The 288,358-nt window shown below is 46.6% G+C and overlaps 3 protein-coding genes and 1 non-coding gene across 6 annotated transcripts; 2 read left to right on the top strand and 2 right to left on the bottom strand.

The window, feature by feature from the left end:
* Nucleotides 1-56,190: 56,190 nt before the first annotated feature.
* TLNRD1 (talin rod domain containing 1) lies at nucleotides 56,191-60,891 on the bottom strand. The gene has a single exon (XM_065905993.1). It carries the CDS (start codon nucleotides 58,912-58,914, stop codon nucleotides 57,826-57,828), a length of 1,089 nt encoding a protein of 362 aa, XP_065762065.1. The 5' UTR covers nucleotides 58,915-60,891; the 3' UTR covers nucleotides 56,191-57,825.
* A 13,440-nt stretch (nucleotides 60,892-74,331) lies between these two features.
* On the top strand, nucleotides 74,332-82,682 carry MESD (mesoderm development LRP chaperone). The gene is made up of 3 exons (XM_065905859.1): nucleotides 74,332-74,588; nucleotides 79,964-80,196; nucleotides 81,486-82,682. Exons 1-3 carry the CDS (start codon nucleotides 74,382-74,384, stop codon nucleotides 81,742-81,744), a joined length of 699 nt encoding a protein of 232 aa, XP_065761931.1. The 5' UTR covers nucleotides 74,332-74,381; the 3' UTR covers nucleotides 81,745-82,682.
* A 21,436-nt stretch (nucleotides 82,683-104,118) lies between these two features.
* On the bottom strand, nucleotides 104,119-269,436 carry CEMIP (cell migration inducing hyaluronidase 1). 3 transcript variants are annotated; one of them, XM_065906575.1, is made up of 30 exons: nucleotides 269,218-269,436; nucleotides 181,388-181,588; nucleotides 179,588-179,697; nucleotides 176,954-177,100; nucleotides 176,302-176,440; nucleotides 175,336-175,572; nucleotides 170,895-171,074; nucleotides 167,588-167,658; nucleotides 166,724-166,819; nucleotides 165,998-166,119; nucleotides 159,980-160,112; nucleotides 158,989-159,180; nucleotides 150,799-150,974; nucleotides 148,453-148,662; nucleotides 141,504-141,709; nucleotides 140,662-140,731; nucleotides 139,244-139,372; nucleotides 136,683-136,768; nucleotides 135,536-135,667; nucleotides 134,283-134,318; nucleotides 134,047-134,202; nucleotides 130,510-130,690; nucleotides 129,034-129,249; nucleotides 119,165-119,376; nucleotides 117,780-117,965; nucleotides 114,261-114,465; nucleotides 113,989-114,075; nucleotides 112,908-113,065; nucleotides 109,157-109,257; nucleotides 104,119-107,034 (listed from the first exon to the last, which is right to left on the bottom strand). In XM_065906575.1, the coding sequence occupies exons 3-30, from the start codon at nucleotides 179,679-179,681 to the stop codon at nucleotides 106,907-106,909; spliced, it is 4,086 nt and encodes a 1,361-aa protein (XP_065762647.1). In that variant the 5' UTR covers nucleotides 179,682-179,697; nucleotides 181,388-181,588; nucleotides 269,218-269,436; the 3' UTR covers nucleotides 104,119-106,906. The 3 variants fall into 3 exon arrangements, with proteins under 3 accessions (XP_065762647.1, XP_065762645.1, XP_065762646.1); XM_065906573.1 differs by lacking the exon at nucleotides 181,388-181,588; XM_065906574.1 differs by lacking the exon at nucleotides 269,218-269,436 and having other exon boundaries at nucleotides 181,388-182,188.
* Nucleotides 269,437-277,930: 8,494 nt separating this feature from the next.
* On the top strand, nucleotides 277,931-278,066 carry LOC136147697 (small nucleolar RNA SNORA1). The gene has a single exon (XR_010659351.1). It is a non-coding gene; the product is annotated as a small nucleolar RNA SNORA1 (small nucleolar RNA).
* Nucleotides 278,067-288,358: the final 10,292 nt, after the last annotated feature.

Genomic DNA, 288,358 nt, shown 5'->3' with positions numbered 1-288,358 from the left:
ATCCTGCTCAAGGGAAAAGACAAAACTTACAAGAATCTGCAGGGCCCCACCTGATCTGATCCTGGCTACCTCTGTGACCTAATCCCCCACTGTCTTCCTCCCTCGCTCCCCACTCCACTCCAGCCACACTGATCTCTCTCTAGTTCCTTGAACATGCCAAGCTCTTAGGACCTTTGCCCCTGCTGTGTCGTCTGCCTAGAACATGCTTGTTCCAGAGGCTCATATTTATTCTGCCTCCTTTTCCTTCTGGTCTCTGCTCAAATGTCATTTTGTCAGAAAAGCCTTTCAAGGTCCCTGTTTAAAATTATATTCCTGGGACTTCCCTGGTGGTCCAGTGGCTAAGACTCCATGCTCCAAATGCAGGGGGGCATGGGTTCGATCCCTGGCCAGGGAACTAGATCTCATGTGCTGCAAGTAAGAGTTTGCATGCCACAACTAAGACCTGGCACAACCAATAAATAAATACAAAATATTAAGAAATAAAGTAAGAGTCCCTTACTTCCCTCATTATCTCTTTAACCTAATTCTATTTTTTTCCCACTTAACGTAGCATTATCTACCTCTACCACTATATATTTGTGTGTTATTTTATTGTCTACCTTCCCTTTTGTTGTTGTTTAGTTGCTAAGTCATGTCCAACTCTTCCGACCCCATGGACTGTAGCCCACAAGGTTCCTTTGTCCATGGAATTCTCCAGGTGAGAATACTGAAATGGGTTGCCATTTCCTTCTCCAGGGCATTTTCCCAGCCCAGGGGTTGAACCCACCTGCATTTGTAAGCAGGCTCTTTACCACTAGCGCCACCTGGGAAGCATAAGTTTTGAATACTGTATTTCCAAGTCTTGGAACCATGCCTGGGCACACTGTAGGGCACACATGAACAAATGAAATAAATCAATTAATTGACATGCTATATATCTTCTTTTTTTGGTTTGTTTTGCCAGCATGGAAGAGGGTTGAATCTGCAGCAGACTTACAAATGCCTAAAACCTGGCCAGGAAGAAAAGAGGGTCATAGTGTCATAGTTTCCTTTAGAAATGCTGGATTCTCCAGACAGTGAAAAAAAAGACAACTAGCAAGTAAAGTAAAAATAACAAGATAAGCAGTGAACACTGAGATGGGCAGCCCAGATTCCTCTTCAGGACAGATGGCCAGTGTCCCCCAAAGGCTGGATTTACTGCCAGTGGTCAGCCCTCTTCTGAGAGAGGCTGGACTGATGAGAGCTGTCCTATCCAAGGCCATATTCCCTTCTTTGGGCTTCTCAAACTCCATGACTGTTAGATGCACAGGTATGTTACTGATCCCAACTCACAGCTCCAGTGGATCCTCCTAGTGTCAGAGGCTTCTTTTTTTCTTTTTTTCAGAGGCTTCTTAAGACTGACTCAACCAGTCCTTCCTTCTGCCCATCCTGCCCAGGATGGCAGGAGAAGTAGACAAGGAAACAACCTAAGTGTCCATCAGCAGATGAATAAGGAATCTGTGCTCTCCGTCTAAGACAGAACGCCACTCAGCCCTGAGAAGGGAGGAAATTTTGCCATTTGCAACAAAATGAATGACCCCTGAGGGCATTATGCTAAGCAAGATGAGTCAGAAAGAGAAAGACAAATACTGTAGGATATCATTTATGTGTGGAAACTAAAAAAGCTGAACTCTCTAGTGTAGAATAGTGGTTACAAGGGTCTGGGAAGTGGTGCGGAGGTGGGGGTAGGGGTGGGAGCGGGGGGGGGGGGTTGGGGGCTGGGGAGGGGGAAACTGGGGAGATGGTGCTTATGCTATAGCCCTGCGTTCCGGGAAACAAACTCACTCAGAAGGACAATGCAGATAGTGGAGTGCAGATTATCACACTGGCGGGCCCAAGGCAGCATCTCCTCTTAGCCAAGGATCCCGACCAGTTTTTGTGAAAACCTTATATACCCTAAGTATACATGCCCAAACCCACCTCCCCAAATTCCCTGAAACTAGTGTGAACCAAAGAAAAGAAAGATACAATCAAAGTTCACCTGTGATTCATATGCCTTAAGCCTAGGTAGTTAACAGTGGCCAATTCTCAATAGGCCGTGGTCATACCCCAATAAGCATAATAGAATGTACGATTCTATTTGGTTACACAGGTAATTAGGGTATTCTTTTAGGTGATGGAGAGCCCTGGAGCTCTTCCTTCCAGGGGCCTGGTTTTACAGTTGGTATGTCGTTTCCATAGATACTGGGCATATAGCTCAAAGTCCACAGTCAGGCCCAAGATGGAGTCCTGCTTTCAAGACAGAGCCTGTTCTGTCTGTTTCCTCCTTCATTTAGGAGGAAAACTTTCAACTAATAGATAAACAAGTCCCAGAGATCTAATGCACAGCATAAAATTTACAGCCAGCAAGACTGTATTATAAATTTCAAAGTTGCTAAGAGACTATATCTTAATTGTTCTTACCACAAAAATGAAATGATAATTATATGAAGCAATGAAGGGGATGAAGAGAAACAGACTAGCTTCTCATGGCCCTCGCTAGTCACAGCATCCTGACACTACCAGTACTACCTACATGTTGAGATTCTCTCTACAAGGGAACTCTGAATGAATCCTTTCTTTATCTGCTCCTTTGTTCTCTCAAGCATCCACCTTAATTAATTTTTAAAAATTCAGTTCAGTTCAGTCGCTCAGTCCTGTTTGAATCTTTGTGACCCCATGAATCGCAGTCTGCCAGGTCTCCCTGTCCATCACCACTCCTGGAGTTTACTCAAACCCATGTCCATCGAGTCAGTGATGCCATCAAGCCATCTCATCCTCTGTCATCCCCTTCTCCTCCTGCCCCCAATCCCTCCCAGCATCAGGGTCTTTTCCAATGAGTCAGCTCTTCGCACGAGGTGGCCTAAGTATTGGAGCTTCAGTTTCAGCATCAGTCCTTCCAATCAACACCCAGGACTGATCTCCTTTAGGATGGACTGGTTGGATCTCCTTGCAGTCGAAGGGACTCTCAAGAATCTTCTCCAACACCACAGTTCAAAAGCATCCATTTTTCGGCACTCAGCTTTCTTCACAGTTCAAATCTCACATCCATACATGACCACTGGAAAAACCATAGACTTGACCAGATGGACCTCTGTTGGCAAAATAATGTCTCTGCTTTTTAATATGCTATCTAGGTTGGTCATAACTTTCCTTCCAAGGAGCAAGCATCTTTTAATTTCATGGCTGCAGTCACCATCTGCAGTGATTTTGGAATCCCCAAAAATAAAGTCTGACACTGTTTCCACTGTCTCCCCATCTATTTGCCATGAAGTGATGGGACGGGATGCCATGATCTTAGTTTTCTGAATGTTGAGCTTTAAGCCAACGTTTTCACTCTCCTCTTTCACTTTCATCAAGAGGCTTTTTAGTTCCTCTTCACTTTCTGCCATAAGGGTAGTGTCATCTGCATATCTGAGGTTACAGATATTTCTCCCAGCAATCTTGATTCCAGCTTGTGTTTCTTCCAGCCCAGAGTTTCTCATGATGTACTCTGCATATATTTAAATAAACAGGGTGAAAATATACAGCCTTGACATACTCCTTTTCCTATTTGGAACCAGTCTGTTGTTCCATGTCCAGTTTTAACTGTTGCTTCCTGACCTGCATACAGGTTTCTCAAGAGGCAGGTCAGGTGGTCTGGTATTCCCATCTCTTTCAGAATTTTCCACAGTTTATTGTGATTCACACAGTCAAAGACTTTGGCGTGGTCAAAAAAACAGAAATAGATGTTTTTCTGGAACTCTCTTGCTTTTTCAGTGATCCAGTGGATGTTGGCAATTTGATCTCTGGTTCCTCTGCCTTTTCTAAAACCAGCTTGAACATCTGGAAGTTTATGGTTCATGTATTGCTGAAGCCTGGCTTGGAGAATTTTCAGCATTACTCTACCAGTGTGTGAGATGAGGGCAATTGTACAGTAGTTTGAGCATTCTTTGGGATTGACTTTCTTTGGGATTGGAACGAAAACTGACCTTTTCCAGTCCTGTGGCCACTGCTGAGTTTTCCAAATTTGCTGGCATATTGAGTGCAGCACTTTCACAGCATCATCTTTTAGGATTTGAAATAGCTCAACTGGAATTCCATCACCTCCACTAGCTTTGTTCGTAGTGATGCTTTCTAAGGCCCACTTGACTTCACATTCCAGGATGTCTGGCTCTAGGTGAGTGATCACACCATTGTGATTATCTGGGTCATGAAGATCTTTTTCGTACAGTTTTTCTGTGTATTCTTGCCACCTCCTCTTAATATCCTCTGCTTCTGTTAGGTCCATGCTGTTTCTGTCCTTTATTGTGCCCATCTTTGCATGAAATGTTCCCTTGGTATCTCTAATTTTCTTGAAGAGATCTCTAGTCTTTCCCATTCTGTTGTTTTCCTCTATTTCTTTGCATTGATCACTGAGGAAGGCTTTCTTATGTCTCTTTGCTATTCTTTGGAACTCTGCATTCAAATGGGAATATCTTTCCTTTTCTCCTTTGCTTTTCACTTCTCTTCATTTCACAGCTGTTTGTAAGGCCTCCTTAGACAGCCATTTTGCTTTTTTGCATTTATTTTCCATGGGGATGGTCTTGATCCCTGTCTCCTGTACAACGTCACAAACCTCCGTCCATAGTTCAACAGACACTCTATCAGATCTACTCCCTTAAATCTATTTGTCACTTCCACTGTATAATCATAAGGGATTTGATTTAGGTCATACCTGAATGGTTTAGTGGTTTTCCCTACTTTCTTCAATTTCAGTCTGAATTTGGCAATAAGGAGTTCATGATCTGAGCCACAGTCAGCTCCCGGTCTTGTTTTTGCTGACTGTCTAGAGCTTCTCCATCTTTGGCTGCAAAAAATATAATCAATGTGATTTTGGTGTTGGCCATCTGTTGATGTGCATGTGTAGAGTCTTCTCTTGTGTTGTTGGAAGAGGGTGTTTGCTATGACCAGTGCATTCTCTTGGCAAAACTCTATTAGCCTCTGCCCTGCTCCAAGGCCAAATTTGCCTGTTACTCCAGGTGTTTCTTGATTTCCTACTTATGCATTCCAGTCCCCTAGAATGAAAAGGAAATTCTTTTTGGGTGTTAGTTCTAAAAGGTCTTGTAGGTCTTCATAGAACTGTTCAACTTCAGCTTCTTCAGCATTACTGGTTGGGGCATAGGCTTGGATTACCATGATATTGAATGGTTTGCCTTGGAAATGAACAGAGATCATTCTGTCGTTTTTGAGACTGCAACCAAGTACTGCATTTCCAACTCTTTTGTTGACCATGATAGCTACTCCATTTCTTCTAAGGGATTCCTGCCCACAGTAGTAGATATAATGGTCATTTGAGTTAAAAGACACCAAAAATATAAACCATGCTCACTAAAGCAAGAAGAGTCACACTGAAATTCTAACTCAGAGAAGCTGCTCTAAAATCTTCCATGACCAAGCAATGACTTAAATCCTTGAGGAATCAGAGGTGCAGAGCCAAAGCAAAATCTGTGATTACATGCAACGTCTCATAGCTGTCCCTGAGGAGTAGTACTCCATTAGTCAGGACTCTTCAGGCTCTCCAAACCTGATTCAAATGAGCTTAGCAAAGTTGGAACCTATCAAGCCAATTGTCAAATCATGGGAAAAGCTGGGTGGAACCAGCTACAGAAATTAGTGGAACCCTGAGCTCTTTTTTTTTCCCCCTCTCATGGCTCCTTCTGTTGGTCTCATTCCCTTCTGATTCACTTTTCACATTGACCACAGGGCTCTGACGTTAAGAAAATCGAGCTTCTCTCTTCCAGATCCCATTTGAAAAATCCCATAAGAGGACTTTGCTTTCCCTGGCTTGGATCATACATCCATCATTTTGGCCAGGAGGTCAAGCTCTGTTACCATATGACGAAGAAAAGGGCTGAGCAGACAAAAGCAGGAGATGTCCACTCCAATTTACCGCAGTCGCAGCCCATGTTTATACAGACACTGGTCCCTGAAAATCTGGTCTCAGAACTGTACTTTCTGGCTATCGTGGCCACAGAAACATAAGATCTGGATCCAGTCTTTATAAATATCCAAGATTCCTTCATCTCTGCTCCATCCTCAGAGCCTCATGAGTCCTTTCTTAAGCAGGCAGGACTCTATACCATTAAATTATTTCTTACAAAAGACTTTGTCTAGAATGCTGAGTTTCTCTAAGCAGATTTTTTTCAGGTTGGTTATAGCAGCATAAAAGTCATTGCTACAGATTTCAAGTCGACTTTCCTTCACTGATTCCAGACCAATGTAAGAAGCATCTCTACCATGAAATGCATGTATGATCATTTGTTGCTTTTTACACTGACTTCCACAAATTTGGGTTTCCTTAACTGTGGAAACCACAAACTTCCAGAAATGCTGACAAAGGGGGAAAAATGGAAGACGCTAGAGCAGTGAAGCATAAATCCCAGCTTCTCTCCTCTGCTTTCCACACTGATCGGAAAGAGGGAAAGCTGGGTGGGCTGGGGAGAAGCTTGGGAACTGTCGCTAATATCCTCCAACTTGGAGTGACGTTGACCTAAGCCAGCGATCGCATAGCTGGGGAAAATGTGCAAAACCCTTGCCAGTAGGAGGCCTGACTTGCCACCTGGGCAGCCAGTGGAGCTGGAAAGACATCCAAGGACTGCCAAAACAGTCTTCAGGCACAGAGCTGAGTTGGGAAAATGACATGAAGGTCAAAGATGGGTCTCCCACTGCCAGGAAACAGATGCACACCCTCCTGCTTGTGGAGTGAGCCTTGGAAGGGTCCAGCAAACATTTCAGATCAAAGTCGAGTGTAGGCCTTGGGGCTAGGCTGCCCACAAACTGACATTTCCCCACCCTCAGGCCACAGGAAGGCGGACACAGTGAGCTATTCTCAGACTGTAGCTATGACGGGAAGGCAAGCAGGCTTCAACCATCTGGGAAGGGGAAAAACTTCTGGGAAAAAAATAAAAGAGGCCTAATGATAAGTACCAAGGCCCAATATCTGCATAGGTATATTCTTTCTTTCACCCTTCCAAAAAATGCAGCATTCCATTCTTGAGCCCAGAATACTTGAAAAGGACTGGACAGAAAAGAAAATAAAGGGGTCACACATTCAAATGACTTCACAGACCAAATAAGAGACACAAATGTGTGACTCTGACCAACTGAAAATATGGGCTGCACACTTGTGAGTGCTGGGTCCTGGGGGGATTGGAGAGCCTGTCCAGTTTAAAGGTGGGCCACCTGAAGAAAAGAGTTGACTCATTGGAAAAGACCCTGGTGCTAGGAAAGACTGAGGGCAGGAAGAGAAGAGGGCGGCAGAGGATGAGATGGTTAGATAGCATCACGGACTCAATGCACATGAATTTGAGTGAACTCTGGGAGATAGTGGAGGACAGAGGAGTCTGGTGTGCTGCAGTCCATGGGGTCACAAAGAGTCAGATATGACTGAGGGACCGAAGAACAACAATGACAACCTGTCCAATCCTCAGATGGTCTTTTCCGTACAGAGACTCAGGTTCACTTAATCCACCTAGTTTTTCAAGAAGAGCTGGATCTTCAATCCTCCAATTTTTAAAATATCAATAGGACACACAAGTGGTGGGCTGCCGTCTATGAGATCGCACAGAGTTGGACACGACTGACATGACTTAGCAGCAGCAGTAGCAGAACAAACAAATATCAATAGGACAAACAAAATTTATCAACTGCCTGGATATGAATCATGAACCATCAGTTTTCTGATACTTACCCATTGACAAGTTGTACTTACAAATACTGACCTAAAATACTATTTTTAAAGCAAATATGTTTTAGCAATACATTAGAAGAATAATTTTAAATGACCAATTTAACCCATCCTTGGAATATATCTAGTCAATATTAGGAAATCTATTAATATAAGACATTATGTTAACAGAAAGGGAGAGACAGCATAAGAATATCCCAGTAAGCACTTGACAAGCTCTAATATGCATTTTTTATTTTTTAAAACATTCTTGATTTTTTTCTGCTACTGGAACAGAAACACTTATATTTCCTAGATTGCTCCAGACTTTTTTTTTTTTTTTAATTTTCCTGTGCTATACAGTAAATCCTTGTTGCTTATCTATTTTATATTTTTATTTATTTTTAAAATTTTTGACCATGCCACATGGCATGTGGGATCCTAGTTGCCCAACCAGGGATCAAACCGGCACCCTCTGCAGTGGAGGCTCAAGAGTCTTAACTACTGGACCACCAGGGAATTCCCTGCTTGGGACTTTTGATTGCAAGAGATAAAACCCAGCTCATGTCATCTGCAAACAGTGAGAGTTTTACTTCTTTTCCAATCTGGATTCCTTTTATTTCTTGTTCTTCTCTGATTGCTGTGGCTAAAACTTCCAAAACTATGTTGAATAGTAGTGGTGAGAGTGAGTACCCTTGTCTTGTTCCTAAAATAAAAGGAATCCAGATTGGAAAAGAAGAAGTAAAACTCTCACTGTTTGCAAATGACATGATCTTCTACATAGAAAACCCTAGAGAAAAAAAAAAAGAAAACCCTAGAGATTCCACCAGAAAATTACTAGAGCTAATCAATGAATATAGTAAAGTTGCAGGATATAAAATTAACACACAGAAATCCCTTGCATTCCTATACACTAACAATGAGAAAACAGAAAGAGAAATTAAAAATTAAGGAAACAATTCAATTCACCATTACAATGAAAAGAATAAAATACTTAGGAATAAATCTACCTAAGGAAACAAAAGACCTATATACAGAAAACTATAAAACACTGATGAAAGAAATCAAAGATAACACAAATAGATGGAGAAATGTACCATGTTCATGGATCAGAAGAATCAATATAGTGAAAATGAGTATACGATTCAAAGCAATCTATAGATTCAATGCAATCCCTATCAAGCTACCAACGGTATTTTTCACAGAACTAGAACAAATAATTTCACAGTTTGTATGGAAATACAAAAAACCTCGAATAGCCAAAGCAATCTTGAGAAAGATGGAACTGGAGGAATCAACCTGCCTGACTTCAGACCATACTACAAAGTTATAGTCATCAAGACAGTATGGTACTGGCACAAAGATGGAAATATAGATCAATGGAACAAAATAGAAAGCACAGAGATAAATCCACGCACCTATGGACACCTTATCTTTGACAAAGGAGGCAAGAATATACAATGGAGAAAATACAATCTCTTTAACAAGTGGTGCTGGGAAAACTGATCAACCACTTGTAAAAGAATGACACTAGAACACTTTCTAACACCATACACAAAAATAAACTCAAAATGGATTAAATGTCTAAATGTAAGGCCAGAAACTATAAAACTCCTAGAGGAAAACATAGGCAAAACACTCTCTGACATAAACCACAGGAGGATCCTCTATGACCCACCTTCCAGAGTAATGGAAATAAAAGCAAAAATAAACAAATGGGACCTAATGAAACTTAAAAGCTTTTGCACAACAAAGGAAACTATAAGTAAGGTGAAAAGACAGCCTTCAGAATGGGAGAAAATAATAACAAACAAAGTAACTGACAAAGAATTAATCTCAAAAATATACAAATAGCTCCTGCAGCTCAATTCCAGAAAAATAAACAACCCAATCAAAAAATGGGTCAAAGATCTAAACAGACATTTCTCCAAAGAAGACATACAGATGGCTAACAAACACATGAAAAGATGTTCAACATCACTCATTATCAGAGAAATGCAAATCAAAACCTCAATGAGGTACCATCTCACACCAGTCAGAATGGCTGCTATCAAAAAGCCTACAAATAGTGAATGCTGAAGAGGGTGTGGAGAAAAGGAACCCTCTTACACTGTTGGTGGGAATGCAAACTAGTACAGCCACTATGGAGAACAGTGTGGAGATTCCTTAAAAAACTGGAAATAGAACTGCCATACGACCCAGCAATCCCACTCCTGGGTATACACATTGAGGAAACCAGAATTGAAAGAAGACACGTGTACCCCAATGTTCATCACAGCACTGTTTACAATAGCCAGGACATGGAAGCAACCTAGATGTCCATCGGCAGATGAATGGATAAGAAAGCTGTGGTACAGATGCACAATGGAATATTACTCAGCTATTAAAAAGAATGTATTTGAATCAGTTCTAACGAGGTGGATGAAACTGGAACCTATTATACAGAGTCAGAAAAAAAAAGCAATACAGTATATTACCGCATATATACAGAATTTAGAAAGAGGATAACGATGGCCCTATATATGTGAGACAGCAAAAGAGACACAGATGTAATGAACAGACTTTTGGACTCTGTGGGAGAAGGCAAGGGTGGGATGACTTGAGAGAATAACATTGAAACATGTATATTATCATACGTGAAATAGATCACCAGTCCAGGTTTGATGCATGAGACAGAGTGCTCAGGGCTGGTGCACTGGGATGACCCTGAGGGATAGGATGAAGGGGGAGGTGGGAGGGGGGTTCAGGATGGGGAATACAGGTATACCCATGGTTGATTCATGTCAATGTATGGCAAAAATCACTACAATATTGTAAAGTAATTAGTCTCCAATTAAAATAAATAAATTAATTAAAAATAATTATAAGAGAAAAAAAAAAACCAGCTCAGTATCTTAAGGAGAAACATAGAAGAAATTTTTTAAATTGACTCAAATAGGTGAAAAGTCCAGGGGTATCTTTGCTTTAGGCCTGGCTAAAGTGAGTGAAAGTCGTTCAGTCGTGTCCAACTTTGTGCAACCCCATGGACTAAACAGTCCATGGAATTCTCCAGGCCAGAATACTGGAGTGTGTAGCCTTTCCCTTCTCCAGGGGATCTTCCCAATCCAAGGATCGAATCCAGGTCTTCCGCACTGTGGGTGGATTCTTTATCAGCTGAACCACAAAGAAAGCCCAAGAATACTGGAGTGGGTAGTCTATCCCTTCTCCAGAGGATCTTCCTGACCCAGGAAATGAACCAGGGTCTCCTGCATTGCAGGCAGATTCTTTACCAACTGAGCTATGAGGGAAGCCCTAGGCCTGGTTGGAAACCAGGGCTTAAACAGGTCAGAACTGACTAGTTGGCCATGACTTACCTCTACTCTCTTCATGTTGGCCTCATTCTCTTCAACTGTCAGTGGGTTTCTCCTTGCAGCTAGAAAAAGATCACTGCAAGAAACTCTCATTTAATTCCTATTTAAAGTTGGTGAGAGGGAATTTCTTGGAGGGCCAGTGGTTGGGACTCCATGCTTTCACTGTCAAGGGCCCAGATTCTATCCCTGGTCAGAGAACTAAGATCTTATAAGCCAAGGCATGGCAAAATTAATTAATAAACTAATTTAATTGATGAGTAGTGAGGGGGAAAAAAAAGAATGTCTTTCCCCACAGTTTCAGTAGGAAAGGTCAATTCTAATTGGCTTAGCTTGGGACACAAATACATACTGTAAATTAACTATCTAGTTAGGGGCTCGTATCTAGAACATATAAAGAACTCCTAAACTCAATAATAATATGGTAAATAACCCAATTAAAAGCTGGCAAAGGATATGAGTAGACACTTCTACAAACAGCAAAAAAGTACATGAAAAGATGGTCAACATTATTAATCATTAGAGAAATGAGAATCAAAATCCACAGTGAGATGCCATTTCACATCGACTGTAGTCAAAAAGACAGATAACACAAAGTTTTGGCAAGGGACTTCCCTGGTGGTCCAGTGGCTAAGACTGCACTCCCAGTGCAGGGGGACTGGGTTTGATGACCGGTCAGGGAACTAGAACCTGCCTGCCGTAACTAAGACCCAGTGCAGCCAAATAAATATATAATTTTTTTTAAAGTGTTGGCAAAAATATGAAGAAATCGATACCTTCATACACTGCTGGTGGGAATGTAAAATGGTGCAGCCACTTTGGAAATCAGCTTGGCAGTTTTTCAGAAAGCCAAACTCAGAGTTAGTATGAGACCCAACAATTTCATTCCTAGGTGTGCACTCAAGACAAATGAAAACATATGTTCACACAAAAACCTGGACACAAATCTTCATAGCAGCAACATTCCTAATAGCAAAAAACTGAGAGAACAATCCGAGTTTCCTTCAACAGATGAGTGTATAAGCAAATAGTGCAACAGACTATTATCCAGTCATAAAAAAGGAATGAAGTACTGATTTATGTCACAACATGGGTGAACCTCAAAAACATTATGCTCAGTGAAAAAAGTCAGACACAGAAGGTTACATGTTTGCATGATTCCATTATGTCCAGAGTAGACATACAGACAGAAAGTAGATTAGTGTTGCCAGGGGTTGGAGTACGCAGTGACAGCTACTAAAATGTCCTGGAATTAGACAGTGGTGACTGTTGCACAACTTTGTGAATATGAAAGTTACTGAATTAATTTCATAACTTAAAACTGAATTTTGTAGTATGCAAACCATATCTTAATATGCAAATTAATTTTTTAAAAATTTGTTACAGTGACTAGTTACACAATTGATATATAAAAATGAATAGGTTTTCTGTAGAAATAATAATCAAGAATAAACCACACTGGGAGAAAATCTCCCAGGGACAATACCAACTAAAAAGATAAAATACCTAGTAATAAACTAGGCAAGAACTGTGCAAAACCTATACAAAGAAATCTTTTTAAAATACAAGTAAACGAGAATATAAGCAAAACACTCTCCAGCATAAATCACATCAAGATCCTCTATGACCCACCTCCCAGAATATTGGAAATAAAAGCAAAAATAAACAAATGGGACCTAATGAAACTTAAAAGCTTTTGCACAACAAAGAAAACTATAAGCAAGGTGAAAAGATAGCCTTCAGAGTGGGAGAAAATAATAGCAAATGAAGAAACAGACAAAGGATTAATCTCAAAAATATACAAGCAACTCCTGCAGCTCAAGTCCAGAAAAACAAATGACCCAATCAAAAAATGGGCCAAAGATCTAAACAGACATTGCTCCAAAGAAGACATACAGATGGCTAACAAACACATAAAAAGATGCTCAACATCACTCATTATTAGAGAAATGCAAATCAAAACCTCAATGAGGTACCACTACACGCCAGTCAGAATGGCTGTTATCCAAAAGTCTACAAGCAATAAATGCTGGAGAGGGTGTGGAGAAAAGGGAACCCTCTTACACTGTTGGTGGGAATGCAAACTAGTACAGCCACTATGGAGAACAGTGTGGAGATTCCTTAAAAAACTGGAAATAGAACTGCCATATGACCCAGCAATCACACTCCTGGGCATACACACCGAGGAAACCAGAACTGAAAGAGACACGTGTACCCCAATGTTCATCGCAGCTCTGTTTATAATAGCCAGGACATGGAAGCAACCTAAATGCCCATGAATGGCATAAGAAAGATGAATGGATAAGAAAGCTCTGGTACATATACACAATGGAATATTGCTCAGCCATCAAAGAGAATACATTTGAATCAGTTCTAATGAGATGGATGAAACTGGAGCCCATTATACAGAGTGAAGTAAGCCAGAAAGATAAATACCAATACAGTATATTAATGCATATATATGGAATTTAGAAAGATGGTAACGATAACCCTATATGCAAAACAGAAAAAGAGACACAGATGTATAGAACAGACTTTTGGACTCTGTGGGAGAAGGCGAGGGTGGGATGATCTGAGAGAACAGCATCGAAACATGTATATTATCAAGTGTGAAACAGATTGCCAGTCCAGGTTGGATGCATGAGACAAGTGCTCGGGGCTGGTACACTGGGATGACCCAGAGGGATGGGATGGGGAAGGAGGTGGGAGGGGGGTTCAGGATGGAGAACACATGTAAATCAATGACTGATTCATGTCAATGTATGGCAAAAACCACTACAATATTGTAAAGTAATTAGCCTCCAACTAATAAACATAATTGGGGGAAAAAATAAATAAAATACAAGTAAATGGAAAGACACATCTTGCTCTTTGATTGAAAACTTCTATTTTTCTTAGAGTTATAGCTGAGCTTCCAAACACAATATCAAAAAGATTATTTTGAAACTCAGTAAGAAGTTAAATATATCTGGAAAAATACTCCTGCAAGATAAAGTTGGTGAGAGGGAATTACCCAAGTAATTTCTGAAAAAGAAAAGTAACAGACTGGTGGAGAGATTGGAAAGAACTATCTCTAAGATATATTGATTTATAAGTATAATAAATATATGTGTGTGTGTATATATATATACACACACACTATATATATATACATAGTTTGTTTGTTTTACTAAAGACCAGAACAGAATAAAGGGCCCATGTGTGTGCTCAGTTGCTCAGTCATGTCCAATTCTTTATGACCCCATGGACTGTGTAGCCCACTCAGCTCCTCTGTCCATGGGACTTTACAGGCAAGAACACTGGAGCGGGTTGCCATTTCCTTTTCCAGGGGATCTTCCAGACCCAGGGATTGAACCCCCCCCCCCCCCCCCCCGTCCAACGTTTCCTGCATTGGCAGGTGGACTCTTTACCACTCTGTCACCTGGGAAGTCCAAAGTGAAAGTGAAAGTGAAAGTCGTTCAGTCATGTCTGACTCTTTGCGACCCCACGGACTAAACAGTCCATGGAATTCTCTAGGCCAGAATACTGGAGAGGGTAGCCTTTCCCTTCTCCAGGGATCTTCCCAACCCAGGGATCGAACCCAGGTCCCCACATTGCCATCAGATTCTTTACCACCTGAACCACCAGGGAATCCCAAGAATACTGGAGTGGGTAGTCTATCCCTTCTACAGCAGATCTTCCCAACCCATGAGTCAAACCAGGGTCTCCGGCATTACAAGCGGATTCTTTACCAACTGAGCTATCAGAGAAGCCCAAAGGATTCATAAATACACTTAATTACATATATAATTTAATTTACAATAAAATTGGCATTTCAAATTAATGGGGAAATTAGAAATTATTCAAAAATGATGTAGAGATAACTAAGTCTTTAGAGAAAATTAAGTTGAATCCCTGCTTTACTCTTTCTACCAAAATAAATAATAGATAGATCAAAGCTTTAACCAAAAAGTAAACCATAAGACTTAAAATAAAGTATTGGAAAATCCATGGACAGAGAATCCTGGTGGGCTATATAGTCCATGGGGTTGAAAAGAGTCGGACACAACTGAGTGACTGAGCATACAATGTATTCTTATGTTCTCAAAATGATGAACATCCATGAAGTCCAGAGTCATAAAAGAAAAAAAAATTGGTTTGTATCATTATGTAAAAATGTGTGACTTCTGTATACAAAAAATTTACCCAATAAAATGAAATATGTGACAAATTGGGTGAAATATTTGGAGCATATGTGAAATAGAGATAATTGTTTTCATTTATGAAGCATGAATGCAAACTAATTTTTTGAAAGCTCATCAATCTGATTGAAAAGGCAAAAGGTGTGAAGAAATACATCATAGAAAAATAGACACAAATAATGAAATTAGCACAAACAAGTGTTCAACCTCATTTATGATTTTTTAAAAAAGGAAAATTTTTTTAAAGAGATGCTATTTCTCATCCTTCAGATTGGTTAAAAAAGCAGTACAGAACAGACTTTTGAACTCTGTGGGAGAAGGTGAGGGTGGGATGTTTCAAAAGAACAGCATGTATATTATCTACGGTGAAACAGATCACCAGCCCAGATGGGATGCATGAGTCAAGTGCTCGGGCCTGGTGCACTGGGAAGACCCAGAGGAATCGGGTGGAGAAGGAGGTGGGAGGGGGGATCGGGATGGGGAATACGTGTAACTCTATGGCTGATTCATATCAATGTATGACAAAATCCACTGGAAAAAAAAAAAAAAACAAAAAAACCCCAAATGCTAGCAGGGGTGTGAGCACCTTGGCATTCTTATCATGAGTGCATGAACGGATGTAACATTTTGGGATGGCACTTTTGCAATAGCTACCACATTTTACTTCTTTGTGAAATACATGCATGTCCCACGGCCAGGTATTTGCTCTACAATTACACAGACCAAAGATTACCAAGTTCTGTGTGTACAATGCTCATTGCAGTGCTGCCAATCATAACAGAAAATAAGGCTAAAGCAGGACAAAAATCAATGGAAACAATGAAGGATTCCACCTGCAAGGAACAGATTAAATAATTTGCACTGTGTCTTCCTGAGTCAGACCAGTCTCACCTCTGGCTGAGATTTTTCAGGAACCTCTATATGATTCTTCTTTTTAGGGGTGGCTGGGGGAGCATGCCATATGGGGATCTTAGTTCCCAGACCAGGACTTGAACCAGTGCACCACCTCACCCCACAGTGGAAGCACAGAGTCCTAACCCCTGGACTGCCAGGGGAGTCCCTCTAAATGGTTCTTCCTGTGTCTTCTCCTTCCTGCCACCCTCCAATCTCAAATCCATTCCCCATTCTGCAGTCAGAGACATCTTTTCGAAATGCAAATTGTGAAAGTTCTGATTATTTTACACCCACACACATCCCACTTGGCAGAGCTTCAAAGGCTTCCCATTGTTTCAAGATAAAACTCTGGCTTCTCACCACGGTGTATAAAGTGCTGCCATGGTCTGGTCTGCCTGCTCCCCCAGCCTTATCTTGAGTCACACTCCAGCCTCAGTCTCACTCCTTCAAACTTACAATGCTACCTCCACCCCTGGGCCTTTGAACCCACTCTTCCATCTGCTCCGTGGTTTCTATTTTTTATTCTTTGCGAGTTTGTATGTAGGGGTGTATGTCTATATTATACTTTTTACTTTATGTGCTGTGCTAAGTTGCTTCAGTCATGCCTAACTCTTTGTGACACCATGGACTGTAACCTGCCAGGCTCCTCTGTCCATGGGATTCCCCCAGGCAAGAATACTGGGATGGGTTGCCATTTCCTCCTCCAGGGGATCTTCCCAACCCAGGGATGGAACCCATGTCTCCTGTGGCTTCTGCATTGCCGGTGGATTCTTTACCTCTGAGCCACTGGGGAAGCCCTTTTACTTTATACCTTACTGTAATTAAAACAAAACAAAAAACTAAGGACTTCCCTGGTGATCCAGTGGTTGAGAATCCACCTGCCAATGCAGGGACATGGGTTCAATCCCTGGTCCAGGAAGATCCCACATGTCTTGGGGCAACTAAGCCCATGCACCACAACTACTGAGCCTGCATGCTCTGGAGCCCGTGCTCTGCAAAAAGAAGTGCCTGAGAACCACGACTAGAGAAAGCCTGCGAGCAGAAATGAAGACACAGCGCAGCCAAAAATAAATAAATTAATTAATTAAAAAAAAAAACTAAAGATGTTATAGACAATCTTAAAGCAACAACATCATTCCTGTTATTTGCTTGCGTGCATGTGTGCTAAGTTGCTTCAGTCATGTCCAACTCTTTCTGCCAGGCTCCTCTGTCTATGGGATTCTCCAGACAAGAATATTGGAGGGGGTTGCCATTTCCTTCTCCAGGGGATCTTCCCAACCCAGGGATCGAATCCAGGTCTCCTGTATTGTAGGTACATTCTTGCATTGCAGGTGGATTCTTCACTGACTGAGCTATGAGGGAAGCCCCTAATTTAAAAAATCCAGTTGAATAATTTGGCCCTTTTAAAAACCATCTATTTAAAGAAAAGTCATAACCAGTCATCAAATTCCAATACCTGTTGAAATGGAAAATAAGGCATCTGGGAATCCATGAGTCAGGGGCTGGATTCATAGGGAAATACAGAGGATTTCCCTGGCAGTCCAGTGGTTAAGACTCAGTGCTGCCAATACAGGGGGCACAGGTTCAATCCCTGGTCAGGGAACTAATGTCTCACAAGCCACATGGCTCAGACAAAATATGAAAAAAGACAAGTCATAACTAATACATTTCAAAAGCAAACTTTAAAATTCTACTGAAACAAAAATGCTAAGAAGAAAAAAAACAACATGCAAGAGAGCATAACATGATTCTACACATTTAAAATTTTTTAATCATCTATAAAGTTCCAGAAGAAGAAATAAGAACCTAGTCCTGTTCAACTCTTTGTGATCCCATAGACTGTAGCCCACCAGTCTCCTCTGTCCATGGAATTCTTCAGGCAAGAATACAGGAGTGGATTGCCATGCCCTCTGCCAGGGGATCTTCCTGACCCAGGGATCAAACCCACATCTCTTGCATTGGCAGGTAGATTCTTTACCACTGAGCCATCCTGGAAGCCCCAAGAACCTAGGACAGTTTTAAACTTAAAGAAATGAGAACAGTGAGCTTGGGGTAGGAGGATGGGGCAGCAAGAGTATTTTATTTTTTGTTTTTTCCCATTCTGTATTTTTAATGTTGAAATTTTATTATAAGCATGTATGAATTTTAAAACTTATACAATTAGCTCAATCTTCTCTTTTAAACTTTCTCTAATGACATGGTCTTTCTCTTGGACTTTCCATGCTGCAGAACTTGGCTCTGGCATATCTGGAGTATCACAGGCCTGGGGCTGCCTCCCACCTGAGACAGCCCCACCCAGGAAAGGACAGCAGTGGGCGGCTTGGGCCAGCTGTGCCAAACTTTATTTTTTTGTATATATATATCTTTTAGTTCTACCAGTTTATTGCTACCAACCCATCTCCCTCCACCCTCATGCACCCATGCTCAGTCATGTAACCCCATTGACTACAGCCAGCCAGGCTCCTCTGTCCGTGGACTTTTCCAGGCAAGAATACTGGAGTGGGTTGACATGTGCCAGACTTTAGGAAGAAATGAAACATGCTCTTCCCCTTAAGGAGACTCTCCTCCTTGTCCCGCCTCACCTCTTCTCACCATTGAACGTCAAGGGCCAAGACGAGGGTGTGGACCTTGGGGAAGGGGCCAAGGAGACTACTTAGCCTTTAATTCTGGCTTCGACCAGAGGAGCAGGGAGAGTTCTGTGGCTCACATGTGGGCCTGGGTAGCTCACCAGGGCCACTGGGCCCACAGAGGAATTTGGGTCTAAGGACCTCACTGCAAATAAGGGAAACACGTCTGGCCTGATCCATTTTGCACAAATTTCCATACAAAATGTGTAGGCATGGTTGATGTCATAGCTAATAGCCAGTGTCAGCTACAGAGTGTCCAGTCCAAATGACTCTGCCAGATGCCTCTTGCCAGCCCTTCTGATCTCCGCCCCTCACCACCACCACCCTGACAACGCTTCCCCACCTAGGAAGCTGACAGTATGCACTGCATCAATATGCAACTCCCCCCTCCAACACACACACAGCCCTCTGGTTTCCTGTTTGGTTTGGCCAATGGGAGACCCCAGAAAAAGTGAAGAAGAAGAGTGAGCTTAGGGTTTTTGTACTCCAGGTTTGGATTTTCCAGGCAAGAATACTGGAGTGGGTTGCCATGCCCTCCTCCAGGGGATCTTCCCAACCCAGGGATTGAACCCAGGTCTCCTGCACCACAGGTGGATTCTTTACCATCTGAGCCACCAGTGAAGCCTTTCTCCCTTTGAACTTGCCTGAAATTAACTCTCTCTCTCTTTTTTTAGGATTAAAGATTTTACTTTTCTTTTTTTTTGGTCCTACTATGCGGCATGTGGGATCTTAGTTCCCTGACCTGGGATCAAACCTGTGCCCCCTGCAGTGGAAGCACAGAGTCCTAACCACTGGACCACCAGGGAAGTTCCTTGATTGTGTCTCTCTCAAAGCACCTTCTGTAAGAGACTCTCTCCCTTTAGATTCCTGTGACTGGTCCCTTCTCTTGTCTCTTTGAGCTTACAAACCCCAGATAGCTGCACCACTGCCCTAATCTCCACTCCTGTATAATCATCCTGTTTATCAAATCCTCCTCAAATTACTCAAGTTTGAGTGTGCCATTCATTTTCTCTTGGAACCCTGCTGGATAAAGTATTTATCTATAAAATTACCCAGGAGGGAGTTTACCTCTGGAAGTCATGTAAAGGCAAATGCATAGGTTGAAAATGGTGACGCCCACTGCACGGGGCACAGGTTCAATTCCTGTTTGGGAAACTAAGATCTTGCATGCCATGTGGTGAAAGAAAAAAGGGAGGGAGGGAGAGAGGGAAGAAGTGAGGGAGTGAGGGAGGGGGGCAGGGGTGAGGAGGGAGGGAGGAAGAAAGAAGGAACAAAGAAAGGAAGAAAAGAGGGAGGGAGGAAAGAAAGAAAGAAGGAAAGAAAGAAAGTGGGAAAGCCCACTCTATGAATTGAAAACTATAGAAAATGTATGTACATGCCCATATCCAACCATCCACAAGCTCCTTCCCCCTAGGGGACTGGAGAGAACCCATAATCAGTGTGAGAAGACTGGTTCTGGTCCAGTCCATATGATCGCCTATGTGTCCTACACTGTCCCTGTCTGTCCAGGTGTAGGACATCCCCCTTTAGCTTCAGGGAACTTCTCATAGCCTTGGCTTTTGCACTGTCCAATGTGCATCTTGAAGTCACTTGATTTCTGCAGGTTCTGCATCCTTGCCACCTGTGCTGAGTATTTCCAATGCTGGTTTTACCACAAAGAAATGGACTGCTTGATGCTTCTGCTCTGTCTTTCCAACTTGAGCCACCATCACTGTGGTGTGGCCACTGCTCTCAGAAGAGGAAGGAAGCTTTTGTGCGTTCTGACAGGCTCACCTTCTACAGGTAGGCTCTCCTACAGATAACCACCCTCCTCATTAGCACTTCCTGTTGTTGTTGCTCGGTTGCTCAGTCCTGTCTGATTCTTCGTGACCCCATGGACTGTAGCATGCTAGGCTCCTCTGTATTTCTTTGTCTCCCTGGGAACATTAAATATTTCCAGCTAAGGATGGTGAAAAGAAGCCCAGGGCCATACCACTGTCCTTTGCTTCCTGTCTACAATGATGTAGGGAGAAAGAAGTTTGTCCAAATTCTCTAGAAGCTGGGAGTTCCTGCTGCCTTTTTCTTTTAGAAACACACAGAGTTTCTTTTAGAAACACACCTACCTGGTAGGTGAGACCTGGAGTCCACATAAGAAGGTCTGTAAGACAGTATAAGAAGAAAGGGATTCAAATATTCATCTCTGGGGATGCCATGGTCCCGTATATGAAGAAGCCTGAAATCTAACCTGATTCAGTCACTGATTTGCTCTGTAAATTTTGAGAAGTTACTTTCCTTTTCAGGCCTCCATGTTCCCTTTTGCAAAATGGGAGCAATTGAACAAGAATGTCTAAACTCTTTCAGCGTTACTATTAAAAGATTTAATGTGGGGTTTTCCCTGGTGATCCAGCAGTTAAGACTCTGCACTTCCACTGCAGGGTGTGTGGGTTCAATCCCTTTTTGGGGAACTAAGATCCCACATGCTGCATGGTGCAGCCAAAAAAGTAAATAAATAAATAAAATCCTACTATATAGCACAAAGGCTTCCCCAGTGGCTCAATGGTAAAGAATCCACCTGCAATGCAGGAGCCGGAGACGCAGGTTCAATCCTTGGGTCGGGAAGATCCCCTGGAGGAGGGCATGGCCCCTCCCCACTCCAGTATTCTTACGTGGAGAATCCCAAAGACAGAGGAGCCTGGAAGGCTACAGTCCATAGGGTTGCAGAGTTGGACACACTGAAGCAACTTAGCATTCACCCATGTATAGCACAGTGAACTCTACTCAATACTCTGCAAAGACCTACCTTGGAAAAGAATCTAAAAAAAAAAGAGTGGATGCATGTATATGTATAACTGATTCACTTCTCTGTTCAGCAGAAAGTAACACAGATTGGTACATCAGCTATACCCTAGTAACAATTTAAAGAGAAAGAAAATTGGAAGGCAATATTAAAATATATATATACATCTATCTATCTATCTAATGTGATCATTAATGAGGACTAGAGTATTCCTTTATAGGCGTCTTAGACTACACAATATCACCTGTCCCAGGTGCTCTGTCCCCTGTCCTGAGAGAGGGGAACAAACAAAGCTCATTTCTATTCAACATGGTCACTTTTCCCTACAGACTGAAGAAGTAATAAGGGAGCTACCAAGAAGCAGTTCCATTGACTTTTCATGGTCCCTGACATCTGTGAACTCCTGGTTGCCAAATTGGGTCTTGACTTTTAGAGAAAGCTATGACTTTCTTGACACGAGGAGTTTTTACTCCCAAAGCTGCCTGTGTATTCAGACAGCAGTATAAATTAGTCACAGTGACTCTGTTCTGCATGAATGTTGGAAAACCGTCCCAAGTGAGTCTGCTACACAGGATGCTGGACCTAGTGGGCCATCCTCCCAGCACAGAAGGCATTGCATCACCGCAGGGTTGGCAAGTGAGGCTCTACAGGACAGGGGTGGGCGAACTTGCCTCCTCTCACAGGAAATGGGTGAAGCCCGGCTCAAAATTATTACTCAGACGTTTTGTGCTGTGAAGGAAATGTCTTCTGATAGCACAAAGCAATTGGTTTCCTGTTGTGAACTGTGACTTTCTGGCCAGCCCAAGAATGGACAGGAAGGGAAAGGGTGGTTGTCCCTGGGAAGCCCTTATTTAATGAAAACGCCAGCTCCAGGCTTCCGAGGACACTCCAAAAGGCCAGAAGGAAGGCTGGAGGTTGGGGATAGGTCACATTAGTAAGAGAGGCAGTGTGAAGGAGAAGAGTGTGAACAGGTTAGCTGTGGGACAGTTCAGTTCCACTGACGTTTGTTGAACAATTGTGTGCCTTACATTGTGCTGCATGTGTTGGGTATACCAGATGGCTCAGCCAGACCTCTCCCTCCACATGACAGTCTTAGTGGTGGAAACTGATACAAAAATAACTTTTGAATAATATGATAAACATGAATACAGAGCTATCCAAGGAACTTCCCTGGTGGTCCAGTGGCTAAGATTCCATGGTCCCAATGCAGAGGGCCCAAGTTCCACATCCCTGGTAAGGAAACTAGATCCCAAATGCAGCAACTAAGACCAAGTACAGACAAATAAAATAAAAACTAAAATCTTAAAAAAAATAATAAAATACAGAACTATCCCACAGTACCATGGCAATATATTTTCGTACATTTACACCTTTTTCTTTACACCATTTTCATTCAGTTTCCCCTTGTCTGTAATGAGGGTAGGGGTAGGAAAACAACTTTCTAGGATATTTCTAAGATAGCAGTTTTAACTATAAAGCACAAAATATATTCTAAGTGTTTCTTGTGCACTTTCTCATTGAATCCTCAATAAGCCTATACTGAGGTCGGGTGAGGTTTAGAAAGGATGAAAATGTACTGCAGGTCACAATTAATAAGTGGCACAGCTGAATTCCAGTATCCTCATTTCCATCTCTACTCTACATTCTAGAGACTTCCTTCTTCAGTATATTTTGGGATGATAGGATTTGCTGTAAGTCCCAAGTCTGGTCCTGAGTCATCGTTTTGACAGGGTGCACCATTCTGCTGCTGTTGGCCATCACTATCTTCATGGTTGGTCCAGCCCCACAAGTTTAGGAATATCCATGCTCAAGCAGTGTTACTAGGGAATCCTTGGTGACTCAATGGTAAAAAATGCACCTGTCAATGCAAAAGATGTGGGGTCAATCCCTGGGTTGGGCAATTTCACTGGAGGAGGAAATGGCAATCCACTCTGGTATTCTTGCCTGGAAAATCCCATGGACAGATGAGCCTGGCAGGCTACAATCCATGAGGTCACAAAGAATTGGACATGACTTAAAGATTAATCAAATTGCTGCAGTGTTACTACTACTGTGCTGGTTTCTGAAGGGTGATGTGGGAACCCCAACCTTCACTTAGAGATTCCTCCAGAAGTCCCTAAAACAACCCCTCACAGGACTGTATACATGAGGTTTATTTTACTGAAGAGCCTGGATAACTAAAGGGAATTAAAATGTAGGGAAAGAAATTTCCAATGAAATGTTCTACCATCTTAAAAAAAAAAACCTCTCACCCAGAAAGTAAAAAACCATCAGGAGGTGATGCCAGTTCCTAGGCTTGCTTCCTGTCTCTGAGCTTACCCTTCTCTTTTCTCCTCCCTGCTTCTAAGTTTCACTGGATACTCCCAAAGTGTTACTGGCTTTGCCCTAGAACCTGTCATCCATTCTGCTCCCACTAGTAACACACTAGTAACCTGCAGAGAAGGGCAGAGAATGGTCCTGAGCTTTTGCGCCCTGACTGCTGCTGGTACTCACCCTTACAGAACAAATCCTTGCTTCTTTGTACTTCTATACCTGTGTGTTGCATTAGATGGCTGGAGAGGAAACAACCTTCTTTGTCTGATCCAAAAAAAAAAAAAAAAAAAAAATGACAACTCTTATTCATGACAATCTGTTCATGCTGAGTGAACAGAAACAGACTCACAGACTTAGAGAATGAACTTATGGTTGCCTGTACACACTGCTATACTTAAAATGGATAACCAACTGGTGGCTCAGTGGTAAAGAATCTGCCTGCCAATGCAGGAGAAATGGGTTCAGTTCCTGGGATGGGAAGATCCCCTGGAGAAGGAAATGGAAACCTACTTCAATATTCTTGGCTGGGAAATTCTATGGACAGAGGAGTCTGGCAGGCTACCGTCCATGGAGTTCCAAAAGATTCAGAGATGACTTGGTGACTAAAAAACAACAAATCAACACAGACCTCCTGCATAGGACACAGAACTCTGTTCAGTGTTATGTGGCAGCCTGGATGGGAGGAGAGTTTGGGAGAGAATGGATACATGTATATGTATGGCTGAGTTTGGGGGAGAAGCAGTTCAGGTCAGTTCAGACACTCAGTCATGTCTGACTCTTTGCAACCCCATGGACTACAGCATGCAAGGTGTCCCTGTCCATCAACAACTCCCAGAGTTTACTCAAACTCATGTCCTTTGAGTTGGTGATGCCATCCAGCCATCTCATCCTCTGTCATCCCCTTCTCCTGATGTCAATCTTTCCCAGCATCAGGGTCTTTTCAAATGAGTCATTTCTTCACATCAGGTGGCCAAAGTATTGGAGTTTCAGCTTCAGCATCAGTCCTTCCAATGAATAGTCAGGACTGATTTCCTTTAGGATGGACCAGTTGAATCTCCTTGCAGTTCCAGGGACTCTCAAGAGTCTTCTCCAACATCACATTTCAAAAGCATCAATTCTTTGGCACTCAGCTTTCTTTATAGTCCAACTCTCACATCCATACATAACTACTGGAAAAACCACAGTTTTGACTAGACGGACCTTTGTTGGCAAAATAATGTCTCTGCTTTTTAATATGCTGTCTAGGTTGGTCATAACTTTCCTTCCAAGGAGCAAGTGTCTTTTAATTTCATGGCTGCAGTCATCATCTGCAGTGATTTTGGAACCCCCCAAAATAAAGTCTCTCACTGTTTCCACTGTCTCCCCATCTATTTGCCATGAAGTGATGGGACCAGATGCCATGATCTTAGTTTTCTAATGTCGAGCCTCAAGCTAACATTTTCACTCTCCTCTTTCACTTTCATCAAGAGGCTCTTTAGTTCTTCTTCGCTTTCTGCCACAAGGGTGGTGTCATCTGCATATCTGAGGTTATTGATATTTCTCCGGCAATCTGTATTCCAGATTGTGCTTCATCCAGCCCAGAGTTCTTCATGATGTACTCTGCATATAACTTAAATAAGCAGGGTGACAATGTACAGCCTTGACATACTCTTTTCCCGATTTGGAACCAGTCTGTTGTTCCATGTCCAGTTCTAACTGTTGCTTCCTGACCTGCATACAGATTTCTTAAGAGGCAGGTCAGGTGGTCTGGTATTCCCATCTCTTTAAGAATTTTCCAGACTTTGTTGTGGTCCACACAGCCAAAGGCTTTGGCATAGTCAATAAAGTAGAAGCAGATGTTCTTCTGGAACTCTCTTGTTTTTTCGATGATCCAACGGATGTTAGCAATTTGATCTCTGGTTCCTCTCCTTTTTCTAAATCCACCTTGAACATCTGGAAGTTCACGGCTCCCGTACTGTTGAAACCTGGCTTGGAGAATTTTGAGCATTACTTTCCTAGCGTGTGAGATGAGTCAATTGTGTGGTAGTTTAAGCATTCTTTGGCATTGCCTTTCTTAGGGATTGGAATGAAAACTGACCTTTTCCAGTCCTGTGGCCACTGCTGAGTTTTCCAGATTTGCTGGCATGTTGAGTGCAGCACTTTCACAGCATCATCTTTTAGGATTTGAAATAGCTCAACTGGAATTCCATCACCTCCACTAGCTTTGTTTGTAGTGATGCTTCATAAGACCCACTTGACTTTGCATTCCAGGATGTCTGGCTCTGGGTTGGTGATCACACCATTGTGATTATCTAGGTCATGAAGTTCTTTTACCATCAGTTACATAGAGGTGAAGGAAGTCAAGCTGGTCTTCACAAAGTTAAATGCCAAGCACACCGTGGAGTGGTGCTTACATAATTCTGAGGAGGAATCAAAGTTCAGATCTAAGGGAAAGACGTAGTTTGAAAGAACTAAGAGAGTAGTTTGAAAGAACTAAATGTGAGCAATGAAATCATTTAAACATGTAGTTGTCTTCCAAGATATCCTCGATTTACTTTTTTTTTCATATATTTTTTATTTGACTGCCGCAAGTCTTATTTGCAGCATGTGGAATCCAGTTCCCTGACCAAGGACTGAACCTGGGTCCTCTGTATTAGGAGCACAGTCTTAGCCACTGGACCATCAGGGAAGTCCTCGATTTACTTTTAAAACATTTTGCCAGGGTAAAGAGATAGCTCTTAAATGAGATGCATGTTGTAAAGATAATCATTATTTACATACATACATAAATGTTGGACTACTTTTTCTATTGCTCTTCTAACTCCTGGGCCAGTGTAGGCTCCCTTGGGCTGGTGGTCTTTGCATTCCCTTTCCAGGAATGAACTTCTCTTTGCTCCAGGAGCAGGTCCGAGGTCACCCTGACTGAGAAGCTTGTGCCTTTGTTGTTGTTCAGTTGCTAAGTCATGTCTGACTCTTTGCAACCCCATGAACTGCAGTGTGCCAGGCATCCCTGTCCTTCACCATCTCCTGGAGTTTGCCTCAGATTCATTCAAGACTCAAGTAAGCCCTCCTTTCTGCTTTGTCTGGCAACTTTGCTGGTTTAACCAGCAGACACGCTGGCCCTCTGGAACTGAATCTTCTGTTAACGTCACCCCCACATCCTCTTAGTTGCTCTGACTCTTTCTAATCTTCCATCACCCCTGACCCTCCAAATGGAATGAGCTTCCCTTCAACAAATTGGGAGAAGCGACTTATCCCATCCTGGGATTTCAGATCACAAAGAAGCATTCCCCCATACTGCATTTTATAAAGTTCAAGTATCCCATGAGATATTAATAGGTGACCTAAAAAAAGCTTCACTGCTAAACCGGAGAAGACAGAGTTAAACTGAGTTTTTATCATTGCAAATCATTTCAGGGTTTTTCTTAGGTTAATATTTATTGTAAATATTATACTCCAAACTAATTTGAGGGTCTGTCTTTGTGGAAATCCTAGTTTCACGACTCCAAATTCTAGACATTTATAGGAGAGTTTGGGGAGAAATACTGCTCCAGGGTGAGGTGTCCCCAAGGAGTCATAGATTTCTTTCTCTGTTTCCCTTCCTTTCCCTGCTGTATTCCCAAAGCCCGGCTGGTGAAGGAAAGATGGCTGCGTTCCAGGATTAAGAGTCAAGCTCCTCCTGTGAAAAAAGGAGAAGGAAGCCACCCAGTCCTTTGAACGGTTGGCAGTGAGACTGTGAACCCTCAGGGGGGAAGCAGAGGAGGTGGAAAAGGGTGTGGTCTCCCTTTTGTTTTACTGTGATAGAAAACCCTCTGCTTAGAGATGCCTCTGGTCTCCCAGATTGCTAATGTCTCAAAGTCAAAAACAAAGTAGGTGGGAAGTCGAGAAAACTGGAAATGGGGCAGGAGAGGAGCACAGGGATAAATATAGTGATCTCATTCTAGATGCTCTTCTATTTCAGTCTCTCTTCCCTTCCTCTCTCCCTCCCTTGCTCTTTCTGCCCCAGTCTCTCTCCCACTCTCTCTCTCTGCCAATTACCCTAATACTATTTGATTCTATTTCCTCAGTTGAAGCTGTCTTCTTAAGCCCAATAAAACTGCACTTATCTAGGGAGGGTGGGATGAATTGGGAGAGTAGCATTGACATATATATACTGCATACATGCTAAGTCACTTCAGTCGTGTCTGACTCTTTGCGACCCCATGGACTACAGTCCACCAAGTTCCTCTGTCCAAGGGGTTCTCCAGGCAAGAATACTGGAGTGGATAGCCTTTCCCTTCTCTGGGGGATTTTCTTGAGCCAGGGATATATATACTCCCATGTGTAAAATAGATAGCTAGTGGGAAGCCGCTGAATATCACAGGGAGTGCATCTCAGTGCTCTGTGATGACTTAGAGGGATGGTATGGAGTGGGCAGGAGGGAGGTCCAAGAGGAGGGGTCATATGTATACAGATGGCTGATTAACTTCCTTGTGCAGCAGAAACAGAACATTATAAAGCAATTACACTCCAATTAAAAAAAAACAAAAACAAAGACACTTCACTTATCTCATATTTAGTATTCACTTTCAACACTTTAGCAAAAAGCAAACAAAAAAAGGAAAAGTGATCATGGAGATAGAAGTTGGGTGAGAAGGTTTCATTGTATTTTTGTATTTTTAAAAGGTTCCAGGATAAACAAAACCAAAGCTACCTTTGCCTCACTATGGAAATAGGCCTACCTAGTACTCAGAGCTCTTATAAGAGGTTACAAAAGAACCCAAAATTTATAAAACAAGAAACCCGGAGAAACAAAAAGCCCAAATATATTTGAGACTTTGGCATTAATTATACAATTTTAAAGTCAAAGTCCTGGTGGTCACTGACAAGCAACTCATAGCAACTAGTCCTGCAGCTGCCTCCAGACACAGGCTGCAACATAACTCCAGGACCAAAGATGAGAAACTGCCTTCTGACACAGTGTTCCCAAAGTTTTAGTGTACTGTTAAGCTTTTGTCACATCAGAAGTGTAAACTCTTTGCAATCTGGACTATAGCCCACCAGGCTCCTCTGTCCATGGGATTCACCAGGAAAGAAAACTGGAGTCGGCAGCCATTCCCTTCTCCAGGGGATCTTCCCAACGCAGGGATGGAACCCCGGTCTCCTGCATTGCAGGTAGATTCTTAACGTCTGAGCCCAGAGGGAAGTCCTTAAACCTTTTTAATTTTGTGAATTTGAAGCAACACATTTAAACTTTTTTGTTTCAGTCAGTGCTTACCATCTGCAGGAGGGACCAATCTTTTTTTGTACTCCTAATTTCTAACTTTAAAATTATTGTTCAAAATTCACAAATTCCTTATGAGTAAACGAAACTTAAAACATTATATCTTTAAAAGACCTCTTCGACCTGTTGAATTTATATTTCTGAAGTTATGAAAGCTTAAAACTACACTGAGGCTTCTGGAACAGTTACCATATATCCTACATATGCATGTGTGCTAACTCTCTCAGTCATGTCCCGACTCTTTGCGACCCCTTAGATCTAGACTTCTAGGCACCTCTGTCCATGGGATTCTCCAGGCAAGGATACTGGAGTGGGTTGCCATGCCCTCCTCCATGGGATCTTCCTGATCCAGGAATGGAACCCAGATCTTTTATGTCTCCTGCATTGGCAGGTGAATTCTTTAACACTAGCACCACCTGGGAAGCCCATCTTACCTGTGACAGGATGTTAATATGTCACTAGCTTTGGGGAACTGGGGCCAGGTCTTAAAGGGCCTGAGATTTTCCCAGGTCATAGCCTGGGAAGATGCAATCAGCTCTGGGATCCTCTCAAACCTGTGTCTGTGTCTACCCCTCCCTCTCTACCACCCCATTCAAGGATTACATCCTGGTTGTATTATTGAAGGGGGAGGCAGGTGGGGGCATGGGGAGGATGCTTGCATTTCACCTTTTCACCCATTTTTCTCTCCTCTGAGCACCAAAGGGCTTTTAGATTCCATTTCTGTGTGTGCTTAGGCACTCAGTGACATCCGACTCCTTGCAACCTCATGGATTGTAGTATAGCCCATCAGGCTCTTCTGACCATGGGATTTCCCTGGAAAGAATACTGGATTGAGGTAGCCATTTCCTTTCAAAATGGTCAACATCGGGGGGCGGGGGGGAAACTTAAATAAAGAAAACAGGCTGACAATGGCTTATTGCCCTGCTCTGCAATACTGGACAACATGGCCTTCTCGTTAAGGAAGCAGGGGAGGAGAACATCTGAGGGTCTCATGCCAGCAGGTAAATGCAGCAGCAGGGTCTGGGGCACTCAATCACTTCCACTCACAAACCAGTGGCCAGAACTTGCCACATGTCTCCATGGAACCACCTAGGAACTGGGAGGTGGGGAACTGAGTTCCAAGGAGAAGAGAGCAGTTACCAGTGAGTGCAAGAGGTGCATACCGGCGCAGACTGAGTCACAATCACACGATTAGAATATCACTGTTGGGGCTCTCCAAGTCCTCAAGCAGTTGGGTCACTTGAGATCCCCTGACCCCAGGATCACACTTACATCTTACTCTCCTTTCCTATAAACTGTCAGATCCCCTGACCCCAGGACCATACCTATGTCTTGCTGACTCTCCTTTCCTACAGGCTGTGTTCTATGTCCAGTTACCCCCAGCTTTTCTCTTTTCACCTCAACCTCCTTGGGGAGAAACTCCAGTTGTTTTGACTTCATTCCTGAACATCCTTTTGGGCAACCTGAATGAAATTTGATTTGAGCAAGATGGCCCTGTTGAGGACGATTTAAAAGACAAGAAGGTAGGGTCCAGAAAAAAGGCTGAAGCAGATGGCCAAGAAGCAGAGGCTTGAAGGATGGTTGAGACAGAAAGCAGACTAAGGAAAGAGAAGTGTCATGCTGGGGCCTTGTCAAGATGTTCCAAGAGTGGTCCTCACATCAGCTTTGCCTGCATCACCGGAATCTCAGCCCCACCCCATTCCACTGCTGAGTCAGAATCTGCATTTTCAACAAGATCTTCCAGGAGCTTCATGTGCACAGAACCGTTTGAGAAGCCCTGCATCAGAATCAGAACACTTCAGAACAGGTGCTGGGAGGGAAGATCTGGGGAAAATCTTTTTCTTTTTTCTTTCTGGCCCTGCCATCAACTTGCAAGAACTGAATTCCCCAACCAGGGATTGAACCCGTGCCCTCCACAGTGAAAGCATAAAGTCCTAACTGCTGGACCATCAGGGTATTCCCTGCAAAAGATCTTTGTTTTGTGGTGCTTTTTTTAAAAAATGCTTTATTTGTTTCTGGCTATCTTGGGTCTTTGTTGTTGTGCAGGCTTTGGTCCAGTTGCAAAGCCCGGGGCTTCTCATTGCAGAGGCTGCTCGTGTTGAAGAGCACAGGCTCTAAAGCACAGGCTTAACAGTTATGGTGCATGGTCTTAGTTGCTCAGTGACATGTGGGGATCCTCCCAGATCAAGGGTAGAACCTGTGTATCCTGCATTGGGAGGTGGACTCCTCACCACTGAGCCATCAGGGAAGTCCCTGAAAAAGATCTTTGAAACTCAGTGTGAACTGGCAGACAGAATTCAGCCACCCCATATCTCAAAAACAAAGAAGCATTAAACAGTCAGAGGGTATGGAGACTGCCAGTGGTGGTGGCATCATATACATATTTTCAGCAGCAAAACACAATGAAATTACCAGCATCCTGTTAAATCCAAGGAGGAAATAAATTCTGAAAAGTTTTTACAAAGTTAGTCACTCAGTTATATTGGACTCTTGATGACCCCATGGACTGCAGCATGTCAGGCTCCTCTGTTCATGGGATTTTCCAGGAAAGAACACTGGAGTGGGATGCCATTTCCTTCTCCAGGATGCCACTCTCTTCTCCACTTTTACCAAGTACGTAAAGATGAACTGTAATTATGTATGTAACACTTACCATCGCTGATTATGACATGCATCTCATGTTACTGACATCCTCCTAATTTAGCACTGTGTTGGAGTAAAAGTGCAGAAGATGAGATGATTGGATGACATCACCAACTGAATGGACATGAATTTGAGCAGACTCCAAGAGATGGTGAAGCACAGAGAAGCCTGGTATGCTGCAGTCCATGGGATCACAAAGAGTTGGACACGACTGAGCGACTGAACAAGCATAAGAGTGCAAGTGTTGTCATGACTTCCCAAGGTCCACTTGCATCTTTAGCCCTTATGTTGTCCTCTTTTTCCTTAAGTATAAGTTCCCACTGGGGGTGCCAGGGTCAAATTATTCCTCCTGCCCCCGCTGATTGAAGAAGAGGTTACAAAGACCAAAGCCATTCTCTGAGGCCTCGCTTCTCCCTTCTCTCTGGATAGGCCCCTAGCCTGTATAACATGCGATGTCATTGGAGCATTTTTATTTTTTTTACTTATTTGGCTGGGCCAGGGCTTAGCTGCAGCACGGGGGATCTTTGATCTTTGTTGTGGCATGAAGGATCTTCAGTTGTGGCATGTGGGATCTAGCTCCTTGACCAGGGATTGAACATGGGCCCCCTGCATTGGGAGGGTGGAGTCTTTGCCACTGGACCATGAGGGAAGTCCCTGGGAGATTTTAAACACAGTGGAAATAGAAGCATGACAACTTGCATTCATATTCTGATGCTAGTCTTGGATTAACCCATATGTAGATTAAGGAAAGGAAAGCTTTGTCCCTCCACCAATCTTACAGACCAAGACAAGCTAGCTGGTGGGAGTTGGGGGTATGGGGGCTGGAACATGTGAGCAGCTCTGCCTGTCTGTCACCATCTGCAGAACAACTCAGATACATGCCTTGCTAAAGTCAGGCAGGAGGGCATCTCTGGGTCACACTCCAAAACATTTCCACTGGAAGCCTTGTGATGTGGGAGAGGGAAGCATGCCTTTGCTTCTGGGGCTGGGTGAGTCTGGGAAGTGGAGAGAATGTTTCTGGAGGATCTCCATGTGCCAGCCTTTGTGCATTGTCTCAACTGGCAATCTGGTGGCTTGCTTATGCTGTGGTGTTGAGGGTGGAATCACTATGTTCCTTCTTTACCTTCAGGAGGAAATGAAAACTCAGTGACACGGTCAAGGTCACCTAGCAGTAAATGGCAGAGGTAGGATTTGAACCCAGATCTGTTAGACTCCCGGGCTTCCCAGGTGGGGCTAGTGGTAAAGAAACCCCCTGCCAATGCAGGAAACTTAAGAGATACAGATATGGATTCCATCCCTGGGTTGGGAAGACTCCCTGGAGGAGGGCACGGCAACCCACTTCAGGGTTCTTGTCTGGAGAATCCCAAGGATAGAGGAGCCTGGCAGGCTATGGTCCCTGGAGTCACAAGGAATAGGACACGACTGAAGCAACTGAGCATGCACATGCACATGCATGCAGTTAGACTCCAGGGCCCCTTCTCTTCCCATACAGCCGCGCTTCTCAAACTGTACCATGCATGCAGAGCACCCGGGGACCTTCTGATCCAGCAGATGGAAGCATTAGGACTGGGACTGAGTCCACATTTCTTTTCTTAAAAAGGTATTTTATTATTTGTTTTAATTGGAGGATGAGTCCACATTTCTGACAAGCTCTCTGGGGATATCGATGCTGTCCATCTCCAGACCCAATTTGGATGACAAAACTTTAGAGGATAACCTGGCCCTGAGAACTGCAGGTCCCCTGGCATTAGGAACAATTCTAGGGACAGACTTTGACTTTTGTGGATCATGGAATCTGTTGGTAGAGGTTGGAGCTGATTTTGCAGAGCTCTTGTGGTGTAGGGAGGCCTCCAGCTAACATCTGGGCTACATAAGTATTTAGTTGTACAGAACACAACTCTTTTTTTTTTTTTAATTTCCTAAGATGCAAAGGAGTTTGAAAATCCCTTTCTTTTTTTTTTTTTTTTTTTTGGCTACAAGCCAGAGTTTCCCTGGAGAGAGAAGACATCTCCTGCCTGACCCTGTGGTGTCTTCTGGAGCTTGTTTGGACTCCCCAGCTCTCCGTGGTCTGTGGGCACCCAGCTAGCAGCTAGCTGTAGCAGAAACTGTCTGATCTCATCACATCCCTCCCCCACAGCACGATTTTTGAAATGTTAAAAATTACAGCAGTTATGCAAATGGAAAGATGGAACTGTGAGGGACAGATTAGTACAATGAAGCACATGTCATAAACCCAGGGAATAGTCCAACTTTTCAGAAAAAAAAAAATTTTTTTTTAATTGGGGGGAGCCACATATTTCAGAAGGGGGCTGGGGGGGTAGGCAAAGAAATTTGACCTGGGGATACCCCTAGCTTAGAGTCTAGGAACCTAAAAAGACTGTTGGCAGCTCTTTGCTGTGATGGGTGTGGTCCCTCTCCTGACAGCTCCAATACGCTGCTCAAGGACAAAAGTGGCTTTGAGTTGCATCTCAAAAAATACCATGTTTCTATGGCTTTCTTTCATGACATGAAATGTAAACTCATCTCTCATCTACAGTTTTAACCCCGTCTCCCAACTTGATTCATAGCTGCCACTTAAAATTCAACCTGTCAGAACCCAAGCACATGTTTGGCAGCATCTGTGTAAACTGAATGCGTACACGCCCCATGACCCAGCAAGTCCACAGTCATGTGTTTGTGTGTACGAAAAGACACAAACGAGGCTGCTCCTAGAAGCCCTAGTCCTGGTGGCTCCGAATGAGGAGTGACTCAAATGTCTACACGGCAACAGCAGATGAACAAAATGGATTATGCTAAAATTTTTTTTCACAGCAGGTTATGAACATCTATGTCCATTTATTTCTACATCTTCAATTTCTTTTAGTTGGAGGATAATTGTTTTTACAATGTTGTGTTAGTTTCTGCTGTACTACTTTATGAATCAACTATATGTGTATATATATAAATATATATCCCCTCCCTTCTGGACCTCCCTCCACCACTCCCCCCATCCTACCCCTCTAGGTCATCACAGAGCACCCAGCTGAGTTCCCAGTGCTATACAGAACCTTCCCACTGGCTGCTAAATTTATAGAGTGGAATTTTGGGACTGAGTGAACTATAATTATATGCAACCCTATAAATGGAGTTCACAACCATGGAGTGATAGGCAAATGTAATTGAAGGTCTGGGAAGTCAGAATGGTGGTCTCCTTAGCAGACAAAGAGAGGGAAAGGCAGGGGGCATAGATGGAAGGGTGCTGGGGTGCTGGCCATGGTCAGTGACCTGTTCTGGATGCTGGTTACACAAGTGTGTTCGCTGTGTTGATTCATCCAGGTGTAGACTCTGGAGGTGTGTACTTTTCAGGCAGAGATGTTATATTTGCATTGAAAAGTTTACTTCAGAAAAGAAAACGCTGCACACACCCCTCTAAATCAAAACCTCCTTTCCTTGAAAGATCACAAAGCAGCCCCTAGAAGGTATCTGAGTCCAGCTTCCCCTACCCGGCCTACAGTCCAGCTCTGCAGACTCTTCCATGGGACTGGCTTCTGTCTCCTCCTCTTCCTGCCTCCCAGCCACTTCCCCAGTGGGGTCTCAGCTCCTAGGACTTGTTATGAATGAAATCGCTGCCTCACTAGCCTCCCCGCTTCCTGTCTCTCTCTCCTGCAACTTCTGAAGTGATTGTTCTACATCCCTGCTTTCATCACGACCCTTCCTTTGCAAATCTGCAATGCCCACACCCCCACCATCATGGCCATTAAGTCCAGGATAAAGCCCAGTCCCTCTGTAAGGCCCTCAAGTCCCCCTCTTTATAAAATCAGGGCACAAGATCCCTTCCAACTGCACCCATCCTGTGCTCCCTAATGAGCCAGTTCACCAGCCAAATGATTTCCTGATTGTCACTGTGCCTGCTGTGTTTGCTGCCTACATTCCAAGCAAGCGAGAGAGCCTGGGTCCCCTCAATCTTGTCCATTCTTCCCAGAAGCACCAAGTCAGCTCTCTTGAACCTTTCTGGTGTGAACTTGACCTTAGCCTCATCCTGTCCCTCTCTCCCCTGAGCATCAATCATCTGTATTTACTCGCCCAAATCATTCAGAGGGGAACTCCTGGAAAGGGGCTGGGGAGAAAAAAAAATTCTGACCTTTTTTTCACCCAGACACCCAATCTGATCCTGAAACTACAAAATACACAAAGAGTAAACTCAGCAGGGAGAAAACTGCCCACTGACGGCTGAAGATGACACAGCACGAGCGTTTCCTCCAGCTACACAATGGAGAAGCTGAGTAATATTCAGAATTCACTAAATGACAAGGACTAAGATCACAGGGCTTTAAGGTCAGCTGAAGATTGGTTGCCATATTTTTCCTTCCTCTTGGGTAAAGCCTCTCTGAGAAAACCCCCTCGCTTTTTCAGAGAACCGAAGCTGGAGTCACTGCCCTGGGAAGTTCCTGGCCTGCCAGGCAGGGCTGAGCACTTCTCACCCCTTCTTCTGGGGTCAGGAGGCAGCAGTGCTTGAGACAGAATGAGGCAATGCTGGCAGAGTAGCAGCCAAGGAAGCCAAAGGAAAACCGGAAAACCATCCCGCTTGCAGTCACAGCCCTGAGCTTGAAAGGAAGCTAGTTAAGCACTAATTTGCATGCAAACAATCGGAGGCAGAACGGAATTTCTGATCCTGCCTGGATGCTCCTCCACAGAATGTAATTAACACCCACAAGCCAGAAAAAGGCCTTTTTTTCTGGACCAGAAAGGGGTTCATAAGTAGGTAAACACTGGATAATTCTGACTCTCCTTTTCATTTGCTGTGTGATCTTGGACAAGTTGCCTCAAGTTTCTGATTGCTCTTTTGAAAGATGGTGTTGACAATGTGCCCATTTCATAGAGGTGTTGTATAAAATGAGAATGTATGTAAAGAGCCTTGCATAAGGCAGGAACTTGTATAGTAAAAAACCTCTCTCATACTTTTGCTTCCTTTATCCTGCATCCTTGCAAACCATGAAGCCTTTGAGAAAATTTGGGAGGTGAAAGTGAAGAGTGTAGCACAAGCAAGACCCTTTCAGCAGAGTTGGCCCAAAGGGGCAGACTCCTAGATGGAAATGACCATGAGAGTGTTAGTCACCCAGCCGCCTTCGACTCTTTTCAACCCCATGGGATTTCCCAGGCAAGAATACTGGAGTGGGTTGCCATTTCCTCCTTCAGGGGATCTTCCTGACCCAGGTATGGTACCTGGGTCTCCTGCGTTGCAGGAAGGAAAGCCCTAAGATGGATTATTCTATTCCTAAACATCTCTCCCTTTACATTGTCACATTATCTGAAAATCTACCCATTTGTTGGGTATCCTTTTTAATTTTTTAATTATTTACTTGGCTGCTCTGTGGCTTAGTTTTGGCACTCGGTGCTCTGTGACAACCTAGAGGGGTGGGATGGGGGTGAGAGATGCGAGGGAGGTTCAGGAGGGAGGGGACATGTGTATACCCTACAGATGATTCATGTTGATGTATGGCAGAAATCAATACAACACTGTAAAACAATTATCCTCCAATTAAAAATCAATTTAACAACAACAACAACAAAAAGAATGGTGGGCTGCCCAGGGATCCTGAGCAGTAGTTTGTGTACATTTTCCACAGGCAAAATGCACTTGAAACTGCAGACTTTTTCCAAGGATTTTGTGGTCAAGGCCTTATGTGGCTCATCCTGGAGTATCCCAATGAAAACATAAAACTGCAGGAGGGGAGAGATACACACCTGTGACAGAAAAAAAGAAACATGTAGTGGAGGGACTTCCCTGGTGGTCCGGAGGAAGCAGGGGGTGCAGGTTCCATTCCTGGTTAGGAGCTAAGATCCCACATGCCATGATGCCAAAAAAACAGAATACAAACAACAGAAATACTTAACAAATTCAAGAAAGACTTTAAAAATGGTAAAAAAAAAAAAAAAAAAGTTTAAAAAATGGGAATTAAGAGAAGGTTGTGGGGGCGGGGGGTGGGGGGGAGCAGGGGCGGGGAGTAGTTACTTTATAAACACAACACCTAAGGTTAAACCTTTGGAAACAAAAGATCATTCTGTCATTTTTGAGATTGCATCCAAGTACTGCATTTCTAACTCTTTTGTTGATTATGATGGTTACTCCATTTCTTCAAAGGGATTCTTGCCCACAGTGATAGATATAATGGTCATCTGAGTTAAATTCACCTATTCCAGTCCATTTTAGTTCACTGGTTCCTAAAATGTCAATGTTCACTCTTGCCATCTCCTGTTTGACCACTTCCAATTTACCTTGATTCATGGACCTAACATTCCAGGTTCTTATGCAATATTGTTCTTTACAGCATTGGACTTTACTTCCATCACCAGTCACATCCACAACTGGGTGTTGTTTTTGCTTTGGCTCCGTCTCTTCATTCTTTCTGGAGTTATTTCTCCACTGATCTCCAGTAGCATATTGGGCACCTACCGACCTGGGGAGTTTCTCTTTCAGTGAGTGTCCTATCTTTTTCATTCCAATCCCAAAGAAAGGCAATGCCATAGAATGTTCAAACTACCGGACAATTGTGCTCATCTCACACGCTAGTAAAGTAATGCTCAAAATTCTCCAAGCCAGGGTTCAACAGTACGTGAACCATGAACTTCTAGATGTTCAAGATGGATTTAGAAAAGGCAGAGGAACCAGAGATCAAACCGCCAACATCCGCTGGATCATCAAAAAAGCATAAGAGTTCCAGAAAAACACCTACTTCTGCTTTATTGACTATGCTGAAGCCTTTGACTGTGTAGATCACAACAAACTGGAAAATTCTTAAAGAGATGGGAATACCAGACCACCTGACCTGCCTCTTGAGAAATCTGTATGCAGGTCAGGAAGCAACAGTTAGAACTGGACATGGAACAACAGACTGGTTCCAAATCGGGAAAAGAGTATGTCAAGGCTGTACATTGCCACCCTGTTTATTTAACTTATATGCAGAGTACATCATGAAAAACTCTGAGCTGGATGAAGCACAAGCTGGAATCAAGATTGCCGGGAGAAATATCAATAACCTCAGATATGCAGATGACACCACCCTTATGGCAGAAAGCAAAGAAGAACTAAAGAGCCTCTTGATGAAGGTGAAAGAGGAGAGTGAAAATGTTAGCTTGAGGCTCAACATTCAGAAAACTAAGATGATGGCATCTGGTCCCATCACTTCATGACAAATAGATGGGGAGACAGTGGAAACAGTGAGAGACTTTATTTTGGGGGGTTCCAAAATCACTTCAGATGATGACTGCAGCCATGAGATTAAAAGACACTTGCTCCTTGGAAGGAAAGTTATGACCAACCTAGACAGCATATTAAAAAGAGAGACATTACTTTGTCAACAAAGGTCCATCTAGTCAAGGCTATGGTTTTTCCAATGGTCATGTACGGATGTGAGAGTTGGACTATAAAGAAAGCTGAGTGCCAAAGAATTGATGCTTTTGAACTGTGAGTCTCTCGAGAGTCCCTGGGACTGCAAGGAGATCCAACTAGTCCATCCTAAAGGAAATCAGTCCTGAATATTCATTGGAAGGACTGATGCTGAAGCTGAAATTCCAACACTTTGGCCACCTGATGCGAAGAACTGACTCATTTGAAAAGACCCTGATGCTGGGAAAGATTGACATCAGGAGAAGGGGATGACAGAGGATGAGATGGCTGGATGGCATCATCAACTCAAAGGACATGAGTCTGAGTAAACTCCGGAAGGTGGTGATGGACAGGGAAGCCTGGCATGCTGCAGTCCATGGGGTTGCAAGAGTCAGACATGACTGAGTGACTGAACTGAACTGAAGGTTAAAGTTCTTATCCTCATAATTATCCTTCTAAAGAAATCTCATAAAATCCCCTTATTAGAACTTGACCTAAGCCTTCAGACTCAAAAACCCAAAATTAGCTTATTTTGCTTTTCTTTGCATTTGACCATGACCTCACTTTTCCTGGGGCAACACCCTAAAGCAGTTCATGTCTCCTCTTTGAGCTTCAAGTTCCTTATCTGTGAAATAGGGACAAAAACACTGACCTCCCAGAGCTTTAAAAGGTTTAAATGAAATGATGTAGATAATGAGTTTGGAGACTCCTCACACACAGCTGGTGGGAGCTATATTGTTACCATTAATAGCCATTTCCAATGTCAACCAAATGACTCCTCATTAAAAAGCTCCTCCTTTTAAAAGCTCTTCATTTCTCAATCCCTCTTTGCAAGAAGCCTGGACTCCGGAATTCCCAGGTGGTTCAGTGGTTAGAACACTGTACTTCCATTGCAAGGGGGTAATGGGTTCAACCCCTGCTTGGGGAACTAAGGCCCTGAAAAAGCTCAGCAGTGCAGCAAAAAAAAAAAAAAAAAAAGAAGAAGAAGAAGAAAAAGAGGAAAAAGCCTGGACCCTGCTCCTTCATCAGTAATTTGTTTTGTACAAAGGTATCATCCTAGAATCCAAGGTCAGAAATGGACCCTGGCCATCACAATGCCTTCCAGCATGTCCCATAGAAACTGTCCCAGATTGCTAGACATAATTAGACACCTAAAAAAGGAAAGTATACACTCATGCTCACCCACACCCTTCAACTATTTAAGGGGCATAGAACAGCACCATTAGAAGGAACCTAATCCAATGACCTCATTTAAAGATGAGAAAACTGAAGCCTAGAAAAGAACTCACCCAAGGTCATGTCATCTTGTGAGGGCAAGCCCTGATTAGAACCTTTGTCTTTGACTTCTAGGGAGTACTGAATTCATCTTTTAAGTGTTGGTGGGTCCTAAGAAGGAAGGTTTTTGAGAAACCACTTACAGAGATAACTGGAGTAATCTTTCTCCTGAAATTAGAACTGGTTGTATCTCTACCTAGACTCAGCTACTTGAAGGCGAGAGCCAAGTTCAATTATTTCTCCACCAATGCCTTGTACTGACTAAATAGGTGTTTCGAAGTGTAGAGACAGTTTCTGTACAACAACAGATAGTTAAAATAAAGCTGTTCACTTATTTCTAGAAATCCATCCAATGACCAGAATGATGAAGGAAAGTCACTTGTAAAGATGTCCATGCAAGGACTACATTATTGACAAGAAATAACCGAGAGGGGAATTCCCTGGTGGTCCAGTGGTTACGGCTCTGCACTCCCACTGCAGGAGACACAGTTCCCTCTCTGGTTGAGGAGCTAAAATCCTGCATGCTTAGTGGCACGGCCAAAAAATAAAATTAAATTAAAAGAATTTTTTAAAGATAACCAAAATATCTAAGTAGGAGGGAATGACCAATTATATGTTAGTATACATATGCTACAGAAAGTGTATTAAAATAATTTTATTTAACTTAATTTTAACAAAATGAGAAAATGTTAAGAGAACAGGTTACAAAATAATGTTTTTAAAACAAGTAACCATGTTAAAGAATGTGTGTAGAAAAAAATTATTGGAAAGATACATACCAGAAACAAAAACCCATTATCCCTAGGTATTGGGCTATAGGGATTTCTTTTCCTTAGACTTCTTGGTGTCTTCTACATTGTCTACGGTGGGACTTCCCTGGTGGTTCAGTGGTTCAGAATCCGCCTGCCAATGCAAGCAACACGTGGTTCAATCCCTGGTCCTAGAGAATTCCACATGCCTCGGGGCAACTAAGCCGGTGTCCACCGCTGTTGAGCCCGTGCTCGAGAGCCCATGCGCCTACGAACTGCAAGGAAGAATAGCCCTACCTCTCCACAACCAGAGGAAGCCCAAGCAGTGACAAAGACCCAGCATGGCGATACATAAATAAAAATAGTCTACAGTAAGCATTTTATGACAGAAAAAAGTCACTGTAAAAGGAACAACGGAGAAGCCACTTTTTAGAACATGTGGACCAGATCTCACTGCACCAGGGAACAATAGAAACTTACGGCTCCCCAAATGGCACATGCTCCTCTGTATTCCTAGGTTTCTCACAGTTAGGGCACATGACTACTTCTGCTCAGCCACTTTGAGTCACTTCTGGCTGAATCACTGAAGAACTAGCTCCCTACTTCTTTCTCTGCTGCAGGAACAGAGAACATTAGTTCCTAATGGTGGAGACTACACCAGCCTGGGTGCTTGAGGGACTGTGTGGACCGCAACGCTTCCCTCTTCTCCACATCCTATTTGAATGCATGTGTGCTCAGTCATGTCCAACTCTTTGTGACACCATGGACTGTAGCCCACCAGGTTTCTCTGTCCATGGGATTCTCCAGACACTGGAGTAGATTGGCGTGTCCTTCTCCAGGGGATATTCTGGACCCAGGGATCAAACCTGCATCTAGGATGAGGAATTAACTTTTTTAAGATTCACATCTAATTTATTATTTTCATTTTTTTGATATGGACCATTTTTAAAGTTTTGACTGCATTTGTTACAGCATTGCTTTAGTTTTGGCCGAGAGGCCTGTGGGATCTTAGCTCCCTGGCTGGGGATTGAACACGCATCCCCTGCACCGGAAGGGGAAGTCCTAACCACTGGACTGCCAGGGAAGTCCTGAGAAATAAACTTAAGTGCTTAAGACATAATGATTTTCAGTTTTAAATCTGTGACCTAGTCCAGTATTTCTCAACACTGCCCCATCACTTGGCCCTTCTTATGAATGCCAGTACCTGAGGTATCTCAAACAATCCAATCAGAATCTCTACTGGTAGAACCCAGGCATCAACGTATAGATATTTTTAATTCCTCAAGTGAATGTAATGTGCAGCCAAGGTTGAGAATGGGGGCCTGCTCCAGAGGTTCTCAAAAGTGTGGGCCCCAGCACAGCACCAGCATCACTGGGGAACTCGTGTGCGAGCCTGCCAAGTCGCTCAGTCGTGTCTGACTCTGCGACCCCATGAACTAGTCTGCCAGGCTGCTCTCTGTCCACGAGATTTTTCAGGCAAGAATACTGGAGTGGGTTCCCATGCTGTCCTCCAGAAGATTTTCCTGACCCAGGGATCAAATCCACATTTCATTATGTTTCCTGCATTGGCAGGTGGGTTCTTTACCACCGAACCACCAGGAAAACCCCAACAATAAATTTATTAATAAAATTAAGCAGTGGTTTTGTTATAACAAGGTATGTCATGGCTCTTTAGAAGTGCTCCTTTGCTTGGATTTATTTTTGAAAGAATTTTTACATATACTTTCCCAAAAATGATTGTACTAACTCAAACACATTGCTAAAGAAAAACCCTAGAACTCAAAATATTGCATGAGTGGTCAAGGTCAGTGGTTCTGACTTTAGCATCAGAACCAAAGGTTTTGATGTAACCTTTAGCATCAAATTACTACAATTCTCATGTTCTTCTACTTCTTGACATGGCCCAATTTTATCTAGGCCACAAGGCTTAGTTATTTCATCTATAGCATAATTCACATATTTCCCCAATCTACAATAGTGAAAGTCAGAGTGTGTTTATAAGAATGTCCGTAAGGAAGGCCTATTTATAAAGACAGAAGTTATTATGTTCAATCTGACTCCCTACCCTGACTCTGGGAAGAAGCCACCACGACTTTCAAGGGACAGAGTATATGTCTAATAGAAGACAAGTCACCAAGTACAATCTTAATACATTTTGTTTTTAACACTTTCAGTTATGAGTTGGTGGATCGTCAGGGAACTGAGTATGACATCTTCCCTTTTGGTGGGGGTATCGGGGGATAAGGCCTGAAACTGATGCTAATAGATGAGTTTGTAAGTATAAAGGGAGACAGACAGATGCTTGTTGAGTAATTCAAGGGCTGCTGAGTCCATATTTCTTTCTTTTATTCTCTTCTGGCCAAGCCATGCAGCATATGGCATCTTAGTTCCCTGATCAGAGATCGAACACTTGCCCCTGCAATGAAGTGTGGAGTGCGAACCACTGGACCATCAGGGAAGTCTTTTGAGTCCAGATTTCTGTTCAAATATGTTTTGCCCCCAAACACCGCCTCAGGTTTATCCCTCAGCCTTCCAGGATTTGAGGGTTTCAGGGATCACTACCCAAGTGCAAGTTACGTTCTACAAGCATCAATCTTCTTTGAGCCGAGGGAGTGGGTCTTTTGTATCATTGATGCCTGACCCCAGGGTAGGGTTCTGGGAGGGAGCTGCTGGCTGAAATGGCTCAAGCAGATCCAGGACGGCAGTGGAGAGGAGCCTGGTACACTAGCAGGACCCACTGGATAGGAAGAGAGGTAGTCATGGGTCAGGTGGTCAGGCAGTGAGCAGAGAAGAACTTCCCTCTGAGAAATCAAGGAAGTTGTTCTGAGAAGGTCAGCAAGCCTGCCTCTGCTGCTAGGCGCTAATCTCTAAGTATCAGGATGCAGGCATCCTGGGATAGGAAAGAGCTGGAGTGTCTGGGGAGAGGGCAGGGCAGCGCAAAGACAGAATGCACAGCCTTCCACCAGTACAGTACGGTGAACCAGAATTCAGTCTCTTTCTTTTTTATTCATTTTCAGAATCCAATCTTCACAAAGCTGTCCTGTTGTCTGTGTTTGGGATATGACGTGATGTTTGTGTGTGTGAGTGTGTGTGTGCTCAGTCATGTCCAACTGTTTTGGGACCCCATGGACTGTAGCCCACCAGGTCCCTCTGTCCATGGAATTCTCCAGGCAAGCATACTGGAGTGGGTTGCCAGACCCTGGGATCAAACCCAGGTCTCCTGCATTTGGCAGGAGAATTCTTTACCACTGACCCACCGGGGAAGTCCTCATGTATGTGCTATAACTCTAGCAAATGAACTAACCACACGCACACAAAAATAAAAAAAGAAAGCATAGACTTCAACTGCTCACAATCACCCTTTCAGACTGTAAATGGTGATTCCTACTTTGCCTGGGGAACCAGACCCTACACCATGTCTGAGCCCTGTGGTAAGTTTTTGTGCGTGCTTAAAGCGAGACCCCTAACACCACTATTCTCTTCACTTAGTTTTCTCTGCATTGTTTTCAAAGTTGACCCCAAAGTCTGAGAAAAGCCAGGTCACTTGGAGACCCTCACACCAAGGCCCGATACCACAGCTGCTCACTTTGTGACAAAAGGCTTCTGGCCACACCCCAGTGTTCAGTCACACCCAGTGCTCTTATGATCCATGTCACGTCACCAGAAAGGGGACACGATCAACTCAGTTCAGTGTTTGTCGAAATTGTCATGGCAATTCACTGTGGTCATGGTAACCCTATCTGCTTATTACTCCACTGAAACTGGAATGTCCTTGCTGGAAGGGAAAAGTTAAGTAAATAGATAGAATGCCTTTGTTTCAAACCATTCCTTTAATTTTGATAAGACAGCCATCATTTTATATTTTTAGACAATGTCAACAATCAAATGCAAAAAGAAACAAAATTAATGAAGCTACTGCCTGCCAATGCAGTAGGTAGGTTCAATCCCTGGGTCAGGAAGATCCCCAGGAGGAGGAAATGGCAACTCATTCCAGTATTCTTGCCTGGGAAATCCCATGACAGAGGAGCCTAGCATGTTACAGTCCATGGGGGTCACAGAGTCGGACATGATTTCATGACTGAGCAACTCAAAGGGTTAGGGATCAAAAGGCAATTCAACCCTGAGGACCACGTGTTTGCTGCTGACATTGTGGCCCCTGAGGTTTTTGGTGGCCCCTATTCCCAGGGGCGCTTTGGGGCAGCACCCTGTTTTTCTTCCCTAAGGCTTTAGCTTTTTGCCTCCACTCATAAGAGCCTGGGCAGGAAAGACGTAGGCAGAGGATGCTGGTGAGCATCCACCCACCCCAGAGCTCTGCTTAAGTACACTATTATAGCCCAAACTTGATTATGGCAGGCCGTGAGTAATTTCTGTATCATAACAATTATGGGATTGAAAGCCAGAACTCACTCCCTCGGTCAATTCTCACGCTGGTTTCAAGGGCTCCCCGGGGAATACAGTTCTAAGTCCGTTTGTGGGAAGAGAAAAAAAAGAAACACCTCATTTCGTCAAGTGGTGCCTCATTTCCACATCCCCACTGGGCCAAATACCACCCTGCAGAGTGAATCCTCACCAGGTCGGCACCCACTCCTGCAGCTCACAAACCAAAGGCCAAACTTAGACTCTGAGGTTAAGACAGAGAAGAGACTGTGGTCCACCCAGTGCCGCTCAAGTGTCCCCTTAGAATCCACCCAAATTCCTGGAGGGTCTTCAGAGGTCCAGAGTGCCTGGGCCACCCCTATATAGCAGCCAAGAGTCCTGATCCTAGGACCCTGGAAGCACTATGCACTCAAGGGGTTAGTAACGATTCAGAAGGATGGGAGAGACAGTTCATGTAGAGGTCAACAAAAGCAGAAGCACAGAGTTGGGGATAAGAGGGCATAGGATTGTCTGAGAGTTGTTACACTAGAACAGTGGCTTGAGTTGGAGGTGGTAGGCGATGGTGGCCACAGCCTGAGTGGAGCCCGGACCTATTCATGGTGGATCAGTCCAGTGGCATATTAACGGTACTCAAGAAATGTGCTGAGCTACCAGTAAAGAACCTGCCTGCCAATGCAAGAGACATAAGGGACGTGGGTTCAGTCCCTGAGTCAGGAAGATCCCCTGGTGGAGGAAACGGCAACTCATTCCAGTATTCTTGCCTGGAAAATTCCATGGACAGAGGAGCCTGGTGGGCGATAGTCCATGGGGTCAGAAAGAGTGGAACATGACTGAGCACGTGCACACACATGTATTGGCTACTTGAAGTTGCACTTTAGGGTTCCAATTGGCTGCAGAAAGGCATGAGTGATGGGCAGGGAAATGAGGAAAGCAGGCCAATCTTGGCCAAGAGGTCCATGCTGCAGCCGATCTCCAGGGAGATACATTCTGCAGCATCGTCTGTATGCAGGCCAGTGAGGCCCTGGACTAGGGTCCTGGCACTGCGGCTGAGGGAAGAAACAGATCCTGAGGGTTCTAGGAAGGAAAATTTGGATGAACTTGGTAACTGACGAAAAGGGACCTAGACAAAGAGAAAAGCTAATGAGATCTTTTACTTCTGGGCTCTTCTCTAAAAGCTTGATGTGACTCACCAACACATCTGTTCATGCAGAAATGTTTATTGGGGCCTACTATGTGTTGGGCTTCCCAGATGGCTCAGTGGTAAAGAATCTGCCTGCCCATGCAGGAGACGCAGGTTTGATCCCCGAGTCGGGAAGATCCCCTGCAGTAGGAAATGGCAAACTTGTTCCAGCATTCTTGCCTGGAAAATCTCATGGACAGAGAAGCCTGGTGTGCTGCAGTCCATGGGGCCGTAGAATCGGCTGAGCACGCACGCACTTTGTGTTAGGCAACTCCATTAGTCACTGGAGACAAAAAGATGACTCTACCATCCGATGACAGACTGGGAACAAGTATAAGTAAACAGAGGATTACAAGAACTTGGTAAACCAATAGAAGGGAAGTCAAGGGTACCACAAGGACTCATTGGAGGGGTGCCACCCAGACTAGAAGAGTCAGAGGCTGGGGGAGAAAGGACAGGGTAAACTGTCCAAGGAGACACAGCTGTGCAAGAGCTCAGGTAAAAACAGAATGACACGAGAGGGACTCTGCAGGTGCTATCATGGGTGGAAAGGAGTCTGCGGGGAGCAAGGGACCAGATCATCTAGAACTCTCTCAATTAGGAGTCTGGCTTTTATCCTAAAGTCAATGGGGAAACCAAGGAGTGTTGCAAGTGGGCAATAACTAAGATATTTGTATTTGAGAAATCCAAGTGGAGGTTACAAGGAAAAGCAGAGGTTGATCTCTGAGCATCCTCCAGGACACCAGGATTGAGCAGCTGGTAGAAAGGCTGAGACTTTATGAGGGAGCCATGGGCAAGCAGGGCCCTCTGCAAAAGGGCTCAGACCAAAGGCCCAAGAGGAAACCTACAAAAATGGTCATTGGCACAGTTTAACGGTTTGGTGCTTTTTTAATTTTTGGTTGCCCCATGCAGGATCTTAGGTCCCTGGCCAGGGATGGGACCCATGCCCACTGCATTGGTAGTCTTAACCACTGGACCACCAGGCAAGTCCTGGTACAGTGTTTTCTTTTTTTAATGGAGTTGGTGAGCATTTCAACCTCAATAGGCAGAGGGACTCCATCCTAGAAATTCATTCCTTTTCTGTAGCCAAGTGGCTGAGAATTCTAGGCTCCACCAGACAGACCTTGTGTTACCCTTATTCCACTCCTTTCTAGTCTGTGTCCCTGGGTAAGCGGTTTCACTTCAGCATCCTCATCTGTAAAAGGAGAACAACTCTTCACACTTCAAAGTGTTGCTTTAAGGACTGAGAGATGCAACGTAAAGTTCTTCACATACACAGGGGCTCAAAAGATGTTGGCTCTTGCTTCTTTCATTGAACAAACATTTATGGAGTATGCTGGCTACCTGCTAAGGATGACAGAGATGAAAAAGTCCCAGTTCTTGCCTGGAAGGCTCCCAGTCTGTCAGCCAGCTCCACTCCCAGCCACATGCATCTTCAAGTACCCCAGCCTAGCTCTAAAGTGAAAGTGAAGGTGTTAGTCGCTTCAGTCGTGTCTGACTCTTCACAACCCCATGGACTGTAGCCTACAAGGCTCCTCTGTTTATGAAAATTTCCAGGCAAGAACACTAGAGTGGGTGTTCTTCTCCAGGGGATCTTCCTGACCCAAGGATCAAACTCAGGTCTCCTGCATTGGCAGACGAGTCCTTTACTGTCTAAGGCACCAGGTAAGCTCAGAGCTAGGAGATCTCCAAAGGTGGTAGGCAGCTGGGCCCAGGACTCCTCTGCAAGCTGATCCCAGCAGCCCCACCCAGGGCTCCTGGTCCAAGGCCAGGCCAGCAGCTTGAATGAAAGGGGGAAAAGCTGTTCTACTTTCAGTAGAGCAAAGCTGGTCCAGAACAGCCTTAAACCCTACATCAACACTACTCAGAATTAACGAGCAGAAAAGAAAATGACCCTTAAGCCTTGGAATAAAGCCCACTCTTGAAGGCACCTGCAGTCTCTAACTGAAAACTACTCTCCAGCAGCACCAAAAATAAATTTCATGAAGTCCCCACTTAAATTATATGCAGTCACCTGGCACCGAGAGTAGGAAAGACCAGTTCTGACGCCAACCTCCTTCCCTGGTCACGAATTTGATCAACTCCAGGAACAATAAAGAGTTGGACCATAAGCATGGTTAAGCACAGAACAATCGATGCTTTCAAACTGTGGTGCTGGAAAAGACACTTGAGAGTCCCCTGGACAGCAAGGAGATCAAACCAGTCAATCCTAAAGGAGATCAACTCTGAATACTTATTGGAAGAACTAATGCTGAAGCTCCAATACTTTGGCTACCTGAGTTGACTCATTGGAAAAGACTCTGATGCTGGGAAAGACTGAGGGCAGGAGAAGGTGGTGACAGAATGTGATGGTTGGATGGCATCAACTCAATGGGCATGAGTTTAAGCAAACGCTAGGAGATAGTGATGGACAGAGAAGCCTGGCATGCTGCAGTCCATGGGGTCACAAAGAGCTGGACACAACTTACTGAACAATAACAAAAAACTACAAAGATCACAAATAGTCAAAGACCTAGACTAGAGGATTCTTATCAACAGTACTTATGGTGCTTATCTTGATCTCTTGAAATCCGTACTCCCTTTGTATCACTTGTTCTGTATGTTAAGCTTATCTCCATATTCCCAGCTCCCAGGACAGAATCAGTCTTAAGAAATGGCCACAGAGATGGTGAAATGGAGATGGGTGAAGAGTCCTAGTATCTCGACATCCCCTGAGGCATCAATTAATGTTCTATCTTCTCTAAGCAGTATGGGAGCCGTTCTCTTTTCAGATGGAAAAAAAATGGGCCAGAACAGTGGAGGAGGAACAATTTAGGTTAGGCAATTAGGAAATGCTTCAAAAAATCTAAATGAATTTCCACTGGACCCTGCAGAACTCACTTCTCAAAGTGTTAAGAAGGTAGAAACACATCTAGTTTCTCAGCCCTGAGACTTAACAATTCATGGACGTTCACATCACATGGAATTTCATGAACATGTTTACATAGGAAAAGATTTTAAAAATTGTCAAGGCTCTATTTTGTAATCCACCTTCTGATTATTACCTGTCTATCTACACATCCACCTAAATGTGTTATGCTGTGCTAAGTCACAGGAGTCATGCCCAACTCTTTGTGACTCTGGATCATAGTCCACCAGGCTCCTCTGTCCAGGGGATTCTATAAGCAAGAACACTGGAGTGGGTTGCCATGCCCTCCTCCGGGGTCTTCCTGACCCAGGGACCGAACCCGAGTCCCTTACGTCTCCTGCATTGGCAGGGAGGTTCTTTATTACTAGCACCACCTGGAAAGCCCCATCTACCTAAATACCTGCTTGCTTATCTTGCTGATACGGATGATGGGTTTTAATGAGAGGACTTTAGCTTGTATGGAGAATATTTAAATTAAATGAAGTACTCTGGAGGTCAAAGATTTACAAATAGTCATCTCTTGCATCTGTGGGGGACTGGTTCCAGAACCTCCAGAAAAGGGCTTTCATTTTTCATATAGTTAAAACTTTCCCCTGGAGCATTTAAAGTGAATAATCCTCAGATGCCCAGGAAGGAATCAACCCCCATGATACTGAAACCATCTACTGTGTCTAAGAGGAAAGATGCTCTGGTGCATCAGGGCAACACCTACATCCTACTCTTCATTCAATGAGTCCTTTGGAAGCCACACTTTCTCAGGTCTGTTTTCTGTAGCCATATAGATGTAACACAAAAGGTAGGTATACCTGGAAAACATCTCTGCTGGAAAACAAACCACATCACAAATTGATTTTTTGAGGATAACAAAGGACGGGGCTTCTGGGTCTGTTGGGAATGCTGTGTGGTTTTGAGTCATTCCTCTTATATAAGGTGGGTTCCCTGGTGGCTCACGGGTAAAGATCTGCTTGTAGTGCGGGAGACACGGGTTCGATCCCTTGGTTGGGAAAATCTCCTCTAGAAGGAAACAGCAACCCACTCCAGTATTCTTACCTGAACAGAGGAGCCTGGCAGGCTACAACTCATGGGGTCACACAAGAGTTGGACACGACTTAGTAACTAAACAACAATATGAACATGACTCCATCAAGACAGGTGAAATATCAGATGATCTATTTTTGTCAGTTCTGTGGACAACTTCTCATAGCATTATTAAAATGCCTACATACCTTAAAATGAAGTTCCAAGTGATAAAACTAGAATCATGTGTATGTTTTTAGAAATATTTTTATCATGGACTTACCGAAGAAGGAACATTTAAGTAAAACCTAGCCTTCAAGCAAACTTTTAGAAAAAACTTTTACCAAAATTCTATCTCAAGGAAGGTACTGGAATGACTTACCCATTCATTTTAGAACAGGAAGCAGACGGCCAAAGTTGAAATGGAAAGGGCCTCAGTAAGCACTAAACTGACCTATGTTTCCTATAATATCTCTCTAACTTCTAGGGGTCTGACATGAAGGCAGGTCTCCTATACCTAAGGCAACCAATGTGTGATTTTCCACTGGATCAGTATCTCTGCCATCTAAAACAGGCAAATTTGGAATTCCCTGGCAGTCCAGTGCTTGGGGCTCCACGCTTGAACTGCAGGGGCACAGGTGGTTAAAAAAAAAACAAAAAAAAACTTGGGCAAATTAGAAGGAAATCAGAAACCACATTAGGTGATATACTGCAATTTTGGCAGAAAAATTTTCAGGGCAATATGCTCATTAACCTTGAATGCATAAAGGCTTCCCTGGTGGTTCAGTGATAAAGAATCTACCTGCAGTGCAAGAGACCCAGGTTCCACCCCTGGGTTGGGAAGATCACCGAGAGAAGGGAATGGCTACCCACTCCAATTTTTTTCCTCGAAAATTCTATGGATAGAGGAGCCTGGTGGGCTACAGTCCATGGGGTTGCAACGAGTCAGATACAACTAAGTGACTAACATTTTTTCCCCCCAAAACAGAGGATTTTTTTAAAAAGTTCTCTATGTCCTACTTCAGCAAAAAAAAAAAAGTTATTAGTGAATACTTAGAATAAAGCTTGAAATCAGTACATTGTAAATAATTAATCGCTATTAATGAAACTGTACTAACAAACCTAAATAGCACTTAAACACTTCCTGGAAGTTTGACATTTTGAAGAACTTTAGACATCCAACATTTCCAAGAATCTGGATAGGTTTGCCCCAGAGAAGAACAGAAGACTTAGAAGACAGGGCTATGCTCTTTATTTGCGCCCTCCTCAAGGACATCACAATGTATTTGCTGTGTCAAGTTACCGGAAGGGTAAAAAAGAAGATCCTTAGGGGAAACCGACTTTAACATAAAGCGTTAATATTTTCGATCATCTTGTAAGTGGATAGGACTACTCTGGAGGTCTTGCACTTCATGGGAATTCATCATAAATATTTTTCACAACAGGAAAACAGAAGTACAAATGTTTAGATGACACGCACAGTGAGTAATACCTGCCTACTTCACAAGACTGCTGGAAGGAGCCAGTTACATCATATACATGAACATACATGATAAACAGAAAAGACTGAAATAAACATAGTAAATGCCTAGGTTCCCACGGTCAAAAGTAGAGCAAGGATTTGGCCATGGTGGCTACATATTATCTCCTCAAGCAGTGCTCCTCAAAGTGAGTGTGCCCAGAAATCCATGGAGATCTTGACAAAGCAGATAGTACTGAGTAGGTCAAGGGTGGGGCCAAGATTCTGCTATCTGCTGGTGCTTGAAGCCAGCTCCTGGAACGACCCTTGTGAATATGAAGGATTTAAAAGATCTTCCTAATTCCTGGTGCATGATTGGCCTTCAAGATGTATTTCCTGAGTATATTGCAAACTTTGGCTTTTCCCCAAAATGAGCTTTGGAATAAGTCTGTGTGCTTCATTTGGTTCTGAATAAAGTACTTTACAAACTCAAGAGCAAAGTGTTCTTTCTTGGGCAGCCAAAGAGCTGAAGGGTTGATTTTTAATTAGGTTGTCTGCTAGTTCCAGTTTTCTAGGTAGGACAAGAGTCAACAGCATGCAAAAACACAGAAAGCCAAGTTGCCAGTTTACTATTATACGACTTCAGTTTATCTCCAAAGGGAGTTAAGAGAACAAGGACTCTGTACCTACACACACATACACACACACACAAACCCCCAAAAGAAAAAATTGGCAGGAGAGCCTAAATTATCCTAAGTGAAGAAAAGGGCTCAAAATATCCAAGAGAAAAAAAAACAACACCTGAGCAAACAAGAAACTTGTAGAAATGCTGCTACCTCCTGATACAGAAGCACTGAGAGCTTACAGGGTCCACAGGAAATTAAAAGGAACCAGCAGGCCTTGCAGACTGGGCCTTGGTCAGAACCACCTGGGAGAGCTGGAGGAGACTCAGATTGCTCCACACCCCATGCTGCTGACAGAAATAGGCCAGAGGTAGGGCCCAGGATTACGCTGGGGATGTTACTGCCAGTCCATTGACCAAGTCTGGAGCAGCACCTGACTTTCTACAAAAGGAGGAACCAGGGCCCCCTCAGAGCTGGACCCCAGCGCCTGTGACAGTGGCTGGCACACACTGCTGGTCCCCTGCTTTACAGTCGTTGAACAAAGGCCCATTGTAACTTTCATTTCCAGAAAAAAAAGTGGGCTTCCCTGGTGGCCTGAAGGTAAAGAGTCTGCCTGCAATGCAGGTAGGCCAGAGTATGATCGCTTGGTCAGGAAGATCCCCTGGAGGAGGAAATGGCAACCTACTCCAGTATCCTTGCCTGGGAAATCCCATGGACAGAGGAGACTGGCGGGCCCCAGTCCACAGGGGTTGCAAAGAGTCAGACACAACTGAGTGACTAACACTTTCACACTTGGCTATACTTGAGGCAGGTATCTTCACACATTCACTTAAAAAAACAAAACAAAACTGCACATGTGCCAAGTGTGACAATCCCTGATCTGAAGGGGCTTTACAGTTCAATCAAATCAACCCCAATCATAGATACAAGTAACACTTTTTCCCCCTGCAGCATCAGATCAATCCAATCTTTGAACCTCTGCCACTGAGTAGAACCAGACAACTCACCTATCCAAATGATCCCAAATAAAAACCCTGCTTTCAAAAAAACCTCTGCTTTCAATAAAAGAAGCCAATTCATTTCACACATACTCATGCAAAAAAAGAAAAAAAAAATTTTTTTTCAATCAAGACAAGAATTTGCCTGTAGAGAACACAGGTACCTGTGTCCACCCTGGAACCAGAGGTGGGTTCCTTCATGGCTCTTCCAGGAGTTAGAATTCTAAGCACCCCATGGGCTAGGGGATGGCCTGACGGTGAAAGTTACCACTAGGGCTTCACAGATTTCTTCTCTTAACTCCTCTCTGTTTACTGAGCAAAGCTCAGAAGAGGCTTTGGCAGGCATTTTTCAAATCCTCTGCCTGATCTGCATGTTACCATAGTCACATTCATTCTGGGAAAAAAAAAAAAAAGAAAAGAAAAAAACAGGTGCTTCTGTTAAAATTAGCTGCTTCAAACTGTCAAATATTTTAGAACCCTATGCCAGCTTAAAAAAAAAAGTATTTGCAAAATAATCAATCAGGTTTAAATGATGCTTCCAGAATTATGAACTCTATAGATATTTTTTTAGAAACGTGACTTAAAAAAACCGAAAAAACTGGGGTGGAGATGAGGTTGGAGTTTGAAACACATAAACACGTAATTTTTGCATTTCCTAACATCAACCCAGAAAGAGTAACAGAAAAAGGCCAAGCTTAAACAACCAAGGAAAGACAGAGCTATGCTTTTTTTCTAGTGAAGTCTTGTGTTTGAAAGCCTTTTGTCCCATTTACTTCGGTTGACTGTCATAAGTAACGGCTTCTGTTCCGAGAACAGTGCCATAATCATTTCCTTCTCTCAGGACCATTCAAAGGAAGGTTTACAACATTCTCAGTCAGGATGGTGTCCATCAAGCCCATGTTTAAGAAAACTTGCCCTCGGAAGTCAGAAGAACCCAAGGATGGCTGTCTAAATTAACTCTAGGGTGGTTTAACCTGGAAAAAGAAAAAAAAATCAGGCCACTGTGATTTTATTCCTGGAACCAGTATCTCTGCTGCCCTTATTAAACCCAATGAAATAGGTCTGAGATACTTTCACAAAATCAGGGCTATTTAAAAAACAAGTTTAGCTGCTTGGTACATTGGGAGAAGTGGGATGGGGAATACATGTAACTCCATGGCTGATTCATGTCAATGTATAACAAAACCCACTTCAGTATTGTAAAGTAATTAGCCTCCAACTAATAAAAATAAATGAAAAAACAAACAAACAAACAAACAAGTTTAGCTGCTTGGTACAATGGGAGAAGTGGGCTTCCCAGGTGGCTCAGTGGTAAAGAATCTGCTTGCCAAGCAGGAGACACAGGTTTGATCCCTGGGTCGGGACGATCTCCTAGAGAAGGAAATGGCAACCCACTCCAGTTTCCTTGCCTGGGAAATCCCATGGGCAGAGAAGCCCAGCAGGCTTACAGTCCACCAGGTTGCAAGAGAGTTGGACACAACTTAACGACTAAAGAACAGCAGCAATGTATCCAGAGAAAGTTAAAATACCAAAGACTTGTGCCCAGCTAAGCAAGTGATACAGACACACAGAAACAGTGCATTCCTCACTCTATACTTTCCTGAAGCCTGTTGGAAAAAATACAAGCAGAATTCACTTCAAGCCACCTGCTGGATGAAAAATCCTAAACTTTATCTTAGAGATAGAGGGAGAAAAAAAGAGGTCAACACACAACGGAATCTTTGATCAATTTCAGACGACAGAGATTTCAACTACAAGTCCAAAAATCTTTAATACATAGAAACGTTAAAAGCAGTGGCCACTTGGCTAAGAGGAAAAGAAGTTTCAAAATTAATTTGGTGACTAGCTAGTTAACTGCATCCAAGAAGATAGGGAAAGTGGTTTTTTTTTTTTTTTTTTTTTGGCTTGCACTGTCCTGAAAATTGCTTCTGCAAGGAATGAGTCCAAGGAACAATTGGCAATTCTTTTTTTCCTAATCAGATACCAAATTTGCAGATTTCTGGCTCTGGTTTTATTTTACTATGTTCCATTCAGTTGACTCTTTGTGATCTGCACAGGCTAAAGGAAACATGCAATTATTACTTTAGGAAATCCAATGAATAAAAGTAAGTAAAAATTCCTATATGCAAGCAGGACTATCACTGGCACAGAGGTTTGGTAGGTTTTCTCCCCTTAAATGTTTCCTGAACCTGACCAATCCAGACTTAAAGAAGGGCAGGGGGAGAGGAATAAACATTCAAGGTTATTTTCATCTTTTGTAGACTTCAGAAATTTAAAACTACCAGAATCCAAGAGAGAAAAAGAACAGCTCCCTTGACCGTTTTTAAAAATGTATACACTTGACCACTTTAAGACTTTTTCAAACTTCAGAGAAGCTCAAGGAGTGAAGTAACCCAACATAGATTTAAAGAGGTTCTACATGCTGAATACAATGTTCTTGTAATAAATACAGTCACTCAAGTAAAAGCAATCACTACAACTTTCCTCTAACATATCACAGTGGAAAAATCATTTTCTTTTCAGCTCTGTGACAACTGCAAAGGTTTAGGCACAACAAATCCCAAGAAAAATAAATAAATAAACTAAGCCAATTTAAAGCATGTACTAGTTTTATCCATGTAGCTCTCTGATAGGCACGACAAATACATTTGTTGTTTTTTCAGTGGGAAAATGTTCAAAACTCAGCAAAACCATACACCTCTCCCCCAATATTTTTTTTCTTAAAACTGTCTGCAGAAAGGACCTGCTACCTTAAAGTAATTTCAGATTTCACTGAACAAAGCATCCAACATACAAGCAACCGGGGCATATCTTAGACCAAGGTCACAAAGATAAGTCCTTTGCCTGCCATCATGCCCTGGGTCTAGAGAGTTATTATCACACTTTTCAGAATACTTCCTCCTCCACTGAACAGTCTACATTTGTTTGGTTTTCTAAAATCAAGAGCAGTTGGTTTTTGTCTGAACAGACCTGTCTACATACTCTCATTTAATACACAGTACTTTTGCAGGTCCATACACAGATTCCCGTACGTGCATTCCACGTGGGACTAGCAAGAGCCTTAATCTGAAAAAGACAGGCGGACTACAAATCAGACTGCAGTCAGCCTGAACCCTGTTCATTAGGGCAGAAAGATGAGAAGGGGACAATGGATGCAAAATTACTTTCCAGGAGAAACTAGAAGCAAGACAGAAAAAAACAAAGAAAACCTAAACAGCCACTCTAGCGCTATAGGTAATCTAACCACTGTATGTGTCCCCTGCCTTTACAAGGGGACAGTTTTCTCTTCTTGAACAGTTCTCTCTTCTTGAATTCTAGGCTGTTCAAATAAGTTAACTCTTCAGGAAAAAGCATAAAGGGACCCACCTCACTACTACTGAAGCGAAACCTTTCTAGGGTGCCTTTCCAGGAATGACAAGCAGCCTCCAACATTACAATTATTGAAAAATCAACAATCATTGCAGAAAATCATCTGAGAAACATAACATTTTAATAGATGAAATAAATACTCCAGTACATGCAAGGTAAAAACTTGACATTGGGGGAGGGGGATCACTCTATAGTGTAAATTAAAAAATAAAACACACACTCACAGTAGCTTTCTCCCCCCATTTGCAAATCACATGGCAAAGTCATACTCTTTCCACACCAAGTATACGCCTAATCCATCACGACTGCTTAAAAAAATAACAACATACAAACAAAAGGTAGCTACATCCATGTCTAAGGAGTGAAAACTGAGGTAACCTTTCTTTTAATTAGGGAAGAAAATAAAAGACCAAAAAAGAAATGAACCCATGACCTCCTTCCTGCCCAATTAATAATAAAAATTTAGTTGAGGAGTCCCGGAAAGGGAGCTGGGTTAGGCGGCGGGGGTTAACACCGCAACCAGCAGAAGTCACATCTTCCACCTGCTGGTCCCTACTGTGCTTGGGCTGGTGGGGCACGGGAGCCCTCAGAGTGCGTGCATAAATGGCATGTATGCATGGCCCTGCCTTCTGGAAGATTCCTCACGCGCATTTAAAAGGGAGGGGGATGGGGGGAAGCTTCACCGTTGATTTCTTTGGTATAAATGGAAAAGGAAAGAGAATATGTTATCTTCCTTTAGCCTGGGAGTGGGGGGTAGGGGGGTGGAACAGGGAATGAGGGTGAAGATTGGGGGGGTGCTAATTCACAGAATTGGAATTCACTGGCGGTAAAGTCCTGGGCGAAGACCTCTCCCTTAAAGCCTGAGATAGCAGGGTGCAGCCTTCAGACACGGCGCAGGCCGAGTTCCTCAGCCTCTCCCTGTGGTCCGACATCTTGGCGCCCCCGTCGGGGTGCTGCGCCAGATCCCTGAGGCACTGGGTCAGGAGCACGCAGGCCGACACCACGCTCATGGCGCCTCCCAGGATGGCGGTCTGCACCGCCTTGCCCTCGGCGCTCACAGCCGCCGCGCGACCCAGGAACTGCGGCTCGGTGGCGAAGCCCACCAGGGCGCCGACCGCCTGCACCAGCGGCCCGCTGAAGAGCGCGCAGCGGCTCCGCGCCAGTTCGCTGGGCGCCGCCTTCACCTCGCGCACGCAGGCCAGCAGCGCCGAGGCGCTGGTACTCATGCACTTGACGCCCAGCTTGAACTGCTCACGCGAGAAGCGGTCCCGGGACTTGTCGCTAGCCAGGGCGCACGCGTCCGTCAGGAACTTGAGGTTGCGCGACAGGCCCTGCGACACCTCGAGCAGCAGCTGCGGGGTCATGTCGGCCAGCGGGGTGGCGCGCAGCACGGCGCAGCCCTGCTCCACCTCGTGGCGGCAGCGCGTCACGCGGTAGCGGTCCACCAGGCCCGGCTGCGCGGGCTGCGCGCCCGGCGTGGCCACGGCCGCCAGATAGGCCGCATGGGCGGAGCACTCGGTCAGGGAAACCACCAGGTCTCCCAGCTCCACCAGGCTGTCCCCTGCCTCCCCGAAGCGGCCCATGTTGAGCTGACTCTGCACGTCGTGGGTGAGGATGGAGAGCCCCTTGGTGCGCGCGATGATGGTGTCCCGGCACTGCTCGAAGGACTCGGCGCCGGCGCAGGCGGAGGCTGGGCCCTCGAAGAGCACGGGCCGCGCCTCACTCGACAGCAGCAGCAGGTCGGCCACCAGCTGCATCTTGCCTTTGCAGTGGTCACAGACAGACACCAGCCTCTTCCGCGGCTGCGACGAGGCCCCGCCGACGGCGCTCGCTGGAGCCGGAGAAGCCGCCTCGACACTGGGCTTCCCAGCGCTGCCGCTAGCCATCGCGCCCGGGGGGCACTGGCATGCCGCTGGGGAGCCTGCTACCACCGCCGCTGCCGCCGCCCCCGCGGCCGTCGCGACTCAGCTGGCCAAGGCCGCGGTGCCTTCCCCGCACCATCATGCCATCCACCGCCGCGGGCAGAGGGCACTGGGCTGCGGCGGCCGGAGCCCCGGCGGCGCGGAGCGGGCCCGGGGGCCACAAAACGCAGGCGGCTCGTCGGGGCGCGCTGAGGGGCTGCAGCTTTCGGCCTCTTGGAGGGCTTGCAGGAACCATGAACCGGGGCAGAGCAAACTCACAGACTGCGCTTCTCGTCGCCGGAGTGCCAGGAAAGTCCCTTCCTCTGGGCTGCCGCCGCCGCCGCCGCCTTCCTGGGCATGGCCCGGTCCGACTGCCAGGGCAGGGGGGGCGGGAGAGGGAAGCTGGGAGTTGTCCTTCCTTCCTTTCTTTCTTTGAAATCAAAATCCTTTCCTCGGGGAGGAGCGCGGGCGGCGGCTCCGGCAGGCTCTGCTGTCAGCCACCTCGGGCTCGGCGGCGCACGTGGGCTTCAGGCGTCCAGACCCCGCCGGGCGGCACTTCCCCGCGACGGCGGCCGGGGCTGGCCCTCGGGGACGCACGGCCGCCCCGTGGGCATCTCCTGCCTCCCGCTCTCGGGAAGCGGCGGCAGCAGGGCCGAGGGTGTGGCCGGTGCTGGCGCGGCCGAGTCAGAGTCGGGCGGGAGCCTGCACTGATTGCGCACAGCGGCCGCCCCGCTCGCGCTCTCGCCCGCCCGCCACGCCCGGGCGTGCCGGGCGCCGCGGCGGCCCCTTCCCGCCTCGCCGGTTCACAGAGCGCGGCCCGGAGCCGAGGCGGCACGCCCTCCCGGACCGCGCGCCCCACGGCCCGCCGCCGGCTGTCGGCGCGAGTTCATCCCCGTCGCCTCCTCCTCGCCTCGGGCCCGCAGCGGCTGAGCTCTCCCGGGACCGCGGGCCCTGAGCATCGGACGCCGCCGCGCGCGTCTCCCGGGCGGCCCGGTCAACTCAGAAGGTCCCCGCGGCGCTGCAGAGACCCGCCCGGGCCCCGGCTCCTGCCATTTTTGTCAACCTCCAACTTCCGAGCGAGCCGGGAGAAACTGAAAGGAAGGGCGGGGGCCGAAAGGCAGAAGGGAAAACACCCGCTTCCTCTCCCCGCGCGGCTTCACCTCGGAGCACGGCCGTGGGTGCGCCGCCACCCGCTCGCCCGCCGGGGCTGCTGGAGGCTTTTCCTCTTCCCGTCCGCGCCTCGCCCCCGGGCTCGCCGCCGCCGCCTCAGCGGTAACCTCCCTGGAGCCTATAGAAATCTTTTGTGTGGCGTCACCGCCTTTCGTTTAAATCCCGCTTCCTCCTCTCGCCCTTCCTCCCGCCCCCTCCGCCGCTCCCGGATGCTTGCGCGATGCGCTGCTCCTCCCCCGGGAAGCTGGGTGGCTGCGGGAGGACGCCCCCGCCCAGCGCGGACGCCGCGGGGTCCGGGCCGGTGGGCCCCGGCAGAGACGCTGGGTAGCGGACTGGAGGGAGGCCCCTCTGGGCCTGGGGCTCAGCGCCCACACTTGGGAGACCCGGGCGCAGCCGCCGGTTGGCCTTACGTAAGCTCTCAGCCCGACCCCGGGCGCTCCGCGCTTCCTCCCCGCCCAGGGAGCAAGTCTCAAAAGGTGGCCTGTTTTCTGGACCGAAGAGAGGACGCCTGGCACCGTCGCCGAGTGGTGTGCTGGGGTCCAGTCATCGCGTTGTGTGCGATGTCGACCGCTCGGCCAGGCTCTCCTCCGCCCTTTGTTGTGTTTGCTCCTCTTCCAGGGTGCGATCCTGGAGGGACTGTGCGGGTGAGCAAAGAGCCCTGGAGACGGGAGTCCGAGAAGAGCAGAGCTGGCTGCTGGCCGCTTCCTCCCTAAAGTTCAATAGCCCTTATATAGTTAGAGCGTGAGCTTTGAACCAGCTTTTTTTCCCCCTGGGGTCAGTCTTCCCCAGCCATGTATGAGTTGTGTGACCTTATACAAGTTCTCTCTCCAAGTCTCCGTTTTCTCCTTTGGAAGTCAGATACTGTGCACTGACTGCCTGAGTACTTGGCTCATAAATGTAGCTCTGAGAATTATGAGCCTGTACTGGCACAGTCTGCCCTCCCATAATTTATGTGTCGTCAGCTGCATAATGGAAGAATAGTGGCCAACAGTTAAATAAGAGAAGCAGCCTTCGGAGGTAAACACCCCCATTTTACAGATGAGGAAAGTGATGGTCAGATGCCTTATGTACCTTCCCAAGGTCAAGAAGATAGCAAATGCATGGGCAAGGAGCCAACCGCCAACCTCTTTCTTACTTGACCCAGCCCTTGCTCTTCAGGAAGTGCTAGAAGCATCCAGGCTTCCCTCATCCCCTAAACCCGCCAGGGTTCCAGGGGTCCCCCCACTTCTTAGCCCTGGAACAGGCCATCTTAGGTGCCCAGCCCAGCACAAGCTGGGTGTTTTCAGCCAATGGAAATGTTTGTTCTTCTGCTCCTTTCTAGAGCCTGCTACTGCTACTGCTAAGTCACTTCAGTCGTGTCCGACTCTGTGTGACCCCATCCCTGGGATTCTCCAGGCAAGAACACTGGAGTGGGTTGCCATTTCCTTCTCCAATGCATAAAAGTGAAAAGTGAAAGTGAAGTCGCTCAGTCATGTCTGACTCTTCGACCCCATGGACTGCAGCCTACCAGGCTCCTCCGTCCATGGGATTTTCTAAGCTAGTGTCACCTTTTTCCAGCCAGTTGTCACTTATAACTGGGATGGATGACCTTGCAATTTATTGTCCAAACAGAAACAGTTTTGAGAGTAACTGTGAGACGTGTTACTAATAAATTAACCAGGAACAACAGAGACAAACTTGAATGGTCACCCTGCTTATAACTTAAAGGGTCCTTGTATATCTTCTACATTCTATATGAACCTACTTATTTTGCAAACTGAGGCCTATAAAACTGCTCATTTTCTAAACTAGCAGTGATTCTGTAGGGTTGATCCTTTTTATTTCTCTACCAGAGAAAAACAGTTGGATAAATCAAGGTCTTTCCAGGTAACCTAGGACTAGCACCCTGGTTTTAGTTAACTCTGAAAACTTCTGAGAAAGTCAGAACCTTCCCTTCACATCCAGTTCTTTTCATTCATAAAACTGCTCTGGGGTCAGAGGATTTTTTTCCAAAGCCACTTGGTGCTGCCTGGGGTCCTACTTTGCTTCTACATGTGCACTCTCTTTGGTTGTCGTTGTTGGAATTTCTGAACCCCAACAATGATCTGTGACACTTAAAATGTCCCACTCTATTCAGTGACATTTGGTTTAGCTCTTAAAATCGGGTGGAATTGGTTTCTTGGCCCTCCTGGCTTCATTTGTCAGATATGGCACCTCTTCCTAAACAAATCCTTCCCAGTACTGACTCTACCTTCCTCTGGGTCACCTTTACTTTCTGCCGTCTATCCACTGTACAAACAAAGGGCACCTACCACATGCCAGGCCCCGTGGCAGGCACAGTCACAAAATAATGTGAGGGCTTGACCTCTTCTGAAGAGTAGAGTCCAGAAAGGGCAACAAGGAAAACAGGTCATCACGACTATACTATTCATCTAGTGAAAGCAGAGTCAAGAAACTGGAGGGACTTACCTGGTAGTCCAGGGGTTAAGATGCCCCACTGCCAATGCAGGGGTCATGGGTTCCATTCCTGGTTGGGGAACTAAGATCCTGTATGCCACATGGTGTGGTTAAAATAAACAAATAGGGAGATTTAGAAAGAAACTATAGAATATTGTTTACCACACAGTCTAGTTGCATTCGACTGGACCATGTGATCAGTCCTGAGCCTTGAGATGTCAATGGTAGGGATGTGGGTTGTCTCAGATGGAGGCTGGGGAAGGCCAGTCTAATTCTCCACTCTCTTCCCCTGCTGTCTCTGCTCAGAAAACTGTGTCCTTGGAGGTGCAACTACCATAAGCCTCAGTGACCGAGGAGCAGACCCCCTCTACTAACTGTGTTGAACAGGTCACATGAGCAAAAAGTAAACTCATTGTGGAGCCACTGAGATCCAAGGGTTGTTTGTTGCTGTAGCATATTTTCACCTAATGTGATTAACAGAGGAAGGCTGTGACTGCCCCTGGATTCTCTGCAGTAAGGGCATTTTCTTTAGAAAACTCCACCCATTATTTCTAATCCTCATTTAAAATTTTTGTTGTTGTTTAGTGCTAAGTCCTGTCACACTCTTTGCGACCCCATGGACTATAGTCTGCCAGGTTCCTCTGTCCATGGGATTTCCCAGGCAAGAATACTGGAGCAAGTTGCCATTTCATTCTCCAGGTGATCTTCCCGACCCAGGGATTGAACCCACATCTCCTGCATTGGCAGGTGGATGGATTCCTTAGCAGTAGGCCACCAGGGAAGGCCTTCTTTTAAAATTAAAATATACCAAAACAATTTGAAAAAAATTTTTTAACAAGGGACTTCCCTGGTGGTCCAGTGGTTAAGACTCTGTGCTTCCAATGTAGGGGGTGTGGGTTCAATCCCTGGCTGGAGAACTAAGATTTCACATACTGCATGGTGTAGCCAAAATTTAAAAAAAATTTTTTTTTTTAATTAAAATATGATGTGAACCAAGGTATTTTCCATTAAAATGAAAACTGAGAGAAGAAAGCTGAAAAGATTTGGGCTGAAGGACTGGCTAGGGGAAAGCGACTGGAATAGACAAGGGGAACTGGAGCTGTGCAGAAAATGGCTTGGCCCCTGCAGAATGTCTTCTCAGTGCCTGGCTCAAGGCCAACACTTAGTAGGCATTTAATAAATAAGTGAGTGAACAAGATGCAAATAGAAAGCTGATTCAGGATTTAGGGAGGAAGCCAAGGTCAGGAGGGGCAAGATTGTTGGAAACATGCTTTTCTTCCTTCTTTACCTGTTCTAGTATCCTCCTGGACTTTCAGCAGGTATAAGACAACTGGAGAAGGAAATAGCAACCCCACTCCAGTATTCTTGCCTGGAAAATTCCACGGGCAGAGGAGCCTGGCAGGCTATAGTCTGTGAGGTCACAAAGAGTCACACATAACTGAGCAACTGAGCACACAAAGACAACAGCGTGAGCCTCTGATTTTTTTTTTTAATTGTGGTAAGATATTTATAACATAAAATTTACAATCTCGGTCATTTTTGTGAACCTAGCCACAGTTCTGCGGTGTTAAGTATATTCCTTTGCTCTGTAACCATCATCACCATCCATCTTCTGAAAAACCTGACATCTCCTCAAACTGAATTCTGTACCACTCCACAATGACTTCTCATTCCCCTGGAAGTCACTATTCTACTTTGTATCTCTATAAATGTGAATATTCCAAGTATTTTATTTAAGTGGAATCCTGTAATATTTGTCCTTTTCTGTATGGCTTATTTCACTTAGAATAATGTCTTCATGGTTCACTGATACTGTCACATGTGTCAGAATTTTCTCCCCCTTTTTAATATTATTTTAAAAGATATTTATTTATTTGCATCAGGTCTTAGTTGCAGCATGAGAGATCTACTTCCCTGACCAGGGATTGAACCTGGCCCCCCTGCATTGGGAGCTTGGAGTCTTAGCCACTGGACCACCAGGGAAGTCCCTTTTCTTCCCTTACAAGACTGAATAATGTTCTATTGTATGTATCTAGCCCTACCAGGTTTGATAGCGAACACTGCAGATTTCCCTGGTGGCTCAGACGGTAAAGCATCTGCTTACAATGTGGGAGACCTGGGTTTGATCCCTGGGTTGGGAAGATCCTCTAGAGAAGGAAATGGCAACCCACTCCAGTACTCTTGCCTGGAAAATCCCATGGATGGAGGAGCCTGGTAGGCTACAGTCCATGACAGAGACTTGGACCAACTGAGCGACTTCACTTTCACTTTCATATCACACTGCAGACTTTATAGACTTAACAACCAAGCTGTGTTTGGTCTACGGTGCCACCTGGTGGTCAGTAAGGGGCATTCCCTGCCCTAATGTATCTTAACCTTTGAAGCACTGTTCCTGTTCTGTCTTTGTGGTCATAATTTTAGTCCTTGTGCGTGCATGCATGCTCAGTTGTGTCAGAGTCTTTGCGACTCCATGGACTGTAGCCCACCAGGCTCCTCTGTCATGAGATTTCCCAGGCAAGAATACTGTAGTGGGTTGCCATTTCCTTCCCCAGGGGATCTTCATGACTCAGGGATTGAACCCACGTTTCGTGTTTCCTACATTGGCAAGCAGATTCTTTACCACTGAGCCACCAGCAAAGGCCCTTGTGGGGGTCTGTAGTCATAGGTGGGCCAATTCATTCTCAGGCATTCTTTCTAACACATAGCTAAACATCTTCCTTAATATCTTCATTTCAATGTCTCTTCTAAAGGAGAGAGATTTGTATCTGGAAAATTTACCCCTACTGTCTTTTCCCCAGATTTAGTCATTCTCCACAGGTGATGCATGAGAGTGACATCTGTTGGCCCGTGGTTCATTACGGAGCAGGGTCACTGGGTGACAGGTCCCTCTCCTTACCCACCATGTCCTCTTTCTCTCTCGTATACTTTGTGCTCATACAGTAAAACCACCCGGGCAAGATCTCGCCTATCCACTCTCATACCCGCCCCCCATCCCTACGCCCTCCCTCCCTCTGCACTGTCTCTCTTCACTGAAGCCAGTGTGTTTTGAAGGAGGCCTGTGTGCAGGGCCTGTCGTAGCATGACAGTTACACCTGTGTCTTCAGTTTCCAAGATCTGGAATTTTCTGTAGTCTGATTTACCAGGAAGCCCTACAGGGAAGTGAAGGTTGCTTTCACAGATAAATTCTCTACCCCATTTCCCTGCTAGTTAATGACTTGGGTGTACTCTCCAGAATTCTGTAGGGGAGAAAAAATAAGTACTGAAATCTCAGCTCCCCAGACACCTAACACCAATCACACCTAACCATTTTCTGATTTATGTTTTATTATTATTTTTTATTATTTCATTTTATTGTTAAATAATTTTAATTTTATTACTTTTTATTTTATTATATATACTTTTATTTTTATTCTTTTATTATTTATTTATGTTGACTAATTTATGTACCTAGCACATAAATTAGTCAATAGCTACAGATATTAGATAATTAGGATTCGTATAATATTAATACTTGGCTATAGGGCTTCCCTGGTGGTTCAGCAATAAAAGAATCTGCCTGCCAGGGCAGGAGACGCTGGAGACTCAGGTTTAATCTGTGGGTGGGTAAGATCCCCTGGGGGAGGGCATGGCAACCCACTCCAGTAGTCTTGCCTGGAGAATTCCATGGAGCCTGGCAGAGTACAGTCCATGGGGTTGCAGAGTCGGACAGACTGAGCATGCATGCACAGAATGACTAGCTTTATTGCTCCTCTACATGAAACCTCCATGACCCCCAGACAGACTCAAGCATTTCTGCCCCCTTGTACCTACTGTGCTCTGTGCCTGGCCATTAGCATAGTGTATTTGTAACTCTCCGCTTAACTCTCCCTATCACCCTGTCATCCCTTTAAAGACAGGACTTGATCTGTGCATCTCTGTGACACTGGACTGCCAGGGAAGTCCTATAATCAATTGCATTTTTAAAGTGGTAGGGGATGCACAGAAATGCACTGATGCGTTCAAAATACTGATGATACTGTTTTCGCCAGCCACCAGTGCATTGCGTAGTTATCAATAAATAATTTAATGAATTCCTTTGCAGTTCCCTGCAAGAAGGTCCTCCTTTCCATGAACCAACATCCTGTTACCCACAGCTCTTACTGAGTAATGGACAAAGTTATGGACCTTCAGGAACCCACAGAGGGGCTCGGCCTGTGTGTGATCATGATCTACAGCTCATAGCTCTTGGATTGAATACTAGGCCTTTGCTTAGCAGGTGTGTTCAGCCCACTTCCCTTACAACTTGTCTTGGAGAGTCCAGGAAACGAGTTCTTTGGAAAGAGAGATTGTAAGTTCTCTAAACATAATTGCCTCTAACTGTGCTGCAAAGTATAGGAGATGTTTCAGATAACACAGATAAAATTCTTAACTTTTCCTCCTAGGAGATGAATTCAAATCACTTCCCTAAATTTTCAAGGCAATTGCAGTATTATAGATAATTTTAATTAAGTGTATTATTCCGAGAATTTTTGCTTTAATTAGACTTTTCAGTATTTGGGAAGCATCAGTGCATTTATGCGCACCCCTGACCCCTTTTGGGCTTCCCTAGTGGCTCAGCTAGTAAAAAGTCTACCTGCAATGTGAGAGAAGATCCCCTGGAGAAGGGAATGGCAACCCACTCCAGAATTCTTGTCTGGAGAATCCCACAGACAGAGGATCCTGGCGGGTTCCAGTCCATAGCGTTGCAAAGAGTTGGATGTGACTGAGTGACTGACACTTTCACTTTCCCACCCCTTTTAAAACACAACTAATTACAGAACCTCCCTGGTGGCCCAGTAGCTACGAGTCCAAGCTCCCACTGCAGAGAGCCCGAGTTCAATCCCTGGTCAGGGAACTAGATTCCATACGCCACAACAATAAACATACCACATGCTACAACTAAAGATCCTGCATGCCACAAGTACAAGATTCTGCATGCCCCAACTAAGACCTGGTACAGCCAAATAAATAAGTGAATAAATATCTAATAAAAAAATACAACTGACTTAAAATCCCATATTTAGAAATAGCCACGATATATTTATTTGCAGCTATTTCCCCATATATACATATACATATCATTTTAATACCATGTTATAACATTTTGTCATTTAATAATATAAACACCTTTAATGTCAACAAATATACATCTACGACATCCTATTTAATGACTGCATTGTTTTGCATTGTAAATGTGGATTTTTCAGCCTACTGTAGTTGAACATTTAGGTTTGCTCCTGTTTTCTCATCTTACAGAGAGTGTTTTGTAGGACTGATAAAAGTGGATAAGTGAAGAAATACATGTACAGCGTTCAGAAGAGTGCCTGCCACATAGTAAGTGCTGTGGATTATGACCATTTCTATTATTTTCATTGTCTGTTTCCTCAGAGTCATTCTTGGAAGTGGAATTAGGCAGTTAAGAGTTTTGATACATTTCACCAAATTTTCATGCAGAAAGTCTCCATCCCCTTGAGAGAATGAGAATGCTTTTTTCCTGAGTTTTGCCAACAACGTACACTATCCTAATTTTTATTCTGGCCCCACCAGTAGGCGAAAAAATTACATCTTATTTGAATTTGCATTTCTTTGATATCTACTGAGATAATCACTGCTGTACTTTTTCATATGCAAATAGGTTTATTTATTTTGGAGAAATAAAAATATGATTCCTCTCCCTTCCCATGTTTCAATCAGAAAGTTCATCTTTTTCTTACTGATCTGTATGATATTTTTCTGTCTGCCATGTTGGAGTTTTCTTCCCAGTTTACTGTCTGCCTTTTAGCATACAAACTAAGAGTTTGTATGCCACAACTAAAGATCCTATATGCTGCAAGGAAGATGGAAGATCCTGAGTGCTACAACTAAGACCCAGCACAACCAAATAAATAAATTAAATTTTTTAAAAAGGAATAGTCATGGTCTCCCCTGTCTCCACTTCAGACCCAATCTCAGGCCCTTCTTCCCATGACTCCTCATGATTCAGTCTTTAAAGGGTAAATGTTTGGCACCACAGAGCCTCTTGAACTGAGCTGTACCCTTCAGGTCACAGGACTGAGTTCTGATGAGCTGGTAACTGTGCCATTCCAGTTTTTCAGTATTTTGAATATCACTCCTGCTTGATTACAGATATCGCTAGAGGACTTGCCTGTGGGCCAGTGGTTAAGAATCTGCCTGCCAATGCAGGGGACATGGGTTACAACCCTGGTCCTGGAAGATCCCACATGCCGCAGAACAACTAAGCTCATGCTCTGTGAGTACTAAGTCTGTGTGCCTGGAGTCCATGTTCTGCCACAAGAGACGCCACCTCAGTGAGAAACCTGCCCACCACAACGAAGAGCAGTGCCTACACGCTGCAACTAGAGAAAGCTTGCACACAGCAGTGAAGACCCCGCACAGCCAAAAGAAAAAAAAAACAACAACGTACATATATATATATACACATATATATATATATTTTTTTTTGCTAGAAACTCTTGCTGCACCCTCCAGTTGAGGCATCCCTCACATGTTGTGGTGTGACACTACCCAGAAGGAGCCCAGCTGAGGCCACCTTAAGATGGGAAAGTTGGTGGGAGATTTGATTTTACCATTTGCAGCCACTGAACCTCTTAGAGGCACGGTTAGTGTTAAACCCCAGGGCAGTGGTGGCCTCATTTAAAGCCATGAAGTGAAGTCTCTTTCACTTCTGTCCCCTCCTCTCCTGCCTTACTACATGCCCTCAGACCAGGTTCACACTTTTTTTCTTTATAGAATATATTACAATGTTGCTTCTGTGTTATGTTTTGGGTGTGTAGGATCTTAGTTCCCTGACTAGGGATTGAATCCGCATCCCCTGCATTGAAGGTGAAGTCTCAACCACTGGATGTGGGGGTGTCCCCCCCCACGTTCACATTCTTATCCCATCTTGGTATTCCTGCCTCCAGACTCCTTTTCGATGGGTCTTTCATCTGGCCTCTAGTTTAACTATCCTGAGTGCCTCAATGATTAACCCAAATGGTGCTACGCTGGGAGAAAGATATACCTCTTCATCCATAGACCAGGGTTCAGATTCTTCTCTTCACTTCACTAGCTGTGGGACCTCAGACAAATGCAATTCCAAAATCAGAGTTCCCCCGTATTATTATCATCATATGATAACAAGGACCTCCTGAAATCTGCATTATACTTACTGTGGATTGTTCATCTCCTCTGCTAGTTTGCAGGCTCTTTAGTGCAGGAACCTTGTCATATTCATCTTTCCATCAGTGCCCATCTGGTTCTTGACTGACAGTAGACCCTAGACGTCCCTGCTGGTCCAGTGGTTAAGACTCTGCACTTCCACTGCAGAGGACACTGGTTCAAACCCTGGTCCCGGAAGTTCCACATACCCTGTGGTGGGGCCAAAGAAAGAAAAAAAAAAAAAAGACAGCAGACCCTTAATTCTGGAGAAAGGAATCGCTACCCACTCCAGTATTCTTGCCTGGAAAATCCCATGGACAGAGGAGCCTGGTGGGCTGTAGTCCATGGGGTGGCAAAGAGTTGGACACAGTTGAGCAACACACACACACCCACACACACACACACCCTTAGTTAAAATACATTCTCACAGGGTTGAACTGAATCAAGTTCCAAACATCAGATGGGTGAAAATGCAATCAATCCAGATGTTTCATACCTCTGGATAATAAACCGAATTCATTTCCTCCTTAGATGAAACTAGTCCTGGGATTTTTTATTTTTTAACACAATTCCAACAACTTCTGTAAAACATTAAATAATTTTTTTTTTTCTGTATCATTAGATACAATGGACCAGGAATCCCAGCACTTTTACACCTTAACGTAGCAGCTGGCAAAATGAGTGACCATGGTGACCCCTCCCAGCAGAGCACATGACCGACCACAGCTGTGCATGTTTTTTAGCATGACTGCACCAGGACAGGCGCTGAGCCACTGGGTGGAGCAGTGCACTCTGGGGAGAAAGCTTATGACATTTCCCCTATGATTTCAGAAAAGAAAAAACCTTTTTTTCTTATGAGTTGTTTCTGCTCAATGACAATAGGAAACGGCATAGCGTGTACATAGAAGGGAGTGACAGAGGATGAGATGGCTGGATGGCATCACTGACTTAAAAGACATGAGTTTGGGAAACTCCGGGAGATGGTGAAGGATAGGAAGCCTGGCGTGCTGCAGCCCATGGGGTCCCAAAGAGTCCAACACAACTGAGCAGCTAAACAACAACACATATAGATACAGGGTATCAGCCATCCCATAGTGGAAGAGCTTTAAACATCAACAGTCCTAAGTGTGAAAGTGAGGCAGACATTAACTAGTTACCTGTTCAACTTTCACTTCCTCTTTTCCCTTAATGACAAAATCCTAGTTTTATTTGGGATGACAATGTAGATAGCCTCCCTTAGAAGGCTAGGTTCCAGCCCATGTGATGTAAATAGAAGTGCTCTGTGGAACATCCAAATAGGCTGCTTAAAGGAAGATGACTCCGTTAAAAAGTGTGCTTCTTTTGGCTTTTTTTCCTCCCTCCTTCCTCAGGATAAAAGTCATCTTGACCTTGAACTTGTGACCTTGAAGTTGGAAGCCACAGACCAGTATGAGGGAGCAGGATGAGAAAAGAGACAGGGTGCCAGATGCTCAAAGAGCAAAAATACAAGCCCTAGATGCTCAGTTTCCAGCTGCTTCTGTGAGAGAGGAATCAAACAATAACCACAAAGGCCTCTGTCTTATTGAAACCTTTTTTTTTTTTTTTTTACAAATTCAATTTTGTTTTATATGTGGCCTATAATCTATCCGAGCAAGATATGTTAGTTTGCTAGGGCATAAGACTCTTGAGAGTCCCTTGGACAGCAAGGAGATCAAACCAGTCAATCCTAAAGGAAATCATTTGTCTGGTATCTTTAGAGCCTTACTCTGTTGAAGTGATTCTCAGCTAAATATTATGTCTGTTTTAACTCTGATAAGTATTTCCACTTCTGTTATTTATTAGTGGTATCTTTTTTTTTAAATTAGTGGTATATATTTTTTGAAGTGTCAGATGTTGTGACTATTTAAAATAAAATGTCATTATAATTAAAAAAAAAATCCTAAAGGAAATCAACCCTGAGTATTCATTGGAAAGACTGATGGTGAAGTTTCAATACTTTGGCCACCTGATACAAAGAGCTGACTCACTGGAAAATCCCTGATGCTGAGAAAGATTGAGAGCAATAGGAGAAGGGGGCGACAGAGGATGAGATGGTTGGACGGCATCACTGACACAATAAACATGAGTTTGAGTGAACTCCAGGAGACAGTGAAGGACAGGGAAGCCTGGCGTGCCACAGTCCATGGGGTCACGGAGTCAGAAATGACTTAGCAACTGAACAACAACACAGGTGGCTTAAACCAGGGGTTCCAAACTTCTGGGATCTAACGCCTGATGATCTGAGATGGAGCTGATGCAATGTTAATAGGAATAAAGTGCATAATAAATACAATGCACTTGAGTCATCCCAAAACCACTGCCCCTGCCCCTGGTCCATGGAAAAACTTGTCTTCGCAATATTTGTCCCTATTGCCGAAAAGGTTGGGGACCACTGGAATAAACAACATAAATTTATTTTCTCACTGTTCTGGAGGCTGCAAGTCCCAGATCAAGGATGGGTTGGTTTCTTCTGATGCCTCCCTCCTTGGCTTGTAAATGGCCATGTTCTCCCTGTATCTTTACATGATCCCTCTATATATCACTGTGTCCAAATCTCTTCTTTTGTATGGATACCAGTCATATTGGATTAGGGACCACCCCCAACAACTCATTTTAATTCCCTCTTTAGAGATCCAAACACAGTCACATTCTGAGGTACCAGAGTTAGGGCTTCCACATACAGAATTTGGGAGGATACCGTGCAGCCCATAACACCAGACAGAAGTAAAGAGGTTTATTATAGCTCTTTTTTGTTTTGGTAATAGCATAAAAATTGGGGTGGTGCTAGTGGTAAAGACCTGCCTGACAATGCAGGAGACAGAAGTGGGTTCGATCCCTGGGTTGGGAAGATCCCCTGAAGGAAATGGCAAGTCCCTCCAGTATTCTTGCCTGGAGAATTCCATGGACAGAGGAACCTGGCAGTTCATGGGGTTGCAGAGAGTTGGACACAACTGAGAGACTAACACAACTGACATGACTGAAGTGACTTAACATGCACCCATCAACAGACTAATAAGGAAATAAAGTACAGGTATATTAATACTATATTTTATTAATACTGTACTATACTTCCCTAGCAGTCCAGTGGTTGAGACTTTGCCTTCAAATGCAAAGGATGAGGGTTCGAACCCTGGTCAGGCAGCTAAGATCCCACATGCCTTGCAGCTGAAAAACCAAAGCATAAAACAAGCAATGTTGTAACAGACTCAACAAAGACTTTAAAAATGGTCCATATAAAAAATTATTTTAAAAAAATCAATGCATACTATACTGCAGTATAGTCATACTTCATGTCATATTGGTAAGTCAAAAACCCTTAAAATGCTAATATGCATACCAACTTGTAATGTGGTCACATGTTAGTCATTCAGTCATGTCCGACTCTGGGACCCCATGGGCTGTAGCCTACCCGGCTCTGATGTTCATGGATTTTCCAAGCAAAAATACTGGAGTGGATTGCATTCCCTTCCCCAAGGGGATCTTCCTGACCCAGGGATCAAACCCAAGTCTCCTTCACTGCAGGCAGATTCTTTACCCTCTCTGAACCACCAGGGAAATCCATGCTGCCATAAACACACATATAAATGCAACAAAACCGTTTCTAGAGACACTTTGGTGTTTGTAAATGTACAGAAGAATGTATACAATATTCTAGAGAGTGATAACTGGTTTGTGTGGGACAGAATTGTGGCTGGTGTGGAAGAGAACACAATGTTTGTACAATGGTCGAATATTTTACAGCCACAGTAAGGGATTCGTGTCTTTTTCATCCAATTAAAAATTTAAAAGTCAGCAGATCAACCATTTAAAATCCGTGGAATTTTAAAGTATTTCTGGCCTGAATCTTTTAAAGCAAGAAACAACAACAAAAAACAGAATGATTCAACCTTCAAAAGGAATAGACAGAGCCGACAACATGAGGTTAAAATCAGAAGAGATACTGAAGTTGTTTTACAGGTGAAAAATAATGATTTAAAAAAAGAAAAAAACTTTTTCAGTTTCAAGAGATGATAGTAACATTCAAAGACGGATTGAATTCTTTCTACTGAGCAGCAAACGACTGGGCCCAATCTATTTGTGATCTTCTGAGAAAGCTGCTTAACCTGCCACTGGCGTTTTTAAAGGAAATTGTAGGAGACTCAGGAAGCGTGTGACTTCGTGAAACGGGCTTTCTTGGAGCAAATGAGCTCCCAGAACTTCCAGCGCCACTTCATTTCACAGGCGAAAACTTGAGGCCTCGTGAGGCGCTGTTGGAGGATTCCTAGAGGCTCTGAGGGAACTTCTGGATCTGACTTACTCGTTAAGAGAGAAAAAGGTCGACCGCTGGCAGAAAAAGAAGTAGAGCACCACACTGGGCAGAGCGCCTATGCTGGACCAACGGGAGGAGGCTGATGGGCGGAGCCAAGATGGCGGAGGAGGCGGGGCTTCCGGAGGTGGGGGCCGGAGGAAATAGGACGGGGCGGAGCCTGGTAGGTTACCGAGGTCTGGGAGGCGGGGCCAAGGGGGGTGGCCTTGAGCCCAGGGAGGCTAGGCTGAAGGCGTGTCCCGCTCAGGCGCCGGCAAGGGGCGGGTCCAGGAAAGAGGCGGCCTGGGGTGGGGCCAGGGCTCGCGCAAGTCTGGTCCACGCGGCGGCGCGACTCTGCGCGGCAAAGATGGCGGCCTCCGGCTGGGCGCGCACCGCTGTGGTTTTTCTCTGTGCCTGTGATCTGATGCTGCTTCTGCTGCTGCCGCCAAGGGCCTTCGCCACCGAGGGCCCGGCCGAGACACCCGGCGAGGCCACCCCACCTCCCCGGAAGAAGAAGAAGGATATTCGCGACTACAATGACGCCGACATGGCTCGTCTTCTGGAACAGTGGGAGGTCTGCGGCGCGCGCACACCCTCCCGGCTTTTCTGTCCCGGGTCCCTTCCTACTGACCTCTTACCTCCTCCGTCTTGAGACCCTTTACACCTCTGTGTTGGTGTCTTTCGACCCCCTAACCTCCTCTGTCCTCATGCCAATGGCCCTTACCCCAGCGACCGCTGACCCTCAGTGCCTCTGAACACTCCTTCATCAGTCTGCCGACCCCCGCCCCAAGCCGTTCATCCCGATGTCCTCTTTCCACCGTTCCTCGGGCCACTGCAGTCACGAGTCAGCCTCTCACTCTTCAGCCCTATTTGTCATCAACGCCTCCGCGTTGTTCCCGGTGGTCAGCGAGCCCTTCTAGTGAAGGGCGAGGGGAGACCTTTTCCATCCCATTCCTGAGAACGGAGTGCGTGGGTGGGTGAGGGGTATGGAGAGGATTATCTTCCAAGAGCGCCGTTTCAGCTTTCGTCGTTCTCCCGCGTTCTCAATAAGGATTCACAGTTCCCATTTTGGTATATGTCCCTGCTGAAAGTTTTTGTAAGTTTTGTGCGTGCCTTTAATTTTTTGGACGGGATAGGAGGCGTTATTAAAGGCTAGTGGTTTTTTTGTCTTGTACTCACATTTTTCGCTCAAGGGAGCAATGACTTGCTTTTGTGCGAGTCAGTTTTCTGGTTACTTGAATGGGCTGGAATGTGTAATGGCAGAGAGAGGGTATTAACCTCTTTAGGTGAAGTTCACTAACCAAAACCATTGTTGCTGCCTCTTGCCCATCCATAGGTGGTTGTGTTTTCCTGGTTTATTTGCACTGCTGGTGAAGTAATGTCAGAAACTTGGGTTCCACTCCATGTGTGATCTTGAGTGAGTCATGTTTCCACCCTAGACCTCAGGCTCCTTATGTGCAGGATGAGATTTTACTGGATGATTTCTTCCAGTGCTGATGTTTTATTATATTGTGGTTTCCCATGTGTGTATGTGGGCTTCCCAGGTGGCTCAGTGGTAAAGAATCCGCCCCCCAGTGCAGGGGATGAAGGTTCTATCCCTGGTCCGGTAAGATCACCTGGAAGAGGAATTGGCAACCCACTCCAGTATACTTGCCTGGGAAACCCTCTGGACAGAGGATCCTGGCAAGCTACAGTCCATGGGATTGTTAAAGGGTTGGACACAACTTGGTGATTGAGCATGCATGCACGTGGTGTTTTAAATAGAGGCTTTCAGACGTGAGTTTTAGTACCATCTGATGCATTGACCTTGGTAGCTTTGTGATCCTCATTTTCCTTATCTTTAAAGTTAGATAGCATCCCACTTTGCAGGGTTCCTTTTAGGTGAATTGAGCTCCCCTTTGCAGACACTGCAAGTGTGAAAGCCCTGCCCCAGCAATTGCAGTCTCTCTGTGGGAGAGCAGATCCATCTCTGGGTGCTTTTTTATTTTTAATCTCTCATTTTTAAAAACAATTATTTTATTTTCGGCTGTGCTGGGTCTTCGTCACTGCGCACAGGCTTTTCTCTAGTTGTGAGCAGGGGCTACTCTCTAGGTGCAGTATGCGGGCTTCTCATTGAAGTGGCTGCTCTTGCTGCAGATCACAAGGGCACTAGGCGCATGGGCTTACTTGCTCTTCCTGGACCAGGGATCGAACTCGTGTCCCCTGGTTTGGCAGGCAGATTCTTACCCACCGTGCCACTGGAAAATCTAAGGGCGCTTTTTTGAAGGAAGCGGGACCTCCTCCCCTGGTGGAGGTCCCTAAGGTCTTCCCCCATCCTCTGCCAGTGTGAAAGTCATCGCTGCAGGGAGAGGCCTGCCTCAGGTGTGTGTAGAGGGTGGGGGTGGGGGCAGGGGCAGGAACGGTGGAACTCCTTCCACTGTGTTAATGAGTCCCAGTTGGTGTAGAAAAACCAAAGGTGATTCTTAGGTTACTGTAACCAGGTGCCGGGGAAGGGATAGGTGGGGAGATAGGAGCAGAGCCAGACAAGCGAGTTTGTACTTAAGTGTCACCCTGTCAAGCCGGTGACCTGGAGTCAATTATTTACCTTCTCCGGGCCTCATCCACAGCTCAGTTCAGTGTGCATACTACAGGGTTGTCCTGAGGTAAGTGAAAGTCGCTGTCGTGTCCAACTCTTTGCTACCCCATGGGCTATACAGTCCATGGAATTCTCCAGGCCAGAAATACTGGAGTGGGTAGCCATTCCCTTCTCCAGAGGATCTTCCCAACCCAAGGATTGAACCCAGGTCTCTCGCGTTGCAGACAGATTCTTTACTCTGAGCCACCAGGGAAGCCCAAGAATACTGGAGTGGGAAGCCTATCCCTTCTCCAGCAGATCTTCCCACCCCAGGAATTGAACCAGGGCCTCCTGCATGGTAGGCGGATTCTTTACTAGCTCAGCTATCAGGGAAGCCCTATCCTGAGGTGGGATATACTAAATGAACAATGCCTGTGACATAGTAGCTGCTCAGGAGATGGTAGCTGGTCTTACCAAGGACTTGGGAGGAAGAAAAGTATTTACAGGATAAGGGAGTTCAGCTCTGTAGCTATGAATATTGACAGACAGCATTGGAGAAGTGGCGAAGCCAGTCAAGAATGAAAGGCTGGCCTGGAGGAAGGGCTGCATAGAGTGTGGGAATGGCCACTTGGTCACATTCTCCACCCCCAGCCCTGCCTGGGGGTGAAGGTGTAACTGCTTTCAATTTAAAGGAAGTGATAGAACAGGTAAGATTACTCAGGGAAGCAGTGCATCTAAGAGTAGACCTGGACAATTGCACCTACATCTAAGGTGTTGGTTTTTCTGTCGGGCCCGACTCTTTGTGACTCTGTGGACTATAGCCCGCCAGACTCTACTTTCCTTCACTATCTCCTGGAGTTTGCTCAGATTCATGTCCATTGAGTCGATGATGCCATCCAGCCCGTCTAATCCTGTCTGTAGCCCACCAGGCTCCTTTGTCCATGGAATTCTCCTGGCAAGAATACTAGAATGGGTAGCCATTCCCTTCTCTAGGGGATCTTCCCGACCCAGGGATTGAACTTGGGTCTCCTGCATTGCAGGCAGATTCTTTACCATCTGAGACCCCAGGGAAGTCCGTACTATCTCCTGGAGTTTGTTCACACTCATGTCCATTCAGTCCGTGATGCTGTCTCAACCATCTCGTCCTCTGCTACCACCTTTTTTCTTAACGTCTGTGGTACTGTGTTTTTTCTTTTCTTTTTGTAACTGAAACTCACAGGCAGACATATAAAATAGATATCAAAGGTTCTTGAAAAGATCCTTAATCTTGCTGTATGTGCTAGACTTCTGATTAATTATATTTTCATGAAAAAGAAATGGTCCTTGTAACCTATGGAGTTAATGCCATGACTGTTAGTAGAATCAGCTTGAAAAATAAAAATATTCTAGGTTATTGACCCAGCTAGAAGTCTTGAAGTATTCTAAGGAGACCATAAACAGGTATTATGGAGAAATAGAATAGAATACAGTCAGAAACAGCCTGTGAGTTTGGCCACCAGGAGTTCCTATGTACTTTAAGAGGGTGATTTCAATAGTTGTTTGAAAGCTGGATTACAGCGGGCCATGAGTCTCAGCAAACTCCAGGAGATAATGAAGGACAGGGAAGCCTGACATGCTGCAGTCCATGAGGTCACAGAGAGTCTGACATGATATAGCGACCGAACAAGTGGTAACAGCACCATGTATTAAGTATGTATTGCTTGCCTTTATGTCATTAAATTCCTGGGCAAGCTTAGAGGGGAGATGCTGTGATCACTCCCCTCCCCATTAGAGGTGAGGGAAAATGATTTTCCACTAGGGCCACACGGCGAAAGGACTGGTGCCTGGAGCCACACGCAGGCCCACGGGACAGTGCAGCTCATGTGCTTGCCTGCAGGTCGCCAGCAACTCTTTCAGAGCCAAATGAGGAAGAAATGGGTCAGTTGAGAGTGTGGCAGAGTTGAGGAAAAGGTTGGCCCCACACTGCTAGGGCCGTGGGGATCACCCAATTCTTCTTTTCCTTTTATAGACAAAGAGACAGGCCTAGAGGACTATGGAGTCTGGTCCAAGGCCATTCAGGTGAGTTAGGGAGCTGAAGCCAGATCAAATATGGATCCCCTTCAGACATGGCTTTAGAATTATCTTGTTCTCTTATTAAAAATATGTTTAATACAGGACATTATTGTTGGTGTCTTAAGCCTCGGCCCTTCAGTGATTTGTCAAGAGGCCCATGAAGTGATATATAGGGCTTTTTGTTTCATTTTAGGTTGTTTTTTTGTTGTTTTAAGTAACAGCTTTATTGTGATAGAGTTTACAGGCCCTATAGTTCCCTCATTTAAAGTGTACATTTCAGTGGTTTCTGGACTGTTCAGAGAATTGTGCAACCAGCACCACAGTCAATTTGAGAACATTTGCTTCACCCCCAGAAAGAAACTGTGGTCTCAGTCACCCCTCCCCACGTTCTTCTCAGCCCTCCAGCCAGCCCCAGGCAACTTCTCATCTGCTTCCTGTCTATAGGTTTGTCTACTTTGGATGTTTGGTATAGATAGACTCCTGCAGTGTATATGTGGTCTTCTCCTTCACTTACCGTGATGTTGTCAAGGATCATGCATATGATAACATCAAGCATATGTTTTTTCCTTGCTGAAATTAGCCTTTTCTCCAAGGAATAACTGGTCTTTTGTGTATTTTTAACTCATTTATCTTATATTTATTTAGTCGGCATTCTGTTGTTAATAATTAATTGTCTTGTTTATTTCTGTGGGCCTGGATCCAGTGGTTCTTACTTTGTTTGGGGAGTTCTAAACAATTCTGTCATTATTTTGATTTTCAGATTATTCCCTATTAGGCCCACAAGCTCTGCTTCATGCTGGCTTCTGTGTCATCGTGACACTTCCCATAATCCCATGAGCACTTTCTTACTTTCTGATACAAGAAGATGTTCCAGACTAATCTGTTTCCTTTGCCAGAATTAGCTTTCCCCTGTGGAACACTAGTTCTTTTAAATATTTTTATCTTGTCTATCAAAAAGATCATAAGTTCCTTCTGCTGCCTCCAATTCCAGCCCACTACCACGGGTGCAGTCTTCTACTTTTGTATTTATAACTCCCCGCCCAAAGGGGAGGACCCAGCTCTGATTATCCTCAGTGCATCAGTAGGTATTCCCTTCTCAAGCCTAGAGTTCACAGGTCGTGATTCAGTTGCTCAGTGGCATGTGGGATCTTCCTGGACTAAGTATCAAACCCATGTCCGCTCCATTGGCAGGCGGATTCTTAACCACTGGGCCACCAGAGAAGCCCTTCTGCCATGATTTAGGTCATAAACCAGCACTGACATCACATGCGGACATTCTTGCCTTCGCCAATTGCAGTGCACACTGTGTGATGCTTCCCTCCCCCACCTCCCCGTCTTTACAGAAAGATGACGACATAGAAGAAGGAGACCTCCCAGAGCACAAAAGACCCTCTGCACCAATAGACTTCTCCCAGATAGACCCGGGCAAGCCCGAGAGCATACTGAAGATGACGAAGAAGGGCAAGACGCTCATGATGTTTGTCACCGTGTCAGGAAACCCCACCGAGAAGGAGACGGAGGAGATCACCAGCCTGTGGCAGGGCAGCCTTTTCAACGCCAACTATGACGTCCAGAGGTAAAACCACAGCCTTGCTGAGAAAAATGGGCTGTGCTGGGCTTTATCTCTGTTGGTGTAATAGGTGTCATTCCTGGCAGTACTTGGCAGGGCCCTGGACCTTTCCTGTCTAGTCTGTCGCTTTTACATTTATTTACCTAGTTTATTTATTTTTCTTTGAAGAAGACCACTCAGGTTTGGTCAAAGCCAGTAAATTTATTTATTTGTTTTCATATCTCATTTGATCCAAAGCCATTTATCTATGTATCTTGAACTTCCCTTTTATCTGAGTAAGAAGCTATATAGCTTTGCCTCTGTGGGGGGTGGAAAATTAGTTGACGTCTGAGTGTGCCTCTTCCCTTAGAAGTCCCTGCCCACGGGAGAAGCTTTTCTGTGTAGCTGTGTTCACACAGAAGCTTGGACCAGACTCTGTTACTTTAAAGTGAAGAAGTCTGGTCATCATGGGTCAGTATGATCCTGAGATGCAGTTTTGAGGAATTTCCTTTTTCTTCATCAATAACGGTTTCTGAAATGTAGCGTCTTCCAATATTTTAGTTCAGGAAGTACAAAAAGAATCGAAAGGAGTATTCAGAGCATCTAGGGTGGCAGAGTGCTTTTGTGAGCATAAGTAGACCCTGGGGAACGTGAGAGTGCTGTGGTGGTGATGGGCCTGAGCTCTCACTGATAAGAGTTGGGGGGGGCGGGGGGCAGTGCTTTACACATGCCCGGACTCAGTTCTGTTCCTCTCTGCTCCTTGGGACCTGCAGAGTGTGGACGTGCTTGGCTGCTAGTGGTTAACCTCCGGGGTTGAGTCCTGTCCAGTCATCGAGCATCCTCCTGAGCCTTTTGTGAGCCTCTTGTGACCCAATCCAAACTCCTGTTTGTCAGTCTGTGTCAGCAGAGGCCTTTTGTCATATGAAACCTTAACTGGGCACTTAAGACTGTAAAACAGACCCAAACATCAGCCTCCCCTCGATTCCATGGAAAAGGTCCTGAACCCAGCCCATCTACTGCCTCCCAAGGCCCCCTTCTGACACCTCCCTTCACATGAGCAGCCCCTGCACCACACACACAACCCAGGTCCTCTTTCTCTTTTGATCTGAGCCGAGCTGTTAAATAGTTGAGCCAGCTAGTACTTTCCAACAGTGAATGTCAACAGCTTCTAGGCCTGGGGAAATAGGACACTTTGTTCTGTGTTCATGTAGAATTTGAAGGGGATTCTCTTTTCTTAGTTAAGTGCCACAGGCCTGTTCTGAACCGTTAGCCCTGCACCAACTGTGTGCTGACCATGGTCCCCTCTGTCTGTCCAGGTTCATCGTGGGGTCAGACCGTGCCATCTTCATGCTGCGTGATGGGGGCTATGCATGGGAGATCAAGGACTTCCTGGTCAGTCAGGACAGGTGTGCCGATGTGACCCTGGAGGGCCAGGTGTACCCTGGCAAAGGGGGAGGGAGCAAAGAGAAGAATCAAACCAAGCAAGAGAAGGGCAAGAAAAAGAAGGAGAGAGACCCGAAACCCCGGGCTTCGAAGGAAGACAATCGGGCTGGGAGTAAGAGGGAAGAGCTGTGACGGGGCAGCCTTGCTGTGCAGAGGAGGAGGGCATGGGCGACCACACACTCGCAGGCTTCTCGTCTCTGCTGAGAAAGGTCTGCCGTGTGGCCAGTTTCTGGTCAGCGAAAGAATTACTGTTTAAAAGGCTTCAAGTAAGAGGACAGAGGTTTTGTAATTAACATGGAACACTGACAGATTCACATTTACCATAAAATCACTTTCAGTGGAAACCTGCAGGTGTGACTTTTTCCCACTGAAATGTGGAGGCGTCTTTGACTGGACCATGGCACCACACCCCTGGCCCTACCTGCTTTGACCTGCAGCCTTCTGTATTGTTTCTCTTAAACAAAAGGATACCAGGTTCTCATCAGACGAACTTAAGACCCTCAAATGCATTGAATCAGTCTCTTGCAGACACCACGTCCATTACTGTGAAATTAAAAACAGGCCACAGGTGCACAACTCAGTGCTCCGAAATCTACGTACACAGTCAGGACGCCAGGACACATGGATCCCAAATCTCTGCAGAAGACACAGAACAGAAAATCACGCAGCTTGAAAATCCCGAGTAATCACTTGAAATTTATTGGATTTAAACCCCTCTCATCAGTTACGGAGAACTCTTGATACCAGTCAGATTTTGTGTGGTCTGTGAATCCAGGGGTCCTGTCCAAACAGGACCTTACTTAGGGAAGTCGTGCTGGTGTCACGAGTCATGTGCTCCATCTAACACGATGATTTCCCAGGGTGTGACTCGGGCATTGGCCAAGCTTCTAAACCTGTTCCTTTGATAAAGTGCCTAAACTTGTGGTGATTTTGTATGGTACTAATATGCTGTGCTACCTGTTACTGTCTGACGTTGCTGTTCCTGTGTCACAGCCTGCTCTGAGTGAGAGTTACAGAATTTATACCCAGCCGTCATTTCTAAGAACTAAAATTATTTGTTAAAAAGAAAAGCTTCCATCATGATTTTAGCAAATTCAGAAAAGTCTAGAAAACATCATCATTAATGGTACAGAGTGAAACGTCTCCCCTTGCCCCCCCACTGCCACTGCCTTGTGGAAGCTACTGTTAATTTGTTTTTATAAAAAAAAAAACAAACAAACTGTAATAGTAATCTGTGGGATGATACATGTTTGTTTTGGCCTCATGGCACCTATTCTGTTATTCTGGTAACTTATTTTCTGATTTCCGTGTAATGATCCATGCACTCTCCATTTTCTGTTCTGTGCTGGGTTGGTGGGGTGGGGGGTGGATGTTTACCCTGTTGGCCCCCGACTCCAAGGTGGAATTAATCCTAGGGTGAGTTTGCAATGAGCTACCTCAGGAATCCCTGGTAACTCAGACGTTAAAAGAATGTGCCTGCGATGCAGGAGACCTGGGATCAGTCCTTGGGTCAGGAAGATCCCCTGGAGAAGGCAGTGGCAACCTGTTCCAGTATTCTTGCCTGGAGAATCCCATGGACAGGGGAGCCTGGCGGGCCACAGTCTGTGGAATCTCAAAGGGTGGGGACACGATTGAGTGACTTAACACACACACCCCCCAGGAAGAGGTGTTTTCTGTTTCTTGCACAACCTGAACCCAGGAGAGTGAGGCTGGAGCTGCTATTGCCACCTTGCCCCCTCCAGGGGAGAACTGTCTGAGGCTGGAGGATGAAGCAAGCAATGGGGAGAAGCAGGGGAAGAGCGGAGTCCTGGTGGGGTCAGCTGAACGCCTGCGTTGAGCCCTGCCAGAAGCCAGCACCGTCCAGAGGTGTTTTCAGTTTTCACTTGGGCCGTTTGGTAGGTTTCTGCCATCTGTGCCCGTGGTGGCCTGGGCCTCTGTTCTGATCCAATGTGTGTCTTTTTTAAACAAAAGGATGTTCCCTTCATCCAACCCAACTTGTGTTCCCTTTGAACTGTCACAGCGTGCATGCCCGTCTCTTTGCTTCCCGTGGGACGTGCAGCCACATCAGCCTGTACTAAACAAGCATCTGTTACGTGCTGGGCTCCACTGAGGGCCAGGGACTGTGTACACGCAGCCCCTGCTTTTGTGAAGCAGTGATTCGGTGGGAAAGACAAATGGTAATCCTGTACAAGGTGACGTGGCAGCTGTTAGGAAAAAACAACAGTGCCAAGACGTGGAGGGATCTTGGGATAGTCAGAGAGGACGTCTCAGGCAGGAGGAGGGAGTAACCAGGCAGAGGAAACAGTCCATGCAAAGGCCCTGTGGTTAGAAGTGACAGGAAGGACAGCAGGAAGGCTGATGGAGAGTCTGGGGGCACCCACCCCAGGCTGGACGGGTGAGTGACAAAGGTTTGTGGGGGCTTTGAGCTTAGGCAAGTTTGTGGGATCTCTCAGGAACAGTACACCTTTATGAATAAGAATTATGACAGCAAAGATTTATTTAGAAGATTCCTTTGTAGGAGGAGTCCATTCACTTAGAGAATCTGCCTCTGGGGACTTCCCTAGGGGTCCAGTGGCTAAGATACATGCGCTCCCAATGCATGTCTGGATTCCATCCCTGATCAGGGAATCAGATCTCACATGCCGCAACTAAGACGTGGAGCAACTAAATAAATACTTTTGAAAAAAAAATCTACCTCTACAAGGTGGTTGGTAAGGTATGGAGCTACTTTACCAGGCAATAAAGCTTGTCACCCTGGCTAGCCTGCCCCCCACCCCGTCCCGGGGAAGCCCCAGACCTTGCATACCCCAGTGATGAGGGTGGGGGGTGTGCAGGGTCTGCTGGAGATCGGAGAGGCCTGAAGAATTTTAGCTGTGGTGGGATAGATTCAAGGGGTCATCCGATTTGCACTGGTGGACTGATTGGAAGCCAACAGGAGCAGGGGTGAGGGGCAGGTTGGGAGGCTATTTCAGTGGTTTAGGCCTAGGTCAAAGGTGGTGCAGCGAGCTGGGTGGTGGTGAGGTGTGACCCACAATTTACATGCACAGCCCCTGCTTATGGACGCTGAATTTTCAGGGTCTTGCTAGTTTGTACAAAATGCTGCCCTTGACATTTTAATAAATGTTACCACATACTTTGGTAAACTTGTGCTTATATCTGAGGGGCAGATTCCTAACAGTGGAATTGCTGGAACAACCTAATTTTCACCTTCTGGTATGTTATTGTGACGTGGCCCTCCAGAGTGGTTGTATTAACTTTGCTAGCAGTAGACCTCAAAACCCAGCCAGCACTGACCATTATACTTGCCATTAAGAGGTGAAAACCAGGGTTTTCCTGGTGGCTCAGTGGTTAAAAAAGAAAATCCGCTTGCCAGTGCAGTGGATGTGGCTTGGACCCCTGGACCAGGAAGATCCCACATGTCTCAGGCACTAAGCCCTAAGCCCAGGTACCAAAACTGTTGAGCCCATGTGGTGCAACTATTGAAGCCCATGCGCCTACAGCCTGTGCTCGCCAACAGGAGAAGCCACTGCAGTGAGAGGCCCGTGCACTGCAACTCCAGAGGAGCCCGCATTTGTGGCAACTAGAGAAAAGCCCGGGCAGCAACAAGGATCCAGCTCATATAACCAAAAATATAAAGTTTTCTTTTTTTTTTTTTAAGAAACTGAAAACTACATCTTCATTGGCTCCCCTGAAGCCACCAGACTGGAGAGGCCATGTGCAAAGGCCACACAGAGATAAAGATGCCCAGAGAGCCCCACCTGGTCCAGCCCCATCTGGGACCTTCACAGCCCAGGTGCACACAAGTAAGCAAATGAGTCTTCAGATAGCCCCAGCCCTCAGGACATCACAGGGATGCAGGAAGCAGAGGACCTACCCAGAAAAGCCATGCAGATTCATGAATAAGAGAAATGCCATATTTAAGGTGGAGAGTGGGATTATATATAATACATATACACGTGCACGTGTATAAATTCATTTTTACTTCTACATGTTTGTTTTCACCCTGAATATTCATTGGAAGGACTGATGCTGAAGCTGAAGTTCCAATACTTTGGCCACCTGATGTTAAGAGCCAACTCATTGGAAAGACCCTGATGCTGGGAAAGATTGAGGGCAGGAGGAGAAGAGGGTGAGAGGATGAGATAGTTGGATGGCATCACCAACTCAATGGACATGAGTCTGAGCAAACTCCTGGAGATAATGAAGGACAGGGAAGCCTGGTATGCTGCAGTCCACGGGGCCACAAAGAGTCGGATACGACTATGTGACAGAACAACATGTTTATTGTCATATCTCTTGCTTTAATACAGTCACATGGCATCTTTGACTATCAACTATGAAACATGAAAACTTAATAGTCCTCCTACCTCCCTGGTTTCTGATGATCAGGCTGTAGTTTTTAATACTTCTGGTGGTTTCCTTTACATTGTTAAACCTCTTCCCTGGTGGCTAAGATGGTAAAGAATCTGCCTGCAGTGCAGGAGACCTGGGTTTGATCCCTTGGTCAGGAAGATCCTCTGGAGAAGAAAATGGCAACCCACTCCAATATTCCTGCCTGGAGAATCCCGTGGAGAGAGGAACCTGGCAGGCTACAGTCCATAGGGTTGCAAGGAGTTGGACACGACTGAGCGACTAACACTTTCACACTTTCAGTATGTGTTAACTCCTCATCAAGGTGGGGGAATTCTCAAACTTCCTTCTGTCTCTGGATTCTTCTTTAAAAGAGTTATCTGCATGCTGACAAGGTGTATAACATATCCATGGCTCCATTGGAGTGTTCTGAGGCCAGTATTATCTTTTCTCTTGAAAGGGACTATTCTTTCTATTAAATACTGGAGATCCTGCCTCAATCCTATTGATAATATTCAGTAATTTTGCTAAGAAGTCCTAGAGTTAATTTTTCTTTTTTAAAAAAAATTATTAAAAAAAATTATTTATTTATTGCTTCAGATGTTAGTTGCAGCACATGAGATCTTTTTTCCTTTTTAGTTTTGGCATCTGAACTCTTAGTTGTGGCATGTGGGATCCAGTTCCCTAACTACAGATCAAATCCCGGCCCTCTGCATTGGGAACATGGAGTCTTAACCATTGGGCTGCCAGGGAAGTCCTTGATTTTTCAAAATTTTTTTTAGTCTCCTAGAATATGGTGTGTCATTTCCAATTGCATATTTAGATGTTTTTTCCCCTCCCATCATTTGAAAAAAATTAATCTTCTATGGTTAACTTATCTTCAATTTGTATTGGTGTTTTGGGCACCAATTTTTTTCTTAGCTCTGATGTAAATTTTTAAAAATCTCATTCTATTTTCAATTTCATTGAGCTGTTTTTTTAGAATTCAAGTGTTTATTAAATTCTGTGAATTCAAGGGACTCCCTTGGTCCAGTAGCTAAGACTTGTGCTGCCAATGCAGGGGGCCCCATTCCATACCTAGTCAGGGAATTAAGATCCATATGCCACAACTAAGACCCAGTACAGCCAAATAAATAAATATTTTAAGAAGCAATTCAAAAGAAAAAAACTTTAAAAAATATTCTGTGAATTCAAGAAGTCCAAATGGAGGCTCTGCAACTCATGTTTTTTTTTAATACAAGTAATTTCCAACTGTATTTTGCATCTCATTTTCTTCATACGTTTGCTTTTTATTTACTATCTTAAATTTTATAGAAGTATAGTTGATTTACACCTTGTGTTATGTTTGTTTCCCCAGAATAGAATATTTTGCTGTGCTTGTCTGTATATTCCTTTGTGGAGGTTGTTTTCTAATTGCAGCTTGTTTGGAGACAGTCCACATCTCTGTTTTTTCCTCTCCTGTTCGTGCTTCATAGACATGGCCTTTCCCAGACCTTGGTCCTGAGCATCTATCTTAGGTGAATTCTCCTGACTCCCTTACCTCCTTATCAGAGCATTGTCTGCCTTCCTGGGGCTGCAGTTCAAGGTCTGAGCCCTGCTTTTTCTCAGCTTTTCTATAACCGCACAGGAAACGGAGGGACTCAGGCTGTGGGTGGCCTTGCTTGGCGAGTAGGCTGTGCCCTTCTGTGATTCTTACCCAAAGTCCTAGATCTTGGAGGGGATCAGAGAGGCGATCACTCTTCCTGTCCAGTCTTCAGAGTTCCTCAGGTCAGCAGCAGACTTGGGAGCCCTGGCTGCCCTCTGTGGGGAGGGGTCAGGCTGGAGTGGTCCTTGCCTCACTCCCTTCTTTCTGATAACCGTGTTTCACCTGCCCCTGAAGAAGGAGGAAGGATGTGCCAAAAGCTGCTTTTGACATGGGCAGTGGGGCACTTGATACAGGCATATGATGTAAGGGGCATTCCAAAACTCAGTAAAAAGCAATATTTCAGTACTGTATTTTAAAAATCAAATTAATGTTAAGAAAACAAAACCTGATGATGAAAATGTTAAAGACAGGACCAGTCAAAGTGAGGATGAGGGTGAGACAGTGAGGCTGTGCAAATGTAGGGTCCAACCTGGGCTTTTAAACCAGCAGTCCTTAGTATTTTTTTTTCTTCTTTTTCCCTATTTTTCGGCCGTGCAAAGTGACATGCAGGATCTTAGTTCCCCAGCAAGAGATTGAACCTTCACCCTCTTCCAGGGGAAGCCTGATGTCTTACCCCTAGACCACCAGGGAAGCCTCAGTATTTCTTCATATTTTAAGAGTCTATATTTCCTAACTTCCCAGGTTCATGCTCTCAGAGTAAAACTTGAAATCCTTATTGTAGAGATGCCACAAGGTCTCTATGAAAGAAAGAAATTCACTTAATAATGGACAATCACTTAATAATGGAAAGCCAGCAAGGACCTACTGCACAGTGCAGGTAGCTCTACTCCCTGTTACGTGGCAGCCTGGATGGGAGGGGAGTTTGGATACATGTGCATGTATGATGGAGGCACTCCAGTGTGCACCTGAAACTATCACAGCGTTGTTTAATGGCTATACTTCAGTATAAAATAAAAACTTTAAAAAAAGAAAGACAGAAGTTGAAACGCCAGCACAGCATCCCAGCTCTTCAAGCTTTGTTCATCTGACCAAGCTTCCTTTCAAGGTTATTAACTCTGAACTGTATAATCACATAGCTGTCATCATAGCAGAAACAGACTTTTGTTTTTGGCTTTTTCCACTTAGCCTTATATCATAATGAAGTTTTCCTGTGTCTATGTGGTCTTCACGTTTCACATTTCAGTGGCTGGGTAACAGTCGCATCCTTTTCCTGCAGAGAAAGGGCCAGATCTCAGTGTTAGGTGTGAGTCTACTTCTTATAATGGGCTTCCCAGGTGGTGCAGTGGTAAAGAATCGACCTACTATTGGAAGAGATTCAAGAGGCTTGGGTTTGATCCCTGGGTCAGGAAGATCCTCTGGAGAAGGAAATGGCAACCCACTCCAGTATTCCTGCCTGGAGAATCCAGTGGACAGAGGCGCCTGGTGGGCTACAGTCCATAGAGTCACAAAGAGTTGGGATGACTGAGGAACTACATACATAGGCTTGTACTTCTTATACGGGCATGTGTCCTATCTCTGTCTAATGATCCACGTCCCCTTCTAGGAGCATCTGCTTCAACCCAAGGCTGCCCCATAGGAGGGACCCTGCTCCCCTATTCTGCCTCCCTTGCATGGTTGTGGCCATTTGAACTAGAGGTGGGCATCTCACCCAGGGCACCACCCACCTGATTGCCAAATCAGATCCTCTCTGGCTTGGCCAGAGACTGAATGACTTGGTAGCTGAGTCATTAGTAGTGGATGGACAGCTAGACTGAAGGTGTCAGAACTTCTATTGGTGAAGTTTCTGGACTTGGCTTGAGGCTCTGACCTCCCGGGCCTTGATTATTCTGCTTGTTCCTGGATTCTGAGAGCTCTAGATCCCTGTAAGTAGAGCCACTTTGAAGAGGGTTCTGTAATTGCTCATCTTTCACTCAAACTTTTTTTTATTCTCCATTTATCTGTCTAAAGAGGACTAACACACAGCACCACGTGTAAAACAGACAGCTAGTGGGAAGCTGCTGCGTAGGGCAGGGCGCTCAGCTCTGCTCTGTGATGACCCGGAGGGCGGATGGGGCGGTGGGGCGGGAAGGAGGTCCAAGAGTGAGGGGGCGTGTATGTGTGCATATAGCTGATTCATGTTGTCGTGTAGCAGAAACTAACACAACTCCAATTTTAAAAAAAAGCTAGGAGATGAAGTAGAGACATCAGGACCTATGTCCCTACAGCACTCTGCTGTACCGTCACTCTTACATCTTCCTATACTGTTTACATATTTCTATACTGTTGAATATTCGGGTTCTTTTTAGTTACCTACAACCATCAATTTCATTGAAATTAGTTTTTCTTCTTTCTTAAGATGACTCCTCTAGTATTTCTTTTAAGATTATTGGAACAAAGGACATGTTTTTATTGTATGTTGTTATTTTACTTTCAAAAGGATTGTATCAATTTGCACTATCACCAGCCATATATGAGCAGACACCCATTTTGCCAAAAACGTACTAGAACTGGGCATTATTTTTTTGTTGTTGGACTATACAGTTGCTGTACTATGTTTTGTTAATTTCTGCTCTACAACACAGTGAACCAGCTACATATATACGTGCACACACCCCTCTTGTTTGGGTTTCCTTCCGCCACAGGGCACTGAGCCGAGTCCCTGTGCTGTTCAGCAGGTTTTCATGGGCATCATTTTTAATTCATTCTTGTATCCATTCAAAAGTATTTATTGATCACCTACATCCCAGGCATAGTTCAATAGATATAAGATATTAATTTATTTGCCAACATCTGCTGGATCATCGAAAAAGCAAGAGAGTTCCAGAAAAACATCTATTTCTGCTTTATTGACTACACCAAAGCCTTTGACTGTGTGGATCACAATAAACTGTGGAAAATTCTGAAAGAGATGGGAATACCAGACCACCTGACCTGCCTCTTGAGAAACCTGTATGCAGATCAGAAAGCAGCAGTTAGAACTGGACATGGAACAACAGACTGGTTCCAAATAGGAAAAGGAGTATGTCAAGGCTGTATATTGTCACCCTGCTTATTTAAACATATGCAGAGTACATCATGAGAAATGCTGGGCTGGAAGAAGCACAAGCTGGAATACAGATTGCTGGGAGAAATATCAATAACCTCAGATATGCGGATGACACCACCCTTATGGCAGAAAGTGAAGAAGAACTAAAGAGCCTCTTGATGAAAGTGAAAGAGGAGAGTGAAAATGTTGGCTTAAGGCTCAACATTCAGAAAACTAAGATCTTGGCATCTGGTCCCATCACTTCATGGGAAATAGATGGGGAAACAGTGGAAACAGTGAGAGACTTTATTTTTTGGGCTCCTAAATCACTGCAGATGGTGATTGCAGCCATGAAATTAAAAGACACTTACTCCTTGGAAGGAAAGCTATGACCAACCTAGACAGCATATTAAAAAGCAGAGACATTACTTTGTCAACAAAGGTCCATCTAGTCAAGGCTATGGTTTTTCCAGTGGTCATGTATGGATGTGAGAGTTCAACTATAAAGAAAGCTGAGCACAGAAGAATTGATGTTTTTGAACTGTGGTGTTGGAGAAGACTCTTGAGAGTCCCCTTGGACGGCAAGGAGATCCAACCAGTCCATCCTAAAGGAGATCAGTCCTGGGTGTTCATTGGAAGGACTGATACTTTGGCCACCTGATGCGAAGAACTGATTCACTTGAAAAGACCCTGATGTGAGAAAGATTGAGGGCAGGAGGAGAAGGGGATAACAGAGGATGAGATAGTTGGATGGCATCACCGACTCAATGGACATGGGTTTGGGTGGACTCCGGGAGTTGGTGGTGGACAGGGAGGCCTGGCGTCCTGCAGTTTATGGGGCTGCAAAGAGTTGGGCACAACTGAGCGACTGAACTGAACTGAACTGATTAATTTGCATGCCTCTTAATCTATTGGTGGACTCACAGAAAAATTTTGTACTTGACACTTGTTAAAAATGGCAAGGGAGATTTTATTTAAGACTGTTGTGATAAGGGTATGGGATTGAACTCAAGTCTGAGTACAGCAATACGGTGGGCTTCCCTGGTGGTCCAGTGGTACAGGCCTGATCCCTGGTCAGGGAACTAGGATCCTGCATGTCTTGCATGCCACAGCCAAAAAGTAAGGAAATAGAGTAATGACAACTGGGAATTTTTAGTCAAAGAACAGAGTGAGAGGGTGAGTGGATGGAAAGTTAGATTAGCTAGCAAGGGTAAGGTGATTCTTGCTTAACTGTCTTCACAGGAGTCTTACCAAGACATAGTTTTCAAGGGTGGGGAATTAACCTGACTTGGGAAGATTCTTTGCTAAAACTAAGCTCAACAGGCCAAAGTTGAGGGCTAGTTGAGGTGAGGGTTCAGAGTTGCCTGAATAAACTTTGGTTAAGGATGGGATCTTTGTCAACTCCAATTTTTTTTCATGAATATTGTTTTTTTTTAAACTTTATTTTAAAAAGTATTTATGCTGCTTCCGGATCTCTGTTACAATAGCAAGTTATAATCTAATTTTTTAAAATAACAAAGTCATTCCTTTTTAACCCTTATTTAGTTATTAATGGCTGTTTCTAGCTGTGCAGGCTTTTCTCTGGTTGAGATGATCATCTCAACCAGCTACTCTCTAGTTGCTGTGTGGGCTTCTTATTGCGGTGGCTTCTCTTGTGGAGCACAGGCTCTAGGGCCCGAGGGCTCCGTAGCTGCAGCTCCCAGGCTCTAGAGCACAGGCTCGGGAGTGGCTGCTCCTGGGCTCTAGCGCACAGGCTCCATAGTTGTGGGGCACGGGCTTAGTTGCCCCACAGCATGTGGGATCTTCCCAGAACAGGGATGGAACACGGGTCCCGTGCATTGCAGAGCAGATTCTTAACTGCTGGACCACCAGGGAAGCCCCTAGAATTTAATTCTTACAACTAAGTCCCAAAATTAGCCTTCTAGGATTCTAAAAGCACTTATATTCTCTTCCAACTCCAATTCTTTTCAACTCCAATTTTGGTAATGCACACACTTCTTATTGAATGTAGAAATTAGTCCTTCAACTGAAAGCTAAAGGAAAAAAAAAATGCTTTCTTGTGATGATGCTGCGAGATAGCTTGCTGACCAGCCTGGGGGAGGCCAGGGCTTGGAGCTGAGGGGCCTTTGGGCTCTTCGCTTGGGGGTTCCTTGAGGGTGGCCATCCGGGAGGAAAAGTCTGAAAAGCAGGTGTGGCTGAATTCAGCTGAGAAACAGAGGAGGATGTGGTTGTAATGACTACAGCAGACATGTCTTGGACTTGAGAGCTTCCATGGGCCTCCTGTTATCACCACGGGTGAGCCTCTCTCCTGCCCTGCTGCGGAGGCGTGGGCGGCACCTGTTCCCAGTGAGACCGGAGAGAGGGGAGGGTGTTTGCCTGGGATCTCAGAACCAGCCAGTGCTCTGCCTCTTTCTCAAAACTCCTTTTAAGTGAAGAAGAAATGTGTATTTCCTCCACCTCAGTGTCCAGAGAACCAAGCCACAGCTGGAGTTTGGCCAGAATCCTGGAGAGCAGGGGTCCCTCTGAAGTGACCGTAGCATTACTGTAGTGTCTTCCTGTGAAAGAAAACAGTAAAACAAATTAAGGGATATGGCCACTAGAGGGCAGCAGAGACTGGTGTGCTGCTTGACCGCCACCTCAACAAAGCTCTGACACGCCACGGATCCATCAGATAGAATTTTTCAGCTATTATTTTATTTATTTCTCTTTTTTCCATTTTAAAGTCTTTATAGAAATTGTTACAATATTGCTGCTGTTTTATGTTTTGTTTTGTTTTGTTTTTTTGCTTAGAAGTGTGTGGGATCTTAGCTCCCCAAACAGGGCTCAAAGCTGCATCCCCAGCATTGGAAGGTGAGGTCTTAAGCACTGGACCGCCAGGGAAGTCCATTCCAGCTATTATTTTAATGAGCAGGTCACTCTACCTGTGCTTGCCATATATTTGTGAAAATATGCCTACACTGCTATGAATTTCTCTTTGAAACCTAAAGGATTATCCCATCCATGTGCACTGTTCGACATAATTTACATCATCCTTCTAGCAACCCTGTGTAGTAGATACTGTAGTAGCATCCCCATCTTACACAGAAGGAAATGGAAGCACAGAGATGTTAAGTATTTCTCCCATGGTCACACTGCTTGGAAGTGACAGAGCCAGGATTTGAACTCAGATCATGGGGCTCTGCCTGGGGCAGAGGGCCCTCCTGTCCATCTGGCCTCATCACTCCCCTGCTCACCAAGTATGTGCTGAACACCTACAAATTTCAGGAACTGTGCAGGAGATGGGTATGAAGGTAAACGAGGCAGCAAAGGCCCCTGTCCTCCTGGTGTTTACAAATGGCACAAAAAGATGTTCAAGGTCACTTTACATTTATTGAGCACCCACTGTGTGCAGGCTCTGTACATACTTCATTTCATTTACTCTCCATAACCCTTCGAGGTTGCAGTTAGTTAGCAGTTAGTTCGAGGTCCCTAGAGCACAGCCCTGGAGCTGGGCGGCCTTGTCCTGTGCTTTATGAGCTGTATCATTTGGGTCCATTGTCTAAGCTTACGGGAACTAATAAAAGCTCCTTCCTCACAGAAGTGCTATGAGGATGAAATGAGCGAATCCATGTGAAGCACTTAATATAGCATTCTATACATGTTAACTTTGGAGCCAAAGTCTGCACACATTTTCAAATCACTTTTACACAGTTCGAAATTGCTTTATAGAAAACTTGCACCAAGTTACTTTGCTATCGTCATCTAAGAGTGCCCATTTCTTTCTTGCCTTGTAGGGTTCTTTACAATATTTTCAGTTTGACAAGTGATTGATAGGATCTCTTGTTTCAGTTTACATCTTATAATTACCAATGAGGCTGAACTTTTAAACATGCATTTATTTCCCAAATATATACATTTTAAGTTATTTATTTATTTAGCTGCACTGGGTCTTATTTGTGGCATGTGGGATCTAGTACCCTGACCAGGGATCAAATGAAGGCCCTCTACATTGGAAGCATGGAGTCTTAGCAACTGGACCACTAGGGATGTCCCCCATTTATATATTTTTTTATGTGAATTGACTGTTTCCTGTTTGGTGGCTCAGATGGTAGAGAATTTGCCTGCAATGCAGGAGACCCAGGTTCAATCCCTGGGGCAGGAAGATCCCCTGGAGGAGGAAATGGCAACCCACTCCAGCGTTCTTGCCTGGAGATTCCCATGGACAGAGGAGCCTGGCAGGCTACAGTCCATGGGGTCTCAAAGAGTCAGACACGACTGAGCAGCTAGGCGGTGGCAGCAGCTCTGGGCCCTGGCACACTCAGAGCAATTTCTTTTCCCTTCCGAGAAGTCTGCCTAAGTTTCCAAAGTGAGGTTTCTGAGCCCACGAATCTGGGGCCTGGAGTGGGGCAGCAAGGGGGGCTGCCCTTCTGGAATGTCAGGAATCCTGGGGACATCTGGCCTGCTTTGCATCTGCCGGCCTGCCGGCCAGCTAGCAGCATTCTTCCTTGTGGGGAGCAAGGCTTCATTGATGGGCCTGGAAACACTGAGGCCTCTTTGATCCAGTCTCCTGCTGAAGTCCACGGTGGATGACTTTGAGGGCTGATTTGATGTCCCTGGGCCTCACCTCTTCTGTAAACAGAGGTGACAAGTTCTGCCAGGCCTGGAATTCACACACTGACATCTGGAAGAAGCAGGACTAGAGGAATTCATTCCGGTGCCAGGGAGGTCCCTGAACCCCTAGGATAGAAGCTTCCTTACAAATTCCCTGAGACCTTTGCTCCTCTTTTAGAGTCTCACGGACAAGGATGATGTTTTCTGCCTTTGGGCTCCTACTTCTGATTTTATTTTATTTTTTGATGAATTAATTAATAGTTTGGCTGTGCCAGTTTTTGCTGCAGCACATGGAATCTTTTAGTTGAATCCTGTTTGGATCTCAGGGATTGAACATGGACCCTCTGCATTGGGAGCACACTTAGCCAGAGGACCATCAGGGAAGCCCCTCCTACTTCTAGTTTTAAATCAGTGCATGCCCAGGCTAGAATAGATCACCTTTCTGTACCTTAGTTGGACCAGACAGCACTCGCCAAAGGAGTTTAACCAAGGGAACCAGCCGCTGAGGAGGACTTTGCTATTGCAAGCTAGTTCCTTGGAATTTGGGGAGGGAGAAGCGGGAGGAGAAAGTGCAAAGGCTGCAGGGCAGTGGGGCCATCAAGAAAGAACGGGGGCGCGGGCTTAGTGGATGTGGCCAGGCTGAAGGGGTGGTGTGAACATCTCTATTGTGCAGAGTGCCAGGCCAACAGAGCTCCAGGGCTTTTAGCCTGTAATATCCTGTGACTTCCAGAACCCACAAGGATTTTGTGATAGAATTTGCAAGTGAGCACTTTGTTATTACAAACTCCTTGTAAATATTATTTCAATGAGGTGTAACAGTTCATCAAACGAGACCTTAATTTATTTAGTCATTACTGTGAAGTCAAACATGTAGGTTCTTTGAACATGTCAAATGATTATAAACAATGCCGAAAGGAACATCTTTATACCTCAGCTTTTGTTTCCTTAGGTTACATTCCCAAATAAGTAATTAGTAGGTCAATGAAAAGGAGTGATTTTAAGACTCTTGATCTGTAATGCTAAGTAGTTATTTTTTCTGAATAGTTATTTCCGATTTTCAGAAGTTTTTTTTTTATTACAATTTTATTTATTTATTCACTTTTGGCTGTGCTGGGTCTTTGTTGCTGCATGAACTTTCCCTAGTTGTGGAAAGTGGGGGCTACTCTCTAGTTACGGTGCTCAGACTTCTTATTTCTGTGATTTCTCTTACTGTAGAGAACGGACTGTAGGGCGTGTGTGCTTCATTAGTTTCGGTTCCCAGGCTCTAGGGTGCAGGCTCAGTAGTTGTGAAGCAAGGACTTAGTCACTCTGCAGCATGTGGGATCTTCCCAGATCAGGGATTGAACCTGTGTCTCCTCCATTGGCAGGCAGATTCTTTACCACGGAGCCAGGGAAGCCCCAGAAGTTTTTTATCTTGGAAATATTTTAAGTGTATACACACACACACGCACACACACACACACAAAATTAGAGTGAGTGGTATAAAATTCCATTCCTTATCACTCAGTATTCATATTTACCAACATTTCAATAGTCATTTTTAATCTTTATTTTGGGAAATGGACTATATCTCAATGTAGCCAGTCTGATTGCTGACTGTTTAGATTTTTACAGAGTTTTCATTATCCTATAAAATGCGGCAGTAAATATCCTTGTCACAAATCCCGTGCACTACTGTAAGCTCTTTCTCAAGGATGAATTCTTGGACAGACTTTTGGTGCCTAAGTCTACCCACATTTTCAAATCATTTTTACATAATACAAAATTGCTTTAGAAAAAGCTTGCACCAACCTACTTTTCTATCATCATCTAGGAATGTCTTAGCCATGAAATTAAAAGATGCTCCTTGGAAGAAAAGCGATGCCCAACCTAAACAGCATATTAAAAAGCAGAAGCATTACTTTGCTGACAAGGTTCGTCTAGTAAAAGCTATGGTTTTTCCAGTAGTCATGTATGGATGTGAGAGTTGGACTATAAAGAAGGTCAAGCACTGAAGAATTGATGCTATTGAGCTGTGGTGTTGGAGAAGACTCTTGAGAGTTCCTTGAACTGCAAGGAGATCCAACCAGTCCATCCTAAAGGAAATCAGTCCTAAATATTCATTGGAAGGACTGTTGCTGAAGCTGAAACTCCAATACTTTGGCCACCTGACATGAAGAACTGACTCATTGAAAAGACCCTGTTGCTGGGAAAGATTGAAGGCAGGAGGAGAAGGGGACGACAGAGAATGAGATGGTTGGATGGCATCACCGACTTGATGGATGTGAGTTTGAGCAAGCTCCGGGAGTTGGTGATGGGCAGGGAAGCCTGGCGTGCTGCAGTCCATGGGGTCACAGAGTTGGACACAACTGAGCGATTGAACTGAACTGAACTGAAGAATGTCTAAGGGCTTCCCTTCCCTGGTGGCTCGGCTGGTAAAGAATCCGCCTGCAATGCAGGAGACCTGGGTTCTATCCCTGGGTTGGGAAGATCCCCTGGAGAAGGGAACGACTTCCCACTCCAGTATTCTGGCCTGGGGAATTCGACGGCTGTATAGTCCATGGGGTTGCAAAGAGTCGGATGTGACTGAGCAACTTTCACTCTCAAGAATGTCTGCTTCTTCTTGCCTTGTATCATTCTTAAAATGTTTTCAGTTTGGCAAGTGATTAATATTATCTCATTGTTGTTTTGATTTGCATCTTGTAATTACCAATGAGGTTGAAAAATTTTAAAATTTAATACATATATTTATTTCCTATTTATCTTTTTGTGAGCTGACCCCTTCCTATTTTTATTTTGGTGTTCCCTGACTTCCTTTTATTGCTTTCTAAGAGTCTCTCATATATAGGACTTCCCTGCTGGTCCAGTGGCTAAGACTCCATGCTCCCAATGCACGGGGCCTGGGTTCAAACCCTGGTAGGGAACAGGATCCCACGTGCTGCAACTAAGAGTTCACATGCCACAACTAAATATCCCGCATGCCGCAATGAAGATCAAAGATCCTGCATGCCGCAACTAAGACCTGGTGCAGCCAAATAAATAAAAACAAATATTAAAAAAGAGTACCTTATGTAGGAAGTATCAGCAGATGGCATAATACCAATTTGTTTAATGAAGGGACATTTGTAAATTAGGTGATTAGAGTTTAGGGACCCTGAAAAGGAGCAGGGCCATAATCTTGTGCTTGTGAACCCAGGGAGCAGTTACCACCCCTGGCATAGAGACACTGGGAGCCAGAGCAGTCTGTCTGGGACCCAGGCAGACAGTGGCTTATAGAGGCACACTGACTGAAGCCCTGTCTTCCTTAGAAGGGAACAGCTGACCGTGAGACATCGGCCAGGAGGGGACCCTGCAATGAACTCCCAGACACAGCACTTCCCTCCCTCCCAAAGGAGCCTCTAAACCTACAGGAAGGCAAAGGGCCACAGAACTGCTAATGGTCCCTGTCAGCCTCCTTGGGTACCAAGCAGGGCATGGAAATGAACTTGGGTGTAAACCAAGGATACCCAGCACATTCAAAGCGCTTCTTACCTGGGGTATACATTTTAAGCTCATTTCCTGAATTTATTTTCAAGATGATTTAGAATTTTACGTTTTAATAATTTTATGTCATCCTATGAACCAAACTTGATGATTTTGCCTTTGGCATTTTTCTTAGGAGACCGTTCTTCATCCCCAACTTCATAGCATCTACCAGATGCAGTGTTTCCCCTTTGGAGTGGGAAGAGGGGAAAGATGTTTAAAAGACACAAACAAGCAAAATTCTCTTTTAGCAGCTTCTGTCTTTTAAGGGAGCTGACAAGATGCTTCCAGGGGAGTGTGATCCTTATATTCTTCCCTTCCTAATCTGTGTAATAGTTTTGTTGAAGGAGCTGATCTCGAAGGATACAGTCTAGCAGAGCTATCTTTTTTCTCAGCAGTTTCAATTCCCCTCTGTTGACTCAGCCTTCAGCCTGCAAGGAAGCCAGCTAGTACCAGCTTGCAGAACCAGTGGTTAATAGACAGGAATCTTTGGATCTGGCCATGTAGCTGGAAACTGGCTGTGATGAGTGTATTTACATGATGGACACTAGCAAAAGCTACAAACCAGCGCTTTCTCTTCGTGCAGCTTACAGCGAGTTTACTCGCACACACTGCTCTCCCCTACTGTGTTACGGACTGGAGTTGTTGGCCTCCTTAATCAATAATTGACTAGAGACCAGGAGATTCAGGTGAGGCTTTATTGGGGTCCCTGCTGCATCAAAGTGAGTGAGAACACACAGAAGTTTTCCTAGCTCCCTGAGGTGGGGCGAGCTTTTCCTTATGTGGTGGTGAGGGTAGGGTGTGTCCGGGGTCAGGCTGGAGGGGTGACTTCTATGGTTTGCCTACCCCTTAGGTGGTGCTGTGTGTGCAGGGGGCATGCGCAGTACCTTGTGTTTGCTCTAGGCACTTCAAAAGTGGCAGTTGGGTTTTTTGGTCTCTTTGTATCTTTGGGGTTCAGAATTTGCTCCAACTGCTCATGTACAGTTTCTTTGTATTTAGTTGTTGGAGGGGAGGTGTGTCCAAGTGCAAACACTGCAGCGAAGGGTCCAAGGTCTCAGACCATCTCATTTGGGCTCTGTCTTGGAGCCCATGCAGGGGAGATGGGGATGGAGACATGGGGCTCTTCTTTTTCTCTTTTCTGCCTTTCTTCCCCCTCCACTTCTCCTAAGGCTCCCCATGCCCACCAGCATGGTTTGGGGCACAGAGAGGGGAGGATTTGAGGAAGAGGGGTAAAAAGTCTTCAATAATTTGCGCTATTGCAAACTGGCCTTAAGTGTCCTCTGTTGTGGCAGGTGTTATGGCTCTTTGGCCCGGGATGGTCTTCTGGATTCCTGACCGATGCTCACTTACCCACTTTGATCTGAGCAATACATCTCCCAGCTGAACACAGGTGGCACCTCTTCTTCCTCTTTCTGCTCTTGCCTTTGAGGATGCCCATAGCATTTGCCAGGTATCCCTTCTTCTGGGCAGACACCTGTGTGGGGCAGGCTTCCTTCAAGCTCACTTACTTGTGCTTTACAGTTTTTAATAATTAATATTTTTGGCTATGCAGCTTATGGATCTTAGTTCCCTGACCAGGGATTGAACTGGCACGCCCTGCATTGGGAGCTTGGAGTCTTAACCGCTGGACTACCAGGGAGGTCCCTCCACAATGTGCTCCTGATGCATGGAAACCTCAGGCATCCTCACCAGCCAATGAGTGGAGGGGCATTTCTCCAGAGACTGCTGGCTGTTCTCTTGGGAGCATAGGGCAGCTCCAGCATGTATCCACCTTATATCACCCAGGGCGAGAGCAGATACACCTCTGACCTCTCCTCTCCTAAATGATGGGGAAGTGGGACACCAGGAAACTCCCTCCCCAGCTCCGGGAGCAGTCGGTGCCCCATGAGCCTAAGGTCTCAGTAAGCACCAGCTGAGGAGTAAAATGTCCATCTTTTCTTCCTCCAGATACTTCCAGTCCCCCCATGAGGGGTTCTCTCGCCCCCCTCCACTTGGCTTAGGGGTGAGCCCTTAGGAGAGGGAAGCTCCCAGAGCACACTCTACTGTTTTGAATTTCCTATCCTCTGTTCTTTTCTTGTTTTCAAAATTATAGTTGATCCCAGGTGGCGCTAGTGGTAAAGAACCTGCCTGCCAGTGCAGGAGCTATGAGATGCGGGTTCGATCCCTGCGTCGGGAAGATCCTGGAGCCGGACATGGCAACTCACTCTAGTATTCTTGCCTGGAGAATCCCACGGACAGAGGAGCCTGGTGGGCTACAGTCCATGGGGTCAAAAAGAGTTGGACACAACTGACTGACTCTGTTTCAAGTGTACAGCAAAGTAATGTGTTTATACATATATATGTATATATCTATATTCAAAAAATTATTTTCCATTATAGTTTGTTACAGGATATTGAATATAGTTCCCTGTGCTATACAGTAAATCCTTGTTGTTTATTTTATATACAGTAGTGTCCATATGTTAATCCCAAACTCCTAATTTATCCCTCCCCTGATTCCCCCTTGGTAACCATAGATTTATTTGTTTTGTAAATAAGTTCATTCATACTGTTTTTTTAGATTCCACATATGAGTGACATCACATAATATTTGTCTTTTTTTCTGACTTATTTCACTTAGTACTACAATCTCTAAATCTACCCATGTTGCTTCAAATGACATTTTTTCACTCTTTTTCACGGCTGAGTAGTAGTCCAGTGTGCATATGTACTGTACACGCAGGCATGCTCTGCAGCCCAGCAGGCTCCTCTGTCCGCAGGATTCTTCAGGCACAAATACTGGAGTGGGTTGCCACGCTCTCCTGCCCAGGGATCAACACCACGCGTCCTTATTTGTGGGCAGATTCTTTACCCTTCAGCACGCAGTGAAGCCTTGTGTGTGTACTACACCTTCTTTAGGCTTCCCTCTGCCTGTGGACGCTTAGATCGCTTCCTTGTTTTTATGGCTTTCTCCATGCAGACGGGCCAGGTGTGCTTACCTTGTCACCTCACACCTGGCAACGACTCCCCTCTGGGCGTCTGGTGACTGTTGAAGGGCCAAGTGTGAAGGGGCCCCATGTCTGCCCTGTCTCCACTCTAGGGTATCTCCTGCTCCTTGCATTCTGCACTGAGCTGGCTGCAGTCTCCTATTGCTTCCTTCGAGCCTGGTCTCTCAGTCCTCCCAAGTGCCTTTTCTACTTCACTAACTGTGCACTTACTGAAGGAGCCAAACTGCTGGCTGAGGAGTCACCCCCCTCCCATCATCAGATCCCGTGGTCTCTACAAGCTGCCTGTGTCTTGCTGGCCCACCTTCCCTCTCGTGGTTGCGTTCTGGTTTACACGCAGCCATCTTCAAGCCCACACCTCTGGGTACTTTCTCAGCACCCAGGCTGTGCCTCTTATGAAAGGGCCCCATTCCTCATCTGACCTTGATCCCCAGACTGCCTCCAGTCCCACCTGTGCTCATGGACCCCTGACCACTCCAGCTGAGAACCTCTCCTCCCTCAGAGCTCTCTGCCTCACCACTCACTGGGCATGGGGACTGCAGGGTCTCCGCTAGAGTCTTTTTTTTTTTTCCATTTAGTGTTATTTCTTCCTTTTTGTTTATGTTTTAAAATTAATTAATTGATTATTTCTGGCTGTGCTGGGTCTTCATTGCTGCCTGGGTTTTCTCTCGTTGCAGTGCTCGGGCTTCTCACTGTGGTGCTGACGTCTCATGTTGCAGAGCACAGACTCTAGAGTGTGGGCTCAGAAGGTGTGGTGCACAAGCTTAGTCGCCCCGAGGCATGTGGAATCTTCCTGGACTGGGGATCGAACCCTTGTCCTCTGCACTGGCAGGTGGATTTTTAACCACTGGACAACCAGGGAAGTCCTCCATGGAGGTCTTCGATGTTTCTCTTTGGGCCGTGCCTGGCACCGAGCAGATGCTCAGAACTAGTTGTCAAGTGAGTGGACAGATGCGATCTCCCCACTTCCCCAGGTGAAGTTTCTTGAGGGCAAGTGCCATGGACCTTCCACTCACATTGACCTAGGGTGCCCAGGCTGCTTTGCCAGATGGACAGCTGGCCCTCCATATATGCAGGTTTCTGCATTCAATGATTCAACCAACCACAGATGGAAAACACTACATGATCACAGGTTGGTTGAATTCTGGGATGCAGAACCCACAGAAATAGAGAGCAGACTGTGAGGGATTTGAGCATCCTCCGATTTGGGTGTCCAAGGGGATCCTAGAACCAGTCCCCTTTGGATACCAAGGAATGACTTTATTTGTTTATTGACAGCTTGATAGCACCAGTCTGGTGCTAGTCCCTTTAAGTGGACTGCACACACAGACACACACACACAGACACACACACACAGACACACACACACACACACACACACACACACACACGGAGCATAGATTTTTAAAAGTCCAGTGTACGAGCCCCTAAAACTTTCTGGAACTCATTAAGAAAAGAACCTTCTTTGTTGATGGAAATGTTTTATATATTCCTTGACCAGTATGGTAACCACTAGACATATGTACTGGGCCTCCTAGGTGGTGCTACTGGTGAAGAACCTGCCTGCCAATGCAGGAGACATCAAGAGACATGGGTTCAATCCCTGGGTTAGGAGGACCCCCTGGAGAAGGGAATGGCAATCCACTCCAGCATTCTTGCCTGGAGGATCCCATGGACAGAGGAGCCTGATGGACAATAGTTCATGGGGCTGCAAAGAGTTGGACATGACTGAAGTGACTTAGCATGTATACATGCAGACATATGGACTATGGAGTGCTTCAAATGGGCCAGTGTGACCGAGGAACTGAATTTTCAATTGTATTTCATTGTAATTAATCTCAATGTAGGTGGCTTTATGTGGCCTGTGGCTGCCTTACTGCACAGCACAGTTGTAGGACCCTCCCATTCACCCCATTCTAAGCTTCTCACTTTCTCCTCTCCAGACCCCCAAGCCTCTTTCTCCTCTGCCTAGGGGTCCCCTCTAACCTGCTTCACCACCCCCCTTGTCTGGCAGCTTGATTTGGTCCTATCTCTCCACCTCAGTCTCCACATTCTCCCCAGACATCATGCTTGGCTTCTGACCAAACTGTACCCATGAGGAAGAAACAGTCTTGCTTCAAGTCCAGACTCCACTAACCTCTGGCTCTCCCCCAGGGAGGGTGCTGCCTTGACAGCCTTCTGATGCTTGGGAGTAAGGAGGACACAGTCCAGCATGGATGTGCTGGCCACATGAATGACCGCTTTCCTCTTCTAGGACCTTCTCCACCTGCTGTCCTAAGTGCCCCCTTGTGGACAGGATGAGGTATGACACATGACTGGCTCTTGGAAATGAGCGGCCAGCGGCAAAGGGTAATTTCCTGTCTTATTTTCCGAAGCTCTCTGGCTTAAGGTGAGACCCACTTTAATGGAAAATAAACAAGCAGTCAGGTGGATGACATCTTTTTTACGTTTACTACAGTACAGCAAGATTTTCCAAACCAGAGCCAGTGTCTGCTGCAAGCAGAAGGCCCTGGGTACACCCCTTACAAGCGGTCCAAAGGACATACCCAAATAAGACATTTAAGACGATTCTTCATTTCTCTGACAACAACTTCTCGAAGTGCATAATAGAATAAATAAATAGAAAATATATCTTTGTTCATAGTGACACCTACGAGAAACGTTTACATACAAAACACACTATACATCTAATTCCCGAAAAAGGACCAGCTAATTCGGCAACAGGAAAAAGACAAGCATTTCAGAGGAGTGTTTTGTTTTTTTAAAAAAGGCCTAAGTCATCTTGAGGCTTCCAAACAGAAAGAACAACAGGAACAGTTTTCTAAGCAGTAAGAAAATTTGTGCTACCAAGAACATGCCCAGACACGGGCTCTTGGTGAATGGTTTTGGAAGGAACATTATATGCACAGATCCTGTGCTGTTTGACAAATGTACAACTCTGAGGATTTTCAAATAGATATTTTCTTTCCATGAACTGAACCAAAGACGGTTAACATTCCTGGCCATCGGAAGTGATCGCACCCTAAGTGGTTCACAGTGTGAGACCCTTACATTAAGAGTTTAGGAAAACTCAACAGGACTGTAGACGAGAAGAACATGAGGTCATCTGAACTCTCCTCCCCACGGCCTCTGATCTTCCTGGAAGAGGTCCCTCCAGGGACTCAGGCCTCTGAAGCTGCCGTGTCCTTAAAGGCAGAGTCCCACCGTCACCCCCTAGCAGCTGAAAGACTTGTTTAGTGGGAAAAACCTCTTTGGTGACTGGCTCACCCTGGGAGGGGGGGTGGACTTGAGGCTGAGCCTCACTGGGTGCAGCTGAACAGACGGGGACAAGAAGGGACGTAGTTTGTGGTTGGGGCAGGAGAGGGGACAGACGTGGTCATCATGAGACCCAGAGCGACCCTGGGGTCTCACGAGAGAGTATAAACCACAGACAGAGTTTTCCTTTTCCAGAGCTCTCCTGGCTCTCCAAGGTGGGCAGTTCTCCTAGAGGGCCTGGGGTGGACAGACCCCGGAGAGCCACCTAGTCAGCTCCCCAAAGATGTGTCGGGGTGGCCTGACACTGTCTGCTGGGCGTGCCTGCGGACCTGCAGACGCAGGTAGCACCGGGGCAGTTATTGCGGCAGCGGGGCGCCCCTCGGGAGGGCAGTAAGTTTGAGCCAGGTGGAGGCTGCAGGGCCTCCAGAGCCCACAGGGGGGCGCCCTTGTGTGCACGGTGAGGGGGCCGGGGCAGAAACGGTCCGTTCTGGTCTCATCTTTTCTCCCTTCAAGGGGGCTTGTCCTTCGGGAGCGCCTGGCCCCTCCGGCCGGCAGTTGAGGCAGCGTGGTGTGGCAGTGAGTGTGGGGAGTGGGGGCTCCCATCCTGGCCCCGCTCTGGTCATGTGGTTCTTCCCCTTCTTGGGGTCTCATCGTCCCGTCTATACAACCAAGGCTTTGGACTAGGTGTCTCCTAAGGCCCTTTCTGGCTCCGAAAGCCCAGGCGCCCTGAGGTGTGAGCGCTTCTCGGGGGAGCAGATGGGCCCCCCGATGGAGGAGCCCACCTTTCTCGACTTGACTCCAGCCTCTGTTGGAGTTGTGGGTGGGGCTGGCTGGCCCACACTCTGGGTGTCAGGGGCCCACCAGCCCTCCCTCTGATGCATGCTTCTCTGCTATGGGTGGGCCAGCGTGTCCAGGGCAATGGGCCACCTTGAAGTCATCCAGCTTCGGCAGGAAGGGCTCAGCCTCTGAACACTCCAGAGGCTGCCCCATCCCTGCCACCCATAAGCCCCTGCCCTTCATCCCTACGATCCCAGGGCCTCTCCTGCAAGAAGCTTCCAGCCCCACCCAAGCACATAAACCCTTTCTTTCCCTCCTGGGAACTGGCACGGCCCCCATTTGAGCCCTCTCAGCTTTCTCCCCCTAGCATCAGAAGGCACTTACGCTGACTGCCTGTTGGGCCAGACAGCCGAGCCCCTCACCCTGGGCCTTGCTTCTCACGCCTCCATCCTGTCCGCCCGGAGCACCCAGCATCATGGATGTCGGCTGAGAAGAATGTTCTTGCCTGCCACTGGACTCCGGGCACAAGGTGAGAAGCCACAGATTTCTGGGCTCTCAGAACTGAAAGGGCCTTTAAAAGTCACCTAGTCCAACTCCCAGCCTGGGCGCCAAGTCTCCTGAGAGGCTGACCTCCTCCGGAGGCAGGCTCATCCTCCCCGAGGACAGCTGGCTCCATCTCGGTGAGCTCTGTCTACACCCGAGCTCTGAACCCGGTGGAGGTCGGGTCCCGCTTGCAGGAATGAGGATTCTTCCTGCACCTCCCACCCTAACATCGTGCTGGAGAGCATGGAGATCTGTGAGCGACCCTACCCTCCCACTCCCAGGCTGCCTCCCAGCTGGAGCAGAACTCCTGCCAAAGGGACCTTTTTTTCCAGTAGAGTCCAGGGCTCCGTGTGGTCCCCACAGCCCCCACCACAGAGGCACAGGTAGGGAGACCCCCGGGACGCTGCAGGGAGGAGGTTTGCAGCATCAGGCCACAGGGCCCTAGGGCTGCAGGTGGACAGTTGAGTGGGGCAGGCGGCAGCACCAGGGGGCTCGGAAGCCTCCCCCAGCTCGTCGGGGCTGACACGTGGCCTTCCCGGGCAGCTGCCAGGCCGGGGCTGTGGGAAGCAGCCTCCCTGCCCCGGGCTGCCGCCCAGATTCCAGTGTCAGAGTCCACTGTGGGGGCGCACGGGGTGGCGGCGGGCCTCACAGCTTCTTCTTCCTCACCACCGGGATGGGCACCACTTGGAAGATTTTGGCGTGGTGGTCCTCAGTGTCCAGGGTCACCCAGGTGGGCCGGAAGCTGCCCTTGAAGCCGACGAATACCATTTTCTCTGCAAAGCAGTAAAGTCACATAAGCAGAAACTTCACAAGAGAATGGCCATGTACCCTCTGCCTTCTGGGGTTTCCCACTGCCATTCCCTGGCCCCCACCAGGCACCCCCTCGTCCAGCCGCAATGGACTGTGTCTCCCCGGGAAGAGCTTTGTGCCATGTTACCAATGGTGCCTGGCATTGGTCTGGATGGGGCACACAGGGTCTCACCTGAGCCTCCAGCCACCTGTGTGGAGTTCTGGCTCTGCTCTATGCAGGGGACCCCCCAAAGAAACCAGTCGCCATCAAGCTGACCCTACAATTAGCAGCAAGAGCCTGCTCCTCTCTGAAGCCCTGTGTCCCCATCTGTCAAGGAATGGCATTCAACTACAAGATCTCTGCCCCAGCTCCAATACTCTGTGGCTTTAGAAGGAAGTTCTGGGCAGCAGAGAAATTTGCCCAGGGGCCCTGAGCAGATGGTGTGGCTTGGCCAGAGCTCTGGAATCCCAAGCCCCACGCGGGGCCCTCTTTCCCACAGCTCAGAGCTCGGCCCTGTTTGGGGATGTGGGTATCCACGTTGACACTGGGGAATGGCCTCATCTGGTAGGCCGTACACATGCATCACCCCTGGGAAAGTGTCCTTTGACTGAGCAACATCACCTTTATGTTCATCGATTTTTGACAACAGGGTCTTAAGTAATTGATTTTTTCTTTTTTTTTTTTGGTCCAGTCATCTAGCTTGTGGGATCTTTGTTCCCTGACCAGGGATTGTACCTGTGCCCCCGGTATTGGAAGGCAGATTCTTAACCACTAGACCACTGGGGAAGTCCCAGGGTCCTAATTTAAGGCACACAGGCCCCCTAGATGCTTGCAGTACTGGGCTGGGGAAGACGCTTCTCTTCTCCTTCTGTTCTCTTTTAGCTCATCGGAAGGACTTTCATTGTTACTGAATTTTCTCTGCAAGAGGCCTGGGATAAGCTTCCCATATGACAGGCTGCTAGTTTTGATGTGTTTTGCAGTCAGGATGGCCTGGCTGCTAAGGATGGCTGGCTTTGAGTTAGAAGATCAGGATCCAAATTCTAATCTTAAATGACTAATCCTCAAGTGGCTCTACCTTAACTGGAAATCACAGTACCTGTCATGCAGGTTATTAATGAATAACAGATCTTGATAGGATGTTCAGAAAAGCACAAGGCTGGGCATTTACATGATAACTATTGGGTTGGCCAAAAAGTTCTGTTTTAAAGTTTCTGTTTTAAAAAAACAAAAGCAGAAACAAATACAATGTTCTATAACATCATATGGAAAACCCAAATGAACATTTTGGCTAACCCAATATTGTGGACATTATTATCAGGAAGGTTGCTTGACCTCCTTTCTCAACCCTCCCCAAGGACTCTCTCATCACACACAGTCTGTGATGATGGTGATGAAATGCTGACATTTTTGTCCTGGTTGGCTTCCTCCCCGAGGGGTCTGTGCCAGGCTTCATGGCAGAAGAGCTGTGTGACGTTGGACAAGCCACATATATTCTCAAATGAGAGCTTTGCCAGCTACAAAGGACTGTACAAATGCTGGCCATTGGCAGGAAAGCTGGGGCAGAGGCAGTGGCTCTGGCTGATCCAGGTAGCAGGAACTGAGACAGGAGGATCAAGCTGAGGCCCTTTTCTGTGGATTGTTGTTTTTCATTCGCTAAGTTGTGTCCAACTCTCTGCGACCCCATGGACCATATCTCACCAGGCTCCTCTGTCCATGGAATTTTCCAGGCAAGAATACTGGAGTGGGTTGCCATTTCCTCCTCCAGGGGATCTTCCTGACCCAGGGATGGAACTCATGTCTCCTGCATTGGCAGGCGGGTTCTTTATACTGAGCCACTGGGGAAGCCCTTTAGGCTGATACTTTTGTGGATAAAAAGGGCCACTTGCTGAGTCACTGAGTAAGTGACTCTGTCGATTTCCTTCGGGTGTCTGATCACATGCTAGAATGGCATTGCTGCAGGGCAGGGACAGTGACTAGGTAGCCTCTTGCCCTGCACAACTGTGGACTGCTGGTTGTGTTGAAGATCTGAGGTCACACCAGGACTCGGTCTGGCCTCAGCAGGTGGCCCAGGCATCCAGACTCAGGGTCAGTGCAAGAACCCTTACCTTTCAGTTTGAGCCCCTTGTCTGCCCCGAGTTTTTCCAGCACTCTGGTCCACGGGCCTCTGGAGATGTATCTTCCCTTTGATGCCATGAGAACTATGGAACTGAACCAGAAAGGACAGATGAGAGGACTGGACCGCAAAGTGGGGTAAGGGGTTCCCGGGCAGGGATACTGCATGGTGGCTGGTGGGACTTGAGTCAGCAGTGCCCAGAGCCCTGCCAGGGACCGGGGAGAGCAGGACTGTGTGCCGAGCTGACCGGCTCTTTCCATGTGATGACCGACATCCTGAACACCCTCCCACACGTCTGGCTGCAGTTGGTGCCGGTGATCTCTCTGAGCCTGCTCTCAGCTTACTGCTGCTCCATGGCTGTCCCCGAAGAGGACAGAGCTGGCACACACTGCCCACCATCGGGGACCAGCACCCATGCCAGAGCCCGGCACACAAGCGACCTCAGTGTGCATCTCTTAACCTGAAGGTACAAGGATTGTGTAGGACCCGATGGAAATGTGGTGATGGAGGAAGCAGAGTGTTGAGTCACCCTGAGCTCAGGAGAGGGTTAACCCCTCAAGTTCATGCCCCCCCATCTCCAGTCAGGCAGGACAGTGTGACTGTTCCATGCTATAAATGGGGAGATGGAGGCACGTGGTTACTAAGCACTGGGTTGAACAAAAAGAATGGAAAAACCTGAATGAATTCTCTGGCCAAGCCAATAGCTAGGACGACCTGCCGAAGGGGAGCCATGCCTGGGGGGAGGAGGAGCAGGCCTGGGGCTGCCCAGACTGGAGATCTCGACTTGCAAGAGTCCTGCTGAGGAGCTGAGATCTCTAGTCCCCTGGCCTGGGTGTGAGCGGGCCAAAGTGCTGGAGAACGGCCATCGTGGGGGTCCATGCAGCCTGCTAGGCCGGACGGCAGGAAATGCACACCTCCCCCAGGAACAGAAACAGGGGCAGAGGCCCACTGGGGCTTCTAGTTTTCCTCTCAGAGGAATCCTGTAACCACAGACCGCAGTCCAGACATGGAAAAACCGTATAGGACTCTGGAAGCCGTTGTTACCCCCATACGTGTCCCATAGGGAGCAGAAAGAGAGCTATCAAAATATAAAGAGCTCATGTGTGGGAAGAGCAGAGAGGAGGGGAGCTGGGCCACCCTGGCTCCTCTGGATCACAGAGGGGCTGGGGAGGAGGGGGGCAGTGAGTTGCCAACACCCTTGACTCTGGATTCTGGATTCGGGCTCTGTTCCCAGGAGACTGTCCCGTCACTCCCATTCAGAGACGAAGCTAACACCCCTTTGGCTCAGTTAAGCCTGCTTGCTGGGCTGAACTCAAATGAAGAGCATGCCCTCTGGGAGTGGGGAGGGAGACAGATGGAGCTACTCATGTGCCCCGGCCTCCTGGCAGCACCGGAAGCAGCCTGCAATCCAGGGGCCCCTCTCTGCCTGGCCTGAGCTTCTCATGCCCACTGAGCCCCCACACCTGTCAACACGAGGTTCCCAAGGGGTGCTGACAGAGGCAGCCCCCCGAAGCCATCCTGGAAGGTTCTGGTGGGAGCAGTTGTCTCCTTTCCCTGGGGCCCTGGGGCTGGGGCAGCCCCGTGGGTGGGGTGGGAAGGTGGGGCCACCTGGCTGGGACCTGTGGGGACAGTGGGGAAGGACCTGCCTTGCGTTACTCCTTCAAGCCCTGCCTCTCTCCCTGAGGTCTGGGGGATACCCAGTTCTTGCCTGGGTACCCAGTGCCAACCCAGGGCATGCTTCATAGCAGGTACTTGGTGAGGGCTGTCCCCAGCAAGGGGCACTGGGGCTGCGGTGGCTGAGAGGAGCCCTGGATGGGGAGGCCCCACGCCTCTCACCCCTGATTTTCAACAGAGCAGCTCTGCATTTCGGCTTCTTACTTTTGTTTTTTTAATTAGCTTGGGCTCAGTAGTTGCAACGCACTGGAGCTTATTTGCTCGGCAGCACCTCAGTTCCTGATCAGGGATCAAAGCCTCATCTTCTGCATTGCAAGGCAGATTCTTAACCATTCAGACCACCAGGGAAGTTCCTGCATTTCCATTTCTTATTCTGCACTTCTGCATCTTATTTCATTTCCAGGAAAAGTCCTCTGGCCCCAAAAAGCACAAAAACTAAAAATCTCTATCTAGAGATCCTCTTTCCCCCCAAATCAGCTAATCTCCTGCTTCAGTATGAATCTGCACGTGAAAACATGGTGCTGAAGAAGCTCATGACCAAAGGTGGTCAAGCACCACCCCTGTCTTTGGAATCTCACACAGGGTCCAATTCAAGTCAGGCCCTCATATGGCATCTGGGAAGCACATTTGTTTTCATTAGTAAATATTTTCCAAGCACCTCCTGGGTGACAGGTACATGAAGCACTTAGACTGCCTGCTAGTCCAGGCTGTGGCTTTGGAGTGAATTCTCCATCATATCAGAAATGAAAGCACGAGTTGGATATGATCCCCGTACTGCTGTATTTAAAATGGTAACCAGCCAAGACCTACTGTACAGCACATGGAACTCTGCTCAAAGTTATGTGGCAGCCCAGATGGGAGGGGAGTTTGGGGGAGAGTGGATACATGTATCTGTGTGGCTCAGTCCCTTAGCTGTCCATCTGAAACTATCACAACACTTAATTGACTATTCGTTAATATAAAATAAAAGGCTTTAAAAATTAAAAATCCAGACCCTAGATGAGGAAGCAGATACATCCACTGGTCCTCTGTGGGGGCAGGGATGGGTAGAAGCTTTGGATTGGATCAGAAGAGACCTCACTAAACAGGTGATGTGTGAGCTAGATTTGGAAGGTGGCAGGGAAATTACTCCTAGGAAAGGGGACAGAGGACACCTGTGTTTGAGAAGCTCAACACCACCTCCCCTCAGTATGGTGGATGGATTCAAGTGGGGGAGGCTGGGCAAGGGAGTCTGTTGGGTCACAGCTGACAGTGTGGGTGGCAGACTGTTTGGAGGCGATGGAGAGGATGTCATGGGATAATGAACAGGGGAGCCACGATGCAGGCGGAGTCGACAGGTGTGGTTACTGAGTGTGGTGACGTCAAAACGAAAGAAAGACCGGAACCAAATATGATGCCTGGACTCTGGTGTAGCTAGTTGCTTGGAAGGGAGATGACAATTTCACCAAAAAGCGGCAAAGAGGGGTGTCTTATTTAGGGGATTAAAAAAATGATGAGAATTCAGTCCCATAGGGGACATTTGGGTGGCAGAGTCCAAGTGACTGTTGGATAAAAATATCTGGCATTTAGGAGGGAGACGGGGGCTGGAGACGCTTGGCAGCCACCAACATTTGGATTGCAGCAAGAGTGCGGGCGGGGATGAGCTCACGCTGGGAGAGTGTGCTGGGTGGGGGCGGAGGGCCGGGGCAGGATTCCCATGTGTAGCTGGTAGACTCGGCCTGACCTACATTCACAGTGGCCCCGGGCTCCCATTTCAGAGGCACCAGGTAGGGAGGCTTCCTGGCCAGCTCCCATCATGGAAGGGCAGACCGCTGTTATTGTTTAGTAGCTCAGTTTTGTCTGACTGTTTGCAACCCCATGGACTGTAGCCTGCCAGGCTCATCTGTCCATGGGATTCTCCAGGCAAGGATACTGGACTGGATTGCCATTTTCTTCTCCAGGGGATCTTCCTGACCCAGGAAGTGAACCCAAGTCTCCTGCATTGCCAGGCAGATTCTTCACCAATGAGCCACCCAAGAAACCGTGGGCAGTGCCTGGAGGCTCCCTAAGCTTCCTCAGCCTGGACTCACTTGTCGGGGATGGTCGCCACATAATTGAAGAGCTGCCAGGGGATGCCCTGCAGGATGGCGTTCCTGAAGCCAGTGTGGTTCAGCACCTGCCCGTGCCTCCCGTCAATCACCACCACCTGGATGCCGTCTTCCAAGCTGGGGTACTTCTTCCCGTCCACCTGCAGACGACAGGCAATACAGAGTGTGACGTGGAGGCGGGGGGTGGGGGTGGGGGTTTGGAAGGCATCAGAGCCCTTAGGCTCTCCTGCCCACATGGGTCCCATGTAGGCTCTGAAGGCAGAGAGTGCCAGTGCAGCTGTTCAAAGCATAAAGCCCACCTCAGTCAGTTCCTGCAGCCCTGTGTAGTGGCTAGAGGATGTGTGTGTGTGTTTGTGTGCATGCTCAGTCATTCAGTCATGTCTGGCTCTTCACGACTACATGGACTGTAGCCCACCAGGCTCCTCTGCCATGGGATTTCTCAGACAAGAGTGGGAATACTGGAGTGGGTTGTCATTTCCTCCTCCAGGGGATCTTTCCAACCCAGGGATCGAACCTGTGTCTCCTGCATTGGGAGGCAGGTTCTTTACCACTGAGCCACCTGGAATGGCCTCCCCCCAAAAGACACGTTTACTGCAACCTTTGGGAGTGAGTATTTGGAGCAAAGGCCTTTGCAGATGGAATTAAGTTAACGACCTCAAGATGAGGTCATCCTGGATTTTTGATGGGCCGTAAATCCAAAGGCGGATATCCTTATAAGGACAAGGAAGAGGGCGATCTGAAACTCAGTTACATGGGGCAGAAGATCACATGAGGACAGGGGCGGAGGTTGGGGGACACAGCTGTGAGCTGGGAGGGGGGCGTCCAGGGCTGCTGGTGGCCAGAGAAGCTGGAGAAGGCCAGGGAAGGACTCGCCCTCAGCACCTGCAGGAGGAGACCACCCTGCCAGCCCCGTGGTGCTGGGCATCCAGCTTGTGAACTGCGTGGGGATACGCTTCAGTTGTCTGCAGCCACTTGCTTGGCAGTCACCAGCGACCACAGCCCTAGGCCCTGACAGCAGGTCTCAGTGAGCAGAGATGCCCCGGGCAGGGGGACGGTGGCTTACCTGGATGTACGCCAGGTCGTTCAGCAGGTGGAAGAAGCGCTGCTTGGCACTCTCCATCTTCACCTCCAGGAAGTGGTCCTTTGTCTTCTGGAGAAAAAACAAAAACCCAGGGCGGGTGTCAGGTTTCGGAGGTCCAGCGTCCAGCTCGAGGGCTGGTTGGCCCCCTCACTTCCCTGTAACCCCTCAGCCATGGGAAAGGGTTTGAAGAGGGGAGCAGAGGTCTGGAGAGGACCCTGAGGGGCTTGGGGCTCGGCTGGCTGTCGGCCACTCACCAGCAGAGAACCAAAGAGCTTCTTAGGCATGGGCACGTCCACGATGGCCTTCTCCGTGAACTTGGGGTAGGCCGTGGCTGCGCAGTCGCTGATGCCTGCGTTCTTTGGGATCAGAGCTTTAATCTTTATCCTCTCGCAACCCTTCACGGAACAGAAGGCAAACTTCTCTCTCTCGTTCTGAGCTTTCAGCTTCAGGAAAAGCAACCTGCACACAGGAGCAGAGCGGGCGGTTCCCTTTGGTATCCACATCTTCCTCCTCCCCCCACCCGCTTTCTTTCTCCCTCTGGCTCTGCACTCTGTGCTGGCCACAGTACTAGACCCAGTGGGCCCCACAGAATGGAGGAGGACCCCCCACCCCTGCCATGTCCACAAGGTTGTACGTGGTTGGAGAAATGAAAAAAAAAATGCATTGAGGAAAAAGCTAATACTGACAATTTTCATTTTCCGAGCACCTACTCTATGCTATGCTAGGCACATGCCATCGACGGACATATTATCTCATTTAACCCTCAGACAATCTAGTCCAGCAAGCACTGTTATCATCCCCATTTCTCACATCTCAATGGCTCAGAGAAGTGAAGTGACTTGCCAGGACCACACAGCACCAAAGGGGCAGAGCTGGCATTTTATTCCCACCCTGTGCCTGGTGAGGAGAAAGCTCTCTGGCTTCCTAACCTGACACTTCTCCAGTTATAACAAGCTGGTTATCGGGTGTCCTAGGCCATAGCAGAATAGAAGGTAGCCATCGACGGCAGGTGCTCAAAATGTAAGAAAGTGTAACACATTTGTCAGGCAGAAAGATCATGGAAAACAGCCTAAGAATTCAAAAAGCCTAAGAGTTTGACTTTCTACACAGGAAACAAGCATCCTACAACCCAGTTCATCCCTGAGGCGGTCACTGAGTTAAAGCCCAGTGTGATAATCAGTAGGTATAGTGATGAGCTAAGCAACCCATTAAAAGGGTAAATTAAGCAGCAGAATCTGCTCTAAGGGGAAAATCATAAATTAAAAAAATTTTTGATCAAAAAAGGTTCAACTTACTTAGTGGCAGTTTCTATTTGAAAAATTCACACCTCTGGAACAAAGCAATTCTCATGATTCTAAAAGAAGATGTTATGCATAGATGGTGCGATAAAGACTTCACCTTGTTTACATTTTTAAAATCATAATAGTTTCTGCTGTTGTATGAGGGATAATTCCTTCTCTAGTTTTCATATCGGAGAAGGCAATGGCACCCCACTCCAGTACTCTTGCCTGGAAAATCCCATGGATGGAGGAGCCTGGTAGGCTGTGGTCCATGGGGTTGCTAAGATTAGGACACGACTGAGCGACATCACTTTCACTTTCACTTTCATACTTTGGAGAAGGAAATGGCAACCCACTCCAGTGTTCTTTCCTAGAGAATCCCAGGGACGGGGGAGCCTGATGGGCTGCCGTCTATGTGGTCACACAGAGTCAGACACGACTGAAGTGACTTAGCAGCAGTTTTCATATAGAGGGATTTCTCTAAACACTCCTGGGCCCATTCTGTCCCCTCACTGATGTCTTCCCGGGGAGAGTAGAGTGACTCATTTGACTGCTGGGTGTGGGTATATAGGTCAGCCAATGGGGTGGGATGGGGGAGGCTCTGGTCTGCTACCCGTGTACACTGTTGTTGTTTAGTCGATAAGTTGTGTCTAATTCTTTGTGGCTCCAAGGACTGTAGCCCACCAGTCTCCTCTGTCCATGGGATTTCTGAGGCAAGAATACTGGAGTGGGTTGCCATTTCCTTCTCCAGGTGATCTTCCTGACCCAGGGATTGAACCCAAGTCTCTTGCATTGGTAGGCAGATTCTTAACCACTCAGCCATCAGGGAAGTTGTTCCTTACTATTTACATGTCACTTGGAAGTTATTTCCTATGGTGTTCATTATCTTCATATATTACTGCAGGCATGAACATTACCCAGGTCCTAAAGACCATGCTATAATCTCCACGGGTATCAAAAAGGAATGAGTTTTATTCAAAAATACCACAGTCATATGAACATGGGATGCTTTCCTTTAATATTTTGGCATAGGCATCAGAATATCAAAGAGTCTACTGTCATTGCCAGGTTTCCCTAGGCAAGCTTTTCTCCTCCACTGGACTACGAGCTTCATAGCTGAGATATTCGAACTCTTGATTCATTTTTTATCTTGGTGTGCTATTTTGTTTTTCAAACATCGTATGGTCAAATGAAGAGTTTTCAGGTAAGAATTAACAAAAAAATATTAGGTGCCCTTTCAAAGCTTATAGAAAAACGGCTCCAGCATTGCATGACGGCTCATTCAGGGCTACTTATGAATCACAACACTGGTTTCAGTGTCATTGTATGGCTACCCTCATGAAATAAGTAGCCTAAGGCTGGCTAGAGGCACCCAGTACTGGGAGCTCTGCTCACCAATAGCTCTGTCATCAGTGAGACAGGTCCCTCTTCACCTGTTGTCCTGTCTGCCCACCACTGGTTTAGAACTGACGTGGGGAAGGGGTGCTCTATGCTGCTTCTCCAGACCCCAACATTTTTACTTACACTTCTGATTTTCAAATATGAATTTCCCTTTAATCAAATTGATAACACCCTATCTTTATAGATATTTCTAAGCATCCTCTGTTTCCTTACCATTGATTTCAATTCAAGAGTGGAAAAAACAGTGGAGCAATTTCCCTGATGGTCCAGTGACTAAGACTCTTGGCTCCCAGTGCAGGGGGCCTGGGTTCGATCCCTTCTGGTCAGAGAACTAGATCCCACATGCTGCAACTAAGAGTTCACATGTCTCAACTAAAGATGCCATGAGCCGCAACTAAGACCCAGAGCGGCCAAATAAATAAATAAAAATATATTTTTTTAATTTTTTAAAAAGAATGGAAAAAATGGCCATGAAACAATCCTCTACCCTTAGTCCCTGGAGAGTTGGCTAACAACAGTCTCATCGCTCTGTAAACATGTCAGGATTCTTAAGATGTCAGAGTAAAACTCTCTCTCTCTAGGGAAGGTGACCTCCTAGCTCCGTCTCCAGGAACAGAGACTCTGTCCCCATGATGTCCCTACTGAACAGGACCTAGTGCAGTTCAGCAAAAAGGGGAGGACGTGGGGGTACAAAGAGGCATGTGCTCAAAACCAGCCATGCTGCGTTCATGCTAGGTTCTCTGAACAAGTCGCTACCATTCACCCTATGCCTTCTCTGCTTATTTCTGACTCAAGGATGATATCATCGGCTCCGATTGGCATGTAAGGAGTTGAGGTCATGTGCCACACTTTCTCAGTTCTAAGATTCACTGCTTTCACATTGTTTCTCCTAAAATAGGTGGATTCCCTACAACCCATGTGTATATTAAGAGTGTGCTTATTTTCCTCCCAAAGCTTTAGAAACAATGTCTGCGGTGGATGGTACAATCTGCCTGAGCTCAGAAGTGCCTGCCAAAGGGTATTAGGTCACCCAGTGCACGGTGGGCCTGGGATTGCTGAGAAGGCCGGGGGACAACTGAGAGGGTTCCTCACCCCGAGTCCTCGTCCCAGTAGTAGTGACTGCGGCCAGGATGGCTCTGCTCCACTTTGTCCATCTGCGAGGTCTTCACGAAGATGCCCGTCTTGGACGTCTGCTTCAGCAGGCGATTGTGGACGTCCGAGAGGATGGAGAAGGTGGTGCCCCGGGGGTAGCAGAGCCCCACTCGGATCCAGTCGCCCCTAGAACGGGAAGCACAGTCATCAGGTGACAAGTAAGGATGTCCCAGTCATGGGGCCTCTTCGGTGTGCACTGGACAAAGACCCATACATTCTCCATTGAACGGCATGCCCACTTTTCAGTGCGGAGTTTTGAAAGAACTGTTGGTCATGATTGGGTCACACAGTGTTCAAGGACAGAGGGAGAAATGATGACTGGAATGGATGATGGCAATGGGTCGGTGAGGTGTCCCCAGGGTCTGCACTGCGTGTTCTGTGTGAAACATTGGCTAGGAAAAATAAAAAGACCTTCTTTCAACAGGGCTAGGAGCTTACCTAGTGGCTCAGATGGTAAAGAATCTTCCTGCAATGCAGGAGGCCTGGGTTCAATCACTGGGTCAAGAAGATTCCCTGGAGAGGGGAATGGCCACCCACTCCAGTATTCTTGCCTGGAGAATTCCATGGACAGAGGAGCCTGCTGGGCCACAGTCCAGCGGGTTGCAAAGGGTCGGACAAGACTCATCGACTAACACTTTCACTTTTTCACTTCAGTAGGGCTGGAGTGAAAAAACCAGGGTCTGAAAGATCTGGATTCAGCCCCTTCCTGGTTCAGCCTGATTGTGGGGCCCATCTCATCTCTCTGGGTCTTCTTTTCTGCATCTGATAAATGTCTGTCTCACGGGAATACTGTGCCAAGTTAATGATGTTCATGCACAGAAGATACATGATATAAACAAATACATGAAGCCCTCTCCAGATGCCCTCAGCTTCACCCCTTCACCATGCAGAGTCTCATCTCTCTCTGTAAAATGGGAATGCCAGAGATTTTTGCCATATATCGAGCACTTTGTAAGGCCAGGTTCTTGGTGAAACGCCTGCTGTACACTCTCACACTCCATCCTCACTACAACTCTGCAAAGTAACACTATGTAGGCTCGTCTCCTAGATGAAAAAAGAACTGAGTCTCTGAGGGTCAGACACCCTGTGCAAGGTCATCCACGCCCAGAACAGGACCTCAGCCCGGGTCTTCTGCCTTTTAACCACTAGGTGACGTCAAGTCCTCTAGGTGCATCCTCTAGGTGCAGGGGTGATGTGGGCTAGCCTGGGATTCTGTGAGCAGTAAGCCCAGGACTTTGAAACGAGTCCCTGTTATCACCACAGCTTTGAGTGGGGCCAGGGCAGCTGTTCCCAGGTCACCTTGCTCCTATGAGGCCCCCACTCACTTGTTGAAGTTGATGAGCCAGATGGTGAGCTCAGAGGGAGCGGTCTGGTCCCAGTGGATGGTGTAGCCCTTCTGCAGGGTGATGACTGGCTGGTATTGCTGGTAATGTGTGCTTCTGGTCAGGGCCCCCTCCAGGTAGAGAGGGTGGTTGGGGAAGTCATTCTTGATGATCTTCATCCGCAGATTACTGGTCTTGTAGGCCTGAATGTACATCTTTTAGAGCCCAAAAAGGAAACACACAATGGGGCAATTACAAAGGGTCATCCCGGGAGCGTCTGGTTAACATCTGAGCACAGAGTACACTTTCACAAGCACTTGCTCTTCACAGAGCCCTTTTTAGAAAGCTTGAATGAGAGGAGGCCAAATAAGGGGGCATCTCTTTCTGCTGGTGAATGCGGCCCCAGCCAGTCAACCCTCTCCGTTCATCTTCAAAAAAGTGCTCTGTTGAGGGGAAACCAGTGGGAACTTGGGGAGTGTCTGCTTAATTGTCAGAGAGCAAATTGGGAGGAAAGTCAGGGGGGTCAGGAGGAGGAGAAGGGGAGAGAGGATTTTCACACTTCTGCTGCAGAAGCAACTCCCCTGTAACCAGCTACTGTCCTGGCTGCATTTGAGAAAGAGCCTGGCCTGTGGCCAACCTCTCCCTCTCATCCTTGGTGTCTGGCTCAAGTGGCCAGTCCCTGTGGCTATCGGTACACATCGGTTGACCAATGGTGTCTCATTTCCGAGGCAAACATGCAAGCAAGACTGTTAGCTGCTGAGTCCAAGGGACAGAAAAGCCTGACTACTTGGTTTAAAGGAGGCACCCTTGGTTTAAAACACCATGTCCTGATAGAGAACAGATTTGTGGCTGCCAAAAGGGGGAGGGAGGAGGGAGAAGGATGAATTGGAAGTCTAGGGTTGATAGATGCAAAACTATGATATTTAGAATGGATAAACAAGAGGGTCCCCATGTATAGCCCAGGAAACTAGATTCAATAGCCTGTGATAAACCATAATGGAAAAGAGAACCTAAAAAGAAAGTATATGTGAGTATGACTGAGTCACTTTACAGCAGAGATTGGCTCAACCTTGTAAACCAACTGTGCTATTGTTTAGTCATTAAGTTGTGTCGAACTCTTTTGTGACCCCATGGACTATAGCCCACCAGGCTCCTCTGTCCATGGGATTTCCCAGGCAAGAATACTGGAGTACGTTGCTATTTCCTTCTCCAGGGGATCTTCCCTATCCAGGGATTGAACCCGAGTCTCCTGCACTGACAGGAATATATATATATATTTTTAATCACTGAGACACCTGGTGGTAGTGGTTTAGTCATTAAGTTGTATCTGACTGTCACGACCTTATGGACTGTAGCTTACCAGGCTCCTCTGTCCATGGGATACCCCAGGCAAGAATACTGGAGTGAGTTGCCATTCCTTCTCCCTGAGCCACCTGAGAAGCCCCCAAATCAACTATATACTTCAATTTTAAAAACCTATTAAGAAACAAACAACACCACATCCAGAACTCCCCTGGTGGCCCAGTGGCTAAGAATCTACCTTCCAATGCAGGTGATACAGGTCTGATCCCCTATTGGGGAAATAAAATCCCACATGGCAGAAAACAACTAAGCCAATGCCCTACAGCTACCCAACCTTCATGCTCTAGAGCCCGTGCTCTGCAACTAGAGAAGCCCCTGTGTACAACCAGAGAAAGACTGCATGCTGCGACAAAGATCCAGTACAGCCAAGAAATAAAATAAAACACCGTGTCCTGTTTTAGGATCTGTACCCTGTTCATCAGGTGACATCCCTGTGGCTGTGGCCAAGAGGAAACATCACGTCAAGATTCAGTAACATTGTGCCTTTGGAAAGAAGGAGTTCTCTTCCTTTCTGCTTGTATCACATGTAAAATGGAACTTCAACCCTGCCCTAACAGAGTGGCCATGAGTCTAAGCGTTTAAAGGTATTGCATCTTAAAGCCTGTGGTAAGCTGTAAAGTGGAGGAAGGATATTATCATTTTTATTTTTTAGTGTTTACATGTTCTTTTCCCATCCTTTTATGTTTTTAATTTATTTTTAATTGGAGGATAATTGCTTTATGATATTGTGATGGTTTCTGTCATACATCAGTATGGATCAGCCATAGGTATACGTATGTCCTCTCTCTTAAAACTCCCTCCCGCGTCCCAGCCCACCCCTCCCCTCTAGGTTGTCACAGAGTACTGGGTTGAGCTCCCTGCACGAAACTGCAAATTCCCACTGGCTATCTCTTTTACATATGGTAGCGTATGTTTCAACGCTACTCTCTCAGTGCATCCCACCCTCTCTGGAAAGGAGAATATTAATAGTAATTAACCAGTAGCGAATTCTGATAACCTCCAAGCTCGGTCAGCCCTTTTCCACAGAAAATGAGCAACGTATCGGGATGAAAGGGTGGGAAGGAAGCTCAAGATCAAGGCTCCCTCCACACGGGATGTCTCGGCCCTGAATCAGGGATACTCTCACTTTCAGAGTGCGGCTGCAAGGCCTAAGGGTCTGGTCACCCTTTAATTATGTGGATCATGACTCCCGTCCATCAGCTCCCTTCCGACCACACTTCCCTTCTGAGCTTCCCTGGACCATGAAGTCACCTGCTCACTCCCTGAGCGTCAGACCCCTTGTCCTGCCCACACACGCAGCAACCGCTCGGCCTGGACCATTCCACGGGTCCGCCTCCCCTGCAGGGCGCTAGGGTGGGCCTCAGGAAGTCTCGCAGTGGGGAGCGGGGTACCCCTCCAGGCTCCATTAGCCGTCTCCACTGGGTTTGTAGCACGGCCTGACACTCCTTCCACATGCCTCTGTCAGCATTTCCCAGTCTCTGCGGCACCTCTTTCCAGCTTGATCGCTCTCTGCAGACCCCCGGCTCAGGCCCACTCTCTACCCCTTCAGTGCATCACCTCCCCTTCTACTGTGGAGAGAAACGCCCTGGACCTCCCTGATCCTGGCCCCTTCTTCCTCTGTGCCCTTCTCCTGCTGACGCCAGCCCCTCCTGCCTCTGCGGGCATCTGTTCCCAGCACAGCCCTGCCCCCGGGGTCTCTCGCCCCACCATGGCCCTTTCCCTAGCTCCCTGCCCTGTCTCTCCCCGGATGTCAAGCCACCTTACCACCTTTAGCACTTCTCGTTTCTTTCTTTTTTGATTTTAGTTCCCCGACCAGGGAATGAACCCGGGCCCTTGGCAGTGAGAGTGCAGAGTGTTCACCACCGGACCTCTAGGAAGTACCCCCTTGGCTCTCTTCTAACGCCCACCCTGGGTGCTGACGTCCACAGTGGTGATAACTGCCTGCCTGTGGGGTGGTGGTGAAGACTTCCTCATTCCTACCCTCACTGGGGCCCCCAGGCTTACCACCCTCCTCATCTTACAGCTCTTTGTTTCCTTGGGGACTCGTTCCTTCTGCTCATCCAGTCCTGGTTATTCCTCTGCATAACATCAATGTAGTCACCGATATTTTCACACTGCTGGCACTTTCCTTGTCTGCTGCCCATGTGGCCACCGGGCGCTGGAAATGTGGGCAGTGTGGCTGAGGCCCCAGATTTTAAATTTCACTTTAATTAATTAAAACTTCAAAAGTGGTATAAGAGAGTTTTCCCTGAAACACAGCTTTATTGTTTTGGTAGGACTAGCTTTGACTTTAACTGCAGAAAATTTGAATGCAAACTGAATGGGCTACAAGCATAAAATATGCAGAGAATTTTGAAGACTTGGGACAGGAAAAAAAATGAATGTAAAATGCCTCATTAATTATTTTTTATGCTGATTACATGTTGAGATGACAGCATTTTGAATATATTGAGTTAAATAGAGTCTATTATTAGAATAGGTTTTACTCATTTATTTTTCCTTTTTAACATAACTCCTGGAACATTTGAGCTCATGTGCCTGTATTATATTTCTGGTGGAGAGGACGGGTGAGGCACTTATATGCTCACTAAGAGAGTTCAACTATTATCCTGATTTTACATATAAGAAAACAGAGGCTTCAGGAGTTTAGATAACTTGCCCAAGGTCACATAGTAAGTGCAGGAGCCTGACCTCTGCTTACAAAGTGTTTTCACTTGGGCTTTTTGAAAATCCTATTGGGTGGGGAGAAAAAATAAAAATAACCTCAGGGATCTCTGGGACAATGTGAAATGCCCCAATATTCGAATCATAGGAGTCCCAGAAGAAGAAGACAAAAAGAAAGGCCATGAGAAAATACTCAAGGAGATAATAGCTGAAAACTTCCCTAAAATGGGGAAGGAAATAGCCACCCAAGTCCAAGAAACCCAGAGAGTCCCAAACAGGATAAACCCAAGGCGAAACACCCCAAGACACATATTAATCAAATTAAAAAAGATCAAACACAAAGAACAAATATTAAAAGCAGCAAGGGAGAAACAACAAATAACACACAAAGGGATTCCCATAAGGATAACAGCTGATCTATCAATAGAAACCCTCCAGGCCAGAAGGGAATGGCAGGACATACTTAAGGTAATGAAAGAGAATAACCTACAACCTAGATTACTGTACCCAGCAAGGATCTCGTTCAGATATGAAGGAGAATTCAAAAGCTTTACAGACAAGCAAAAGCTGAGAGAATTCAGCACCACCAAACCAGCTCTTCAACAAATGCTAAAGGATCTTCTCTAGACAGGAAACACAGAAAGGTTGTATAAACATGAACCCAAAACAGCAAAGTAAATGGCAACGGGACCACACCTATCAATAATTACCTTAAATGTAAATGGGTTGAATGCCCCAGCCAAAAGACAAAGATTGGCTGAATGGATACAAAAACAAGACCCCTATATATGCTGTCTACAAGAGACCCACCTCAAAACCAGAGACACATACAGACTAAAAGTGAAGGGCTGGAAAAAAATATTTCACACAAACGGAGACCAAAAGAAAGCAGGAGTCGCAATACTCATATCAGATAAAATAGACTTTCAAATAAAGGATGTGAAAAGAGACAAAGAAGGACACTACATAATGATCAAAGGATCAATCCAAGAAGAAGATATAACAATTATAAATATATATGCACCCAACATAGGAGCACCGCAATATGTACGGCAAACGCTAAATTAATAGTAACACAATAATAGTGGGAGACTTTAATACCCCACTCACACCTATGGATAGATCAACTAAACAGAAAATCAATAAGGAAACACAAACCTTAAATGATACAATGGACCAGCTAGACCTAATTGATATCTATAGGACATTTCACCCCAAAGCAATCAACTTCACCTTTTTCTCAAGTGCACACGGAACCTTCTCCAGAATAGATCATATCCTGGGCCATAAATCTGGTCTTGGAAAATTCAAAAAAATTGAAATCATTCCAGTCATCTTTTCTGACCACAGTGCAGTAAGATTAGATCTCAATTATAGGAAAAAAATTGTTAAAAATTCCAACATATGGAGGCTAAATAACACGCTTCTGAATAACCAACAAATCATAGAAGAAATCAAAAAAGAAATCAAAATATGTATAGAAACGAATGAAAATGAAAATACAACAACCCAAAACCTATGGGACACTGTAAAAGCAGTGCTAAGGGGAAGGTTCATAGCATTACAGGCTTACATCAAGAAACAAGAAAAAAACCAAATAAATAACCTAACTCTACACCTAAAGCAATTAGAGAAGGAAGAAATGAAGAACCCCAGGGTTAGCAGAAGGAAAGAAATCTTAAAAATTAGGGCAGAAATAAATGCAAAAAAACTAAAGACACCATAGCAAAAATCAACAAAGCTAAAAGCTGGTTTTATGAAAAAAATAAACAAAATTGACAAACCATTAGCAAGGCTTATTAAGAAACAAAGAGAGAAGAACCAAATTAACAAAATAAGAAATGAAAAGGGTGAGATCACAACAGACAACACTGAAATCCAAAGGATCATAAGAGACTACTATCAGCAGCTCTATGCCAATAAAATGGACAACTTGGATGAAATGGACAAATTCTTAGAAAAGTATAACTTTCCAAAACTGAACCAGGAAGAAATAGAAGCTCTTAACAGAAACATCACAAGCAAGGAAATCGAAACTGTAATAAAAAATCTTCCAGCAAACAAAAGCCCAGGACCAGATGGCTTCACAGCTGAATTCTACCAAAAATTTAGAGAAGAGCTAACACCTATCTTACTCAAACTCTTCCAGAAAATTGCAGAAGAAGGTAAACTTCCAAACTCATTCTATGAGGCCACCATCACCCTAATTCCAAAACCAGACAAAGATGCCACAAAAAAAGAAAACTACAGGCCAATATCACTGATGAACATAGATGCAAAAATCCTTAACAAAATTCTAGCAAACAGAATCCAACAACATATTAAAAAAAATCATACACCATGACCAAGTGGGCTTTATCCCAGGAATGCAAGGATTCGTTAATATCCGTAAATCAATCAACGTAATACACCACATTAACAAATTGGAAGATAAAAACCATATGATTATCTCAATAGATGCAGAGAAAGCCTTTGACAAAATTCAACACTCATTTATGATTAAAACTCTCCAGAAAGCAGGAATAGAAGGAACATACCTCAACATAATAAAAGCTATATATGACAAACCCACAGCAAGCATCACCCTCAATGGTGAAAAATTGAAAGCATTTCCTCTGAAATCAGGAACAAGACAAGGATGCCCACTCTCACCACTACTATTCAACATAGTGTTGGAAGTTTTGGCCACAGCAATCAGAGCAGAAAAAGACGTAAAAGGAATCCAGATAGGAAAAGAAGAAGTGAAACTCTCGCTGTTTGCAGATGACATGATCCTCTACATAGAAAACCCTAAAGACTCTTCCAGAAAATTACTAGAGCTAATCAATGAATATAGTAAAGTTGCAGGATATAAAATTAACACACAGAAATTCCTTGCATTCCTGTATACTAACAATGAAAAAACAGAAAGAGAAATTAAGGAAACAATACCATTCACCATTGCAACAAAAAGAATAAAATACTTAGGAGTATATCTACCTAAAGAAACAAAAGACCTATACATAGAAAACTATAAAACATTGATGAAAGAAATCAAAGAGGACACAAACAGATGGAGAAACATACCGTGTTCATGGATTGGAAGAATCAATATTGTCAAAATGGCTATTCTACCCAAAGCAATCTATAGATTCAATGCAATCCCTATTAAGTTACCAACGGTATTTTTCACAGAACTAGAACAAATAATTTCACAATTTGTATGGAAATACAAAAAACCTCGAATAGCCAAAGTAATCTTGAGAAAGAAGAATGGAACTGGAGGAATCAACCTGCCTGACTTCAGACTCTACTACAAAGCCACAGTCATCAAGACAGTATGGTACTGGCACAAAGACAGAAATATAGATCAATGGAACAGAATAGAAAACCCAGAGATAAATCCACGAACCTGTGGACACCTTATCTTTGACAAAGGAGGCAAGGATATACAATGGAAAAAAGACAATCTCTTTAACAAGTGGTGCTGGGAAAACTGGTCAACCCTTGTAAAAGAATGAAACTCGAGCACTTCCTAACACCATACACAAAAATAAACTCAAAATGGATTAAAGATCTAAATGTAAGACCAGAAACTATAAAACTCCTGGAGGAGAACATAGGCAAAACATTCTCCGACATAAATCACAGCAAGATCTTCTATGACCCATCTCCCAGAATATTGGAAATAAAAGCAAAAATAAGCAAATGGGACCTAATGAAAATTAAAAGCTTTTGCACAACAAAGGAAACTATAAGTAAGGTGAAAAGACAGCCCTCAGATTGGGAGAAAATAATAGCAAATGAGGAAACAGACAAAGGATTAATCTCAAAAATATACAAGCAACTCCTGAAGCTCAATTCCAGAAAAATAAATGACCCAATCAAAAAATGGGCCAAAGAACTAAACAGACATTGTTCCAAAGAAGACATACAGATGGCTAACAAACACATGAAAAGATGCTCAACATCACTCATTATCAGAGAAATGCAAATCAAAACCACAATGAGGTACCATTACACGCCAGTCAGGATGGCTGCTATCCAAAAGTCTACAAGCAGTAAATGCTGGAGAGGGTGTGGAGAGAAGGGAACCCTCTTACACTGTTGGTGGGAATGCAAACTAGTACAGCCACTATGGAGAACAGTGTGGAGATTTCTTAAAAAACTGGAAATAGAACTACCATATGACCCAGCAATACCACTTCTGGGCATACACACTGAGGAATCCAGATCTGAAAGAGACACGTGCACCCCAATGTTCATCACAGCACTGTTTATAATAGCCAGGACATGGAAGCAACCTAGATGCCCATCAGCAGATGAATGGATAAGGAAGCTGTGGTACATATACACCATGGAATATTACTCAGCTGTTAAAAAGAATTCATTTGAATCAGTTCTAATGAGATGGATGAAACTGGAGCCCATTATACAGAGTGAAGTAAGCCAGAAAGATAAAGAACATTACAGTATACTAACACATATATATGGAATTTAGAAAGATGGTAACGATGGCCCTATATGCAGGGCAGAAGAAGAGACGCAGAAGTACAGAACAGAATTTGGAACTCTGGGGGAGAAGGTGAGGGTGGGATGTTTCGAAAGAACAGCATGTATATTATCTGTAGTGAAACAGACCACCAGCCCAGGCGGGATGCATGAGTCAAGTGCTCGGGCCTGGTGGGCTGGGAAGACCCAGAGGAATCGGGTGGAGAGGGAGGTGGGATGGGGGACCGGGATGGGGAATACATGTAACTCTATGGCTGATTCATATCAATGTATGACAAAACCCACTGAAAAATTTAAAAATAAATAAATAAAAATAAAAATAAAAAAGAATAAAGAATGGCACACTTTCATTCCTCTTTATGACTGAGTATCCTTTAATTGTGTATATGTACCACGTCTTCTTTATCCATTCCCCTGTTGGTGGACACTTAGATTGCTTCCATGTCCTGACTACTGTAAATAGTGCTGCAATGAGCACTGGGGTGCATGTATCTTTTTGAATTATGGTTTTCTCCACTTATATGCCCAGGAGTGGGACTTCTGGGTCATACAGTAGTTCTATTTTTAGTTTTTTGAGGAACCACCATACTATTCTCTGTAGTGACTGTACCAATTTACATTCCCACCAACAGAGCAAGAGGGTTTCCTTTTCTCCATACCCTCTTCAGCATTTATTGTTTGTAGATTTTTTGGTGATGAATTGGGAGAGTGGGATTGACATATATACACTATGTATAAAATAGAAAACTATTGAGACTATGGATAAAATAGATAACTAATGAGAACCTACTGTAAGCACAGGGGGCTCTATTTGATGCTCTGTAGTGACTAAAATGGGAAGAAAATCTAAAAAAGAGGGGATATGTGTATACGTACAGTGACTCACTCTGCTGTACGTCAGAAGCTAAGATGACACTGTAAAATGACTATACTCTGATAAAAATTTTAAACAAGATACAGAAGAAGCCTATGGGGCTTTCCTGATGGCTCAGTGGTAAAGAATCTCCCTGCCAACGCAGGGCACACGGGTTTGATCCCTGGTCCGGGAATATCCCGGAAGAACTAAGCCTGTGCGCCACAACCACTGAAGCCTGCACTCTGGAGCCCGTGCTCCACAACACGAGAAGCCACCACAGTGAGAAGCCTGGGCACCCCAGCTAGAGAGCAGCCCCTGCTTGCCGCAACAAGAGAAAAGCTGTGTACAGCAACAGAGACCCAGCACAGCCAAAAACAAATAAATAAATAAAATGATTTTTTCAAAAAGAAGCCCATGTCTCTTTCTGGCCTGGCTCAATACTCATCCCACAAGTAGATGACAGTGACCCGGAGGAGGCGCACCCCACATCCCCACCCACCTGTGCATAGCGCCCGCTGCAGATGGCGCCTCTCCAGTCTGGAACGTTGATGCAGTCTGGGTGCCGGACCAGCCAGTTGTCATTCTTGGTGAGGTAGGAGCCGGGGTACTCGGACACGGAGCCGTCCACATCATGGAACACTGATGTCTTATCCCCGTCCATGTCCAGCTGGTTGAACCAGGGCCCGGGCTCCCCGAAGAAAACTCTGGAAGTAATCTAAACAGAAACCAGGAAAGTGAGGCTGGACCAGAAGGTGGAGGGTGGGGGGTAGTGGCCATCGGCGGACCAGGGTGAAGTTCCTGATTTCTGCTGATGCTACCAACAAGCCAAAGCAGAGAGGCTCCGGGGCAGTGCAGGAAACCACATAGCTGACCCTTCAGACGGAGCCAGAAAGACAACCAGACGTCTGCTGTGCTTCGACCCCCAGGCCCAGCGTGTGGTTTTGGCCTCTACTCACTGGAGGGCTGGCTGCTGTGTGCAACCCCAGGGAATACTATGACACGTGGCTCAAAAGACTGCAGGGGGCAGGGAGGTGGGCAGAGTGTGTGTGTGACGGAGACAGAGAGGAAATGAGATTGAGGTGGTGGTGAGTGTTTGCATGAGAAAGTGTTACATACATATAACAAACACACACACACGTCAGGTGGATATGTGTGACGCGAGGATGTGCATGTGAGTGTGTGTGGGTGAGTGTGTGTGTGTGTGTACACTGTTGTAGGAAGGCAGTCTTTCAACGTGAGCCCTTGGAGAGTTCCATGACTGACCTCTTCCAGGCCTCCAGTGGCCTGAGTAAAGAAATTAAGTAACTTGAGTTTCACATCTTTTCCCTCAGCTGCCAGGAACTGGGCAGACTGGCAAAGGGCAGGAGCAGGAGGAGGGGGGAGGTCTGGGAATGCTGTAACCCAGAGAAAATGTACCCAGAGCCCTGGACCTGCCCGTCTCAGGGGTAGTCCTCCATCCTGACCACCTCACCCCTGGCTCCTAATTTGCTGCCGTCCAGGGCCAGGAGGGCCTTGTTTATGTTTCAGTCTCCGGGAGAGATTAAACAGAGCTTCTTCTGCAAAGATTCCTTCGGAAACTGCTGTTTTTTTGTGTTTTTTGTTTTTCAGATTAACTGTGCCAACTGAAGTGGCCCAGTCACCAGACTCTAGAGGTTGAACCCAAGAACCTTGGAGGAACAGAGCTTCAGAACTCTGAGGGCAGCGGAAAGTTCCTGCCAAGGCTGGGTGGGTTTTGAGCAGGCTGAGGGCAGGCAGGCATTCACCCAGACTTGACCTGTGGGGCAACCTCCGCTTGTACTTTTCCAGTTTGGCTGCAGACAGACCTGAGACATGGCCTGACCTGCTTGGAGGAGGATGTTCAACCCCTGTGGTGGTGGCAATGGCTCAGATTCCAGGCCCCCAGGGACTCGTGAATCACTGGCCGAGTCTGGGTTTGCTGGGAGCCCGCCCCGGGTCAGGGGGGAGACCCACTCACCGGGACATCCTCAAAGGCTATATTGGTAACGTTGTTGTGGGGGCAGCTCTGCCAGGCATTGTTCAGACGGAAGGCCAGGGCGCTGGTGTGCCGGCCCTCCAGGGCTGCGAACTTGCGGAAAGTGCAGTTCTGGATGTTGATGGGGCCGTCATAGAACTGAATGCCTCGGATGGGAAAATTCCTGTGGAGTGAAGGGAGTCAGCTGTCAGGGTGATGGCCATGTGGTGCCGCCATGTTTTTTGCACCCTCCAAGGTGGATGGTAATGATGGGTAAATCATTCCTCATTCCTACTCCACCTCCCAAAACTGCCCCTATAACATAACGTGATTGATTCATTAATTCATTCACTAAGAAAACATTTACGGGTACAGTATGCATGCATCTGCGCTCAGTTGTATTCAACTCTTTATGACCCCATGGACTATATAGGCTGCCAGGCTCCTCTGTCCATGGGATTCTCCAGGCAAGAATACTGGAGTAAGGAGCCATTCTCTTCTCCATGCAATCTTCCTGACCGAGGCATGGAACCCACATCTCCTGCATTGCCAGGCAGATTCTTTACTGTTGAGCCACGAGTACACAAGAATAAATGATTGCTGGATGAATTATTAGATGGATGGATGGATGTCTAATTGTTGGCTTGAGGTTTGGGGGATGTTCTGTACAGACATTTCCCCAAATCTTTCCATCCTATCAACAGTCATCAGATAAATATGGTGAATATTCTTGGAGAGTGCCAATATTAATATCATGTCCCTCAGGAGAGTACAGCCATTAGTCATTATCCCCTTAGTCTTAGTTGCTATAACAATTTAATTAGCTTAAGACCCAGATGAGTTTCCTCTCTGTGAGTAAGCCTTTTGACAGACAGCATGCTGGGTTTGGGAAACAAGGGAGAGGGAGGGCACAGAATGGAAGGTGATAGTGAAATGGAAGAGTAACTTCAATGTGATGTTTCCAGCACCCTTAGAAGAGAGGGCAGGACCCACGGGGAGGGCAAGCCTGTGAATTGGCAGAGGACCTCAAAAAAGCCCTGGTGCCCAGGAGGTAGTGGAAGATGGAGTAAGAGGCAAAAGGCTTGGAGCTGGAGGTAGGAGAGGCTGTGGGAGAACTAGTGACTCAGAAATTCTGCCTCAGGTCCAGCAGGGGGACACAAGATGCCACTCTCCTTTGCCACAGACTCCTGAACAGGGTGTGGAAGACACAGGCTTATGATGACTGAGCTGGTCCATCTTGGGTCTGGCCCTGAATCTAGACTTGCTCATTCTTCAAGCCTGATTTTTATGTTTTTACTGGTATTTCTACTTCAGGGGGTCTTCCCTGGTGGCTCAATGGTAAAAAATCCACATGTCAATGCAGGAGACATGGGTTCGAGCCCTCGGAGGGAAAGATCCCCTGGAGAAGGGAATGGCAACACACTCCAGTATTCTTGTCGGAGAAATCCCATGGACAGAGGAGGCTGGCGGGCTACAGTCCATGGGGCTGCAAAGACTTGGACATGACTGAGCAACTAAACAACAGTAATAACTACTTTGGGCCAGGACCCTCTCTTTCCATGGTAAACATAAAGAAGGAAGGGCAGAAGAAGGAAAACAAAGCAGAAAAGGGGGTCTGTCCATGGGGATAGGCCACATTTCAGCTGTCCCCATCTCCAGAGCTGGGCTCCCCTCACCCAGACATGTTCCCCCAAGGAAGGGCCTGGTCACGCCAGTCTTGGCAACACGCCTTCAGGACACTGTCTGCCAAGGACTTCTGGAATTTCTGTATCTTTCTATTTGTAATTGATTAATGTCATCGCCTTGAATTGTGTTCTCATGGAGCAGCTCTGTGCATTTTTCCATTTAAGGTATTTTAGAGGTAGCCCATTCTGACTAGCTCTATATTTAAACTGTGAGCTTACTCTACGCTGGGACCCCAACCCAGGCCTATACAGGAGGGATCCCCCACAATTCGGTCCGCACAGTCCTGGGCTCCTGCTCTCAAATGTAGTTGGAGGAACCTGCCCAAGTCTGACCAAGCTGTCAGGCCTCCATAAACAAACTCACCTCTGGAAGTCATCAGGACATTCTGGCCCTGGGAGGCTGGGAACCCTCAGTGTGTAAACTCAAATACACAGACCCAGAGTTGCTCATAAAAATGATCTGAAGGGATTGCTACACCTCTTAGGCTAGACAGAAACAAGGGCTTCTAGATCGCTTGTGCCCAAGGAGACTGTGGGTCTGTCCTCACAATCTTTACAAAGATGCCCATCCCTCTAGGGCTGGGGGCTTAGGCCTGGGTCCCACCTGTAGGAGCAGGAAGGATAAAGTCCTGAGAAAGAGGAGAAGGCTTGGGGGTGGGGCAGGAAGGGTTGATCTTAGCCCTCTGCTGCTTGTGGCTCAGCGGCTTCCTCTCTGGCTTGATTTCATGTCTGAGCAGAAACACCATCCTCACTGCTGACTCAGCCTGCAGCTTTCCGAGGAATTAAGCGAGTCCCTCTGCTCTGCTAGCTCATCACCTCTCCAAGTCACCACCGCCCCCCGCCGCCCCACCACCTGGTTATCATCCAGCGATAGAGAGCCTCTGACCCCCTCCCCAGGACAGCTGTGTTACTCTGCTGTTTAACAGACCTGATGGCTAGAAAATTCTTTCCCGCACAAAACCAATTCTGACCCTTAGGCACACATAGGGTGAGTTTCATCTTCTAAGTGCATGACAGGTTGTGTGACAGCATCGCCCGTGCTGTTCCCCTAAGTCTGGTCCCATCTTCTGCTTGAAGATCCCCATCTCTATGTGACGTGACTCTGGGCTGTATGGCTCTCTGGGTTACTCCCCTTCAAGTGCTTAGGGCTGACTATCCTCACACCTCTGTCAGGGGTGGGTGAGATGCTCCAGGTGAGTGGGCTGTCCAAGGAGAAAAGAAGCCAGGGTCACCCATCCTGGACACTAAATTCCCATGACGTAGCTCAGAACCACATTATATGTTTTGACAGCTGTGCCCTGCTGTTGACTCCCTTTCAACAGTTTTTTGACTTCTCTCTCTCTCATTCTAGATTTCACCCCTCTGCTGGTTAATTGCAATTGTTTCCATGATTTCTCTGACCAGTAGAGGACAGAGGAATTCACAGTCAACAGGTAGAGATCACATACTAGCATCTTTCCTTCCACTACTGTCATTTAGGTTAAGCCACAAGTCCCTTGGACAGCAGGGAGATCAAATCAGTCAATCTTAAAGGAAATCAACCCTGAATATTCATTGGAAGAACTGATGCTGAAGCTCGAATACTTTGGCCACCTGACATGACGAACTGATTCACTGGAAAAAGACCCTGATGTTGGGAAAGATTGAAGGCAGAAGGAGAAGGGGGCAACAGAGAATGAGGTGGTTGGATGGCATCACCAACTCAATGGATGTGAGTTTGAGCAAACTCCAGGAGATAGGGAAGGATAAGAGAGCCTGGTGTGCTGTAGTACATGAGGTTGCAAAGAATCGGACACAACTTCATGACTGAACAACAACAGGCAGAACAAGGAAGCTGCCGCGCTTGCAAACCTACTGGCCTATGGGGAGGGTCCTTCCACTGTGGTCCAAGCCACCGGGACCCCAGATCCTGTTGTCCATCATCTCTGTGCCAACGTTGCCACTCTCGCCGACAAACAAGCTGTTCTTGATCTCCTGCTTAGAGCCATCATCATAGGGGAAGGTTCCACCACTGCAGAGAGAAGGTGTCTGAGATGAGATGTCTGGAGACAGCATCCCACAGGGGTCAGGGGCAATGACCACTGCTCTTACCTGGCCAAGGTCAGGCCAATGCCATTGTCAGCAAACCTGGGGACAAGAGCAGACAATCAGACAAGAGCATCTCAGACTTAACACACATAAAAGAGAGGAGCTATCATGCATCTAAGCCTGTTCAATGTCCCACATGTGCATTTTCAGTGAAGTCCTCACTGTAATTCCTTCTCCTCTGGATGTGTGTGTGTGTGTGTTCATATGCTCAGTTATATCCGACTCTTTGTGACTCCATGGACTGCGGCCTGCTGGCCTCCTATGTCCATGGGATTCTGCAGGCAAGAATACTTGAGTGGGTAGCCATGCCCGCCTTCAGGGAACCTTTCTGACCTAGGGATCAAATGTGCATCTCTCAAGTCTCCTGCTTTGGCAGGTGGGTTCATTACCACTAGCGCCACCAGGGAAGCCCATGTCTCCTTTAAATCAATCACAATAAAATGGGTAAATACACTTATTTCCCACGTATAGTTTCTGGTGTCCCTTTAATTTTGCCAAGCGGCATGTGGGATCTTAGTTCCCTGACCAGGGATCAAAGCCATGTCCCATGCATTGCAAGGCAGAGTCTTAACCCCTGGAACACCAGGGAAGTCCATGATCTCCCACTTTTAACACCAAAGGCAGACCAGGAGGATATTTTCCACTTCTCCTTTAGAAGAAACCCCAACTCAGCTGCTTGTCCCTCTGGTTCTTGTCCAGTGTGGCCATAGCTGTCCACGGGGACCGTCTATCAGAGCTCGGGGTCCCTGTCTTCTTTCTCTGAGCTTGGAGTCTGATGTGCTGCTATTTCAAGTTCCAGTTCAACTGCTCACCTTGCAGGAAATACACTCAACAGAGAGTCAGTGTACCATGTCTAAGATGGACATGAGGGTTTATATCTCTGAGAAACACGGTCAGAAATAAATGCGACTAGGGATCCAGCACACAGGAGGTGCCTGGAATGTGCTGGTTTCCTTCTTCCTTCCTTCCTCCTGCTGACTGGTGATATGACTGACTTTGTGACCAGAGTCAAGCCCAGTGACTATTTGGAGGCAATCATGACCCACAGCCACTGAAGTGGTGGACAAAAGCCACATGCTGCCTCTAGCAGGCTTTCTGGGTCACTGCCTGCTGCCCTTCCATGTCCCTGCCTGGCTGGGCAACCAGAAGGTCAAACATTGGTCTCTCTGGACTCTTCTGTCTTGCTTGTGTCTGTCTCCCACCCGGGGGAGGTGGGGAGGAACGTGGTCTCCATACTGTGCCCATGCCTCACTCACCTGCAGCTATCCAACCACACGTCCCCGCCACGCAGCCAGGCCCCGTGATCTTGGTTCTTGTAGGCAGTAAAGTATTTGATGATGGCTGGCTCCCGGGGCTTCAGTGGATCGGCGTCCTGGTGGGGGCTGTATCTGGAACACACCGTGGGGAGGCACGGGTGACTGAGTTGTTGAGGAAGGGGTCCTCTTGAACTGACTGCCCTTCTGGGTGGTGGTGAGCTTCTCTCTGCTTACAGTGCCCAGAAGACTTGGGCTGAAGAGCAATCAATCCACCCAGGCTGTGCACTGCAATGAGCTTTCTGAGCCTGATGCCAAAGTCAGAGGTCTTCTCTTCAGGCACCAGCCCCGTTCAGCCTACAGACATGTCGCTTCTCTTGCTCATCATCGCCTTGAGGACTGCTCCCCCCAACCCTGGTCCTAAGGTGGGGTCAAAGCCCTGGAGAAAGTTCAGACTGCCAGTCTTAACCCTGGCACTTGATGCAGACCAGGAAGGGGAGTCTGAGATGCCCTGCTGTCTACTCCCCAGGGAGTAACCTTGACCTTGTGCCTTTTCTGGGCTGCAACATCTTAGCCACCAAATGGAGCACTGAGCCTGGATGTTCCTGACATCCAGTCCAGCAAAAGTCTTCCACTGGGAGGATCATGTCACTGGAGTTGCCTACTCTTGACAGAGACCAAGCACCTTGGTCTCTTTAAAGGGTACTGATTTTCCTAACTACCTGGAGGTTTGGACGGCATATTTTAAAAGCAGCTCCTGGCCTTGGGCTGAGCTCCAGATGTATGTATAGGTACAACCTCAGTGTTTCTGCCTATTAAATTGATGGCAAAATTCCTCCCTTCTTTTCTCTTCTCTTCACTTTTTATATCCCAGCCCTGTCAACTTATTGAAAAGCAGATATTGGATTTTGCTGATTTTTCTAGAAACCTCTTGAAATTTCTTTTTCCTTACAACTGCTGAAGCCTTGACCCTGACTCAGATTTGGCCCCACTCAGGTTTTCCCATAAAGTAACCCCAGCAGCGAGCTCCATGCACAGGACACAGAACATGCCAAAAGACACTTGAAGGATGAATGAATGAGTGGATGAAGGGAATAGGGCTGAGTCTAGAGGTCCCCATGGAGTGCATGGACTCCCCAAGGTTGATTACCTGGCAGAGATGATGGAGAGGAAGGGCCTCTTGTCTTTGGCAGAGGCCTGGGTGGTTTTGACCCCGTTGTCTATGATCATGCCAGCCTGGGGAGAGGGGACATTTAGGGACACATTATTATGGACTACAGGCAGCAGGCATCTTCTCACACCCAGCCTCATGGTATAATCTTGAATGCTCTAGTAAAACCAGCTTTGCTCTCAGAATGTATTAATAGAGATAGGGGGGTCTGCAGTGAGGGAGGTGAAGAACATGGATGGTTCTGCATGGCTCAAGTAAAATCTGGAATAAGGTGTTGTCTCTGAGGTATAGATGAGGATGCTGAGGTTTAGATGGGGTTAAGTATCTTGTCCAAGGACATACAGCTAAGTCTATTATCAGAACTCACACTGCTTTGGGCAGTTATAAGTCCAGGTTCCAAATTAAAGACAATAGACATGCTATCTTGGGAAATGTGTCTGCAATGATACAAAGAAAATGCTGAGCTTAAGCTTTGTCTTTACCTTGGAGCAGGGGTCTTTCATCCTCCCCCAGTTTTGTCTCAGTTTTTGCCTGACTCAAGGGAAAAAAATCTCACTTTCTTATTTGGCCCCCAAGGTGTCCACTTTGTCAGCCACAGGTGAGTGTGAGTCTAGGCAACCAAACAAGGCTGTCCAGGGTAGCTCTGTTCAGTCCACCCTCAGGGTTGGATTCCCTCGGCCTGTTAGGAAGGTTTGACTAACATCATCTCCTCTTTATATAACTGACGACGCTGGCTACTGTGATCTTCAGCTGGCGTATAATTAAGCGGTGGGGAGGTGAGTGAGTCAGGAGAAGCAGGGCTCCATCCTCAGCACGTTCTTCATAAGTGTGACCTTGGGTAAATCCCATCACCTCTGGGGCTTCAGTTGGCTGATGACACTAGGGTCCTACTGTGAGGACCAAATAAGACAGGCCAGGTGAAGAGCCCAGGGGCAGAGCCCTCACATGGGGACATGGGGTCAGTGCTCACGTTGGCACGGGTGCCCACGCCATGTGCAGGGCTCCTCCTGGCTCAGGCCTCAGAATCCATCCAGCTCGAGGATCTTCTTTGTCCCCTTCCCTCCCTGCCAACTTCCTCAGGGCCTGTCCCTCCCTCTGTGCCCAGGAGTCCTGGCTACCATCCTCCCTCGAGTATTCCTCTCCTTTCCAACCTCCCCAAACACCAGGGTCCTGTGTGGCCCAGCCCCTGTTCACGCGGAGGCTTCTCTAGGAAGGGGTCATGACAAAGGGCCAACAGTTGTCTCTCCACAGCCCCTCTTCCCCCACAGAGATGTGGCCCCTAAGCCTGCTCTGCAGAGAGATGGCTCTCCCAGGCCCGCAGCAGCCTCAGAAAAACCCACCTGGAGCTTGTGCTAATTCCCTCACCTCTGTCCAGGTGGCCCTGTTACCCTCCCTGCCTCCACCCTTGGTCCAGGGAAGCTCGTCTTTCTTGGCTTCTAGGACGTGACACTGCCCAGGGTCCTCCCTCTGTCCACACGGTCTAGCCCTCCTCTCAGGACCACTTTCCCCACCCCACTTCCCAGATGGAAGCACAGGGCTGTTCTGAGATTATTTCTTTACACTTCTCTCTAGTTGAATCTCTTTTTTTGACCCTGAATGCATCCAATCCCCACTAAGGGTCTCAGTTTCCTGCATCGGCACCTCTAGGAAGAGGACCAGAAGACCAGCCTTGACATTCCAGACTCTTTCTTCCACAGACGCTGTCCCTGCATCCCCAAGGCCACCTCCATCCCCATCACAGCATCTCTGGTCCCAGCCCCACTTCTAGACTCCATTCCTGCATGACCATGACTCTGGTCTTGATGTTGTCCTTATTGGGGGTCCTGGGCACCCTTGAGATCCTAGTCCCTTCCCCAGCACCTCGCTTGGGGCTGGACTCACAGAACTGTTGTTGTTTATTTGCTAAGTAAATAAACTCTTTGCGGCTCCACAGACTGCGGCCTGCCAGGCTCCTCTGTCCATGGGATTTCCCAGGCAAGAATACTGGAGTGGGTTGCCATTTCCTTACGCAAAGAACTACTGATGAGTAAATGAAGGTGACAGAAAAATTCTGTTTTCACTTGCCTCTTTAGTGCTGTATACCAAGGGAAACAAAGGGAACAGAGGGAAGGATGCTGACGCTACCTCTATCTTTTCTCCAGGACCAGGTACTTAACTTCTCCAGCTCATAGGACCTGGCTTTTCATACTCATCCCCACCACATGTGCTGCAAAGTCAATCTCAGGTGCCCCAAGCAGGGGCCGCCGGGAGGAGTAGCCTGAGTGATGGCGCTTCCTGCCTCTCCTTTTGGCTCCGACCAGTTGCCAGGTGGAGGTGAAGGCAGGAACAGCCACAGAAGAGCCTTGCTGAGGACAGCCGGGACCTGGGAGGCCACGGAAGGCTGCTTTGTGTCCCACAAGGCCAAGGCTAGGAATGCACTTGCTCCCGGCTGTCAGCAGTAGCAGTGCTAGCTCTAACCCTGTGCAGGCCTAGGAAGACTGTGCAGGCCTAGGAAGACTGACCAATGGGCTGGCAGGGAGGCGCAGTCTGGAAGCACTTACCCGGTAGTTGGAGTGCGCTCGGTTGTTAAGGAATTTCCCCAGTGGAATGTGCTCTGAATAACCCGGGGAGTACATGCCGGCCGAGGGGCCCGTCGGGACATGGTGAAAAATGAACCAGAATCCAGTTTCCTGATGGAGGAGAACACGGGGGAAAGGCACAGAATTCAGCACCAGGGAGCTTCTTGTGGGGTAACTGTATGGCCCAGACTTGGGGTGAGCCTAGTGCTATTACCCAAACGGCCCCACCCCCCACCCCCAGACACACCTGCAGAGAACAGTGAAAAGTATGAGGCAAGTATATTTTGTGGGTGGGTGGGGCTCCATCCTGACTGTTAAAACCCTTCATGGGGTCCTACTGTATCAGCCATGGGAAACAAATGGCTGGATTTCAGAGCTACCTTGGGTCCATCGCCACCCCCTCTCCCAACACAGAACACGAGGGTCGCCTGAACTTTTTTCTTAGCTTTTCCCTTTTATTCCACAGACATGGAAGCTGAGAACCAGAGACAGCAGCTGACCTGCTTAGGACCCCCGGGAAGGTGAGCAGCACAGAGGGCTGGGTGAGAGGCAAGCGGGGTAGACAGAATGCTGTGTTTGGACCCTCTGCATGTCCCTGCCTGACCTTCCTCCCCATCAGCTGGTAGGTCATAGCACAAATCTCATAGGGTTGATACAAGGTTGATAAATTACTGGAGTTTATGGGATTTCCCTGGTGGTTCAGAGGTAAAGACTCCACACTCCCAATGCAGGGAGCACAGGTCCAATCCTTGGATGGGTAACTAAGATCCCACATGCTACATGATGTGGCCAAAAATAAATAAAAATAAATAAACGTGCACACACAGCAACACAAAATAATTTTTAAAATTATTATTAAAGTGTGATAACAATTTTAAGTTATTGGAGCTTAGAACACTGATATGCCAGGCATCTAATAATGAGTTATTACCATGTTAGCTATGATTATCAGTGTGACAAAGGGCCAGAGGCATCACTTAAAACCGAGTCCACCTGGACTTGCCTGGTGGTCTAGTGGTTAAGAATCCACCTGCCAATGCAGGAGACACAGATTTGATTCCTGGTCTGGGAGCTAAGATCCCACATGCTTCAGGGCAACTAAACCTCTGTGTCACAACTATCTAGAGCCTGTGCTCTGCCATAAGAGAAGTCACCATAATGAGAAGCCCTCATACCACAACTAGAGAAAGCCCGTGCACAGCAATGAAGACCCAGTACAGCCAAAAACAGAAAAAGAAAACCAAGTCCATCTGCCTCCCAAGCTGGCCCTTCCCTCCTCACCCTGCTCCTGTCTGTGTAGCTCATATGCCTTGGGGCTCAAGGCATATGTATTCCATATGCTGGACCTGGCCGTCTCCACTCCCCCCAGCCCCACCCAAGGCAGGGATGTTTCTGCTCACCTCAGATCCCGCAGCAGCACAGTTTATGAGGTTGTTGTTGGGATTGGCCATCCAGAAGGTGGACACAGCACTGTTGGCAGGAGCAGAGATGGAGCGGCATCAGACAGAGGGCCACGGGCACCCGTTCTGCCGTCCGGGGTGGAGGGATGCCCCAGGTCAAGGGCTCTAGTGAAGCTTCAAGGAACCTCTTAGTAGTGATTTGAGAAGCCCTTGATTTGTTGATCTGAAACCTAATTTTCTCATTAAAGTGGTGTGCATTTACACCCCTAATATGCTCAAAATTTGAATGGGGTCTGGCTCTTGATGGTAGAAGCAAGTTTGTGGGTTAAATCTGAGATGAATCCTAGAATAAATGAAAATAAGGGGAACCCAGGAAAGTGGCTGTTTCTAAGGGAGAGACCCTGGACTCAGAAGGGTGACTGCATAGGAAGCTCTGTTTCTCTGTCTCTCTCTGACTCTGTCTGTCCTTGACTCTGTCTCTGACTCTGTCTCTCTCTCTCTGACTCTCTCTCTCTCTGGCTCTGTCCTGACTCTCTCATGTCGGGAAGCACACTGGGCAGCTGGTACCCAGGCGTACAGGCTGTGGGCACTGAGGTGGCAGCCTGCTTCCTCTCCTCAAAGGAGCCCTGTGTGTCACCCAGAAAAACCCAAGAATGAGAACAGTGGTCTCTCTGGACAAGACCAGTGCCCGTGAGGCCCAGTGAGAAGGGAGAACAGAAAACACACTGTGCCTGAGCAGCTGAGAGCCTCAGGTGGTCAAGGCTGCAAGGTCCAGGCCACACAGGAGCCCAGGACCAAGGAGTCAGAGGCTGGTTGCGAAGTTGCGTGAGGGAGATGCTTACTTGCAGTCCTGCCGGGGCTTGGGGATGTACCCCGGGTAGGAGTCCTCCGTGATCGTCTTGCACATCTTGCTGTCTCGGTCAGAAGGGAGGAGGGTTCCAGACTTGACGAGGAGGCCGAGACAGTGGTCAAAGGTGTTGCGCTCTTCTGGCCCATCTTCCGTGAAGAAGCAGTGGCCCAAAGAGTTATAGCCTACAACATCCTTGACCTGCCAGGGTCAAGACAGGGGACAGGTCACCCAGCATCATCACTTATTTGCTCATTCATCCATGCCACACACAAGCACAGCCTCAGGCACCACCAGGCTCTGAGAGGGGCACTGGGCATTTGAAAATGGACCTGACATGGGTGTTGGGCCTGGGGAGGGTGGGACAGGGCGATAGAGCCAGACTTTAAAGTCCCTTCCTGCTGGAGATGTTGTGACCGAGGCTTCCCGGGGTGGGGAAAAGGACGAGATGTTAGAATGGGCCCAAGAGGAGACCATGGACGAGGTCCTGTGAGCCTAACCTGGTGAGGACACAGCAAGTACACTGCTTACAAGGACTGAGAGGATTTCACCAAGAGGTCCCCCAAGAAAGGGTGGTGGGGAGAGTGCCACCTGGGGAAAAAGCACCTGAGCCAGGCCAGCTGGGCTTACTGTAGTAAGACTGGCTCCTCACTCTGCCCTCACCCATAGACCCAAGCCAGCTTTGAAGCCCACAATCCATATCAAGTCTCATTTGCAGAAAGCCAGAAAGGGTTGCAAACTCCAGCTCTTCAATATCCTTCTTGGAATCACAGAGTCAGGGGGCTAAGCCTAGAAACCACTTGAAAACATGAAGAGGCCTGGGGTACAGTCTCTCAGACAAGTCTTTCAAGCTCTCTCCAGCACACTCTCCCCACCTCACAATGAAGGAGTCCAGCTCCAGGATCTCCAAGGTCCCTTCTGGGTCTGAATCTCAATGAACTCATCGATCTGAGAGCTCGAGGGTTCTCAGAGGGCCTCTGGGTGGAGCTTTACCTCCTTGTCTCTGGCAGGACTCTGCTCATCAGCATCCCTGCTCATCAAATGGGCATCCTGGTTCAGTTGAATGGCCCAATCGAGATGCTGACTACCTCCCAAGGTCCCCTGTCCACAGTGGGGTGTGAGGATAGCAAGAAATACCTCACTACCTTGACTGAGATCTTCTGTCCCCATCCCTGCCCCTGGGTCCTTACTGCCCAATGACATCACCCAATCAGGGAAACTCTTGCTCCCCTATGACATCATTCAACCTGATGCTGCAACAGGCCCTGGAAAAAAATTCATATATCACCCCCAAACTAACATCTAACTCCCCCTCCAGCACTGCTACCATTCAAGGGGTTATCCTGTATGTTATGGGATGTTCAGCAACATCACTGGCCCCTACACACTAGATGCCAGCCGAATCTTCTCAGCTGTGACAAAAATGTCTCCAGACATTCATTTCCAAGTATCCTATTGGGATAGGCTTCCCCGGTGATTCAGGTGGTACAGAATCCGCCTGCAATGCAGAAGACATGGGTTTGATCCCTGCATTGGGAAGATCCCCTGGAGAAGAAAATGGCAACCTTCTCCAGTATTCTTACCTGGAGAATCCCATGGACAGAGGAGCCAGACGGGCTACAGTCCATGGGGTTGAAAAGAGTCGAACACAACTTAGCGACTAAACAATTCCATCGGGAAAGGGAAGTGACAAAATTGCCCCTGTCTGAGAAGCACTAATCCAGGGTAAACTCCCCCTTCCCTCTGAAGTCTCTTCTACGACAAATCTTACCTACTCCCCCAACTCCCACGCAGCCCTGCGCTAGAAGTATCCGGAACTAGGACCCTTCGTGTCCCAGCACTGGCCTGGGCGCTTATACCTTTTAATCTTGCTGAAATCTTACATAAACCAATAATGATATTTTTTCTTTTAGAGATGAGGAAAATGAGACTCAGAAAGGTTGAGTGATTTGCCCAAGGTCATGCAACCCACATGTGCGAAACCAGGGCTGAAACCCCAGTTTTCTAACTGTGTCCATTCACCCGTAAGGGTGGGTCACAGGCACAGCTGCCCTGTGCCAGGCAAGCTTTCTGTTCTCTCAAACAAGTATCACCCCCTTGATCTTTGATAATAGGCAAGGGCGTGGTTTTGAATGCTATTCAGTCCCTCAATGAGCATTTTAGTTAATACCAACCAAGGTCATGCAATGGGACTGCTTCCTTTCCTCCTAGTGAGCAATGAAAGTTTCTTATAAATAGCCTGGGCAGACAAACCTGGGAGGAAGAGGTGAGAAAGCATGGACTGCTTGTCCTGGCAGGGACATCTGAGAGCAAGTTCAATGCCTTCACTTTACAGAGGAGGACACTAGGGCCCAGAGGAGGGAGGTGGAGCCGTGTTCAGACCCGGGCCTCCTGCCTGCCGCCCACAGTTCCTCTTAAATCCCATGTACCCAGTTGCCAGTTGTCTGGATCATACTTTGGTTCTCATTCTTTGGATTCAAGTGAATAATGAATACATTCTTATTTTAACAAATGCCTGAAAAAAAAATTCCCTCCTCTTGAGTTGTGCTCTGGAGAGAAAAATCTTTATTGAAAGGAATACAAATAACTCTTATTTGCTGGGTGTGAAATGCTTTACATATATTATCTCATCCAATCCTCATCCAACTACTATTCCCTTTCGACCGATGACACCGAGACTTAGAAAGTTACCCAAGTCCCTTCTCTTGCAAGGACGGATGGAGACTCGCCTCTCCATCTGTCTGATCTTGAAGGAGGAAACTAACAGAGCTGGACTCCATCTTAGGCCAGGCTGCTAACATTAGGCTACACGCATGGTCACCCTCCCAGTGGACTCTGTACTTTGTGCCCGGTGTCTATAGAAGTGGCATACCAATGGAAAATCAGACAACCCCCCCAATAAAAGAGTCTCAGGACTTATACTTGGATTCTCCATCGCCTAAAAGAATATGCTAATTATCTCTGTAACAGAACAAAGTGGTAAATTCCATTATGCTTATCAGGATATGACCACAGGCCTATTGATAAATATCCACTGTTTATCTAGTCTTGTGACACATGAATCATGGGTTAACTTTGATCATATCTCTCTTTTATCTTGTCCAGACTAGTTTCAAGGAATTTGGGGAGGTGGGTTTGAGCAAGTACACTTAGGGTATATAAGGTTTTCACAAAGACTGGTCGGGGACCTTGGCTAAGAGAAGACTCTGCCTTGGGCCCGCCGGTGTAATAAACTGCACTCCACTATCTGCATTGTCCTTCTGAGTGAGTTTGTTTCCCTGAACATGTGGCCACAACAATCTAAACTTTGTGTACGAACCAGTTCTCAACAGCACCAGAGAAAAAATGCTCCTGTCTTGTGTTGCATTTCTTTCTTCTCTTTAGAAGTGGGGTGAAGTAACATATGGAGTCAAGAGAGCAGTGTGATAAGGTAGAAGAAAGACCTGGGCTGGGAGTGGAAGACACAAGTTCAAGTTTGGCTTCACCACAGACTTGCTGTGTGATTTGTCTGAGTGTCCTTAGGGAGACTTTTGAAATCCCTTCCAGCCCTAACACTGGATGACTGTTCTTCCTTAGAACACTTCCTAGAATTAAGACACTTGAACTGTGATCTGGCTTGAGGTGGGTACATACAGATAGATGACAGATAGATATGTGGGTAGATAGATAGATGTTGTTGTTCAGTCTCTCATGTCTGACTCTGTGACCCCATGGGCTGCAGCATGCCAGGTTTCTCTGTCCTTCACTATCTCCCAGAGTTTGCTCAAACTCATGTTCATTGAGTTGGTGATGCCATCCAACCATCTCATCTTCTGTCACCCCCTTCTCCTCCTGCCCTCAATTTTCCCTTCGTCAGGGTCTTGTTCAGTGAGTTGGCTCTTTGCTTCAGGTGGTCAAAGAACTGGAGCTTCAGCTTCAGCATCAGCCCTCCCAAGGAGTATCCAGGACTGATTTCCTTTAGGATTGACTGGTTTGATCTCCTTGCAGTCCAAGGGACTCTCAGGCAGACAGCAAGGAGCTGGATAAACAGACACACACAAAGGGACGTGTGGTGTACCCACTGAATCCTCATGAATGTTATCCGGAAGCAATGCGTACACTCCTGGCCATTCTCTTGCCCAAACTGCATTTTTCCTTTGTTCTTCTGGATATCTTCCCTCATGATTGAGATCATGAAAGTGATTCCTGACAGCTGTTTTAAGTCTTCAACTGTTGTGAAGTGGAGTCTAGGCATGAGATTTTGAGGGGTAAAATTCCTCAGTTCTTAGGAACTGCTTCAGTTAGAGTGACCATGTAGTTTATTGTCTCAACCAGGACATTTTTAAGAGTGAAAGTGGGAACTATTAATACCAATTAACTATCAACTATTAACTATAATTAATAATTATTATGTTAATAATTATATTAACATAACTACTAATTAACTATTATTTATTAGTAATTAATTTAGGGACAACGGGTGTAAACTGGAACTGTTTGATGCAAATCAGGGCATAGGGTCACCCCAACTATGAGGACTTCCTCCTGCAACCTGCACACAGTATGAAAAGGAAATGACTGAAACAAATACAAATAGGGGGAGTGGATGAGATGCATTGGGAGACTGGGATTGACAAATAAATATTACTCTGTATAAAACAAATTCATGGTGATATATGGCAAAAGCCATCACAATGTTGTACAGAAATTATCCTGCAATTAAAATAAACTAATTAATTTAAAAAAACAGATAACTAATAAGAACCTACTACACAGCTCAGGGAACTCTACTCAGTGCTCTGTGGTGATCTAAATGAGAAGGAAATTCAAAACAGAGGGGATACATGTGTATGTACAGCTGATTCATTTTGCTGTATAGCGGAAACTAACACAACATTGCAAAGCAACTCTACTCCAATAAAAATTAATTTAAAATATATAAACAAATACAAACAGAAGTGAACTGTATACTTGATTCTGCCTTCTAGGGTGAGTATGATATAATTCGTCTTAGTGAGAAACTTGGCCACAAGTGTGACCTCATTAAAAGGAAGACTGTAACTTCTGAGCTTCGCCATTTCTGCCTCATCTTTTTTTTTTTTTGAGCTGCTAAGGAAAAGAGCTTTGGAGTAGGCCGCGATTTGTTTTGCATCCTGTGTTAATGAGCTTTTGAAAATGCAAATACAAGTTGGAAAAGGAAGCGGAGAACTCAATCATTCTGCCTAAAGAGGAAAAGAGTGAGTTTCTAAGGTGGCCCGGGACAGGTGGGGGAGGGCACGGCACAACCCCCACAACCAGGTAGAGGGAGGGAGGGCTTGAGAAGAAAAACCAGTCTCTCCATTTCCCGTTGATGTCTGTGCTAATCTGTGATGCACACTCCGCAACTCCGTCCCACCCCACCCTGGCCCATCTCCTTCCCACTCTGCCAGGGGAAGCCCTAGCCTCTGAACCTTTGGGGGAAAACAAGGCCAGGGGTCTGTTTTCCTCATTTGGGCTCAGGAGGGAAGGAGAGATGAGAGCAGCTCATGAATCAAGAAATGAGTAAGGGACTTCTCTGGTGGTCCAGTGGTTAAGAACCTGCCTGCCAGTGCAGGAGCCACGAGTTTAATTCCTAATTCAGGAAGATCCCATTTCCCCTGGCTTCTCCACAGTTTTTGTCTCCATGGAGATGCTCCCTTGCAGCACTGCCCTGATAGAAGCCCCTGAGCGCGGCCCTCCAGCCCCACCCACAGCACTTTCTGTGCTCTGACCCCCTCCTCCACATGAGCCTGTTCCCCATACGAGGCTTAGAGAGGGTGAGCAATTTGCCCAAGGTCCATAGATCAACACCTGTACCAAGCCCTTCTAGACTATGCCCCCAAACCCATGCTCTCCCCTTATACTGATGAGTGGCTCTGCTAGGAGAATTTACTATAATTTACTAGGAAGTGGTGGGCATGGTGTAAACCAGAGTAAAGCCCACCTTGGGGCGGGAGTGCTATGACTTTGCCCCAGTCCATTGTGGCCAGGCAGGAATGTGGGTCTAGTGTTGCCAATTCAGCCTACTTCTCAAAGGAAGCCAAGAATCCAAGATTTTATGTGAAATCTCTCCATTTTCAAGTGATGAAAACTCGTTCAAATGTTTCTTTAAACGCTTAAGCCAAACAAAACATATCTGGCCACTGGGTTCAGTTTGCTGGGCGCCATTTTGTGACATCCGGTTTAAAAGTTCACAGAGGATGTGAGTTTGGTCCATTGAAAGAAAGTTCCATTTCATGTAAAATTATCAAATGTTTCTCTAAACATGATACAAGCCAAGCAAAACACAAACTGGATTCAGCATGCAGGGTGCCATTTTGTAACGTCCAACTTTAAAATTATGGAGGATGTAAGCTGAGTTCACTTAAAGAAGGATCAACTGAGTGTAAAAATTAATCTGTGCAAATCAAGACAAACCACACACACACACACCAACTTACTAATGAAGGCATTTTCCCCAGTGCTTATTGCTCTGAAGACACTTGGTTCAACAGAACAAAAGGGAAAAGGGCCCACTCCTGCCACCGATACAAGCCCATCAGGCAGGCTTGGCATGACCCCTGCCTCATTTGCAGTTAAACAGATTCGTCATGACGCACATTCATGGAATGATCCTTGAGCAAACCAAGAAGCAGAAGAGCTAGACTCCCCATGACCACTGAGTGCCCACCCATCTCTGTACCTTGGTGCCCTTTAGCAAGGACACACCCTTATTTTCTCCTTCTTCTTTGGTGGGTTACCTCTTCTCAATTGATATTGTTCTCAAATCTGAGCCAAGGCCAGCCAAGGCCATCCCCAATGGCCCTGGACCAAGTGACTAGATCTAAAACATCCCACCATTGCTAACGGTCCCTGGGCCCAGCAGTGAGCAGATTGGCATCAGGGAGGGAAATGAAGGAAATGAAGGGGCTCTGAATGCCTTGCTGCCCTGGGAAGGAAGTGCTTACCAACAAGCCATTGGAGCCGTGGACGGTGACACAGCGGGAGAATGTGTGGTGGATGGAGAGATCCTTGACATATGTGGGTGGGTCATAGCCTCCCTTTTCATCCACATCGCCTGCCAGGTGGAAGTGAATTGGGTACTGACCAATCAACTGCTGGCCCATGTGCTTCAGCTCCACGCCCTCCAGGTGTGCGGCCTTGAATCCCAGTGCAAACTGGCAAAGCAGAGCCCAGAGTCAGAAGGGGTCCATGGGGTTGCTCCCTGATCCCCCTCACTGGTGCCCACATTCCAGAAATGCACATACACGTGTAGTCCTCAGAATGTTTCACTGAGCCCCACCTCAGGGACTCAGTACATCAAAGACATTCGCTGCAAATAGGCTGAGATGCCTGACTCTTCCTACCTCACTGGAGACAGGGTGCTGCTGACAATATAGTGATGTGCAGGGCAATGGATTGTGTGGGATCAAGAGGCTCAGTAAGAATGTGCAGTGGCTGGGGTTAGCCTCAACCTTCTTTTCCTGCCTCCTAAGCTACTGAACATTATGAGAAAGGGTTAACCCTGAGATAACCTGAGGGATGCTGGCAAGAAGCGCACCCTAGGAGGGTTAAGGAGTCCAAGAGAGGATGGACCCTGGGGCAGTAAGAGCCCAGGTTGTGGTCCACCATCTGAGGCCCTCTCCTGGCTGGGGAAAGGGGAAGCTGCGCTTGGGGTCTTCATCAGCCTGTGACTCTAGTAGTGTGTGTGTGAGCTGTAGGGTGTTCCACACGCTTATGTCATAGTATACTCAGAGCCATTCCTACACATTTCAAGGGACCCACTTGATCCCAACGAATGTCTATACTCCAGCAACTCACCATAAAAGCACAGTTCAAAAACAACTCCTGCCCCAGGTTGAGCTCTGCTAACTTCTACTAGGGAAGGATGACTTCAGGACATGCTAACCATTCCTTCCAAAAACAGGTGGCCATTGAAATGCCGACTCTAGCAGTGGCTGCCCTGGAGAGCTGTGTTAAGAATGATTCTGGGGACTAGTTTGGGCAAAGTGGGAAGGAGTGCTCTGGTCACTCAGGGATTTACTCCCAAGATGGGAAACAGGATTGCAGCAGCCTGAATGACATAAACCTGCTATTTTTGCTTTCATCTCTCTAATGATTTTATACTACCACCCCTGCCCCCTCTCCTCCCCAGACACTGATTGGAAATATGTAGAAGTGATATTGAAGGTTGCAGTGACTGGGATGTACTGCTTGAATTTAATGAGCAGGGGCCGGAGATGCTAGAAATCTTATAATATAGACCGCTGTGACCAAAAAAAAAAAAAAAATTGTCTTACCTATGCCAGCAGGGACCCCATGATGAACTGTTTCATTCAATTATTCCTTTCTGTCAGATTACTTAAAAAGTCTTATCCTTAGAGGATGATTTTAGCTTCAAAAGAATTATCTTTACAAAACTTCAAGGTACTACTGTTATTCCACCAGTTTTAACATCAAATCACTGGGAGCAATAGCTTCATGAAGAAGGCTGGCGTGTCTTAGGATAGTCAATATGCCAGGTACAGGCACTTTATAGAGAGATGCTAAAGAAATTCCCCTATGAGGTGAATGCTAGGAAAACAAGAGCTCCAGTGAATTGATACCATTTTTCTTTGTTGCACAATGAGAACCCCTGCAGCTCATCATCTCTGCCCTGGTCTTGAGTCTCTACTGGGAAACTCACAGGTAAATGTGAAGCTAGAACTCTAGTTCTCTTGCTTATCACCCTCTCTGTATTTTAACAGTGTACGTGTGTGCTAAGTTGCTTCAGTTGTGTCCAACTCTTTGTGGCTCCTCTGTCCATGGGATTACCCAGGCAAGAATACTGGTTGCCATGTCCTCCTCTAGGGGGATCTTCCCAACCCAGGGCTCGAACCTGAGTCTCTTATATCTCTTGGATTGGCAGGCAGGTTCTTTACCACTAACACCACCTGGGAAGGATCTATTATAAATGTGACTTTGTGTGAGTTAAATGCTTCTTCTTTTAGAAAGTCCTCAGAGTTAACTAATAAAGCAAGGGAACAGAAGCAATGATTGAAAATTGAGAACCATGAAGGCAGGAAGCACAGTGCGACCTGCCTGGGGAGTAGGAGATGTTCCTTGTCATCTTTCTCATCCCCAAGTACTGACAGGTGGAATTGCACACCAGTGGATAACACACAAGACTCCTCCAGCTTCCAGAGAGTACCCCTCTCTTGATCCTACCCCTTGCCTCCCAATCCTTTCCCTACCAAGCACCCCTGCCCCCAGGATGGCACCGTGTGAATCCTCCTGGTTGGGGTGATGGACTCCACCAGGTAGATTTGTCGTACCTTGATGTGGCCCCCAAAGGTGTCGAAGTCAAAGAAGTTGCAGAGGTGGTTGCTGTAGGGGTAGCACTCGTCCTCCATCTCCCCCATCACCACGATGTTCCGGCTCAGGAGTCCCACCTCGGCACGCATGTCCACACCATCGATCTCCTCCCCAATGTGCAGGTACATCGGCTTGCCTAGGGCAGAAGAAGGGAAGCAGGGAGCATCAGAGGTGCTGCCTGTATCCACGGTGCCTCGGACCTACCAGGTGCTTCCGCTGCTTCCATGGTACATGGGGTTGTCCATGACCCTGAGCCCCATTTTATAGAAGAGTGAAGCCCAGGGAGGTGAAATTACTTGCCTGGATGAAGAGCCAGCCATGAATGCTCACGACTGAAGCTCATGGCAGAAATGGCTATTTGTCCCCTAATTCCTACCCCCTTTCTACTTGTCAGTACGAGAAACTTCTATTTTAGCTGACACAAGTCTCGCCTGGAAAACCATACTCCCTAGTCTCCCCGCAGAGGCAATGCGTGCACCCTGCAGGTGGCTCCCGCTCCCCCCTGGGGGTGGGATGTGGGCACTGGTGGTGGGCCAGCCTTGCCTGTTTGAGAATATACCCTGGAGATGGCACAGCAACCAGAGGGAAGACACCTGGGCTCTGGATGATCCCACAGAGCTCACGCCCTAGACTGCCTACCAGTTGGGTTTCTTTCGGACACAAGATAAACCCCCTCTTCAGAGTCACTGCGAGAAAGGGAAGCCTGGTAAGCTGCAGTCCATGGGGTCACAAAGAGTCGGACTAGACCGAGAGACTGAACAACAAGAAAAACAACAGGCTGCCTTTAAATTTAGCTCGTCCCTGAGACTGCTGACTTGGCTCCTAGGTGCTGTCTCTTTCTTCTGAGGATATGATTATAGACAGCGACAACCTCTTGTGCAGATTTGCAGCCTGAACCATACCACGGACACTGCTTGGCTTTCACTGTGACCTTGACTAGAGCAGCAGGGCACGAGAGCTCAGCCCCTTGATACCACTGGTGCCCACACGCAAAGGCTGTGGTTGTACTGAGCCCCAAGTAGCACCCACTGACAGTGACCTCACCCTGCCCTCTCATCCATGGGCAGGGCTGGCTCCTCTGTCCAGTTCTTCACCTAGGTTACATCCCGTGGGAGGGTCTGCACTTTGTCGGAGGATGTTTATTGCCTTGGATTTCTGCAGACTCAGGGAGGTGGTGGTTTCTTTGAAGCATCTCAGTTCAAGATGCGAGACCAGTGCCTGGCAAAGCTGAGAAAATATTCCCTTTGGAATTGGTATTTGCCTCCTCTGGCTACAGTAACAACTGACCACAAATTTAGTGGTTTAAGACAACAGAAATTTCTTATTCTTTTTTGGTCATGCCATGTGGCATGTGGGATCTTAGTCCCCCAACCAGGGATGAAACTCATGCCCCCTGCAGTGGAAGTACGGAGTCTTAACCACTGGGCTGTCACGGAAGTCCAAAGACAACAGAAATGTCTGACAGTCCTGGAGTTCAGAAGTTCAAAATCTATTCCACTGGGTCAGCAGTCAGAAGTCGACAGTGCCGGTTCTGTTGGGAGGCTCCAGGAAGAGTTTGCTCCTGGCCTTTTGCAGATCCAGATAGTGGTCAATGTTCCTGGGCTGCTGGCCCATTCCTCCAATCTGCTCCATCGTCACATCACTTTCTCCTCTGACTCTGTCGTTGTGGTTCAGTCGCTCAATCCTGTCTGATTCTTTGTGACCCCCTGGACTACAACATGCCAGGATTCCCTGTCCTTCACTATCTCCTGGAGTTTGCTCAAGCTCATGTCCATTGAGTTGGTGATGTCATTCAAACATCTCATCCTCTGTTGTCCACTTCTCCTGCCTTCAGTCTTTCCCTCTGACTCTGACCTTCCTGTATCTCTCTTTTAAGGACCATTTTGGGTTTCCCTGGTGGCTCAGTGGTAAAGAATCCACCTCCAATGCAAGAGATGTGGGTTCAAGCTCTGGCCTGGGGAAGATACCACATGCTGCGGACCAATTAAGCCCGTGTTTCACACCTACTGAGCCTGTGCTCTAGAGGCCGGGGAACTGCAACTGCTGAGCCCAAGTGCTGTAACTACTGAAGCCTGCACACCCGAGAACCCATGCTCTGCAACAAAAGAAGCCACCACAATAAGAAGCTTATGCATTGCAACTGCAACTAGAGAGTTACCCTGCTCGCCACAACTAGAGAAAAGCTCATGCAGCAACGAAGACCCAGCACAGCCAAAATAAATAAATAAATATTTTAAGGACCCTTTTGATTTCACCGAGCCCACCCAAATAATCCAGGCTCACCTCCCATCTCATGAGCCTTAACTTAAGGACATCAACCATGTCCCTTTTGCCACCAAGGTGATATTCGCACACAACCCCAAGAAGCACAGCACCCTGCCCAGCCGCCTGAAGGATGAACAGAGTAAAACCCAGACTCTTGTGGGCTTATCTGCCATCACTCCCTCAAGGACTTTCCTGCTCCAACCAGACCCCACCACCCATACTACCCCCAGCGAGCCTCTGCTTTTTTACTTCATAGAGATTTTACCTAAGCTGCTCTCTCTGGCCAGGACAGCCTCCTCCCTTTGTCCATGGAGCAAGTCACTTTGTTCCTCAAGATTTAGCTCCTTTTCAGTGAAGTCTTCCCTGACCATGCTCAACATGAGCCTTCACATCTTGGGGTCCCCACAGCGCTCGGCAGAGCCAAGAAACCAGGCCATGCATCCCCAGATTTCCAACCAGCCCTCAGAGTGTATGCATTTCAGAGTTCAGGGGGCTCCTCTCGATTTGCCAGCCTCCACGTTAAAATATGGTGTGTCCAGGGACTTCCCTGGTGGTCCAGTGGTTAAGATTCTGTGCCTCTAATGCAGGGAGAGCGGGTTAGAGTCAGGGAGCTAAGATCCCACATCTTGAGTGGTGTGACCAAAAAAAAATAATGTGCAGACAGAATGGGAACCAGAGGTTTCTGTTCCTGGGGGCGGCCAGAAGGCCCTCCTCAGGAATTCAGTCTCAACACAATTGGAGGGGAGAGGCAGTGGATGGGGAAGACTGTGGCTCTGGAGCCAGGCTGTCCGGGTCAGAATCTGACTCAGATCATGGCTGCGGATCCCTGAACACGTCATTTAAGCTCCCTGAACCTCAGACTCTTTATCTATACAATGGAGACATTCATAGCATGCATCTCAAAAGGTAGAGATAGTTGTGAAATGAATTAATCCAGGGAATGTGCCCGGAACAGCCTTGGGCACATGGCAGGGGGCTAGTGTGACACAAGTGACACATGCGGCTATCCCCAAGCAAAGGCGTGACTCGAGGGCTCCCACCATTGGCTTCACGCTTATGATGGGAGTTCATAGAAAGTAGGTTTGACAGCTTTCTTGGTTCCATGGGCTGGGGTGGAGGGGTGGAGGAGGGAAAGAAGCCAGGGGTAGGGGGACTTCCAGGTGGATGGAGGCGCTGTGTTGATTAGAGTCCTGGGAGGAGAGGTGGGAAGACAGACTGAGAGCTGGGAGAATTCTCCAGTCCCACCGCCTCCTCCCCCGCCTGCCGTGGGGCTCCGTATCAGGGCTCTGACAGACCTCTCGGCTGCTTTATCTGCCCTGCCGCTGTGTTCACAGGCCACTCCCGGCCGCAATGCCCGGGAAGCTATGCGCTCTGCTTTCTCAGCATCCTGTCCTGTCTGCAGAATTCTCCCAGCAGGCCTTCACCCACCCTCCCTTCCTTCTCTAAGCCCTGATACAGGAAGGCCAAAGGAAGCGGGTATTGAGAGCGGGGGTGGAGGGGTTGAGAGGGGGGTGTGGGGTAAAATAGGCAGGCATGGCCAAGAGGGATTTGTCCCAAATAATCCAGAAGGGCTGTGAGCACAGACGATGGGTGGGAAAGGCGTGGGATGCAGAGGGACCCACACCCTACAGCTGGCCAGGTTCTACAATGTGCCCTCTCTGCAGTGCAATCACGGCATGGGATACTCTGGGCTCACGAGAAAAATGGACATCGAGGATCTTCCACCCCGTGCAGTGGTTCCTGACTTAGCATGATCCAGGGATTCTGGGGGAGGGGGCAATGGGGCCTGCCCTTCTCAGACCATGGGGACAAGCCCAGAGGGACTTGGGCTGGAGGGTCCCAGGGAGGCAGATTTAAGCTATAGAGTGCTCTAGAGTCCTCCTACTGTCTAGTCATCTTTGAGTGAAGATGCTGAGAATACGTAGCCTTCAAACCTGAGAGCTCTGAGTCTGAATCTTGGCTCATATCCTCCAAGCAGACTTGCTTAACAGCAGCAATCCCCAGAAAGTTCTGAGATGAAGGGCATGCTCTACTCCGTGTCATCCACTGGCCCCAGGTGGTCACTGAACTCTTAAAATCTGGCTAGTATGACTGAGGAATGGAATTTCCTTTTTTTAATTAATTTTAATTACATTTATAGAGCCATAAGTGGTTGGTGGCTACCATAGTGGAAACCATTAGTCTAGACATTTAATTTCCATGAAGAAAAGAAGAAAATGTTTCTTCATCTGGGTCATGGAGAAAACAGTAGCCCCCACTTTCTTATGTAATCATGGAGAGTGAGAAAGATGGTTCATGTAAAGTGTTTAGTACATCATAGGAAACTCAAAAAATGTTAATACTAATTAACAATAGTATTACTTAAAAGTGTGTGTGTTTTATATTGGGTGGTTACAAGCAAAGTGGGAAGTGGAGAATGAAAACAGGGTAGAAAATTGAAGACATTTCCCACTGCCATGTCAGGAGGTGTTGAGAATCCCACTGTGGTTGGCAAAACTTGGAAATATATTTTTTTTAGATGATTCACACGTTTTCATGACTTTGTTATCCCCATCTGTTTCCCATCAGAAAAGCCTTAAAATGCAAAAAGGCCTGTTTACTGGAATTTAGGGGCAGTGAGGAAAGAGGAGCCAGGAAGGCCGCGTCCCGCTCTGCAGCCAGGCTGGGGCGGAGAACACCAATTGGTAACTGGGTGGCGGTGCCATTTTGGAAAAGAACAAGGCAGCTGGAGTCCCCGCTCCATGTCACTGGGGGATGGACAGCCAGAGAATGGGCTTGGAGCCGAAGAGGAGAAATGAGGGCCTCCCCAGGACAGACAGACAGACACATACACACACCGTACAGATACCCTTCCCTGGGACTTTTCTCATTGTGGGGGGGGGGGGGCACTGTTTTCACAAAAGCCCTAAAGCTTCTGAACAAGATGGTCCCACCCTTGCTTGAGGGGGCTTGGGGGAGTCTGGGTTGTGGGACCTGGAGAGACAGACATGGGCAGTCATGAACCAAAGGAGCTTGGAGGGTCCTGACGGGGGCGTACACTCCTCTTTACTCACTCTCTCCTCCTTGGTCCTCCCAGGACCCAGAGCAGCCCCATCTCACTCTGTCCAGCCTGAACAATCTTCAAGAAGCCGCTAGAACCACTGGTCAAACACTGCCATCTCGAGTCACGCTCGATCATTCACCCCTGAACCATGCTGTGCGGTGAAGCAGAGGTGCCCTCATATCACACGGTTCCCTGTTTCTCAAGGACACTCATGGCACTACCTGCTGTCCTGTTAGGTCCCGTTCATGTTGAAATCTCCCTCCAGGCCTACACGAGCCCAACACTTAGGTGCAGATGGGGGCTGGTGTGAACAGACCAGGGCCTCTTCCAGGCGTGCTCCTTCTTCTCCCTCCCTGAAGGCTGGGCCTCAAAGGCAAGCTTTCACCCCCCTAGAAGCCACAAGGGCAGCGCCAGAATCAGGGTCACCTCACAGAGGGCAGTGACAAAGCTCTAACGTCTGAATGCCACTCCTGCCAAGCGTCCCAGAGGACACCTGGCATCCCAGAAGGCCTGTCTGCCTCTACTGTCCTCGAGAGACACAGAAGTCACCCAGGGAAGACCCAAGGGTCTGGCACTCACTAGGAATTGCTTCCCTTGGTGCCATCCTGTAAGTGGGGAGCTAGGAAGTCTAAGAAGCCATTGTACTTAGAAGAAAGCCCCCATTCTTTCTCAAGCACACTTCCACTAGCCAAAAATACTGTGTCGGATTTAACTTTTTGTAGTTTTGTTTCTAAGATAATAGATATTTTCAATATGTTGGGTATACTTTCTCAATCCATAGTATTCTTCTACCCCCAGATTCTAATACTTCTCTAGGTACAATGGTCCTGTGGCCACTGATATATTTAAGAAAAAATTGTTGGGTTATAGTTGATTTACAGTGGTGTGTTAATTTCTGCTGTACAGTGAAGTAAATCAGTTATATATATATATTTACAGATATATGTATATATATATATATACATACATCCTCTCTTTTTAAAATTCCTTTCCATATAGGCCATTACAGAGGACTGAAGAGAGATCCCTGTGTTGTACAGTAGGTGTTTATCAGCCATCTATTTTATACACAGTAGTGTGTATGTGTCAAGCCCAATCTCTCAATTAATTCCTCCTGCTCTTTAGCCCCTGGTAACCATAAGCTTGTTCTCTACATCAGTGACTCTATTTCTGTTTTGTAGATAAGTTCATTTGTACCTGTTTTTTAGATTCCACATATAGCAGCTGATATTTTTAATGCCTAGTATTGATTTTCCTTTCTCTACTAATACATCTCAATTTTCCTCTGGGAAGTGACTGTATCCATGCAATGCAGTCTTCGAAGGACAGTTAATGATGGGTCCTAGCCAGGGGGTGAGCACATGAGCCATCAACCCAATCAATGCTGTCTCCCTGGAAGGTAACTTTTGAGCACCATGTCCTAGGACATGCAAATAGTGATGCCTTAAGGAGGCTGCCCATGCATTCCTGCACCCCAGACCCCTGAAGCTGCCCTATTTCTGGTCCTTGTTTGCAGCATGACTCCCCAACTTCTATTTAGCTCTCTAAGTTGAATAGTTTCCCAATTAATTCCTATTTTTAAAGTAGTCAAATTAGATTCTGTCGCTTACAACCAAGAACTCTAATCAATACATGATTCCCCTCCCCAAAGAATAATCGACCTGGACTATAAACAAGGTCTCTTTTTACATCTTTGTTGTTGTTTAGTCACTAAGTTGTGTCCAGCTCTTTGTGATCCCATGAAATGTAGCCCACCAGGCTCCTCTGTCCATGGGATTTCCCAGGCAAGAATACTAGATGGGTTGCCATTTTCTCCTCCAGGAGATCTTCCTGACCCAGGAATCAAACCTTCATTTCCAGCATTGGAGGGCAGATTCTTTACCACTGAGCCATTTGGGTAGCGCCTTTTTTAGCTCTCAGTTCAGTTCAGTTCAGTTCAGTCACTCAGTCATGTCCGACTCTTTGTGACCCCATGAATCGCAGCACCCCAGGCCTCCCTGTCCATCACCAACTCCCGGAGTTTACTCAAACTTATGTCCATCGAGTCAGTGATACCATCCAGCCATCTCATCCTCTGTCGTCCCCTTCTCCTCCTGCCCCCAATCCCTCCCAGCATCAGGGTCTTTTCCAATGAGTCAACTCTTCGCATGAGGTAGCCAAAGTATTGGAGTTTCAGCTTCAGCATCAGTCCGTCCAATGAATACCCAGGACTGATCTCCTTTAGGATGGACTGGTTGGATTTCCTTGCAGTCCAATCATCTATAATTCCAGTAACCTCACATAACATAAATAACCAGGGCATTTAAGTCAAGATTTAGGAGAAGAAAAAGGAAATGTAAAAGGTAGAGAAAGAAGACATTTAAATTTTTGTGGTAAGTTAAATTATTGCTAACAAATATTCACTCCCTCCCCTCTGTCTTAATGGGAGAAATAGAGTTCCCCATTCATGTTGAGCTGGATCATATGATCTACTGGAAGGTAGGTGTGAGAGGATTCAAGTTAGGAGCTCAGACCTTAGGAGTCCTCCTATGATTCTGTTCACTTCTCCATCATGAATAATAATATATCCTCGGGAAGAATGAGAGTCACATGGAACTGATCCGAACCCAACCCTTGGAGCCAAGTTTAGTCTAGAAAAGCTGGACTCTACACAGCCTGTAGATGTATTAGTAAGAAATAAAAGTTTGCCATGGAATTTTAAGAAATTTTTGTTGTTGTTGTTGTCATGCAGCATTATCATGGCTATAGCTGATTGACACAAATTTGTTTTGATTTCAGTCAACTTTAAGCCTAGCAATTTTCAGTTTCATCTAGCCTAGGAAGGGGTGAGCAAATGTCCTACCTGCTACTTTGACCTGGTTGGGGGCACAGGTTCTGCAGGGGAGCACCTGGAACTCTTCCGCCTGGTACATGGAGTAATCGGTACTGGCAACGACCAGGGTGTCCCCAGGCTTCCACGACTGTACATTGTCTGCCAGATGCAGGATGGTGCTGTTCACATTGGTGTCGATGGTGACGGTGAGTTTGGGCCTCACTATAACCCAAAATAGGAGAGACTGAGAGATAAACCTTCGTTCCTGGCAAACTTCCACCTCTTCCCTTACCCTCTCTAAATCAGAAAATGCCAGGTTTGCCCAACCAAAACCCAAATCACCAGGCTCGCCCCGAACCAGTCTTGGTATGGGTTTTTTTTTTTTTTTTTTTAAGTCATCAAAAACCCTACCAGAAAAGAGCCATTCATTAGCTCTGGGCAGGGGAATTTTCCACTAACTCCTTAGCTGGAGTTAAATGGGGCTGTCTCTCCACACCCACTTTGCAAAAGATGTAAAACAAATATAGTTTCTCTCAACTATTATTTACAGTAGCTGTCAGCCTCCCCTTCCAAAGAACTCCCATCCTTAATGACTGCCTTCTGGAGATGGCCAAGTGCCCTCGAGAAGAAACCGACCATTTCCAACTCCTGCTAACAAGCACCCCGGGAACTGGGTTTAAAATAATAGCATCCAGAGAGGCCATGGGCTGCGTATCTCTGTGGGGGCGGGCTGCAGGAAGGTCAGCTCTGTCCACGGCACCCTAGTTGCCTTGAATAGGCCCTTCCCCTTCCTGAAAGGCGTATGGGCAGGGTGGGGCTCCACTGGCTCCTGCCAACTCTGAGGACCCTCCCACGGTCCCTGTGTCATAGAAGGGCTCTCCATCAAGAACTTGGCAGGAGCGCCATGTCACTGAGATGCCCGGAGGCGGCTGACCCCGCCGCCCAAACTTGCAGTGCATAGCTGCCAGCAGGAGGAACTGAGCCACGGAGGCAAGTGCGTCCCCAGTAAGGGGCTGCTTACCAGGCTTCCCGCACAGGAACCGCACACGGTAGCTCTGGCAGACTTGGCCCCGGTCGTAGCACACAAACCTATAATCCTGGCCCTTTTTGTAGACAACCTCAGTGGTGAGGTTGACTCCATCCAATGTAGTGGCCTGGGAATGGCACAGAAATTACAAAGTCATTTCTCTTTGTAAAGAAGGAAGGTGATGATTAATGTTACAAACATATACTCACAAGTCTAAAATTGTTGCTGCTGCGAAACTTATTTACAATGGCTTAGACTATTATTCTAACGTTTCCCCTTCTCTATTCTGTTATAAGAAGAGCAGCATGAAGTCACAGGGTGGATAAACATCTTGCCTGGGGTCCCACCATATTTGGTATCCAAACCAGTGAGTGACTACACTGGGGAATGGTTTATGGAGTGTTTATCACCAGCACATGCTCTTTTAAGAGCTGGGCGGGTTGCTTTCTACAACTTGTACCCTCTCATCCACCAGCACATCCACAGTGGCCAACATTTACTGAAGACTCACCGGATCAACCTGCTGGTGCCCCAATGTGACTCCATATCCTGTGGGGAGTCTTTAAAAATACTCTTGCTGGGACTTGTCTGGTGGTCCAGTGGTTAAGAATCCGCCTGCCCATGCAGGGGACATGGGTTTGATCCCTGCTCTGGGAAGATCCTACATGCCTCGGAGCAACAAAGCCTGTGCAGCACAACTACTGAGTCTGTGCTCTAGAGGCGGTGAGACGCAACTACTGAGCCCAAGTGCTGCAACTATTGAAACCTGAGCGCCTAGAGCCTGTGCTCGGCAGCAAGAGAAGCCACCGCAATGAGAAGACTGCACGCCACAACTAGAGTAGCTCCCACTCACTGCAACTAGAGAAAGCTGCCACAGCAGCAAAGACCCAATGCAGCCACCAAAAAAAAAAAAAAGCTCATGCCCAGACCCCGTCCTCAGAGCCTCAGGTTTGATTGTGTTCAGGGTGCAACCTGGACTTGAGAACTTTGAAAGGCTGCCCCAGGGGATTCCAATGGGAAGTTAAGTTTGAGAACCCCTTTTGTAGTTATGGAGCTCCATACATTTTTTTTCAATTTGTTTTTTTATTTTTTGGCCTCACTGTGTATCACATGAAATCTTAGTTCCCTGACGAGGGAATGAACCCTCACCCCCTGCCTTGGAAGCACAGAATCTTAACCACTAGGGGCCACCAGGGAAGTCCCTGAGTTCCATACATTATTAACACACATTATTGCATTCTCTCTTCCTGGCTCTGAGGTCTGTGAGGTTGATGCTGGTTTTACAGATCTGGAAACATACTCAGAGAGGTTGGCCAGTGTCACACAGCTGGTAAGAGGCAGGGCCAGAATCTGAATCTGGACTCATCCAGTGACAGAGCAGTGCCTCGCAGCCCCTTGCGCTGCTGTTCCACCTGTCCTGCGTTCAGTGTCTGTCTCCTACCAGGGCGGTGGGGGGCTCTGGAAGGGCCAGGTATTGCTTCTTCCCTGATCCCAGCATTCAATCCAGAACCAGGCACACAGCAGAGCCTCAGCTGATGGCAGCTCCAAGGCCAGGTAGAGAATATCAGGAGTGGGTTCAGAGGAGGGCACGGTCCCTGCCAGCTAGGGCTCACCCCGGGGCCGGGGTGTGTCTGCACCACCATGGTGGCTGCCATCAGAGACATACAATTTAGAGCAAGGGCCGCAGCTGTTGTCCTTTTTGGCACAAAGACCAAAGGGACCAGGGCTGGCCAAATAGGAAAGCGAAGTATAGTCCATCTAAAAAAAGGGGTGGCACTTTTAGGAAACATTGTTTTGAACCCAGCAGATATCCGTTGTCTGTGGTTTGGGAGGAGAGCTGTGGAAATGTGAGTTTAGCCAGAATGAAAATTCAGCCCTTTCCTGCAGGCAACATGCTCACAGTCCTTATCTGGGGTGGTTCCTGCAGCAGAGAGGCAGGCACTGCCCACTCACCCTTAGAGGAAATCACAAAGGCTCACAGGGATTTAGGTGCAAGTTCAAGGTCACCTGACTTTCAAGCCCACTCCTCTTGACTCCCAGATCTTTTCCCCTGAGGCCAGCATGTTTTTCAGTAGGACATCCCTGAATATTGAGAACTGAGCCTAAAAACATCATCCAGGGGAGTTGGACATTTTTTAAGGTACAACATCCAATAAAAATTTCAAGAAAACCTCTATTCAATTTTATTGTTTTTCTTTTTCTCCCTTTTAAATCATAAGAATGAACTCAGTTTTGGATAAGAAGAGTAAAAAGGGCTTTCCCACTGTTCAGTGAACTTGATCTTGACTTTAAGTAGACACAATGTGATTGTTATTCTAGATAATAATTATAACTAGCAATGTCATAGGCTTCCCTGGTGGCTCAGTGGTAAAGAATCCGCCTGCCAATGCAGGCGATGCAGGTTTGATCCCTGGTCCGGGAAGATCCCCTAGAGAAGGAAAAGGTAACCCACTCTAGTATTCTTGCCTGGGAAATTCCATGGAAAGGGGAGTCTGGCAGGCTGCAGTCCTTGGGGTCACAGAAGAGTCAGATACAAGTTAACGACTAAACAAGCAATATCATGATAAATAATAACATAAGCAAATAATTTTAAAATAATAAAAGAAAATTATGGGCACTCGCTGTAGATCAGAAGCTTCACGTATTGCTGCATTAAATCCACAAAATAATCCCATGAAGGAACAATTATTACCTCCATTTTTGCTTAGGAGGAAACTGAGATACTAAATTAAATAGCTTGACTGATAGATATGGCCAAGTTTGCTAGTGAGGAACCCAGGGTGCAACATTTAAGGCAGAACTCACTCTCCAGGATCACGTGAGTGCAGAGTTGGCACTTGGGAGGCAGTGCCACCTTAAATTTGGTGTTTTGGGCACCTCACAGGTCCCAAAGGATATGTGAGTTCGTTAAGTTGAACAGGCCTTGAAAGGCGGGTGAATTTTAAGAGAGAAGGCGGGAAGCAAGGAGATTTCAGCCCAGGAGAACCATCAGAAGGGTGAAGACATGGGAACAAGGGACTATGGTTTTTGGGTTTGATTTTGCAGAATCACAAATGATCAGATGTTGAAAAACTTTCCTTGAGTTGAGGTCAACTGTGCTAGTCTTAACTATTTCCTTTTTCCTTCCAACTCACCATCCTACCCAGGTGACAAATGTCCTAACACCTGCTCCCCTCCAAAGGATTTGACGGCAGGTATCTCAGGGACCCCTTGTGTGGGGCCCTCAGGGTGATCAGAGGTGGCAAGTGACCCCAGTAACCTGTGATTTCCCATGGTGGCAAAAATAGGCACCTGGGCATTTCAGTTTTGTCTCAGTCTCTCTGGTGGGTTAATTAACGGGCATTTAGCTCCTGGCAGATGTGTCTCACACTCTATTGATAAAGAGAATGAAATCTTGCTTCTCTCACCTGTGGTAAACATAGCATAATCCTGGTTTTGCTTTTTTGACTTCAGAAAAACCCAGAGTAGCTTCTATCTCATTGCCTCTGATGACTATAAAGAAATGCTCTGGCTAAGGCTGGGGTCACTACTGACAAATGGTTGATGGCAAGAAAGGGGGTGAGCCTGACATTTTCAGGATAGAGCACTTCCTGTTTCTTTTCTTTTTTAATTTGTATTGGAGTATAGTTACTTTACTATGTTGCATCAGTTTCTGTTGTTCAGCAAAGTAAATGGGCCCTGCAGTGTGGTGGCAGACTGGTGGTTACAGAGTATGGGGCTGGCTCCCCATGGAAGGTCTGGGATTGTTGAGTTGGTGAGCAGTCATGTTGTCCTTGTTGTTTAGTCACTAAGTCATGTTCGACTCTTTTCAACCCCATGGACTATGGCCCACCAGGCTCCTCTGTCCATGGGATTTTCCAGGCAAGAATACTGGAGTGGGTTGCCATTTCCTTCTCCAGGAGATCTTCCTAATCCAGGGATAGAATCTGAGTCTTCTGCAGTGTAGGCAGATTCTTTACCACTGAGCCTGGGACGTGAGCAGTCATATGCTATTATATGTATGACATATGGGAAAATACATATATTTTCACTGGTTTAGTCTGTTCTCTCCAAGCCTTCAGTAAAGTTTTACAGACTGTTTAAGCCTGGGATTAGTGGTACTTTGACACTCTCTGGGAAGAGTCCATATCAGCTGGGAGCAAAGTTCCTGAGAGTAAGAAATGCCTAAGGAAAGCTATTTTCCTGGCATGGAGAAGTGGTCTTCTCAACAACAGTGGGCTGGAGCCAGACAGCTGGCAGAGCAAACACTGGAGGGATTTGCAGAGCATGGACACATTCCTCGAGGATTTCCAGAAATGCTTGGGGAGGGAGCAGCCCTGGTGTAGGACTGGACTTCCTGTAGCCAAGTGATTTGGAGGAATCCAATTTGGGCTCTCTCAGAATTAGAGCTGGAACATGCAGGGTTGCAAGAAAAAATTAAAGTTAAATCTGAGAAGTATGTGCTTTGGGGGAGTCAGCGCTTTTTTATTCTCTTGGACCCAAGAAGAGTCTATAACATGTAATGGAATCTGGGTAAATCCTTCTCAACCACACTGGAGCCATGTGAATGAACAGCCTTGGCCCAACAATGAGAAAGGTTTCCCTGGCCTTTGCTGACCGCAGAACCGACTGTCCTCTCTTGGAAAAGTGGTCCCTAGTCCTGCGGTCCCTCTATATTGCAAGACAGAGGGCAGAAGTCATGCCTTGGGGGTGGAGGGATATGGAGGAGTGAAAACAGTCAGATGATCTGGAACCTGAAGTTAGATAATCTGAGAAAAGGTGGTGTACAAATGTTGCTATTTTTATTGCCTGAAAGAACATAAAATGGGCAGAGACGGTCTTCCTGGAATGACTCCAAATTCTCGTGTGTGTGTGTGTGTGTGTGTGTGTGTGTGTGTGTGCTCAGTCACGTTGGACACTTTGCAACCCTGTGGATTGTGGCCTGTCAGTCTCCTCTGTCCATGGGATTCTCCAGGCAAGAATACTGGAGTGGGTCACCATGCCTTCCTCCAAGGGTTCTTCCCAGCCCAGGGATCTAACCCTTATCTCTTGCGTTTCCTGCGTTGGCAGGAGGATTCTTTACCACTGAGCCATCTGGGAAGCCAAATTCTCTATCAGACATTTAAGTGGCCCCAAATCTTGTTTTGGAAGAAGACCAGGCATAAGGAAATAAACTCCATCTCTTTGCCTATGTCTCTGTCTTTCCTATTCTCCTTTGAGCTCTCAAGCTCACCAGCTGAGCCACTGAGTTGTGAGAGCTGCCCATCTGTGCCACACTTTCATGATGGAGCCAGCTGAGAAAGCCTAGGACCTCTTTGCTCGGTCACTCAGTTGTGTCTGACTCTTTGTGACCTGCTGAACTGTAGCCTGCCAGAGTCCTCTGTTCATGAGATTCTTCAGGCAAGAATACTGCAGTGGGTTGCCATTTCCTAATCCAGGCAATCTTTCTGACTCAGGAATTGAAGCCATATCTTTTGTATCTCCTGCCTTGGCAGGTGGGTTCTTTACTACTAAGTACCATCTGGGAAGCCCAGGTCCCCTTTGAACAGAGTTAACTCCAAGTGAAGATCCCAAGCAAATACTGTCCATTCTGTGAAGGCTGACTTTCACTAAGTGGAGAGCAAGGCTGTGGGTGAACTCCACCTGGGCTGGTCTCAGCCTAAACCTGAATTCCAGTTACACCCTGTGAACTTGAAGCCCCCAAAGAAATGAATGGGTGCATGAAGCCAAGAAGGTCAAACACTCCCCGCACTGGGCACCCTCACCCATGGCTGAAGATGCAGATTGAGGAGACAGAAAAGGAACTCTTCAGCAAGACCCAGAAGAGAATCTGAATCCTGGCTTTGAAAGTCACAGGTGGGGAGGCCTGCAGCATACAATCAACTTTCAGGTCAGTTTTTAAAACGAAAACACTACTCTCTGGCATTACTGACATCACAGGAGGGCCATGAGACTCACACCACTCAGATAGTAAGAGAGTTTGTGATCTACAGCATCTTTTTCAAGACAAAGCTTTGATAACTTCTTGGTTACCTGTATATCAATGGGGCGATTGCAGATTTTCCCTGGGTGAGTGACCCCGAGGTCTGAAATTTTCTCTCCACCTTTTGTGTAAGGCACTTGGTCATGTTCGAACCACTCTGTCCACTCCACATCTGGGCAGAAAGCAAAGATCAGGGTTAGGCAAGCAGGGCGCTGAGACTGGCCATGCTGGACGCAGCCTCTGAGTACCCTCGGCCCAGTGGGAATCAAATATCATATGCTCAGGCTCTCACCAGGCTGGCTTCCAGAGGCTTGTAATCCATCTGCCAACCTCCCCAACTCCCCCAAATTTTCATTACAAGTGACTCTTACTGACTATCTTATTTTATAAAAGCAACAGATATTCTTCATTATTGCCAAAAGGAAAAAGATGAGATACAGCCACAAACCCATTATCCAAGGGTGCTCGTGAAGATTGTTGCTCTCCACGCCACCCTCCATGTCCCTGTGTGTGAGCTCCTTGAAGGCCAAGTCCTACTACTGTCTGCATTCCCTGTCAGTGCCATTGCCTGGCCCAGAAGAGGCATTCCCTGAGAAGGCACATCCCTCTGGGTTATTCGCCACTGAGCCCGGATTAAAGACAGCTCTCAGCTGCCAACTGAGTTGACATTGGAGCCATCAAGTGGCCTTACTGGTGGAAAGAAAAATTCTCCTTCTGCAAAGTCCCGACTTTTTAACCCACTCTGGAATTTTACCAAGGGGTCCCAAGCTTCTCACCTTGAACCCACTCGCTGGATGAGGAGACGTTGAAAAGCTCACCATGCTCTGTCCGGAAGAGTTTGAACACCCGGGCAGCAGCAGAGCCATAGTGTCCTATCAAAGAGGAGATCAGAGGCATCAGCGACCACACAGACCCCCAAATTAAGAAAGATGTGATGTTAAGGTAGAGAAAACCCCCTGCACACGTGAATCTTGAACTACTTCATCATCTTACCTTTTTTTTTTTTTTTTTTGGCCACAAGGGATGTGGGATCTTAGTTTCCTAACCAGGGATGGAACCTATGTCCCCTGCAGTGAAAGCACAGAGCACTAACCACTAGACTGCCGGGGGAAGTCCTCAAAGCATCTTTTTAGATCAAAATATTACTCTTGCTGCTTCTGACCCAGTTCTCATCTTTCCTGTGTCACTTGTTTGGGATTAAACCAATGACAATCTCTTTGCAAATGTAAACATTATGTTAGTGATCGACCTTAAACCAGTATGAACTTTTGCCACTCACGTAACCTGGCCATTAAGCAGCTAGTCACTCAACAGTGTGTTGGGAGATGGATCAGCCATGTTCTGGGGAAGGAGAAGGGTATGTGTTTGGTCAAGTCCAACTCTTTGCGATCCCATGGACTATATGTCGCCAGCCTCCTCTGTCTATGGTATTCTCCAGGTAAGAATTCTGGAGTAGGTTGGCATACCTTCCTCCAGGGGATCTTCCCAGCCCAGGGATCAAACCTGAGTCTCTTATGACTCCTGCATTGGCAGGCGGATTCTCTACCACTGCACCATCTGGGAGGAGAGTGGTTCAAAAAGCCCCTGAGCCTATTGGTCAGAAAAACCCAGAGGGGGAATGGCCTTTCGCCATTTATTACCATGATACTCGATGTGGTCTTCGACGGAAGAAGAGGGATTTCCTTTCACAGTTAGGAAACTCCAAGGGTGTCTGAAAAAAAGACAACAATAAAAAGCAAAGTTTTCACTTGTATGAGCCTGTACCAGAGGCAGAGTTAACACAGAGTATCACAGTGAGGCTGTTTGGGGAAATGAGTTCCTGGGCTGGGCTTCCCTTCTCCAAAAGAACAAGAGCCTTTCTCAGCAAGCCCTGGCTTTCCTAACCATCGGAAAGGCCATCTGACCAGCCTGATGTTTGTGGATCCTAAGCCTCTGCAGCTCCATTCTGGCAGTAGATGGGGCATGAATGATAAACAAACAAGCCCATAGACCCACATACCACTTGCCAGGCTCAGTGAGGTCCTGAAGCAAGTGTTCTGAGTCCTTCAGGAAAACAAGGAGACATACTCCAAGGGAGAAAGGTTATTTCTCTCCCAAGTTAAACTCGAGGAAAACTGGGCAGATGTGTCTGAGTCCCCAGAAATCGGCACTGGACCTTGGGAAGGAAAGAGATGCCTTTTTTCCATGAGGACTGAAGGAGGAAAAAGAAGGGGTCTGATTTTGGAAAGTCATACTCTTCTTCTCTCCATTGAAATATGCACTGCTCTAAGGCAGGGAGGTTTTCTTATTCATCTTTATCCAACCTCTAATACCTAAGCCACCCTCTCTCTTAATATGAGCTATCAATAGCTCATATTTGTTTGATCATTTTTGTTTTGATCTCATCTTCAGATCAAAGGTTGGGGTTCATTGAGGTTGGAGATTAGACTGTGTCACACTTGCTTAAAAATCTTTCAATGCCTGCTGACTTGGATGAAGGGCAAGCTTCTCTGCACTGAGCAAAAGGCTATCCTGTGCCCACCTTGCCAACTTCATCTCTCTTCCTTCCCCTTCTTGTTCTTTCACATGCCATCATCAATTCTTTTATGTCTACCTTTCCTTGAGAGCTCAAGACTTCCCGCAAGACCTCACGACTTCCTGCAAGAACTCAATATGACTAGCCCCTTCCTGGTGCTTTATTTCAATTTCTGCTCAATAATCACTTCCTGGATAAATGAACTCATGATGGGCCCAAGTCTCAGAACTTCTGCCGATTTTAAGTGCTCTGAGTTTGTCATTCAAAGTGGGTCTATATACAAATCAAGGGTAACAATGTAACTCCTGCCTATGTATCTCCTTCACTCACAGAACATATTAAGAGCACCCATCTTGAGCACTGAAGAATTAATGCTTTCAAACTATGGTGTTGGAGAAGACTCTTGAGAGTCCCTTGGACAGCAAGGAGATCAAACCAGTCAATCCTAAAGGAAATTAACCATGAAAATTCACTGGGAGGACTGATGCTGAAACTCCAATACTTCGGCCTCCTAATGTGAAGAGCTGACTCATTGGAAAAGACCCTGATGCTGGGAAAGATTGAGGGCAGGAGGAGAAGGGGGCAACAGAGGATGAGATGGTTGGATGGGATCACCAACTCAATGGGCATGAGTTTGAGCAAACTCCAGGAGATAGTGGAAGACAGGGAAGCAAGATAAGCAACAGAAAAGGGAAAATATCAGCTTTAGATCACATGGACGTCTAGAGAGGACCCACATGCCTCTCCTCTACTTTTCCTATTATTCCTACACCACCAATTCAAATCAACAGATAGATTAAGAACTGGAGGCACATTTAGCATCTCCAAAGCATGTTTCCCAGTCTCTGACACTGATCTCTTTTTTAAAAAGTAATAATACCCAAATATGTTTATTGAACAAACCACATTCTCTCTCACTGAATTGATACTGCCTATATTATACATTGGGGCTTCCCTGGTGACTCAGCAGGCAAAGAACCTTCCTGCAAGGAAGGAGATATTGGAGATGCAGGTTCAATCACTAGATAAGGAAGATCCCCTGGAGGAGGAAATGGCAACCCACTCCAGTATTCTTGCCTAAACAATCCCATGGATAGAGGAGCCTGGCATGCTGCAGTCCATAGGGTCACAAAGAGTCGGATACAACTGAGTGACTGAACAACAATAATGCTTTCCATGGCTCTTGAGAAGAGTTGCTAATGCTCATTGAGTTTTATTCTGTGATACCCACAGGGGCAAACACTTTGCTCATATCATCAGCTTTACCCTCCCCAGAGTCCTCTGAGCTGACTCCTGGAATATCCCATTTTACACATCACGGGGACAGTTCAAAGAGATGGTGTGTCACTTGGATGCCATCACCTAGGAGGAGGTCCAGCCCAGACTCAAGATTCAGGACAAATTGGATGCCAGATCTTGGACCTTCTGCTGAGGCCATATGTAGCCAGTCTCTTTGTGGTTCTACCTCTTGGTGTAGATTAACAAACTGGCCTTTTGGCTTATGTGACAATGAAACAGCAATGCCCTCAGTTTTTATCAACAAAGGAGCCTTATAATACTACAGTGTCATTGTCATCTTTGGCTGCTCAAGTTTCCTGCCCAAATCCTTCCAGAGGGAGTTGCCCATGAGCAGGTGGAAAATGAACCCTGGAACCTGAAGCCCTGCTCCTGCCCAGGGGGACTCTACCCAGTCAGTAAAATTGCTTTGCTCAGAGCCCAGAAGAGCCTCTGGCCTGCCCCCATCTTGCCCATCATCTGCAGAGTCGAAGGGCGGGGCGTTTCTATCTCCAACAGCCACGGGAAAGATGATCTCAACTTTCCGCTAAACCGAGATCTGATTCAACATGATTCAAAGGTGTGGCTACTGTTGGATAAACCATAACACATTTATCTTGATGCCAAAGCGTGCATGCACACCGCCAGAGTCAGGCATGACGCTGCAAACCCAGGCAAACAAAGCTCGCCCTGGGGCACATCAAAGTGCCCCTTCTGCTGGGAGGGTCTTGGCAGGGCAGAGGCACTTCATGTGGTCTCTAAACAGATGTCTGCCAACCCCCCAAGGCACATTATGATCCCTTCACCAAAGGAAAGGAAAATGACCATTCATTGTACATCTGAGGCACAGTTCTTATCCACGGTAGATACTCAATTAATATTTAGTAAGTGACTGATTGAATGAATGAGTTTATACAGACAGAGAGCTTTGAAGTTTGAAGAGTGGAATATGCTTGTAGGAAAAACTAGGTTCCCTTTAAAAACAAGTCGTAATACATCCGATGCAGATGGATGAGTGTGCCTGCATCCTCCAGGGTCACCCTTGAGGGTCACGTGGCCCTGGGGAAACCAGGAAGCAAGTTAGGTAAAGTCTGTCTGGGCTAGCATTGCTTTAGTGTTCTGGAGCCTGGGGAAGTGATGGAAGTGATGACCCATACCTGAATCCAAGGTGTAGAAAGTGTTTGCTGCCCAGTTTGGTCATCGCCTTCCTGGCCACATCATCCAAATTTCGAGAGCCTTCATCATTCACAGCAACAGAAAGGATCCTGCCATTGGGCACAGCATTTAAATATTGGGCCAGACGCTCACTCTCTTTCTTGGATCTGTAGGTGTCAAATCTGAAAGGGGCAGGGAGAGGGAATATTAATAGTCCTAACAGCAGCGCAAAAAAAGAGCTCTAAGCACCTACCTGTGGTAAGACAGCTAACATGCCATCCAAAATCTCAAGAGTCACGATTTTTCAAGAAAAGAGCTTTTATTACAGAAATAAAAAATCATCTGAGACTTGTCAAAGATAATCCATCCTCATACATATAAAGCAGCTATGAAATGGAGATCTCAAAAAACCCACTTCACAGGTGACAATAATTTACAAAGGAAAGATAAAATTTTGTGATGATCCCAACTCTAAATATAAATCAAACTTATTAAGTATAAAGATTTTGTACAATGACAATGGAAATTCCAAAAGAATTTGTCTTGGAACTTAACAAGCGAAATAGTTCTACAAGGAATCTACAAAAATAAACCACCATGAATAGCCAAGATTTGAGAAAAGGAAAACAAAGGCGGTTAGGGGATGTGGGTGGTGGGAATGTGTGGATGCTCAGGGGTCCTCAAACTTACTTTTAATTGTTTCTGTAACCTGGTCTGACCTCACCTAGGCCCCTTCCTTCTCCACTGACCTTTCCCCTGAAATGCCCACTATAATCCTAGCATATCTCAGGGTCTCATGATCATACCACAAGCTCACTCCTGCCTTCACTCTATCATTCTAACCTTCTCTCCAGCCAATCAAATGCTTACTACCTCCCCAGAGCTGATCTAGGTTCTTATTTCTCTGAGTAACCTTATGCAAGTAACCTCCAAGTGACCAGGTCTCAAGTTACCATAGCCTGCATTTCTGCGTGTGTTTAGTGTTTATTAATATTTTTATTCAGACACCTTCAGCTGTCAGGTTCTTGAGCCCACTGACTCATACTTTACCCAAAGGAGACAAGGAAGGAGCAGGCATCCTGACTTTGGAATCTCCACACCAGCTATCAGTATAACATCTCATTATCCACTTCAATGATGAATTCAATTTGATTGGCTGCCGCAAGTAATCCATATTGTACTACTTAAGAAGCAGAGCTATATCCAGAGAAAACCAGAGTTCAAAAGAATGCATGCACCCTAATGTTCTTTGCAGCACTGCTTACAATAGTCAAGACATGGAAGCAGCCTAAATGTCTATCTACAAAGGAATGGATAAAGAAGATGTGGTATATATACACAATGGAATATTACTCAGCCATAAAAAGGAACAAAACAACACCAGCTGCAGAGACATGGATGGACCTCAAGACTGTCATTCAGAGTGAAGTAAGTCAGAGAGAGAAACAAATATCATATTAGATCACTGAAATGTGGAATCTAGGAAAATGGTACAGATAAGCCTATTTGCAAAACGGAAATAGAGACACAGATATAGAGAACTAATATATGGACACCAAGGGGGGAAAAGGAGTGGGATGAACTGGGAGATTGGGATTGACATATATACACTACAATGTACAGACTAGATACCTAATGAGAACAGGGGACTCTACTCGGTGCTCTGCGGTGACCTAAACGGAAAGGAAATCCAAAAATGAGGGATACATGTATACGTGTAGCTGATTCACTTTTTTTCACAGCAGAAACTAATACAAGACTGTAAAGTGACTGTAAAAGTTAATAATAAAAATTAAAATAAGAATAAATTGAATATAATATAATAAAATTTTAAAGAAAGGAGCAGCATTCAGGAGTCAGAGCACAACTGAGTAGACCATTCTCTCTCCTCTGAAGGGAGGAGCTCTCTGATAGCCTTTGTGTCAATCAAGTGCATCCTGGTTGCATTACCCCTGGGTTGAGGATTGCTCCACCCCAGGCCAAGCAGGTGGCTATCACTAGGGGACCCATGAGGGCAATTTAGTGACTCAGGGTCTGGGCAGATTTGGGTTGAATCCCAGCTCCAACACTCCTAAGCCTTGTGATGCTGAGCTCCTCTATCCAAGGGATTCTCCAGGCAAAAATACTGGAGTAGGTAGCCATTTCCTCCTCCAGAGGATCTTCCCAACCTAAGGGTCAAACCCACATTTCCTGCATTGCAGGCAGATTGTTTTTTTATTTTTTACTATCTGAGCCACCAGGGAAGTCTCTGAGCAAATTTAGCCTCACTCAACCTCAGTGCTCTCATCTGTATAACAACAGAATCACCTCCCAGGGCATTTATGAGGATTCAATTATATATAGTGGAGAAAGTGGTTAACACAGGATTTTGCACAAAGTCCAGTGATTGTATTATTGTTACTGATATTCACTGGAGGGCAAGGTGAATGGGCCAGCCTACACCATATCACAGCCAGTTCTTGATGCCTTCCTGTGGATGCTCATGGCTCCTGCCCTGTTTTTGAGGAATTCAATATCCCCATCCTCTAGCAGCACCCGGACAGCTGTGTCTGCTTGCCACTCCAGCTGTGCCCTTCCTCATGTCTCTTTCTCTGCAAATGGCCTGGACTGGCCTCTGCAGGGTCCGGGCAAGAAGCCCTGGGAGCTTCCTGGTCAGGTCCAGCCTCTGAAGAGTCTACCAGCTCACACCCAAGCCTGGAGAGAGGACAGGGAGAAGAGACTTGCTGTGTCTGCCTTCTGAATATCTCTCCAGTCCATCCCCTTCTATCGCCGCTGCTTCTACCTGAATCCTCGCCAGCGACCTCTTCTGCCCAGAACATGTGGAAGCCTCTGAACCGCCTCTGCTATCTTTACTTTTTTAAAAAAATAATTTCATGTATTTATTTTTGGCTGTGCTGGGTCTATGTTACTGAGTGGGCTTTTAGCTAGTTGCAGGGAGCAGAGGACTACTCTTCATTGCAGTGCACGGCTTCTTATTGCAGGGGCTTCTCTTGTTGATCACAGGCTCTAGGGAACTCGGGCTTCAGTAGTTGCAGCACATGGGCTCAGCTGTTGCAGCTCCCAGGCTCTATAACAAGTCTCAATAGTTGTGGTGTGCGGGCTTAGTTGCTCTGTGGCATGTGGAATCTTCCCAGACTAGGGATCAAACACATGTCACATGCATTGGCAGGCAGATTCTTTACCACTGAGCCACCAGGGAAATCCTGAGCTTTACTTTAGCTCTCTACAAACAATCCACTCTCTACAGAGCAGCCAATTCTTTCAAATTAGATGGTATTCTTCTTGACTTTTTTACTTCTTTTTTATTTATTTAATTTTATGAATTTTCAATTGGTAGATAATTGCTTTACAAAGTTGTGTTCATTTCTGCTATACAAAAATGCAAATCAGCCATCAGTATATGTTAATGTATATATAAGGAATCTAGAAGAATGGTACTGATGAGCTTATTTGCAGGGCAGGAATAGAGATGAAGATGTAGAGAATGGTCTTGTGGACACAGCAGGGGAAGGAGAGGGTGGGACGAATTGAGAGAGTAGACCTGACATACACATACTCCCATATGTAAGCCAGAGAGATAGTGGAAGCTGCTGTAGACACAGGGGGTCAGTGTGGTGATCTGTGATGACTGAGACAGGTGGGATGGGGGAGGGGGAGGGAGGCTCAAGAGAGAGGGGATAATGTAAATGTGGTGGTTTAGTCGCTAAGTTGTGTCCAACTCTTACAATCCCATGGACTGTAGCCTGCCAGGCTCCTCTGTCCATGGGATTCTTTAGGCAAGAATACTGGAGTGAGTTGCCATTTCCTTCTCCATAGTTATGGCTAAATCAGATCATTTTTTTCTTAAAGCACTTTGGTGGCTTTGCATTCTGCTAAGAATAAAATCCACCTCCTCACTGGGCCTCCCAGGCCGCACACCTGCCTCTGCCTGAAACTCCATCATTGCATGTCATTTCCATCACTCTCTGCCCTCCCACCTCTCTGCTGGTCCTTCTGTCCTATGAACATCACGCACTTTCTCAGCCCTGGTCCTTGCACTTGGTGCTCTCAGTCTTGAACAATCATTCCCTGACTCAGCCTCACCCCAAAGTCCTCGGCTCCAATGTCTCTTATTTACGCTAGGCTCCCTGACCACGTGATGTAAGATGACCTTCCTGAGTTACTCTGCACCACCTATGTCTTCCCCCTAATTACCGATGATCCCAGCCTGAAACTATGCTGTGTGAACATGTGCATGTGTGTGTGTGAATGTGCCTGTGCCTGTTCAATTCAGCTTCATGAGGCAGATGCCTCGGGAAGGAGAGACCTAACTCCTTGAGATTAAGGATTTCTGTTTTGCTCACGGCTCAGCACCCTGAGTGGCCTCTGGCTAGGACACACATCCAGTGTATGTTGAATGAATGAATGAATGAATGAATGTGTTGCTGTGAAGGTAAACCTTACCTGTCAGAATGGATGACTGTTCCTGATTTGGGGTCAATGACATGGACAATGACTCCACGGTGACCCCAGCTCCTTTCAAAAAAATAGCCTCCCTCTTCCAGGCCACCCGGGTGAAGAGTCTTGTTCAGAAACGTCCAGGAGAGCTTCTTCTGTCCATGCAACTCAAGGGTACCTCCTCTGTCGACACCAATGTACTTGAGGCCAAAGTAGGGATCTAGCTGAATGCCATCATCAGCCCTATGAGAGAAAACGGCTCTCTGTGGTCGTCCAACATCTCTGTTTAGTGGCTGCTGAGGCCAGAGGGGATGGCACTGCTGCTGACTCCCACTGTGGCCACTGTAGAACCAATCACACCTGGTGACTGCCCAAGATCAGTAGACATAGCATGAGCAACCAAGATAGCCCCAAGCCAGAACAAAATGAGTCCAACAGGCCAAGCAGAAATACTCATCAATATCAACATGTTGGCACTTCTTTCCAGGTCTAAGTGCATTATATTTCGGTCCATATCAGATGTGGAATCACCTGGACAACTATTGCATACCCTGTGTATTCTTGGCTACTGCTTCTGAGAACTCTCAACTGCTTAGTCATGGAGCATAGCCAGAGGCAAATACTGCCTGGAATTTTTCTTTATCTTGTCCATCAGAGCCTATTAATAAACATTCAAAGAGACTCCCTGAGCCATGACATGATTAGAAAGCAACTGAAAGGGGGGCAGGGGTTTCTGTAACTTAAGTCCAGACCTGAGCCACAGTAAATAAAATACCTCGTGTACTTCTCCAACTCACCCAAATTGCCAGTGTCTGTCTTGCTCCTGATTGTGATCTGGCAGGATGTAGTGATAATTCCTTTCTTGCACTAAAGGCTTGCTGTCTCACCTTCCTCTTTTCTATGGACATTCTCCCCCACATCAGATCCAAGGGTGGCATGGTACCCACGGTAGCGTGGGGACTGTCTACCCACCTTCCATACAAAACGATGCTGAAATTGCCCTGGAAAGGGCAGAGGGCGCTTCCAGCATGCAGCTCTCCTCCGCTGTCAATGAGGATGTGCCGGGTACGCAAAACAATGGCCTCATCTTGGTCTTTAATGACTAGCTTTCCTGAAGAGGTAGGAATGGAGTGAGGTTGAAGAACACAAGTGTTAGTGATGAGATTCTAGCAGAGAGAAGGGCAGACCTCCTGAGCCCCCCATCTCCTCCAGGCAGGCAAGAAGGCCTCCTTCATGTACTTCTGTTTGCTGTGCTTATGATGTTTACTTTTCTGTCTGTCTTGCGATGGGTAAATATTGCCTGCTTGGTTTGTTGCCTTCACTGTGTGCTCTGCCTTCAATGAGTAAGCATCTGAAAGTCAGATAAGCAGAACTGCTCAGAGCACCAATAAGGAGTTTCCTCTATAAATGCTTCTTTCATTAAGATTGGACTCTGACAAGGCATTCCTTAAGTGCTCAGAGTTGATGGTTATCTCCAACAACCAGATGCTCTGACTTGAGCTCTAAGCATGTGACATTTGTTTTGTCCATCTAAAGTTATGGCAACCTGTATCTATCTGATGGACTCTGAGGCAGCAGACCAGAGAGATGGGAGACGGAGTATGAGGGAAGGAGATTGGCTTACCTCCCTCTGAGATGCGGATGGAGTAGACCGTGGCAGAAGAGGTGAGCAACAGTGCTCTGCCCTGGCCTATATACACATAGTGGGCTGGGTCATGACCAGGATTCCAGGGTTGCAACTCAGGCCACTGATCAGGGCACTCAGCTGACCCTGCCAAGTACAGAGAGGTGTCACTGCCACCATCCACCAACCTCCCCAGCAAGGATGGCACAGATCATGGGGTGGGAGGAGCTATCAAGCACTTTCATGGCTCTGGCCTCCTCCCTACCAGAGCTAAAATCAGGACCTTAGAGAGAAAAGAGAACCCCTGACATAGGAGCCCTGGGATTTATCCCATGCCCTTCATTAGTTCATCATGCATTTTCTGTGAACTTCCTTCTTCTGGGCTCCGTTTTTCCCTTTATCATATGAAGGGTAGACCAGATGACTCCTCAAAATATTCCAGGATCTAAAGTTAGACAGTGATATACCTAGATTACTTGTATTTCAAGGCATCCTTTCCCCTGGAAAGAATGTTTGAAAAGTTGGCAAAGCCCTTTCCCCTTCTGCATGAGAATTTGACTTTTAGTTAATTTGCTCTCCCTGTTTCCCTGGAAACCTGAGAAAGATGGTATTCTATAAACTGTGTTACCAAGCAACATTAATTATAACAAAAGTGACCCCTGATTAGTCAGTGGCATCTAAACCAGGAACTATGAGGTACAGTGGTAAAGAATCTGCTGGCCAATGCAGGAGATACAAGAAATGCATGTTCAGTCTCTGGGTTGGGAAGATCCCCTGGAGAAGGAAATGACAACCCACTTCAGTCTTCTTGCCTGGAAAATCCTGTGGACAGAAGACCCTGCAGGCTACAGTCGAGGGGGCTATGAAGAGTAGGACATGACTGAGTGACTGTGCACATACACAGTCATTATATTTATAACGATCCTGCTGGAGGTGTCTTACTATGGGCTTCCCTGAGTGCAGGGACTCTGATAACTGGGCACATCCCACACGGCAACCCTGAAAGTTATATCTATGGAGTTGCTATAAGAGATACTGGCTCTGATGGGGCAATTCCATACCTGTCCAATGATGGCCTTGTTTCCTCTCACCTAAGGAGCTGTTACCTGGGAAACCAAAGAAGATAACTTCTGGGAGGCTTGTGGGATGTTACTAAGACCACTCCAATGAAAGAGGAGTGCCTGATGAAACACCAATGGCAGGTGGTGTTTCTGTCCTAAACCCTTCAAAGTTAGCCTCGCATGACCTGCAGGATTCCCTGGTGCCTCAGCAGTAAAGAATCTGCCTGCAATGCAGGAGACATGCATTTGACCCCTGGGTTCAGAAGATCCCCTGGAGGAAGGACATGGCAACTCAGTCCAGTATTCTTGCTTGGAGAATCCCATGGACAGAGGAACCTGTCAGGCTACAGTCCATAAAGTCACAAAGAGTCAGAGTCAACTAAAGCAAGTGAGCGCACATGCATAAGCACGGCCTGTGGTAGCCTCGTGAATCTGAATATTTAGCTGAACTCAAAATGCCCATGGTGGGTATTACACTGCAAATAGAAGCACTGGGAGGAGTCCTTCCTTCTACTGCTCAGAAGGATCTATACCCCAGTGGGGTACCATGTATGGTGAACAGAGAAGACTGTCTCAGAAACAGGGAGATTCTCCCTGGACAGCAGGGGAAAGCCCAAAGGGAAAGTGATCAGAAGAGGCCACGGACAAAACAAGATGAGAATGCTTGCTCAATGTCCTCTTTTTTTTCTCTCATTAGGAATTAAGCTGTGAGCCTGAAACAGTAGATTTTTAAATAACTGTGGAGGGGATGGAGGAGCAGGAAGGTGTGTGTGCACGCTAAGTCACTTCAGTCTTGTCAGAGTCTGCCACCCCATGGAATGTAGCCCACCAGGCTTCTCTGTCCATGGGATTCTCCAGGCAAGAATGCTGGAATGGGTTGCCATTCCCTTCTCCAGGGGATCTTACCGACTCAGGGACCGAATCTGGGCCTCCTGCATCCCAGGCAGATTCTTTACTGTCTGAGCTACCAGGGAAGCCCATGATCTTATGTGCTGTATCTTAATGCACCAGATCTTATGGCAAATCAGGAAAGGAACATGAAGGTCAGGTGGCTCCCAGACAACAGGCTGGCTGGCAGCTGTGTGTTTTTTGTCTGTTGCACCCCACCCTGAGTGTTTGATAAAACTTTAATTGGTTGCCATCCTTTAACAAGTAGAGAGTTTTTATATAAAAGTCTGTATTCCTGGCTTCTCTTAAAAATTCAATAGACCCTGCAGTAGGTGCCCCCCTCTTCCCATGTGGGGGCCATTGGCCAGGACTGAGAAGTGTGAGTTCCTTAAGAGGGGCCTGCATTCTATAGGTGACCACATCTCTACCTGGCCAGCTTCACTGCTTTGCATCACATACCTAGCACCTGTGGACACTGAATTTGTAACCCCCAAGGCTGCCTGATGAAACCAAAGCACAGGATAAGACCTGCCCAGAGTCACTGAGTTAGCAGGGTCAGGCCAGAACCCCGTGGCCCTGACCCCGCCCCAAGACTCCTGCTCCTGGCCCCCAGACCCTTGCTTCCAGAAGTGGCTACACCTTCTTTGTGGACAGGCAGAGGCCCAGATATTGTGCAGTGGCTTACCCGTGGATGCGGTACCAGGAAAGTGGGCCAGGATGAACCAACCGATGGTCAGCATCACCCTAAAGGAGATGTCCAGCCTGTGAGCAGCTCCCATCCTGGCAGAGTGCTCCCTGAAACAGAAGCACACGGAGTCAGATCTGCAAGCTTGCCAGGCTGGAGTCAGTGTATGGGGCAGACACACACAGAGACACACAGGGCACGTGCACACACAGAGGCCAAGTCAGCATGGGCACACTCCAGCCAACCAGTGCCGAGTCCTCAGCTGCCATGACTCAGGATTGGGCAGATCGGGGCATGCCAGTCCCATCATCCACCTCCAGCCTGTGTCTTGCAGCTCAGAGACCCAGTGACGGATGGAATTTCATCCTTGGTGCTTGAGCTCACTACCCTCCAGAATAAAGCTTTATTTTTCCTTCTTCGTAGGTTAAAAAAGAGAGAAAACCAAAAACCACTCCCACTGAACATGTGCTGGAAAATAGATGCCATTAACTTCCTGTGTGATTGCAGTTGATTTGATTAACCTCTCTGGGCTTCAGTTTCCTAATCTGAAAAACGAGACTGTGGACTAGTTGATTTCTAATGTTGAGAGTCCCTTGGACTGCAAGGAGATCCAACCAGTTCATCCTAAAGGTAATCAGTTCTAAATATTCATTGGAAGGACTGATGCTGAAGCTGAAATTCCAATATTTTGGCCACCTGATGGGAAGAACTGACTCATTGGAAAAGACCCTGATACTGGGAAAGATTGAAGGCAGGAGGAGAAGGGGACAACAGAGGATGAGATGGTTGAATGGCATCACTGACTCTATGGACATTAGTTTGAGTAATCTCTGGGAGTTGGTGATGGGCAGGGAGGCCTGGCATGCTGCAGTCCATGGGGTCGCAAAGAGTTGGACACAACTGAGTGACTGAACTGAATTGACTGAATATTAGTCTGTGCTTCTAAAACAAGTCTTGATGATAATATTGTGATCTTAAATAGGATGCCTGTGTATTATAAACCCTTTTAATACTACCCATCCAAGAGGAAGGCAGGGCAGAGATAGTTAATTGTCCCCTAATATCCATTTTCCCTGGAAAAGAATCCCTGTGTTTTGTCTGGGCACATAGCCACCTAGAATAAAGGCTACCTTCTTCAGTCTCTGGAATTGTTTTAGCTAATATGGCAAAAGTACAGTGTGTGAATTCCAGGATATGTCCTCACAGAAGGTGGGAAGCCTTTCTCCATGCCACCCCGCCTCCTGCTGGCTGGAATATGGATATGATGACTGGATCTTTAGCAGCTATCTTTGGCCACATAGGTAGTTAGAGCCATGTGCTGAAGATGGTAAAGCAGAGAGTAAGAAACTAGGCTCCGATCCCATGGAGAATTGAAACAGTCTTAGACTCTGGATTTATTTTTCTGTGTGACAAATTAAATTAATTTTATTTCATTTCTATTTTATGAAAGCCACTTTTTTTTCCCCCTTTTACTCAGACAGAAGCTGACTATGGGAATTTGTTTAGGTAATCCTCAAGACAGGAACTTAAAAAAAAAAAAAAGATGCCTGATGCCCCTTTCAGAATATAACACTCTTGGAGAAAGATCTCCATCCTCGAGTACTCTGTTGCACACTAGAGTATGTAAACGAGGCTGGGAGAGCAGCCTCCTCCCGCTCCCCTGGCCCTGTCCTTAGATCCTCCCCGGAGCCTGAAAACAAACAGATATTCTCCCACACAGAGGAACAGGCCAGATGTCTCTCATGCCACGCAGGCTTCTGCCTCTGAACCAGCTCAGGGATAAACCTGATCATCCCTGACCTCCCAGCTCCAGGTGAAGTGCTTTGTGTGAGTTCAGTGAGTCGGAGTAAGCAGGAGGGTCTGAGACAGAGCGCCCTGGCCTTGAGCCTGGTCCCTCCTGCACAGGTGCGCTGGGGAGGCTGGGGGAGGGAGGCACAGTGCTCTCAGCATCAATGTCCACGGTGTCCTCCTGGCAGGCACTCTGCCTGGCACTGGCCTGACCTGGAGAGAACAACAGGACCCATTCTAGTCGCCTCAACAGAGCCGCTGAAGTGGGGCATCGAACGGTGCCCTTCTCCCAGTGGCCCCCAGAAAAGGAGTGTCTGTTTGCACGCTTTTGCAAGAGAAAGAAGGGGATGCTGGGGACAGGAGTGTCTTGTGGTCCTCAGGGAAAGCCAGGGCCCAGCTCTTGAGCCTACACCTGTTCAGCAAAACCAAAACTGACTTGTTCTTTGCTGCTAAGAAGCCCCAGGCCATCCTGGGGCGTCACAAACCTGAACTTCGGGCCATGAGCTAGGAGAGGAATGTGGCCAGCACTGAGCAGGGTGGTGCCTGGGGGATGGGAGGGCAATCTGGGTGTGGGCACTCCACCAACCTTAACTGCTGGGTGACCCTCACCCAGGCATGTGCTTCTCTGGGCCTTGACTACCCATGGGATACAGGGACTTGTGGCCCTGACACCTTCTGATTACAGCCTAGGTCATTTCAGAGACAAAAATTGTCAGTTTCAGGATGGATGTAAAAACAATTCCACCTGGCAGGGTAATGCTCAAAATCTTTCTCCTAACGTGAAACAGATCTGCTGTGTCTGAGGCCCTGGAGGCAGAGGGAACCGCACCCCCCCTCCCCCCCACCCCCGTCTCAAAGAACTTGTGACCCCACATTGCCCCGGGGAAGGGTGGGGCGGTCCTCCAGGCTTTTGTGCCCCCTGAGTGGCTTCCAGGGCCCTGAGCACAGAAACATGGAGAAAGGTCCCGTTGATATGCATCCCAAAGGTTCTCAAATTTCACTTGGGACTTCTTCCCAAGGGGAGGAGGCCAGCTTTTCCACTTGGCCGCTGAAAGTTCTCTGGCAGCGGGAGCTGGACTCGGCTTCTCCAGCTGGCAAGATACGGTCTGGAAATGGTGCCCAGCCACGGAAGGCCTGGGAAGCACACAAGTTGGCTAACAATGCTAGAAGCTTCCTCAGGGAGCTGCTGGCTGGAGCCTGGCTGGGTCCTGCTGGTCGTGAGCTGGCCCCTTCCTTGCAGGGCACGGTGAGCGCCTTGGGTAGAGTCGTGTGCAAGAGGAACGACTGGAACTCCAGGACACTCTGCTTCACAAGGCTTCACAATAACAAGCTAAAGTTTTCCAGAAGCTCGGCACCCCCACTCTATCCAGCTGTAGCTCCGAGTGTCTGCCAGGCCTCCCAGGAATGCAGAGGGGCAGGGCGTCGCCTGCCCCTGGCTGTCTCTGCCTCTCCTCGCTGCCATCACTCGGCTCTGTTCTTCCTCCAGCTGCCCTGGGGTAGTAGAACCCATCACCTGAAGAAGAAGAGGAACACAGGGTTATTTGAGCTTCCACAGAGACCTCTGAACCCCCAGAGGAGCAGCATTAGCAGGTCCACGCCCCACAGCATCCCCACCCCTGAAGGGAGGCAGGCCCTTGCTGCCTGCAGAACCTGCAGCCTGCAGAAGCCAAACTCTCTTGGGGGATTACCATGAAGAGAGTGAGGAGAAGGAGATGGGGTAGGCTCAGTGTAAGCGCTGAGGGGTCTGGCCCGGGGTGGGGGGTGAGGAGCAGGAGAGAGTGTGTGAGGAGGTACAGTAGGGCTGCAGGGGGACCTGGAAGCTGGTTTGGACGATGGGACAGCACAGGGACAGCCGTCACTCTCTGTCACATCTCACCAAGGCGAGTCCCATTTTCCGCAAACCTAGGCTCGGCTCAGACCAGCAAGACACTGTGGGGACCTGGAGCACAGGCCCCAGAGGTCTCCAGGCCAGCCATGCAGCTCAAGATCAGGAAAACCATTTGACCACTCAGGCCTTGCTTTTTTTAACCCGTAAAACTGAAATAATGCCTCTTAAACTCCAAGGTCATTTTGATCCTCGCCTGAGGATCAAACGAGAGGCTCTATAAAAGATAGTAAAGCTCTGGGCCTGACCTGTGGTCAGTACAAAAGTGGTGGGAGCTGCTGGTATGAAGGATACTTGCTACCAAGGGAGAAAGAGTCTGGAGATGAACTCTAAGAACCTGCTCTGAGTTCCAGCTCTCAACAGCCATGTGACCTTGGATAAGTCGACTGTTCAACCTCTCTGGGCCTTAGCTGTCTCATTTTTAAAATGGGAACAATAATACTACCAAAAACCAGGAGGGTTTCCCTGGTGGTTCAGATGGTAAACAATCTGCCTGCAATGCAGGAGACTGGGTTTGATCCCTGGGGTGGGAAGATCCCCTAGAGAAGGAAATGGCAACCCACTCCAGCATTCTTGCCTGGAGAATGCCATGGACAGAGGAGCCTGGTGGGCTACAGTCCATGGTGTCACAGAGTCAGACATGACTTAGCGTCTAAACTACCACCACCACCAAGCAACTTGCCAGTTAGCATAAAGCTCACAGAATGTAGGAGCTGATGGGATCAGAGACCCTTTCCAGTCAGCCCTTGGCTGTGCACCTGAACCATGTGAAGAATTTGTTAAAATGCAGATTCTCATTCCGTGGGTCTGGGGTGGGATCTGATTCTGCATTTCCGACCAGCTCCCAAGCGAGGCTGCCTCTGCTGTTGGGCTGTGGGCCATGCTTTGAGTAGCAAGAATCTCATGCAGTCTCACCCTCCCATTTTACAGATGAGTAAACTGAGACCCACAGTGCAGAAGATTGTTGCTTATAATCAGGAGCAGTAAATGGATCAGAGAATTGCCATCTGACTCGAAATAATGCGGCACACGCCACCTTCCTGGACACCCTGCTTGTTTGGGTGGAAAGGGAGAGGTAAGACTGGGTCCATTTCTGTTTTAGCCCCTGTTTCAACTGGGGCATTGCTTTTAGTCACAGTTTGGATAGTAAACACTTGCCTCAGGAACCCTTTATACTTCCATAAAGTCTTAAAATTATCTTCCCCAAACAAAATACCTCCTCTGAGAGGGGAAATTCCCAGTGGGGAGCCACCTGCAGAGCCAAAGAGGAGAGTTTCTTGTGATGAGAGAACTTCACCATCACAGACCACTCCCATCCCCAAGAATATCTGAACAAATCCTGTCAGGTCCTGCAGTGGCATCACACCCAGATCTCTCATCTCATCACCAAATTGACTGGTAGCATCAAAGCCTTCCACCATCTCAGCAGGTAGGAAGGCAGGTCTGTAACCAGTCTCCCCTCCTGTTCACATAACACACATGGTCTATGCATCCCACAAGTGGGCACTGCACTGGTCCTGGTGGAAAAGGAAGTGAGATCCCTGCCGCACAGGGATCCCGAAGTCCCATCAGCCTCTGCATCAGGCATCGCAGTCTAAATGATGAGCCTGACTCTTCTGCAAACCAGATGTTCCCTAATGAAGAGTTCCTCAATGACTTATTGGAGATTAAACACTGGAGTAAACAACTGAGCCACACTGACATATTTAACTTGCCCTTTGGTTTAGAACTAGGCTGTCCAATACACTAGCAGCAAGTCATGTGTGGCTATGGACATTTAAATTAAAATCAGACAGTTAAGACTCAATTCCTTGGTCATGCTAGGCATTTTTGAGTTTGATCACCACTGGTAGCTAGTGGCTACCGAGAGGTAAAGAATCTGCCAGCTACTGCAGGAGAGGCAAGATATAGAGGCTTGATCCCTGGGTCAGGAAGATCCCCTGGAGGAGCAAATGGCAACCCACTCCAGTATGCTTGCCTGAAGAAACCCATAGACAGAAGAGCCTGGCAGGCTACAGTCCATGAGGTCGCACAGAAAGTCAGACACAACTTAGCTACTACTAAACAACAGCAACCATGTTGGGTGCATGGATCTACAACATTTCCATCATTGTAGAAACTTCCAGTTTAGAGCCTCGATACTCAGAGTGGTTTAGAAGATCAAACTACAGCAAGCTTTAAGAAGGTTCAGAGCAACAGTTTTTATGCTGGCATCCTTGACTCCACCTTTTAGAAGCTCAGATTCTTAGCCTCACTGCAGACCTACTGACCGACTGATTAAAACTCCAGGGGTGGGCCAGCCATCTGTTTTAACAAGCCCTCCAGGGATTCTGATGTTGCTCAAGAACCACCAGTTCAGAGAACAACTCAGTCCAGAGACACTTGTCAACCACCAGTTAAGTGTCAACCTCAGGAATGCTTAGCAGTGCCTTGGCTGAGCATGCAGGCTGTGTGACAAGATCCAAATTTAAGCCTCAGATCTCCCATTTAGGAGCCATGGGTGAACGTTGCCATTCATTTAACCATAAAGCCTCTATTACCTCAGCTGTAAAATGGGGGAATCCTTGCAGCTTCCTTTCAAGGTTACTAGATGGATAGAGAGATACAGGGACGGTGAGTGGTCTGCTGGACTGTAAGCTGCCACACGTCAGTTTATCACCATCATTCCTGTCTGATTTCCATTCAATGCCTGATGCAGCCAATCATTGGCTTGACTTACTAAATGGGATTTTTACCTCTTTGACTGACAGATGGGTAGTGCTATGCCATTCCCTGAGAGGTACTGCTACACAAAAATGCTTTCTCAAAAGTTCAACACAGAGGACTTTACATAGGAAACTCCAGCCCAGTGGAGTGACGTGTTTATGGAGCTGGAGAAAAACACAAATATGACCTAGTGGACGCCCCACCCTGGGCTCTGAGCAAAAGTTCTACCTGGACAATGTGAAGTGTGGCAAACCGGCAGGCCAGAGTCTTTGGTCCTGAAATAGTTTTCTTATTTGAAAAAGTATGAGGGACTTGCCTGTCAGTCCAGTGGTTAAGAATCCGCCTTCCAATGCAGGTGGCGCGGGTTTAGTCCTTGGTTGGGGAATTAAGATCCCACACATGCAACTAAGAGTTCTCATGTCACAACTTAAGACCCTGAGTGCCAACTAAGACCCAGCTCAGCCAAATAAGTAATTATTATTATTTTTTTAGAGATTTTTGGTGAGGTAGGGGAGATGGCTGTCCCCTCTGAGACCCAGGAGGAGGAAGTCTTTTGGGTTGGTTGTTTGATTCATGTTTTATTTCACAAGGGCTTGGTTTATGGCTCAGATTCAAGCAAAACAGAGCTCCCAAAAGGGAAGAGGAGGGAGAAAAAAATAAATAAATAAAAGATGACTTATTGACACTGCCCAGTATTAAATTACCACTCTTCTGAAAGATTCCATGGATGAAGACACAACACCTGTGGGGTGAGGGGGTCTATTGGGAAGATGGCAAAGGGGGAGAAGGAAATAGTACTCAAAGCAGATCTGTGTGGGACTCCCCTGGCAGTCCAGTGGCTAAGTTTCCCCACTCCCAATGCAGGGGGCCTGGGTTGGATCCCTGGTTCAGGAACTAGATCCCACATGCCACAACTCAGAGTTCACATGCTGCAACTAAAGATTCTGCATGCTGCAACTAAGACCTGGCGCAGCCAAATAAATATTAAAAGAAAAAAAAAGAAGAAGAAAGCAGACTTGTTCTTGGTCCCAGACTGTTACACCAACTTCCTGCTGACCCCTGATGGACTCCAGCATGGTCTGTTAATTCCTTGACTAAAATGTTTTTTCTCTACCACCATGCTTCCAACTGCCACACTTGACCTTTGGAGATTGGCAGTTTGTTTTAAGATTCCCTTTCTACCTCCCCTGAGGAATTCGCCCCTGGCCCTAAAGTCTACCACAATTGCTTCTTCCTCTTCATCCACAGCTTACTGATCAACCTTTCTTTAAATTCTCTCATTCTGTCTTTGGAGCACCTCAATGTCTTCCACACTGGGCTACAGGCTCCTGAAAGGTGGCCACTACATAAACCCATTTTTCTTTCCTACAACCCAGCACACAGTGGCTGCCCAATGGATGTGGACAGTGAGCAAATGGCTTTGCACAGAGATTGCTGGAGGAACAACCCACTTGGCAGTTTGCCTGCTCTGCTACTTTGGGCTCTGTGTCCAATGCTCTCTGAAAAAACAGGTGGGAGTGCTGAAGCAGAAACTGGAGGCACCGAACAAGTCAACATGTTTTTAAATTATAACTCTTTTTCAAAACATCTTTTTAAGGCTTGCCCTCAATTGAGGAAAACAAGAGTAACTTCCCTCTTAAAACTGGTTTTCTCTTTTTTAAACCTTCTTATTTTGTATTGGAGTATAACTGATTAAGGTCTTCCCAGGTGGTGCTAGTGGTGAAAGAACTCGCCTGCCAATGCAAGAGACTTGAGAGACACAGTTTCAATCTCTGGTTTAAGAAGATGCCCTGGAGGAGGGCATGGCAGCCCACTTCATTATTCTTGACTGAAGAATCCCATGGACAGAGGACCCTGGTGGGCAACAGTCTATGTGGCTGCAAAGATTCAGACAGGACTGAAGTGACAAGCACAGCTGATTAACAACGTTGTGATAGTTTTAGGTGGACAGCGAAGGGACCCAGCCATACATATACATGTATCCATTCTCCCCCAAACTCCCCTCTCACCGGGGCTGCCATATGACATTGAGCAGAGTTCCCTGTGCTCTACAATAGGTCCTTGTTGGTTAAAACTGGCTTTCTCCCCTATGATCATGGAGGAAGTTACATTACTGATATGGGTGCTTCTCCCAAGACTCACCAAGTCCAAGGCCAGCCTGCCTCTGCCACTGCCTGAGGTGCCCAGAGGCTGCAGCCAAGGATCCTGGCTTCTTCCAGCAAACCCAGAGCTCTCTGGAGAGGGCAATGCCTACTCTAAACGTAACCCAGGACTTCCTTGGTGGTCTAGCGGTTAAGACTCCAGGCTGCCAATGCAGGGGGCATGGGTTCCATCCCTGGTCGGAGAACTAAGATCCCACACACCATGTGGCATGGCCAAAAGATTAAAAAATAATAATAATAATAACCCAAGTGTCCTGGTGTCCCAGTTCTTTCCATGCATACAGGTGTGGGGAGAGAGCAGCCTGCTAGGCCAGCTGGCCTAGGCTACCTTGTCCCTTTGGCCCCAACATTGAGTCTGCAGGGCACATGATGCTTTCTGCCATTACAAGATTGGTCTCCCAGGAGCCTCCCAAGATTGCCCTTCCCTGCCACTGGGCATCTATCTGGTCTTACCAGTTCATCAGATGGGGCCACAGATAAGCAATCCCCACCTGGAAAGACAGGGTACATTCCACCAGCCCACCCCAGCCTCCTCAGCCTCTTTCGTCTCCTTATACATCAGTAGATACATCAATAGATGTAAGTAGGTTTGAGGGGACAGGTCGTTGTGACTTAGTCGCTAAGTCGTGTCTGACTCTTTTGCGACCCCATGGACTGTTGCCTGTCAGTCCATGGGATTTCGCAGGCAAGAATACTGGAATATGTTGCCATTTCCTTCTCCAGGGGATCTTCCTGACCCACAGATTGAACCCTTGTCTCCTGCATTGGCAGGTGGATTCTTTACCACTAGAGTCACCTGGGAAGCCAGGAACTGCCACATCAAGGACAAGTTGAGCTGGGTCCCAACTCTGGCTTTGCAGGTCACAAACCACAGAAGGCACAGTAGCCCCGCCAGCTGACTCTCCTCTCCTTGCCGAAGGAGAGCTCATCAGGGAGGGATGCTGCCTGGCTATGGGGCTTTGGTCCTTTACACCCTGTCCCGGGCAAACACCCCGAGGTACAGCCGTCAGAGCCCTGTGTAACCCCGAGGCTGGCAGCTGGAAAGTCAGGTGGTGCTCAGAGCAGCCTGATCACAGAGTCCAGCGACCCTCAAAGGGGATCCTCTCCCAGAACAGAGTCAGAACATGGAGCTGCCTGTGTCAGACTGTGGACTCCATACCTTCCTGGTGGGTGGTGGCCACTGTCCTAGCTGGATAAGTGATTTTAGCCACAAACACTTTGTCTGCTGTGTTGTTTAACCTAAAATACTAGCATTAGCAGTTGGTGTGGCACTTCTCCTGGCCTGCAATTGCCCCCTAGATGTGCCCACTTGAGTCTGAGACTCCAGAAACATTGCTGTGAAAATGCCCCAGCCCCACCACCACCACCACCACCTCCTGGGATATCTGCTGGCCCCCCTCCTATCCATCCTCCACAGGAAGATGTGTTGGCTTGATCCCACAAATACCTTTGTTTCAAAGAGCAAAAAATCCATGCTAAATAAGGGGGAGGTTGCAGCCCGCGCCGAGGCAGAGACAGCAGAGCGCGAGACCTGAAGCACCTTCAGAGTGACTTTCAGGAGTCTGGACTTTATCCTGAAAGCTGGGGTGGGGGGTGGGGGACACTGGCAGAGCAGAGGAGCCAGGGGAACACATGTAATTTATAGGGATGCTGCTGGCTGAGACAGAGGGGAGGGACGGGGGAGAACCAGATTGCCGCCCAGAGGACTCTATTGAAGTTGGGTGAATCCAACACATATTTATTGAGGGCCTGCTGTATGCTGGTTCTAGACGCTGGACTACAGAGGAAACCACTCAGGAAAAGACCCTGCCATGGGTTGGGTTAGAGCTTAGTCTACTGTGGGTGGGTGGGAGCAGAGAAAGAATAAAGAACAAATAAGAGCATCCTGTATGTGGTTTGATGGTGTCAAGAGCCATAGAGAAAAGTCAAGCAGATGAGGTGAGGAGAAGCTGCTAATTTATGTGGATGGTTAGGGAAGTTCTCACTGAGAAGGTGACACCTGAAGGTGGGTTCTGGGAGGAATCCAGGCAGAGGGACCCACCAGGGGGACGGTGCTGGGTGGAGCACGAGGTCAGGAGCTGGAGCTCAATAGGGAAGATAGAGGATGGCAGGAGACCACACACCTAGGAAAGAGACAATGCCTCTAGTCACAGCAGGGCCCATCTGGCTCAGCGCTTCATCAATTATCCAATCAGGTGGGGTTGGCTTAAAAAGGACCTGCTGTATAGGGACCCCTTTATGAATCACAACTTTGTTGTGGCAAAGGGGCTTGTAAAACTCAGGGAAGCTAGGAGCCATGCTGTGCAGAGCTACCCAAGATGGACGGATCATAGTGAAGAGTTCTGACAAGACGAGATCCATGAGAGGAGGAAATGGCAATCCACTCCAGCAGTCTTGCCTGGAGAACCCATGGACAGTATGATAAGGCAAAAAGATACGACATCAAAAGATGAGTTCCCCTCAAGTCAGAAGGCGTCCAATATACTACTGGGGAGGAGTGAAGGCAATTACTAATAGCTTCAGAAAGAATGAAGCAGCTGGGCCAAAGCAGAAACAATGCTCAGGTGTGGATGTATCTGGTGGTGAGAGTGAAGTCTGATGCTATAAAGAAACAATATTGCATAGGAACCTGGAATGTTAGGTCCATGAATGAAGGCAAAGATTGAGGGCAGGAGGAGAAGGGGGTGGCAGAGGATGAGATGGGTAAATAGCACCACTGACTCAGTGGACATGAATTTGAGAAGACTCCAGAAGACAATGGAGGACAGAGGAGCCTTGTGGGCTATCATCCATGGGGCCACAAAGAGTTGGAGATGACTGAGTGATGGAACAACCACCACCACCACCCTACAGGGAACTACATCTTCCCTCACTCTCAGTCCCTGTGGTTCAAGTGGGGCTCATTCAGTCACCTTGGATCCCTAGGTAGACAAGTGACCCAACCTGGCAAATGAACATGCTCAGCTCTCTGGCTGTTGTGATTGGTTCAGGGGTGGTCACATGACCCGAGACAAAGAACTAATGGGAAAGCTGGTTCTCATCCTACCGTGGCTGACAAGCTTGGAACTGCTGGAGCCATCCTGGCTTCAGTGCAGGGAGAGCCTGCCTGACAATGAAGCTTGTACAGAGCAGGCAGAACCTAGCCCTGGAGAGAGACAGCACTTGAGCACCCGGATCCAACTCTGCCTGAAGCTAGTGCTGTCCCCGGACTTCTCAGCTACCTGAGCCAATGAAGTTCCTTTTTGGTTAAGCCAACTTGAGCTGTGTCTCTGACATTTGCTAGGGAAAAACAATCCTAAGGAGCCCAAAGGGGAGGGCAAGATGAAGGTTGATTCTTACAAGTCTCTTTGCTCTCATAAAATGTCCATTTTCATTGACGAGGCCTCAAATGAGTTTTCTGGGAAAAGAGATTTCCTTTCTCCAATTCTGCATGCCCTCCCCCAAAACCTGTGTGTCCCTAGGAAGGGTGACTCACATTAGGAAAAAAGAGAGTCACTGCCACGACCATGGTCCAGGACTTTTCTGTCGGATTCCACAAGAACCACCTAGCAGCCTGCCTCCCACCCCCACACCAGTCCATCACCCACAGACCAGCCAGTGTGCCAAAGCATGACGCGTTTAGGTGTAAAACCCTCTAATGGCTCCGATCGAATGTAGGATGAAGTCCAAACTCCTCATCCAGCCCCGCACAGCCTAGCCTCCTCATCAACATGCTCTCACACCAGGCTCCATTCCCGCCCCCATGGCCACTTCTTCATTTCCTCTGAAGATGCCAAGCTCCCTTCCTGCCCCAGGACATTTTTGCATACAGTCCTTGGAATGCTATCCTCCATTCCACTAATCCTCGGGTCTCAGTTAAAGCCCAGATGGAGTCAGCCAGGAGGGCAGACCACAAAGACCCTGAGTTAGTCTCCTCTCATGGGCACACCAGAATCACAACTATTTGCAGAAAAACAACTGATGGAAACCCCTGCCCTTTTCTTAAAATTAATTTTCATTGGAGTACAGTTGCTTTACAGTGTTGTGTTAGTTTCTGCGGTACAGCAAGTGAACCAGCTATGTGTATACACAATCCCCTTCTCTTTGGATTTCCTTCCCATTTAAATCACCACAGAGCACTGAGAAGAGCTCCCCGTGCTGTACAGTAGGTTCTCATTGTTATTGTTTAGTTGCTAGGTGTGTCCAACCCATTGTAATCCTACGGACTATAGCCCGCCAGGCTTCTCTGTCTATGTGATTTTCCAGGCAAGAATCCTGGAGTGGGTTGCCATGCCCTCCTCTAGGGGATCTTCCCAACCCAGGGATGGAACCCACATCTCTTGCTTTGCAGGCAGATTCTTCACCACTATGCCACCTGGGAAGCCCAATATTTAGTGGTCCATCAGGGCCACCAGACTTAGGACAAGGGAGGTGGGCTGTGAAAGTTTCCACAAAGGGCCAGGGGCCCCAGAGGGCTGATGTGAGAACCCTGAGACTAGCGTGCGGCCCACGGGGGAGCCCCCTGGGTTCGGACACAGCAAGAGCCCAGTGTGCTGGCACCTGCTGTGTCTGGAAGCCAGGCTGGAATATCCTGAGGCAGGCCTGGCCGCAGTTCAGAGAGCGCAGCCTTCCTCCCGGCTCCCGTTCTCAGGCTCACACAAACCCAGGAAGGGCAGAGACGGGGAATGTTTGCACAGCCGATAGGCCTTGTCCACTCCTCTCTCTGCCCGCCAGATTGGAGTCGAGAGAGCATGCTTGGTTTTGGTTCAAGTTTGGGCCAGAGTCCTCCTTTGATCTGAGGGGCTTGTCTCTCCCTGGGTTATTTATTTGTAGAAACTGCTCTGGTTTCCTATGACTTCAAATACACATAAGGGAGCTGACGCCAGGCGGAGTCCCAGCTCAGGTTTGTTTTACTGCCTCATGTGTCACTGACTCCTCACGCCTGGGATCGGTTACCTGTATTCCTGCACACAGATGTGATTCAATGCTCCGGTCTAGGAAACAAAAGCCTGTGATCTTGGGGGGCAAATGGGCTCCTATAAACCTGATGTGGAGAAATGACTAGAAATCAGCAGTCCTGGGAGAACTTGGGCAAGGCTCCTCTGGGCCTCTGGTTTTGTTTTTTGTTTTTGTTTTTCTGTAAAGGAAGAGCCAGGGAGATGTGTATTTTTGTGCTTATTCAGAACTGGGTCCCACATGAGAGCTGTGACGCGGTGAATAAGGATGGAAAAATGGTGGATGGTGCCTGCTGGGAGGAGCTCTAGGACAAGCTCTGAGCTCTGGGGACCCCCTCTGCTTCACCACTAGGGGACCCCAGGGCTCCACATCATTGCATGCCCCCAACACTACTATGAAAAATTTCAAACACAGCCACATTGAAAGAATTTCACAGCAAATAGTAACATACCCGTGACCTAAATGCTACTAACAAGATGCTACTCTATTTGCCTTATTGCATAGCTATCTATTCATCCATCTCTCTATTCATCCAGAAATCAGCCTTATTTTTTAATTAATTATTTTTTTTAATTGAAGGATAATTGCTTTCCAGAATTTTGTGTTTTCTGTCAAACTTCAACATGAATTAGCCATAGGTATACATATATCCCCTCTCTTTTGAACCTCCCTCCCATCTACCTCCCCATCCCATCCATCTAGATTGATACAGGGCCCTTGCTTAATTTTTCTGAGCCATATAGCAAATTCCCGTTGGCTATCTATTTTACATGTGGTAATGTAAGTTTCCATGTTACTCTTTCTGTACATCTCATCCTCTCCTCCCCTCTCCCCATGTCCTTAAGTCTATTCTCTATGTCTGTTTCTCTATTGCTGCCCTGTAAATAAATTCTTCAGTACAATTTTTCTAGATTTTGTATATATGTGCTAGAATATGATATTTATCTTTCTCTTTCTGACTTACTTCACTCTGTATAATGGGTTCTAGGCTCATCCACTTCCTTACAACTGACTCAAATGCATTCCTTTTTATGGCTAAGTAATATTCCAAGAAATCAACCTTATTTTTATAGTTGCATTTCAAAGCAAATTGTAAGCACTGGTACACTACCCCTCAACTGCTTCAGCATGCAGTTAGTTAATAATAAAGCTCAATATTTACCTAATTTTTTTAACCTTTTGAGGTAAAGTTTATATGTAACAAAGCACACCAATCTTAAGTGCAGGTTTGCTGAGTTTTGACAGATGCATACACCCGCATCACCCAAGAACCAACTAAGGCACAGAACATTACCATTCTTCTAGAAAGTTCTCTCGTGCTTTGTCTGAGTTAATTCCCTTTCACAAGAGGCAGCCACTGCTCTAGCAGAGAAATACCAGAACCCAACCACAGATTTGTTTTGCCTGTTCTAGAAGATCATATAAAAGGAATTATCCAAGATGCAGTCTTTTGGGTGAACCTTTTTTTCCTTCTAACACTTCTGGGATTCATTCACACTGTTACATAAATCTATAGTTCAGTTCTTAGGACTGCCGAAAGTGGTAGTTGCTCAGTTGTGTCTGACTCTCTGTGACCCCATGGACTGTTCCCTGCCAGGCTCCTCTGTTCATGAGATTTCCCTGGCAAGAACACTGGAATGGGTTGCCATTCCCTACTCCAGGGGATCTTCTCAATCCAGCCATTGTACCCGGGTCTCCTGAATTGCAGGCAGATTCTTTACTGTCTGAGCCACGAGGGAAGACCTACCATCCACTAAGGGGCTCTGAAATTCTGGGATAGTTCTGTGGTTTCTTCTTAAGCTTGGAGTGGCTTAAGAAAATTTTATGATAGTACTTTGTGGATTATTCTTTCCTCTTTCTGTATTCCCCTTTCCCATTCAAATGCTCTCTGCTCAGTGCTCTAGGTTAAGATTCCTTTCCAGCACACAAGGCTGTCATCCTCTTCCATCTGAAGGAGGTTTTGAGAGAATTAAGAGAGAGAATGTACACAAAGAGCTTAGACGAGCCTCTGCTCTTCAGTTAGCATGCTGTAAAATCTACCCTCCATTCCTAGCTGTGCTCTCAGAAAGGGCAGAACAGTGACTGATTCATATCTGCTGAAAACAGCGGACACTCTTTCAGACGGAATGCTTCTGAGAGTCTTGCCCTGAGAAGTCAGGACCCCGGGCATGCGTGCGGGTCAGTCCCGGGTCTCTTTCTTGCCAGATGGATGCTACTGAAGATGGAGTTCCAGGGGAGGGACTGCACAGAGCCTGAAATGTCCCCTGGGCCCTCAATGCCACCCACACCTGGTTCCCAGCCAGGAAGAGCGCTCACCTCAGGCTCTGGTTTCCTCTGCTGAGCTGAGCTGCAGCCCAGGATGCTGGCCTGGGTTCAGCCCAGTTTGGCTGTGCTGCCTAAGATCTTCCAGAAGCTTCAGTTGGAAAAAGTTACCCCTTGCTTTTTCACCATTAAATGGGAGGGAGTTGGCTCAGAGAGGAGGTGGTGCTATCAACTCAGGGCAGGTCTACCTGACTCACCCAGGACCTGCACAAGCAGGGGTCGTGCCCAGCTGGCATCTGACCCAGAACTCTCTGATGGCTAAGCTTCTTCTTGCCTCCAACTGTTGCCCCTAGGATTCAACCTGGAAGTTGTATTTCCAGCACCTTGGAGTCAGGAAGGACCTTCAAACCCATGGAACCCACGATTTGCCCCAAGTTTCATCATGAAGATTCAAAGCCAGGTCCCAGTGCAATTCAACATACACATGTCTCTGTTCAGTTGAACAATATGAAATTGGTGCTATTCAACCATATTGAACCTCAGAAATAGTAATTTCATATGAGTCAACCTGTCCATGCATCCAGTCCCTATTATATGCCACAACTACTGAGCCCTCTTGCTGCAACTACTGAAAAGCCATGGCCATGAGAAGCCTGTGCGCTGCAACTAGAGAGTGGCCCCCACTCTCTGCAACTAGAGAAAAGCCCAAGCAGCAGAAGATCCAACTGACAGTGAAAGTGTTAGTCGCTCAGTCGTGTCTGACTCTCTGCGACTCTATGGACTGTAGCCCACCAGGCTTTTCTGTCCATGAAATTGTCCAGGCAAGAATACTGGAGTGTGTTGCCATTCCCTTCTCCAAGGGATCTTCCCGACCCAGGGGTCAAACCAGCGTCTCCTGCATTGCAGGTGAATTCTTTACCATCCAAGCCACCAGGGAAACCCCATAAAGATCTGGCACATCCTAAATATATAAACAAAATTATTTATATATATATATAAAAAGAAGTCCCAGATCCTAGACCAGACTGATTGGACTGGTGGGGAGGGGGCGGGGGGACAAAAACTGACCAAAGCTAAGCTGATTCATTTTCTTTTCGTCCAGTCCCTCCTTTCTTGAGGTTTGGCTTTATATCTGCTTTAGATTCTAGCAGACACCCTCTGTGTCCTTACAAGAAATCCAACACTTCTGATTTTTTTTTTTCATTTTTGCTAAATTTAGCTCAAATTTAATTTCTGTTACTTGCAACAAAAGAGTCTTAGTTTGTCAGCCCATAAAAGAGCGATCTGGCGTTGCCCTCCTAGGGTCTTAAATGGGCCTTGAATCTTGCACAGCACTGTTTTCTGCATGGATTTCTACCCTATTCCCACTGACTCTCTTGTGCGGCTACAACCCCACTTCTGGTGGCCAAGACTTTGCATTGATAGGGGATGCAATGCCCCCTGTCTGTCTCTGTATCCCAGGACTGGACAGGAGTGAGCCTAGCAAGATTCATGGAGATGGCAGACATGCGTGAGGGCCAGTGGGGGCATTTCACTGCTCAGCTATGTCAGCACCTACTAGGAGCTGCTCCCGCTTGTTTACAGTTCAATTCATGTTGGAACAAAGACAAGCCAAAAATCAAATAAACAGATTCCAGACACTTAGCACAGCACACACTTTGTCTTCTCTCTCTTTGAGGACTGCAAATGAGATAAGCACCACTTTACCTGGCTCTTCTCCAGGGCCCTGGCACAGAAAGGTAAAAGGAAGGGAATGAGAATATTCCTCAGAGTATGCTATGACATGAAAGCAGAGGAGTCAGGCCCTTCTTTGAATGAGACAAAAGATTTTTTTTTTTTTTTAAACATGTTTCAGTACAAAGGAAGATGGTGCCAGAGGAAATGACCGTAGGCCAGTCAGAACATTTCTGGTGCCATAAAAATAAACTGCCTTCCTCAAGACTTGACTAATTCCATTACTGCTATTAGTTATTGTGTGTACCTCTCCAATTTCCAAAAATCAATATAGAAAACAGTCACTGAATCCCAAAGATTCTGACTCTGCTTCAAACGATACACCGAGTGTCTCCTATGCGCCAGACGTTGGGCTATTTCTTTACTTACTAACTAGCCCACCCCTCCCCATATTCCAGAGGTTGAGTGATTTGTCCAGACTCACATAATGGGTAAGTGATATGTCTCTTCTACGGTCCAAATTGTCTGGTTTTCAAGCCACTGTCTTGTTCTGGCTGCGTGTGTGCAGGCTAAGTCGCTTCAGCCATGTCCGACTCTGAGACCCCATGGGCTGTAGCTTGCCAGGCTCCTCTGTCCATGGGATTCTCCAGGCAAGAATACTGGAGTGGGTTGCCACTTCCTTCTTCAGGGGATCTTCCTGACCTAGGGATTGAACCTGGGTCTCTTATGTCTCCTGAATTGGCAGGCGGATTCTTTACCACCAGCACCACCAGGGAAGCCTTTGTTTTGCCCGCTCCACGGTCATAAGGAACAGATGCTTTCTCGGGAGGACCGCAGGGAACTCCCAGACCAGCACCTTTTCCTGCCCAGCAAACTCTGCCTCCTCCCAGTCTTGCTTGAGGGCCCAGCCCACCCACAGTACATTCTGCAGTGACCTCTTACATCAGTATCATCTCTTCAGTCATGGGCATGAACCACTGTGTTGCCTTTCTGAGCATTCACAGTGGCCTCCTGACCAACCTGCTGTCCCCAACCTCTTCCTCCTTCTGATCCATCCACTGCACTGCTTCCAGAATAGTCTTATGGCATCTTGTACTTTACACCCTTGTAAAGCCTTTGATGTCTGAGGCCCCTCATGAAGTGGTCCCCAGCTGCCCCTCACAGCCTCACCTCTTGATACTTTCTATGCCTTTCCCACTTATTCTTTATATATGTATAATTTCATTTTTAATTGGGGCATAATTGCTTTATAATAGTGTGTTGGTTTCTGTCATGCATCATCATGAATCAGCTACAGTTACAGATATGTCTCCTCCCTCTTGAACCTCCCTCCCACCTCCCACCCTATCCCATCCCTCTAGGTTGTCATAGAGCACCCCAATGTTCACTGAAGCACTATTCACAATAGCTAGGACATGGAAGCAACCTAGAGGTCCATCAACAGAGGAATAGATAAAGTTGTGGTACATACACAAATGGAATATTACTTAGCCATAAAAAGGAGTGCATTTGAGTCAGTTCTAATGAGGTGGATGACCCTAGAGCCTGTTCTAGAGAGTGAAGTAAGTCAGAAAGAGAAAAACAAATATCATATATTAATGCACATATACTGAATCTAGAAAGATGGTACTGATGAAGCTATTTGCAGGGCAGCAGTATAGACACAGACATAGAGAGCAGACTTCTGGACACAGTTGGGGAGGAGAGGGTGGGACGAACTGAGAGACTAGCATTGAAACATATACTTTATCATATGTAAAATAGATAGACAGTGGGTAATTGCTATATGACATAGGAAGCTCAAATCTGATTTTTTTTTTTCCTTGTCCTTTTTTATTTTTCGGCCCAGCAGCAAGGCATACAGAATCTTATTTCCCTTAGTTCAGGCCCATGCCCCCTGCAGTGGCAGCATGGAATCTTAACCCCTGGACTTTCAGGGAAGTACCCCCACCCATTCATATTATCTTGTTTGCTGCTGCTGCTGCTGCTAAGTCGTTTCAGTCGTGTCTGACTCTGTGCGACCCCATAGATGGCAGCCCACCAGGCTCTGCCACCCCTGGGATTTTCCAGGCAAGAGCACTGGAGTGGGTTGCCATTTCCTTCTCCAATGCATGAAAGTGAAAAGTGAAAGTGAAGTCACTCAGTCATGTCCGCTCTTCGAGACCCCATGGACTGCAGCCCACCAGGCTCCTCCGTCCATGGGATTCTCCAGGCAAGAGTACTGGAGTGGGTTGCCATTGCCTTCTCTGATTATCTTGCTTATTTCTGGCTATTTCCATTCTGCCTCACTTTGAGGACTTCCCAATGACCCTAATTGACGCCTCGCTTCCTGATAAACTCTTTCTCGGTGTTGCTCACTCCTCTTAACCAAACCCAACTTTCCAATTAAGAGACACCCTCCACAACCTTTGTGACCTTCCTCCGCCACAATTATCTGGCTCCTGCCTGCACGGAAGCCGGGCACCAGCAGAGTGGGTAACATCCTGTTGTGTGCAGGGCGGGGGGGTGAGCCAGAGGGAGGAGACTGGGATGACTCAGGGGTTCGTGGCCTGGGTGGGATCCCCGGCAAGAGAAGGGTGCGCAGATTTCTTAGCTGCCTGGAAGAGCGTGCAGGACTGGAGCTGGCATCACGGCCAAGTGTAATGTGCAACGGGAGCTGTGTGTGTGTATGAAGGAGGGGAAATCCAGGGGCCAGAAGAGCAGTGTGGGCTGTAGATACAGTTTAAAAAGGTCCCCAAAGCCATGGGGGAGGGTGTGTGAGCTCATCGGGGGCCACACAAACTGTGAGAGCCCTGGGAGCAGGCTTCAGCGGGGGTGACCCTGCAGAGTTCCCTCTGAGGTGGGTACACCCCACACTGCAGAGTGGGCCCCACTTTCAGAGGCTGGGAAACCAGTTTCTGCACGGCAGCTTCCTCCACCCCATCCTCCTGCCCAGGCTCCCCGCCCCCTCCCATGCCTTCCCGTCCATGGGCAGCCTGTGCCCTTTGGGCCAGCAAAGCTGTCAGAGCATTTGAAGTCCCCACCTGGTGCCTGTGTGTGGGGCCTGAGATCCACCCGCCAGTACCTGGCCGCCAGCCAAGCCCACCACCTGCTCGCTCAGGTGCCTGCCTCTCCTCCACCTGCAGCTGCCAGCTCCCACAGGCCCCAGGCTGATGGAACTCTCTAAGGAGTCTCTGATCCTCTCCAGGAATATCAAGGGGGTGGTTTCCTTTCTGACATATACTCATTGAAAGAGTAACCCCAGAGGAGATTCTCCCCCACACAGGGGATGTGAACAGAACTTCATCTCCCTCCCTGGAAATGCCAGCTGCTGCGTGAGTCCCAGCCAAGGAGAAACGGGCCCCGGGGGCTTAGGTCTTGGCAAGGCTGGGGCCTCTGCCTCCCCACCAGCTGTTCCTGAGCCAACGGGCCTGTAAATGTGTTACAAGGTGTCTCTCAGGTTGTGTGAGGCCAACCCAGAGTGTCAGAGCTGAGAGCATGGGGGGCAGGAACAGTTGAGGGGTGGTTGCCTGGAAACCAAATCTCTCTCATCTGCCCCTTCTCCAGGATTCTCGGGAGTTAAAATGCTGGTGGAGGCCAGGTGATAAGGCCGGAGGAGGAGAAAGCCATGTAGCTCCCGGAGGCCAGAATCAGAGATCTCCCCGTCAGCTCTCCCAGACCATGCAGGGATCTCTCACAGGATTTTTCCAAACTTTCTGCTAAATAATCCATTTTCTCTTTTATCAGGGTCATCTTCCTCTTAATGGTCTGAAGATCATCCTGTTCATTGTTTAGAGAGTTCTGCAGCTCCCCTCTTGGGGTTAAAGTCCCCTTTGTCCCTGCAGGAGGTTGAGATACAGGCTGGAGAGCTCTGCGTGGGTGACATCGCCATCTCAGGAAAATCACAGAGAGCCTCCCAGGAGGAGCGGTAACCTCTCTGCATCTCATTATCCCAACTTGCTGCTTCTGGTCCCTCCGGTCTGCGCAGACTGGCTGATTAGCATCTGCCACGTGGTCGGCTGGCACTCACATCCTGCCTTAGCATCCTGTCACTCTGTAACACTCTGAACAAGCCTGCGGTTTTGCCATGCTGGGAGATGAGCTCTGAATGGGTCTTTGTGAGCACATGGAGTAGGACCTGTCTTCTTAGTGGCACTGCCAGCTGCTGCTCCTGGCAACCAGCATTACCACACAGCCACCAACTGCAGAGGATGGTCAAAGGCATCTTGCTGGAGCAGAAAGGGAGGAACTAGCTGACACTGCCAAACTTGATTGCTACCTCAAGTAGCTTCTCAGCTCTCTTACTGTTGCTGTTCAGTTGCTCTGTCATGTCTGACTCTTTGCGACTCCATGGACTGCAGCAGTTCTCTGTCCTTCACTATCTCCTATAGTTTACTCAAACCCATGTCTGTTGAGCCGGTGATGCCACCCAACCATCTCATCCTCTGTAGCCCCCTTCTCCTCCTGCCCTGTCTTTCCCAGCATCAGGGTCTTTTCCAATGAGTCAGCTTTTTGCATCAGGTGGCCAAAGTACTGGAGCTTCAGCTTCAGCATCAGTCCTTCCAGTGACTATTCAGGGTTGATATCCTTTAGGATGGACTGGTTTGACCTCCTTGCTGTCCAAGGAACTCTCAAGAGTCTTCTCCAGCACCACAGTTTAAAAGCATCAGTTCCTCGGTGTTCAGCTTACTGGATCCTCCCAAAGTGATCCTCAGTTGCTGCTGGGGATGCTGGAATGCCCAGGCTCTGCCTCACCCTGGGAAACCTTCTGTTGGCTCAGGTTTGCTTTATGACAGTAGTTTTAATCACACAGCCCGAAGTTCACTAGTCACTAATTCACAAAAGCTATATAATTACCATCTGGGGCATTTAAAAATATGCAAACTCTTGGATTTTCCTGATGGTCAGGTGGCTAAGATTCCACATTCCCAATGCAGGGGGCCCAGGTTCTATCCCTGGTCAGGGAACTAAATCCCACATGCTACAACTGAAAGTTCAGTTGCCACAACTAAAAGATTCCTCGTGCACCAAGGAAGATGGAAGATTCTGTGTGCAGTCACTAAAACCCAGTGCAGCAGAACAGGCAAGTCCATAGAGAGAGAGGAGGTTCTGCTTCTGGTTGCTGTAGACTGGGGAGGCACAATGGACAGGAACTGCTAATGGGGAGGGTCTCTGCTAACTGAGATGACCAAATGTTCAAAAAATAGATAGTGGTGGTGATGATGGGTACATAGTTCTATCAATATAGTAAATACTACTGAATTTTATTGGGTTCGTCAAAAAGTTCATTCGGGTTTTTTTTCATAAGATGTTACAAAAAACCTGAATGAACTTTTTGACCATCTCAATCCACTTCAAAAGAATGAATTTTATGGTTTCTCAGTCTTGTCTGACTCTTTTGCAACCTTGTGGACCCATGGACTATGGCCTGCTAAGCTCCTCTGTCCATGGGATTAGCCAGGCAAGAAGAATACTGGAGTGGATTACCATTTCCTCCTCCAGGAAATCTTCCCAACCCAGGAATCGAACTGGATTCTCTTATGTCTCCTGCATTGGCAGGTGGATGCTTTACCACTAGCACCACCTGGGAAGCCCCAGGTGAATTTTATGGTATGTAAATTAAAATCTCAATAAAGCTGTTAGAAAAAACTCTAGGCACTGTCATTGCTCTCCATATGCCTTTGGACAAGTCAGCCTCAGTATTCTAATCTATAAAATGGAGATGGGCATGCTCTAGAGAGTGCTTGTGAATCATAGGACACTTATGAGGATTCATTAAGCATTAGAGCTGTCAATCATTATTATCATAAGAATCATAATATGAAATTGGACTTGGCTTACGTGATTTGCAAGCATTACTATAATGCTTTCAACAGCACAGCTCGGTGAACAATTTTGCTTCTGTTCATACGCACAGATGGAGATGAGGCTCAGAGAGACACTCACAGGCCCTCACCTAGGAAATAGATGAATGAAGATTCAAATCTCGACTTGTCTCACTCCAAGTCTATCATTAATTTATCTGTTCTCTCATTCACTCAATAGTCCAGCTCTGATCCAGGCACTGGGGAACCAACATTCAACAAAACAGCCTTGATCCTCATCCTCTTGAAGTTCAGACTCTTGGTGTGACCAACATGTATCAAATAGTCACAAAATCAAGTGCATAACAACAAACAACACAGTTACCGCATGGGATGCTACGAAGGAGGACAACAGGAGAAGTACTAAAAAATGCAGGCTGGCAAGGGGGTGGGCAGGGAGAGCCTCAGGATACCCAGACCTGCAAGACGCAGGTGACCTGCCCAGGATGAGGGGAAGGGTGCTCCTGGCAGGCTGAGTGACTATGTGAGCAGGTGACTGTGGGTCCCCCACCCACTGTGTGCGTGAGTGGGTGGGAGGGGAGGCACCCACTGATACTGCAAAGGGGTTAGGCAAAAACTACTCCATCAACTGTCCTTCCTCATTCCACATGTTCTGGCCAGAAGCAGGAGGATCATGTGGTGATGCAGGCTGAGCAGGCAGGGAGAGGAGGCACCTGTCTGTCACCCTCCAGGAGTAGTTTCGGGGTGGGGTTGGTGTAGCGGAGGGCGTGCCCACCGAGGACGGGGTCAGACTGAGCTGTTGATGGGATGGGTGGGATGAGGTGTTTTGGAAGAGCTCACTCAGATCTGAATGGCAGAAGTGGGAGGGGCCAGCCCTGGAACGTCTCTTGGCTTCCCCTGTCATTGCGTGCAGCTGCATGAGCCTCCACGACCTCGGCCTTCTCCCACATTCCTGGCTCTAATCCTGCCCTGCCTATCACACCCAGTGACTCGACCTGCCTCACGGACAGGACTTTCTATCTCATTATGGCTCACCTGCCCCATTGCAGGCGACAGCTCAAGTCACCATAGAACTCTTGAAGGCTGGAATAAGTGCTGGTCTGGTCCCACTGAACCAAAATCAAATTCATAGCAACATTACTCAAACACCTGTCTTTCCTGGATGGAGACCAAAAGACCAGATAACCAGAGAGAAGAGAAGATGGCAACCAGCATTTCCAGCGTTTACTCATTGATTTATCCCTGAGGTTTTTTTCTTTATGAAATAATTATATACCAGCTTGTGGTTACCAGGTGGTGCTAGTGGTAAAGAACCTGCCTGCCAATGCAAGAGACATGTGAGACGTGGGCTTGATCCCTGGGTTGGGAAGATCTGCTCAAAGAGGGCACAGAACCCCCACCAGTATTTTTGCCTGGAGAATTCCATGGACAGAAGAGCATGGCGGGCTACAGTCTGTGGGGTCACAAAGAGTTGGACACGATCGAGGCGACTTAGCACAGCACATAAACCAGCTGGAACACAATATTTGCTTAATATATATCTTAAATGTATTCCTCCTCAAACAATACCTTCATCCTCTAATAAATCAGTGTCAAGTCACTCGTTACTACAAAAATGTTTTAAAGTCTGTTCATGTTTGAAATCATTTCATAAATCGCTCATCTTTGGGGCATTGTGGACTAGCTGACGTGGACATTTTTTCTCAAGCACGAACAGGCACAGGACGTGGTATGTGATGGTTCTGGGGCCCTGGGACCTGCCTACCAGAGCAGCTGGGTCTGGTGTCTCCCCAGCTCTCCCACCAGGGCTGGTCCTGCCCGGCCTTGACTGGTTCCTCACCCCAGCCTCACCAGGCTCCCAGATCAGCCTCCATCACCCCCAAACTCTCTGCCATCACCAGGTAAGCTCACTGGTGCTGGCAGGCCCTGAAGGGGAGGTAGGGACCCAGGAAGTGAGGGGCAGCCCCATCTGGCCCCAGCCAACCATGGAGCAGCTGCTCAGGTTCAATAACCTTTTTTAAAAAAAGAAAAAAGTCTTCATTGAAATGAGCAGACATTCCTCTCCAGGCCGCCCCAGCCCGTGAGTCATTCGGGGGGTGGGTCTCAGGACTCCACCCCCACTGTGGAGGCAAGGGCCACCCAAAAAGCCCACAGAGGAAGGAGCGGGCAGAGGGGTGGCCTAGCTAAATCTGGAAGAGGGGCCCACAGCTGTTGCCACCCCCGCCTGCCCCTACATCCTGGCATTTGGCTTATTTACGGGCCTCTGCTTTTGGAGGGAGCCCTGCCAGCTCTTCTGCCTGAGACACCCTGAGCCTTTAGGGAAGGGGTGCAGGCCGCCTGGCGGGCTCGGGTAGCTGCGGCTCAGCCCCAGGAAGGGAGGCGGCACACGAGCAGCCGGGGTCACTTGAGCAGGAAGTCCACACCCACTGACCAGCTGCTCCTGAGCAGGCTGTGGGTACCAGGGAGGTCAGCTTGGGTTGCTCCAACCTGCCCGAGCAGTTGCTGGTGGCAGCCTTGGGGTGCCCTGCCTTCCTCGGAGGGGAGCATGTGAGGTTGGTTCTCCCCTGGGTAGGCCCCTGTGGAGAGTCAGTGACCTGAACTAGGGGAAGGTAGGCAAACACAGGGCTGCGTTCTCACTGGCTCTGTCCCTGGTTCACTGGGAGGCCATGGGCCATGTCTGATTCCTCCCCGTGTCCGGGCAGAACAAGGGGAGGTCTCTTACCTTCCCAGGGCCATGCCACCAGCAGTGTAACTTTCCTTCCTGGTGAGCAGCAGGCCTCTCTCCTGAGCCCCCGAGGGGATGCTAGGAGACAGGTAAAGGGGACCCAGGATAAGAGTCTCTGCAGGATGGGCTGTCTCCACCATGCAGGCACACCCACTGTACCTCTAGCCTGGAAGAAGCATTGTCTACACACCCAGCCTAGCCAACTCCCAGCACAGAGGGCACGTGCAGGACCCACAGAAGGGCAGATACCCTTGACTGATACACCCAGAGCACCAAAATGTACCAGCCTCATAGGAAAGTGAAAGTGTTAGTCACTCAGTCATGCCCAACTCTTTGCAACCCCATGAACTGTAGCTGGCCAGGCTCCTCTGTCCATGGGATCCTCCAGGCAAGAATACTGGAGCGGGTTGCTCTTTCCTTCTCTGGGGGTAACTTCCTGACCCAGGGATTGAATCCAGGTCTCCTGCATTGCAGGCAGATTCTCTATCATCTGAGCCACCAAGAAGTCTCATAGAAGGTGCTCAGTAAATGGCAGTTGAACAAATCCATGAACAATTGAGTGGGAAGATGGGTTCTCGAGTCAGATTCACATTGCTGGCTCACTGTGTGACCCTGGATCAGCTGATTACCTTACATTTCTTTTTTTCTTTTAAAAATATTTATTATAAGCTGTTCTTAAGAAAATAGATCTCTATGAGGAAGAATTGCTTTACAGCTTGGTAATTTAACTTGAGGGACCAAAACATAAACCACAATATACCTGATAGGGGACTATAAGGAATTTTAGATTTTTAAAAAAACATATATATTTTTGAGGAGAAAGTGAATACCATCACTGACTTTATACTAGCCATACACATTTTTTAAGCTAATTTTTATTGGATATAGTTTCTTCTCAGATGGTGTGGTGGTAAAGAATCCATCTGCCAATGCAGTAGACTCAAGAGATACAGGTTCAATCCCTAGGCCGAGAAGATTCCCTGAAGAAGGAAATGGCAACCCACTCCAGCATTCTTGCCTGGGAAATCCCATGGACAGAGAAGCCTACAGTGGAGTGGGCTACAGTCCATGGGGTCGCAAAAAGTGACACAACTGAGTGACCGAGCGCACACATAGTTGCCTTTCAAGGTTATGTGAGTTTCTGGTCCACAGCAGAGTGAATCAGCTGTGGGTATATATATCCCCTCTTTTTCAGATCTCCTCCCCTCAGGTCACCCCAGAGCACTGAGCAGGGTTCCTTGTGCTACAGAGTAGGCTCTCAATAGCCATCTATTTTATACATAGTAGTGTACACGTGTCAATCCCAATTATCTAACATTTTCTGAATCTCACTATATATTCACCAGAAAAGTGAACCTGGCTCTCCTGGGACCATGCTGAGGATGAAGTAAGAGAGACCACTTAAGTCGTTTTGCTTTCTGGCACAAAACAGGTTCACTATTGTCACTAACAGGATCGCTCTACCTAACACCAACATTTCAAAGGCCACCCTCCACCATCTAACTTAACACTTCTCAGGGCAACGCTTTTCCTCTGCTGCTCTCAAGCCCCGCTGGTGGTATCCACCCAAGTGTCTAAACAGAAACCAGGGTTCCTCCTGGCTCTTCTCATTGCTCATCCCTGGCACCGCAGTACCCAATGTGTCCACCTCATCCTCCCTCTGCAGGTCTCTGGCCTCCATCTCCTCTCCGTCCCTGCCTCCACAGCCCCAGTCTTCTCTCAAGCCTCACTCCAGGGACTGCCAGACATCCTGCCCCAGGCTCCTCCAGCACCATGAACTTCCCTCTCCCCCACCCTGGCTGTGATCATCCATCTGCCCACCTGCCACCCTCACTGGCTATGGGCCCCTGGAGAGCAGGGAGCAAGTCGTGTACTCAATAAATATTTGCTGGACTGATGAGTCAGTGAACATAGGAGACCAGAGGAAAGGTCCTGGTGGGTGGAGAGAGGCCAAGCAGGAAGAGAAGAAAAGTGGAAAGGTATTTTATGCATAATTTATTACCTTTCAGTTCACCATGGTTTCATTTAAAAGAGAGGAAGGTAAGAGATAATGGAAATACATTTATAAAACATGAGCAGATGGTATCCAACTTATTTGTTCCAAAAGTGTGTTTATAAGTTGGTTGCTTAGAACATGGCATTGTATCTTCTGTTAAAAATTCAAATCAAGATCTATGACAGACTTCTCTGGAGTTATAGTGGTTAAGAATCCGCCTTTCAATGCAGGGAACACTGATTCGATCCCTGGTCTTGGAAGATCCCACATGCCACGGGCAACTAAACCCATAGGACACAACTACTGAACCCACGCACCCTAGAGCCCATGCTCCGCAACAAAAGAAGCCACCGCAATGAGAAGCCTACTCACTGCCACTATAGTTGCCCCTGCTCACCACAACTAGAGAAAGCCTACATGCCCCAATGAAGATTTAGAGCAGCCATAAATAAACAAATTTAAAAAAAAAAGAGAGAAGATAAATGACAAATATAGATTTGTTATTAACATAAGTGCCATGTACTGTGCCAGGCATCTTCCATAGTCTTTGTATTTAACCCCCTCCAGGGAGGAATTCCTATTCCCATTTTACAGATGAAGGAAGAGAGTTGCAGGAAGATTTGGTAACTATCTCAAGATCATGTAGCTCCTTAGAGGAAGAGTTGTGAGTTGACTCCAGGTCTGTCTGTTTCTAAATCTTGTGCTTTCTTCCCCTAAGCTGAACTGTCTTTAATTCCCACCAACATTGCCAGCTGCTCTGATTGGTTGGCCACCAGCCTTGCAGCTTCCTCATTGGCCAGTCCTCCTAGTGGGGAGGGCTCTGGTGGCCACAAGGACCTATAGGATGTAAGCTGTGGACAGAAGGGAGCAGAGGGACAAAGAGCCTCCTTCTTGGCAGACCTTATCAGCTTAACCCACAGAAGGTCAGGCCAAGTGCACTGGAAATGCCTGAAAGAGAAACAAGGTTAGAGTTCTGGAAATCGTTCCCCCTCTCCTCCTGCCCCTATAACTGCACCAAGATGGCAGATGCAGAATTAGAGCAGTTTCAGCCCTTTTGGGGGCTTCCCAGGTAGCGCTCGTGGTAAAGAATCAGCTTGCCAATGCAGGAGACATAAGAGACTCAGTTTTGATCCCTGGGTCCGGAAGATTCCCTGGTGAAGGAAATGGCAACCCACTCCACTATTCTTGTCTAGAAAATCCCATGGACAGAGGAGCCTGGTGGGCTATAGTCCGTGGGGTCGTAGAGTCAGACATAACTGAAATGACTTAGCATGCACGCACTACCCTTGTGGGGGAGTGAAGACAGGATGGTGCATTCCTTGCCTGTGGATTTTGAGGCCCCTCTTCAAACCTTCTCTCCATCCCACCTTCATCCCATCACCTGCATGGGGACCCTTGGCTTAGGTGGTCCTTGGATTCTCAAGGCCAAGAGCAGAGGACACTGGCAGCTGAGGGACCAAGTCTGGCCTGCAGATGTGTAGTTCAGCCTGCATAGCATCATTAAGAATTTCAGAAATTGAGAAATTTCACACAAGTGTCTCGATGCTCAGCTTTACTGGAAAATCTGGCAATTTGGGGCCAAATTCCCACATGGCAGCAATCAGCTGGCACTGAGCTACAGCTGCTCCTTCACGGCGGGCATGGTCTTTCCCTGTCTCATAAGAGAAGGGAGTGGCTTTGCAGCCACGCTGGGCTGGGGTCTGGGCTAGCAGCTTGAATGTTTCCACAAGCTGTGTCCTCCTCCATTTGTGGCCAGTGGGGACAAGGGCAGCTTTGTCAGCTAATGGAGTGGAAGCGAGGCAGCCAATCCATGGGGAGCCAGCCTGCCTCCGAGCCTGCCTGCTTCTTGACCACAGGACTCTGTCCACTCAAGGAAACCTGCTGGCATTTCTAATGTAACCAAAACCACCTCTGGCTTCCTTGCCTGGACCCCCTAGCGTTCCCTCATTCCCCCTAGCAGCCCAGGCTGCTGCGTCCAGGGCACGTGGGCAAACATTCAGGGGCTTCATGGTCCAGGGCCCCAGGCTGGACCCCCAACAGTCCCAGCAGTATGGCCTGTGCCCCTGCCAGGGCCACTAGGGGGTCCTGCCAGAACCAGGCTTGCCGATGGAGTAGCCTGTTTCAGAATCACCAGATATTTCATTCCCACTTCAAAGAGGTTCCAGAAAAAAATCCAAACAAATATTTAGAGCTGACTATCTTTCCACAGTCCTAGAGGAAGCCCCAAGGCAGAGGGTAGAGACAACAGGCCTGGCGGCGGGGTCCGGGCCCTGGAGGAGGGTTGGGAAAGGTCCAACTGCTCCCAGAGTGTCTGCCTGCTTCTAGCTCACCAGTTCCAGAGCCCCTGCATCACCCTGTGGAACCTGAGAATCTAGGTCACCTCTGCTTCTTCTCTGCCTGACCTCCTCTCCCTTCTACCACATTTCCAAATCAAGCTTCCCTTCCTGGGCCCTGGGGAGCACCAGCCCTCTGGGACCCAGCCTCCAATCCCCTCTGAGGTCTCTCTGGACTTTGAACCCACCCCCCTTTCCACTTTCCACCTCCTACCAGAATTGGGCGGTTATGATTTTCTCTTCCATTGCTGGCCTCAGCAACCCTTGAGAGGAGGAAATTCAAAAAAAAGACTCAGTTTCAAATCCAGACCCCATCTTTACCAGCCATGTGACCTGGGACCCAACCCCACCCCTCTTCTGACAGTTCTGTTTCCTCAACTGTCAAGTGGGATTCATAGTACCCACTTGGCAGGCCTGCTATAAGGACAAGGGATGAAAATACATGTGATATTTGCTCTTCAGCAGAAATTTACTCAATGTTGTAATAATTTACTCAATTATACTCCAATAATTAAATAAAACAGCAAGAAAGAATGAAACAACCAACAAGGATATACTGTGCTATTTTACACAAGAAATTATACTCATTATCTTGTAATGACCTATAATGAAGGACAATCAGCAAAAATGTTGAATAACTATACTGTACAGTGGAAACTAATACAATGCTGTAAATCAACTATACTTCAATTTTTAAACAATGAAAATACATGTGAAGTCTCTAGCATGATGCCTGGACAAATAAAAAGCCTGGATGGGGCTTCCATGGTGGCTCAGTGGTAAAGAATCCGCCTGCCAATGCAGGAGACAAGGGTTCGATCCTTGATCCGGGAAGATCCCAAGTGCCACCGAGCAACTAAGCCTGTACACCACAACTACTGAGCCTGTGCTCTAGAGCCCTGGAGCCGCAGCTGCTGGAGCCCGGCTGCCATAGAGCCCGTTCTCCACAATAAGAGAGACCATCGCGCTGAGAAGCCTGTGCACCGCAACTAGAGAATACTCCAGCTTGCCACAAGTAGAGAAAAACCCATGCAGCAATGCAAAACCAGCAGAGTCAAAAATAAATATATAAATACAATCATTTTTTAAAAAGTTCCAATGAACCACAGCTGAATGAGTGCATTCCACATGCATCTGGCTCTGTGCTGTGGCTGCACACAGCCCACAGGGGTGGTGGTGTATAAGGGAAATAGCTTTTCTCCTGTGTGCTCCCTTGCCTTCAGAGTCCTGCTTGGAGAGTTGCCGGTACAGCAAGGCCTCTCATCCTCATCCCCTTTGCTCAGTTCTGGGTGGGTGACCCAGAGCAATGGGAGCACTTCACAAGTCAACTAAGATCTCCCCAGCCCACATAGATGCTGCAGAAGCCACAAACGCCTCTCTCCCAGCTGCCCTCCCCACTCTGCAGTCTGCTGTGGCCTGGCGCCCTGCACACTCTCTGCTGCCCGGGAAGGCCAGGGGCTGTCTGCCTGCTCTGCAGCCCAAGGAGGTGTGGGGACCCCTGCAGGCTCAGTTTGGGGCAGGGATGAGGGATGAAAAGCAGGGCAGAAAGCCACCAGCGACGTTGCACTTGACTTCTTCAGAAGCTCGTTTCCTCAGGTTCCAAACTCAGCTCACCCTCAGTTACAGACAAGCTTCCCTTTCCTTTTTTGTGTCCTTAACTCATTCTTTTTTTTTCCCCTTTGACTTGATTTTATTTTCCTTGAAAGTGCTTGTTGCTCAGATGTGTCCAATTCTTTGCAACCCCATGGACTGAAGCCTGCCAGGCTCCTCTGTCCATGGGATTCTCCAGGCAAGAATACTGGAGTGGGTTGCCATGCCCTTCTCAAGGGGATCTTCCCAACACAGGGATCGAAACTGGGTCTCCTGCATTGCAGGTAGATTCTTTATTTTCCTTAACTCACTAAGTCTGGCCTGCCGAGAAAACACACACACACACACACGCACACGAGCCTTGACTTCTGACTGTGCCCCCTCTGAACAGCGCTGCTGTGTTATGGAATGCGGTTCCTGCTGACCCAAGAGAAATGGCATTCGGGTCCCTAGGCAGAGCACCTTTTACCTGAGTGGGTGTGAGTGAGCGTCCCTGCCCCCTCCACCTGTCAGCTGCTTCTGCCCCCTCCTCCCACCACCCCCACAGCCCCAGTTGCAGCCTCCACTCCTTCCCCACTCCAAGGGCTCAGCTGCAAGTCAAGATACCTCAGTTCCTGTGTGCCAGACACCCTTGAGCAGAGCCCCAAAACCTGGGCACCAAAGCTGCACAGGCCACTCTGGGTGCCCCAAGAGAGCAGGGCAGGAGTGGGGAGCATGCATCTTGCAGCCAGGCAGGCTGCACCCAACACTCATTCTGACCATTACTTGCTGAGTCTGTGAAAGCAAATTGCCCAATTTATCTTAACCTCAGTGTATTCCATTGCAAAATGGGAATTCCTGCCTCATGTCCAAAGAGATGATGTGGTTCCAACACACATTTACACGCATGTGTTCAGTCGTGTCCAACTCTGCACGACCCCATGGACTGTAGCCCACCAGGCTCCTGTGTCCATGGGTTCTCCAGGCAAGAACGCTGGAGTGGGTTGCCATTTCCTTTTCCAGGGGATCTTCCTGATCCAGGGATCGAACTCGACTCTTCCTGCACCTCCGGCATTGGCAGGCGGATTCTTTAGCACTGAGCCACCTGGGAAGCTCAGCATTCTTTCAGGTTTTGCTGTTTTGAATGCCGCTTTACCAAGAGCCTGGGAATCCCTCTGACCTGATTCCAGACAATATCACTGGTCATCTATACACCTCCCGTCTCTCTCTGTCCATTCCATCTACACATCTATCTATCTGTCTGGCGAGCCTGGAATCCTGTGCAGCAACATTCTCTCTCTGCTGGCAGTGTCCTAAAGTATCTGATTTAGTTCTGTTGTTTCTATAAAGCGAATCCTTTGGGGCAGTCAGATTCCCTAAGGACCCAGGCTATCAGGAGAGTCTGGTGCTGCTCTGAGGTTATCACCACCTGCACCAGCTTGGACTAGACACCGTCCCTTAGCCCACGTTCAGCTGAGGATTGCAGATAGGAAGGGACTTTTGGGCTGGGTCTGTCATGAGAGAAACGGAGGGTGATTCCCGGGCCAGCTCTGCAGGCTGGGAACTGGGGTGGGAGAAACTGGAAGCAACCTTTCTAGAATATGGAGGAGGGCATGGCAATCCACTCCAGTATTCTTGCCTGGAGAGTCCCATGGACAGAGGAGCCTGGTGGGCTAGGGCTCGGGGCTTCCTTGGTGGCTTAGCGGTAAAGAATCCACCTGCAATGCAGGAGATGCGGATTCCATCCCTGGGTCGAGAAGATCCCCTGGAGGAGGGCATGGCAACCCACTCCAGTATTCTTGCCTGGGGAATCCCATGGACAGAGGAGCCTGGTGGACTACAGGGCATGGGGTCACAAAAGAGTCAGACACGATTTGGTGACAAAACAGCAACAAGAATAGGGCTCAGTGCAGCCAGCGTCTCTGAAATCCTTCTAGCACTTCTCTGCTTGGTCCTTCCAGTACTACCTTATTGGTCTGGCTTATTATAAAAAGATTACCTAAAGCTTCCTAGTGCTATGATTCTGGTAACAGCCTTTTGCTAAAACCCTATTGGTTGGAAAATGAAAATCTGGGCTTGGAATCTGATAGCAGACCAAAATTTTCTGCCTGATACAGGATGGGGCACCTTTGGATTTGATGGGGGAGGAGAAGAGGGAGTGGCTGGCAGAATATCCAGGAGGAAAGAAAGAAGAGAAAGGACTTGAACGCTTGCACAATGAGAAAGCAGGAATGATGGAAGCACTGAGTCAGGGCTTCCCCAGTAGCTCAGTGGTAAAGAATCCACCTGCGAACACAGGTAACGTGGATTCGATCCCTGGGTTGGGAAGATCCCCTGGAGAAGGAAATGATAACTCACTCCAGTATTCTTGCCTGGGAAATCCCATGGACAGAGGAGCCTGGTAGGCTACAGTTCATGGGGCCATGAAGAGTTGGATGCAACTGAGCGACTGAACAATAATTGGCAGAGAACAGCTACATGTCAGAAAATCACTCTTTTCACCACAACCTTCATTTCTCACAGAGAAAGTCCTTCTTCTGCTCTTCCAAACCTTGCCTTTCCCTGCCCATGACTAACACCTGCCCCCAAAAGATGCTGTTTCCATTTGAAAGAGAGAAGCAGAACTTAAGGTCAAAGCTGAGTGTCTTTAACTCTTCAGCTCAGGAAATGAAAGACCAAACCAGCATTGTGAAGCCAGGAAAATACACCAGTGGTGGAGAGGGTGGAGACATTTTCCAAGCCCTTTTTGGTTTGAAAAGAAAAATAGAGAAAAACTTAATGTGAAAAATCACTTCTCCCTAAATATATCAAGTAGGAGCCACTTTTTATGAGCAAACCAAGTTATACATGGATCTACTTTGATGTTTCCCAACAAAGGGACTTAACATCTTTAAAAAGACACTTAAAAATAAACATGGAGATATTTCCATTTTCACCTAGATTTTTATTATGTTCTTTTGAAAACAAAAACCAAAAATGCCATGTCCCAGTCGGGACAAGACTCTGATCTGTCTAGACTGGTTGCGGTCAAGGGTGAGACAGAGAGAAAGGGACTGGAGGAGAAGGGAGACACTGAAGGACATAGTGTCATGTTCAAGGTCCCTTGGACTGAGGCAACCCTAGAGAAATCCATGGTGTCCACAAACTCTAGAGACACAAGAGAACGTGCACAATGTCTTCATGGATATCTCCCATCTATAGAAAATCAAACAGGATTTGTTTCCAGAATTTGTGGATACACTGTAGGTTCAGACAAAGATAGCCTGGAAGATTCCACATGCTTGAGACAAACTGGGCCCTTCTATGGGCGAGACCAGCATAGGCTGGCCACCCCCAGAGGGTGAGGGCGGCCACGCAGGGCCCTGGCCTTCATGTAGACCCAGGACACTATAAATGTCACAGCTGAGTCAAAACACATATGTCGATTCTAATCTTCTAATTCATCCCACCTTCCCTTCCTCCCCTATTGTCCTCATGTCTGTTCTCTATGTCCTCATCTCTATTCCTACCCTGCAAACAGGTTCATCGGGACCACTTTCAGGAAACAGAATCTTTGAACACAAATAGATCACTGTTTTGGAAAACAACAACACTTCATTACTCAAGAAGCACCCCTTCACTGCCCCCCCGCACAAGCTTTACTTTAAACCAATACTTTAGAAATCTGAAGTAGTGTCTGATATGGTAAATTTTAGGCAACTTAGATCAAAGAGGGAATTACTCAAGACCATGACTGCCATCAGTTCACACCCATTGAAATATTTCTAAATGCAGAAAGGGCATAATCTTTGAACTTGATTTTGCAAAACAAACAGGCCAACTTGGAAGAGGGCCTTCTGCTTGGCGTATGCTAGGGATCCAGAGCTGCTTTTGCAAACATACTCTTGTCCCTTTGGGCCAGAGCAAGTGATGCTCAATAGGACTCATCTGAATGACAGTCGATGGGAATGCTTGCAACAGGCTCTATCTCTGTCTCACCCTCATGGTCAGTCTGCTTCTAAATCCACCTTTCCTCAGGAGCTCTGTATACACAGCGGCATGGGTGGGGAAGGCTACAGGAAGGAGGGGTGTGGCTCTGCAGCCCTCAGAAGAGCCCTGTGGCCAGAAGCTGTGCCCAGAGGCCCTCCAGGAGGAGGGATAGCAAGCTGGAGCTGGCGGTCAACCCAGGGATACCTGACGCTCACCACCAAGCTTTCCCAGCATACAACCCTTTTGACATCCAGAAGTGCAGGTCTCTGTGAAGCAATCAAGAACTAGAGAGCTCAGGGACTTCCCTGCTGGTCCAGCGGTTAAGAATCTTCCTTGCAATGCAGGGGATATTGGTTCAGTCCTCCTTGGTCAGGGAACCATGTGGTACAGTCAAAAAATAAATAAATACAAATGGGGGGGGCCATGCTCAGTCATGTCTGACTCTTGTGATCCCATGGACAGTAGCCCACCAGGCTCTTCTATACATGGGATTGCCCAGGCAAGAATACTGGCATTGGTTGCCATTTCCTTCTCCAGGGGCTCTTCCCAACCCAGGGATTGAATCCACCTCTCCTGCTTGGCAGGCAGACTCTTTACCACTGAGCCCTGGGGGAAGCCCCAAATACAAAGACATCAGTTTCTAAAAAAAAATTAAGATGATTGTGTTCCCAGTTAACACAGCCTTCCAAAGAGTTCACAGATGGCAGAAATAAACTGCAAGGAATCTCCTAAAAGAAACTAAAGACATTCATCCATAAGGCAACTCCACAGGTCCCCTTCCCTGCCCACACTGCCCTCTAGGCAGGAGGGAGGGGATAGTGATTAATCCTGGTAGGTTCTGGGCCCCCTAGACTGGCCTCAGCCATGGACACATGGGGAGGTCAGAGGATCACAGCTCTAGAACCAGAACGACACTTCAGGGAGGTCCCTGAGCAAGAGGAGTCTCTTCCTCCCTACAGCATTGCTCTAACACTGTAACACGAACAAGACACAAAAAGCTGTGGGTACAGGCTATTAAGGGCGTCACGATCAGAGTTAGTTATGGGCTGCTGCGTCACGCTGATTACAGTAATTACTGCAGGAAACTGAATCGTGATTTGCTGCCAACAGATGAAAGCACTAAATTACAAAATCTGGAGCAAATGACAAATAGAAATATTGAACAAAGAAAGTATACGGGCGGATGTGAAAGTGGCCAGCCATCAGCCCAAACCAGGAAACCTGGCCCACATGGGATTGTAAGACAAACAGGCTTCTGTGCTGCACTGTCCTAAATCCCCTAAGAACACGAAACCAGGTCAGAAGTGGCCAAAACTCTGGAGCCCGGCTACCCATGGGAAGAACGTACACACACCCACAGGCACACACACACGGAGACACAAACACACAGCCCTTCTGCTATGCTCTGTCAGATACATTAACTCCCAAGAGGCTCTCAAGACACTCTAACAGTTGGAGATTTGCAAGAGGAGACTCAAGAACAGTAGAATTTGGGGAAATTCCATCAAGGAAATGCTGGTCTGCTGGCCTTCCCAAACTCCATACAAAAACCCAACACAAACTGAGGTGTTTGGTCAACCTGCAGAAACCCCTGCACCTGCAGTGCAGTACCCCAGGGTGGGCCTTTCAGGGGGGTCTACCTGGGGAAAAGAAACAGGAGCATTTCAAGTGGACAGAAGTGTGGTTTTCAAACTTTATCTGTGAGCATGAGCAGCATGGCCCATCTCATAATCTCTTCACAAGATCCCAGTAATTACAGGTAAGAACAGAGGTACACTGGTTGAAGTGCGATCTCGGGGCAGCTGGCTACTGCCTCCCCTCCAAACACCTGAGACATCTATGTCGATCCTAGGGTTCCACAGAACAGCATTTGAGAACTGCTGGTCTAAAGTGTGCCCAAGGTGGCAGGGCAGTCCAGAAGAACAAAAAACATTGGGTGCTTTTGAAACAATCTCTGTAGGGCAGTGAAGGCAGAAATGGGCCAGCAGGAGGTCACGAGGGACGAGGTGATGGGGAGTTGAGAGTGGCAGAGGTAGGCTGCTCATTCCCTGATATATCAGTGGAAAGAAGGCAGCAGCTGGAGAAGGATGAGGAATTCCACAAGGGTGTCCAGATATCAGGAATCCAGGAGATGGGGGAGGGGGAGGGAGGGGCCCAGGTGGGAAAGACAAGTCCCTCTGAGACCTAAGGGAAGGTCAGGGATGTGGGATCATGCCAGGGATTCCAAAGTGGAAGGTTGAGGGCTTCCAGGCAGATGGCTCAGGCATCCATCGGGGCAGGCAGGGTGCTGGCAGAGCAGAGAAGGAGCTGTGCTTGAGAATGCCTCCCTTAACTCGAAGTGTAGGCTCTACTGTGGGGCCGCAGCATGGACTTCTAGTGGCCATTCTCCACTTTAATTTTACAAACCACTTCCTGTGGAGGAAGAAAGGGCAGGCTGGCTCATGGCCCTCTGTTTAAATAAGAAACAAGAACCAGACTAAAAGTGCAGTCGCTAGTGCATGCATGAGTGCATGCTCAGTCACTCAGCTGTGTCCAACTCTATGCAATTCCAGGAACAGTAGCCCACCAGGCTTTTCTGTCCATGGTATTTCCCAGATGAGAATACTGGAGTGGGCTGCCCTTTCCTTCTCCAGGGGATCTTCCCGACCGATCTAACCCATGTCTCCTGCCCTGGCAGGTGGATTTTTTACCACTGAGCCACCTGGTAGATGTTGACCCAATTCCAAGCTCATATAGATTCAACTGGCACAAAAACATGGGTGCCATTTTTTAGTCTACCAAGACCACTCCCATAGAGACCCATTTGTTGGTGTCACCTATCTTGAAAATGTATTTGTAATTATAGAATCTGCAACACAGCCTGGGAAAAATAAAAGCAGAAAACCATCACTTGTCATCTCAAAGCTTCTGCTACTTTTCCTAGCAGATCCAATTCTGCTATGCCCTGTTTTGAGGAAACCTTATATGTGAAATTCATCACTAAGCTAGAGAGAATATATGTACATTTTCAGAAAAATGTTTGCCTATACAAAAAGGGGAGTCATATTATCAGGGATTAGCTATAGGGTTGCTTGAAAGAGTAAAGTCCAGTGTTCAAGATATGTCTTTCAAATCAAGCTCGGTGATGGAATTATTCACACTGTTCATAGCCTTATTTATTTTGGACAATTCGAGACTTGGGCCAGAGCTTTAACTTCCAGGTTCTGGTTCAGGTTCTGAAGAAGTCTAGAGGAAGTCAACGTGATTTTTTTTTTTCTGCAAAATACTTTTTAAAAAAGCCCTTCAATAATGCCTTTCTCCTTTATGCCTTTCATTCAAATATCTCAACTGATCCTATCTATTCGGGATTCTCACAGAGATGGTGTAGACCTTTGTTCAAACCTTTCAGAGACAGGAAAGAAAAGATAGGGACCATTTAGATTTATTGTAGAAATGCCAAGAAGTCAACTGATAGTGAATGAATCTTGTCAGCATAGAGATTTAGCCATGTAGAGGGGATGGAGAGGAACTCCACTATATCTTGTTAAAACCTCTCTAAGTCTCAGGTATAAGAATGCATGCTCCCCAATTCTCAGGGGCAAATGACATTTCCTGTTATAATTTGTTTGGTTGTTTCAGTGGGATTTTTCTAGTGAGAGTTTCTTTAAACTTTTTATTTTATATTGGAGAATATTTGATCAATAATGTGTTAGTTTCAACTGTACAACAGACTGATTCACTTATACACATAAACATGCATCTGCAGTATTCTTTTTCAAATTATTTCCCCATTTAGTTACATAATATTGAGCAGAGTTTCCTGTGCTGTACAGTAGGTTCTTGTTGGTTATCCATTTTAAAAATAGCAATGTGTATATGTCCATCCCAAACTTTGAGAGTTTTTTTAAGTTCTCAGATCACTGTCTTCCGGTTAACAAGTGTCAGGCTATACAGCGGTCTCTGTTTATATGCAGTTTCCTTTCATTTATTGCCAACTCCCCAGTTATGGCCTTAGGAGGGCAGAGCTGTATTCTCCCCAAGTTCAAGGAGATGACAAACACACCCAACTGGTAACGATGGCAAATGAGATTTATAAATAATGCAGAATTTGAGGCATCTGGGAAAAGTGTGCTATTATGTGAAATAAAGTTAGAATTCTCTTTTTGAAGGTGGGATCATATGTATTTTTAATTTTCCTACCATGCATAGGCAGGCTTCCCAGGTGTCTCAGTGGTAAAGAATCTGCTTGCCAATGCAAGAGACTTGGGGCCTATCCCTGGGGGAGGAAGAGCCCTAGGATAAGGGAATGGCAACCCACTCCAGTATTCCTGCCTGGGAAATACCATGGATAGAGGAGCCTGGCAGGCTACAGTCCACGGGGTCACAAAGAGTCAGACACAACTGAGTACATGATCATGCACCACACACAGGCTGCCCAAACTCACTCACAAAAGGTGCTTGGTTCACTGTAGAAGAACGAAAGTGATGGAAAGGTATGTCTGAGGGAAAAGAAAGACGTGCAAACTGTGGAGTTCACAAGTGATGACTTACACACCTGGGGGCAGGAACGTCTAAGAGGTGAGTCTCTGCCTCACCTCAGCAGCAGGGAGAAAGGCCAGGTCTCTGCCTTTATCATAGATGTCTGAGTGGCCGGGACAACAGGCATGGAAGCACCCTCAGGCGGTCCACAGGGTCAGGGTGGTGAGAATGCGTCTGGGCCTTGTGGGAGGACAGTCTGCAGGCTCTGAAGTGGAGGAAGAGCCTTTAAGCCTAAGGGCCCGCCATGAGTCCTGCCTTGAGTGACACCTGTGGCTTGGCTCCAGCGTGCAATGGCTGATGGAGACGTGGGTTCTCTTACTTCTGTTCTCTTCCCAGATGTTAATGAGAAGGCGCGATGGCCTTGCTTACTCGTTTGAACCCTGGCCATTTTTGCAGTGGCTTGGCCGACTCTCAGCACTTGGAGTGGTTTAAACGGAGGGTCAGACAGAGGCCTTCCCAGCCCGGCCCTCTCCTGGAAATTCTTATGAACATTTCCAAAAATAAGAAGAAAATCATGCCTGCTTTACTGAGGGTGAGAGAAAGAGCTTAGGCCTTGTAGTTAGGAATTTGGCATTTTCATCCTGGCTCAGGAATGTTCCCTGGGCAGGTGTCCTTAGGCATATCACTTAACTCTCAGAGCCTCAGTTGTCTCATTTGTCAACGGAAGGGAATGCCACCATGAGTTAGTTGTGAGAGCCATTTAATGAGCTCACACACACACACACACATACACACACACACACAGCATGGCAATACCATCAATGCCCACATGGTACAGAGCAGACATTCAGTGACCAGCCTTCATCTGCAACTAGGAACACCAAGGCATCTCAAAGCCACATCGCACGTTCATCAAGTCAGCCCATAAAATAAACCATGAGAATAGTTTGGGGTACTGATGGGTCCTCTCTTCTCCTCTAAGCTAATGGTGACAAACCCAGATGGAGAAAGAAGTGTCCACTTCACTCAGACTCCCTGGTACCAGCTCCTTGGAAAATCTTTCAGAACACTACTTGTCCCAACCTAAGTGATGAAAGCTGGGCCCACAGGTAGGACCAACCTGCTTCTCCCAGAGGTTCAGGGGGGTCACTTTCTGAACTGGGGGCAGGTGGGCTGATTCACTCTGCCCCATGTGGTCTACTCACCACACAGGAACTGAGATGGTTAAGTGCCCCCTCACCTCCTGCAAGCTCAAAGAGGTCAGAAGAATCAAAGATGAAAGACAGTGAGAACTCACTTGGTAGTCAAATGGTGCCAACACAGGGGACCTGGGCTGGATCCATGGTCAGGAAGATCCCACATGCCTCGGAGCAACCTAGCCTGTGCACCACAACTACTAAGCCTGTGCTCTAGAGCCCAGGAGCCCCAGCGACTGAGCCCATGTGCCGCAACTACTGAAGTCCACACACCCTAGGGCCTGCGCTCTGCAGCAATGAAGCCATCACAATGGGAAGCCCAAACACCAGAACTAGAGAATAGCCTCCACATGCCACAAATAAAAAAGGCCCCATGCAGCAACCAAGACCTAGAATGGCCCAAAGCAAAAAAATAAAAATTAAAAAAAAAAAAAAAAAAGACAGTGAGTCCTTCCTATGTAGTAATGGTCTTTCACATTATTAATGAAGTTATAAATCAGTGAAATGAGACCGGGTAAGAGCCGCCCTGTGGAGGGAAGCTGGCCAGGCTGCTGATGTCAGAACAGGATGGAGGCAGAGGCTGGTGCGGACACCTCTCCAGCCCCCAACACAAACAGAGGGCAGCCATTCCAGATGTATGGCTGGGGACACAGTTGGCTCCAAGTGCCAGCGGGGAGAGGAGGAGAGGACCGGAGTGACCCACAGGATTCTTGACGGCAGACAGCAGGGAGGCCAGCCAGGATGGACAGAGGTGTCTTGCCCGCCAGCAGTTTCCACCAGAAACTTCAAAGATGAGAGCCTGAGGCCCAAACAAGAAAAGACCTCATGCCTCCAGAGGCCAAGAGTAGGTGAAAGGGAGCAAGAGGAGGAAGAAGCACCAACAGGAGGGGTTGGCCGAGCCCGAGTCATGAATTCCTGCCCGGGACACTTGACTGGAATCTGCTGGAGGTAAAGCAAATAATCACTCACTTCCCTTCTCCAGTGCCAGGCAGACATCACTAATCAAACACCACACCCTTTCCCAGGGACCACGAAGGTGTCAGTCACAATCCTCCCTTGAGTTGATATTGAAGGACGACATCTGATTGCTACCCCAGGCCTAGAGGAAAGACCAACAGGAGGGAGTGTGCCACACCCTGGGTGTGCCGAGTCAATGCTCACACCGGCCTCAGCTGCTTCACGTCTACACTAGAATCTTGTTTGCACACTGGGGGTTGAATTTCAACCCTACCACTCATCAGCTGGGCCCTTCCTTCTCTGTGAGGTCAGGACACGTCCCAGGTGTGCGTGAGAATTCCCACACCTGGCCTGCTGGTCGTGCATGTACGAGATGTTCAAAGGGGGTCAGATCTTTTTTTTCTTGTATCCATCATTTCCCTTCTGAAGTCTCACCCATCTCAACTCAGACCAAACACACAACTCACCGAACATCCTTATCATCTCCCTCTCTCTCTTGCTCTCTCTCTCTCTATTTTTTTTTTTTTTGGTAGATTTCTTAGTTTTATTTATTTTTAATTGGAGGATAGTTGCTTTACAATATTGTGTTGAATTCTGCCATACATCAACATGAATCAGCCATGATCAACCAACTCATTGGAAAAGACTCTGATGTTGGGAAAAACTAAAAGCAAAAGGAGATGAGGGTGGCAGAGGATGAGATGGTTGGATGGTATCACCAACTCAATGGACATGAACTTGGGAAAATTTTGGGAGATAGTGAGGGACAGGGAGGCTTGGCAGGCTGTAGTCCATGGGGTTACAAAGCGTCAGACACAATCTAGCGAATGAACAACAATAGCAATATATATGTACCCTCCCTCTTGAACCTCCTTCCCACCTCCCACCCTACCCCTCCCCTCTAGGTTGTCACAGAGCACTGGGTTTGAGCTCCCTACATCATTCAGCAAATTTCCCCTGGCTATCTATTTTGTGCTCAGTCAGTCAGCCATATCCGACTCTTTGAGACCCCACAGACTGTAGCCCACCAGACTCCTCTGTCCATGGAATTTTCCAGGCAAGAATACTGGAATAGGTTGCCACTTATGTATATGTTTCAGTGCTACTCTCTCAATTGTTCCATCCTTCTCTTAATAAAAATTATTGTTATTGCATTTTTTGGCTGTGCTATGTCTTCATTGAGCCAAGTAAGCTTTCTCTAGTTGCAACACTTGGCCTTACTTGCTCCATAGTATATGGGATCTTAGTTCCCTGACCGGGGATTGAACCCAAGTCCCTGCATTGGAAGATGAATTCTTAACCACTGGACTGCTAGGGAAGTCTTCTCTTAATAATAATCAAGCCTGCTATGATTAACCCACATATGGCTTAGTGGAGGGCAGCTCAATGGCTCGGATGGAAAAACTGCAAGTCCTCACGTCTAGTCTCAGAATAGGAGACCCCAGGTGATGGGTGTGCATGTGTGTGTGTGTGTGTGTGTGTGTGTGTGGATTATAGAAGAGGGCAGGGCAAGAAGGGGGCTTCTTGGAGAGTCAGTTTGGGACTGAGAAATCAAGCAGGGTCCCCATCAGGAGGCCTCTGTGATTGCCAGTGGGATCCTGAGATCCCTTCCCTTACCTGAGTAACTCTGGCCCTGGGATGGCAGGTTGGCCCTGGGATGGCAGGTTGGAGTCCCCTGGCTGAGGGCATCATCTCCAAAGGCCTTCATACAGGTAAATGCTTTGCTACTGGTCAATCCTCTGGGGAGTCCAAGCATGTCTGAAGTTGGCTGCCATCAATGGAACGGCTTGTACTTAACTCAGCGGGAATTAGCACATACAAACGTCTGGAAAACCACACAGGCTGGCACTCCCCAGGGGCGTAAACACAGGCACACTCTCGCTTCAACAAGGAACTCAAACAAACTGCTTTCCCCAGTTTCCTTCCCAGAATCCTGCTCTCTTCCATTCCAACATGTGCAAGAAGGGTGCTCGCGGGTTGTTCTTGTTGTTGTTGTTCTCATGCGCAAGATCACTGAGGCCCAGGGAGGGTACACAATTTTCCTGCAATCACACCATCAGGTGGTAGCCCAGCCAAGACTGGATTCCGGACCCCCCACTCCCAACTCTCAGCGCCATGTTCTCTCCGGGTTTGATGATTTCCCAAACTTGGCTCTGCTTCCTGACCATCTGTTTGAAAAGCTGAGGTGTGAGGTGCCCTGTGTGGTGGCAGATGGAAGTGGATACAGGCACAGAAACCAGATGGCACCAGGCGGCGTGGAGGGATGCTCTCAAGCTGGAAATGTCCTCACTGTACGCCACAAACAACAAGGTAGGAGGAAATAAACTAGACCGTTAGCCAAGCAGCTGTGCTCGCTTCTACAAACACTGCGCTCCCTTGCAGTGGCCTTCACTGCTGGGCAGGTGACTGTTTTAAACGCGGTGTTGACTCCGCTAATGTCAGTCAGAGCTTTCTGCTCTGTGTGTGTCCACCGTCTCTTTCGTTCTTCCGGTGGAAAACTGAGGATGGAGACATGGGGCTCACCACAAGAGCCAGTCAGAGGGAGCTTAAAAGGAGGCTCACGAGACCCACGTCAAAGGGAACTTTGCCTCTGTTTCAGAGACCTGAGGCCTGGCTCAGAATGGGTTTGGTTTGGAAAGGGGCAGAGCTGTGCCTGCACATACGACAAGACCATCAAAACAACATGAGGTCATTACAAACATCAATCACCCTCACTTCCTGCGAGGGCTCAGAGGTGGTGGCCCCAGGAGCAGGCAGCAAGGAAGTACATGTACTCAGCCAGGAACCACTCGGGGAGCCAGGCCTTGGGCTCGGCTCTGGGACTGAAGGGAAATGCTCTGATCAAGGGCCTCTCAGAGCAGGGCAGCTGTGTACAAGGAGTGTCAAGTTTCAGCCACGTCTAGAAGCATCTGCCAAAACCAACCAGACACTTCTGAAGGGGCTCTCAGACCCACTCCATATCAGAGACAGGCAAGATATTGATAAGTTAGTATACCTTCATTGGTTTTCCACTTGAGGATGAAATATGATCCAATCACCGGACCAGAGTCTCAAGGTACAGTATCCAGGAGGAAAAGGAAACTGGCTAAGTCACTCACCTTGGGCCCAATAACAAATGGTCTTCCAACATGGTGGTCTCTAGCAAGCTCAAAAGTTATCAAGAGCTCCTGACTTGTAGCTTTCCCAATCCCCAGAAACACCCACCTGGGGATTCCCCTCAGAGGCCCCCTCAGGGGACCCCAGAGCTCCACCTCAGGTTAGTTCTCTCCTCTCAGCCTAAATTCTGTCCCATGACCCATGGTCATGTCAAAGGGAGCCCATGAGAGGATGTTCCATAGAAAGAAAGGAGACCCATGGGGATATAAGTGCCCCTCTTCTTCCCACAAGACTTCATCTTCACTCTTCTCACTTCCCTGCCTCACACCTTGATTAAGACCTGTCATCCTGTCTTCTTGGATAAAATCTGTTAACTTTATCTCTTCTAGAGCCCTCAAATCTGTCTATTTTGATTCCCCGTTATTTTTACCTGGTTGACGGGAAAAAAAACCTTCCAATTTGGGGTCCCTACCATTATTGACCCTCTCCCATCCAACCCAGGTGGCTGCCATAGTTGTCTTTCTAAAAAGCAGATGTGATAGAACCTCCCTGACAGTCCAGTGGTTAAGACGCCATGCTTCCAATACAGGGGACATGGGTTCAATCCTTGGTCGGGGAACTAAGATCCCTCAGGCTGCACGGCCAAATATAAAAAAACAAAAAAGAAGCAAATGTGCCCATGCCCTTCTTTTGCTTCAACTCTTTTCATGGCTCTCAGTTTCTTATGGGTCATAACTTGTTAGCATGACCCTTTATAATCTGGCCTCTGCTCACCTTTCTGGTCGCTAGCAACACAACACTAGTGTATGAAACCACTAGGAATAAAATAGAAACCAAGCTTCCTGAATACAACAAGCCAGGGAAGAACGAATATGGTCTTCCATGCTCTAGCCACCTCCATTCTCTGTCACGGTCAAGGGCTGTTTCCCTGTGAGAGGATGTGCTCCGAGGGGCCAGCTGATGGGTGAGGTTCATCACTAAGATCTGAGCAATGAGCACAGAACTCAGGGCACAGTAGGCATCCAACTGGCTGAACAGAACTCCGGAAATTGAACAGCTTCTTTCCAACTTTCTTGAAGGTTTCACATCTTTATGTTGAAAACCTAATTCAACTCTTCCTTTCGGCTGAGCCCCGTGGCTTGTGGGATCTTAGTTCCCCCACCAGGGATTAAACCTGGGCTGTGGCAATGAAAGTGCCAAGTCTTAACCACTGGACCACCAGGGAAGTCCCTAATTTAACTATTTTGAAGGAACTCTTGTATTCCATACTCTGTGTGTGCATGCATGCCAAGGCGTTGCATTCATGTCTGACTTTTTGCAATCCCATGGACTGTAGCCTGCCAGGCTCCTCTGCCCGTGGAATTCTCCAGGCAAGAATACTGGAGGGGGTTGTCATTTCCTCCTCCAGCATATCTTCCTGACCTAGGGATTGAACCTGCGTCTCTTAGGTCTCCTTCACTAGCAGGCAGATTCTTTACCACTAACACCCCCCAAACTCTGTATCAGATACTTTTACATCATTAGCTTATTTAAATCTCACTACAACCTTGTAAAATGGGTAATAATAACAGTAAAATTGTAATATCCAACATTCATTGAGCACTGTCGACACCAACAACTGTCCTAAGTGTTTGCATGTTTTAATTCATTTACTGTGTGCAACGAACTAATGGGTTAAATACTACTGCAATCTCCACTCTATGAATGGGGAAACTGAGTTCGCAAAAGGGTGAGAGACTCTCCCAAAGTTACCTAGTTCTCAAGTCCCTGGAAATCAAAGCCAGACCTACCAGTTTCCATAGCCTATGCCTTCGGTAACAATTATCACCCCATTTTACAGATGAGGAAACTGAGGCTCAGAAAGTTTAGGGAGTTGTTTAGGATCACACAGCTGGTAAGTGGCCTAGCCAGGCCTCCCAACTCCACGTCCCTTGCTGAGGTCCACCACTACCCTCTGAGTCAAGTGATCAGAACTGAGGTTTGGGTGGACCTAGGAAAGAACACTGACCCATGGAAAATCAGGTTCCCAAGATAAGAAGACCCCGGGAGAATGTGAGAATCTGTGAACACAAAGGCTGCACTGTTCTGCCAGCCCTTGAGAAATTTATGCAGGCCAGAGGAAGGAGGACTTCGGTTCTGCATGAATTTTTTTGGCAGCTGGGGAGACATGTGACTCACCGTATTTATAAGGAACAGGCTGCCCACTTTCCTCCGACCCAGTCTGGGGAACAGCGCTACCACGGAATACCACTGTCCAAGAGAATTCCAGATTAAATAAAGGAAAATCAATCAGGGACAAGGAACACACACATACCACACACACACAGAAAAAATAAGTGGCATGTTTTTGTACAGCTCCAAAGATTTCTGGGAACGTCCAGAGTAGGAGCTGTGACTTTAGAAAAGGAAGGATGAATAGCAGTAAGAGACAGGCTTGATGAAGCTTCCCTCTTCCTGTACCACCATGCTCTGCAGTTTGGGATGTCCTCAATCCGGTTCTTAGGCTCCCAGCCCAGGGTCCTAGACTTGCCTCTGAATCCTGACCCTGCTCTAACATGACCAAGTCATTCAACTTGATGAACCTCAGTTTCCTCATCTGCCAAACAGGATAACTGAGACCCACAGCTCAGAGCTTGTTATGAGGCTCAATGAATAATGTACCAGAAGTGCCTTGCACAGATCTATAAATAGTACATAGTAAGCACTCAATAAATATTCCTCTCTTCCCCTCCCCACCCTCTCTGTAAGATCCTTTTCTCTCCCCCGTAAAATAATAAAATAGGCTGACAAAAAAATCTAGATGGTCATTCTCAATGACTCATGCCCCAGTTTCTTGTCATAAATGCTATAGAGCAGCAGTCCCCAACCTTTCTGGCACCAGAGACCAGTTTCGTGGAAGACAATTTTTCCACAGACCGGGGGCGAGGAGATGGTTTGGGGATGATTCAAGTGCATTACATTTACTGTGCCCTTTATTTCTATTATTATTACATCAGCTCCGCCTCAGATCATCAGGCATTAGATCCCTGAAGTGGGGGACCCCTGTAGAATGAAGGAGGGAATGTACACAAAGTGTTTCAATGGCTCCAATGAATATAAATTTGAAGATTCTCACCTCGGCCCCCACTCCAGGTCATATCCTGCCATGAGCAATACATAAATGGGTAGGGCAAAGGACCCAGATGAAAAGTGATTTCTGAATTGCAGCCACTGGCCTCCTGAACAAAGCAAACATAAGGCGAGTTGAACCCAGCTTGACAATATGGGGCCATCACTAAGAGCGACCATCACTCCAATTAGGACCCAATTCTGCCAGGAGTGGGAGCAACTTCTTGGCTCACAAGCCTGCAGATTTCAAATCCTGTGCTGCTACATGGCTTCCTGAGGTCCTAACCACACAGTGACAGCCATGGCATCTTTGCAGGAAGGGAAATGGGTGAGGCCGGTTTAAGGATTATATAATCCTCCATTTTTGAAAAATACGAGTGGGTATTTTTGGAAAAGAACTGGCTGGGTGAGTTGTTGAGTAGCCTTTCTGGAGAGCCTGTGGAAACTCAGAAAATGGCTTTCTCTCTGGGTCTCTAGAAAGACGTTCACCCAGTGTCACCAAAGAGGAATGAAGATGCCCACACGAGGCTGAACTATTGGAGAAAAGCACTTTACTTTGGGACTAGGCACTGTAGAATTGATGCTATTAAATTGTGGTGCTGGAGAAGACTCTTGAGTCCCTTGGACTGTAAGATCAAACCAGTCAATCCTAAATGAAATCAACCCCGAATATTCACTGGAAGGAATGATACTGAAGCTGAAGCTCCAATACTTGGGCTACTTGACACGAAAAGCCATCTCACTGGAAAAGACCCTGTTGTTGAGAAAGATTGAGGGCAAGAGGAGAAGGGGGTGACAGAGGATGAGATGGTTGGATGGCATCACCAACTCAATGGACATGAGTTTGAGCAAACTCTAGGAGTCAGCGAAGGACAGAGGAGTCTGGCGTGCTGCAGTCCATGGGGTCACAAAGAGTCAGGCACGACTTAGTGACTGAACAACAGCAACAAGGGGGACATAGGGTGATCCTTTATAAGCTCTGGACTGGCTTTGGAATTCTCACAAGGGAGTGGAATTTGGAAGCCATCCTTTGGCTGAAATCTCTGCATGCAATGTCTACACCAGCCACTGTGAAACCTTGTGTGTGCATGAGTGTTAAGTCACTAAAGTTGTGTCCAATTCTTTGTGACTCTATGGACTATAACCCACTAGGCTCCTCTATCCATGGAATTCTCCAGGCAAGAATACTGGAGTGGGTAGCCATTTCCTCTTCCAGGGGCTCTTCCTGACCCAGGGATCAAACTTGCATCTCCTGCATTGCAGGTGGATTTTTTTTACCACTAGCATCAGTTGGGAAGGCCCATGAAGCCCTCAGAGGGGTACAACTGATCCAGAATGACAAAGGCCTGGTAACTGCTCCCATGCCCTACTTTCTGTTCCCATCTTAGACATTACTAACTCAATCCCAGCTCTCCTTCTGTCTGAGCCCCTGACCCAATCTTTTGACACAACTCTTCCAGAACCCACCAGTGCTCACTAGGAGTTGGCATGAGGTGACACTTCTCCACTCTCTCTGCAACAGCTCATGAGCTACATTGTAGCTTCTGTCTGGATTCTTGCTGTAGGTATGGACCCCTGTGGGCATAGCTGAGAAATTCTGACATTGGATGGATGCTCCCTGAAGCTTACAGGGTTTCTGTTGTGATACAAACACAGGAGGCCGAAGCATAGATTTGTTGGGGGGCAAGTATGCAGACTTTGCCAAAAATCAAAACCAGTGCAGGAGAACCAGGTTCAATCCCTGGGTTGGGAAGATCCCTGGAAAAGGGAATGACAATCCACTCCAGTATTCTTGCCTGGGAAATCCCAAGGACAGAGGAGCTGGTGGGCTACAGTCCACAGGGTCGCAGAGTTGGACATGACTGAACTACTAACACTTTCACTTTTTCACAGAGTAAGACAGATAACCAACAAGGACCTACTGTATAGCAAGGAGAACTCCACTCCATGTCCTGTGATACAGTGGGGAAAAGAGGGTGGGACGACTTGAGAGAGTAGCACTGGCGTAGATGTACCACCGTGTGTGAAATAGATGGCTGGCGGGAAGTTGCTTTATAGCACAGAGAGCTCAGCTTGGGGCTCAGTGATGACCTAGAGGGTGGGCCTGGGGAAGTGGGAGGGAGGCTCAGGAGGGACGACATATACATATACGTATATGTATATATATGTTCACTTCGTTGCTCAGCAGAAACCAACACAACACTGTAAAGCAATTACCCTCCAATTAAAAACTTCAAAAAATATTCTGCGATAACTTACACAAGAAAAAAAATCTGAAAAAGAATGAACATATGTATAACCAATTCACTCTGCTGTATACCTGAAGCTAACACAACATTGTAAACCAACTGTACTCCAAAAAAAATCAAAAAACAAACGAAAAACAAACCCACCCACAGACACGTTTGCCTCTCCTTTGGGTCCAGGGTAAGTTTGGGCTTTCCTGCCTGCTGTGAATTTAGGCACAGTCATGTGACTTCAATTGGCCAATCATAGATGAGCAGACGATGCATATCATACATGGGAATGGGACCAGCTTGTGGTTCCCATTTCCCTTTCCTTCCACCTGGTGATTGTAGAAGTCTATGTTGAGACAGAGCTTCTACTCAGCTGGGTGACTACCATAGGTAGCCCCTTCTTGCTGAAACTTACATACTCTACTCAGAACATTTTTCCAGGGGGTGGGGCATGGAAACAAGTCATAGATCTCACTGAAAAATTAAACGTTATCTGAACATTGACCCTGGAACACCAAAATCAACTCCAAAATGACCCAACACAACCGTTTAAGAATAAAGTCAGTGGACCTCCCTGGCAGTTAAGACTGTGCTCCCACTTCAGGGGCCTAAGGTTCTATTCCTGGTCAGGGAACTAAGATCCCCACGTGCCACACATTCAGCCAAAAAGTTTTAGTTTAATTTTAAAAAAGAATAAAGTCAGAATCTACCACCACAACCTCCTAAATTAAAAACCTCACTCATCTTTGCAACTGTCACCCAAATCCTCCTCTCCAGCCACACCCGACCCCTGAATGTTCCCATAATCTCTTTGCCTTTGCACACATATTATTTATGGAAATCCTATTTTCCAATTCCTTAAACCACTCTCCCGCCACTTCTTCTCAAATGGTAGATACTACACACTCCTGGGCAGCCTGCCCCCTGGCCTTCCACATCCCCAGTTCTGAGCTATATATAATCCTAATAATTATATCAGCTAATGCGCCGTAATTTTAGCTCCTTCCTCCTCCTTTTGCCTGGCTTTCAATTTATATTTCTACATAAATAGCCTTATTGTAAGCCCTTTACTGTCAGTTAGCTCCATTCTTTTCTGGAAGTAGGCAGAGTATATATTACCAACATAAAAATATAGCCATTGATTTCTCCTTCCTCTCTTCAAGCATATAAATAAGATCTGCAGTCATGGGGAGGGGAAGCCATCTCTTGCACTTGGTTTGTAGTTCCTCTCCTGGAGTCAGGGTATCTGGTAGGTTCCTAAACACCAGTATGAATTGGTCCCTTTTCTGTCCTCTAGGTCAGGAAGATCCCCTGGAGGAGGGCATGGCAACCCATTCCAGTATTCTTGCCTGGGGAATCCCATGGACAGAGGAGCCTGGTGGACTACAGTCCGTAGGGTCACAGAGTCAGACACAGCTGAGTGGCTAAGCAGCAGTAGCAGCTATGCCCTGTGCTGTGTTTGGGACTGAAGATACCGGATACAGCATTCTCCCCACCTCAACTCACCCCTGTCTCTTCTCCCAGCGCTCTATACCAAGACCCATGCCCTCCCCTCCTCACACAAACAAGAGGAGAAGAGTTTAAATCTAGCAAAATGGGACTTCCCTGGTGGTTCAGTGACTAAGACTCTGTGCTCCTGATGCAAGGGGCCAGGGTTCAATCCTGGGTCAGGGAACTAGAGCCCACACGCTGCCACTAAAGATCCCATGTGCCACAAATAAGACCCAGCACAGCCAAATAAATAAATATTTTTTAAAAATTAAAAAAAAGTAAATGCAGTAGATGGGCCATGTGAGAACACTGGAGGAAGTCACAGAGTTGGCAGCAGTGGAGGCTGGGAACGAGTCAGGAAAGGACGTTTCGAGATCCAGAGTGGCTGGGCAAGGGATCCCAGAGGAGCTACAGCTTGAACTGGGCTGGGAAACCTGGCTTCTCTGAGGGGCAGTGGGAGGGTGGCCCAGGTGAGGCAGAAGCAAGATTAGGAGGTGGGAGACAGGAAGACCATGATGATGGGCACAAACCTCAGCCTGAAGGAGGCTCTAGAGAATGAAGCTGAAATGGGTTTGAGGAAATATCCAAACAGCTCTTCTGCCCTCTCAAGACTTCTGTGGCTTCAGAGACTTCCCTGGTGGTCCAGTGGCTAAGACTTCATGCTCCCAATGCAGGGGGCCTGGGTTCGATCCCTGGTCAGGAAGGTAGATCCCACATACCACGACTAAGAGTTTGCATGCCACAACTAAAGATCTCACTTGCTGCATCTAAGACCGAGTGCAGCCAAATAAATAAACGAAAATAATAGCACTGACTTTGCATGGAAAAACTGCACTGCAGAACACTTGCTTTAGCAAGTCACAGCCACTCTTAACTCACTTGGATTTTATGCATAAATTTCAATCTGGAAGAATACTGGAAAGAAGGCACTGTTGATGGATTCATCCCAGGAAAAGTATTTATTCTTGCCTTTCCTTGGCCAAGGAAAGCTTCTCTGCTGGAAAAAGCACCTCACCCTCCACTGAGCTGCATGGCAAAGATTATAAATAGAAATAAAGAAGTCATTCTGACATGTTTATCATTTTTCCTTTAACTCCTGGAGCTCCTGGAGCAGAAAAGATCTGGATTCCCCCCCCCCCTTTTGGAAAAAAAAAATCTTATTTCTTGATGTTTCTAAGTTATAGCCCAATAATAAAACATGGTCTTTTACTTTTAAAACAAGACAGATTCAGTTTCTTTACTTAAATAATTTTTAACTCCTCATTTTTATAGCTGGGAAACAAAGGGGAGGGAAAGAAGGGAGGTGGGGGAGGAAGGAAGGAAAGAGAGAAGGAGGAAAAGAGCCCTTGTTGAGTCTCAGCTCCACTTCAGGCACCACGCTGGGCACTTTCCCACCAGGTGCCTCGTTCCATCCTCATCACCAAACTATCTGGCAAGTATTTGTGGCCTTATTTTCATGATCAAAGAATCCAAGGTACCGTGTTTCCCCATGTTTCTTTCCCAGAACAAGGAGAAGTAACCTCCCTGCCAGTCTAAAGTCTGGCATATGCATGAGTTCTTCAAGGCCAGGCTCAGTCAGCAGCCTTCTCAGTTCTGAAGCCACAGAAGTCTTAAGAGAGGCAGAAGAATTACCTGCATATATCTTTGAACCTCTTTCTACCCTGTTTTCCCAAACAAGTGAATAGCTACTATAATTTCATTGGAAAGACTCTCAGGGTTCAGAAAGAGGATCAGGGGAACTGTCCACTTGCACTGAGCACCTGTCAATCATCAAGAAGTACACGCATGCTCAGCCATGTCCAACTCTGTGACCCCATGGACTGCAGCCTGCCAGGCTCTTCTGTCCAGTCATCAAAGGAAGAGTATAAAGCAGACCTCACCATTGTGCAAGAGCTATGTCTCTTGGTTCAGACCCATGAATATGAACACTGGGAGAAGAAACAGGAAATCAACGTCATTGACCTTGCCTATCCCCAACCCATATTCCAGAATTCTGCCACCAGAGTTGCTTTGTTTTCCTGTCGATGTCAAATGATCCTGTCATTCTCTTAAAATCCTTTTTATAATGTCTGAGCAAGATAATGCTGTTAGGAAAATCACCAGATACCTACCCTGTAAGATTCTCGGGGGAAATGACCACTGGCTAAGAAGACAGGTGCAGATAATGAGGACAGGAGGCCAGGAACAGGCTGGATGGATCAAGCAGCTTCTTCTGCCCAGGATGCTACAGGCTGGGCCAGGATAAATGAAGCCTCAGAAGAAACACTAGAAATTCTCCCTCCTGAGAGAGTATCACGGGGTAGGCAGAGGGGACCATTCCAGGCAAGCTTCACCAATGTGCTCCAACAGGTAGAAGTGGAGGGGGCCGAGATGCTACCGAGGGACAAGTCCAGGTTCCCCACTTGCCCCTTAGGGTCCCCAGGACTGAGGGACCCTGGATGCTGAAGGCACGCAACAAGTAGAACACACACACACGCTATCAGCATCTGAAAGGAAGGTGCTGACAGTCAGAGACTGTATCTGCTAAGGAGGCTGCACCAAACCAAATGTAGGAAACAGAAATCTGGTCCCAGGCTTCCCTGGTGGTCCAATGGTTAAGAATCCACCTGCCAATGCAGGGTATACTGGTTCTAGTCCTGGTTTGGGAGGATCCCACATGCAGCAGAGCAACTAAGTCCATGAGCCACAAGTACTGAGGCCCATATGCCTAGAGCCCATGCTCCACAACAAGCGAAGCCACTGCAGTGAGAAGACCAAGCCCTGCAACTGAAGAGTAGCCCCTGCTTGCCACAGCTAGAGAAAGTCCAAATGTAGCAGCGAAGACCCAGCATAGCCAAAAATGGATAAATATTTTAAAAAGGAAATCTAGTCCCTTAGGGGAGGAGCCCCCTGCAGAAAGAAGTATCCCTGGTGGAGTCTGGCCCCTCCCCACCTCCCCCACTCACTTCCCCACCTCCCATCGCCTACAGCCTGTGAGTCACTGGACATGCCCCACACCCAATGAGAGGTGCAGGCAGAATACAGCTCGCTGCTTTTCAAGTCTAGATAAACTTCTCATTATTAAAAATGAGAGAAAAACAAGACACCTTAGAAAGGATCCTATGAAACTCTGTCAGCATAAGAAACGAATACTCCACATGAGGCCAGAGGCAAGGATAAGTGTGACAATGTATCTAATTCACAATTTCAACATATTCGAAGAACATGTGGATCCCACAAAACAAAACAGAACAAAATCCAAGATAAGGTAAAATACTGGCAAAATCAAGGCTGCTACTGAAAATAGAGGTAAAAGGGGGACCCTGGAAGGTTACAAGGAAACTGAAGATGCAACAGTAAAATTTAAATCTGCATTGGAAAGATCATAGAATTAACACTGGAGAAAAAAATCACCATTTGGAGGAAGTACTGGATGGTTCTCTCAGAACCATCTCTAGGTCTGTGCCTTTTTTTTTTTTTTTTTTTTTGGTCATGTGGCATGAAAGGTCTTCCCTGACCAGGGATTGAACTCTTGTCCTCTGCAGTGGAAGGGCAGAGTCTTAACCACTGGACCACCAGGGAAGTGCCTCCAGGTTTGTGCCTTTGCCATGCTGTTCCTTCTGGCTTGGGTACCCTTCCCATATTCACTGATCCAAAGACAATTGGTCCTTTAAGGTCCAACCAAAGAGCCTCAGTGGATGAGGACATCCTAAGTACCCGCATGTTCTGCATTGTGGTAAAAAGCAGTGACATTGAGTTTGGTCTTAAAGGACGAACAACAGATTGTCAGGGACATATGGAACTTGAAGAGGACCTTTAAAGGCAAAGGAGCTGGGGGCCAGCATGCCACCCTGGCTGGCGCACAGAGGGAACTGCGGGAAGCCGACAGGGCTGGAGACGTAGCCAAGCTCTGAGTTACCCTGAGTGTGTGCCAGAGACGGTACTATGGATGGGAGGCAGAGGCTCAACTTTAATCAGTAAGTTTCTCCTACTGCCAGTTAAAAAGCCAGGTCCTAGAGATACTCCAGCAAACCAATCCTGCCCTCCCATCCTTGAGAAGCAAGGAGACTAGTGGGTTTTAAATGAGAGGGAAGGGGCTCCCCTGGTGGTCCAGTGGTTGAGATTCCACCTGCTAATGTCAGGGGTATGGGTCTGATCCCCCGTCAGGGAACTAAAGTCCCACATGTTGCAGGATGTGGCCAAAAAAATTTTTTAAGTTAAAATAAATGAGAGAGAGCATGATCAAATTTGTCTTTCAGAAAGATATTTGTAATTTGTACTTATCAAATGGCAAGATTATTCTGAAATGCACACTTCAGAGTGCTAGCTCTGAGATCACTTATGAAAGTCTTAGTCACTCAGTCGTGTCAAGCCATGGACTGTAGCCCACCAGGCTCCTCTGTCCATGGGATTCCCCAGGTAAGAATACTGGAGTTGGGTAGCCATTCCCTTCTCCAGGTGATCTTCCTGACCCAGGGAGGGAACCCAGGTCTCCTACCTTGCAGGCAAATTCTTTACCGTCTAGGTCACCAGAGAAGATTACCTGCTCAAGTTTTAATCAGGTGGGGCCCCTTGCTGTCTGACCATGGGCAAGTTACCTCACCTTTCTGGTGCCTCTGGGGCCTACTCTTAAAACAGTATCACTGCTCCTATCACAGATGGTGATGGTCATGGGAATTCCCTGGTGGCCCAGGTGGCCCAGGGGTTAAGACCCCAGGCTTCCAGGGAGCTCAGTTCGGTGCTCTGTGATAACCTAGAGGGGTGGGATGAAGTGGGTGGGAGGGAGGCTCAAGAGGGAGGGGACATATGTATATACGTATCTGATTCCCACTGTTGTATAGCAGAAACTAACGTAACATTTGTAAAGCAACTATATTCCGATTTTAAAAAAAGTGCTTCCAATACAGGAGGCATGAGTCTGATCCCTGTTCAGGGAATTAAGATCCCTCAGGTCAAAAATAAATAAATAAATAAACACAACAAATGATGCTGGTGATGATAGCAGCTAACGCTTACAGAACACTCAAGATGTGCCAACCACTGTCTTAAGAACATCTGTGTTAACCCATTCAGTCCTGACAACAACTTTCTGAAGGAAGTGTTAAAATGTTCCCATTTTACTAACCCCTCTGGAACTAGAAGTGACCTGCTTCTGGTTCCGAAAGGGTAATTAACTTCTTCAAGGTCAAGTGGGGATAGGTATTATTAGCTCTCATTTTCATTTTTCATATTCCACCTTTATTTCCAAGAGACAAAAGCATTCGTAAAATGACAATTCATCCTGTGTTGTAAAAGGAAAAACATACAGTGATGTAAAAGGATGAATTTCTTTTGAAGCCTGTCCTCTAGTATTTCAGCATGACTGCTGTAAGCGTCTCTGTGCTCAACTGTCTTTTTAAAATCCTAACATTAAGAGGTACTTTATTATGCAAGCAAATGTTAATCGAAATGATGCACAAGACCAGCAAGTGCCAAAAATAACGGCTATAGGACAATTCGAATGTGTAGGCACTGAGGTAATTTTCTTTCTTGATCTTTCAGTCATCCTTCTTCCCAGGTTCTAACCAGGTAAAAGTGAAAGTGTTAGTCACTCAATTGTTTCTGACTCATTGTGACCCAATGTCGTAGCCCACCAGGCTCCTCTGTCCATGGAATTTTCCAGACAAAAGTACTGGCGTGGGTAGCCATTCCCTTCTCAAGGGATCTTCCTGACCCACGGATCAAACCTAGGTCTCACGCATCGCAGGCAGATTCTTTACCGTCTGAGCCACCGGGAGTGGGAGGTGGGAGGTAGGTTCAAGAGGGAGGGCAGATATGCATACCTATGCCTGATTCATGTTGATGTATGGCAGAAACCAACACAACATTGTAAAGAAATAATCCTCCTATTAAAAATAAATAATTTTTTTAAAAAGTGAATCCAAATGTTAGGTTTATTCATGGAGGCTCAATAACTTCCAAAGTATAGCGCTTCCTGGTCAAGCTCCGTCTTGAATGAGCTATAACTGGCCTCAGCCCTGTCCCTTTCCACGATGGGGTGTGTTAACTTTTTAAGATAAAGTGCTCGCGATGATCCCCTGGCCTAAGCCAAGTGTTTCCTAACTGCACGATTCATTTCAGTGTTTTCTTAGCCTAATAAATTAGACCCATCACTTTGCTATTCTACTGCATTAAGCAAGACTTGACCAAACGTTTTTTATGAGCGTGGTTAACCATAAAGCAGATTAGTTTGATCAGACAGCCAAGTTTGCCTGTGGAAAAATAGGAGCATGCTCACACTACAACTTGAAAAGATCAAATGCCCCTGGAAAGAACCACAATAGTTGAGGACAAAAGCAAGTCCCCTTCTCTGAGTATTTTCCTGTTCCCTGGGCTTCTCACTTCATCTGCCTTAGCCCAAGTAATCCTCAGAACAAGTCCTCAAACAGATGTCACTAGCTTCATTACACAGGTGAGAAAATAGGTAACTCACACAGGGCCATATGCTTGGTTAGTGGCAGAGCTAGGATCTGAATCAGTCTTCAAAATCAATATTGTTTTAAAAATAATAATAATAAACTTTAATTTTTTAGAGCCATTTTAGGGTCTCAGAAAACCTGAGCAGAGGTACAGAGATTTCTCATATATTCCCTGCCCCACATATGCACAGACTCCTCCATTAAAAATATCCCCCACCAGAGGGACACACCTTTTATATCAGTTTGGCATACTAGTGCAGGGGTAGTAAGAGGAAAAATAATCTTGAAATCTTGATCAAAATTAGCCTCCATGGAACTTCCCTCATGGTCCAGTGGTTAAGAATCCTCCTGCCAATGAAGGGGACATGGATTCAATCACTGGTCCAGCAAGATTCCACATGCCACACGAACCTGAGTGTCACAACAAGAGAAGCCACAGCCAGGACAAACACAAGCATTGCAACTAGAGAAAGCCCACTCACGGTGATGAAGACCCAGCACAGCCAAAAGTAAATAAGTGAATTTTTTAAAATTAGCCTCCACAAAGATTTTTTTTTTCTTTGTCAGTGAGGGAATAATGGTTTAAAAGGAGCAGTGAGGAGCTAGAAAAATGACAACAGAAACTTTGAGATCTGGAGTGGCTGTTTAATTGGGTGAGTGACCTTCCTAGCACAGGACTTAAGAGGGAGATATGTCAGTACCTTGTTAACATGCCTATTTCCCAAATACCTGGCACCTTCCTAATTAAAAAAAAAAAAAAGGTAGCATAGTACTTTATTTTTATCAAATGCCAATTTGCTGAAAACACCATCAAAACAATCTAGTGCCAAGACAAAGTTGAATTTATAATATAAGAGAGAGACAGACTACAATTTACTTATTTTTTAAAAGGTGTCTGATTCTATTAGATTTAACACATGCATTCATAAATTTACACAACCACCACTACAGTCAGAATACATAACAGCTCCATCACCCCCCAAATTTCCTTATGCTATTTCTTTGTAGGCAAAATTTCTCCTTCTAATCCCTGACAATGACTAATGCCTCCTACTTGGTCCCTATCATCCCACTATATGGATATATGCATATTTGGGGATGCAATATAATAGAATCATGCATTGTATCAATGTACCCATTCAAAAACTTTTGGGGCATTTGCAGGTTTGGGCAATTATGAATAATGTTGCTATGTACGGTGTTTAGTTGCTCAGTCGTGTCTGACTCTTGGTGACCCCATGGACTGTAGCCCACCGGGCACCTCTGTCAATGGGACTCTCCAGGCAAGAATACTGGAGTGGATTGCCATGACCTCCTCCAGGGGAATCTTTCCAACCCAGGGATCAAACCCAGGTCTCCAGCATTGCAGGCAGATTCTTTATCATCTGAGCTACTAGGGAAGCCCAATGTTGCTATAGCCTTTCATATATGGGATTTTGTGTTAAATAAGTTTTCAGTTTTTTGTGTGAAATAAGTGTGAATAAGTTTTCAGTTCTCTTGAGTAAATGCCTAGGAACAAGACTGCTGGATCATATAAGTGTATATTTAACTTTATAAGAAACTGCAAAACAGTTTTCCAGAGTAGCTATATGATATTGTATTCCCACCAATGAGTGATACTTTCTTGCTTCATATCCTTTCAGCACTAATTGTCAATTGTTTGTTTATCCATTGCATTAGGTATGTAATGATATCTTATTGTGATTTTTATTTGCATTTCCCTAATAGCTAATGATATTGACCATCTATTCTTGTGCTTACTTGTCATCTTTATATTTTCTCTGATAAAGTGTCCTTTCAAGTCATTTGCCTATTTTTTAAATGGGGTTTTTTCTTACTGTTAAATTTTGAGAGTTCTTTATAAATTCTGCATATAAGTCCTTTGTCAGGAGATTTTAAAATATTGTCTAAGCGGTCTCTACAATTTGCAGCTTTATTCTCTTAACAGTGTCTTTTGCAGAAAAAAATATTTTGAAGTTTTGATGAAGTTCCATTTATAATTTTTTTCTTTTATGGATTGTACTTTTGGTATCATAATTAAAAATAATTTGCCTAACTCAAAGTCACAGAAATTTCCTTCTAGGTTTTCTTCTAAATGTTTTATAGTTTGTGGGGGGAGTTGAGGTTAAGGTAAAGGGTTTTTTTTTTTACATTTGCATATACAATTGTTTTCCCCTACTATTTGTTAAAAAGAGTATCCTTTATCCATTAAACTGACTCTGTACCTTTGTTTAAAAAAAAAAAAAAAGCTTCCAATGGACATGAAGAGAAAAGCACTGAAGTGGTTCCTGGAGCTGGCCACCGAGGTGACCATACTCTGAACAACATACTATCATGAGGGGTTTGCCAAAGTTGGTCACAGACAACCTGCATTGAATCAGAAGACGTGGAGTCAAAATGAAAGCCAGGCCGACAGTGAGCCCTCAGGCACAGTGACAAGAATTCTCTGGCACTCAAAGCAGCTGGACAAATTACGCCAGAGAAGTCAAAGTGTCTGCGGGCCATGTTTAAGTGAGGCTCACAGAAAATGTGATGGAAAACGACAGTCATCACTGTCAGTTGATCAAGGCTGCCTCTGGCATGTCTCAAGTGTTCATGACAGTTACCCTTGACCATTTCCAGGATAGACTAGAACTGATGCCATTGACCTAGCCCTCCAGGGCTGTGTGCTGGGATTCCTGCAGCATATCTGTTTGCACCGGGTGAAACAACGAACTCAGAAGGAATTAGAGTGGTTGCATTCTCCAAGCCCTGGGGGAGCAGCAACAGGCTTTCACTGGGGTGAGATGTCTCATCCTCCAAAGGCCAATTCAAAAGTCTCCTCTTTGCCTGAATTTCCCCAGACCTGATTAGTTCCCACCTGCTTTGGGCTTATAAGCCAGTTTACATAGTCTCTTATTAAAAGACTTTTCAGTTGAATTGTAATGATCTGTTTACTTTTCTGTCCCCCTTCTCTGGTAGGGTATAAGCAGATTAAAGTAAATGTTTTGATCATAGCATCCTGGTGCCCACTGCAGGACCTAGCATGTAATTAGTGTTCAAACAGTTCTAACAAATCAATAACAAAGATGATGTCTGGGTGATGGGTAGGCTGATGGATAGATAGGTAAATGAGTGGCTGGAAGGTTGAGTAGGCAGATGGATGGAGGAAGTAGAATTGAATGTATTGTTGGACAGGTGACCAGATAGATAGAACGCTAGATGGATGGGTATGTGTATGGGTGGATGGTTGGACAGATGGAAGGACAGATGGATGAATGAATGGATGGATGGATGGGTGAATGGACAGATGAATGGAAGGATGGATGGATGGACAGACAGACTGGTAGGTAATTTGTTAGATGAAGAGACTAGTCGATGTGTAGATGAATGGGCAAGGAAGGTAAGTGGATCAACAAGGAACAGACAAGTTCCCAGTAAGCCAAGTCACTGAACCATTTTAAGAACAAGTTCAAAGAGCACGATTCAAAAAAGTGGTAAACCATTTTGCAGGAGAATTCAAAACGAATCTTACCCAAATCAAAAGGTAAAATAGCTTCAAGCTATATTTGTAAGACTTATTTTGCATTATAAGACACTTAGGGTGGTCCCAACCATATTATCATGTTGTACATTCATATTACTATTAAGAAAGAACTCAGTGTATCAATTGTGGTTGGCAGGGTTTCAGGATTCCCTCACTAAGATTCCTGGCACCTGCTCAGTCATTTGGTCAAACACTAGCATAGGTGCTACTGGGAAAGGATTTTGCAGATGTGATTTAGGTCCCAAAACAGTTGCTCACTTCTTTAAATATGCCCTGAGCAAGTCCATCCCACAATGCAAACCTCACAAAAACTCACGGTAATTTGTGTTTCTGATGCTCACTTAGCATCGACCATCAAATCATTTCCACAGGCTATTTCCTGTGTTGTAAACTGAGGCTCTTGTATTTTAAACAAATGCACCCGAACTTAGACATCCAGATGGTTCTTATCTTATCCCATACACCCTCTGACCAGACCGGGAACTTACTCTAACATCTCTCTGCAGGGAGTGGTCTTCAAAAGGCTGCAGCAATTCTCGACATTACTTAAAGGTGGTAAATTTTTACCATTCTTAGGATTCAATTCCTGGAGATAGTCAGACATCATTTGAAAAAAGAACTGGAAAGTAAAAATGATCACACAGTACACTAGGGATTTCCCTTGTGGTTCAGTAGCTAAGACTCCATGCTCCCAATACAGTCTGGGTTTGAACCCTGGTCAGGGAACTAGATCTCACATGCTGCAACTAAGACCCAGTGCAGTCAAATAAATCAATTAAAAAAGATTAAAAAACCCAGTATACTGTTGTGCAAAGTGAGTGCCAAACTCTAAATCTCAGATATTAATTCTCTTCCAGGGCTGACAGTCTAGTCTAGAGAGCCGTTCCAAAGAGCTTTTCAAACTCTCCAAAGCCACTGTCTAAGGGAGACGTTATACTTAACTCTAATACTGTTCTCTTTCCATCCCTTATGCCAGGTATACGAAAAAGATGAAGTTCCAGGGACTTCCTGGCAATCCAGTAGTTAAGACTTCACCTTCCAATGCAGAAAACACGGGTTCAATCCCTGGTTAGAGAGCTAAGATCCCACATGCCTCGTGGCCAATAAACCAAAACATAAAACAGAAGCAATATCATAACCAATTCAACAAAGACTTTAAAAAAGTGGTTCCATAAACTGAACTGAACTGAACTGAACATCATGAATAGATGATCACTGTAAATGCAGTGTCATGTGCTCTCTCCTGGTTTCTGGCAGAAAACTGTTCTCTTGGGCCATCTCCCACCATTGGGGAGATCTCTCTACCTTCCATGAGCACTCTGGGCTTGTCTCCAGAAGAGTGTTTTTCAAAACCAGGGTTCAGAGATCCCTATGGACATAGTCTCAGGGGCTCTACAATGTAAGTATATACTCAGTATCATCCAGGTGAGTACCTTCTAATGAAGTGCTATGCACAGTTTCAGCGCCCACATTTGCATCATCTGGGATCCAGTCCTGACTGAACGATACCTAAATGCCCTCAAAAAAGTTTTCACTGTAATTAGAATAAATGGTAGAAGTGAGTCACCAGACTGCATGTTGGTACGGGCATACCAATCTCCCCAAATGGTAGGAGATTCTGAAGGTTGCTAGCAGATGCACTAGACAAATCTTGACTTCACCTGCACTAACATTCAACTGTTCATTAGCAATCAGTAAACATGCCATGAAGAACAACCTATGAACCAGCATTTGACTTCTTTTTTTTTTTTTTTTTGCTGTTAGACATTGATTTCCTTTTAGAGATTGACTTAATAAAATAATGGCTTTGTGGCTCCAGATGAATTCAGTGTTATCACGTGGAGCAGGGGGATGATACAGGATAACTCAAACAATGGTCCTTTATGCACAAAATCAAATCAATCAAGACCCTAACAAGTGAAATATGAGATGTCAGCAATAAAGTTTTCTTTCTTGAAGCCCAACATCAGAGATTGGCAAGGGAGTATACTGAGCTAATGTGGATGATCTGAATTTCATTCATGTTACAGTTCTGTTGGTATATCATTTGTAAAATTTATAATTGTAAAGAACTGTAAGCTGGAACTCCCTTGGCAGTACAGTGGATAAGAAACTGTCTGCCAATCCTCCCTCGTCTGGGAGGATTTCACATGCTGCAGTACAACTGAGCTTGTGTACAACAACTATTGAGCTTGCTCTCTAGAGCCCACTTGCTGCAACTACTGAAACCCAAGTGTCTAGAGCTGGTGCTCTGAGACAAGAGAAACCACCACAATGAGAAGCCCGAACACCACAACTAGAAAGTAGCCCCCACTCACCACAACTAGAGAAAGGCCTGCTGGCAGCAATGAAGACCCAAAGCAACCAAAATAAAATAAATACAAATGAAAGAAAGTGAAATTGCCATTTCCTGCTCCAGGGGATCTTCCCAACCCAGGGTTGGAACCTGCGTCTCTTATATCTCCTGAATTGGCAGGCGGACTCTTTGCCACTAGCGCCACCTGGGAAGCCCAACTATAAATAAAATAAATAATTTTTAAAAAACAAAAACTCTAAGCTGAAGGAATGTATACCTGGTGTGATATTTGTATTTTTAAATAACATAATAATAAGGGTAATTTAAGTCAACACTGGGACATCCTTGAGAATGTTCTTCCTTTAAAGGGGTTTGTGTCTTATTCAAGTAGGAGCAACACCGCCCTGGACTTACTAACCACACCGTAACCATCACAGCGCAGGCGGGCTCAACAGGCTGGCAAAGGCGCTCTTTCAACACCTACCTCAGGGGTTGCCAGACAAGGACTCCAGCATGGGGAGAGCCTGGCTCATGGGGCCATTTAAACCTGAAAAGAAGGTCTTCTTGTTTGCGTGTCTGCTTTGTAAATATTGTCCTGGGCTGGGCAGGAAGAAGCAGATTTTTAAAAACACCCATAATCATCATCTTCTGTGTGTTCCTTTTGCCTTGGACTGGACTCACAGAACACAAACTGCCTCCAGCAGCTTTGTCAGGCTGTAGCCGACCGGTTTCTCCCCAGGTTGATGGGATCTCTCAGCTGATTTTACCAGCGCGCCAAGCTTGTTCTTTGAGCTGTTGAGGTGTCAGTCTGCCTCTCTCTCTTGCTTTCATGTAGCTGTGGGAGCTGGGATGGGGGTGGGTATTAACACAGAAACTGGGGTTTTTGTGCTAGCTGAAGGCACACAGGGGCAAACGTACACTTGCAGGGCAGCAATGATGGTTCAGCCACGTGACCTGCTCCCAGCGCTGGTTCCCTGAGAAACTCAGGCCTGGTCTATCTCCTACATTACAGAGGAACTAAACTGACTCAAGAGACAAGAGTCTGAGCAAACTCCGGGAGATGGTGAAGGACAGAGGAGCCTGGCGTGCTGTACTCCATGGGGTTGCAAAGAGTCTGACACTATTTAGCAACTGAACAACTATAAAGAGATTAAATGAGTCAATCCTAAAGGAAATCAACCCTGAATATTCATTGGAAAGGCTGTTGCTGAAGCTAAAGCTCCAACACTTTGGCCACCTAATGCCAAGAGCCGACTCATTGGAAAAGACTGCGATGCTGGGAAAGATTGAAGGCAAAAGGAAAAGAAGGCACCAAAGGAAGAAATGGTTAGATAGCATCACTGACTCAACGGACATGAGTTTGAGCAAATTCTGGGAGATAATGAAGGACAGGGAAGTCTGGCGTGCTGCAGTCCATGGGGTCACAAAGTCAGACACAACTTAGCAACTGAACAATAACAACAACAACGACAAAAGCAACAGCAAAATTCTCTCTCTTTGCTCGCCACGTGGTTTAGGTACTGTGATAAGAAGTCTGTAAAGGCTTGTCCTAACCAGAGGGAAGAGATTTTATTACAAAAAGAAGATCTATTTACTCTCATGTCAGAGTCCTTTCCAGAAGTTTTGAAATGTTTCACCTGATGTGAAGAAATCCCAGTCATCCATTAGGAAAAACACAGATGCTTCGAGAATGCCTGATCCCGGGACTTCTCTGGTGGTCCTGTGATTAAGACTCTGAGCTCCCAAGGAAGGGGGCCAGGGTTCCATCTCTGGACAGGGAACTAAGATCCTGCATGCTGCATGGTGCAGCCAAAAAAAGTCTGATTCTGCCTAAAAATCTGCCCTCGCATGTCTGGAGCAGCAGGGGAAAGGAGATGGCATTCTCCTCCAAGGCTTAAAGGGTCCTAGGTACAACTGTACCCAAGCTTCTTGTCTCCAGGCAGGGACACAGGCTCAGAAGGGTCTACCTGTCTCAGACCACACAGCCACTTGGTGTGGAAGCTGAAAATAAAAATCAGGGTTCCTGGACTTTCCTGGTGGTCCAGTGGTTAGGACTCTGTACTTTCACTGCAGAAGGGTGAGGGTTCAATCCCTGGTCAGGGAACTAGGATCCCACATGCTGAGCAGTGCTGCCAGAAAAAAAAGAAAGAAACCTAGGGTGGCTGTTCCTTCTCCCAGAACTCTTACCATCTAATGACAACTCTCAACTTGGCCTCATATACTCTCTGGGGGTACAGTAACATCACTTACAAACAGGGCAAGCAGAAGGCACCATTTTCTTCAGCAAGATATTAAGGCATAGAGATCAGGGTCATTCAGAGCTGGAAAGGGATCCTGGAGTCCAGCAGATTCATTTTCCAGATAGGATCTTGGAGGCTCCCCATAACAGAAGACGAGAGAGAGAAGCCAAGAAGAGAGACCTGAGCTCAAACAGCAGACTTCCCCACCCACTCCACCACCACACACATACAGATTTATTGTGTGTCTTTGGGCCAGTTGCTTAACTTCTCTGGGCCTCTTTTCATCTCATCTAGGTTGTCTGGATAGCACAGACCCAAGCTTGTGGAGCAGCAGGGAGAGCTCAAAGAGGCAAGAGATGCAAATACTGATCATAATGCCTGAAGGATAGTAGGTATTCAAAAAACTATAACCATCATTATCACCACCTTCATGCCTTAACTCCAGCCCAAGGAATTTTCCATAACTATCTTTGTTTGCTGCAAGATTCTTTTCGGTTTTGCTTTGATGTGGATGGACCTACAGTCTGTCATACATACAGAGTGAAGTAAGTCAGAAAGAGAAAAACAAGTATTGTATATTAACACATATATGTGGAATCTAGAAAAATGGTACAGATGAACCTATTTGCAGGGCAAGAATAGAGATGCAGACATAGAGAATGGACATGCGGACATGGGGAAGGGTGAGATGAATTGGGAGATTAGATTTGACATAAATACACTGCTGTGTGTAAAACAGAGAGCTAGTGGGAAGCCTCTGCATAGCACAGGGAGCTCAGCTCAGTGCTCTTTGAGGACCTAGAGGATCAGATGGGGGCAGGGGGAGGCTCAAGAGGAAGGGGATATACGTATATGTACAGCATACAGCAGGAACTAACACAACATTGTAAAGCAATTATACTCTAGTAAAAACTAGAATCTGAAAACTAAACCTTCTTGGTTGGACATTTTTTCATTCAAGTTGACCTAAAAATATGGATCAAAACTGAACTGAACAGTGTTCATACATCTGTTGGGAGGATGGCATGCCTGCCTGGTCACCTGATAGCCGTGTGAAGTCATCCGCAGTCTTTGGAAGACTGCACATTCATTCCAGGGAGAAACGCTGCCCACTGTATGGGTGGACAGAGTCCAGCCATCCCATGGCCCTCAGGGAGGGGCAGTCCACACCGAGTACTATTCACCCATGGAGGAACAAAGTCTGGTTTTTATCCATCGTCTCCTGGGATCACCCCACTTCTGTGCTGAGCGAGAAAGATGAGGCAGTAACTGCTGGTCTTCTTATATGAGGACATACAGAATGGGCTCTGAAGGCAGGGCGATTCAGGATGGAGTCAGGAATTCCCCCACCTCCTCCGGGCTCTGGGAAACATCAGTGGAGAACAGTGGCGTGGAGAAGCCGTCCTGCCCCAGAAGGTCTATACCCAGTGCAAGCCCTGGGTACTTTTTCTCCTTCCGGCCAAGACCACGTGGGACTCAGAGGCAACTGGAATGCTGGCTCTCATGGGTGGAAGCATGAGAAACTCTGTTGAATTTTGTCATTGTGAAGATATGTCTCCTTACCCACAAGGGATCCTTCCAGATAAAATCAAGGTGGGAAGGAAGGAAATACCCAACTCTTACCTCCATGATTCTAATCTGTGAGCCTGGAAAGACCCTTTCTTCCTATTGATAAATTTAGGATATAAAGGTTATTTATATATAAATATATAGTAACCAACTGAGGGACTTCCCTGGTAGTCCAGTGGTTGAAACTTCACCTTCCAATGCAGGGCATGTGGGTTCTATCCCTGGTCAGGGAGCTAAGATCCCACATGCATTGTGGCCAAAAAAACAAAACATGAAACAGAAGTAATATTGAACAAATTCAATAAAAACTTTAAAAATGGTCTGCATCACACTACTTACAACAGCTAGGACATGGAAGCAACCCAGGTGTCCATCAACAGAGGAATGGATAAAGAAGGTGTGGTACATATATATGATGGAATACTACTCAGCCATAAAAAAGGAATGCACTCGAGTCAGTTCTAATGAGGTGGATGAATCCAGAGTGAAGTAAGTCAGAAAGAGAAAAACAGATATCATATATTAACACATATATATGGAATGAAGAAAGATAGTACTGATAAACCTATCTGCAGGGCAGCAATGGAGATGCAGACACAGAGAACAGACATATGGACATGGGTGGTGGGGAGGAAGGAGAGGGTGAGATGAATGAAGAGAGTGGTATGGAAGCATATACACTATCATATATAAAATAGATAGCCAATGGAAATTTACTGTATGACTCAGGGAAATCAAGCCCGGGCTCTGTAACAACCTGTAGAGGTGGGAAAGAGTGAGGGAGGTTCAAGAGGGAAGAGACATATGTACATATGTCCATTGAGTTGGTAATGCCATCCAACCATCTCATCCTCTGTCGCCCCCTTCTCCTGCCCTCAATCTTTCCCAGCATCAGTGTCTTTCCCAATGAATGAGTCAGCTCTTCGCATCAAGTGGCCAAAGTACTGGAGCTTCAGCTTCAGCATCAGTTCTTCGAATATATATTCAGGGTTGATTTCCTTGAGGATTGATTGGTTTGATTAACCTCAGTATTACTTCACAAAATCAGGGATGGATCCACCATGGTACAAATAAGAAAACTCAGGCCTAGAAAAGTGAAACCTGTGGTTCAAGTTCAGACGACAAGCCAATGACAGAATCTTGAAACCTAGACCTCTGACCTCAAAGCCATCACTCTCCTGGCCACATTACAAGACAGGCATGTCGGCAGGCTCGAAACCTTCCAGGACACATAACCAACCCATAGATTTATTTCAGTCATTCAGAGATGCATAGAAAAGCAGCAGGAACTGACCCAGAATTGCAGGAAAGTGATGTCACCGCTCCCGCCAGCCCACACCCCACGGTCATTATCTTAAAAGCGATGAGACCATCCATGAAGGCTGGTGCTGGAGCCGTGCCCCTGTCAACATCCGGGTGTGTGGGCAGGACCTGGGGCCGGTCCTCTGGGAGCTGCATTGCTGACACGGTGGGTCAGGGCAGGAACCTCAGCTGGCAAGACCTGCTCACCCACACCCAGCTAAAGGCAAGGGCAGCAGGAAGGGTGAACAGGGCTTCCTTGGGGCTCTAGGACCTGCCCAGCAGCAGCTGACAGCCTCAGCCAGCCTTCAGGGCATGCAGCCAAGATCCTGTGGGGCATGGCCTCTTTCCATCCCACAGTCCCCTCCCTCCTGGACACGACCACTCTCAGGTGCCAGCTTGTCCTTGTGACTGTACTTAGAGGATGGCTAGCCAACACACCTCCAAGAGCAGAACTGATGACCCAGGTGCCTACTGAGATGAATGCAAACGCCAGGACACGTATGCACAATTGAGACTCAGAGAAATCATGCAAGGTGTCACCACGTAAGTACATCTAAGTGCAAGATTACTAAGGAGGAGGGAATTCTATCAAATGTAGGTGTGGTGGATTGATCGCAAACATGGCCCCAATCCCCCACCTTTTGTGGGCTTCCCAGGTAGCGCTAGTGGTAAAGAATCTGCCTGACATAGGAGACACAAGAGACTTGGGTTCAATCCCTGGGTTGGGAAGACCCCCTGGAGGAGGGCATAGCAACCTGCTCCAGTGTTCTTGCCTGGAGAATCCCATGGACAGTGGAGCTGGTGGGCTACAGTTCATGGAGTCACAGAGTCAGACAAGACTGAGCACACACACACTCCCACCCTTTTCTTTTCTCCCTGGATCCATGTCCTTTGTAATATGGCATTGCAGCTTCTCCCATCACCAGGCAGATTCAGAATCTCCTCCCCTTGAACACGAACCAGCCTTGCTTCAGCCAAGAGAAGGAAGCAGAAGTGGGCCTTCCCTAGTGGTCCAGTGACTAAGACTCCTAGCGCCCAGTGCAGGAGACTGGTGTTTGATCCCTGGTCAGAGAACTAAATGCCACAAGCCACAACTCAGACCTGGTACAGGGCTCCCCTGGTGGCTCCGTGGTAAAGAATCCATCTGCTAATGCAGGGGACACAGGTTCGATCCCTGGTCCAGGGAGATCCCACATGCCACAGGGCAACTTAGCCCATGTGCCACAACTACTGAGCCTGTGCTCTAGAGCCCAGGAGCTACAACTACTGAAGCCCTCACACCCTAGAGCCCATGCTCCTCAACAAGAGAAGCCACTGCAATGAGAAGCCCACACACTGCAACTAAAGAGCAGCCCTGCTTGCTCCAAGAGAAAAACCAGCATAGCAACAAAGACCCAGCACAGCCAAAAGTAAATAAGAGAGAGTTTGGAGCCAAACAAAGAGAAACTTTATTAAAAAAAAAAAATGACCCAGTGCAGCCAAATAAATTAATAAAATATTTTTAAAAAGAAATACACAAACTAAGACATTTTTAAAAAGGGAGTAGAAGTGATGGTATGCCACTGAGCTTTGAGATCAGTGCATGCTTTTCCTCTGTCTCACAGAACCAGACCAGCCACCTTAGAACACACCCAGGCTAGTCTTCTAGATGATGAGAGATACATGGTCCAGTAGCAGAATGCTGGACATGGTATACATGGTCCCCTCAGCCCCATGGAAGACAGCATGCCAAAACCAAGCACGTGGGTCAGAACATCCTAGACCAGCCAGCCTCCAGCTGTTCTGCCAGCTGAATTGAGCTGCAGATGAGCCAGCTGGCTGGCAGGTGCAGTCCAGCCACAAAAGGTCCAGTGCACCAGGCTGAGCTGTGTGCCCCACAGACCCCCACACCTTCAGGTCAGTAGCTCCACTTTCTAACAGGTTTCTGAGAAGTTAAAAGAATAGGTAAACTCAGCATTTTTGCCCCAACATATCTTCCAAATAGCATCTGAAACAGTAGGAACCTCCATTACCTTGCAAGTCTTTCTAGAACGTGAGTTTCTTCTCTAACTCTGATATAAACGAAGGTTTTTGAAAACATGTTTTGTAAAGACTCCTGGAGAGTGTGACTATCACATGTATTCGATGAAAAAGAAAAGCCTGGAATGAGGAAGAAGTCCTGAAGTAACATGACATTAAAGTCAAGGTTCTACCAGGATCTTATTAAGGAGAAGGACCAGCAGTTTAAAATGAGTTGCCACCCCCAATGTTAAGTAGTACAGCTGTGGGAAGACATGGAAAAAACAGTCACAGTCAACCATTAGTTATTCATCCATTCATTCCATAGAGGCAGCAGGCAGTGACTCCATCACATTCTACAATAAACTCTGAGTTTCTATAAATAAATAGGATATGAGCCCCTAGACAGGGGAGAAGACTGGACATCTAGCCTTATAAATCATGGCATCTGAGAACCCAGAGGATGGGAAGGTTATTTCCACTCTTCAACATAGGTTGTTGACCTCTTCAACATAGGTCAGGAACAAATTTCCTTACACTGTATATATATAGTATACACAGTGCATATTCCTATTTCGTGGAAGAGACTGCATTCAGAATGCTGGCATCCCTCTGGACCAGAGCTCCCATAGTCTGGGCATGCCTGGGAATTCCCATAGGTGGTATCTCTCAGACCTTGACTCACTGGGACACACAGATGGTCACCCTCCCCAGGGAAAAATGATCGAGCTCCTTCCCCCAGGCAGTGCTTCCCAGGGAGGCTAGCAGCCCAGTGCACTACCGGACTGACCCTCATTTGGCTAAATTTTCAGAGTAGAACAGCTAGTAGTTCTGCCCACGTCTCTGCAGAGCTTTCCAGACATAGCCAGGTCTAGTCTGCTGAGATGGAATCTCTGAAGCCCGCCCAGATGGTCAGATCAAATGTCTGGCTGAATTCCTGCCACACTAGCCTTATCACATCCCTGCCATCTTCTCCACTGGTAACCAGATCCGCTAAGCTTTCACTGGCAGCAGGAGCCAATGGATAAAGCAGAGCTTGTTCAAGAAAACTGTGCTTGGATAATAGGTTGGTTGATTCAGGGGAAAATGAAGTGAGAATCTCTCTTTGCACCATGAACTGAAATAACTTCTACACAAGTCTAGGAGTTTAAAAATCAATCTGTGGGACTACAAGTGGTGATCTAAGACTTTAGAATTATATACTGACAGAAGAAAATTGAGGGCAGGTGAAGGGGGCGACAGAGGATGAGATGGTTGGATGGAATCACTGACTCAATGGATATGAGTTTGAACAAACTCCAGGAGATAGTGAAGGACAGGGAAACCTGGCATGCTGCAGTCCATGGGGTCGCAAAGAGTCAGACACAACTGAGCGACTAAAGAACAACAAGAAGAAGAAATCTGAAGGAAATGGTCAACAGATTGGACTACAAGAAAACATATCATGTATTTTACAAAATAACCAAAAAGAAAGACAGGGAGAAAGATCCATCTCCTGCCATCTCTCACTCCAAAGCTTCATCTCTCACCCCACTTGGCTTTGTCCATATACTATCACCTGGTTAAAATGCTGGTAGCTCCTTTCATGAACCACATGGTCTGACCTCCTAGTATCCAAAGGTCCTATCTATGATTGACAGATTCTCACTATGTTGTCATGTTCAAATCAAGCAATAATCCTCCAGGAATAAAGGAATCCTCTCACTTTTCTGCTCACTCTGTTCCTTGAATGGATGTAGAATGTTTTACTATTCTCTTTTATTCACATGACCCCTCACAACTTGAATTGCAAGGTAGGAGCATGAGTTATTGGGTTTATTACACTCCGTGTCTGGTGTAGAGTGTTGGATTAATAAGTGTTTGCTGAATAAACTGGCTAAGCAAATGTAGTATGTCCTGGTTTTATTGATTCACCTGGCACTGACTCAAAGCTTCAAGTCCCTGGTATCTTTTTCGATAAAAGTCAGACTAATAAATGCATTGCTGACTTATCACCCATGTAAGTGGGACATAGGGCATGCACCAGAAGTCCTGTGATAAGAGCATTTCATCCAGAGTACCTTTAGCCTGCTCATTCATTTCCCAGCAGTCTCCTGTTGCGTACATCTTGGGTTTCAAGTTCTCAAGCAGAACATCCATGATGAAAAATGGACCCACTGAGGGTACACATTACTGACTCTGAATTTTGCTGCAGTCCTATCCATTTACAAAACACTATGTGGCCTGAGTGTAATCAGCAAAGAGAAGCTAACCCAGATCTCTGTTTTAAATCCTTGCTAAGGTCTGTTTAAAGGCGTTTCAAAAGTGTTGTGGGGGGGGTGGGGGTGGGGGAAGCATTTCTTTAAGGAAATGCTTTCTGGTACAACTGATGCTGAAGCTGAAGTTCCAAAACAGCCTGGCCACCTGATGGGAAGAGCTGACTCACTGGAAAAGACCCCAATGCTGGGAAAGATTGAGGGCAAGAGGAGAAGGGGGTGACAGAGGATGAGATGGTTGGATGGCATCATCGACTCAATGGGCATAAGTTTGAGCAACTGGAAGATAGTGAAGGACAGGAAAGCCTGGCTTGCTGCAGCCCATGGAGCTGCAAAGAGTCAAACAAGACTTAGTGACTGAACAACATCAAGAGGGTTGAGTTTCTTTAGTTCCTTTAGGACTGACTGGTTTGATCTCCTTGCTGTCCCAGGGACTCTCAGATATTCAGGGTACCCTGGATGAGCTCAATTCACTGAAATCACCAAATGTCTAATTGCAACTCCCGGGCAGAGAAGAGCTAAGGGCTGGAAGGTCACCTTGGCACCTCTGCAGAGAGCGCTCAGGGTCCCCATCTCACCCAGTTGAGCTGGACTATTTGAACTGAACTTGCACCCTTCACAGTGATGACTCTGTCCTCCCTAAAGGTGAGCAGTACATGAAAACTCTGTCCCTTTCAACCACATTCCTTCTACCACCTCTGCTGCAGGTCAGTCAAACAAAGTAGTCAGGAATCTGCCCAAGAATTTGTAAAGAATTAGGAAGGTGCTTATAAAAATTCAGCACAGGACTTTGCTGGTGGTCCAGTGGTTGGGGGTCTGCCTGCCAGTTCAAGGGATAAGGGTTCTATCCCTGATCCAGGAGGATCCCACGTGCCGCTGGGCAACTAAGTTCATGCACCACAACTACTGAAGTTCTTCTGCCCTAAAGCCCGTGCTCCACAAGAGAAGCCACTGCAATGAGAAGCCTGTGCACCACAACTAGAGAGTAGCCTCCCCACTCACCACAACTCGAGAAGAGCCCAAGCAGCAACCAAGACCCAGCACAGCCATAAATAAATAAATACACTTAAAACATTTTTAAGTATAAAAATAATCAGCACAAAAGTCACAGGATGAAGACTCGAACACTCTGCTCCCACCCTGAGAATGGATACAGAAAGCATTGGCCTGGAAGGATAATTCCAAAGACACACGAGTCTCAGAACATTCTCCTCAAAGGCTCAGAGCTCAAGCTGCAGAGGGACTGGGCCTCACAGGAGGCCATGAGGTCCCCGAAACACTTCCAGCTTAATGTTCTCCCTCTGGCCCCAGCACCAGTATTTCATTATGGGCAATGCAGTTCTTAATGCCTTCACTGAACCCTAACAAGTACATTCTCAGGTGAGAACTGGTATTCTCGAATGGACTTCCTGCCAGGAACACTACCCTTAGAAGTGAGGGACACCCAAGCCACCTGCCAGCAGGAGCAATGGTCTAGTGTCCAGCTACTGACTACACCCCTCCCCTCATCAAAGTCACATAGAAAAATGCCCTGACTCAGCTTGTAAGGACCACCGTCACCTGTCCTCACTTGTATGGTCTCATTTCCAGGGAACTCCTAGACCTTCCCCCAAATATCTGATTTCTGGATTCTCTAAACTAAATTCAGGCTAGTCCTTCCCTCCTAACCTTCTCTCCTCCAGCCAGCAAAACCAGATCCTCCTTCAAGGTCCAATCAAACAATATGATCAAAAATCTATAAACAATAAATGCTGGACAGCGTGTGGAGAAAAGGGAACCCTCCTATATTGTTGATGGGAACGTAAATTGGTACAGCCACTGTGGAGAACAGCATGGAGATTCCTTAAAAAACTAAAACCAGAACTACTGTATGACCTAGCAATCCCATTGCTGGGCATATAGCCTGAGAAAATCATAATTACAAAAGATACATGCACAAAAATGTTCATAACAGCACTGTTTACAACAGCCAGGACAGGAAAACAACCTAAACGTCCAACAACAGGGGAAAGGACAAAGAAGATGTGGTATGTATATAAAGGAATATTACCCAGCCATAAAAAGGGATGAAATTGTGCCATTTGCAGAGATGTGGATGGACCTAGAAACTGTTATACAGAGTAAAGTCAGAAAGAGAAAAACACATATCATATATATTAATGCATCAATGTGGAATCTAGAAAAATGGTACAGACTAACCATTTTTGCAAAGGAGAAATAGAGACACAGACAGAGAATAAGCGTACAGACACCAAGAGGGGAAGTCGGGTGGGATGAATTGGGAGACTGGGATTGACATATACACATTACTGTATATAAAATAGATGCGTAATAAGAACCTAATGTAGAGCACAGGGAACTCTTCTCAATGTTCTGTAATGACTTAAATGCAAAGGAAATCCAAAAAAGAGGGGCTATATGTATATGCATAGCTGAGTCACTATACATTAGTGTATTAGCAGAAACTAACACAACATTGTATACTCAAAAAAAAAAAACAACACTCCCTCCATGACACCTTGTCTCTTTCCCCCGTAATGTTATTTCTCACCAATCTGCAGTGCTTCCATACTGTCCACCCGTCTTACAGCACAGACTATAGGCACCTGAAGGCCTACCCATCTTCTCAACTGAGAGCTTCTCCATGGCACGGAAATGTCATGAAGTCATTTCTGACTCCTAGGTGTCCCGAAAGAGCTGGTAAATCAACAACTGTGTTTGGGTTACCTCTTATTCTCAAAACTTTTATTATTCTCAAAATGCTTTACTATGAATTACAGTATTCCCCTAAACATGCTTCCTCAAAATTTAAGAATCAAGCAACATCAGTCATTATTTGGAGCATGGGCTTTCGGATTCACACGGACCTGGGTCCCTCTGCCAACTCCATCACACCCAGGCGAGTGACCTCAGGTGGATCAGTGGTCAGGATTCAACCTCTCACTTCTGAGGGCCCGGGGTTCGACCCCTGGTCGGGGAACTAAGATCCCACCTGCCGTGTGCCCTGGCCAAAAAAGGAGAGGAAGGGGTAAGGTGGCGGAATGTAACCCCTAGCTGGGAGGCTCATCCAAAAAATAAAAATAAAACCAAAATGTGACTCTACACCTCTCTGATCCCCCGACTTTGGAAAGATAATGTCCTCAAACAACCCCAGCAGAGCAGAAGCTCAAGCTCACACTTAATAAGCAAGATTCAATAGAAACATCATTTCTTCTCCAAGTTAAAAATAGTTTCTTATTTAAAATAACTGTATGTGGGGCATATTTAAAGTAAAAATGAACTTCACTGGCACTGGTTCTTCTCAGAAAATCCCGGGGCATGTTTATCTATTACCATTTGTAACAATGTTGCCCAATGATTTTAAAATTAAAAACAGATTTCAGCTCTGCCACCAAGTAAGTTCGAGTATATACACAGCCCACAGTTAGGTCATCAAAGGAAACTCTGAGGTTCCTCAATGCTGGGAACCAAGTTGGTGCCTCCGAGATGGCTGTACTTTTTATTTTCACAAAATCACTTCACTGAGAAGAAATCCCTGCCTATGAAAGCTCCGAAGCCCAGATCCTATAACTGCTTTCTCTTTTGTTCCCAGGAACTGAATTGAGAAATCTAGTGAACTCAGGGCCTTCTTAAGAACTCACAGACACAGTGACACATCAGTCCAGCATAATTGGCAAAATATTTACCATGGAACACCACAATTCCTCTATCCCCAGAATGGAAGACAAACAACGGAGAAGGGAAAATATCAGCTTCAGATCACATGGATGTCTAGAGAGGACCCACACACCTCTCCGCCACTTTCCCTAAGACTCCTACACCCCCAATTAAAATCAACAGGTAGGTTAAGAGCTGGAGGCACATTTAGCATCCTCAAAGCTTGGTCCCCTGTCTCTGACACTGATCTCTTTTTGTGAAAAATAATAATACCCAGATATGTTCACTGAACAAACCACATTCTCCCTCACTGAATTGATACTGCCTATGTCTTACACTGGAGCTTCCCCGGTGGCTCAGCAATGAGAATTGCTCAGAGAATCGCTCAGAGTGGCTCAGAGAATCTGCTTGCAATGCAGGAGATGCAAGTTCAAACCCTAGATCAGGAAGATCCCCTGGAGGAGGAAATAGCAATCCACTCCAGTATTCTTGCCTGGAGAATCCCATGGACAGAGAGGCCTAGAGGGCTACAGTCCACAGGGTTGCAGAGAGTTGGACACGACTGAAGTGACTTAGCACAGCACATATCATACATAAAATTTTCATACATTCTGCAAAATATCTGTAGGATATTTAGCCTCCTATATCTATCTTTTTTCATTCTTACAAGACAACCATATGATATATTTATATATATGTTTTATTAAAGTATAATTGCTTTAAAATGTTGTGTTAATTTCTGCTGTAGAACAAAGTGAATCAGCTATATGTATACATATATCCCCCCATCCTGAGCTTCGCACCCACTCCCACTCCCACCACTCTAGGTCATCACAGAGAGCTCTGCATCAGAAAATATCAGAACAGAACCAGCACTTATGAAAAAGACTTTGCCTTCCCAACAGGAAAGATCCCTGAAGGAGGTTGGTCAGAAGAAAGTAGAGGCGAAGATGCAAAATTTAAGATAGGACCAAAAATTCAGTCAATCAATATAACTAATATTGTATCACAACATTTAACATATCTAAATAAATGCCAGAAATCTATAGTGAATCAAACATCAAAATTTTCAAGAAAGACAGAAATAGTATCACTGATTTTTCTTTTTGCCTCCAGGACCTACAGTTTCTCGTGTCTCATAAAATGGGCTTCCCAGGTGGCGCTAGTAGTTAAAAAAAAAAAACCAAAAAACCTCCTGCCAATGCAGGAGATGTAAGAGACATGAGTTTGATCCCTGCATCAGGAAGATCCCCTGGAGAAGAGCATGGGAATCCATTCCAGTATCCTTGCCTGGAGAATCCCATGGTCAGAAGAGTCTGGCAGGTTACAGTCCATGAGAGTCACAGAGTGGGACATGACTGAAGTGACTCCGCACTTAGTACTCATAAAAGGCTATAGAATTGACCAGCAACAAGCCTGGGGCTCAGCTGTGAGCACCCGTGGGGTGAAGCTTGGGGATGGTTGTGGGAAGAGAAGAGAAAGGAACTGAGTGGACTCATAGCTTAGCGATGCTGGGCAAAAAAACAACCTTTTGCTGAGTAACATGGAAATATATCTGAAACATATGGATTAAATTCCTCCCAAAATAAACACAATTTTTAAAGGAAAGGAAAAGTACTTAGCCACTATGTTTGAGGTTTTCCTGAACCCAATCCTTTGGAAAATTGACACACGAGTGAATTACTCAGTGGTTATAACACAGCCGACTTTGAAACAGGCTCATCATAAACCACCAGTTTGTTTTTCAAACAAAAAATGTTAACGGTTTGCCTAAATCTGCTCCCTGCCTCAGTCCTTTTGCGGTTCATTCTGGTTGTTCTTTACGGGATGGGGAACTGCTCTGCATGGCCACTATCTGCCTGGGAAGCTCTGAGTCCTAAGCCCCAAGAATCAGGGGAGTTCAAGGAGACCAAGCTGGGAATAATGGCCCCTACTACACAGCAAGGACAAGAGCCCTGGAAAGAAGGCAGGTTACTGATGCACTGGACTAAGAGCTAGACAGACATCCAAGATGTCCTCCTGGGACTTCCCTCATGGTCCAGGGGTTGACTCTGCAAGTCTCCACTGCAAGAGGCGCAAATTCAATCCCTGGTCTGGGAAGTTCCACGTACCATGCAGCAAAAAAAAAAAAAAACAACATTCTGTACCAGCTCTGAACACTTGGGCATCAGTGTCCTCATCACTCACATGCAGACACCATTACCCGCTCCAGGGAGCGGAGGGAAGGAGGGCACACAGCGGGGTGAGAGCCAGGCAGTAGCCGCTGCAACCAACTAGACAGCTCAGGCTCATCACTGGCCATCCATCAGACAGTCCTGTGGGATCTAGGAAGCCTGTGTCATTGGTCACCTGTCCCGACAGATCAGGGCAACCTAAGAGCCCTAGGAGAGCCCCAGTGTAAGCCCAGCCCTAGGAGACAAGAGGAAGCTGAATCCTCACAGTTGGTTTGGGAGTCAAGCCCGTAGTTCCCAGTGGACAAGTTTCCAAAGCAATGGAGGCTGATGTCAAGACTCCTGGACACAAGGCCCTCTGGATAGAGAGGCTGCTGATCACCAGCTCTTTCTTGACACTGCCTAGTTCAGTGGGTTGTTGGTCTGGCAGCAGACTCAGCCCCAGGCAACAGCACGTGTACATCCTGAAGGGAACCCTCACTGTCTCTTCCCTCCATCAGGGTTTCTCAAGTAGTCAGTAGTGCTCTCTAGACTGAGTATGCCTTACATTTGTCACCTTAAATCAGTCACATGATGATGCTTTTAGAGTTTGCTCTGTGTCCAGGTGGTGCTACTAATATAGAACCCACCTGCCAACAAAGGAGACATGAGACAGGGGTTCGATCCCCAAGTCAGGAAGAGCCCCTGGAGAAGGAAATGGCAACCCACTCCAGTATTCTTGCTTGGAGAATCCCATGGACAGAGGAGCCTGGTGGGCTACAGCCCACAGGGTCACAAAGAGTCGGACACGACTGAAGTGGCTTAGCACTCATGCCCACACAGTGCATACAGGGAGTTCTTAAGATCCCTTTCTAAGAACGAGGATCATCCATCAGTGAGGGGTGGGGCTCCCTTCAGGCGTTGTTCCATTTAGAGCATCAATTTTCTCTTTTGAGAGAGCTTTGTAAGACGCACACAGGAGCTCCAGCTTGAACTGGAACCTTCCGCCTCACCCTGGGCCAGTGAAACTTTTCCATTCTTAAGCTTCTGGCTTAACAGTCCCTTTTCAAAACTCACCCTCAAAAACATCCTGCCTTTAAATTTCACATTTGGCTAGTTTACACCAATGAAAAGAGATGCAAGATCCTGGGTAGAATTTGTTGAGTCTTATACCCAGAAATATGCTTTTATTTTTTTCCCTTGCCAACTTTTTTAGAATCTGAAAAGTCTTGGACAGTTAGACAAGGTTGCAAGTAGAAAGCCCATTTCTGCAAGAAGCTCATTGCTCTCTTCATTTCCCCCGGTAGACAGCTACTGCTGGAGACTTCTGAGCCAGCACCTGCCACACACCCTTTCTCACGGGGAGTCCGTGTGCCCCACATTTGTCAGAGTGTCACACAGGACAATGCTGGTTTCCTTCCACTGACAACTATTGACAGAACAACCAGCAAGGCATCCAGAATGTCAAGAAGACACAGCAAGACCAATCACAATAAAACTAAGATAACATTCTTCATGGGGCTGCCAAAAGCAATAAAAAATTCTCCAGGACAGAGATTTACAAACCATGCTCCACGGAACCCCTACAGTTCTGTGGAATTCTTAGAGGCCACAAGACAAAATCCAAACCCTCACAGCCACACCCACGCTTTCTCTGGTTTGTAAATTGGATTTAGTAAGATTTTGTAGAAAAAAAATTTACGGTTAAAGTAATTTTAAACCACTGGCCTGAGAGACAAAGGCTCCAGAAACCTACAGATGCCAAGAAGGATGTTCTCTCTATTCAGCTTTAGAGAGTTCACGCACCTGAGGCAGCTACAGAGCTTCATGGAACTGAAGGGTTTCAAGAAATGAAATGCTTAGGCCTGTCTGTGCTTCTGGATTTTTCTGCATGGCCTCCTCTCTGTGTAGAATGCCTTCTGAACTCCACTCTCCACACTTGCCTCACCAGAAAATTCCTCTGTGTGTGCTCAGTTGCTCAGCTGTGTCCAGCTCTTTTGTGGTCCTGTGGACCGTAGCCCGCCAGGCTCCTCTATTTGTGGGATTTGCCAGGCAAGAAGACTGGAGCAGGTTGCCATTTCCTTCTCCAGGGGATCTTCCCAACTTAGAGATCGAACCTGCATCTCCTGCATTGGCAGGTGGATTCTTTACCACTGAGCCACCCGAGAAGCCGCAGAAAAGCCCTATAAACTCCTGCTAATCCTTCTAGATGCATCTCTTCTCATGCCACTTCTCAGGGGAGCTTCCTGGGATGTCCCCTGGCTTTACCTGCCCCCAAACAGGCCCTCTGCCCACCACACCTCCTGACCCATCTGTCCTAGCCCCAGTTACACTGCATGGCAATCACTGATTTGGATGTTTGCTTCCCTGTGGGGGGGCTTCCCTGGTGGCTCATTGGTTAAAAATCTGCCTGCCAATGCAGAAGACACGAGTTTGATCCCTGGTCCAGGAAGATCCCCTAGAGAAGGAAATGGCAACCCACTCCAGTATTCTTGCCTGGAGAATCCCATGGACAGAGGAGCCTGGCAGGTTACAGTCCATGGGGACACAAAGAGCTGGACACAACTGAGCGACTAAACAACAACCCCTTCATGGGACTCTTAGCTCTGGAGGACAGAGATCACTTATTCAACTATGCCTCCTTCATGGCTAACACAGGGTCTCCCCCTAGAAGATGCTCAAACCAGTAGTCAATTTCTTCCCTGCTCCCAGATGCAGCAGTGGATGTAGTTGCATACCTGCATCTTGGGCTGCAGGGGGCATCTCTGATGGCCAGTTCATCCCCACAGGAATGCCATAGGGAGGGCAGTTGAGGAAGATCATTGAGCCTAAATTTCACTTTCAGGTTAAAAAAAAAAAAAAAGTTGTGACCTTCAGAGTCAAATAAAGCTGTTGAAATGTAAACACGCATTCTCAGTGTCTGGAAGAGGACTGAGATGAAATTCCCCAAGTGATCTCTTAATACCACCAAAATTACACTCAAATGCCTCTGCCAGGCAAAGATAAATTGCCATTTTCACAATGGTCTTGCATTTAAAAGTAACTTGGCCCAGGGAGCTTTGGAAAATTTATTATGACCGGGAAAAGGGGAAACTCAAAGGGGTTCAAGATATTTAGTCTACTGATAAGACAGCTTAGGAGTGACAACAATTATCTCCAAGAATTTGAAAGGTCGTTAGCAGGTCATTAGAAGGACACCGGCCAGCTGGGCCCCATCTACTTGGACATCAGAAATGGACTCTAACTACACCAAAACGAGTTGAGTTAGGGCTTCCCTGGTGGCTCAGTGGTAATGAATCTGCCTGTCATTGTAGGAGATGCACGTTCAATCCCTGATCCAGGAAGATCCCACAAGCCTGGAGCAACTAAGCCCATGTACCGTAACTACTGATCCTCTGCTCTAGAGCCCATGAGCTGCAACAAGAGAAACCACTGCAATGAGACGGCCATGCACCACAGCTACAGAAAAGCCTGAGCAGCAACAAAGACCCAACACAGCCAATGAATAAATAAATAAATAATTTTTTAAGTATGAAGACCTTAAAAAAATAAAAGTTGCATTAGCGTCACAAAATGTCAGCAATGATGTAGGCCCTGACGACCCAAAGGAACATCTGTGGACCAGCAGCATCACCTGGGAGCTTGTCAGAAATGCAGATGCTGGCCCCACTCTCCCAGATCTGTCTGATCAGAACTTGCATTTTTACAAGCGCCCCAGTGACTTGCTTGCATGTTCGAGTCTAAAAAACTCTGCCACTGTACCTTCGTTGGTCCCACGTGCTGAGCTAAGTTGCTTTAGTTGTGTCCAACTCTTTGCGATCCTATGGACTGTAGCCCACCAGGCTTCTCTGTCCATGAGGATTCTCTAGGCAAGAATACTGGAGTGGGTTGCCATTTCCTCCTCCAGGGGATCTTCCCAGCATAGGCATTGAACCCAGGTCTATTAAGTCTCCTGCAGTGGCAGGCAGGTTCTTTACCACTACCTGGGGCTACCTGGGAAGCCCCATGGGCTGGGTCTGTCCTCATAGCCTCAAAGCCTCAGGCCACCAGCATGAACTCCTGATCCCAGAAGGGCCACATAGTATAGCAGGCTCCTGGAGAAGTCTGTGGCCTCCTGCCCCACCACGCCCACCCCGCCCCCCATGATGAATAGAGACAAGAGAGGCAATAGTCTAGCACAAATACTTTGCATGCCAGAAGGACCTTTTTCTAGATGGGCCTTCCCTCTGACAGAAAATGCCTAATGGCTAAGCTCTTCTATGGACAGCTGAAGGAAAGAAATGCTTAGGGTTTGCAAAAGCTGGTGTCTGCTTAGAGCACTTTAAACCCAAGTTATATCTATCATGTGGCTGTCCTTGTGAAAGATTCAGATAATGCCTCAGCAATTTCCCCACACGAGGAGCCAGACTGTCCGGAGCTAGAGAGCGGAAACCTGTTCTGAGTGAGTGTCGGTGGGGGAGGTAGCTGCCTGGGCTCCACCACACACAAACCAGCACTCCCTCACCTGCAGGGGGTCGGAAGGGAGAGGTGGACTCAGATGCTTGGAGCCAAACTGAGCCTAGAGAGGGGCCCTGGAAGGTAACATAGGAGGGGAGAGTCACAGCTCCTCTCCCTTGGGGTGGAGAAGTGAGTTTCCTGGCACTGCGGGTACAAAGCAGAAAGCAAATGTATATTTGATGACATTTCTCTGCAGGCAGCCTCTCTTCCAAAGATCCAAGTCTGAATGAAGCCTGGTACCAAAGCAGAGAGAGGAAAGAGGATAGGGAACCTCCCAGAGAGGCTAGGAGAGCCCCTGGGAGTGCAGATGTTAATAAGACTCATTGTGATATGTACCATGTGTGTGCGTGAGCACTCAGTGGTATCTGACCTTGCGACCCCACGCACTAGGCCAACAGGCTCCTCTGTCCATGTAATTTCTCAGGCAAAAATACTTGAGTGGGAAGTGGAAAAGAGGTTCAAGAGGGAATGGACATATGCATACCTACAGCTGATCCATGTTGATGTATGGCAAAAAACAACAACAACAACACAATATTGCAAATCAATTATTCTCCAATTAAAAATAAACAAATTAAGAATAATAAAGAAGACGAGTGTGTTGCTATCTCCTTCTCCAGGTGATCTTTCCCAGCCAGGGACTGAACCCCAGTCTTTTGGGTCTCCTGCATTGGCAGGCGGGTTCTTACCAGCTGAGCCACCAGAGCAGCCCAATAGGCACCACAGTTCTGTCCAATTTACCAAAATGTCCATCTGCCAGGCTCTTGGGAAAGGAGGCTCTGGGCCCAGCTGATCAGCCAGCAAAACAGTAAAAAGGAACTCAGTCTCTGCCCAGGTCCATTACCATCCTAACCTCTTACTAACCTAACCAGACCCAAGAGAGTAAGAATGTAATCACTTCCTGTTCCCTGTTGAAAAGAAACTGAGTTGCCTCCATATAATGATTAAAAATGCAGCAAAAGGAAACAACTGATGCAATACCTGGAGGAGGTGAACCATTTTGGTATTTGCCATCATGTGGAAAGAGAGATGCAGGGATTTCTCTGGTGGTCCAGTGGCTAAGACTCCAAGCTTCCAAAGCAGGGGGCCCAGGTTCGATCCCTAGTCAGGGAACTAAATCCCATACACTGAAACTAAGAGTTCAAATGCTACAACTAAAGATCCTGCATGCTGCAACTAGGACCCAGGCTTGTTGTTGTTCAGTGGCTCAGTCGTGTCCAATTCTTTGTCACTCCAAGGACTATAGCACACAGGCTTTCCTATCCTTTACTATCTCCCGGAGTTTGCTCAAACTCACTCCCATTCAATAGGACCCAGTGTAGTCAAATTATTTAATTTAAAAATTTTAAAAAGAGAGAGATGTTGCCTAGACTGATCATGGATATGGGATCTTGTGGATTTGACTCATAAACATAACTTTATTCCTTTTAGGAACCAACATGCTTATATTTATCTTTTGAGTTATAGCTACAAATGCAAAATGCATTTATCCTGTCAAACTGTGTTGCTCCATCAATACCACATGAGGTACTAAAAGGGGGTCACGTAAGCGGCAGGCCTCAAAAGATGCTGAGAGTCACCCCTGTTAGCCCTCCAGCCATCCCCACTGAATGCCACCCTTACTATTTGATCTGTCTGTCCCAGCCACTCAGAAGCTGCTGCAGCAGACAGAGTGCTACAGGACCCATGAAGAGCCTCTTTCTGCCTCTCACACCAGTTCCTCCCCCTCTTTGGCCCTCTACTCCAAAAGGATTCTGTAGTTAGATAGTTTTCCTACCAGTAAGTCTTGTGTGCTGGAAACTGGAACAGTACAGGAGTCCAGAGAAGAGAATCATGACTTCAAGTTCAGCTAGGGCCCACGTCGTCATTCACATCATCAGGTAGACGAAAGATTCCCAGAATCCGTGAACTGCATCCATCAGTTCCACTCCTTCCAGATGGAGGGAGCTAAGATGGCTTTGATCTACTAAGGAAAAATATATATATGGAAAATCTAAGAGCATCAGAATGTGAAACTGGAAGAAACACACACAGACACCCACATGTACACCCAGACTTTTTGTGGGGGAAAAAAAATCTGTGAGATTGGACTCAGTACAACCCTATTATCCAAACTTCTGCATGAAGTCACATATTCAACCTGACTCAGTGGTAAAGAATCCATCTGACAGTGCAGGAGATGAGGGTTTGTTCTCTGGGTCAGGAAGATCCCCTGGAGGAGGACATGGCAACCCACTCCAGTATTCTTGCCTGAAGAATCCTATGGACAGAGCAGCCTGGAGGGCTATAGTCCACAGGGTTGCAAAGAGTTAGACATGATTGAGCATGCACACACCAGACAGAACCTCAAAGACAAAGCTGGAGGAAATCTTCAGATCTATCTGTGACCACCTAAGTGGCAATGCTCCAGGACAGAGTATGAGAGTGTTTTGGTCCAGGTCTCACAGCCAAGCAAGGTTCAAAGACAAGGGCATATGCCTCCTGATTGGGAGCAACTATTCAGGGGTTTCCTAGACCATGTGCTGCCCTAGTACATCGACCCCACACTTCATCCTCCAGGAATCAAGAAATGGGGCTGCAGAGGGCACTTCCCATCAATACCCAAGGGAACCTCACTTCCAAGAGGACAAGGAGGTCCCTCAGAAGATCCTGAATTCCTCTGAGAGAAGGATCAGGAAGAACAGATCATCTCAACCAGAGGGCTGTGACAACATTTTGAAAATGACTTACTTTCTCCAAGTGGCACAGGTGGGGAAAACTGTCAACTGATTTGTTTCATGCAAACATTCTTCCACTGATCTTTGGTGAACACGTTGGGGGTTTTTTTGTTGTTGTTGTTGCTTTTGTCTTTTCCAACATTGTAATCAACTTCAGCACTTTCATCATTTCTATCAACAAGTTCTTGAACATGAATATAAAGTGGAGCTGGAGTCCCTATCAAACAATAACTAGATTAGGAGAGACAGCAGAGGGCTGGTGAATGTAATCCAAAAGCAGTGTACAACCAACTTTAAAGTATACCTCTGGGAACTTCCCTGGTGATCCAGGGGTTGAGATTTTGAGCACCCAATGCAGGGGGCATGGGTTTGATCCCTGGTTGGGGAACTAGGATCCTGAATGGTGAGTGGCATGGCAAAAAAAAAAGGTAAAATATACTTATAATCACTACCATTTTAGGAGCTTTCTTTGTGTTTAGCATGGATACAAGTGCTTTACATTTTACTACTTAATTCTCATTGGCAACTCTGCAAGGTTTGTTGTGTTGTCCCCAGTTTTCATATGGGGAAATAGAGTTTAAGTGACTTTTGAAAAGTCACAAAAGCTGTCTTCAAAAATAAATAAATAAAGATGCTTGAGTGTTTTTACTCTCTATAGGCCTTCTACCAGACACAAACAGAAGCAGATCTTCTGAATTTCTGGTAATGTTAAGATGAAGGAAGCTACATCTTCTACATAGCTGAAAAATGACAAAAAGAAGAGCCTCAGCCAATGTCATTTCTTTTCAGAGAACGGAGATGTTTAATTTGCCCAGATTAACTCCTACAGGTTCTCCGCAGCCTGTTTCCAGGCAACCAACTTGCAGAATGCTCTATTGGGTTGAAGAGGAACCACAATGGAAGCTTCTTTAAGAGTGTTATGCGCCTGGGAGGAACTGATTGGGCTCGGAAACAGCACAGGTGCTTTTGCAAACGCATCCAAACTCATTCTCTGTAAACGTGATCTATCTGCTTTTTCTGTCCCTGTAACCGTGAAACTAGTATTGCCTTCCGGTACCGTATTTACTAAAGAATTTAATAAAGTGGAACATGATCCTATGTCATGAGCCTAAAACAGTTTGGGGTGGGGGGGGTTGGGGTCTCTAATTAGGCCTGGCATTATCTCACTGTCTCAGCGTGCGTTGCACAATTACAACACCTCGAAGGGCCCCGTGGTGCTGCAGAGAAGCCCCTACGACACCACACTGAAAGTCGGGTAAGAGCTAAGTTTCAGGGGGATCTCGGAACGGGTCACAAACCACCCAGGCTTCCTTTATCCTCCTGAGTGGCTCACGTCGCCTCGAGACGGGATCCCGAAGGCTCCCACAGACCATCGGTCCCTCTCCGCCTGCCCTGTACCCCTACTCTCCGAGTCTGGAAGGAAAGCCGCGCCACTTCCCCGGGAGACCCAGGGCCACCGACCGGGAGTGGAGGAAGTGGCTGGGAGCTGTCCATGGTGGCGCAGCGCCTGGGCACGCAGAGCCGCCGGCTCCCGCCCCCGGGCGCGCCCGGGATCACGCTCCAGACCGCCGGAATGGAGAGACAGACTCGCTCCCAGCCTGCAGCCAGGCACTGGCTCACACATCAAAAGTTCAGTTTTAAAAGGGTTTTCTCACCTGTGGGCAGCCTTGGCTGCACGAAGCAGGACTCAGGACCTCAAACCCGGCTCCTGGCGGCGCGCCTGGGACGGCCGTAGTGTTGGACCCTTGGGGAACCGCGGCGGTCTTCAGAGCGCGGACAGCGAGTCTGCGGCGGAGGACCTCGGCGCACTGAGCTCCTTTCTTAAGAGCACATGCGTCCCTCCGGCTCCACTCCAGAGTGTCTCTGGCCCTGGTTCCCAGAGCGGCGAGCTGGAGACCTGGCCGCAGCCCTGGCCTGGGCTCCGCCAGGTCCCTGTCTTTCTTCCCAACCTTATTTGACCTTTCTTGGAGTTGACATTCCTCGCCAGGGACTGCCGAACCCTCTTGTAGCGATGCCAGGTTGGGCGTCGCAGTCTAGACATCAGTAGGGGTTCTCCTGTCATCTAACATTCAATTAACCCGCGCGTCGCGTGCCAGAGCGATGCTGGGTGCCTCACGCCGTCGGGGAGAGCGCGCGCGGGGAGGCGGCAGGAGGCGGAGGGGAAAGGTGCTCAAAGCCGAGCAGCAGGGCGCAGACCTGTTGCCAGGTGCGCTCACCAGTGCACGGTGTGAGCCGGCTCCCTGTGAGCTGGACTCCACGATCTGACCCTCGGAGCAGTCACTCCTCGAAGAGACACTTCGGGGCGCAAGCATCTCCCCGGAGACATTCAGAATAGGGGAACTCTACGGAAAACGGGATGCGCTCCCCGCCGGATGCGCTCCGAGGACACTGGCGCCCCACCCGGCACCTGCTCCTTGCAAAGTCTCACACGACCTCAGAGAAATCCCACAGCGGACGTGTGCCCATCAACAGACACGTGGACAGACAGACGGACGAACAGACAGCACAGCACAGAGTGGACAGACAAACAAGCCCACGACGCGGTGCGTTTTCCCTATCACCGGTGGAGGCGCCGAACCCCTCATCTCCCCTCCCCTCTGAGGCTGGGCAGTTCGCGCCGAGCCGGCCCGCTTACCTCTGGGTCGGTAGCCGAGACACTCTCACGCCTCGCGGGCCAGAAGCGCCGCGGTCGGAGCGGTCGGGTGGCTCACTGACCGGCCCGGTTATGTCCCGGGACTCGGGCAAGCCGAGTGGTAGTCCGTCCGGGAAAGCGGGGTTCAGCCCCTGACCGCGCTCAGCTCCGCCGACTCCGCGCGCCGTTGGCCCTCGCCAGGCTCAGCCGGCGTGCACCGCGCTGCGCTCGCCCGCGTTCCCCGGCCGCCCGCCAGAGCGGCGGCTTTTATAGAGAGCTGCCTGCTCTTCAGCCGGCCGCGCCGGGCTGGCTCCTCCCCGGGGCCCCTGACGCCCGCGCGCCACCGACCCGCCCCCCGCTGAAGCTCGCCTCCCCCTTGCCCCTGTCGGGCGGGGGCCCCGGGCCCCGGCCGGACCCGGGCGGGCTCTGGCGGCCGCTCTGGGAGACGCAGACCCGAGCCCGCGGAGCCCGGGGGAGCCCGGGCGCGCGGAGTCCGCCGGCGGCGGCGGCAGCAGCCAGGTGAGGGCGCTGGAGCCCAGGACACGGCAGGAGCAGCCGCGGCTGGCCGCGGAGAGCCTCTTCGCGCGCAGAGGGCTTAGGGTCGCGGTGCGTAGGCCTGAATCACGGCTCCAAACCAGCAAGGGGAGAGGCTCTCTCGGAGAAAGCCCAGCGCCTAGCACAGAATCGCGGAGAGATGAGGTTCACGGTTATTAAGTCTCAGAATCTTTTTTTTCCCCCCTAATCTTATCAGGGCGTAATAGGGAAGAACAAATCTGAGTCCGTATTAGATGTGTTTCTTCTGCTTTAATCTTTGTGCTTTAACAGTGTTGCCTGTAGCCTGAAATATAAAGGATAGCCCATTCTCAAGGCTCTGACCTTTGAGGATAACACTTGTTCCTGCATAGAGAGAGAATAAGTTGCAGAACAGAGAGTAACATTTGTCTTGTTGGAGGTTTATAGGAACACTGTGACCCGATTTCAGTGGACAAAGATTACTGCACCAAGACATTTGCAACCACCAACCTTGCCCTGTCCCTCACCTTGCCTTTAAAAATGCTTTGCTGAAACTCTTTCCAGAGTTCCAGGTTTGAGGTCCTGCAATAGACTTTTTTTGCTCCAAATTTCAACATTTCGGTTTGCTTGGCCTCACCGTGTGTTGGGCACACAAGCTCGCCTTTGGTAAGGAGAGGCTGGCTTTAGAAAGAGATCCTAGTATAAGATTAAGCAGTTGCTCGGAGTGGAAGACCAGTGGGCTTTTCCGTCAAAGAGATCTTGGTTTGAAACCAGAGTCAGACACGCTAGGTATGTGACTACGGATGGGGATCTTATCATTCCCTGGTGGCTCAGACAGTAAAGAATCTGCCCGCAATGCGGGAGACCTGGGTCAGGAAGATCCCTTGGTGAAGGGAACGGCAACCCACTCTAGTTCTCTTGCCAGAAGAATCCCATGGAAAGAGGAGCCTGGTGGGCTACAGCCCACGGGGTTGCAAAGAATCAGACACAACCGAGAGAATAACACTTTCACTTTCACAGGGATCTTAACTTCCCTGGGCCTCAGTTTCCTCATCAGGAAAACGCATCGCTTCCTTACCAACTAGTAGGGTGTGAGGACACAATAGTGCCGGTACCTAGTTCACAAGCAGGTCTTTGGTAAGTTAGACTCCTCCCTGTATGTGGGGGAGAGCTCTCTACCTTTGACTGGACAAACTGAGGCCCTCCAGGGTCAGGTCAAAAAGGCACAACTGGTCTAGATATTTCCCTGCTAGAAGAAACAGTCCTAGTGGAAAGAGTCCATAACAGGGCCCTAGGGCGCCTGGCATCTTCTCCCAACTCAGCCACTCACTTGCTTTGTGGTTTGGAGTCATCCATTCTCCTTCCCTGTTTGTGCACCTCTTCCACTTTCCTGGAGCTTACAGCTCAGCCACTCACCTGGTGGACTGAAGTCCTCCTAGAATAGCCAGTCCTTTCTCCCTTCCCTTCCAGCGCAATGTGAAAACTGACTCTGCAGGTAGGGTCCTCATTGCAGGCAGCACACATCACACTGTGAATTCACGTCTGGGCTTTGAAGTCAGACAGAAGCTGCTGGATCTGTGTCTGTGTTTTCCGCACTGGGACAGAAGCCTTAATTACCTGACTAAACTAGGGAAGCAAGGCCGTGCCTCTCCAGACCTTTCTCAGAAAACTGATCCTGACCATCACCAGGCCCCCCACCAGGATTCTCAGCCTTTCTTGACAGGTAACAGGCTGGGTACTGTGGCAGGTTCTCCCTCTCCCCACCTCTCCCCCACCCAGCCTTTCCTTTCCAGCAAACTTAGATAGAATGTGTCCAAGGGCCCCCACATCCCTTCCTTAATTCCTGATTTCTTTTCTTTCTTAATAAGATCCCCCAGACATCAGGCATTTGGAGAATGCTGAGCATTTAGTCCAAATGGAGACCTTGGGCCAGCCTTGAATCAGCCTTGCTTAAAGCAGTGAGAGTGATAAGCAGGCTTCCCCCACCTCCTCCCATCAGGAGAGAGTAGATTTGAGACCTGCATGACATGAGATCTCTGGCCAGAAGCCTGTACCACAGGCCTCTGAGAGATGAAGCCAGTAAGAGGATTCCTGTCTGCTGATGGGCTCTGAGAAGTGCTTAGTCATGTTTTCTCAAAGCCCAGAAATGCCCGGCACATTCCTCGGTGTCCAGCTTTCTTTATCACAGACTGATGCCCCTGGGGAAAGAGCGAGGCTGATGAATTACAAACAGGCTCTGCATGTCCTAAACCAGATTCTCCAGCCAGAGCTCCATTTAGCACTTCCACTCAGCACTCAGTGATGGACGGGGTATGTGGGCAGTTCTTTTTTTGGATGAATGTTGGCAGCATGACTCTGACATAATTACTACCCATACTTTCCTCAATCCAAGGTCTTGTTCTTATAAATGCAGACCCAGGAGCTGGTCAAGAAAGGCCATGCTGGGTTTTCTGGTTCGTGTCAGAATCCCCCAGCAAAATCTCCAGAAAGGGAAGAAAATAACCTTTTTTATTTATTAAAAAGAAAAAAAAATTTTTTTTGGCTTCGATGCATGTGGGATCTTAATTTCCTGACCAGGAATTGAACCCATACCCCCTGCATTGGAAGCATGTAGTCTTAACCACTGGACCACCAGGGAAATCCCAGGAAGTAATCTTAAATGGTATGACTCCATCCAGAAAGCCTGCTGTTCCTCCACGTGCCTCCAGCCTACCTTTCTCAGGGGAGGTGAAGCCCCACCACCACCACATCCTTATAGTAGAATGGTCTGCCTTCTCACTGCTCCCATAAGCTACCCAAGTCTGGTATTTTCAGTCAACTGGCAGGATCTAACTCTCTGTCACTTAGAGCAGGAGTCACCACACTCTACTCTCTGGCCAGCAAAGCTAGTCCTCGCTGAAAAAGCAGCCTGCCTGTGTGACATTTAAAAGCCGGCCACAGCTGTAGCTTCATCCTTCAAGCGCCACTACTGGTTTTCCCAGGCAAAGAGTGGGCAAATCTGGGGCAACAGTGGGGCATGGAGAGTTGGGAAGAAGCTAGGGTAAGGAGTGAGTGCTGTCAGTTCAAGGCTTCCAGCAACCCCCACAAGAAAATCCCACTCAGGGATACCAGTCCTAATTGTTGCTGTTCAGCCGCTCAGTCTTGTCCAACTCTTTGCAACCCCACAGACTGCAGTGTGCCGGGCTCCCCTGTCCTCCACTAGCTCCTGGAGTTTGCTCAGACTTATGTCCATTGAGTCAGTGATGCCATCCAACCATCTTGTCCTCTGCTGCCCTCTTCTCCTATTGCCTTCAATCTTTCCCAGCATCAGGGTCTTTTCCAGTGAGTTGGCTCTTCACATCAGGTGGCCAAAGTATTGGAGCTTCAGCTTCAGCATCAGTCCTTCCAAGGGATATTCCGGATTGAGTTCCTAACTTTAGAATTTCCTCTAACAGCTATCACAAATAATGGGCACTTTTAAATTCCACCAACAGGGGTCGCCCTTGGACACTGAGTCTGAAGCTGGCATGGAAAAGGGGAAATTCCCAGCCCTGGGCGCTGGGGCCAGATTTCCAGGACTCTTAACTGCTCAGTTCCTGTTTTGTTGGATGCAGATGAGGCTGCCCAGCTGAGAAGAGACAAGTACTCACTTTTTCTGGTGAGTGGAGGTCCACACTGGAATTTGAGATGGGAAGTTCTAGAATACTAGCCAACCACTTAGGAGCTCTGAAAATTTCTACATCTTCCTCTTCACTGTCATCATTATCATACAGAAAGAACACGCTTTCCTGTGTTTTTCTGTGTCTAAAAAATACATGTAAACTTGTTTGTGTGTACATGATGTTTTCATATCACTTAGTTCTTTTTTCTAAATGCAAAAATCATATATATTCTTTGCAAAATAGCAAACAAAAAGACTTTGAAAATTCAGAAACTGAACAAAGGAGAAATCACCTAACTGCAAATATTATCTGTGTAATCGAGACATTACAAAAATCTTAGAAAATACAGAAAAGCCCAAAGAAAAAATATCACTTCTATCCAAAGATGTTCTCTATTAACTTACAGTATATAACCAAGTATTTTTCCATGGATAAGTTACATATACAGATGCACAAATATGTACATGTGTGTATTGTGTTGGCCATAAAGCTTGTTTGGGAACCCATTCTGGCCAACCCAATAAATATTCCATAAGTAGTTCAACGTTAAACTCAAAATCTTTCTCTTCTTCCAGGCCACATATCCTTGGAGAGAAGGAGCAGAATCTCCCAAGTTCACCCTTCTACTTACAGTGTGTGTGTGCATTTAATTGCTCAACCATGTCCTACTTTTTCAGCCCCATGGACTATAGTCCACAAGGCTTCTCTGTCCATGGAATTTTCCAAGGCAAGAATACTGGAGTGGGTTGCCATTTCCTACTCCAGGGGATCTTTCTGACCCAGGGACTGAACCCATATCTCCGTGTCTCCTGCATTGGCAGGCGGGTTCTTTAGCAGTGCTGCCGCCTGGGAAGCCCTTTACTTGCTCCTACAATGTCCAACAGAGAGTTGGTATGTAAGAAGTGTTTACACTGTAAATGAATGTTCCACAGATGGAACTCTTTTATTTTTATTGTTTTGTTGGCTGTGCCATGCAGCTTGCAGGATCTTAGTACCCCATCCAGGGATTGAACCCTGAAGTCAAAGCCCCGAGTTCTAACCACTGGACCACCAGGGAGTTCCCCAGATGAACATTTTTGATTAAAATGATATACATGCAGTTAGAAAAAGAGACCCAAATAGTTCGTAAACATTTGCAAAGAGACTCAACTTTGCCCATAAACAAAGAAATGCAAAGTAATGCTATGTTGAAATCTCTATCAGATTGGCAAAAATTCAAGTGTTTGATGATACCACGTTTGGTGGGGTTGGGGTGAGGTTGGGGAACAGAGCCTTGCCTCATACCTGGCTGATGAAAGCTCCGTTTAGTACAACCTCTGAGGGCAGTTGGCCAAGATTTTTGAGAATGTACATATTTGACCCAGCAGTTCCACTTACAGGAATTTATCCTATAGCTAGAGTTGCACCATGTGTGAAATGACATGTACAGAGTTATACTTTGCAGCCCTATTTGTAATCACAAAAAATTAGAAACAGCCTCATTGCCTAGTGGTAGGGCTACCTAACATGTTACATTCATATAAGAGAAAGCTGTATAGTCTCTGAGTTGTGTCCAACTCTGTACAACCCCATGGACTGCAACCTACCAAGCTCTGCTGTCTACGGGATTTCCCAGGCAGGAATACTGGAGTGGGTTGCCATTTCCTACTCCAGGGGATTTTCCCAGCCCAGGGATCAAACCTGTGTCTCCTGCATTAACAGGCGGATTCTTTACCACTGAGCCACCAGGGAAGTCCATATAATAGAATACTATGCAGCTATTTTTTTTATAAAAAAGAATAAGGATCAGTTTTATGTATTAAAATGAAAAATCAAAGTGTAAATCAATGTATATAACAAGCTACTATTTGTCCAAAAGGGAAAGGAAAAAGGATTATTTGCATTTACTTATAGATGCATAAGAAATCATCGAGGATGCTATATAAGACACCAATAACATGATTTCCTGTCTTACTGGTGATGGTTTTGGTGGGGCGACAGGATGATGGAAGATAGGAATAAAAAATAAACATTTTTGTTGTGTATGGTTTTATGGTTTTTCATTTTTGAACCAAGTAAATTAACTACCTGAGGGAAAAGTGAATAATTTTTAAATGGCAAAATATTGTGTTCATATGTAATAATAAGCCTTTGTTATTTAATAGTATATTGTATAAACATTTCCCCAAGTCGTCTTTTTTTTTTTTTTTATGCTAGGCTTCATTGCTGTGAGTGGGCTTTCTCTAGTTGCAGCCTTAGTTTCGATGCATGGTGTCTTGCTGTGAGGACTTATCTTGTTGCGGAGCACAAGCTGTAGGTGCATGGGCTTCGGTGGTTGCAGCACATAGGCTTAGCAGCTGTGGCTCATGGGCTTAGTTTCTCTGCGGCCTGGGGAATCCTCCCAGATCGAGGTTCAAACCTACTCGGTGCCCTGCTTTGGGAGGTAGACTCCTATCCACTATACCACAAGGGAAGTCCCTTCCTAAATCTTAAGTCTCCGTCAACAGTATCTTTGAATGGTATGCTGTTCCCTAGTAAGGATATAATTTACACTATCAATCCCCTAATATTGGTTTCAGTATTCTAAATAAGACTATGATTTCAAACACCTTTGCACCTCTCTTTCATTATTTCCTTGGGATCAATGTAAGTTTGCATCAACTTAAAGCTAGCTTACCCTCTAGAAAAGTTGGATCAGTCTCCACAGTCTATGCCAGTGGGCCTCTTTCCCTGAATTCACTTTAATACCTGGTATTCTTACTTTTTAACGCATTGCCAACATAGTATAAAAATATATTTCATTGTAGTTTTAGTTTTCATTGTTTCCAGTGGAGCACTTTGACATCTGAGCATTTGTAGTTCTTCCTTTGGAAGCTGCCTGATCCGGAAGAGAATATGTCACGGACCAATCACACCAAACCTTTTTGAGCTTAGTAGATGCTATGGAAGAATTGCTGCCATGAGGGCTCTAAACCACTTTGACATTAGACAGTGTCTTGGCAGGTCACAGAAGCACTGCTCATTTCTCCCAAGGTGTACAGATAGCCAACAAGCACATGCAAAGATACCCAACATCACTAATCATTAGGGAAATCGAAACCTCAATGAAATACCCCTTCACACCCATTATGTTAGCCACTACAAACAAAAACAAAATATAGACGATCACAAGTGTTGGCAAGGATGTGGAGAGATTGTACACTATTGGCGAGAAAATGAGGCAGGCACTATGGAAAATAATATGTCATTTTTAAAAAAACTAAAAATAGGCCTACCAGGGACTTCCCTGGTGGTCCAGTGGCCGGGACTCTGCACTTCCACTGCAGCGGGGCAGGAGTTCAACTTCTGGTGGAGGAACTAAGATGCAGCCAAAAAAGGGATATAGTCGTTTTATCATCTGCTGGATTCCCGATGACCAGAGCAGTTCCTCCATAAACTAAGAGGCACTCCACAAGTATTTGTTTTCTTCCTGTGCTCAGTGACCCAGTCATGTCCGGCTCTTTGTGAGCCCATGGACTGCAGCTTGCAAGGCTCTTCTGTCCATGGGATTCTCCAGGTAAGAATACTGGAGTGGTTGCCATTTCCTTCTCCATCACTGCCGGAATACATATTAATTACTTCACTATAGCATCAGTTGGGCTTCCCAGGTGGCACTTGCAGTAAAGAATCCACCTGCCAATGCAGGAGACCCAGGTTCAATCAATCCCTTGTCAGGAAGATCCCCTGAAGAAGGAAATGGCACCCCACTCTTGTATTCTTGCCGGGAGAATCCCATGGACAGAGGAGCCTGGCAAGCTACAGTCCATGGGTCACAAAGAGTAGGACACAACTGACTGAGCACAAAGCATAGATAGAGCAAACGTGATTGATTTGTCTTGGATCTTGAGATGTTTGGGACCTCTTTCCAACGATCAGTGAATTCATTTTTAGTTCTCATAATGCCACTGGGAGCAGAGTGTGTTTAGCTGACAGCTCCATGTTTACGTTTCAGGATCATCAGGGCACTGCTCAGAGACCGCTTCATCTCTTTTCTGCAGGGCAGACCTGAAGCCCCTCCTCATGACTCAGATGTTGCTGCCATTGGAAACCCTGTCGGCTCCCCCTGATCCTGGGTTCTCCTGGAAGCTTGTAGAGAATTCTGTTGCGGAATCACAGCACCATGTGTGTTTGTTCCCCTCTCTTCCTCTTCCTTCCTTCCTAAGCTGTGAGCTCTGAGGACCAGACATGCATGTTACTCTTCCCTCTGTCCCCAGACTAACACAGTGACAGACCGAGAATCTATTGCTCAGCAGATGCAGTAATAAACAAACAGCATTTCTCCAGTGAGATTCATAGAATACTCCCAAAGAGAAACTCCTGGCCTGGGAAACAAATATATAGAGATAAAATGGTATTTGAATACTCCGTGAAATTCCTAGACAGCCAAGACAAAGGATTTGGTTTTGCTTTTACTGCTAATGCCCTTAGCTACAACATGTATATCTCATGGTTTCAACAGCAACATAATAAACACATTTGGTATGTTTTTGTATGATGCCATGAAATCTTTTGCCTTCTTCCCAAAAGTATAGAAAGTACAGCAAAGCCTCACTCTACTGAAAATGGGCACTGTTGTTCATGGTGCCCATAAACTGTTAATGTGGCTATATTGAGAATACAGGTTCTGCTTCTATTACTGTAATTTTATTGCAGTGGTGACAATGAAACCTGTTAACATATCACAAGCCTCTTCAATATTAGAAAAGATGAAGGAATAAATAGCAATGTACTTGCTATATTTAACTTCTAGGGTCCTAAAGTAAATTGCTTGAGAAAACTTGATCCCAAAGATTACAAATTTGAATTTGGAATTTTGAAGTGTGTCTGCATTCCATTGGCGATCAAAGAAGCTGAACCAAAAGAATTGTGAACTGGCCAACATGACAGCTGTGGACAGGGCAAAACTTCTTTTTAAAGGGCTATCTTAACTTGATGATTATGACTTTGGTGGAACTAAGGTGCCTGACAGTGAAAAGAATTGGGACATGAAATTCCTTGAAAAATTATTGACAATCTTGTTTATGTTTCACACCTTTACACTTTGTGCAGGAAAAAAAAGAAAGGACAGTGGGATGGGAATGGACTACGTGTAAACTGCCACTAAATCAGTTGTTCTTGGGCAATTCTCTTCACCTAGATCACCTCTTAGATAAAAATGCAGTGTGTGTGTGTACTCATTTGCTCAGTTGTATCTGATCTTTTGCAACCCCATGGACTGTATCTCACCAGACTCCTCTATCTGTGGAATTCTCCAGGGAAGAATACTGGAGCAGGTTGCCATGTCCTCCTCCAGGGCCTCTTCCCAACCCAGGGACTGAACCCACATCTCTTGCATCTCCTGCATTGGCATGCGGGTTCTTGACCACTGAGCCACCTGGGAAGCCCAATAAAAATGCAGGAAGGTAGGCTAATCTGGATGTTACAGACTGACACCCTGCAGGCCCCAGGGCTGTGGGGGTGCCTCATTTGGCCCTGCAGGGGTGTATCTGTCATAATAACGACTGCCTCTTCACATCCCCACTTCCCTATCCAGTACTGCCTCACACCTGTCCCACTGTATGCATTCACGATGCTCTCTGCCCCTGTAAGTGTCAGCAACTGTCATCTCTGGACTAAACACAATGTTTTGCATGTGATGCTGAAGAAAGAGGTGTCTATGCTATATCTGAAGCAAAAAGCTGGATTTGTTGTTTGTGAGGGCAGGAGGACAGAGAATTAGATAGTTGGATGGTATCACTAACTCAATGGACATGAGTTTAAACCTCTGGGAGATGATGAAGGACAGGGAAGCCTGGTCTGCTGCAGTCCATGTGGTCGTAAAGAGTCAGACACAACTGAGCAACTGAACAATGACAAAACACAGTAAACTATGGATTTCTTAGTGAGCGATTGGGAAGTGTACAGCTGGGGATTAGTGGACTCTTAACAGTGGTAGTATTCAGGCACTAAGTGACCTTTAGCAAAGGAAGCCAGGTCACTGGAACAAGGCTGTCGCTGATTGACTGGCCCTCAGAAGCATGTGTACTGACCGGAGGAGGCTGTCAGTGATGAATTGGGACAGCTTTAAAACCTGTTCCCCTGGTATGTGTTCCAGGGACCAAAGAACAATGAGTCTTTTCCTGAACTCCTCTCAGTAGGACCCCTTTTGGATTTAAACATCAAATAATCCAGCTCAGAGATTTGCAAAATTTGCGTGTGTGTGCTTAGTCGCTCAGTTGCGTCTGACTCTTTGCAACCCCATGGACTGTAGCTTGCCAGGCTCGTCTGTCCATGGAATTCTGCAGGCAAGAATACTGGAGTGGGTTGCCATTTCCTCCTCCAGGGGATCCTCCTGACCCATGGACGGAACCCGCGTTTCCTACATTGGCAGGCAGTCTCTTTACCACTGAGCCACCTGGGAAGCCTTTCAAACTTAAAATGAAGCAAATCCCCTGGAGGACTTGTTAAACAGGCTGTTGGGTCCCTCCCCTGCAGAGTTTTTGATTCTGCAGGTATGGGATGGTGTCAAGAATCCACACTTCTGATGAGTTTGCAGGTGATGGTGACACTGCTGGTCCAGGGACCACACTTTGAGAACTACTGGTCCAGCAGTGTAGGATTTGAAGGTAATTGAAGAAAATATTTAGATGGTTTCCTTGGCGGCTCAGTGGTAAATAATACACCTGCCAATGCAGGAGCCTCAGGTTCGATCCCTGGTCAGGAAGATGCCCTGGAGAAGGAAATAGCAACCCACTCTAGTATTCTTGCCTGGAAAATCCCATGGACAGAGGAACCTGGAGGGCTATATTCCATGGGGTCTCAAAGAGTCAGACATGACTTAGCGACTAAACAACAACAAACAGAATATTTAGGGACTACCCTGGTAGTCCAGTGGTTAGGACTCCATGCTTCCATTGCTGGGGGCCAGGGTTCAATCTCTGGTTAAGAAACTAAGATCCCACAAGCCACATGACATGGCCAAAAAATTTTTTTTAACTGAAAAAAAAATTATATATATAAAGGTCGCAAAGAGTTGGACATGACTTAGCAACTAAGCACCAACAACAGTAACAATAAATACACTTAACACAATATGATACTAGTGAGTCTAAGAATTCTGTTAATGATTTTGTAAAATGGTTTTTAATCACAGCTATATCTATATACCTTTGAAAACTAATGGCAAATATATAGGAGAAAGATAATACTTACTCCTTCTAAAGTTAATGACTAGAAAATATGAATTCCAGGACATATTGTAGAAACTCTGTCTCATCCTTCCTCTCCTCTCCCTTCCCTCTCCTCCCCACTCTGAAGGTGTGGTCCATCCTCTCCTGGGGGATCCTAGACCTGATAACTTCCCAAGGAAGCTCCCAGGCAGCAGAGTGTAGTTTAACACATGAACTTCTGGTTGAGGTATGCGTCACATTAGTGCTGCTAAGCTGCTACAGTCACTCCGACTCTTTGTGACCCTATGGATCATAGCCCACCAGGCTCTGTTTCCTATAGAATGTTGTCCAAGGGATTCTTCAGGCAAGAATACTGGGGTGGGTTACCATGCCATATTAGTAAACTGATGTACATCAAAAATACAGGAGGCAAGGAAGCTTGCAAGACAATGGGGAGAGGCTGGCTGACTTTAGAAACTCTTTCATGTACTCAAGGAGGAGGGCCCCTGTTTGTTTCATTGTAAGTGCCGGGTGATAGCAGGTTGTTCTGTGTCTTTGAAGATAAACCATGCTGCTGGCAGGACACACACTGTCCTCAGAAGGAAAGCCTGGCTCTCTCCTGAGTTTACACTCTTACCTTCTGGTGGGGGTTGGGTGGGGGTGGAGGCGTTGTTCAATGTAAGTCTATGAGAGAGAATTCAAAACACTTTGTATTTCTGGAGAGGAAAATTTTTACCAAGAAAATTCTTATTAAGGAAAAATAGCCCCCAGGGATTCTATTCTACACAAAAGCCAGTGCCCTGTGTGATATGGAGAGTGAACAGAGACTCGGCACATATTGAATAATGCTGCCATGTACCCACATCTTCCCGGGAGGATTTTACTAATGTGTTCACGTGCAAAATTCTTTCAGGAGAGACCACAGTGTTCTATTTCTACAGCTGATAAGAGCTGGCATTTTTATTGAGAGCTCAGTACGTTCTTTACACAGTCCTCACCTCAGTGTTATGATATGAATCCTGAGTCACTCTCATTTTACAAGCAAGGAAACTGAGGCACAGAGAGTGCACACGGTGACACAGGAAGAAGCTGGTGGAGCCGAGACTCAGGCTCAGGCAGAGGGACTCCACAGATGCCCGTTGAACCCCAAGGTCATCAGCATCAAAGGCCTAAAGACTCCATCCCTTTAATTACCTTCTCGGTTGTCTCCTGTTTCCTTTAGAACACGTGTCTGTTTTTCATGTGCTCACATACTATTGTCTGTTTCCCCTCCTAGCAGAGAAGCTGCAAGAGGACAAGGGCTTTGTCTGTTCACTGCTGCATCCTTAGAACCAAAAACATTTGTGAAAGGAAGGAAAGGAGGGAAGGAGGAAGGGAGGGAGGGAGAAGGGCAGGGAGGGACAGGAGAAGGGACAGAACGAATTCTGTGTATCAGTCTGCTTGGTAAATGAGACTTGACAAAAGAATGCCTGTTATGTTCTGATTTTTTCTATTGACTGCTACTTGTGCACTGAGTGATCTTGTTTTTACTTTTTTATTTTTATTAAAGATTTTTTTTGATGTGGACCATTTCTAAAGTCTTTATTGAACTTGTTACAATATTGCCTCTGTTTTATGTTTCTGGCTTTTTAAACACGAGGCATATGGGATCTTAGCTCCCCAACCAGGGATCGAACGTTCAACACATTGGGAGGTGAGGTCTCAACCACTGAACTGTCCGGGAAGTTCCGGTCTTGGTTTTAAAGAAAAAAACCCATCAGTTTCTTGTACTGAAAAGAACAGAGTTCACCTTTGAGGTGACAGCAGGCAGCCCAGAGGGCGAAGCACCACCCAGCCACATCCACCTGCCCTTTGGGTGCATCTTCGCTTAGGTCACCCTGAGACCCTGGAGTTGCTTGTGTGGCTGTGTGTGTGTCGGGGGAGTGTCCCAGGCTTCTTTCCAGTATGTCAGGTGGGTCATCTCTGATGAGTGGGATTAGTAAAGCAGGAGAGAGACACAAGAGCCTCTCATCTTTCTACTTTAAATACTCCTGTATTGCTCGAATCCCACCCCCGCCCACGAGTATGTGTTATTTCTAGACTGAAACACAAGCAATAAACAATATCAAAGGAAGAATTTGTAAGGCAGGAATTGGCAAACTACAGCCCATGAGCCAAATCTGGCCCACCACTGCTTTGTGAATCAGGTTTTCTTGGAACACAGGCCCACCCCTTCATTTACATACTGGCTAGGGTTGCTTCAGTGCAATTATGGTAGGGTTCAAGGGTGGAGACCAAATGGCCCTCGAAACCAAAAAGATTTACTCTCCAACATTCTATAGGAAACATTTTCTGACACTCGATCTAAAACAGTTTCTTTTAAATTCCTTATAGTGCCCCCTCCCCCCCACCGCCCAGCCCCATAGAAACGAGACACAGAGAAACGAGTTAACAGAACTGGATTCTTTCTGCCTATTAGGAAGGTAGTGTGTGTTAGTTGCTCAGTCGTGGCCGACTCGGCAACTCTCAGCCGAAAAAACCCTTTCTTAGCATTTCTAGGAATACAAACATCTGTCTGTATATCTGAAAAGGCTTAAATGAGCTGAGGGTCAGGCACAAGTAAGCTGATTGACCACTGTACTTGACTTTTCCTCCAAGCACCCAGTAATACTTAGCCTATAATCCATTTATCTGATTATTGCCTATTTTCCCACTGTTACCAGAATGTAAATTCTACTACATTAGGGATATAGGAAGCATGATTTATTTATAAGGAGCTTGATATTTAGGCCACCTAAATATTTGGGGCTATTGGCACTGACGATATTTATCGATTTCTTCTTGTGGTTTTGAAAAAAAATTTTTTTAATGTATTTTGAGTTTACTTATTAAAGTAATAATGAAGCAAAAGCCCATTACGGTTTCTCCAAGTAAAAGTGAGAATATCTGTTTGGCAAAATATGTCATGAAGACAATAAAGAAGCATGTCTGCATGCTCAGTCATGTCCGACTCTTTGTGACCCCATGGACTGTAGCCCGCCAGCCTCCTCTGTCCATGAGGTTCTCTAGGCAGGAATACTGGAGTGGGTTGCCGTTTCTTCCTCCAGGGGATCTTTCCAACCCAGGAGTTGAACCTATGTCTCTTGTGTATCCACACTGAGACGGTGGATTCTTTACCAACTGCGCCACCTAGAAAGCCCAGACAATAAAAAGGTGAGGAACAAACTGGGAGGATATATTTGCAGCATGTGAAAGTAAAGGATTAGTGCAGGAATATATAATCACCTAGAAAAGAGAGAACTCTGTCAGAAAAGTGGACCAGAGTCATGCCCAGACGTTTTACATGAAAGAACTTACAAAACACCCATGTGTTTTTAAAAGGTTGCTTATTTTCATGCATAATCAGGGAAGCAATATTTCATATCCACTGTTTAAAGCAAAAACTCACAAAGTCAGAGGATGTCAAGTGTGAATGACTTGGAACTTCCCTGGCAGACCAGCGATTAAGACTTTGGTCTTGCAGTGCAGGGAGTGTGGATTTGATCCCTGGTAGGGGAAATAAGATCCCACAGGCCCAGTGGCACAACCAAAAAAACTGTGTGAATGACTGGAACTTCTGTCCAGTTGATGGGAGGGAAATCGGTGCTCTTCCTCTGGAAATGACTTGACGTTACTTAGTGAAGCTGAACAGAGAGATCCCGTACAACTCCGCACTACTCAAAATGGAGTCCTGGGATCAGCATCGTCTGGAAGCCTCCTAGAAACGCAGAATCCAGGTCCCCATCATGGACCTATGGAGTCAAGATCTGCCTTGAGATGTCCACTGGAGGCCCCTGGGGAGCTTTCAAAAGCCCAGATGCCTAGGTGGCACCCAGACCGGCTAAACTGTAATCTCAGGGTGGGACCTGGGCATTAGCATTTTAAAAAGTTTCTCATTTCAACATATAACTAGGGTTAAGAAGCAGCAACCAGATGTCTCTCATATTATGAGAAACACAAAAGTATCTTTAATAGCTAAAATCTGGAAGATAACCAAAATGTCTACCAATAGCAGATATTACACATGCACGCATGTGTGTGCATGCATGCACGTGCACGTGCACACACACACACATTCTTACTATAAAGAAAAGCAGGTGAGTGACTAATAGGAAATTCAGGATAGTGGTTACTCTGTAGGGTGTGGAAGGAAAAGGCATGTGATTGGAGGAGAATGGGGGAGAAAGTGAATTTTTAAGGTCCTGGTAATATTCCTTTTTTTTCCTCCAGCCATGCCATGCAGCATGTGGGATCTTAATTCCCTGACCAGGGATTGAACCCACACCCCCTGCATTGAAAGCATGGAGTCTTAGCCACTGAACCACTAGGCAAGTCTCCCTGCTAATAGCCTATTTTTTTCTATTTCTTATGTCCATTAGTGGGGAATACTGGTGTTCCTTTCTTCCTCTTAAACTATAAAAATAGGGTTTATGCACTCTTTTGGATAAAATTTTAAAAAGTCTAAAAAATGTTTTAAGAGGGTATCTTTTATTATCACTTCTTCTGAGTTGCCTTCTTCAAAGCACCTCACCCTTCCCTAGACCTCCCCTGCTGCTCTGCTCTGAGCTGGTTCTCTCCACCTTTGCTGAGACGTCAGGGCCAAGCAAATGGACCCACTGCTCTGCCCACCTGGATCTTTTTCATCCCAGAGATCCTGACTCACTCCAGGTCCCAACTTAGAAACTTCTGGATGGGCTCAGGACTTACACATGCCTCGAAGGCCCATCTAAGGGGCATCTGGGAGTCCCGGGAAGGGAACTCTAAAGGGCATTAAAACAGGAGGCAGTATTCGTGTGTGTCTGGAAGGCCCAGGCCCTTCCCACCTTCACACAGACAGAGCCAGACAGGGCCAGGTGTAAACAAGCCGGGACCGGCCAAATGGTAAATCATTTAGCAGCAGAATAATGATTAAGCTACAACAGGGCAGACTGTCTTAAACTAGAGCTTTCAAAATGCTTTCTGGTTTGTTCTAAACCCAGACTCAGCCATCTAGTTAATGAGTGGGTCCAAGACACCATTACCTCTTACAAAGCATTTCTACCTACAGAATCTCATCTGATCCCCCCATGACTGCAGTGGGGATTACTACTGTTCTAGAGATGAAGAGCAGGTTCAGGGCAGTTAAGAGAATTGCCCAAGGACTTCCTGGTGGCATGGGCTTCCATTGTGGCTCAGCTGGTAAAGAATCCACCTGCAATGCAGGACACCTGGGCTCAATCCCTGGGTTGGAAAGATCTCCTAGAGAAGGGAAAGGTTACCTACTCCAGTATTCTAGCCTAGAGAACTCCATGAACTGAATAGTCCATGGGGTCGCAAAGAGTTGGACACTACTGAGTGACTTTCACTTTCCTGGTGGCACAGTTAAGAACCAACCTGCCAATGCAGGGGACAGGAATTCAATTCCTGGTCTGGGAAGATCCCACATGTGTCAAAGCAACTAAACTCCTGCGCCACAACTACTGAGACCATGAACTGGAGTTAGTCTGTGCTCCACAATGAGAGAAGCCACGAGAAGACCACGCACCACAGCTAGAGAGTAGCCCCTGTTCTCTGCTGCTAGAGAAACTCAGCACAGTCAAAATAAATAAAATAAACAGATTTTAAAATGTTTAAAATAAAATTCTTAAGAAAAGAGAGAGAGACTTGCTCAAGCTCACACGATTACCATGGCACAAAAACTCACAGTCAGGCCTGCTGTCTCCAAGATTCTTCCAATGGTCTCAGCCCCTTCTGGGTGTATAAATGCTCCTGCACTCGACTCTTTCACACCCAGAGATGCCCTCCTTGTGCAGAGGGCCCTGGCCAGCCCATGCCTTTCCTTGCCTGGACTTGCCTGCTGAATAGCTTCAAGCTCCTTAGTAACCTCTCCAAAACCTGTATTCACAGTTCCTGGGATTAAAAAATATTGGCTTTAAAAGAATTTGTAGACATGAGTCTCTAGTTCACTGATGTTAGTCCTTCAAGAATCACTGATACCTTTGAGAATCTGCTGAAACTGTGGACCTTCTCCCCAGAAAAATGCCCACAGACATCTCCAAGGGGCCATGAACTCCAAAACTCTTGTTGAGAATTGCAAGCCAATACTCTGTGATGACCTCGAGGGGTGGGATGGGGGTGGGTGGGAAGGATGCTCAAGAGGGAAGGGATATAAGTATACACGTAGCTGATTCGCATTGATATACAGCAGAAACATGACATTGCAAAGCAATTATATTCCAATTAAAAAAAAAGACTGTAAATAAAGAATTACAATTTTGGTGTTTTCTACAAAAAATTAAAACAGAATTACCATACAATCCAGAAATTCCACCTTTGGATATACCCAGAAGAATTGAAAGCAGAGTCTCCAATATACATATATGAGTATGATATATATGAATATGGGTATATATTCATACCAGCACTATTCATAATAGTCAAAAGGTAGAAACAACCCAAATACCCATCAATGGATGGATGGATAAACGAAATGTGGTATACACATACAATAGAACATTGTTCAGGCTTAAAAGGAAGGGAATGGAATGTTACGACATGAATGAACCTAGACAAATTTCTATTAAGTGAAATAAGCCAGTCACAAAGGGACAAATACTGTGGAACTCCACTTCTAGGAGGTTTTTAGAGTAGCCAAATTCATAGAGACAGAAAGCAGAAAGGGATTTGCAGGGGTTGGGGGAGGGGAAATGAGGAGTTAGAGTTTCATGGAGACAGAGTTTCCGTTTAGAAAGGTGAAAAGACTTCTGGGGTAGATGGTAGTGAGGCTGCACAACAGTGAGAATGCACTTAACACTACTGAATGTGTACACCCTAAATTGGTTAAAATGGTGAACTTTATGTTATATATATTTTCCTCTGGCTGGGAGGGAATAGGGTGAGGCCTCCTTAGGTGGCATAGTGATAAAGAACCCACCTGCCAATACAGATTAAGAGACTCCAGTTCGATCCCTGGGTTGGGAAGATCGCCTGGAGGAGGGCATGGCAACCCACCCTAGTATTCTTGTCTGGGAAATCTCAGGACAGAGGAGCCTAAAGGGCTACAGTCCATGGGGTTACAAAGAGTTGAACATAACTGAGCGACTTTCACATATACACATACCCTTACTTTAGAACATTTGAACCAATTTTGTGCATAAAATTAGCAGTAAAAAAAATTGTTTTTTAGTTCTACCAGTTTATTGCTACCAACCCATCTCCCTCTTCCCTTCTTATTGTGTGTGGCACAGTCATGTAACCCCATGGACTGCAGCCCACCAGGCTCCTCTGTCCATGGACTTTTCCAGACAAGAATACTGGATTGGGCTGCCATATACTTTCCGAAGCAGTAAAAATTTAAAGTGTCTTATTTATCCAAACCTTTGCTATGAATGCGTATTATAAATCAAATATTTATAGCACCTTATAATTTTCAATAGCATTTAATTATTTACATGTATTTTTTAATATATCCATTAGATTATTTGATTAAATCTATAAGTGATTATTTGGGGCAATAATCTCTTCAAATAAAGATTGAGCAACCTGTTCAAATAAATATTGGTACCTGCTTTATAACATAAAATGGCATTCCATTATTTAAATGTATATACATTTGATATATATGACCAAACTGATCATATGGACCACAGCCTTGTCTAGCTCAATGAAACTATCAGCCATGCCATGTGGGGCCACCCAAGATAGATAGGTCATGGTGAAGAGTTCTGACAAAACGTGGTCCAGTGGAGAAGGGAATGGCAAACCACTTCGGTATTCTTGTTTTGAGAACTGCATGAACAGTATGAAAAGGCAAAAACATAGGACACT

Source organism: Muntiacus reevesi, chromosome 15 (assembly GCF_963930625.1).
Source record: "Muntiacus reevesi chromosome 15, mMunRee1.1, whole genome shotgun sequence".
Taxonomy (NCBI): Eukaryota; Metazoa; Chordata; class Mammalia; order Artiodactyla; family Cervidae; genus Muntiacus; species Muntiacus reevesi.
The sequence above is the reverse complement of the archived record's forward strand: the minus strand, read 5'-3'. Positions and strand labels throughout refer to the sequence as shown.

What these genes read in the sequence shown, in the direction of transcription:
- TLNRD1 (XM_065905993.1), bottom strand. Translation starts at nt 58,914, where the DNA reads ATGGCTAGCGGCAGCGCTGGGAAGCCCAGTGTCGAGGCGGCTTCTCCG.
- MESD (XM_065905859.1), top strand. Translation starts at nt 74,382, where the DNA reads ATGGCGGCCTCCGGCTGGGCGCGCACCGCTGTGGTTTTTCTCTGTGCC. An exon ending in GTCTTCTGGAACAGTGGGAG is followed by an intron (nt 74,589 to 79,963) that starts GTCTGCGGCGCG and finishes CCGTCTTTACAG; the next exon opens with AAAGATGACGACATAGAAGA. An exon ending in GCCAACTATGACGTCCAGAG is followed by an intron (nt 80,197 to 81,485) that starts GTAAAACCACAG and finishes CTGTCTGTCCAG; the next exon opens with GTTCATCGTGGGGTCAGACC.
- CEMIP (XM_065906575.1), bottom strand. Translation starts at nt 179,681, where the DNA reads ATGGGAGCTGCTCACAGGCTGGACATCTCCTTTAGGGTGATGCTGACC. An exon ending in ATCGCCCCATTGATATACAG is followed by an intron (nt 160,113 to 165,997) that starts GTAACCAAGAAG and finishes TGCCATTCCCAG; the next exon opens with GCCACTACATTGGATGGAGT. An exon ending in GTTCCTGTGCGGGAAGCCTG is followed by an intron (nt 159,181 to 159,979) that starts GTAAGCAGCCCC and finishes TTTGGGTTATAG; the next exon opens with TGAGGCCCAAACTCACCGTC.